The sequence below is a fragment of the Bombina bombina genome, chromosome 2 (genome assembly GCF_027579735.1).
Source record: "Bombina bombina isolate aBomBom1 chromosome 2, aBomBom1.pri, whole genome shotgun sequence".
Classification (NCBI taxonomy): Eukaryota; Metazoa; Chordata; class Amphibia; order Anura; family Bombinatoridae; genus Bombina; species Bombina bombina.
In genome coordinates this window covers 263,298,519-263,586,876 of record NC_069500.1, presented here as the reverse complement: position 1 = coordinate 263,586,876, position 288,358 = coordinate 263,298,519, and positions in this window count along the sequence as shown.

The following is a 288,358-nucleotide window of genomic DNA, read 5'->3' as shown; positions in this document are numbered from 1 at the left end:
GATGATATAACTTTTGATAAACCAACTAACTTTATATGCTTTTACAATTCGCTGATCCTTATTAGCAAAATGTTTGGAAATGTTCAGGATTTAATTTTTAAAGAAGAAGAAAGGGGATAAAAAATATCATATTATCATAACCACCTGGATTCCAGACTTGACATCTTGTGTGGTCTAATTACTAGAATATAAAGATTCTGGCACAATAAACAGTGGTGTATCATGTAGATGACTCATCTTGTTAATCTAAAGATTGCTATATGAAAAGAAGTATTGTTATCGTATGGGGACGGTATCTAGCCTTTAAACACTAAAAATTGAACCGTTCACCTACATCTATACTCTAATACTTCTGCATAATCATAGAAACAAATAATGCACTAAAATTTAAATCTTTTTCCAGAAATTAATGACATCCCCCTCAATGTTTAAGCCCTTTGGTCTTCTTGTTTGTAACTGGAAAATCCAGAAAGCTTCTCTATACAGGAGGTGACTAGTTCTATCACCTCCTCTTGATCTGGGTTTTACTAGTTCTATTATTTGCCAACTAAAGGAGGTTACATCTTGATTATGGCAATAGATGAAATGTCTAGACAGATCTGAGCATTCAATGTTATTCTTGATATCATTTAGATGCTCTCTTACTCTAGTCCTTGCCTCCCTAGTGGTACATCCTGTATATTGTAGCCTGCAGCTTGTACATTCAATAAGATAAACAGCATATGTGCTGCGACATGTACTACAACTTTCATGAGTGTACACCTTATTAGTAACACGTGATTGGAAAGTCTGACCAATACATACATGTGAACAGGCAATGCAGTTTGTAAAATTACATTTATAGTGGCCTTTCATTGTGAGCCAACTATTCGTGTATGTTCCCGTTTTTTTCCACTGACTAGGTGATATTAAATTGCCAATAGTACATCCTCTCCTAGATACATAGTTACAACCTCCTTCTATATAGTCCTTCTATAGGGTTAGGGTTAAAATAGTTAATATAGGTGGCGGCGGTGTAGGGGGATTAGATTAGGGGTTAATATATTTAATATAGGTGGCGGCGGTGTAGGGGGATTAGATTAGGGGGTAATATATTTATTATAGGTGGCGGCGGTGTAGGGGGGTTAGATTAAGGGGTAAAATATTTATTATAGGTGGCGGCGGTGTAGGGGGATTAAGATTACAGGCAAAAGAGCTGATTACTTTGTGACAATGCCCCTCAAAAAGCACTTTTAAGGGCTGGTAAAAGAGCTGGTTACTTTGGGGCAATGCCCTGCAAAAGGCCCTTTTAAGGGCTGGTAATAGAGCTGGTTACTTTGGGGCAATGCCACGCAGAAAGCCCTTTTCAGGGCTATTTGTAGGGTTAGACTTAGGTTTAGTGGTAGGGAAATTTTAGTATTTTAGGGGTTAATAAATTTAATACAGGTGGTGGCGGTATAGGGGGATTAGATTAGGGGTTAATAAATTTAATATAGGTGGCGGCGGTATAGGGGGATTAGATTAGGGGTTAATAAATTTATTATAGGTGGTGGCGGTATAGGGGGATTAGATTAGGGGTTAATAATTTTAATATAGGTGGCGGCGGTGTAAAAGGGATTAGATTAGGGGTTAATAATTTTAATATAGGTGGCGGCGGTGTAGGGGGATCATATTAGGGGGTAACATAGTTAATATAGGTGGCAGCAGGGTAGGGGGCTCACATTAGGGGGTTAAACATTTAATGTAGCTAGCGGCGGTGTAGGGGGGTCAGATTATGGGGTAATATAGATAATGTGGCGGCGGTTTAGGGGTTAATATATTTATTATTAGGAGTGAGAGGGGGGATTGAGGATAGAGGGGTATACGTTTCGGGCTATGTTTGGGAGGCGTGTTAGACAGTACGGGTGATTTTATAACTTAGTCAGTTTTTTTAATGCTGTGGCAGTTTCTAAAGTGCTGTAAGTCACTGGCGACTCCAGAAATTTGTACTTACGCAGATTTCTGGACATCGCTGGTTTGTCAGACTTACGGCACTTTAGCATCTGACAGCGCCATATATGAGATAGCTCGAGTTGCGAGCTGAAACTACGGGCGGCGCAGGTTTCCACGCTTGCGCCGAAACCTGCGCCGTATATCGGATCGTGGCCTAAGTATAAAATTATTATCATGAAACAGATGCCAGTTCTGATTTAATAACCAAAAGGAACATCATTGCTTTGTGACTGTTTAATAAGAAACCTACTGAATGAACAAACGGACATTAAATTGAGTATTTTTTCTTATAAATTGGTTAACAACAATCTTTGTTGACCAGTTCATTTTTAAGACGACAATTAAAAAAGCAGATATTTGGATAATAAGGTAAAATAGCATATTCTTTACCAAGATAAAATTCAGCATGCATAAATATAGTACCTTTTATAGACTGAATTGTCTCAATATAAAATTAAGTTTCAGAAAATTAAAATAGGTGTTTTATAAATTTCTGCCCATCGATTAACATTATTTTTTTAGTTCTGTTTTAAAGAAATGAAGGAGGGAATCTGGAATTATTTTTTGTTATTTATTTTCTCAGAGAATTGCATTTGGTTTTTACCATTGCTAAAATGAATTAGAGATTTGCTGTCATAATTAATAGAAACATTTGCAATATACATGTATTAGCAAAAATGCTTCTAGTAAAAGATATCACTGTTTTAGAGTTAACATTTTTCTCTGCACGTGCATGTGAAGCATAGCTAGATATTCTCAGTGCACCCACATTTTACATACTGCAGCTGCTCAGCGCATCAGTGGGGCTGGTATCATGTCAGCAATTAACAAATTGAGTCATTACCAGATAGTACAAGCTCCTTAGGCTCTCTGAGCAAGTGCTTTGTTTAAAATGCTGGTGCACGGTGCATACTTAAATACCCGTTTGAAACAGCTATAGCTTTTATTAGAAGCATTTTTGCTAATGCATGTATATTACAAAAATGCTTCTGTTCGAAACTGAAATGCACCCATGTGGTTTTCAATTTTGGCTGGAATATCCCTTTAACTGTTTTTATAGATTTTAATTGTGAATTTCTGTAGAAAATCATTGGATACAATTTTTTTCTTAAGGAATGGAATTGACCCCAAGGTGAGAAACAATGTTAAGATCAAGAAGATAAAAAGTAGAAATTCATAAACCATTTTCATCATAGATAAGGGCTTTGGAAGTTTTGAAAACATATTTTTAATTATTACAACGTGTCAATCCAAAATGAACCTCTCCTCTTACAATTCCACAGATAACTATTTTTTTTCCAAATGTTCCTCCATCATAAATATACAATTTATTTTCTTCATTTACAAGTTGTAAAACCCCTTCTTATTGTCTTTAAGGCATCTTGTGGTTTATTAATGTTTGAGGATCAAATAGAATAACAAAATAGTGTCTCTCACACACACACATATATATAAAATAAAATATCTCCATGAGTCAATTAGTAAAATTTCTTCCCTACTATATCTGGCCCAATAAACTATGTTATGTTATTGTATATCCAATGTATCTAGAAGCAACAACAGGCACAAAGTGGTCGACTGACAGAACAGGGCCGCTGAATGCTTCATGCACAGGATGTATAAATTATACCAGTGAAAGAACTGTCAGCAAGAAGCTGTACACAAACCTGACTTTAACATGCACAATGCCAAGCATCTGCTAGAGTGATGTAAAGCACACCAGCACTGGACGCTGGAGTAATGGAAACAGGTTCTCTGGAGTGGTGAATCATGCTTCACTATATGGCAGTCTGATGAAAGAATCTGTTTGGGGTGGATGCCAGGAGAATGCTACCTACCTTAATGCATAGTGTAGGGGAGGTATAATGGTTTGGGGCTGTTTTTTAGCCCTTTAGTTCCAGTGAAAGTCATTTTAATGTTACATGATACACCAACAAAGACATTTTAGGCAATTGGGTACTCCCAACGTTGTGGCAACAGTTTGGGGAAGGCACTTTTCTGTTTCATTATGACTGTGCCCCTGTGCACAACATGATGTCCACTAAGACACTGTTTGAAGACTTTGGTGTGGAGGAAATCAAGTGGCCTGGATAGAACCATTACCTTAACCCCATTAAGCACCTGTGGGATGAATTGTAATGCAGATTGTGAGCCAAGCCCTTTTGTCCTCACAACCGCTGTTTTGGCTGAATGAGCACAAACTCCCACAGACACACTCTGAAACCTTGTGGAAATCCGTCTGTTATAGCCAACTCCATATTAATATGAAACCTAAACAAATGAGAGCTGCTTAGCATAACTCAATCAAAAATATTTGAAAAAGGGGATCAAAATGTGGTAACTCACAATATCAGATGGTACTGCTAAGAAAGTGCAATACAGGTAGGCTGGCAATCTCAGTCTCTGTCTAACTGAAATCATGAAACAAACAGATTGAATACAGCACCCACTACTCACAGGAGTACGGAGAAGGCTTACCAAGCCTAAATGAATCCAAATAGAAAAGTAGTCTCCAGCTATGGTGAATAAATTACCTTTATTTTACATACAGGGACCAGTAAAGCAACGTTTCGGGCTAACACTAAGCCCTTTCTCAATGTGGTAACTCACAATTTCAGATGGTACTGCTAAGTCAGTGCAATACAGGTAGACTGGCAATCTCAGTCTCTGTCTAACTGAAACCATGGACAACCTCCACTGCCTCCTTGGATCATGCAACCAGGAGTCCAAGCAGCTTGTTGTCAATATATTTTATTGAAACAGACTAAAAATATGCAATGCATTTCTCAGCCTTCACTGACTGTTTCCACAGACATAACACGCTGATAATTCATTATTGTCACAGCTATCTAAACACCTATATAATATAAATTAATTAATTTATGTTATAAGATATTGACCCTCTTTGTTACTGGAAAGGATTGGAGCATTATGTCTGTCAATGGGTGTTTTTAATATTATCGTAATATTATCATATTATTGTGACTTCATTTGTTAAGGAAAAAAGTCGTTTTACAATATACACGAATGAGTGTATGAAGAAGGTTATTTTACAGTTCCACAATACAGCTTCAAAGGCATTTTCAGGAAAGGTTCTTCCTCAAAATAATTGCAAAAATATAAGGGCTCTGAAAAGATTTTTTTTTTTTTTTCGCTTACACTTTTTGTAACAATATAAATTCATATATTGAGAGCATTCCATCTGTACAACTGATTATATATATATATATATATATATATATATATATATATATATATTATATAAAAATTTGTATTGAGGTTTTTATAAATGACAAACATAAAGAGACAAAAACAATAAAAAAAAATGTTTACATTCTTGCACAATAAGAATATGAAAACAGAGTGTTCTCAAACTAAAACAGTGTGGTTCATAGAGACATGAGCCATGTTTGTAAAGCAATATATGTTAGTAGTATACAAGGCCTTAGAACAAACAATCTTAATTGTATACGTACATACCACATACTCCAACTTTCATTGGATTGATAAAGAAAACATATTTACAGTATAAATAAAAATTAGAACATTGACCCGCCAAAAGAGAACATAGAGGAACACATCCTTAAAAACTATATACTTGTCTGAAATGCAAAAAGATCAAATGAGTAAGCTTAAATGAAACCTCATTTTTTTTCTTTTCAGTATGAGTTACGTAGTAACTACTAGACTGGTCTCTCTTGTACCAACTGCACCATTAATGTTGTGTCATATGGTAGTTACTTAGAGGCCACTTTTGGGCCATTTGGAGAGTTAAAATATTTAGTGACAGCGGACAAAAGCCGCTTGAGCTTATGTAGTATAAATTAGAGTATTCAAATAGGAATAGAAGCTGGATTTCTAGGGATAGGACTACAGGCAATATGAATCTCTCGACCTGTGGCACCTACCCAATCTAGTGAAGTATACAACCTGTGTTCAGTAAGGCCATCTAAAGATGATAAAAAAAATAAAAAATAATAATAATAAATTAGGGCTGGCCACGCCCTACATAAGGATATATTAATTATTGGCATCTTTTAATCAGTCATTTAAATGAAATAAACGGCATATCAGGTATGTAGGTTCTAGTAAGGTTTGGTTGAGTCAAATGTGCCTAAATTCAGGAGAAGTGAATCTTATGTAGTAATTTGTTGTAGTCCTCTTTCTTAGGTTCGGACACCTGTGAGACTTAAGGGGTCAAACTATAGGAATCTATAATATCATATCTTATGAAAGAATGAAATATTTTGAGGGTAGAGTCAGTTTCAAGGTGGGACAAGATCTATGCTAACCTCTGGCCCTTCTGGAAATAAGTATAGGAGTTCTGTGAACAGCAAATTGTTGGTCACTGATAGGTAAATGTTAGGTTCAATACCAGTAAGCCCCAATAATAAGAGAAATATATACTTTTAGACTTAAAAGGACTTAATGAACACAAACGTTATACAGCGAACTGGTTTCAGAGACCTTAGCACTTATACACATTGTAAAGTATTGAGTACAGACTGCTAGGGAATATCTGGGGGCACATAAATAGCAAATGCAACCACATTTATAAAATTGCATATATATGGATAGTGATTGGATTCAGTAATCCTGGTAGATCAAATAACTACATGTGGGAGATCAAGCATCTTTATCACTGGGAAGTTGGCTCTTACCCTATTGAAATATACAATTGGTTGAGTTTTTATCTTTCTAGTGCAAAGTATTAAACTTGACTATAGCAGGAAATTTTTAGTCTATTGCAAAGCTGTGCAAATATATATGAGACATTACCTAAACAAAATGATCTATGCAGCCAGATATTATGGGTGTAGTGTGGTTACCTAATATATTTTAACATGTGAAACAGAACTGAAGCTGGACAACACATAGCTATAGAATAAATTATTATATCTCAGTTCTCAGGCTGTCGACCTTCATTTAGGGTACTGATAATTCCCAAATATAGGTATACGTCAAATGAAATCAAAGTCCAAAGTCCCAAAATATACATGGAAGATTGAGGCTACATAGGGAACCCAACTAACAGTCAGCCCATCACCAAACTAAAGTTTAAACTAAATCACCCTACTCCCATTTTCATGGTATGCTTACAAATAAAATTAACAAAGGGAGACGGCTTGTAGATTGAGCTCCATAGCTTTGCAGATGCGTAGCTGTGGCAAGAAGAGCTAGGATCCAGGGCCAATAGTTTAGTGGGGGTGCTGTTGTAGTAAGAAGTCCAAGGAGCATGGCATTCGGTCGGGGACCCATGCCGGGGCCCTTCGGCAGCACCCCCAACAGACAACATGTCAGGGTCATAAACAGGTAACGTATCCACATATATTGCAACCGGAGGAGCACCAACAGCGTTCTTCAAAGTTTCCACAAGGTCCTCATGCTGGATGTCAATGCGGTTACACAGATCTCTCAGTAGATAGATAGCTGACTTCATATTGAAGATCTTGAATATAAGGTGCCGTAATTATTTTGTAATCACAGCATAGTAAAAGCTGTTTTACCTGGGCATCCAGGGGGGAGCATTGAAAACGATATGTAGGCCATAAAATCTTCACTGGTCTGGAGGAGAATTCTCTGCATTATTAGCCCAATAGTTATATCCATCGAAGCAGCATTTTCTGCTTAATATCATAAAGGAAATATCATTATTCATGAATAATCAGCTCATTATCTTGGATAGAGTGAAGAGCTCCAGATTTAGCATCCTAGCATGGCCGCTTCCTAGACACGCCCCCCAACAACTGATATATATGTTTTATTATTATTTAAACCCTGCCTCCCTACTGTGTATTAGGTGCACTAACAAACAATTATATCAGCTGTCAAATGATAAAAAGGAGCTTTATTAACGTTGAGTATTTTTCTCACACTAATTTGGGACAGTAGAATATGGCTCTAACACAAACAGGGATTAAATCAGTACCAGACTAAAAATATACCTCATATCCTTTTGAGGTTGTAATACTTTAAGAATAATTTATTTCTTAAGACACAGTGGCCTTGATTTAAAGTTGGGCGGTAGCCGTCAAAACCAGCGTTAGAGGCTCCTAACGCTGGTTTTAGGCTACCGCTGGTATTTAGAGTCAGTCAGGAAAGGGTCTAACGCTCACTTTCCAGCCGCGACTTTTCCATACCGCAGATCCCCTTACGTCAATTGCGTATCCTATCTTTTCAATGGGATCTTTCTAACACCGGTATTTAGAGTCTTGTCTGAAGTGAGCGTTAGAAATCTAACGACCAAACTCCAGCCGCAGAAAAAAGTCAGTAGTTAAGAGCTTTCTGGGCTAACGCCGGTTTATAAAGCTCTTAACTACTGTGCTCTAAAGTACACTAACACCCATAAACTACCTATGTACCCCTAAACCGAGGTCCCCCCACATCGCCGCCACTCGATTACATTTTTTTTTACCCCTAATCTGCCGACCGCCACCTACGTTATACTTATGTACCCCTAATCTGCTGCCCCTAACACCGCCGACCCCTATATTATATTTATTAACCCCTAACCTGCCGCCCACAACGTCGCCGCCAGCTACCTACAATAATTAACCCCTAATCTGCCGACCGCAAAGCGCCGCCACCTACGTTATCCTTATGTACCCCTAATCTGCTGCCCCTAACACCGCCGACCCCTATATTATATTTATTAACCCCTAATCTGCCCCCTCAACGTTGCCTCCACCTGCCTACACTTATTAACCCCTAATCTGCCGAGCGGACCGCACCGCTACTATAATAAAGTTATTAACCCCTAATCCTCCTCACTCCCGCCTCAATAACCCTATAATAAATAGTATTAACCCCTAATCTGCCCTCCCTAACATCGCCGACACCTAACTTCAATTATTAACCCCTAATCTGCCGACCGAATCTCGCCGCTACTGTAATAAATGGATTAACCCCTAAAGCTAAGTCTAACCCTAACACTAACACCCCCCTAAGTTAAATATAATTTAAATCTAACGAAATAAATTAACTCTTATTAAATAAATTATTCCTATTTAAAGCTAAATACTTGTACCTGTAAAATAAACCCTAATATAGCTACAATATAAATTATAATTATATTATAGCTATTTTAGGATTTATATTTATTTTACAGGTAACTTTGTATTTATTTTAACCAGGTACAATAGCTATTAAATAGTTAAGAACTATTTAATAGCTAAAATAGTTAAAATAATTACAAAATGACCTGTAAAATAAATCCTAACCTAAGTTACAATTAAACCTAACACTACACGATCAATAAATTAATTAAATAAAATACCTACAATTATCTACAATTAAACCTAACACTACACTATAAATAAATTAATTAAATACAATATCTACAAATAAATACAATGAAATAAACTAACTAAAGTACAAAAAATAAAAAAGAACTGTTACAAAAAATAAAAAAATATTTACAAACATTAGAAAAATATTACAACAATTTTAAACTAATTACACCTACTCTAAGCCCCCTAATAAAATAACAAAGCCCCCCAAAATAAAAAAATGCCCTACCCTATTCTAAATTTAAAAAGTTCATAGCTCTTTTACCTTACCAGCCCTGAACAGGGCCCTTTGCGGGGCATGCCCCAAAGAATTCAGCTCTTTTGCCTGTAAAAAAAACACATACAATACCCCCCCCCAACATTACAACCCACCACCCACATACCCCTAATCTAACCCAAACCCCCCTTAAATAAACCTAACACTAAGCCCCTGAAGATCTTCCTACCTTATCTTCACCATACCAGGTTCACCGATCCGTCCTCGGAAGTCTTGATCCAAGCCTCGGAAGTGTTGATCCAAGCCCAAGCGGGGGGCTGAAGAGTGACGTCCATCCTCGGGCTGAAGTCTAGATCCAAGCGGCGGCTGAAGAACTCCATCATCGGACTGAAGTCGGAAGTCCATCATCGGGATGAAGTCTTCTATCAAGCCGCATCTTCAATCTTCTTTCTTCTGGAGCGGAGCGGAGCCATCTTCTTTCCAACCAACGCGGATCCAACCTCTTCAACCGACGCCTACTCGCTGAATGACGGTTCTTTTAAATGACGTCATCCAAGATGGCGTCCCTCGAATTCCGATTGGCTGATAGGATTCTATCTATTCTATTCTATCTGATCGGAACAGCCAATAGAATGCGAGCTCAATCTGATTGGCTGATTGGATCAGCCAATCAGATTGAACTTGATTCTGATTGGCTGATTCCATCAGCCAATCAGAATATTCCTACCTTAATTCAGATTGGCTGATAGAATGTATGTGTTTTTTTTACAGGCAAAAGAGCTGAATTCTTTGGGGCATGCCCGCAAAGGGCCCTGTTCAGGTCTGGTAAGGTAAAAGAGCTTTGAACTTTTTAAATTTAGAATAGGGTAGGGCGTTTTTTTATTTTGGGGGGCTTTGTTATTTTATTAGGGGGCTAAGAGTAGGTGTAATTAGTTTAAAATTGTTGTAATATTTTTCTAATGTTTGCAAATATTTTTTTATTTTTTGTAACTTAGTTCTTTTTTATTTTTTGTACTTTAGTTAGTTTATTTAATTGTAGTTATTTGTAGGTATTGTATTTAAATAATTTATTGATAGTGTAGTGTTAGGTTTAATTGTAACTTAGGTTAGGATTTATTTTACAGGTAATTTTGTAATTATTTTAACTAGGTAACTATTAAATAGTTATTAACTATTTAATAGCTATTGTACCTGGTTAATATAATTACAAAGTTGCCTGTAAAATAAATATTAATCCTAAAATAGCTACAATATAATTATAATTTATATTGTAGCTATATTAGGGTTTATTTTACAGGTAAGTATTTAGCTTTAAATAGGAATAAGTTATTTAATAATAGTTAATTTATTTCGTTAGATAAAAATTATATTTAACTCAGGGGGGTGTTAGGCTTAGGGTTAGAATTAGCTTTCGGGGTTAATACATTTATTAGAATAGTGGTGAGCTCCAGTCGGCAGATTAGGGGTTAATGTTTGAAGTTAGGTGTCGGCGATGTTAGGGAGGGCAGATTAGGGGTTAATACTATTTATTATAGGGTTATTGAGGCGGGAGTGAGGCGGATTAGGGGTTAATAACTTTATTATAATAGCGGCGCGGTCCGGTCGGCAAATTAGGGGTTAATAAGTGTAGGCAGGTGGAGGCGACGTTGTGGGGGGCAGATTAGGGGTTAATTAATATAATATAGGGGTTGGCGGTGTTAGGGGCAGCAGATTAGGGGTACATAGGGATAATGTAAGTAGCTGCGGTTTACAGAGTGGCAGATTAGGGGTTACAAAAATATGCAGGTGTCAGCGATAGCGGGGGCGGCAGATTAGAGGTTAATAAGTGTAAGGTTAGGGGTGTGTAGACTCGGGGTACATGTTAGGGTGTTAGGTGCAGGCGTAGGAAGTGTTTCCCCATAGAAAACAATGGGGCTGCGTTAGGAGCTGAACGCGGCTTTTTTGCTGTGTTTTTTTTCAGCTCAAACAGCCCCATTGTTTTCTATGGGGGAATCGTGCACGAGCACGTTTTTGAAGCTGGCCGCGTCCGTAAGCACCGCTGGTATCGAGAGTTGCAGTGGCGTTAAATTATGCTCTACGCTCCCTTTTTGGAGCCTAACGCACTTAAAACCCAGCCATTCTGTGAACTCTAAATACCAGCGGTATTTAAAAGGTGCGGCCAGAAAAAAAGCATGCGTAGCTAACGCACCCCTTTGGCCGCAAAACTCTAAATCTAGGCGAGTGAGTCCACAGATCATCAATTACTGTTGGGAATATCACTCCTGGCCAGCAGGAGGAGGCAAAGAGCACCACAGCAATGCTTCCCTTCCCACAACCCCCAATCATTCTCTTTGCCTTAGGTGCAAGGAGGAGGTGAAATGTTTAGGGAGCGCAGACTTTCTCAGTTCGTCCCAGACCCATGGGCAGTGGACATAGTTTCCAAGGGGTACAAGATAGAGTTCAAAACTTTTCCTCCCAGGGGCAGGTTCCACCTCTCAAGATTATCTGTAGGCCAGATAAAGAGAGGCATTCTTGAAATGTGTACAGGACCTTTCCCTTTTGGGAGTGATAGTGCCTGTTCCAAGTCAGGAACAGGGTCTTGGGTTTTACTCAAACCTGTTTGTGGTTCCCAAAAAAGAGGGAACTTTCAGACCCATTCTAGATCAAAAGTTACTAAACAAATTCCTCAGAGTGCCGTCCTTCAAGATGGAGACTATCCATTCCATTCTGCCTCTGATTCAGGAGGATCAATTCATGACGACCATAGACCTGAAGGATGCATACCTACACGTTCCCATTCACAGGGATCATCACAAATATCTGAGGTTTGCCTATCTAGACAAACATTTTAAATTTGTAGCACTTCCATTTGGCCTTGCCACAGCTCCCAGAATTTTCTCAAAAGTCCTGGGAGCTCTATTGGCAGTAATTCAGTCTCTGGGAATTGCAGTGGCACCCTATCTGGACGACATTCTGGTTCAGGCGCCATCTTTGCAACTAGCAGAATCCCATACAAAGATCTTGTTGGTTTTTCTTCCTTCCCAAGGTTGGAAGATCAATCTGAATAAAAGTTATCTTGTCCCGTCTACAAGAGTGACCTTCTTAGGAACCATCATAGACTCTCTATCTATGATTTTGTTTTTTGACTGAGGTTAGAAGAGCCAAGATTCTTCCCACTTGCCTGTCCCTACAGTCGGTGACACAACTATCAGTGGTCCAATTCATGGAGTTAATTAAGTTGATGGTGGCTTCCATAGACATAGTCCCATTTGCTCCGTTCCATTTGAGACCTCTGCAGCTATGCATGCTAGCTCAGTGGAATGGGGATTATACAGAGCTATCCCAGAGAATAGTTCTGGATCAATCAACAAGGGACTCCCTACCGTGGTGGCTGTCGCAAGAACATCTGTCCTAGGGGACATGTTTTCAGAGACCCTCTTGGGTAGTTGTGACCACGGATGCCAGCCTATTGGGTTGGGGAGCAGTCTGGGACATGTTGAAAGCGCAGGGACTTTGGTCTCAGGAGGAATTTGCTCTCCCCATAAACATTCTGGAGTTGACAGCGATCTTCAATGCCTTGATGGCTTGGCCTCAGCTGGCCCTAGCCTGGTTTATCAGGTTCCAGACTGACAACATAACCTCAGTGGTCTACATCAACCACCAAGGGGGAACTTGGAGTTCCTAAGCCATGAAGGAGGTGTCACAGATCATCCAGTGGGCGGAGGCTCACAATTGCTGTCTATCTGCCATCCACATCCCAGAAGTGGACAATTGGGAACAGATTTTCTGAGCAGACAGACTTTCCATCTTGGGGAGTGGGAACTCCATCCAAAAGTGTTCTCCAGGTTAACAACCAAATGGGGGTTACTAGAATTGGATCTGATGGCGTCTTGTCAGAACGCCAAGCTCCCAAAGTACGGTTTGAGGTCGAGAGATTTTCAAGCCTTTCTTATAGATGCTCTGGCAGTTCCCTGAAACTTCAGGTTGGCATATCTCTTTCCTCCGTTTGCTCTCCTTCCGCGAGTCATCGCTCGGCTCAAGCATCAGTGATTCTAATAGATCCTGCGTGGCCTCGCAAGATCTGGTATGCAGATCTAGTAGAGATGTTGTCTCTACCTCTGTGGAAACTTCAGCTGAGGAAGGATCTTCTGCTTCAGGGGCCCTTCCTTCATCCAAATCTTGTTTCTCTGAAGCTGACTGCTTGGAGATTGAACGCTTGATTTTAGCTAAGCGTGGATTTTCTGAATTGGTCATTGAGACCATGAGTCAGGCTCATAAGCCTGTCACTAGAAAGATTTACCATAAGATATGGCGTAAATAACTTTATTGGTGTGAACCTAAAGAATTTTCTTGGAGTAAGGTTAGGATTCCAAGGATCTTATCTTTTCTCCAGGATGGCCTGTCAGTACCCTCAAAGGTCAGATTTCTTCTTTATCCGTTCTGCTGCACAAACGTCTGGCAGACGTGCCGGATGTACAATCCTTTGTCAGGCCCTGATCAGAATCAGGCCTGTATTTAAATCAGTTGCTCCACCTTGGAGCCTTAACCTTGTTCTTAAAGTTTTACAACAGGCTCCGTTTGAGCCTATGCATTCCATAGATATTAAGTTATTATCTTGGAAGGTTTGGTTTATTACTGCTATTTCTTCTGCTTTGAGGGATTCTGAACTCTCAGCTTTGCAGTGTGATTCTCCTTATCTCATTTTTTTTTTTTTTTTTTTTAAATATATTTTTTTATTGAGGTTGTGAGAAGGATTACAGCAAGTATTCATCCAGAGACAATAAACATGTAACATAAAAACATGCATGGTGTACCCAAAAACATAACAAAGAAGTAGAGATACAACATATCTGGGTATAGAGTCTGTGCGTCCCTGGAAGAACATCAAAACAATAAATATGTAATATAAGGCTGTGTCTGGTGTTTGTATTACAAGTATTGTAGTTAGAGAAGTTTATAACAAATATCTAGTAAACGAGAGTTATTTTGCAAGACATATATAACCAGTATACCAATAAAGAATAATGAAACCTCATTTTTATATTATAGAAATAAGTGTAGTCTCCACTTGCCATTCATATAGTTATGTAATCTAAAAAATGAAAAAAAATTGGGGCAAGTGAGAGTTAGTTTGTGTTTGATCACTTTTGGATCAAGTTAGCGGGAAGGGGGAGAGGAAATTCAGCGGGCAAGAGCCACTCTAATTGGAGTGGGGGAGGGGATGGGGGGTGGAGCCTTATAAGATGCTAAAATAGTAAGGTGCAGGGAGTAAATAGGGGTCATGTAATATAGTCACAGGAGTAGCCTTCAAAGGAATAGCTTATTTATTCAATTAGTAGGGAAGGGAACAGCATTTCAATGTGTAATACAGGCTGTCCTGCTCAAGACTCTTAAATTCCCAAAAATATCATTAGATTGAGATAGTATGCATACTGGGGGAGGAAGCGTATTAAGACAGGTCTTATGGTAAAATATTGGGGGAGATCCAACGTACATTTTAACATTAAACATATGGAGCAGGACAAGTAATATGCTAGTGTCTAGATAATAAGAAGGTAAGTAGTTATGTTAAAATAATTTGTCTAAATTTGAAGGCAGATGGCGAGGCAAATAGGCAGAAGATAATTGTTAAAGTGTACTTTTAAGAGAAAATTCAATATTCAATAACCTCCATTCTATACAAAACATAAGTATTGCAAGATATAGTAGCTTAAAAATTAGCTATGCCAATAGTACAAACCAGCACTGGTAAATGTTGCAGCAATAGTGTGTAAGGGTTAGTCAGACCTAGCCCCTGAGGAAATGACATATATTTGACATAAAAACAGTTTAAGTAGTCTAATGCATGTATGATAATTGTATATCTGTAGCATTTTCCTCTAGCATCTCTAATAACAAATAGGCCTCAGTGTAACCATAAAAAAAAATTGAATCATAAGTCAAGAGTTTTGTCCCACTAAATATGGGGCAACTATAAGAATCTACATAAGTATATGGTGACGTTTACCGCCAGGTCTAAGTCAGACAACATTTGAATGTCAAAAACTGATCATGAACCCTCGGCAAAGCGTCAGACTCATTAGATAGGAGCATGTAAAGAGAGAATAATAACACTATAGGGGGCTCTCATGGGAGTAACAGGAAGAGAAAGCCAGTGATAAGATATTATAGATAAATTTGATACTTTTGCCTCGGCTAAGGCTTCTTTTGGGAGAAAGGTTCTGCAAGCAGTGGTGCCTTCAGTTTACGTTACCTGTCTTGCCCTCCCTTATCGTCCTTTAGCTTGGGTATTGATTCCCAACAGTAATTGATGATCCGTGGACTCACCGTGTCTTAAGAAAGAAAACAAAATTTATGCTTACCTGATACATTTATTTATTTCTTGACATGGTGAGTCCACGGCCCTCCCTGTTTTCAGACAGTTTTTTATATAAACCTCAGGCACCTCTGCACCTTGTGTTACTTCCTTTCCTTTTCCTTCAGTCGAATGACTGGGGCTTGTGGGAAGGGAAGTGATACTTAACAGCATTGCTGTGGTGCTTTTTGCCTCCTTCTGCTGGCCAGGAGTAATATTCCCACAGTAATTGAGGATCTGTGGACTCACCGTATCAAGAAAGAAAGAAATTTATCAGGTAAGCATACATTTTATTTTCTCTCCTCCCCCTGTGTTCTCTCTTGTGCTCTCATGCATCTTTTTTCATATACAGTATGTATATATTCACAAACACACATATATTGAGGCTGCCAGTTTTGCAAGCAGTGAAGAAATTTATATATCTTGGTTTACTTGTTGACATTTTAAATGTTCTCATATTATCAAAGCAGAGATTCTTCTCCGTGTTTCATTAAACAAATTGAACGTGCTACGTCCAAATAAAGTACCCACTTACTAATTTAAATTATTCTGTAAATTTGGACTTCGGGCTGTTACTCTCTTTAATGTGTGTTACAGTGTGCATGTGCATAACTGTGTGTGTATGTAAGTGTTTTGCAAGTCACGGTGAACATTTTCTTTGAAATGCCATGAAGAAAAGAAAAAAATGCACGTTATTCCCTGAGCAAAAAAATATTATGGCCAAGAGAGGACTAAATCCTTTGTGTGTTGGCAGCAGAGTTTTGAGTGCCTAGGGCAGCACAAAACCTAAATACGCCACTGCTTCTAGTCTATCATGCCTGCATTTTCAGATGGTTTTGCTTGCCAGTTCTAACGGCTTTTGTACATTTTGCTACAGAACCAGACACCTGAATCAAAACTTAAAGGGACATTAAACACTTTGAGATGATAATATAAAATGATGAATTGTGTATATATATAAAAACTCTCTCTCTCTCTCTCTCTCTCTCTCTCCTCTCTCTCCTCTCTCTCCTCTCTCTCTCCTCTCTCTCTCCTCTCTCTCTCTCTCCTCTTTCAATGTTTAAGCTACCCAAATGTTCTTTATTTGGTGATATCTTAATACAAATGTATTTTTCTTTACTTTCATAGACACCATAGTACAGGGAGTGGAGAATTATTAGGCAAGTTGTATTTTTGAGGATTAATTTTATTATTGAACAACAACCATGTTCTCAATGAACCCAAAAAACTCATTAATATCAAAGCTGAATAGTTTTGGAAGTAGTTTTTAGTTTGTTTTTAGTTATAGCTATTTTAGGGGGATATCTGTGTTTGCAGGTGACTATTACTGTGCATAATTATTAGGCAACTTAACAAAAAACAAATATATACCCATTTCAATTATTTATTTTTACCAGTGAAACCAATATAACATCTCAACATTCACAAATATACATTTCTGACATTCAAAAACAAAACAAAAACAAATCAGTGACCAATATAGCCACCTTTCTTTGGAAGGACACTCAAAAGCCTACCATCCATGGATTCTGTCAGTGTTTTGATCTGTTCACCATCAACATTGCGTGCAGCAGCAACCATAGCCTCCCAGACACTGTTCAGAGAGGTGTACTGTTTTCCCTCCTTGTAAATCTCACATTTGATGATGGACCACAGGTTCTCAATGGGGTTCAGATCAGGTGAACAAGGAGGCCATGTCATTAGATTTTCTTCTTTTATACCCTTTCTTGCCAGCCACGCTGTGGAGTACTTGGACGAGTGTGATGGAGCATTGTCCTGCATGAAAATCATGTTTTTCTTGAAGGATGCAGACTTCTTCCTGTACCACTGCTTGAAGAAGGTGTCTTCCAGAAACTGGCAGTAGGACTGGGAGTTGAGCTTGACTCCATCCTCAACCCGAAAAGGCCCCACAAGCTCATCTTTGATGATACCAGCCCAAACCAGTACTCCACCTCCACCTTGCTGGCGTCTGAGTCGGACTGGAGCTCTCTGCCCTTTACCAATCCAGCCACGGGCCCATCCATCTGGCCCATCAAGACTCACTCTCATTTCATCAGTCCATAAAACCTTAGAAAAATCAGTCTTGAGATATTTCTTGGCCCAGTCTTGACGTTTCAGCTTGTGTGTCTTGTTCAGTGGTGGTCGTCTTTCAGCCTTTCTTACCTTGGCCATGTCTCTGAGTATTGCACACCTTGTGCTTTTGGGCACTCCAGGGATGTTGCAGCTCTGAAATATGGCCAAACTGGTGGCAAGTGGCATCTTGGCAGCTGCACGCTTGACTTTTCTCAGTTCATGGGCAGTTATTTTGCGCCTTGGTTTTTCCACACGCTTCTTGCGACCCTGTTGACTATTTTGAATGAAACGCTTGATTGTTCGATGATCACGCTTCAGAAGCTTTGCAATTTTAAGAGTGCTGCATCCCTCTGCAAGATATCTCACTATTTTTGGCTTTTCTGAGCCTGTCAAGTCCTTCTTTTGACCCATTTTGCCAAAGGAAAGGAAGTTGCCTAATAATTATGCACACCTGATATAGGGTGTTGATGTCATTAGACCACACCCCTTCTCATTACAGAGATGCACATCACCTAATATTCTTAATTGGTAGTAGACTTTTGAGCCTATACAGCTTGGAGTAAGACAACATGCATAAAGAGGATGATGTGGTCAAAATACTCATTTGCCTAATAATTCTGCACTCCCTGTATATGCTATCTAGAACATATCATGGTTTCATATGTTGTCTTTGGGTTGAGAGAGAAATTACTCTCTCCCCCTCTCTCTACCTCTACCCCCACGAGTTTCAACTGCAGGGAGATTTTTTTTTTCCTTTAATAATGTCCATAAATAATTATGCAACTTCAATATTGAATATATTTCTACATATAACCCTGATTTGTCTTTTGTTCATATTTTTAGATTAAGTATTTAAATTTTTTGGAGTGCAAAAATATTTTCACTATTGAGGGCTAATGCTGTTCAAGTTAACTCAATAGGGCTCTTATTCATGAGCTCATATTACAAGTTAAAAGTAAAATGATTGTGGTTGAGCGAAAGCCTCAGGTGCGCTAGCATCTGGTGGTCGGATATTGCAGCTCTGTAAACTCCCTAACCTCATAGAATTATATGGGACATGCTGCAAAACTCTGACATATATATTGTATGTTTGCGGATCAGTATGTGTACACATACAAATTCGCAAACATACACCAATCCATATATATATATATAAAAAAGATGAACCTAATGCAAGGAGAAATCTTTCCGCAATGTTGATGCAAGTAAAATTAGACTTTATTGTGAGTGGTATCATACATACAGGGTACGTCCCTGACGAAGTGCCTACGGGCAGGAAACGCGTCGGACGTTTGTTGTTTCAAGCTCCCTCCTGAGCTTGTTTGTACCCTGTATGTATGATACAACTCACAATAAAGTCTAATTTTACTTGCATCAACATTGCGGAAAGATTTCTCCTTGCATCAGGTTCATCTTTTTTGTTCATTTGATCGTCCATTTGGAAGCCAGGGGAGTGTCTCCTTACCTGACAGCAAGGTGTCTCGAGTGCAGCCTGTGAAGCGGTGCGATATAATAAGGTAACTTTACTTTATATCAGTGCTATATTATCAGGCATACAACGCCATTAGCAAACACAGTGTTCACCGCAAGGATTCTCATGAGACTTATGCTATTATATGTTCAATGCATATTTATATTAACAAGCAATTTGGGAGAGTGGAAATGCCGAATTGACTATATTAATACAGGTTTACCATAGCAGTGAATATTTTCTACCTTTTTTGTGCATGAACTGCAATTTTGTTTGTGTGTATATATATATATATATATATATATATATATATACAGTAGGTATTGTATTGAAAAGAATCACCCCCTTGAAAATAATTACATTTTGTTGCTTTGCAGCCTGAAAGAAAGACAGACACAGTTTTTGTTTATCAAGTTGTAATTACTCAGTGCAACTTATAACATCCAAGTGAAAGATAAAACACCAACATGTCAGGCAAAATTAAAGACAATTCAAAAACAGAATCACTGAGTTGGAAAAAGGATCACCCCTTGTGTCAGTATTTAGTTGAACCACCTTTTGCTTTAATTTCAGCCTTAAGTCTGTTGGGATATGTCTCTACTAACTTTGCACATCTAGACTGTGCAATATTTGCCTACTTTTCTTTGCAAAGCTGCTCCAGTTCAGTTACATTTGATGGTGACCGTTTGTGGACTGCAGTCTTCAAGTCATGCCACAGATATTCAATGGTGTTTAAGTCTGGCCATGCAAGGACATTCACCTTTTTCTCCTTCAATCACTGCGTGGTAATTTTTGCTGTGTGCTTTGGGTCATTGTCATGTTGGAAGGTAAACTTTCTTCCTGTTGACAACTTACTGTCAGAGATAAGCAGATTTTCCACAAGAATTTGACGGTATTTTGCCCCATCCATTATTCCTTCTATCCTGACAAGTGCTCCAGTGCCTGCTGCAGAGAAACACCCCATAACAGGATATTACCACCTCCATGCTTTACTGTAGGTATGATGTTTTTTGGATAGTCTCATCTGACCATAACACCTTTTTCCATGTGGCCTCAGAATCTCCTAGGTGTGTTATGGCAAAGCTCAGTCATGACTGCAAGTGGCCTGTCTTGAGGAGTAGCTTTTTTCTTGCAACCCTCCCATACAAGCCACATTTGTGGAGAATTTGTGATATTGTTATCACATGCACACAATGACCACGCTTTGTCATAAAGTCCTGCAACTTCTTCAGGTAGCCTCTTTGACCAGTTTCCTCCTGGCTCTTTTATCTAGTTTGGAGCAACGTCCTGATCCAGAGAGGGTCTGTGTTGTACCAAATACCTTCCACTTCTTAATAATAGACTTCACTGTGCTTCTAGACATTGATAAAGCCTTTTATATTTTCTTGTATCCATCTCCTGACTTGTACCTGTCCACAACTTTATCCCATAGTTGATTGTTTGCTTCAGTTGCACTACCAGGGACTGAGATGCTACAGAAAAGCTCTTTTCATGATGAGCTAATCAATATGCCCACAGTGGTTCACAGTTGAAGATCAAATGGCTTTGTGTGTGCTGTTGAGAAGGTGATTAGCTTCAACTGATTGAGTTTACAAGTAATGTTAGGAGGGGTAATCATTTTTCCAACTCAGTGATTCTGTTTTTGAATTGTCTTTATTTTTGCCTGACATGCTGGTGTTATATCTTTAACTTGGATGTTATAAGTTGCACTGAGTTATTACAACTAGATAAACAAAAATTGTGTCTGTCTTTATTTCAGGCTGCAAAGCAAAAAAATGTGATTATTTTCAAGAGGGGTGATTCTTTTCAATACCCACTGTGTGTGTATATATATATATACAGTATATATACAGTATATATATATATATATATATATATATATATATATATATATATATATATATATATATATATATACACACACACACACAAGTTTGAGCCCTTCCCACTCCAACACCTTATCATATACCATATCAACACATTTTAATCATTTATTCTTTTATTCTATCCCTAACAACTTCACGTCTCAAGTCGCACAAATTTTTTTAGCTTGTGCACAACAAGCCAATCTGCACTAAAGAGATGTCAGCCACGGTAATCATTCTCTGCTAATTCTCTTTTACCTTTCACTTTTTATACCAGATTGTGCACTGTTCTTCACGTCTCAAGTCACACTAATTTTTTTAGCTTGTGCACAACAAGCCAATCTGCACTAAAGAGATGTCAGCCACGGTAATCATTCTCTGCTAATTCTCTTTTACCTTTCACTTTTAATACCAGATTGTGCACTGTTCTTCACGTCTCAAGTCGCACTAATTTTTTTAGCTTATGCACAACAAGCCAATCTGCACTAAAGAGATGTCAGCCACGGTAATCATTCTCTGCTAATTCTCTTTTACCTTTCACTTTTAATACCAGATTGTGCACTGTTCTTCACGTCTCAAGTCGCACTAATTTTTTTAGCTTGTGCACAACAAGCCAATCTGCACTAAAGAGATGTCAGCCACGGTAATCATTCTCTGCTAATTCTCTTTTACCTTTCACTTTTAATACCAGATTGTGCACTGTTCTAAGCGCAAGTCAGCAACATTTATAGTGTACCCTGCACTATCAGTAGTGCTCCACTTGAAATCTAGGTCTTTATATTTTACTTTATTCTAACTTTTCTGGAAGTCATTTTTTTTATTTTTATTTTTATTTCTCACGCATTATTTTTTTCCCTTTGTTGCTCAATGTGTTCTAATAGTCATTTCATTGAAATCTTAAAGCATAATCTCTACAGGAAGAAAATGTCCTTGATGAACACTCTATGCAGTTCGGATTTATATTTTTTTCTTTGCATTTTCTGTTATATCTATATTTAGTGGTCAATGGAAACAGTTAAATTAACGGTGACAATGGGGAGAAATATAACTAGTTTTCCTAGAACTGCAATCAGAATCTATTATTTTCTAGTTTCACAACAGTAATTAGTTTGTAATAAGTTGCATGAAATCCAAACAAAATATTTTATACATACTCATCTACTAATGATTCTGCATTCTACAAACATGATCCTGTGTAACATAAATTATTAGTTTGAGTGATTTTCTCCACCTATCATTGATCTGCAATCTGTTCTCAAACTGACCTTTCTTTTACTTAGCCTTTAACTGTTATTGAATGAATTGAAGCTTATTTCCAATATAGACTGAATTTCATGTTCACTCGATAAATTCTAGACTAATATTTGGTTTACAGAATTTTGATGGTATATACGGAATGTTTTCTAACAACAGTTTAAAATTTTGCAGCTGTTAAAGGTATAGAAATGAAAGATCTCTAAACTTGTTAAAATATTTTTCAGGAATTCCATAGTTACCAGAAAGTGCATGCCTGTGACTTATAAAATTATTGCATAATGGATACTAATCAGAACTTCCACTGCTTTATAGGTGGACAATCACGTCTCACACGCAAAATCATTGGATGATAAAATGTACTTTTTCAGAATGTTTAAAGTGTTACTCAATCACAGTTTACCAAGGACATTAACAGAATTAATTTTCTCTTTTGTATTGCTATATATTCCACTTGCTGAGTCTAAAAGTAATAAGAAGACCCCAAAGTTTTGTTAAATGTTAAATTTTGCTGTGTTCGCCTGTACTTATTATGTAAATGGAATATGCCATAAGATTTAACACCTTGAAGGAATCTTAACATTGCTAAACACAACATACCTTTGATTGTTTTCATTTCATTTGTAATTAATATGCAGTCTCCAATAAAGAAAAATATTTAAAAAAAAAAAGAAGACCCCAATTTATTGTGTTTTGAGAGTAGTGCTAGCTAGATATGATAGTAATACTTCTCAGGAATATTCTGATAGTCAGGAATTCAAACAACAAGGCACATACTGCAAAAGTAGTTTGCAATGTGCCTTTGTTGTGAATCTTAGTCCATCTAATACAAACATCAATTCAATGATGTAGTCAAGTAGAGATAAATAAATTAGAACAGGTTTTTAAGCAGAAGGAGGAGAAAAAACAGATCAGAGTAAGGAACAGTATAAACTGAGACCAGTCAAGATAAAAACCAAATACAGCAATAAGCGTCATTAATGTTTCAAGCTATGTTCTCAATCCTATTGAGGGTTTTCAACTGCAAACTGGGGTTTGTATCAACTACACATTTTAAAATCTGCCAGACATTGATAGATGTACATACATTGATTCCAATGTTTTTCATGAAGAACTAAATGAGCCTCTCTTAGTAATACATTACAGCATTCTGTAGCTGATAACATGAGACCTATGTTAGATTTTAAAGATAGGTGTTTACTACAGACACTTGAGTATACAAAGTGTCACAGTAATATCTTGAATTCACACACAGGTTTTAAATTAGTGTCTATTTTTATTTATTTCAAACACATGATCCCATAGTGCATTCAAAAAAGGATTGATGATGCTGATTTAATTGTATTGTGTAGACAAACTTCTAAGGTTGAGTAAACTCTTAAAGAGAGGGAGGCTATAGAAGGCCTCAATCTTAATTCAGTGACCAAGGCAACTGACAAATGTGGATGTTACTTAAAGTGAATGTCAATTTTGATGCTAAAGTGCCCGTTTTTTAAAAATACGATTAAAAACAGGGGCACTTTAATTCATCAAAATTTAGATTTCACTCCTGTTGTGAAAAAAAAAACGTACCTTTTAAACTTGACAGCCGCTCCAGCTTCCTCCACCCGTCGCAAAGCCTCTTCCTGGATCTAAAATGAGGAATCCGGCTTCCTCCAATCACGGCGTTGAATCAGACACTGATTCCCCTGGGGGGGAAGCCGTGATTAGAGGATGACCTATCCATCATTTCTGACATCAGAAATGGCTTGCAACTACCGGAGGAAGCTGGAGCTGCTGTCAAGATTAAAAGGTAAGGTTTTTTTCACAAGACGAGTGAAATGTAAATTTTGATGAATTAAAGTGCCCCTGATTTTAATCGAATTTTTAAAAACGGGGCACTTTAGCATCAAAATTGACATTCACTTTAATATTTCTCACAGATTTGGTCTCCAGGCTTCAATGTATTTTTTATCTTGTCAGACCATTTTCAGTTTTGTTTGTCAAGAATATTTAAAGGGACAGTCATGATTCAGACAGGGCATGCAATTTTTTTTTTTTTTTTTTAATCTTTTTTATTAACCAACAGAGGGTGACATTATACAGTAATACAAATTCAGTTCATGACAATATTTAAGGAGATGAAAAACAAAAAACACTTGTCCTCATCTTGAAGTTCAAATAATTTCAGCAGAAGAAAACAAAAGCAAGCTATGTAAAATAATATTTAACCCACAGTTTCTCCCACCTGTAAAAAAACAAGTGTTATCTTCTTTCAAGTCTAAAACTAAAAACAAAATCTTATTCCCTTAAATCGCCCTGTGTTGGGATTTTCTATTTTAAATCGAAGAAAAAAAAAAAAAATTAAAAATAAAATAAAATAATCAACCAAAATCTTAAAAAAGAAGAAAAAAAAAAGAAGAGAGAAAGAAAAAAAAAAAAAGAAAAAAAAGAAAAAAAAAGGATATAATCCCCTTCCCTGCTGCTCCCTCTACCAAATACCTAACAGGATCATTTCTGAATTTTGGAAAGGAAAGATCATATAATCTCTATCATTTTCGGGTAGTGATTTAATATATATTGCCCATTTATTAAAGAATTTCCTAATGTCCTCTTCGTTGTTAATGTCTGTGTCTTTTTGTTCTAATAAGCATTGTTTCTTGAGGCAGTTTTGAATTTCCTGCACACTTGGTACCGAGCGCATTTTCCATTTTTTGCATATCAAATATCTAGTGGCTAATTTAGAGATAGATATCAATTTATCATTAGGATGATGTTTAATTAAAATGTCAATACATAGTATGATCTGAAATAAAGTAAAAGATATAGGTGGAATCTTCAATACCTTATTCAGCCAATATTCAAGTTTGCGCCAGGTATTTCTCACTTTTGGGCAAGACCAGAACATATGCACTATATTAGCTGCTGGAAGAGAACATTTCGGGCATTTGTTAAAACCCAGGTTGTGCACCTTAAAGCCCATCTCCAGAGTGAAGTATGCCCTGTGGAGCAGTTTAATATGTGCTTTGCGCCATGTGGCAGACAAAGTTATTTTAGCCACTTTTCCTATAGAGTGTCGACCCTATTCTGTGGTAGAAATAGAGTCCATGTTTCAGCAATCCTTGACAGGTTACAGTTGCCCCTACTGCCAACCAATAATTGATAGGCCACAGAGATAGACATGTAGTCAGCCTTCATAAGTGTAAGCCAGTTTTCCACCTTGCCTAATTTCCAACCCAAGCCCTCTTCTCTGACTATTTCAGCCAGGAAATGCCTTACCTGTAAGTAGGCAAAGAAATCTTTGTTGGGCAGAGTAAATTCTCTTTTCAGTGCTTCAAATGTTTTAATAATTTTCCTATCAGCATCTATCAGCAAGATCATTCTATTTAGCCCTTTCGTATGCCATCTATTGAAAACCTCAGAATGTAATCCAGGTTGGAATTTTGGATTCCCTATCAGGGGAAGGTAGTACGAGGCCTTAAAGTTAATTGAAAGAATTTTTGCAATTTTCCACCATGCCCTGATAGGATTATAGATAACTTTTAATTTTTTGATTTCTAGGGGCAGCTCCTTAGGGGGTGAATGTATAAGGGATAAAGGATGGTATGGATCACATATATTAGCTTCCAACTGGTTATTTAGAATGTAATCTTTTGACAGAATCCAACCAGCCACTATCCGCGCTAAAAAAACTAAGATTGTATGCTCTGATGTCTGGGCGTGCTAAGCCCCCATAGTCACGTGGGAGGGTAAGTTTATTAAGAGATATTCGTGCTCTTTTCCCTTGCCAGAGAAATTGTCTGATTAGGCCATTAATCATGCGTATATCTTTTTCAAAAAGGATTACTGGGATATTCTGCAGTATATATAGCAATTTCGGGAGGAGGATCATTTTGACCAATGCTATCCTTCCTGAGATTGAAAGTGGCAGACTTTGCCAAGTTTTAAGTTTTTCCTTAAATTGGTTAATAATTGGGGGAATGTTAAGCTCATATACCAAATCTGAGTTCGCAGGAATAATTATTCCTAGGTATTTAAATGATTCTATTACTCTTTTAAATGGATTCTCCAGACATGAATCCTTACTCCTGCGGATCCAGAGGATTTCTGATTTAGATGCATTTATTTTATACCCTGAGAAGGTACCAAATTGGTCAATTATCTGCATCAGTTTTGGGATATTAACCTTGGTATTTGATAGATACAACAAGACATCATCTGCATATAAGCCTATTTTCATCTCATGATTTAGGATCTTTATTCCCTCTAGACTTTGCCTTATCGTAATAGCCAAGGGTTCAATGGCAATGTTAAACAAAAGCGGGGAGAGAGGGCAGCCCTGGCGCGTTCCTCTTTCAAGAGTTATTGATGGAGATATCATTCCGTTAGTTATCAAGCTTGTAGCTGAGCTTTTGTAAAGACTCTCTACGAATTGGGGGAATTTACCCTTAATTCCAAATTTCAACAAAGATGTGTTAAGATGTTTAAATGTAACAGAGTCAAATGCTTTTTCTGCGTCAATGGACAGAATAGCGGTATCTGATGCCCCAGGGTCTTCCTCTCTCCCCGCCAAGATCTTTTCGTAATATTCCAAAGTAACCAATACCTCCCTAATTTTGGCCGAGGAGTTTCGTCCATTCATAAAGCCGGCTTGATCCGGATGAATCACTTTGGGCAGAATTAACTGTAGTCTAGATGCTAAGATAGACATTAAGATCTTGTAATCTGAGTTAAGTAGGGCTATTGGTCTATATGATTCTTTAAGCCTAGGATCTTTTCCTGCTTTAAGGATTAAGGTTGTGTGGGAGAAGGAAAATGGGGCTGAGACTGGTTTGCCTTTAATATAGTATTCGTTATATAAATTTGTTAAATATGGAGCACTTTCTTCCACTAGTATTTTGTAGAATTCGCCAGGTAGTCCATCCGGACCAGCCGCCTTATTAATCGGTAATTTAGAGATTGCCACCTTTACTTCTTGGACCGATATAGGAGCATTAAGGCCGATGATGCATTCATCAGTTAGTGAAGGGCTAACAATCTTATTCCAAAACTCTGCAGATTTATCTTGGTCATAACCCTTATCAGAATATACATTTTTATAATATTTCACTAATATAGTTGCAATCTTATCAGGATCTAAAATTCGCTTTCCCTTATCTAAGAGTTCTTCAATATAGGGATGTTTTTTTTCATTATTAACCAATCTAGACAACATCTTTCCAGATTTGTTCCCAAATCTGTAGAATTTAGCCTGAGTTTTTAGTTCTATCTGCACTTGTTGAGTTAAGATAAATGTGTCCCTAGTTTCTTTGGCTCGCACATACTTAGCCCAGTTTAAGGCATTTTTATGCAGTAAGAATTTATTATATGAGTTAGATAGTGCCTTATTTATTTATTTTTCTCTTGTCTTTAATTTTTTAGTTAGAGCGATATTATAGGTTAATATTTCTCCTCTGAGAACCGCCTTAGTGGTATCCCAGAGCAGTTCTGGGCATTCAATATATTCATGGTTGAACTGTATAAATTCCTCAAATTTTGACCTAAGATGAGTTTTAAATTTCATATCCGTTACTAAGTAATGTGGAAAAAAAAATAGCAAAGATTTAATTTGCGGCCGTTTCAACTGAATGTGCAAAGAGATGGGGGCATGATCTGATATTGACATGGGAAGGATTCTTGCTTGCACGGTTGTAGGCCCTATACGCTCATCTATAAGGAATAAGTCTATTCGTGAGAGGGTTTTATGTGCTTTTGAAAGACAGGTAAATTCCTGTACATCCGGGTTTTGAATACGCCATATATCCCGTAGTGCTAAATTTTGTTTTATTTTCTTGATCATTTTAAATTCTAAATTATCCTTTTTCTGTTTTTTCTGTTTCATGGTTTCTCGAAGCCTGTCTAGTGGACATTGCGGCGCCATATTAAAATCCGCACCAATAATGAGGTGTCCCTGACTATACAGTAATAATTTAGATTGTATTTTATTCCAAAATTCTATGTCAAAAGTATTAGGGTGAGTTTTATTTTTAACAAAACGAATCTTCCCTCCGGATCGGGCTCACAGTGCACAACCTCGATTTGGGTTTTTTTCCCTATTAAGATAGCTACTCCCCTTTTTTTACCAATACTTGGTGAGAAGAACACTTCTTTAACCCATGAGGTTTTGAGTTTAGAGGATTCCTCTGAGTTAAGATGTGTTTCTTGGATTAACCCTATGTCCGTCTGGGACTTCATTAATTGTGTCAGTATAGCTTTTCGCTTAATAGGGGTAGAAATCCCTCCCACGTTCCATGATACAATCCTAAGTTTTTCTATTTTCTTGTAGTTTTAAACCTACTCTGAGGTGAAAACAGCAAGGAAGGAGAAGAAGAGAGAGAGGAGAAAAAAAAAAAAAAGGGACCACAGTGAGACCCCCACAAGGGGGGGGGAGCTCAGGCAATTTCCCTAAGTGCCCCATCTATCTCTAAGTAAAGGAATTGTACCCATGATTAGGCCTACTCTGCCAGAGCTAACCCCTTTGGTACTGGTAAGTCCAAAGTTGTAAAGAATTTCTCCGCTGCGACAGCCTCCGCAAAAAAATATGTAACATCCTTCACTGTTACTTTAAGTTTAGCAGGAAAAATTATGGTGGCATCCAGGCCATGTTTATAAATTTAGTGCACATTGGTGCCAGATCTTTCCTTTTTAAGGCTGTCTCAGCCGAGAAATCCTGAAAAATTAAAATTTTAGCACCATCAATAATAAGTAGCTGAGTTTTACAGAATTGTTGTAAATATTTAAGTTTTTTCTTGATAGTTAAGTAGTTTGGCAATTATAGGTCTAGGTCTGATAGAATTATTATTAGATGTACAGGGTGGACCAAGCCTGTGTGCCCTCTCTACCAGGACTTGACGGTATGTCGACGGAAATTTAAGAGCTTTGGTGAGAGTGTCCGAGATAAAGAGGACCAAGTCCCCATGCTGGCTCTCTTCTGGGAGCCCTATTATTCTAATGTTGTTCCTTCTACTACGGTTTTCTAGGTCTTCCAGCCTAGATAAGGTTTTTTGAATACTTGTACTCATGTTTTCGAATTTAGAGCCATACGAGATAGTGAGGTCCTCCAAATCAGACACTCTCTGCTCAGCCCCCTGTAACCTTACTGAAAATTGTCTAATTTCTTGTGTTAAAGCCGTTATATCTTGTTTAATTTCTGCTTTTAAAGCATCAAACTTGGGGGAGAGGGCCTCTGAGATACTGACAACCAGAGTCTGAATGTTCAGTGCTTCAGGTGTACCTATGTTTATCATGGTATATTGGGCATCGACAACTGGATCTTGCGTGCCCTTGGGCTTTCTGTCCCTATGTCTTACTGCCATAGTTGGGGAAGGTGTTTTGGCCGAGATGCCAAGAAACTTATCCATGTACCAGGTGTGGTTAAGTGGTGAAAAAAGGGTGAGTCAGGAATAAGAGTAATAATTTGAGAAATCTAGTATATAGCCGTGTGGGAAGAGCAAGAAAATTTAATTTTAATTTAAGGCCTTGAAGTGTTTGCTTTACACTTGGGCTTTATGAAGAAGAGTGTTTATTTTAGTGTACAGCTAAACTCAAGTAAGTGAAAATTACCAGGGTAATGTGCTTTAATAAGTGAGCATTAATCTAATTTAAATTCAAATTCAAGAAAAGGGGTGACCCAAAACTTTGGCAGAAAGTTTTTCAGGAGATTATGCACCTAAGTAGAATATCAATTTTTGTTTGCCAGCATGTGAAGATTTTCCTATACCAGTCACTAAGCTCATTAAGAGAAGTAGGACACCCAGTTACCTAAGTTAGCAAAGGGGGTATCAAGCCTGGTCCAAAGAAATTTTGATATGGGCTGCTATCTCAGGCAGTATTTAAAGAGCAGTGAGATGAGGCAGCTCACCCCCTTAATTCAATTGATCCTGCAAATAAGATAACTTACAAGGAGGTGTTTAAAAGTTTTAGGGTGATCTTAGAAAAAATATATATCAACTAATCTACACAGGTAACAAACTTTTTCCTATAAGCCTAATCTTATCATTTAGCCACTATGGAAATATAGAAAAAATACCAAACTGAATATAATTTCCTGTGGTTTAACCTAGATAGTTCAAAACTTATTTCAGTTTTATCTAAACAACCAGTGTTCTTTCAGAGAGTATTTATATGCTTCAGTAAGCTGTAGAAAATGTACTTTTAACCTTTTAGTATCTGCAATATAAGTAGCCTAGAAACCTATAACATAATCAGTCCTCTTAGAAATCTAGTACATAGCCATGTGGGGAGAGCGGGAAAACCCAATCCAAGGCCTCCAAGTGTTTGCCCCACGCTTGGACTCTATGAAAAAAAAGTGTTCATTTTAATGTACAGCTAAACTCAGGTAAGTGAAAATTACCAGAGTGATGTGCTTTAATAAGTGAACATTAATCTGATTGAAATTCAGATTCAAAAAAGGGTGACCCAGAGCTTTGGCAGAAGGTTTTTCAGGACGTTATGCACCTAGGTAGAATACCACTTTTTTATTTGCCTGTGTGTGAAGATTTTCCTATACCAATCGCCAAGCTCGTTAAAAAGAAATGAGATACCCAGATACCTGAACTAGCAAAAAGAGTATCAGGCCTGGGCCAGAAGAATTTTAGTATAAGCTGCTATCTCAGGCAATATTTAGAGAGCAGTGAAATGAGGCAATTCACCCCCTTAAATCAATCAATCCTGCAAATAAGACAACTTACAAGGGGGTGTTTAAAAAATTTTAGGGCGATCTTAGAAAAAATATATATCAGCTAATCTACACAGGTAACTCTTTTTTATAAGCCTAGTCTTATCATCACTTGGCCACTATAGAAAAAATAGAGAAAATACCAAACTAAATATAATTTCCTGTGGTTTAGCCTAGATGATTCAAAACTTATTTCAGTTATATCTAGACAAGCAGTGTTCTTTCAGAGAATATTTATATGATTCAGTAAACTATATATAAAACAGATTTGCTTTTAACCTTTTAGTATATGCAATTTAAATAGCCTAGAAACCTATAATATAACCAATCCTCATTCAGAAGAATAAAGCATAGTTAAGAGCAGCAATCATTGGTTATAACTTTCAGATAGAGAAAAGAAAAAAAATCAACCAATAGTCCAAAACAAGTGAAAATTTCATGTGATATAGTTAGTATTATTTTCAGTGTAGCTTCAATATGTTTTTAGACCATTAGTACACGTAGGTTAATGTATCATTGTATGCTTGTAATCCCATGGCCTTCTATCACTGTTTTTATCGAGTGTAGTAAAAGGAAATCTCTCAGTTGATGTTGTGGCCTCCCTTTTATAGCTGGTCTTTAAGTCACTGTAAGCGGTCTGGGATTTTTATGCCAGGTTAACTTTGCTGGTAGTCCCTGCAATAGTTTACAATGTGTCCCACGATCTTCTTTAACTCTCGTACTCAAGTGCCTTCCTTAGTAGGATGTTTCAGATTTTTAAGCCCTGATGGCCCCCTCCATTTTCCTTCAATTCTCCCCTCTTAAGAAGTTCTCGTGTAACGATGCCGTTGTTAATGTCAAAGTTAGTAAACTATGAATGAGACTCACCCCTTTGATCATTGGTTCTGCTGCTCACCTCTGTGTTGTATCCTTCGGCGCAGAGGAGATCGTTACCTCTATTTTCCAGCACCTCTGTGAAGTGCGGCTTCCGCAGTCGGCTCTCCTCGCGCAGCGTCGGTGGGAGGAGAGAGACCGGCGTCTCACTGGGCGCCGCCGCGAGCCAGAAAGGAACAGCCTCCCCACCAACAGTCCGCTCCAGGGCGAGAGTCACCCCCTCCCACGCAGCACCGGTGGGGGAGGGAGAGAAGAAGCAGAGAGGCCGGCCAGCAACCCAGCAGGTGAGACCACCGGTCAGCAGCAGGTCTACTCAAAAAGAGGCACAGGGGGTCCAAATTCATCAATCAGAATCCGCTGGAGGATAGAGGGGGGAAGGGAGCTTTTTTACATTGTACAAAGAAAGGTTCCATAGGGCAGGTAAATGGAGACCCAAGTCCCAATGCGGAGCTGGAGGGTAGAACAAAAAAGTCCAAGTTAAGTTGAAGAGACAGGCAGGTATTGCCTATATAAAAAGTCCAGATAGATGGGGACAAATGCCAGTGGAATGACAAGCCACTGTGAGAGGTTATGGAGCAATTCTTTTTAGCTGGCCTAAGAATAGTAGCTCACTAGCCAGGAGCAAGGCGCGGGGATCCACCGCCAAATTCTGTGGGCCTGGAGCTGCAATCTGAGCCACACCTGCGTAGCACACCTGTGCAGCCACACCTGTGTAGCTCCACCTCCACCGGCTAGAGCATTGAATTTTTTCAGGGCATGCAATTTTAAACAACTTTCCAATTTACTTTTATCACCAAATTTGCTCTATTCTGTTGGGATTCTGTGCTGAAAGCTAAACATAGGTAGGCTTAAATACTAATTTCTAACTCCTTAAAGGCTCCTTATCTCATTGCATTTTGACAGTTTTTTTACAGCTAGACTGCGCTAGCTCATGTGTGGCATATAGAAAATATTGTGCTCAATTCCATGGAGTTACCTAGGAGTCAGCACTGATTGGCTAAATTGCATGTCTGTCAAAAGAACTGAAATAGGGGGGCAGTCTGCAGAGGCTTAGATACACGGTAATGACAGAGGCAAAAAGTGTATTAATGTAACAGTGTTGGTTATGCATAACTGGGGAATGTGTAATAAAGGGATTATCTATCTTTTTAAATAATAACAATTCTGGAGTAGAATGTCCCTTTAATTTGGGTGGCTATGTTTCTATTAGAACACCCAATACGCCCGCCTAAGCTCGCCTACCTTCGCCGCCGCGGACCTGAAAAAATACGCCTAAGTTATCAAATAAAGCTGTCAAAAAGCCGCGGGGCGATGAGCAGCGGACTGTGACAGTTATCACTCATCCGATCTCGCTGCCCTTCGGCTTTTTCCCAGCTTTATTGCTAGCCTGTCACTAAGCACTCACACTAAACTACACTGTTCTATCCCTATACCGGCGCCCCCGGAGCCCCCCGCAACTCAATAAAGTTACTAACCCCTAAACCGCCGCTCCTAGACCCCGCCGCAACTCTTATAAATGTATTAACCCCTAAACCGCCGCTCCTAGACCCTGCCGCAACTCTTATAAAGGTATTAACCCCTAAACCGCCGCTCCCGGACACCGCTGCCACCTACAGTATACCTAGTAACCCCTATCCTGCCCCCCCTATACCGTCGCCCTCTATAATAAAATTATTAACCCCTATCCTGCTGATCCCGCACCTCTCCGCAACTAAATAAATAGTTTAACCCCTAAACCGCCGCTCCATGAACCCGCCGCAACCTATATTAAAACTATTAACCCCTATCCTGCCCCCCCTACACCGTCGCCACCTATAATAAATTTATTAACCCCTAATCTGCCCCCCTACACCGTCGCCACCTATAATAAATTTATTAACCCCTATCCTGCCCCCCACTACGCCGCCGCCACTGTAATAAAATTATTAACCCCTAAACCTAAGTCTAAACCTAACCCTAACGCCCCCCTAACTTAAATATTAATTAAATAAATCTAAATAAATTAACTCTTATTAAGTAAATGAATCCTATTTAAAACTAAATACTTACCTTTAAAATAAACCCTAATATAGCTACAATATAAATAATAATTATATTGTAGCTATTTTAGGATTTATTTTAATTTTACAGGCAACTTTCAATTTATTTTAACTAGGTACAATAGCTATTAAATAGTTATTAACTATTTAATAGCTTACCTAGCTAAAATAAAGAGAAATGTACCTGTGAAATAAATCCTAACCTAAGTTACAATTACACCTAACACTACACTATACTTTAATAAATTATTCCTATTTAAAAATAAATACTTACCTGTAAAATAAACCCTAAGATAGCTACAATATAATGAATAATTATATTATAGCTATCTTAGGATTTATATTTATTTTACAGGTAACTTTGTATTTATTTTAGCTAGTTAGAATAGTTATTAAATAGTTATTAACTATTTAATAACTACATAGCTAAAAGAAATACAAAATCACCTGTAAAATAAATCCTAACCTAAGTTACAATTAAATCTAATACTACACTATCATTAAATTAATTAAATAAACTACCTACAAATAACTACAATTAAATACAATTACATAAACTAACTAAAGTACAAAAAATAAAAAAAGCTAAGTTACAAAAAATAAAAAAATAAGTTACAAACATGTTACAAATATTACAACAATTTTAAGCTACTTACACCTAATCTAAGCCCCCTAATAAAATAACAAACCCCCCCAAAATAAAAAAAATGCCCTACCCTATTCTAAATTAAATAAATTTCAAAGCTCTTTTACCTTACCAGCCCTTAAAAGGGCCATTTGTGGGGGCATGCCCCAAAGAAAACAGCTCTTTTGCCTGTAAAAGAAAAATACAACCCCCCCCCCCCAACATTAAAACCCACCACCCACATACCCCTAATCTAACCCAAACCCCCCTTACAAAAACCTAACACTAATCCCCTGAAGATCATCCTACCTTGAGTCGTCTTCACTCAGCCGAGCCACCGATGGAACTGAAGAGGACATCCGGAGCGGAAGAAGTTAATCCTCCAAGCGGCGCTGAAGAAATCTTCCATCCGATGAAGTCATCATCCAGGCGGCGCTGAAGAAAAGTCTTCGTTCCGGCCGATGTCATCTTCAAAGAGGCGCTGAAGAGGTCTTCTATCCGGGCGAAGTCATCTTCCAAGCCGGGTCTTGAATCTTCCTTCCGCCGACGCGGAACCACCTTCTTCACTGACGGACTACGACGAATGACGGCTCCTTTAAGGGACGTCATCCAAGATGGCGTCCCCTCAATTCCGATTGGCTGATAGGATTCTATCAGCCAATCGTTATTAAGGTAGGAAAATCTGATTGGCTGATGGAATCAGCCAATCAGATTCAAGTTCAATCCGATTGGCTGATCCAATCAGCCAATCAGATTGAGCTCGCATTCTATTGGCTGATCGGAACAGCCAATAGAATGCGAGCTCAATCTGATTGGCTGATTCCATCAGCCAATCAGATTTTTCCTACCTTAATTCCGATTGGCTGATAGAATCCTATCAGCCAATCGGAATTGAGGGGACGCCATCTTGGATGATGTCCCTTAAAGGAGCCGTCATTCGTCGTAGTCCGTCGGTGAAGAAGGTGGTTCCGCGTCGGCGGAAGGAAGATTCAAGACCCGGCTTGGAAGATGACTTCATCGGATGGAAGATTTCTTCAGCGCCGCTTGGAGGATTAACTTCTTCCGCTCCGGATGTCCTCTTCAGTTCCATCGGTGGCTCGGCTGAGTGAAGGGGACTCAAGGTAGGATGATCTTCAGGGGATTAGTGTTAAGTTTTTGTAAGGGGGGTTTGGGTTAGATTAGGGGTATGTGGGTGGTGGGTTTTAATGTTGGGGGGGGGGTTGTATTTTTCTTTTACAGGCAAAAGAGCTGTTTTCTTTGGGGCATGCCCCCACAAATGGCCCTTTTAAGGGCTGGTAAGGTAAAAGAGCTTTGAAATTTATTTAATTTAGAATAGGGTAGGGCATTTTTTTATTTTGGGGGGGTTTGTTATTTTATTAGGGGGCTTAGATTAGGTGTAAGTAGCTTAAAATTGTTGTAATATTTGTAACATGTTTGTAACTTATTTTTTTATTTTTTGTAACTTAGCTTTTTTTATTTTTTGTACTTTAGTTAGTTTATGTAATTGTATTTAATTGTAGTTATTTGTAGGTAGTTTATTTAATTAATTTAATGATAGTGTAGTATTAGGTTTAATTGTAACTTAAGTTAGGATTTATTTTACAGGTAATTTTGTATTTCTTTTAGCTATGTAGTTATTAAATAGTTAATAACTATTTAATAACTATTCTAACTAGCTAAAATAAATACAAAGTTACCTGTGAAATAAATATAAATCCTAAAATAGCTATAATATAATTATTAATTATATTGTAGCTATCTTAGGGTTTATTTTACAGGTAGGTATTTATTTTTAAATAGGATTAATTTATTAAAGTATAGTCTAGTGTTAGGTGTAATTGTAACTTAGGTTAGGATTTATTTCACAGGTACATTTATCTTTATTTTAGCTAGGTAAGCTATTAAATAGTTAATAACTATTTAATAGTTATTGTACATGGTTAAAATAAATTGAAAGGTACCTGTAAAATAAATATAAATCCTAAGATAGCTAGAATATAATTATTATTTATATTGTAGCTATATTAGGGTTTATTTTAAAGGTAAGTATTTAGTTTTAAATAGGATTCATTTACTTAATAAGAGTTAATTTATTTAGATTTATTTAATTAATATTTAAGTTAGGGGGGCATTAGGGTTAGGGTTAGACTTAAATTTAGGGGTTAATAATTTTATGACAGTGGCGGCGGCGTAGTGGGGGGCAGGATAGGGGTTAATAAATTTATTATAGGTGGCGACGGTGTAGGGGGGGCAGATTAGGGGTTAATAAATTTATTATAGGTGGCGACGGTGTAGGGGGGGCAGGATAGGGGTTAATACATTTAATATAGGTTGCGGCGGGTTCAGGGAGCGGCGGTTTAGGGGTTAATACATTTATTATAGTTGCGGTGGGCTCCGGGAGCGGCGGTTTAGGGGTTAATATGTATAGAGTAGCTTGAGGTGGGCTCCGGGAGCGGCGGTTTAGGGGGTAATAACTTTATTTAGTTGCGGCGGTGTAGGGGGGTCAGATTAGTGGTGTTTAGACTCGGGGTACATGTTAGGGTGTTAGGTGTAGACAGCTCCCATAGGAATGAATGGGATGTCTGTCAGCAGCGAACTTGTACTTTCGCTATGGTCAGACTCCCATTGATTCCTATGGGATCCGCCCCCTCCAGGGGTGGCGGATTGAAAACCAGGTACGCTGGGCCGTAAAAGTGCCGAGCGTACCTGCTAGTTTTTTTATAGCTAGCAAAAGTAGTGAGAATGTGCCGCACTTGCGTGCGGAACATCTGGAGTGACGTAAGAATCGATCTGTGTCGGACTGAGTCCGGCGGATCGATGCTTACGTCACAAAATTCTACTTTGCCGGTCTCGAGCCTTTGATAACTAAGGCGAATCAGCCTCGCCACAAATACGCTGCGGAATTCCAGCGTATTTGAGGTTGACGGCTTGATAACTAGGCCCCCTTATCTCAGGTAAACTTAATACTGTACTATTGTTTTTCCATAGCTTATTTCTGGCAATATAGTGTTTCCCTATTTGGTGATCAAAGGGCAATTTCTGCAAATTAAAAGGCATTGTACAGATGTAAGTGATTTTGACATACAAAGTGTGGCCCTTTACTAGAAACAATTGCTGTGGGGTTATTTCAAAAATGCAATTGACAGGGTGAAGGGGTAAGTAGATTATGAGGACAAGACATACACTTTTGAAGGGTTCAAAAAAGAATCATTACAATACAAAAGGGGTTACTTGTAACTTGTTATTTATTTTAAAGGGACAGGCAACACCAGAATTTATGTTGTTTAAAAATATAGATAATCCCTGTATTACCCATTCCCAAGTTTTGCATAACCAACACAGTTATAATAATACACGTTTTACTCTGTAATTACCTTGTATCTAAGCCTCTGCAAACTGCCCCCTTATTTCAGTTATTTTGACAGACTTGCATTTTAGCCAATCAGTGCTGACTCCTAGGTAACTTCACGTGCATGAACTTAATGTTACCTACAGTCCTGGCCAAAAGTTTTGAGAATGACACAAATATTAATTTACACAAGGGTCTCTGTTTAACAAAGTCTGGCGGACCTGATCCGACAGTGCGGATCAGGTCCGCCAGACCTCGCTGAATACGGAGAGCAATACGAGTTTGTTTGTCATTCCTTACACATAGTTAAACATATTTAGTTAAACATATTTAGTTTCAGTTACACACAAACACATTCAATACATTCATACACATACCAGTTACACTACATACACACACATACACTCCATATCCCATTCCCTTTAACCCCTTGAGTGCTAATGACAGCTCTTAGCCGTCGCAGAGTTTCCCACTCCGGTGCTAATGACGGCTCAGAGCTGTTGCTAGCACTTTCCTACCTTGAGGGAGATCTGGGGGCTCCCACCCGCTCCTACCCCAGTGTTCGGGCCTGCATAGTGACAGGCATCGCCGGGGCTTCTCATTATGCATGGTGACGTCACGCGCAATGACGTGATGACGTCACCGCACAACTTTATTTATACATAACATAATCAATGTTAAGTATAGGAGTCGGGGGCATGCTGCTTAGAAGCCTGTATCTCATGCATTTAAGCAGCTACAGACCCCCTAACCTTTCCAACAGTGTTTTTTAAATAAAAAAAAAAAATTAAAAAAGCATAGCACCCAGGGGGGAAAGTGCTTAGCACTCAAAGGCTTAAACCTATACCCATCCCATAGTTATATTTTGTTCATTTTAGACTAACTTATTGTTTACACCCTAATTTAGTCCTTTTTTATACGTTTGTCTGTTTATTACTACCCCTTACCCTATTTTCTAGAACCCATTCACATTTTGAGCACTTTTTACTTTCATTTCATTATTTTGACCCCCTTTCATTTGTGCACTTTCACCTTCTGAAAGGGTATGGCGGAAAGGAGGAGTAGGGAAGAGATTAGTGACAAGATTATGGAGGAGATTAGGCAGCAGATTAGAGATGAGATGAGGCAGGAGATTAGGGAGGAGAGTGGGAGAGGAAGGGGGATAGGAATTAGAGAGGAAGGAGGGGCCCAGCCACATTGTTGAAGACGTACAAGTGGCTGGGCCCAGTGGGACAAGGCTAAAATGCAGAGAGGGCGCAATACAGTCCGGAGAACAGAGGCTCACATCACAGAGGAAGCCCAGGCAGAGGGAGGAGAGGGAGGCTCTTATAATGGCCTATATGGAGAGGGCTAGGAGGCTGCAGGCACCGAAGGTCGAACCTTCAGCAAGGAAAAATTTGTGGCTGGAGATCAGGGATGCTGTCAATGCAGTGGGGGAGTTCAGGAGGGACTTAAATTCTATACAGCATCGCTACCGGGACTGCAATAGAGAGCTCTAGAAAAAAATGTTGAGGAAGAGACAAGCGAATATGGGGACCGGTGGCGGCCCAGAGCAGACATTTGTCTATAGCCGCTGGGAGGAAATGCTGCATCCCAACATCTCCAAGGTGGCCCTAGTTGGGATCGAAGGAGGGATCCATACCGGGATCCTGCACTTCTCATCTTCTGGTAAGGACATTTACTAATCTCTTTTCATCCACCTCATAACTCATTTACACTCAAAATAAATTATTGATGGCTAACGTAATTACGCTTTTTCAAACATTATTCTGAACACGCATTCAGAATTACCTTGAGAAAGGTAGATTTGACATTAGTATCTAGTTTCCAGATTATGTGTGACATAATTTAAAACGCACACAAAAATACATTAATATTGACCATCTAGATAAGCGAAAGACGGGTTTTCAAATACGTAAATCATATTGATTTATTTTGGATAAAATTGAATTACTTAGGCAGCCTCATTAATACACTTTCAAATAAAACATTTACATCTTTATTTGGAACTGTGCTAATATCTCTTATTTCTTTAATTTTAACATATACAGAGTCTGAGGCTGATGAGGAGGAAACACAGCAGGAACATGCTCCTCCTTCACCCAGGCATGAGAGTAGTGCAGAAGGTGACACGCCACCTTGGAGAGAATAGGAGGATATAACCTGCAGAAGATACCCCGTGTAGAAGATACCCCATACAGAAGCCCTCTGTGCAGCAGCCCCCAGTGCAGCAGCGCCCTATACAGCAGCTCCCCCTGACGAGAACATCCCCCCCACAATGCCCGAGGTGAAGCTGATGAGGGTCTTACTACAGGAAATGCCAGACTCCCAGAGGGCACAAAATTTCATACACACAGTTTATGACCAGTGCAGTGAACACCCTGATAGAAGGACAAACAAATATTGTTAATGTTCTAAATAACATATTTCAGGTCCTCAGGGAGGTGGCAAGCAGACCATATCCACAAGAGCCTGGACAATCAGCTCCTGGACTATCACCTCCTGGACCATCAACTCCTGTGCCTCCTCCATCTCCTACTCTGCCTGGTCAACCCCCAATCACTCACAGTACTCCTCCTCCCCCTCTTCCCCAAACATCTCCAATGAGGACACTGTTGTGGGAAGGAGGAAGAAGTAATTATGTTTATATATCATTTTTTTTAATTACAATTTAATGTGTAAAGGATAATTATGTGATGATGTGGTCTTCTTACACTTATGGAGCACACTCGGTATATAATAGGCTTCTATGGGACCGGGTCCATGGAGGCAGATTGTTTGCAGAGTGTGTTTTACAAGTGTGTTGAGACAACATCATCACATGCTGTCCTTGTTGATTTGTTTTTGTGATGTAATGTCCAAACATGTTCTCCTTATACAAACCAACGACCATTACAATAATACATGATGGCACTGTGTTGATGCAAACAACATAGCTTAAACAAGAACATATGCTAAGATATACTAATCCTTATGGCTTATTGGTATATCTACGTGAGCTTGTTAAATAAAGCAAATATTGTATTTTTAAAAAAAGCCTGTATGCCATATTTCTTTCGATGTGTTGACAACATTGAATACCTAAAATTAAGTGTATTTTTGGAAAGTTAGCTTAAAGTGTTTGACTTATTTTGGAAATCTATTTCATTTAAAGGTGCATGAAAGCAGAAAATTCACTTTCATGATTTTGACAGAGAATAACATTTTAAACAACATTCATGTTTACTTATATTATTTAATTTGCTCTATTATCTTGGTATCCTTTGCTGAAAGGTTTATCTAGGAAAGCTCAGGTGCAGCAAAGAACTTGGCATCTATCTTCTGATTGGTGGCTGCATATATATACCGATTGTCATTCCCTCACCCATGTGTTCATTTAGAAACCAGTGGTGTAGGTCTTAATTCTATGTATCTAGAAAACTTCTCTAAGTGCCAGTCTGGATTCTTTGCTTATACCTCTCTTGCTGAAGACTTTCTCAATAATAGTCCATCTCATGGACTCTGTTTTTTTTGGTGATTCTCTTTAAAATGTTGTACTAATGGTGTGGTCAAGGAACCATTTTTGATGCTAGTGATGTGTTCCCTGATTCTTTCACGTACCTCACGGGTAGTGAGACCTATATATTGTAGGTCACAAAGGGTGCACGTAAGAAGGTATACTATATGTGTATCTCTGCAATTTGAACACATGTTGTGTCTAAACACCTCTCCTGTGGCTGAGCATCTAAAGCCATCCCCTTCTTGTAAAAACTCACACGCCTGGCAAGTTATATTGCTGCAGTGGTAGGTACCTCTGAATCTTAACCATGAACTTTGTGAGGTGTTTGGGTTAGGTAGTCTAGTAGGTGCTATGTGGTTTCCTAGTGGCATGCCTTTCTTGAATGAAAATCTGAAACCTTGGCGTACTGTTCCTACTAATTTCTCATCAGCATGTAAAAGTGGTAAATGTTTCCTTATGATGTTGCAAATCTCATGATATTGGTTACTATAAGTAGTTACAAATGTGACTCTCTCCTCTGAACCAGTCTGTATGATCTTCTCTGTTCACTTTGTCTACGGAGGATTCGGCTCTATCTATAATTTTGTTAGCGTACCCTCTGCTTTTTAGTTTATTGGACAGAATTTCTGAATGTTTATTGTAAGACTTGCCTGTACTACAATTGTGTTTAAGCCTGGTGAATTGCCCCTTCACAACAGATCCAAAGACTCTTTTGGGGTGATTACTGTGTGCATGTAACAGAGTGTTCCCTGTTATGGGCTTAATGTACACCTCTGTTTGTATTTTGCCATCACTTCCCCCTGACATTTTCACGTCCAGATAATTAATTTCTCTATTGTCAAATTCTGATGTAAATTTAATCCCTACTTTAAAAGGTCAACAAATTCCTTAGTACTGTTGCTATCTCCCTTCCATATACAAATCAGATCATCTATGAATCTGCGATAATAAACAATATTGTCTTTGAGGGGATCTTCACATCCATAGATGTGGGACAGCTCCCACCACCCCATAAAGAGATTGGCATACGAGGGGGAACATTTTGCCCCCATAGCTGCCCCACATCTCTGGAGGTAGAAGATCCCCTCAAATGAAAAATAATTGTGGGTCAAAAGAAATTTTGTGACTTTCAATATATATGTACTGAACAATTCATTTACATCTTCTCTTCTGTTTATAAAAAAATCAATAGCCCTTAGTCCCATTGTATGTGGGATTGATGAGTACAGAGCTTGTACATCAATCGTCAAACAACCATAGTTTGACTTCCAAGGAATTAAGTTAATCTCTCTTAACAACTGCTTTGTGTCACGTAAGTAACTAGTTAACCTCTTGACAAGTGGCTGTAGAATTTCATCCAGCCACTGCAACAAGTCATATTTTCTATACCTTTATGGATTTTTGGTAATAAATTGAAAACTAGTATGACTGGATTATCAACCTGTAAATAATCCTTAGTCTGTTGATCAATTAAATTAAATAACTCTCTCTTATATCTTGCAGTGGGATCTAACTCCAATTTGATATACTGTGTGGTATCACTCAATTGGCGATTTGCTTCCTGGACAAAATGAGATTTATCCAGAACGACAATTGAGCCCCCTTTGTCCGCTGCTCTTATTACTATATTGTGATTGCTTTTAAGTTTGCTAATTGCCCCTTTAAGTTTTTGAGTAACATTAGATTTAGTGTTTTCTGATTTGTACTCCAAGATTGTCAGATCTTGTTCTATTCTCTGTTGGAACTTTTCTAGAATAGCCCCCCTGCTTTGAATGGGATAAAATACAGATGTTTTTTTTTAATTTCGATGTAACTGTGCGATCCAAATCATTCCCTGTATGTCCCCCTTCTGCTGCTAAGTCGTATAGTGCTGCTAGATCAAAAGTTTTGCTAAATGATAAATCATTTGTTGCATTGATAGAAGTATCAGGTACCTTAGGTTCTACAATTTTATTTGTGGTATCTTGTACATCCTCTGAGAAATGTTTTTTAAGAGTAAAATTTCTGATGAGTTTATTGACATCAAGTAATGTCTGGAATAAATTGAAATTCTCATCTGGGACAAAATTTAAGCCCAATTCCAATACTCTTTTTTCTGCATTTGTCAGGGGATGTTTGGAAAGATTTACTATTGTGTTTAATTGTACAGGTGGCCCTCGTTTTACAACGGTTCAATTTACAACGTTTCAGAATAACAACCTTCTTTTTTTCCAGTCATGTGACTGTTATTGAAAAGCATTGAGAAGCAGTGCATTTATTAAAATAGCCAGTAGGTGGAGCTGTCCGCTTGTGTTGCAGCAAAGCCAAGCAAGCTGAAATTAATCAGTTTAACCAGACCTGAGCTATTGACCAGATTTCAAAGGAACAAGATCTTCCTGTCTATAACTCAGTCCAGACTGGAATGCATAGAAAGAACTGTTTGCAAAAAAAATGCAAGTGAAGTCTGTGTTGTGTTATTATTTTATTAGGTTTATAATGCTGTTTAGCAAATGTTTTTGTTCATTTAACTTAGTTTAATTATATATTCTGTGTTGTGTGATTATTTTATTAGGTTTATAATGCTGTCTAGCATTTAAAGTCTTCATTTCAAAGCTTTAAAAATAATGTATTAGGTGTTACTTATGACAATTTTGAGAGGGGCCTGGAACCTATCTCCCTCACTTCCCAATGACTTACATTATAAACTGGGTTTCAATTTACAACGGTTTCGATTTACAACCATTCCTTCTGGAACCTAATCCCAGCGTAAACTGAGGGCTACCTGTATTTAGTTTGATTCCTGCCTCTCCTGATGGGGTATCTGTTTTGTCTTATAGGATCTTTGCCTCTTACCTTCCACCCTTCTGGTCTTATGGGGGGGTTGTAAAAAACCTGAGCTATGTCTGTACGGTCAGATTCTTTCAAGATACCAATGTCCCATTTAAGCTTGTTTTCTTAAAAAAAAGAAAAAAGAAAAAAAAGAAAACAAGCTTAAATGGGACATATGGACACTAGACAAATATTACAAACTGGGTATGGTGCCCAGGGGATTAAGAATTAGCAAACTCCACTTTTAACACAGAGGATGCGGAGTTCATCACAATCTGGAATATAACACTTACAGACTGTTCCTTAAAACAAATGTTATTGTTTTTTTTTAAATATTTATTTTTCACATTTTCATTCAATATATACAGAAAAGAAGATAAATAGCAAAATAGACATAAATTGTGGAGACGCAGCTCCAGTTTGTTCTATCCTTGTCTTGGAGACACAGCTCCAAATTTGAAAATAAACCATTTCTGAACATAGTTTGATCAGTATAATATCTTGTTCTAAATTATACATTAAACTTTCTTTTCTATTATAGTTCCTATTAGTATTTTGTCATACATCTTACAGACTTCTCAACAAAGAAATATTATTATATTGTAGCTTTCAAATTGTTTTCCACCTTCCATCTACAATCAACTTATCATTAGTTAGACCTTATCTTAAGAGTGCGATAGAGGGAGTTGGGTCACATTCTTATTGAGTTGGCTTCTCCCCTTCTCCCTAATTAATTCATAGCCATTCCTCTCTGAGCCTACTCTCCATTATGTATGTGGTATTTTCAAACCTACTAATAAGTTCACTTTGTGTATCTCTATCCTGTATCTTAAAGGGACACTAAACCCATTTTTTCTTTCATGATTCAGATAGAGCATGAGATTTTAAGCACCTTTCTAATTTACTCCTATTATCATTTTTTCTTTGTTCTCATGCTATCTTGATTTGAAAAAGCAGTACTGTAAGCTTTAGAGCCAGACCATTTTTGTTCAGCACATGGGTAGCACTTGCTGATTTGTGGCTAAATGTAGCAAACCAATCAGCAGCTCTACCAAGGTGCTGAACTAAAAAATGGGCCGGTTCCTAACCTTTTTTTACTGCTTTTTCAAATCAAGATAACATGAGAACAAAGAAAAATTGATAATAGGAGTAAATTAGAAAGTTGCTTAAAATTGCATGCTCTATCTGAATCATGAAAGAAAAAATGTGGGGTTAGTATCCCTTTAATCCAGAATTTCCATATTTCAAAGAACTTTTCTACATTTACCTCCAAGTTATACCAAATATCATGTTGTTCAATCAGGAATTGTTTATGCACTAAATTTTTTAAGGCATTCAATGATGGTGCCCGTTCATTCTTCCATCCTTTTAGGATGAGATTCCTACTTATTATAATTAACATTGAAAAAAAGAGTTTACAGGGTATAACTTCGTTTTTTTTAAAATTCAGGAATATAACATGATCTGCTTGTAATACCAACTGTTCATTGCATATTTTGCTAGCCCAATATGTTACCATTTTCCAAAATCTCTGTAATTGTGGGCATGTCCATAGGCAGTGGATTAAATTAGCTTTAGTTCTACTACATTTTTCGCATTTATATCCACCTTGGGCCTTCCCCCATTTGGACATTATTTCAGGTGTAATGTATGTCATCCATAAAATTTTAATATGTTGTTCACGTAATTTTGCTGCTAACGTGGTCTTTTCTATCCTTCCTATACTTTTTAAGATAATCTGTGAGTTCAGGTCGGGAAAATATATGTCTTTCCATTTTGATGTAATTTTCCCCACATGTTTCTCATATTCTGTATGTTTTATGGTATTATATAATAGAGATATTGAGAATTTGTTATTTTTATATGCATTTTAAACTGGTGTCAGGGATAAGTGATCCCATATTTTCCCATGCAATCTTATCAATTTCGAGCAGTAGTCTCTAATTTGTAGATATGCGTAATAGTGCTCCTTCTTCCATTGAAATTTATCCTGCATTTCCCTAAACTCTATAACCTTTGCGTTATCTCCTTCTCTATTAATAATTTGTGTCACATTAATTAAGCCATGTTCTTCCCATTCTATCCCAGTGTTTGTTAGGAATCCTAGTTGGAAGTCTTGGTTTCCTCTAATTGAGAGAAATTGTGATACTGCAAATCTTATATTCAGCTTATTGCATATTTTATGCCATGCTATTATTGGATCTTTAAATAAATTAACTCTCTTAATATATGTGGGGAGTTTATTAATTTCTAGATGGACTATATTATTTAAGTACAAGGGTTTAACTATTTGAGATTCTATGTCCAGTATAGTGAAATGCCCTATATCTAAAAGCCAATCTATAGCAATTTTCCCTACTGCCACTAGGTTATATAGAGTAATATCAGGTAGGGCCATTCCCATTCGACTTTTTGGGAGTGTTAATTTCCCATGGTTTAGCCTTACTTTCTTTTTCCCCCATAAATATATTTTAATGGATGTACTTATTTTCTTCCTTTCTGTACTTTTCAAGAGCAGAGGAATATTTTGAAAAATATATAATAAACGTGGTAGTGCTACCATTTTTAATAGATTTATCTTCCCATATAAGGATAGGGGGAGGGTTTCCCAATGTTTAAGAGTTTCAGAAAATTTTTTAACAGCTTCTTTTATATTTAATGAATATATTTCCTCCGGATCTACTGAAAATTTTAGGCCCAGATAAGTTAGAGTATGTTTTACTTCTTTAAAAGTTTGAATATCTGAGTCTTTTTTTTTTGTGCACCCATAGTACTTCTGATTTATTTTTGTTAATTTTATAACCAGAAAATGCTCCGAATTCTTCCACTATTTGGCATATTAGTTTAAAATTTCTGTGGGATTGTTTGGTAAAAATTAGCAGATCATCTGCATAAACCGCTAATTTAATTTCCTTCCCTCGTATACTTATTCCTGGAATCTTAGATCTAAGTATATTGAGGAGTGGTTCCAGGGCTAGATTGAAGATTAAGGGGGACAAGGGACATCCTTGACGAGTCCCTCTTAAGACTGGGAAGAACTTCGTTTTATCTTTGTTTATAATTATAGTAGCTTGGGATTTTTTATATAATAATTCGATCATGTTATAAGAGTTTCCAGAGAATCCAAATTTATCTAGTGTTGTGAATATATGGTCCCATACTAGAGAATCAAAGGCTTTGTGCGCATCCAGCGCTATTATAGAAAGGTCTTCTTCACTTATTTTCTTATTATATTTTTTATTGTACCAAACATCTGCCAATGTTATATACAATTTCCTTAGATTAGTGTTGGATGAGCGTCCTTTCATAAAACCTGTTTGGTCCTGATGAACCACCTCCCCAAGTATTGCTTGTATTCTTTTAGCTATAATACTTGTAATTAACTTATAATCAGTATTTAATAATGATATTGGTCTATAAGACTCTATTAATTGTGGGTCTTTTCCTGGTTTTGGTGTAATAATTATTGAGGATTCATTAAAATCTGTAGAAGGCATAAGTTGCCCAGTCCAGAATCCATTGAGTAGTAATGTTATTGTGGGTGTAATTTCTTCAACCAGTATTTTATAAAATTCGGGGGGTAGTCCATCAGGACCAGCAGCCTTATTATTAGCTAAATTTTTAATAGTTTGTGCTACTTCCTCCTCAGAAATCGTTTCATTAAGTTTGTTTAGCTGGGTTGTATTAATTTTTGGGACCGTTACTGTTCTCCAAAACTGCTCTTTTATGTTTTTGTCTATAGGCAATGATGAATATAACCCTGAGAAGTATTCATAAAATGTTTCTTGGATCTCTTTAAGATCGGTTATGACCCTACTCCCCACTTTAAGCCCAGATATAAACTTACTTTTCTTTTGATTATTATTTATTTGGGCCAGAAATCTTCCGGATTTATTACCAAATCTGTAAAATTAACCTTTGATCTTTTATCCAAGAATTTTGTATATGCATTAGTTAAAGCCTTTGTTACTTGTTGTTTCTTATAATTTAATTTCTTTTTCATCTTAATTACGAAAGAAGTAATCTCTCCCCTAAGTACTGCTTTCGCAGTGTTCCAGTATATATTGGTTTTATTCCAATAATTATTATTAAATCTGTCATACTCCTTCCACTTTTCTTTCAGAAAACTTATGAATTTAGGATTGTTTAATAAGTATTTTGGGAAAAAAAATAAACCTGGGTGCTTTATAGGGGGTGTGTTAAAGGTGATGCTAATAGGGGCGTGGTCTGATAGTGTAATTTGCTCTATCTTAGCCTCTTGTATCGGGTTAATCAAACTTTCTGATATTAGAAAAATATCTATTCTTGAAAGGGAGTGTTTAGTTTTAGAAAGACATGTGAATTCCCTACCATCTGGGTTCTTTATCCTCCAGATATCCTGTACATTTAAGTCTTTTTTCAAGTTTTTAAGTATTATGCTTTCCCTTTTCCTATTAGCCCCCATGTTCCTTTGATCTCTCAAATTCTTTATTTTACTTTCCCCAGTTTCTTTCTGTCTGTCTAGGAGTAAGTTTGGGGTAAGATTAAAATCCCCTCAGATTATTAATCTTTTATCTGAATAGATCATCAATTGATCTCTTATCTTCCTCCAGAATTCTGGATCCTCACTGTTAGGGCCGTATATATTACATAGTATATATTCCTTTCCTTGGATCATAGCTGACAAAATGATATACCCCTCCTCCTTATCTAGTATTATATTACTAATAGTATAATCTAATGTCTTGCTAAATAAAATAGCTACTCCTTTTTTCCTTGAGCTACATGGAGTAAAGATTACTTCCTTTATCCAGCCCCCCTTTAATTTAGCTGCTTCCTCGCTTTTTAGATGTGTTTCTTGGAGGAACGTTATCTGGGCACCTAGTTTCTTTGCATGTTTTAGTACAGATTTCCTTTTAATAGGTGACGTAATTCCACCTATATTCCATGATATAATTTTGAGAGACATTTTATTCTATTTGAGTGTAAATTTAAAAATAAACCTTCTTTTAATCTTGGGCATCTAGCCCGGTAATAAAACAAGCATTCCTGCTTCAGAGAATAAGAACCCAGAAAGCGAGCCCACTGCCTGCCTGTACCCGCTTGTAGGACCCTTTGTCTATTGTCTATCTTCATTTTATGCTTTCCCATTGACATGGTTCTTTTCTAAAAAAATTTTAACTTCTGCCTCCTCTGTAAACAATTTGTTGCCCTCTTTCAGTTGTATATTTATCTTTGCTGGATATAGTAACCTGGCTTTCCAGCCCAATTGTATAAGCTTTGTGCAATAAGGTGCCATAATGCGTCTTTTGTTGGAGGTTTCAATCGAATAATCATTAAATAACAATAATTTTTTCCCTTTATACATTAATTCATTATTTAGTTTCCTATATGCATTAAACATTTTGGCCTAGATTTGGAGTTCGGCGGTAGCCGTCAAAACCAGCGTTAGAGGCTCCTAACGCTGGTTTTGGCCGCCCGCTGGTATTTGGAGTCAGTGATTAAAGGGTCTAACGCTCACTTTTCAGCCGCGACTTTTCCATACCGCAGATCCCCCTACGCCATTTGCGTAGCCTATCTTTTCAATGGGATCTTTCTAACGCTGGTATTTAGAGTCGTTTCTGAAGTGAGCGTTAGAGCTCTAACGACAAAATTCCAGCCGCCTGAAAATAGCAGGAGTTAAGAGCTTTCTGGCTAACGCCGGTTCATAAAGCTCTTAACTACTGTACCCTAAAGTACACTAACACCCATAAACTACCTATGTACCCCTAAACCGAGCTCCCCCCACAACGTCGCCGCCAGCTACTTAAAATAATTAACCCCTAATCTTCCGACCGCAAATCGCCGCCACCTACGTTATCCCTATGTACCCCTAATCTGCTACCCCTAACACCGCCGACCCCTATATTATATTTATTAACCCCTAATCTGCCCCCCTCAACGTCGCCGCCAGCTACTTAAAATAATTAACCCCTAATCTTCCGACCGCAAATCGCCGCCACCTACGTTATCCCTATGTACCCCTAATCTGCTACCCCTAACACCGCCGACCCCTATATTATATTTATTAACCCCTAATCTGCCCCCCTCAACGTCGCCGCCAGCTACTTACAATAATTAACCCCTAATCTTCCGACCGCAAATCGCCGCCACCTACGTTATCCCTATGTACCCCTAATCTGCTGCCCCTAACATCGCCGACCCCTATATTATATTTATTAACCCCTAATCTGCCCCCCTCAACGTCGCCGACACCTGCCTACACTTATTAACCCCTAATCTGCCGAGCGGACCTGAGCGCTACTATAATAAAGTTATTAACCCCTAATCCGCCTCACTAACCCTATCATAAATAGTATTAACCCCTAATCTGCCCTCCCTAACATCGCCGACACCTACCTTCAATTATTAACCCCTAATCTGCCGACCGGAGCTCACCGCTATTCTAATAAATGTATTAACCCCTAAAGCTAAGTCTAACCCTAACACTAACACCCCCCTAAGTTAAATATAATTTTTATCTAACGAAATAAATTAACTCTTATTAAATAACTTATTCCTATTTAAAGCTAAATACTTACCTGTAAAATAAATCCTAATATAGCTACAATATAAATTATAATTATATTATAGCTATTTTAGGATTAATATTTATTTTACAGGCAACTTTGTAATTATTTTAACCAGGTACAATAGCTATTAAATAGTTAAGAACTATTTAATAGTTACCTAGTTAAAATAATAACAAATTTACCTGTAAAATAAATCCTAACCTAAGTTATAATTAAACCTAACACTACCCTATCAATAAAATAATTAAATAAACTACCTACAATTACCTACAATTAACCTAACACTACACTATCAATAAATTAATTAAACACAATTCCTACAAATAAATACAATTAAATAAACTAGCTAAAGTACAAAAAATAAAAAAGAACTAAGTTACAGAAAATAAAAAAATATTTACAAACATAAGAAAAATATTACAACAATTTTAAACTAATTACACCTACTCTAATCCCCCTAATAAAATAACAAAGCCCCCCAAAATAAAAAATTCCCTACCCTATTCTAAATTAAAAAAGTTACAAGCTCTTTTACCTTACCAGCCCTGAACAGGGCCCTTTGCGGGGCATGCCCCAAGAATTTCAGCTCTTTTGCCTGTAAAAAAAAACATACAATACCCCCCCCCCAACATTACAACCCACCACCCACATACCCCTAATCTAACCCAAACCCCCCTTAAATAAACCTAACACTAATCCCCTGAAGATCTTCCTACCTTGTCTTCACCATCCAGGTATCACCGATCCGTCCTGGCTCCAAGATCTTCATCCAACCCAAGCGGGGGTTGGCGATCCATAATCCGGTGCTCCAAAGTCTTCCTCCTATCCGGCAAGAAGAGGACATCCGGACCGGCAAACATCTTCTCCAAGCGGCATCTTCGATCTTCTTCCATCCGGTGCGGAGCGGGTCCATCTTGAAGCAGGCGACGCGGATCCATCCTCTTCTTCCGATGTCTCCCGACTAATGACGGTTCCTTTAAGGGACGTCATCCAAGATGGCGTCCCTCGAATTCCGATTGGCTGATAGGATTCTATCAGCCAATCGGAATTAAGGTAGGAATTTTCTGATTGGCTGATGGAATCAGCCAATCAGAATCAAGTTCAATCCGATTGGCTGATCCAATCAGCCAATCAGATTGAGCTCGCATTCTATTGGCTGATCGGAACAGCCAATAGAATGCGAGCTCAATCTGATTGGCTGATTGGATCAGCCAATCGGATTGAACTTGATTCTGATTGGCTGATTCCATCAGCCAATCAGAAAATTCCTACCTTAATTCCGATTGGCTGATAGAATCCTATCAGCCAATCGGAATTCGAGGGACGCCATCTTGGATGACGTCCCTTAAAGGAACCGTCATTAGTCGGGAGACATCGGAAGAAGAGGATGGATCCGCGTCGCCTGCTTCAAGATGGACCCGCTCCGCACCGGATGGAAGAAGATCGAAGATGCCGCTTGGAGAAGATGTTTGCCGGTCCGGATGTCCTCTTCTTGCCGGATAGGAGGAAGACTTTGGAGCACCGGATTATGGATCGCCAACCCCCGCTTGGGTTGGATGAAGATCTTGGAGCCAGGACAGATCGGTGATACCTGGATGGTGAAGACAAGGTAGGAAGATCTTCAGGGGATTAGTGTTAGGTTTATTTAAGGGGGGTTTGGGTTAGATTAGGGGTATGTGGGTGGTGGGTTGTAATGTTGGGGGGGAGTATTGTATGTTTTTTTTTACAGGCAAAAGAGCTGAAATTCTTGGGGCATGCCCCGCAAAGGGCCCTGTTCAGGGCTGGTAAGGTAAAAGAGCTTGTAACTTTTTTAATTTAGAATAGGGTAGGGAATTTTTTATTTTGGGGGGCTTTGTTATTTTATTAGGGGGCTTAGAGTAGGTGTAATTAGTTTAAAATTGTTGTAATATTTTTCTTATGTTTGTAAATATTTTTTTATTTTCTGTAACTTAGTTCTTTTTTATTTTTTGTACTTTAGCTAGTTTATTTAATTGTATTTATTTGTAGGAATTGTGTTATTTATTGATAGTGTAGTGTTAGGTTAATTGTAGGTAATTGTAGGTAGTTTATTTAATTATTTTATTGATAGGGTAGTGTTAGGTTTAATTATAACTTAGGTTAGGATTTATTTTACAGGTAAATTTGTTATTATTTTAACTAGGTAACTATTAAATAGTTCTTAACTATTTAATAGCTATTGTACCTGGTTAAAATAATTACAAAGTTGCCTGTAAAATAAATATTAATCCTAAAATAGCTATAATATAATTATAATTTATATTGTAGCTATATTAGGATTTATTTTACAGGTAAGTATTTAGCTTTAAATAGGAATAAGTTATTTAATAAGAGTTAATTTATTTCGTTAGATAAAAATTATATTTAACTTAGGGGGGTGTTAGTGTTAGACTTAGCTTTAGGGGTTAATACATTTATTAGAATAGCGGTGAGCTCCGGTCGGCAGATTAGGGGTTAATAATTGAAGGTAGGTGTCGGCGATGTTAGGGAGGGCAGATTAGGGGTTAATACTATTTATGATAGGGTTAGTGAGGCGGATTAGGGGTTAATAACTTTATTATAGTAGCGCTCAGGTCCGCTCGGCAGATTAGGGGTTAATAAGTGTAGGTAGGTGTCGGCGACGTTGTGGGGGGCAGATTAGGGGTTAATAAATATAACATAGGGGTCGGCGATGTTAGGGCAGCAGATTAGGGGTACATAGGGATAACGTAGGTGGCGGCGTTTTACGGAGCGGCAGATTAGGGGTTAAAAGTGTAATGCAGGGGTCAGCGATAGCGGGGGCGGCAGATTAGGGGTTAATAAGTGTAAGGGTAGGGGTGTTTAGACTCGGGGTACATGTTAGGGTGTTAGGTGCAGACGTAGGAAGTGTTTCCCCATAGGAAACAATGGGGCTGCGTTAGGAGCTGAACGCTGCTTTTTTGCAGGTGTTAGGTTTTTTTTCAGCTCAAACAGCCCCATTGTTTCCTATGGGAGAATCGTGCACGAGCACGTTTTTGAGGCCGGCCGCGTCCGTAAGCAACTCTGGTATCGAGAGTTGCATTTGCGGTAAAAATGCTCTACGCTCCTTTTTTGGAGCCTAACGCAGCATTTGTTTTAACTCTCGATACCAGAGTTAAATTTATGGTGCGGCCAGAAAAAAGCCTGCGGAGCGTTAACAGCCCTTTTACCGCCGAACTCCAAATCTAGGCCTTAGATTTTATCCTGAAAGTTTAACATCTTCATGATAACTGCTCTGTTAATATTCTCTCCTAGTGCTGTTTTTTTAACTGGGCCTATCCTGTGAATTCTTTCTACTATGTTTGTAGATTCAGTTCTGTCAATTTTTAGAATGTGCAATAATTCGCCCTCTGCGAACTCCTTGAGCTCTCTATCTGTTATACTTTCTGGTAGGCCGATTATTCTAATATTATTCCGCCTTGTGCGGTTCTCAAGGTCTTCCAGTTTTGCTTTAATTGCTTCAAGTTGTGTTGACATGTTTTGTGTTATTTGGTCCTTTTGTAGCTCTCTGTCTTCAATGTCTGATACCCTCTGTTCTACATGGCTAATCCTTGTCGCAAAATGTTTAACTTCATTAGAGAGTTAATTTATACTGTGTTGTATAGAATCAAATTTTGGAGAGAAGAGTGCATTTAATTGCTTAACTAAGTCTCCATTACTCGTGTTTTGTGTAGTGTTTTCTTCTAAACCTTCCAAAACCTCTAGGTTAGATTTGTTACTTTTTTAACTTGATTTTTGTTTCTAGCTGACATTGTGGGTGATTTTAACTTATTTTTGGATATATATTTATCCATTAATCTGTGTATAGAATCTTGTGCATATATCTATGTGTGTATATTTAATTTGTGAAATACCAAGTGTTTTTAAATATTACTAAAAAGTACTAAGGAGTGTTTTAGTGAGAAAAAAAAAACAAAAAATAAACAGTGACTACCTATTACCCTTTTCTCCTCTCGTATTAGTGTTTTATCTCTTCTTTCTTTTGTTTTGAGTATTACTTCAGAAAGCTACTTAAATTAATACCACCTTGCTAGACTCTTATGTATATTTTTTATTATATTCTAGGCACTATTACTCAAGCAACTAGCTACCTTGCTACTATTGACTATTAATTCCAGCTCAGTTTTCTATATATAGTTATAGCTAGTGCTTCTCTAATCTATAAAAAGAAAGGCACAGACAAAAACAGGGAAAGCCCTGTTATCAGCATGTAGAATATTCAATAGTTTCCTTATTCAGATGTATACTTTTCCTTAGCTAATCAATTTATTCTTAGCTTTATTATTCTAGCAGCTAAGTATCTTGCTATTATTAGCTGTTAGTTCCAGACAATTTTTCTATATATAACTATGCTTAACAAGCTATATACAAGAAACATATTAATCTAAGCAGGGGGATTAAAAAAAATATATCCCTCCACCACTGGTCAATTTTCCCCCTTTATCCAGTCTAGATTTAACAAACCATGCATACTAATGTATATAGGGTTACAACCAAAATTGAAAACAATATATATGATAGAGCAATTATTCGCAGTTATTATTCAGCAGTGTTTTATCAGCTTGTTCTTCGCACTGAATCACACTTATCTTTACAGTTATTTTAGCAAAGTGCAGACTAATGTCCCGTCATATTATATTCAAAGAGTCTGATATTTCATTTTTTTAGAGATAGGGAATTCTTATCCAGGTTTATTCATCAGGCTTTATTTTCAGGTTGCCTTTTTTCCTCATAAGTGATTATATAGTTCATCAAGTGGGGGTCCCTTCTTAGTTAGATGTTATCTGCCTTTTATTCTTTAACTGCTAGTCCGTCTTCTTATTTTACACCTCCAACTTCATTCCCTTCATCTCTAGCCTGACTTAATAGATAAGATATTTCAGGGTATTAGTCCAATGTTATTAGAGCATATACAGTAGAGTCTGGGCCCTACTTATAGCAGGTGCTTCCTGTTTGACCTCAAGAAAGATACACCCATTTATCCTCCTGTTTAAAAGCTCCCCTTTCTTTTTTTCTCTTTCCCTTTTCCTTTTACAGGTTACAGACAGTGTGTTCCTTTAAGATTTAACCACAGTTCTTGGGGGCCATTAGCTTGTTTCGTGTCTCTCCTAGTGCACAAAATATATACAGTCAGATGCTTTTAAACCAGTGCATTCCGCTAGAATAAATGTGTGTGAGGGTTCTGAGCCCTACCTATAGCAGGTTATCCTTATTTCATTCTTGGGATAGTACACCCAGCTAACCCTCTATTCATTTATTTCCCAGGCACATTTTATATTATGCGTGTCTCTTCTGCCCCCAACAATAATGTAATAAAGAATTCAGGCTCACGCCCCTTAGGTACTTAGCTTATCTTCTTTGTAATATTTCCAGTTTCTTCGTTTGTAACCCCGACGTTCCCAGCAGTGTTCCTGCACTGCTGTATTCCTTCTGTTCCTTTAACTTGACGGGGGGGTTCTCACAGCTCCGGTATCAATCCAGCCAGTAACGTGCTGTTTTACGCGGGCTGTGTGCGGCCGTGATACTCTGCGTTCACCAGTAGGCAGGCTAGTATCCTGTAGCCCTTTCCAGCAGGTATTTCCCTGGCGGTGTGTGGTTCGCCTGTGGCCGGGTTTCCCCCGGCAGTATCTAGCTGCTTGCTATAGAGTCTTGGCAGGAAACTTCAATCCGCCAAGAGGCTCCTTCCCTTAGCTTGGTGTCGCAGCTAGCTCTTAGCACGGGCGTCTCTCTCAGCGTCCGCTCACGTGACCGCTCCCACCGGAAGAGACAAAACTAATGTTATTGTTAATAAATTCTAAAACTAAATCACTAGAAGAGGTTTCTAAACAGATAGATGCTATACAAGAGGTTTTGAGTATTCGTAGTCAAGAAGAACAGTTTGTAAAATTTGATCAGATTTTAAAAAATTCAATAGTAAAACTAAAAAGTTGATAATGGAGGTGAAACATGGAAAGTATTTAAGGGACCAATCTGATTATGATACAAACAAAGTGTATATTTGGCAGAGAAAACAAAGATCCAACTATAGAAAGGGTACAGGTAGAGGAAGTGGACGTTTAAATGGCAGCAGCAACACTAATAGAGGGGGACACAATGGAGATAATACATATACACATAAAAGGGTAACATTTACAGAGAGTGAGACTGAATCACAAGAAGAATACTCAGGAGATGGGTTCACCTCAGGAGAGGAGGAAAGGGCTGACAACAGTGCTACATCATTTGCACAAGAAACACAAACAGTGAGGCCCAAAGACAACAGTTTCACTCACAAATATGGCCCTTCTTTAGAGAAAATAGGTGAAACTTTTAGGTATCAAGCTACTCCCTCTACCAGTAATACTGTAGTTGGTATCTTTAAAAGAATCTGACCGTACAGACATAGCTCAGGTTTTTTACAAACCCCCGTAAGACCAGAAGGGGGGGGGGGAGGCAAAGATCCTATAAGACAAAACAGATACCCCATCAGGAGAGGCAGGATTCAAACGAAATACAATTAAACACAATAGTAAATCTTTCCAAACATCCCCTGACAAATGCAGAAAAAAGAGTATTGGAATTGGGTTTAAATTTTGTCAAAAAACTCATCAGAATTTAACTCTTAAAAAACATTTCTCAGAGGATGTACAAGATACCACAAATAAAATCGTAGAACTTAAGGTACCTGATACTTCTAGAAAGAAAAAAGGACAATCTTTATTGAAGCTCATTCATTTGAAACCAAAAACGGGGAAACACCATAGAAAGCTGTAGCTTGTAGCAGGCAAAGCACTTGGCTTACGCGTTTCGGCTTAGTGAGCCGTAATCATAGCCTGATGTGCAATGCCTGTTACTGCTATTTAAAGGCAAAGAATCATTATGTTAATGAACATAAATTAAAACGTAATTTAGACAATTAGATGTCTGCTACAAGTTATTTAACTCTGTGTAAGCCTTAGAATAGTCTATACAAAAGTATTGAATGAGGGGTTCAATGTTAGGTACATAGTTTTAAACAAATATATATACATAGTATTTAATATTTTTACAACATATTAAACATTGTTATGAACTTAATGCACAAAACCATATAAATACTACTTTTTATTTTAAAACATTATTGATTTTGTTTACCATCCCGTTTATATTTATTTTTATTATTAATCAATAGAAGGGGTCTCTATACTTTCTAGTTGAAGCATTTTAGAACTTCTGGCTAATATTAAAGTATGAGCATGCTTTATATAAAAGTTACAAGATAGTTGGACCAGAGTGTAAGCAGTTAGCGGATCTATTTCTAGCTATATGACTGTGTATATGTAACTGTGTTTAAGAACTCTCTCCAATAAATAAATTGTGCTGTTTTATATGATGAGTGTGGACCTAATCTTAACATGAGCTGTTCATAATATATATTAAGGTTCACACCATTTGTAAAATGATAATTCATGTTTGTTCAAATTTTGCTTACAACTTAGTATAAAAGGACTGGGTATAACATATTCTAGTCTACTTAAAACTTACAATGGGATATTCAACTAGACATATGTTATTTGTTATATAGTTCTTGGAGTTATTAAAGGGCTGTAGAACTAAGATGATCTGGCAGAATTGATAGAAACCAGATATTTATTCCCAAAAATTGATCATATCATATTTAGAGTTTTATCCCTTTGGTAACCTAGTTTCTAACTGGAAAATCCAATAAATCTCACGTTTAGCTAGGAGTTGATCTAAATCACCACTTTCTCAATTATGCACCACTGAAAGGTGGTCAAATTGCCACCATGCTTGGTTGAAAAGTGTTGTACCAAGGGAGTTGTTGATTTACCCACATTAATTGTGGAAAGGTGTTCCCTGATCCTGCTTCTCATATCTCTTGAGGTCAACCCTACATATTGTAGGTGACATTGATACATGAGATGAGATAGATTACATAGCAGGATTTGCAATTTACACAGGACTGTATCTTGTGTTCTTTACCATTCAGATATGATGTAAAAGTCTGTGTGACTTGTACATATTCACACGGCTTACAGCGACTGCTGCCACATTTGTACATGCCCAAATGTGTCAACCATGAATTGTTGGCTGTACTGGTCTTACGTAATTGTGTGGGTGCCAAAATATTACCTAGAGTGGTACTCTTTTTATATGAACACCTTATTCCTTTTTCTGCCACTGTCATCAGTTTGTCATCAGCCTTTAAAATTGAAAAATGTTTCTTCACAATATTGCAAATAGATCTATATTGTGCACTATACTGTGTAACGAAATACACCCCTCCAAAAGGTTCTTTGTTAGGTGTTTGTTTTTTTATTTAAGAGTGTCTCTCGTGGGATGGAACTTACCACTTTCCTAGCCTTACTTATTTCTCTTTTAGGATAATTCCGCTCTGATACTTCTATCCATGCAACACATGATTTATCATTTAGTGAAGCTTGTGATCTAGCAGCACTAGAGGACTTAGCAGCAGAAGGGGGACATACAGGGAACGATTTGGATCGCACAGTTACACCAAAATTAAAAAAAAACATCTGTATTTTATCCCATTCAAAGCAGGGGGGCTATTCTAGAAAAGTTCCAACAGAGAATAGAACAAGATCTGACAATCTTGGTGTACAAATCAGAAAACACTAAATCTAATCTTACTCGAGAACTTAAAGGGGTAATTAGCAAACAAAAGCAATCACAATATAGTGATAAGAGCAGCGGACAAGGGCGGCTCAATTGTCATTCTGGATAAATCTCATTTTGTCCAGGAAGCAAATCGCCAATTGAGTGATACCACACAGTATATCAAATCTGAGTTAGATCCCACTGCAAGATATAAGAGAGAGTTATTTAATTGATGAGGGTTTTGAAGAAGGGTTTTTTGATCAACAGACTAAGGATTATTTACAGGTTGATAATCCAGTCATACCAGTTTACAATTTATTACTAAAAATCCATAAAGGTATAGAAAATATAGCTGGTAGGCCCATAGTCAGTGGCATTGGGTCAGTGACCAAACACTTGTTGCAGTGGCTGGATGAAATTCTACAGTCACTGGTCAAGAGGTTAACTAGTTACGTGACACAAAGCAGTTGTTAAGAGAGATTGACTTAATTCCTTGGAAGTCAAACTATGGTTGGTTGACGATTGACGTACAAGCTCTGTACTCATCAATCCCACGTAGAATGGGACTAAGGGCTCTTGAATTCTTTATAAACAGAAGAGAAGATGTAAAAGAATCGTTCAGTACATATATATTGAGAGTCACAAAATTTCTTTTGACCCACAATTATTTTTAATTTGAGGGGATCTTCTACCTCCAGAGATGTGGGACAGCTATAAGGGCAGAATTTGCCCCTTGTATGCCAACCTCTTTATGGGGTGGTGGGAGCTGTCCCACATCTATGGATGTGAAAATCCCCTCAAAGACAATATTGTTTATTATAGCAGATTCATAGATGATCTGATTTGTATATGAAAGGGAGATGGCAACAGTGCTAATGAATATGTTGACCTTTTAAATACAAACAAAGTAGGGATTAAATTTACATCAGAATTTGACAATAGAGAAATGAATTACCTGGACGTGAAAATGTCAGGGGGAAGTTTTGGCAAAATACAAACAGAGGTGTACATTAAGCCCATAACAGGGAACACTCTGTTACATGCACACAGTAATCACCCCAAAAGAGTCTTTGGATCTGTTGTGAAGAGGCAATTCACCAGGCTTAAACGCAATTGTAGTACAGACAAGTCTTACGATAAACATTCAGAAATTCTGTCCAATGAACTAAAAAGTCGAGGGTACTCCAACAAAATTATTGATAGAGACAAATCCTCAGTAGATAAAGTGAACAGCGAAGATCTCTTAAATGATAATATCATGCAGACTGGTTCAGAGGAGAGAGTCACATTTGTAGCTACTTATAGTAACCAATATCATGAGATTTGTAACATCATAAGGAAACATTTACCACTTTTACATGCTGATGAGAAATTAGTAGGAACAGTACGCTAAGGTTTCAGATTTTCATTCAAGAAAGGCATGCCACTAGGAAATCACATAGCACCTACTAGACTACCTAACCCAAACACCTCACGAAGTTCATGGTTAAGATTCAGAGGTACCTACCGCTGCAGCAATATAACTTGCCTGGCGTGTGAGTTTTCACAAGAAGGGGATGGCTTTAGATGCCACAGGACATTAAGCCCATAACAGGGAACACTCTGTTACATGCACACAGTAATCACCCCAAAAGAGTCTTTGGATCTGTTGTGAAGAGGCAATTCACCAGGCTTAAACGCAATTGTAGTACAGACAAGTCTTACGATAAACATTCAGAAATTCTGTCCAATGAACTAAAAAGTCGAGGGTACTCCAACAAAATTATTGATAGAGACAAATCCTCAGTAGATAAAGTGAACAGCGAAGATCTCTTAAATGATAATATCATGCAGACTGGTTCAGAGGAGAGAGTCACATTTGTAGCTACTTATAGTAACCAATATCATGAGATTTGTAACATCATAAGGAAACATTTACCACTTTTACATGCTGATGAGAAATTAGTAGGAACAGTACGCTAAGGTTTCAGATTTTCATTCAAGAAAGGCATGCCACTAGGAAATCACATAGCACCTACTAGACTACCTAACCCAAACACCTCACGAAGTTCATGGTTAAGATTCAGAGGTACCTACTGCTGCAGCAATATAACTTGCCGGGCGTGTGAGTTTTCACAAGAAGGGGATGGCTTTAGATGCCACAGGAGAGGTGTTTAGACACAAAATGTGTTCAAATTGCAGAGATACACATATAGTAAACCTTCTTATGTGCACCCTTTGTGACCTACAATATATATGTCTCACTACCCGCAAGGTACGTGAAAGAATCAGGGAACACGTCACTAGCATCAAAAATGGTTCCTTTACCACACCATTAGTACAACATTTTAAAGAGAATCACCAAAAAAACCCTGAGTCCATGAGATGGACTATTATTGAGAAAGTCTGCAGCAAGAGAGGTGTAAGCAAAGAATCCAGACTGGAACTTAGAGAAGTTTCCTGGATACATAGTTTTAAGACCAGAACACTTCAAGGGCTAAATTCACAATATGATGTAATCAATTATTGGTGCTAAAAGTTGTGCTTAAAATTGTGGAACACTTACCTCTAAGAGCAAATTTGATTAAGTATTTATAGCTACATTAGACACTTCTATTTAGTCTGTGTTAGACTGTATTTTTGTGTTGTCCTAAATAATATCTAGGAGTTTTAGATCTTAAGGCACGAATTAACAGTACAAGTATTGTTCTTAAAAATAGCAACCCACAGCTCGAATAGGTTATTTTGTCTATGTACTTATGTCCATTTTGCAGATTTTGTTCTGTTGAGTTTCACTATAATGAAGTTATAATCTATGAGTAAACATAGACAATATATAACACCAATAAATATAAACGAATACGTACATGGACATTATTTAACAAATTAACAAGGATGATGGTGACAAACATAGAGTTACATTATACAAAATGAGAACAGATGATATTTACAAGCACTAGCAAAGTGTAAACAATCATGAATAACTACAGCCAGTAGTAAATAAGATTTTGTATGAATATGATATATATTATATTTTTAATATAAATAAGATCAAGGGTTACAAAAAGGTTGGGAAAGAAATACATTTCTGCAATATGCAAGCTATAATAAATAGTATCTGGTACTATAGTCTGAGATAAATTCTCATATATAAAGGAAAGCAAGCCTAGTACGCACAATATGCACAAGTCCAGACTAATATATAATCAAAAGCCGATATAATGCATTAAAAGGCTTAAAACAATACTCCATAATTGTCCTGATAGAATAGAAAGGTGTTAATTGACATGTAGCACACTCGATTACTAGGTGAAGAGACAAGGGAATAGAGACATTTCAAAACCAATCAATAAGTAGAGTTTAAATTTTAATTAACCTTTCAATGAATAGTCGGTCTTTTAAATGTTGTGTTTGCATCCAGTTTCATTAAGCTATGACTATGGCTAATGCCGAAATGCGTTAGCACAATGGGCATTGCACATGCTACTTACTGAAAGTGTTGGTTACACATCGTAACTTTTTAAACCAAGCTGTATTTTCTCAAATAAAAGTTATGTTTTATTTTTAAAAAACGGACTATCTGGTGCTCCTGATTTTGTGCTACATTTGATACATAAGTTACGACATGGCAGCTCCCTTTGTTTTATAGACACTAAGGCCTCTATTTATCAAGCTGTCAACTGCAAATACGCTGGAATTCTGCAGCGTATTTGTGGCGAGCCTGATTCACCTTAGTTATCAAACCCTACAGACCGGCAAAAGTAAAATTTAGTGACGTAACATACGATCCGCCGGACTCAGCCCGACACAGATCGATACTTACGTCACTACAGATGTTCCGAACGCAAGTTCGGCACTATCTGACTACTTTTGCTAGTTATCAAATAACTAGCAATTACGCTCGGCACTTTTCCGGCCCAGCGTACCTAGTTTTTAATGCCATAGGAATCAATGGGAGTAGGAAAGCAGCGAAAGCTTATGTTCGCTGCTGCCCGATATCCCATTGATTCCTATGGGAATGTCTACACCTAACACCCTAACATGTACCCCAAGTCTAAACACCCCTAATCTGCCCCCCTACACTGCCACCTACATTATACTTATTAACCCATAAACCGCCGCTCCTGGAGCCCACCGCCACTCTAATAAACGTATTAACCCCTAAACCGCCGCTCACGGACCCCACCACAACTAAATAAATTGTTTAACCCCTAAACCGCTACTCCCGGACCCCGCCGCAAATAAATACAATTATTAACCCCTAAACTGCCGCTCCCGGAGCCCACCGCCACCTACATTATATTTATTAACCCCTAATATGCTGCCCCCTACATCGCCACCACCTACCTACATTTATTAACCCCTAATCTGCCCCCCCACACCACCACCACCTACCTATATTTATTAACCCCTAATCTGCCGCCCCCAACATCGCCGCCACTATATTAAATTTATTAACCCCTAAACCTAAGTATAACCCTAACCCTAACACCCCCTAACTTAAATATATTTTAAATGAATATAAATAAATATTACTATCATTAAATAAATTATTCCTATTTAAAACTAAATACTTACCTATAAAATAAACCCTAAGATAGCTACAATATAACTAATAGTTACATTGTAGCTAGCTTAGGGTTTATTTTTATTTTACAGGCAACTTTGTATTTATTTTAACTAGGTAGAATAGTTATTAAATAGTTATTAACTTTTTAATAACCTCCTAGTTAAAATAAATACAAATATACCTGTAAAATAAAACCTAACCTAAGTTACAATTACACCTAGCACTACACTATAATTAAATCAATTTACTAAACTAACTACAATTAAATACAATTAAGAAAATTATCTAAAGTACAAAAAAACCCCACTAAATTACAGAAAATAAAAAAATAATTACAAGTTTTTTAAACTAATTACACCTAATCTAATCCCCCTAATAAAATAAAAAAGCCCCCCCAAAATAAAAAAAAATCCCTACCCTATACTAAATTACAAATAGCATTGCCCCAAAGTAATCAGCTCTTTTACCTGTAAAAAAAATACAATACCCCCCCAACATTAAAACTCACAACCCACACACCCAACCCTACTCTAAAACCCACCCAATCCCCCCTTAATAAAACCTAACACTAACCCCTTGAAGATCACCCTACCTTGAAACGTCTTCACCCAACCGGGCAGAAGTGGTCCTCCAGACGGTCCGAAGTCTTCATCCTATCCAGGCAGAAGAGGTCCTCCAGACGGGCAGAAGTCTTCATACAGGCGGCATCTTCTATCTTCAGCCATCCGGAGCGGAGCGGGTCCATCTTCAAGACATCCGACGTGGAGCATGCTCTTCAAACGAAGTCCAACTGAAGAATGAAGGTTCCTTTAAGTGACGTCATCCAAGATGGCGTCCCTTCAATTCCGATTGGCTGATAGAATTCTATCAGCCAATCGGAATTAAGGTAGGAAAATCCTATTGGCTGATGCAATCAGCCAATAGGATTGAAGTTCAATCCTATTGGCTGATCAAATCAGCCAATAGGATTGAGCTTACATTCTATTGGCTGTTCCGATCAAACCGTCTGGAGGACCACTTCTGCCCAGTTGGGTGAAGACATCTCAAGGTAGGGTGATCTTCAAGGGGTTAGTGTTAGGTTTTATTAAGGGGGGATTGGGTGGGTTTTAGAGTTGGGTTGGATGTGTGGGTGGTGGGTTTTAATGTTGGGGGTATTGTATTTTTTTTTACAGGTAAAAGAGCTGATTACTTTGGGGCAATGCCCCGCAAAAAACCCTTTTAAGGGCTATTTGTAATTTAGTATAGGGTAGGGATTTTTTTTATTTTGGGGGGCATTTTTATTTTATTAGGGGGATTAGATTAGGTGTAATTAGTTTAAAAAACTTGTAATTATTTTTTTATTTTCTGTAATTTAGTGGGGGGTTTTTTGTACTTTAGATAATTTTTCTTAATTTTATTTAATTGTAGTTAGTTTTGTAAATTTATTGAATTATAGTGTAGTGTTAGGTGTAATTGTAACTTAGGTTAGGTTTTATTTTACAGGTATATTTGTATTTATTTTAACTAGGAAGTTATTAAATAGTTAATAACTATTTAATAACTATTCTACCTAGTTAAAATAAATACAAAGTTGCCTGTAAATTAAAAAATAAACCCTAAGCTAGCTACAATGTAACTATTAGTTATGTTGTAGCTATCTTAGGGTTTATTTTATAGGTAAGTATTTAGTTTTAAATAGGAATAATTTATTTAATGATAGGAGTATTTATTTAGATTTATTGTAATTATATTTCAGTTAGGGGGGTTAGGGGTAGACTTAGGTTTAGGGGTTAATAAATTTAATATAGTGGCGGCGACGTTGGGGGCGGCAGATTAGGGGTTAATAAATATAATGTAGGTGGCAGTGGGCTCCGGGAGCGGCGGTTTAGGGGTTAATAATTGTATTTAGTTGTGGCGGGGTCCGGGAGTGGCGGTTTAGGGGTTAATATATTTATTAGAGTTGCGGCATGGTCCGGGAGTGGCAGTTTAGGGGTTAATATATTTATTAGAGTTGCGGCGGGGTCTGGGAGCGGCGGTTTAGGGATAAATATATTTATTAGAGTTGCGGAGGGGTCCGGGAATGGCGGTTTAGGGGTTAATATATTTATTAGAGTTGCGGCGAGGTCCGGGAGCAGCGGTTTATGGGTTAATAATTGTATTTAGTTGCGGCGGGGTCCGGGAGTGGCGGTTTAGTGGGTAAACAGTATAGTATAGTGTGGGTGCTTAGTGACAGGGTAGCAAGAAAGCTGTAAAAAAGCCGAATAGCAGCGAGATTGATGACTGTTAGTTAACAACAGTCCGCTGCTCATCGCTCCGTACTTGGTCTTTTTGACAGCTTTTTTGATAATTTTGGAGAGTGTATTCAGGTCCACAGCAGCGATGTCAGATCTTAGGCGAGCGTGTTGGTGCTGTCGAATGCAAGTAAGTTGACGGCTTGATAACTAGAGGCCTAAGGGGCCAATTGAACAAGTTCCGTATCGGACCCAATGCCTCTGTTTCTGCACAAGCCTTCAGGCTCGCTGGAAACAGGAGTTAAGAAGCAGCGGTCTCAAGACCACTGCTCTTTAACTCATACGCCACCTCTGAGGCAGTGAACAGCAATCAGCCCGATGATCGAATACGATCAGGTTGATTGACACCCCCTGCTAGCGGCTGATTGGCTGCGAATCTGCATGGGGCAGCATTGCACAAGCAGTTCACCAGAACTGCTTGTGCAATGATAAATGCCAACAGCGTTTGCTGTCGGCATTTATCGATGTACGGCGGACATGATTGCTACAGCGGATCATGTCTGTCCACACAATGGTAAATCTACCCCTTAAGCTTTACATTTATTTTCTCAATATTTAACCAGATAATGAAAATTTAAAAAAATACATTTACATGTTATTCACAGAGTTATCTTTTCTTTGAATGCATCATTCTATCTAGCATTTATTTACAGCTAGATTTAGAGTTGGGCGGTAGCCGTCAAAACCAGCGTTAGAGGCTCCTAACGCTGGTTTTTACCGCCCTCTGGTATTTGGAGTCAGTCAGGAAAGGGTCTAATGCTCACTTTACAGCCGCGACTTTTCCATACCGCAGATCCCCATACGCCATTCGCGTATCCTATCTTTTCAATGGGATCTTTCTAATGCCGGTATTTAGAGTCGTGGCTGAAGTGAGCGTTAGAAATCTAACGACAAAACTCCAGCCGCAGAAAAAAGTCATTAGTTAAGAGCTTTCTGGGCTAACGCCGGTTTATAAAGCTCTTAACTACTGTGCTCTAAAGTACACTAACACCCATAAACTACCTATGTACCCCTAAACCGAGGCCCCCCCACACCGCCGCCACTCTATTAAATTTTTTTAACCCCTAATCTGCCGCTCCGCACACCGCGGCCAGCTACATTATCCCTATGTACCCCTAATCTGCTGCCCCTAACATCGCTGACACCTACATAATATTTATTAACCCCTAATCTGCCCCCCACAACGTCGCCGCTACCTTACCTACACTTATTAACCCCTAATCTGCCGTCCGAACCGCACCGCTACTATAATAAATGTATTAACCCCTAATCCGCCTCACTCCCGCCTCAATAACCCTATAATAAATAGTATTAACCCCTAATCTGCCCTCCCTAACATCAACGACACCTAACTTCAAACATTAACCCCTAATCTGCTGACCGGAGCTCACCGCTATTCTAATATATTTTTTAACCCCTAAAGCTAAGTCTAACCCTAACACTAACACCCCCCTAAGTTAAATATAATTTTTATCTAACTAAATAAATTAACTATTATTAAATAAGTTAATTCTATTTAAAACTAAATACTTACCTATAAAATAAACCCTAATATAGCTACAATATAAATTATAATTATATTGTAGCTATTTTAGGATTAATATTTATTTTACAGGAAACTTTGTAATTATTTTAACCAGGTACAATAGCTATTAAATAGTTCATAACTATTTAATAATTACCTAGTTAAAATAATTACAAAATTACCTGTAAAATAAATCCTAACCTAAGTTACAATTAAACCTAACACTACACTAGCAATAAATAAATTAAATAAAATACCTACAATTATCTTCAATTAAACCTAACACTACACTATCAATAAATTAATTAAATAAAATACCTACAATTATCTACAATTAAACCTAACACTACACTATCAATAAATTAATTAAATACAATACCTACAAATAAATACAATTAAATAAACTAACTAAAGTACAAAAAATAAAAAAAGAACTAAGTTACAAAAAATAAAAAAATATTTACAAACATTAGAAAAATATTACAACAATTTTAAACTAATTACACCTACTCTAAGTCCCCTAATAAAATAACAAAGCCCCTCAAAATAAAAAAATGCCCTACCCTATTCTAAATTTAAAAAGTTCAAAGCTCTTTTACCTTACCAGCCCTGAAAAGGGCCCTTTGCGGGGCATGCCCCAAAGAATTCAGCTCTTTTGCCTGTAAAAAAAAAAACATACAATACCCCCCCAACATTACAACCCACCACCCACATACCCCTAATCTAACCCAAACCCCCCTTAAATAAACCTAACACTAAGCCCCTGAAGATCTCCCTACCTTGTCTTCACCTCACCGGGTTCAGCGATCCGTCCAGAAGAGGGTCCGAAGTCTTGATCCAAGCGGCGGCTGAAGAACTCCATCATCGGGCTGAAGTCGGAAGTCCATTATCGGGATGAAGTCTTCTATCAAGCCGCATCTTCAATCTTCTTTCTTCCGGAGCGGAGCGGAGCCATCTTCTTCCCAGCCGACGCGGATCCAACCTCTTCAAGCGACGCCTACTCGCCGAATGACTGTTCCTTTAAATGACATCATCCAAGATGGCGTCCCTCGAATTCTGATTGGCTGATAGGATTCTATCAGCCAATCGGAATTAAGGTAGGAATATTCTGATTGGCTAATGGAATCAGCCAATCAGAATCAAGTTCAATCCGATTGGCTGATCCAATCAACCAATCAGACTGAGCTTGCATTCTATTGGCTGTTCCGATCAGCCAATAGAATGCAAGCTCAATCTGATTGGCTGACTGGATCAGCCAATCGGATTGAACTTGATTCTGATTGGCTGATTCCATCAGCCAATCAGAATATTCCTACTTTAATTCCGATTGGCTGATAGAATCCTATCAGCCAATAGGAATTCGAGGGACGCCATCTTGGATGACGTCATTTAAAGGAACCGTCATTCAGCAAGTAGGCGTCGCTTGAAGAGGTTGGATCCGCGTCGGCTGGGAAGAAGATGGCTCCCCTCCGCTCCGGAAGATAGAAGATTGAAGATGCGGCTTGATAGAAGACTTCATCCCGATGATGGACTTCTGACTTCAGCCCGATGATGGAGTTCTTCAGCCGCCGCTTGGATCAAGACTTCGGACCCTCTTCTGGACCGATCGCTGAACCCGGTGAGGTGAAGACAAGGTAGGGAGATCTTCAGGGGCTTAGTGTTAGGTTTATTTAAGGGGGGTTTGGGTTAGATTAGGGGTATGTGGGTGGTGGGTTGTAATGTTGGGGGGGGGGTATTGTATGTTTTTTTTTTACAGGTAAAAGAGCTGAATTCTTTGGGGCATGCCCCGCAAAGGGCCCTTTTCAGGGCTGGTAAGGTAAAAGAGCTTTGAACTTTTTTAATTTAGAATAGGGTAGGGCATTTTTTTATTTTGGGGGGGCTTTGTTATTTTATTAGGGGGCTTAGAGTAGGTGTAATTAGTTTAAAATTGTTGTAATATTTTTCTAATGTTTGTAAATATTTTTTTATTTTTTGTAACTTAGTTCTTTTTTATTTTTTGTACTTTAGTTAGTTTATTTAATTGTATTTATTTGAAGGTATTGTATTTAATTAATTTATTGATAGTGTAGTGTTAGGTTTAATTGTAGATAATTGTAGGTATTTTATTTAATTTATTTATTGCTAGTGTAGTGTTAGGTTTAATTGTAACTTAGGTTAGGATTTATTTTACAGGTAATTTTGTAATTATTTTAACTAGGTAACTATTAAATAGTTATGAACTATTTAATAGCTATTGTACCTGGTTAAAATAAATACAAAGTTGCCTGTAAAATAAATATTAATCTTAAAATATCTACAATATAATTATAATTTATATTGTAGCTATATTAGGGTTTATTTTACAGATAAGTATTTAGCTTTAAATAGGAATAAGTTATTTAATAATAGTTAATTTATTTCGTTAGATTTAAATTATATTTAATTTAGGGGGGTGTTAGGGTTAGGGTTAGACTTAGCTTTAGGGGTTAAAAAATGTATTAGAATAGCGGTGAGCTCCGGTCGGCAGATTAGGGGTTAATGTTTGAAGTTAGGTGTCGGCGATGTTAGGGAGGGCAGATTAGGGGTTAATACTATTTATTATAGGGTTATTGAGGCGGGAGTGAGGCGGATTAGGGGTCAATACATTTATTATAGTAGCGGTGCGGTTCGGTCGGCAGATTAGGGGTTAATTATTGTAGGTAGGTGGAGGCGACGTTGTGGGGGGGCAGATTAGGGGTTAATAAATATAATATAGGGGTCGGCGGTGTTAGGGGCAGCAGATTAGGGGTACATAGGGATAATGTAGGTAGCGGCGGTTTACGGAGCGGCAGATTAGGGGTTAAAAAAAATATGCAGGTGTCAGCGATAGCGGGGGCGGCAGATTAGGGGTTAATACTATTTATTATAGGGTTATTGAGGCGGGAGTGAGGCGGATTAGGGGTCAATACATTTATTATAGTAGCGGTGCGGTTCGGTCGGCAGATTAGGGGTTAATTATTGTAGGTAGGTGGAGGCGACATTGTGGGGGGGCAGATTAGGGGTTAATAAATATAATATAGGGGTCAGCGGTGTTAGGGGCAGCAGATTAGGGGTACATAGGGATAATGTAGGTAGCGGCGGTTTACGGAGCGGCAGATTAGGGGTTAAAAAAAATATGCAGGTGTCAGCGATAGCGGGGGCGGCAGATTAGGGGTTAATAAGTGTAAGGTTAGGGGTGTTTAGACTCGGGGTACATGTTAGGGTATTAGGTGCAGACTTAGGAAGTGTTTCCCCATAGAAAACAATGGGGCTGCGTTAGGAGCTGAACGCTGCTTTTTTGCAGGTGTTAGGTTTTTTTTCAGCTCAAGTGGCCCCATTGTTTTCTATGGGGGAATCGTGCACAAGCACGTTTTTTAAGCTGGCCGCGTCAGTAAGCACCGCTGGAATTTAGAGTTGCATTGGCGTTAAATTATGCTCTACGCTCCCTTTTTGGAGCCTAACGCACTGAAAACGCAGCCATTCTGTGAACTCTAAATACCAGCGGTATTTAAAAGGTGCGGGGGAAAAAAAGCACGCGTAGCTAACGCACCCCTTTGGCCGCAGAACTCTAAATCTAGCCGTCAGTGTTTAATGTCCCTTTAATGTGTGGGTTTGTACTTTGTATTTTTTTTTTTACTAAATTGAAAAAAAATAGTAGTGCAATTGTTTTACAAAATAATGTGAAGATTATTTTTAATACGGTGCTCAGCTTCATTTATATTCCTTATCGTGTAATGTTAGATTTAAAATGTGTTATTTCCATAATGTTTGCCACAGTAAACTAGATGTGGAGCATTGAACTGAAATAATTAATCTATAATGAAATGAAAACTGAGCACACAAGCCAGATGAAGGTTTTTAAATCTTGGCCTATGAGCTTAAGTTTGCTGTTTTCTAATCCTTTATGATGCCAGATGTAATATTTTGGGTTTTTCTTGCGATGCAGAAATGCATTTGATTTTATCCCAGAAGCCTTCTAAAATGGTGTCACTTTCCAGTGTAATAATATTGAGTACTAGAAAGATGCATTTGTCATTTTATGTGGTTATCAGCAAAACACTAGATAATAACAAGTAAACACGTTGATAATATTATAGATAACATGTTACCTTAAAATAATTACAGATATAGTGTGTAAATTGTTTTATACTATATAAAACCAATTAAAGGGACATTAAAGTCAAGTTTTTATTTATTCTTCAGAAATTATTCACATCATTACAAAAGATCTACATGCAAAAACATTTGCAAGGTTTTGAAAACCTGGACTACACCGATTGAAAGTTTCTTTCTTTGTCTATCTTACTCACTTTGCTGTGGCCAGTTAGGGAGAAATATAAATGAGCTCCTACAAATATCAACCAACAGGGATGGACTCTCATCGTGCAGCACCATTGCTTAACAGCCGGACAAAAAAAATTTACTTTCTGCTTTACAAAATAGGCAGATTGTAACAGATTTCCCCTTGTTACTTATATTAAGAGAGGATGGTATATAGCAGCAAGGCCCATATAAGAGCCTGGCCCACTGAATGCCCTATGGCCAGTGCAGGCCTGTCAACCAATCATTTTGCAGCAGGTAATAATGTCTGAGTTCTGCATTCCACACAATGCAAGCCAGCCTCTCTGGAGTAGTAGAAACACTACAATATTCAGAGTTAAATTACAGGAAAAACAAGACAAATAAATAATTATAGTGCATTGCAAACTTTTTTTATTACGCATTTAATGCTAAATTCAATTTTGAGTTTGTCCCTTTAATGACACTAACTAGTTGACTTTAGACAGAGGCAGAAAGGCAGGCTAAAGTTATGTAAGATATTGTGAGCTAGATAACAAGTAGAGCACAAACGATAGCTTAAGGTGCGTAAACGTTTGCCCAACCTTGCTCAAAGTATAATGCCCAATCAGCAAGTGCTACCCAGGTGCTTAACCAAAAATGGTCCGTCTCCTAAGCTTACATTCCTGCTTTTTAAATAAAGATACCAAGAGAATGCAGAAAAAATGATAATAGGAGTAAATTAGAAAGTTACTTAACATTGCATGCTTTATCTGAATCATGAAAGAAAAAAATTGGGTTTCATATCCCTTTAAAGAAGTATGGACATTACAAGGGGCCGGACTGAGAAGTGATTAATGGTGTATGTATGTGTGTGTGTGTGGGGTGGGGGTGACAGAGCAAAAGCCAGATTTTTCATAACTTTGCAAATTTATTAAAAAGAAAAAATATATGAAATATTACTTTGACATAAGTATTCAGACCCTTTGCTATGACACTTGAAATTTAGATCAGGTGCATCCCTTTTTTCTGGATCATCTTTGAGTTGTTTCTACACTCTGATTGGAGTCCACCTGTGGCAAATTCATTTGATTGGACATTATTTGGAAAGGTACACACCTGTCTATATGAGGTCTAACAGCTGAAAATGCATATCAGAGCAAAAACCAAGCCGTTAAGTCAAAGGAACAGGCTGCAGAGCTCAGAGACAGGATTGTGCTGAGGAATAGATCTGGGGAAGGCTGCAAAAACGTTTCAGCTAAATTGAAAGTTTCCAAGAACAAAAATTCTTAAATGGAAGATATTTGAAACAACCAGGATTATTGCTAGAGCTGGCCACCCAGCCAAACTGAGCAGGTGCCTTGGTAATAAAGGTGTACCAAGAACCCGGCAGGTATTTCCATATTTATATAAAGGTGACTATCATCTCATTACCTTGAAATGGCCAATATCAATTGCACTGACATGCAAACTGAATATACAAATTGTGTACTGCAGTAATCATTTTAGATACCAGTATTATCTGTTCAGTTCATTTTATTTTATTCTATTGTGTCCTTTTGAGAAATATATTTTCATAAGTAAAAATACTTTTTAACAAATCCTTTAGTTTTGCTCATTTTAATCAAACTGCTATTAATTTAGTGCTCACCCTAGTAGCATTGCATACATACATTTCATTTAGATCTTCATGAAAAAATCCTATACTAGCTCTTGAGCCAATATGAGTTTTACTGCGCATCCCCAAAGAAGTCTATTATGTAAGGGATGCACCTTAGCTATCTGACATGCTGAAGTTAGTATGCCCTTACCACTGGTTTTCAAACCTGTCCTCGGGCCTCCCTAACAGGCCACATTTTGAGGACTTCTGAACTGGAGCAGAAGTAAAATAATCAGCTGAATAGTAAACCTGGTTATTTTACCTGCTCTCATCCAATCTTGAAAACTTGGCCTGTTGGGGAGGCCTGGGGACAGGTTTGAAAACCAGTGCCCTAAACAGTAGCTTGAGCTATTGAAAATAACTTTGGACTTTTCATAAGAACGCACAAATAGAAGCACTATTGATTTCTCTCCAGTGAGAGGAAGAGAAACCGAGAGAGGAGGAGTAAGTGAAATAGAGGTTTTGAGAGATTTTTGTTCAAAATGGGTTTTACCTGCCAAATAACACACCACAAATAATGTCTTTATGAAAGCTGCACCATATAAAGTTTATCTTCATCAAGAAAGGTGTTTATATAGCCATAGACAATATTTTGGAGGAAGTTATCCCCTCTTTCCATTGAGGAACCTTGTGATTTCCATAAATATTTGTTTCAATTTAAACTAATTATGAGTAATAATTTAAATCTGAAAAAAAGGGTAAAAAATATGTGGAAGTCCAAGGTATACCATGAAAAATATGTCATAATGGGTTTTTCATAAGTGCAAGTATTTAAAATTATATAAATGCAATAATCTATTTTGTGAAAGATGGTGAGAAAAGTTTTTTGATGCAATGAAAAGTGGCTAATAGATTGTCGCAGTGCGAAGAAATGAGAAACTATAAGAAACCATATGAAAACCAGATTTTCTAATGAATTTCAATGGTTCTTCTAACAGATTGGAATGGGGATTTTATAGAGCACTGTACATAATGCACCTTCTGCACCATACTCGTCTATTTTATAAAGGTTTCAAAATGTAAAGAGGCAACTCCACACTGCATTTACATTACTTCATACTGCATTATTTTGCTACTATTAGTAAATCTGTACACTTAGACAAAGGCATAAGGAAATAGAGATATAAACAAATATTTAACTGCAGCAAACTGGTTCTTTATAGAAATACGCAAAACTATGTTTCATGAAATTGCTGTGCCAGATATCTGCTTATTATCACTGTCGGATATTGCCATTGAGTCGATCATGAAATACTTCTAATGTGCTTGGTTTTAATTGAATCCCTGGTTGGCAGTTGAATGGGATGTACTCATGCTGTCACACCAATGATTTGCTCTATCTGGAAACATCAGTAAGTTTAAAGGCTGAATTCTAAGAGCATGTAAATGCTACTCTTCTTAATTAAGAAAAAAAATATTCAATGTTTGCATCCAATTTGTTTTATTTTTTTCTGGGAGAAAAGCTACAGAAAAAACGTTCTAATATTTTTACAGTTTCAGAAAATATACTGAATATCACTTGCAGAAAAACACAAGTAACCCGGCTCTTTTTAAAAGTTGTTTAAAATATTTAAATTTCTTTGCAAAAAAAAAAAATCATGACTTTGAAATATTGTTCAACCAGTTATTTTAAGTAGCTGTCTGGAATTTAACAGGAAAAGCATTTCTACTCAATGTACAATGAAATACTGCATATTAAAATTTAGTGGTTTCATTTCTCATTCGAACCCAGTATTACTGCTTTAAAATATTCTTTACTGCAGATTTGCAAGTTAAATTCTAATTATCCTAGCCTTGGTGTAGGTATAATCTAGATTTTATTAAAGACAAGGAAAAAAATATTTTGCATTGATTTCTTTACTGCTCAAAACTGTAGCACTTACAACGTAGCTGTAAAACTGAAGAAAAATGTGGAAAAAGTTCCAGAAAAGAAAATCAGCAAATTAAAAAGAAAGCCTTGAAGGTTGAAAAATCTGTTCTTCGGAGGCTCATTGTGTCTGAGGTTATTAAAAGCAAGAAAATATTAACATAGTAGGAAAAAAAAAACTTTGAAAACAAAAGAGAAAATAGAAAAAGAATGGGTGGGAATAATTGATAATGAAGGGTGTGAAAATATTCTTCTCTGTGTCTCAAAATCTTGATTATTCATGTATCAAGGCTAGGATAAAAAGCAATTTTATTTCAAGACCATAGACTCATATCTGCAAGGTTAAAGTTGGATGGTTGACCGGTTTAAAATAGAATTGGTGAAAGGTAGAAGCAGAAGACCATTCTGCTGCTTTCACAATATCTTCTAATGGACAAGACATAAATATGCTTTGGAATAGACATGTGGGTTTCGTTCCAAATCGAAATTCGGACGAATTCTCCAAATTCAGAGATTTGAATTGATTTGAATTTCCGAATTACCATAGCAATGAAACTAAACTAATCCGAATGCATTTGTAATGAATAAATCCGAATTAGTTCGGATTTATTCGTTACATTCGAATGGCCATGGACTAATCACAATTCAGTATAAAAATTTAATTTAGTGAGATTTAGTGAGATAGAACAGTGAAATAATTCCATTTGTGTAACTTGGAACCATCTGAATCTACATAACACATACCAAACTTCCGAATTTATGAATCAAATCCAAAATTAATACATCCGAATACATCTGAATTTATCCAAATGAATCCGAAACGAATACATTAGAATGTATCTGAATTCGAAATGTAAAAAAAATCCAAATTGGCCCGAAACGAACCTAAACAAATTTTTCCGCTGTGCACATGTCTACTCTGGAAGTGACTGCTCTACTTATAAAGTAAGGGGAAACTATAGGAGCAACTCCCCCCTCGTACATGATCCATTACACCCATCTGCTTATAGAGGTTGAGCAAACAGGTCTGAAGGGCAAGACATATGAGATTAATAATTGTTTGGAAGAAGGACAAACAGAATCAGTACAAGACACATATCTTTTAATACATAAATCTACCACTGTGCACATGTCTACTCTGGAAGTGACTGCTCTACTTATAAAGTAAGGGGAAACTATAGGAGCAACTCCCCCCTCGTACATGATCCATTACACCCATCTGCTTATAGAGGTTAAGCAAACAGGTCTGAAGGGCAAAACGTATGAGATTAATAATTGTTTGGAAGAAGGACAAACAGAATCAGTACAAGACACATATCTTTTAATACATAAATCTACTGAAAGTTTATGTTGAGAGGAGAAATAGGGGTAAAAAATATGACATTGTCCTAGTTTTACATGAAATTCGATCTATAACTCCCTCTGGGGTAAACATGTTTGAGTCAAAATCTATATTAACATCTGTGATTCTTTTACAAGAGAGAATACTCAGAAGGATCGCCAATTTGAATGATAGAATTTTCAGAGAAAGGTTTGAATTATCTAGCCAATTAAAAATAAAAGATACATCTATAGAAATGTCTCAGAAATGGAAGAAACAAGGAGTGGTAGGCTTGTTTAACTTAATAGCTTTCATGATGCATCTAACTAGGAGATGTAGCCATACAGGTCTATTAAAGGGACATGGAACTCAAATTCATTATTTCATGATTCATGATAGAGCATAAAATGTAACCCTTTTAGTGCTAATGACGGCTCTGAGCCGTCACAGAGTTTCCCACTCTGGTGCTAATGACGGCTCAGAGCCGTCACTAGCACTCTCCCACCTTGAGGGAGATCTGGGGGCTCCCACCCGCTCCTACCCTGGCAATCATGCCTGTAGAGTGACAGGCATCGCCAGGGCTTCCCGGTTTGCGTGGTGACGTCACGCGTAATAACGTAATGACGTCATTGCGCAACTTTATTTATACTTAACAATGTTAAGTATAGGAGCAGGGGGCATGCTACTTAGAAACCTGTATCTCAGGCATATAAGCAGCTACAGACCCCCAACACCCACCATTAGAAAGGTAATCACCTAACCTTTCCAACAGAGTAAGTCTTGGGGGTCTCAAAAAAATAAAAAAAAGTTAAAAAATGTTTGTTCAAAAAATAAAAAAAAAACTTTAAAAGTCTTAGCACCCAGGTGGGAAAGTGCTTTGCACTCAAAGGGTTAAAAAAAAATTCCAACTGATTTATATTATCAAATTTGCTTCATTATCTTGGTTTCCTTTGTTGATGGAGCAGCAATGCACTACTTAAAATTAGCTGAACATATTGAGTGAGCTTATGAGAAGAAGCAAATATGTGCAGCCACCAATCAGCAGCTAGTTCCCAGTAGTGTATTGCTGCTCCTGAGCCTAGCTAGGTATTCTTTTTAACAAAAGCTACCAAAGAATGAGGCAAATAATCGAAGTAAACAGAGAAAGTTGTTTAAAATTCTATGTTCTGTCGGAATCATGAAAGAAAACTTTTGGGTTTCATGTCCATATAATGGCAAGATGTGATATGGTTGATCTGACAATAAAGTGATAGGTAAGGTTAGAGTCATAAAGGAAAGTTAAAAAGTATAACACTTGTGTAACAGTTTGCTAAAATGTAATGCCTGGCAATACTGTTGTAATGCTTAGACACTATCTTATATGTATTGCACTTTACTGTCCTTGATGTATAAAATTTGTTTTGTACAATATATTCCTCTCTTTGATTTTGTGTCCATATCCATTTTCTACACTGTTGCTGTACTCCCATTGTAGTAAACAAAATCACTGCTGGAACACACACTTCTTTATTCCTTTCTGAATTCTGTAGATATTTCTCCAATCCTGGACCCTTGATATCACAACCATTTCTCACCCTCACAACCTATATTCAGTTCACAAGCACAGCAAGGCCAATTTCAATAACCTAACTCATATTTGTTGCTTATATCTTGTGCCATGGAATACCCACTCCCAAGGTGATAAAATTCTTTTTTTCCATTACTTCTTTTTCTCTTAATATCTGCAGCTATTCTCAATAACTGTACACAGACTCAGTCAAACTGTTACTGCTCTGGAAGTTTTGTGTTACTATTTGAATTATTTTTAACTTGTTTTTAATTGTTGGAACAAATAGAGCATACAAAGCAAATGATTGTCTTATGTGTTATTTTTTTTAATACATTGTGTTTTGCGCTCTCTTATGTCAGACTTTTTTTCTTACACTCTTTGTCTACATATTGGGCTTTCTTCTTTCACTATTGCATAATACAAATATCCTGGTCCATGAAATATCAGTCATTTAGGGCTCCATGTACTAAGCTATCAGCGAGGTGTTTGTGAACATTTCCGTCTAAACTTCTGCATGCGGATAGAAGTTCATATGTACCAAGCCCTGAAATCAGTAAAAAATTTGTCGCTCTACATAAATCTTGCAATAAACAATAATTACTAAACAATCTATTTCTCCGCCCGCTACTTTTTCTGCATATATCTCGTGAATTAAACCTTGCCAGCATTTAGGTGGGGAGCACAATATTAAACAATAGGGTCTAAAAGATATACGCCTACAAGTCATATAAAAGAAGGTCAATAGACTTGAATCTTTACTCACTGTCGATCATGCTAGCCATGGAGACACTTCTTCAACTATATATTCTTCGTCTGATGCAAATCAGGGTGAGAAGGCAGAATCGAGAATCTGATGTCATAGAAAATGTTGTTAGAAGAAGGAGAATGTGGGTACAGCGTGTATTCCTTCCTCGGGTTCCTTTAGATGGCCTTCCCGATAGAGAGGTTGTTCAAAGGTTCTGTCTGGATCGTCAGTCAATTTTAACTTCATATGCTGAAATTGCACATTTTCTAGAGCCAGTGACGGCAAATCTTTTGATGTTGTTGTACCTCTTCTTTATCTGGACAGCGTATTTTTTTCCGGGTCCCTGGGCACTGGCAGCATCACTTACGAATCCAGATACTCTTTTTCCGATGACTGGAAGTTTGCTTCGCACGACAACCGAATAAGAAATCATAAGAGGCCTATTTATCAAGCCGTCAACCGCAAATATGCTGGAATTCCGCAGCGTAATTGTGGCGAGCTTGATTCGCCTCATTTATCAAACCCTACAGACCGGCAAAAGTTGAAATCTGTGACGTAACATACGATCCGCTGGTCTAAGTCCGACACAGATCGATGCTTACGTCATTACAGATGTTCTGAATGCAAATTCGGCACTATCTGACTACTTTCGCCATTTATCAAATATCTACCAGGTACGCTCGCCACTATTCCGGCCCTGCGTACCTGGTTTTCAATCCATCGCACTGGAGCCGGCGGATGCCATAGGAATCAATGGGAGTCTGAAAGCAGCAAAAGCTTTTGTTCGCTGCTGCCCGATATCCCATTGATTCTTATGGGAGAATAAAAGTTTCGTTTACACCTAACACCCTAACAAAAGCCCCAAGTCTAAACACCCCTAATCTGCTGCCCGACATCGCCGTCACCTACATAAAAGTATTAACCCCTATCCCGCCGCTCACGGAGCCCACCGCAACTAAATAAAGTTATTAACCCCTAAACCGCTGGCCTCCCACATCAGTACCACTTACTAAACCTATTAACCCCTAAACCACCAGCCCCCCACATCGCCATAAACTAAATTAACCTATTAACCCCTAAACCTAACAACCCGCTAACTTTATATTAAATATTAACTCATCCCTATCTTATAATAAATTTAAACTTACCTTTAGATTTAAATTAAATTATATTAAACTAATAATTAATCTACCCTAACTATTAGACTAAAATTACATTAAACTATATTAAACTAATAATTAATCTACCCTAACTGTTATACTAAAATTACATTCAACTATATTAAACTAATAATTAATATATCCTAACTGTTATACTAAAATTACATTAAACTAAAAAATGAAATTAACTATATTAAATACTTGGTGCGCGGCTTTTTGACAGCTTTTATTATAAATATGGAGAGCGTATACAGGTCCGCGGCCGCGATATTAGGCAATGTCAGGCGAGCGTATTGGTGCCGTTGAATGCGAGTAAGTTGACGGCTTGATAAGTAGGCCTCTAAGAGTCCAGTACCATATCAACAAGAACCAGGTTTTGCTGGTGTGAGAAGTGTGGATTTTTGGATTTGGTTGTGTGCGAATCTTATACTGAAGTTGCCATACTTAATTTAAGAATAATAAATATATAAGCTAGAAATGCTTCAGGTATAATACATTTTCTGTCTGCATAACGACAAATGTAATGTTTCTGACACCTTGCAGTCATGTGGGACAAACATGACTGACAAGTTCTAAGAACATAATAGTTTTTTAGTACATATGGCTAAAGGGCATCGTCTCGCTAACTGCGAGTTCTAGCGAGTAGATCAGACACGCTGTCGGTGAGCAAATTGACGCTTTAGTACGTGGAGCCCTTAAAATGTACAGTATACAGTAATCATTTACTTTATCCTCCAAATCCCTGTTATTTACCTTCCACAATACCCTTTCATTTTACCACTACTCTTTTGGCAGATTTTGAGTTATGGCTTTGTTTATGCCACCTTTCTCTATTTTTCTCTCTTCTGATAACCAACAAATGACCCACTCTTCCCTGCTCTCTATTTGTCTCTGGAAGCTCCTACAAACAGGTCTACTTCTTATCTTTGGATTTTAATAAAATATTCTGTTTCACTGCTTCCCTTATTTGATCACAACAACTTGTTCTTACTATTTTTTTAACAGTGTAGTAATCTCATTTCTAAATAAACATTTAGTTTACTATTGCTATATGCCCTTTAATACCAGATTATACACTGTTTGTGCTACTGTCCTGTCTGCCTGAAGATCATTCCTTATTCCTACTTGTCTAGATAGCTATTAGCCTATATCCCTCCTGCAATGTCTTCAAAACTTGCAAAAAAGATACCTTTACTTTTTCTTGTATGTTGTATTATCACTAATAAATGCAAACGCATTTAGATATTTTCTAATAAAGTCCATATTTTATTGCAATGTTTGGAAATTTCTTAATTTTTTTCTTCTTCTACATAGATAGGGGTTTGAAAAAACCTTTTATAGAAAACATTAAACAAGGACATCAAGCAAATTGCAGGATTAGCTTCAAAATGAGTCCTGGTCAGCACTATGGGCCCGAAGATCAAAAGTTTGCCACCAAAAATGTGAAAAAGCAGGTTTAGCCTCAGTCTTGGTGCAATTAAAAGAAAAGGGACGGTCTTTGCGAGTGGCAAGATGTTTCCCATATAAAAAAAAATAATGAGAGCTATGTGAAAGTTTACGATGGAGGAAGAGACCAGCATATGCTTAAAGGGACAGTCTAATCAAAATGAAACTTTCATGATTCAGATAGGGCATGCAATTTTAAACAACTTTCCAATATACTTTTGTCGTCAAATTTGCTTTGCTCTCTTGATATTCTTTGTCGAAAGCTAAATCTAGCTAGGCTCATATGCTAATTTCTAAACCATTGAACCACCTACTTTCTCAATGCATTTTGACAGTTAGACACTGCTAGTTCATGTGTGCCATATAGATAACATTGTGCTTACCCCCGTGGAGTTATTTAAGAGTGCACAGATTGACTAACTTGCATGTCTGCCAAAAGAACTGAGATCAGGGGGCAGTCTGCAGAGGCTTAGATGCAAGGTAATCACAGAGGTAACAGTGTATTAATATAACAGTGTTGGGTATGCAAAACTGAGGAATGGTTAATAAAGGGATTAACTATCTTTATAAACAATAAAAAATCTGGAGTAGATTGTCCCTTTAAACTTTAATATTAAGCATATTACAAATCAAACTACTCTGTTTTCAGTGCACTGTACCTTATATTCTATTTATTTTGGTATACGTAGGTTTTTCTAGTGTTTTTAGCATTTTTAACTGGCAATAAAAACAGTGAGATCTGTAGGGAAAAAATGTTTAGATAATTACGCTGGCATTTGAGAGACAATTTCATACATGCCCATGGAACGCCCATTTTACGAAACAACAGTTAAGCTTTGTATTTTGTATTGCTACGTTTACATTTCTATGTGTTTTTTTTTGCACATCTAGTATACTTAAATTATGATTTACACTGTGCATATTTAATATGATTTATTCCTGTGATTTATATACAAATTACATTTTTTATAAAATATGTTTTGGTGAACAATTTTTTTACAATTTTTGATGCAACTTAACAATACAATTACATAATGCTAACGAGCTGCTAACGAGCAGATTTGTCTCACCGCTCACTTACTTGCAGCGCTGGTATTACAAGCTTTCAGAAACCCGTCGTTAAAAGACAAGAAGTAAGCGTTGTGCAATATTTTGCTCATTACCGCACTCCAATACCAGCGCTGCTTAAGTCAGCGGTGAGCTGGTCGTACGTGCTCGTGCACGATTTCCCCATAGGAATCAACGGGGAGAGCCGGCTGAGGAAAAGTCTAACACCTGCAAAAAAGCAGCATAATACTCCTTAACGCAGCCCCATTGATTCCTATGGGGAAACAAAAGTTATCTCTACACCTAACACCCTAACATGAACTCCAAGTCTAAACACCCCTAATCTTACACTTATTAACCCTAATCTGCCGCCCCCGACATCGCCAACACCTACATTATAATTATAAACCCCTTATCTTCCGCTCTGGACACCGCCGCCACCTACATTATATGTATTAACCCCTAATCTGCTGCCCCATCATCGACGACACCTACATACTATTTATTAACCCCTAATCTGCCACCCCCAATGTCGCCGCAACCTACCTACATTTATTAACCCCTAATCTGCCGCCCCCAACGTCACCGCCACTATACTAAAGTTATTAACCCCTAAACCTAAGTCTAACCCTAACCCTAACACCCCGTAACTTAAATATAATTTAAATAAATCTAAATAAAATTACTATCATTAACTAAATTATTCCTATTTAAAACTAAATACTTACCTATAAAATAAACCCTAAACTAGCTACAATATAACTAATAGTTACATTGTATCTAGCTTAGGGTTTATTTTTATTTTACAGGCAAGTTTGTAATTATTTTAACTAGGTAGAATAGTTATTAAATAGTTATTAACTATTTAATAACTACCTAGCTAAAATAAATACAAATTTACCTGTAAAATAAAACCTAACCTAAATTACACTAACATCTAACACTACACTATAATTAAATAAATTAACTAAATTAAATACAATTACCTAAATTAAATTATATTAGCTAAAGTACAAAAACAAACAAACACTAAATTACAGAAAATAATAAACAAATTACAGATATTTAAACTAATTACACCTAATCTAATAGCCCTATCAAAATAAAAAAGCCCCCCCAAAATAAAAAAAAAACCTAGCCTAAACTAAACTATCAATAGCCCTTAAAAGGGCCTTTTGCGGGGCATTGCCCCAAAGTAATCAGCTCTTTTACCTGTAAAAAAAAAAATACAAACAACCCCCCCAACAGTAAAACCCACCGCCCACACAACCAACCCCCCAAATAAAATACTAGCTAAAAAAACCTAAGCTCCCCATTGCCCTGAAAAGGGCATTTGGATGGGCATTGCCCTTAGAAGGGCAGTTAGCTCTTTTGCAGGCCCAAAGTCCCTAACCTAAAAATAAAACCCACCCAATACACCCTTAAAAAAACCTAACACTAACCCCCTGAAGATCAGCTTACCGGGAGACGTCTTCATCCAAGCCGGGCCGAAGTCCTCAACGAAGCCGGGAGAAGTCTTCATCCAAGCCAGGCAAAGTGGTCCTCCAGACGGGCAGAAGTCTTCATCCAGACGGCATCTTCATCCATCCGGCGCAGAGCGGGTCCATCTTCAAGACATCCGACGCGGAGCATCCTCTTCATCCGACGACTAAAGCTGAATGAAGGTACCTTTAAGTGACGTCATCCAAGATGGCGTCCCTTAGATTCTGATTGGCTGATAAAATTCTATCAGCCAATCGGAATTAAGGTAGAAAAAATCCTATTGGCTGATGCAATCCAATCCAATCAGCCAATAGGATTGAGCTCGCATTCTATTGGCTGTTCCAATTGGCTGTTTTAAGGCTGTTTTAAGGGTGTATTGGGGGGGGTTATTTTTAGGTTAGGGACTTTGTGCCTGCAAAAGAGCTAACTGCCCATCCAAATGCCCTTTTCAGGGCAATGGGGAGCTTAGGTTTTTTTAGATAGTATTTTATTTGGGAGGTTGGTTGTGTGGGTGGTGGGTTTTACTGTTGGGGGGGTTGTTTGTAATTTTTTTTACAGGTAAAAGAGCTGATTACTTTGGGGCAATGCCCCGCAAAAGGCCCTTTTAAGGGCTATCGGTAGTTTAGTTTAGGCTAGGGGGGCTTTTTTTATTTTAATAGGGCTATTAGATTAGGTGTAATTAGTTTAAATATCAGTAATTTAGTGTGTTTTTTGTTTGTACTTTAGATAATTTAATTTAAATTTAGGTAATTGTATTTAATTTAGTTAATTTATTTAATTATAGTGTAGTGTTAGGTGTTAGTGTAACTTAGGTTAGGTTTTATTTTACAGGTAAATTTGTATTTATTTTAGCTAGGTAGTTATTAAATAGTTAAAAACTATTTAATAACTATTCTACCTAGTTAAAATAAATACAAGCTTGCCTGTAAAATAAAAATAAACCCTAAGCTAGATACAATGTAACTATTAGTTATATTGTAGCTAGCTTAGGGTTTATTTTATAGGTAAGTATTTAGTTTTAAATAGGAATAATTTAGTTAATGATAGTAATATTTATTTAGATTTATTGTAATTATATTTAAGTTAGGGGGTGTTAGGGTTAGGGTTAGACTTAGGTTTAGGGGTTAATAACTTTAATATAGTGGCAGCGACATTGGGGGCGGCAGATTAGGGGTTAATAAATGTTGGTAGGTTGCGGCAACATTGGGGGAGGCAGATTAGGGGTTAATAAATAGTATGTAGGTGTCGGCAATGTTGGGGGCAGGAGATTAGGGGTTCGTAAATATAATGTAGGTGGCGGCGGTGTCCGGAGCGGCAGATTAGGGGTTAAAATGTTATTATAGTGTTTGCGATGCGGGAGGGCCTTGGTTTAGGGGTTAATAGGTAGTTTATGGGTATTAGTGTACTTTTTAGCACTTTAGTTATGAGTTTTATGCTACGGCGTTGTACCATAGAACTCATAACTACTGACTTTTAAATGCGTTAGGACTCATGACAGGGTAGGGTGTACCATTTACTTTTTGGCCTCCCAGGACAGACTCGCAATACTGGCGCTATGGAAGTCCCATAGAAAAAAGACTTTACAAAGTTTACGTAAGTCGTTTTGCGGTAAGGCCAAAGAAGTGTGCGGTGACCCTAAGCCTTCAAGACTTGTAATACCAGCGGGCGTAAAAAAGCAGTGTTAGGACCTCTTAACGCTGCTTTTTTACCCTAATGCACAACTCATAATCTAGCCGTATGTGTTTTTGCACATCCAGTGTACTTAAATTACAATTTACACTGTGCAACTTTAATACGATTATTCCTGTGTGATTTACATACAAATTTTCATTTTTTATAAAATATGTTTTTTAGTGAACAATTTTAATACGATTTTTGATGCACCTTAAAATTATTACTTTTTTCTTGTTTGTTTTGTTTGATTTTTAAATTACGATTTTGATTCTGCACTTTTGTAATTAATGCATCTCCTCCCCATACGAAAATGCAGTATACACCCGTTAGCAAGACACACTGTTTTCATGGTAAAAAGTCCATTTAGATCATTCCAGGGAAATAAAAGTAATGGTGAGCATTCTTTAATAATCTGACCAGCCCAGAGACCTTTAGATCATCGAGCCCTATGTGTCTTAGTAGTTGTACTGCAAATCCACAGAGCTCTTGTGACAACTAATGTTTTTCTTGGTACCATCTCTTTAGTACCAGTATTCGAGACAGACATCCCCGTATTTCCTACAAAACAATGACCACATCCATGGGCATCCTCTCTGCTGATGAAAAATGTTTTGTTTTCATGCTTATAGGGCATGTCCTTTTCCACCAATAGGATTGTGGTAGTGGTCTTTATCAATCAATTAAGAATCTATCCTATTGACTAATTGTGAATAGACATTAACTTCTATTAAAATTAAAATAAAAGTCTTACATCTAGCCATCTTCAATCACAAAAACTTAACATGCTTGTTATGGTATAACCCTGATATTGAGGGTTAATACCAGATGAAAGATGCCGTTAATACGGGAATAGCAACATACAAACCCAGTTAATACACCGAACGGGGAAAATACACGAAATCTTTCTCTCCTAAAACAGGCAAAAGAATAATCCAAAGTAGCAATTCCCCCCAAACATGAGACCAAGCTCCATCTTGAAGATAAAACAGGAATCAGCCAGAGCTGTGGGTTTATTGTTCTTAAATACACATTTTTACACATTAATACCACCCACAGGGTTTTGTAAAACAACCAATAAACACATACAATACTCTCAGACACTCCCACACAATATCATCCCCTCTGCCTGTGATACAATTACCTTACACAATGGTTGATGCAGTTACCTTACACAATGGTTGATGTAATTATCACAGACAGAGAAATACAGTTCAATTGCCATGGAGCCAAAGTCTTTCGTTATACAAATGGGCTACATGGCATAGCTATCTGGGGTAGTACTGAATGACCCGGCTTTGGTGTCTTTGCAGGGGAAAAGTAAGCATTTCAACATGGGGCCATAGTCTAAAGGCAGCAGGTGGGCAACCAGGCTCCTCCAATGCACAGTGGCGAGATTGGTCTCGTCCCAATGCTTAAAGGGCAAATAAAGTCAAAATTTGTTTTGTGATTCAGACAAAGCATGCAATTTAAAAAAAAAAATCCCAATATGCTTCCATTATCAAAATGTGCACAATCTTTTTATATGCTCACTTTATGAGATTCCAGCTAATACTGAACATGTACAAAGTGCACAGTATATACATATATGGATTTTGTGATTCTCTAAAGGCTGTCACATAATACATGGGGAGAGAAAATTGGCTCAACTTTGAAATTTACCAGAACATATTCTACTGCTTATTTTAAATTGAAAGCAGGTGCTTTAGCCTTGTCTTTTTATTGTTTATTCATCAATTATTAAATTATATTGTATTTAGCCGTCCTTTAAAGGGGCATAATACTTACATGCTAAATCAGTTGAAGTGATGAAGCATAACTGTTAAAGGCTTAGAAGAGAATATCACATGAACATTGTTATATAAAAAGGAAGATATTTTACTTCAAAATGTCTTCATCTCACAATAGTATGTGCTCAGTGAACAGTTATCCTTCAGCTACTGTCCAGCTGCCGAAGTCATGCTTTGCTTTAATGTGATCTCATGACATTTCACTGAAGAAATGTTGAGTTAAAATATCTTTCCTTTTACATGAGATGTTCAAGTTATATTTTATAGTCAGCTTATTACAGTTATGATGGATCACTTTCAAGAGTTTCAACATTTGGGTATCATGTCCTTTTAAATAGTTCACCTAGTTTTTTTTTGTTTGTTTTTTTGTTTTTTAGTTTAATGTTTCTTGAAAGTCCTTTTTCTCCAAGATACAAAATAGTCTCCCTTAACAAAAAAGGATTTAGCTTTAGATATTCATATTCCATTTTTTTTCTTTGACTCCTCATGCCAAAATCATATTCTGTCCTTCTATATTAAAATACTTTATTTTTCCTTTCACTTAGCATTTTCTTCAACATTCTGCTTACTGCATCTTTTTCCTCTCACACGTTTCTAAACAATCATACTATCTCTCTTGTACTCCAGTTATTTTCTGTTTTCTATTCTAGTTATAGACTAATTGCACCCAATCCGGAACATTAGTATCAGTTGTGCACACCCCCCTCACTCCTAATTGGTTCATATTCATGTATTTACCTGGTAATCAAAAACCCTCTGCAAATCTCATATTATAAGAATAAAGGGAATATTCCTATTTTCTCTCAACATTCTTTAAATGTCTAAGCTTCCCAAGCTTACATACATTAGAAAGAACCCTTTTCTATTCTAAATGTATTGGGGGTTCCAGAAATGTAATTTTAAATTTTGTGTGGATAACTGATCTTGCAGACCTCCATACATGGGTGATGAAGCTTGAAACAAAGTAATAGTTGCATATGTTTCAGGAGCATGGCTGGCTATTTTTGGGGTGTGGCTAGGTTTGAAAGGAGGTTTGCTGGGTAAGAAATTTTCACCTTTCACCTCATCACACCCAGCCTAGCAATGGTAAAAAAAACTGGGGTACTTTTGCCTCTCCATATACCTGTCAGGGTTTTTTCCCTGCTTTGTTTGCCATGTGCTGCTGGCAGCCATTTTGCTTACCTTTTCTTGCTGAATCTGGTGCAGAGTGCGTGATGCTGCTCATTTCCTGCACACCCTTTTATGGCCAGACTGTTGTACATCATCCGTGTGAGACAGGTTGCAGTCTCAGAATTGTGATGTCATCACTTATTATTTTAAGGGCCTCTGTTTAGTATGCTTTGCCCTTGCATTGTCTCAGACCTGTTTGTGAGTTCCTGTGTATTACCTGGCTGTCTGACGTCCCTCCTGGTTCCTAACTCGGCTCGCTGACTACTCGCTTTGGCTCCTGACTCAGCTTGTCTGACTACCAGCTCTGGCTTTGACTCCTGGCTTGTTATTTGACTTGTGGACTTTTTATTATTTTTTGTTATTAATAAAGGTGTGATTATTTTTGCACTTCTTGTCTCAGTCTGATTCCTGACACCCTGACATTACGCAAGGGCCATGAATCCTGATGGTGCTAATAATCCACCTTTACCTACCATCATTTCCAGGATGAATGAACAGGATCACTGCTTGGATCAATTTGCACTAGCCCTACAAACCCTGCTGACTCGCACTGCACATTTCGACAACAGCTGTTCTACAAGTTTTGGCTGCTCCTGTTTCCGCTGCTGCACCTACTCCAGTTACACCTCCTGATTATATTTTGGCTACCATACGTGCTAATTTGACTTCTCCCTTGGTGGAGGAGATCCTGGCTGCACAAACCAATGCACCTCCTGAGAAACCTAGTGGTAAGTGCTTTGTTCCTGAGAATCTTCAAACTAAACTTTTGCACACTTACCACTATCCTAAAGCCGCAGGTCACCCAGGCAAGAACCAAATGATTTGGTCTGTCACTCGACAATTGTGGTGGCCAGGTCTTCGTTCTGATGTTGCTGCGTATGTTGCCTCCTGCTCTTTAACCTATTGCTAATGGTGAGCGTCCTTGGACACAACTTTCCATGGACTTCATTGTCGATCTCCCTGTTTCCAATGGCAATACTGTTATCCTAATGGTGGTTGACTGTTTTTCTAAAATGTCACATTGATGAAGCTGCCTACCGCTCAGGAGCTTGCTTCAATTTTTGCCCAGGAGGTCTTCCATTTACATGGGTTACCCAAGGAGATAGTCTCGGACCGGGGTAGCCAGTTTGTCTCCAGATTTTGGCATTCCTTTTGTGCTCAAATGGGGATACAGCTTTCCTTCTCATCGGCTTATCACCCTCAATGCAATGGGGCTGCAGAACAGTCTAATGAAGCTCTGGAACAGTTCCTCCGTTCCTATGTTCCTATCACCACAATAATTGTTCTTAAATGTTACCTTGGGCATAGTTTTAAGAAAATATTCAGTTGCTTTTAGGCCTGAATTATGTTGGATACTCGTATATAGAGACATCAGCAGTTACAAGCCATGTGGAAGAATTTGTATAAATATTTGACAAGTGTAGCAATACATCTCTGGTGTCTTGTATGTATGAACTCAATTGTGGAAGGTACTCTCTAAGTCTAAAGTCAACATACTGACTGGCCTTTTCTGTCAAGCTGTTGATTCCTGAAATTATTGGACGACCGGGTGGGTGAATAATGTTTTTATGTACTTTAGGAATTAAAGGGTAGGGGTTGTAGAATTAGAGTTATTGAGACACAAATATTCCTTAGATGTTATTATATTTCGTTTTTTTGGCTAACTCGATTAGTTTTGTGTATTATTGGTGAAATTCTTGTATAGGATTGTAACTTAGTTTTTTATACTGTCAGTTGAGATTTTGCTTCTTTAAGATATAGTTTAGTTGGCCAAATTACGGCATTGCCACCTTTATCGGAGTTTCTGATCATGACATCCTGCCAATTCTTCATTTCTGTCAAGGCTTTATGTTCTTGTTTAGTTAGATTTTTTGGAGTTCGAGTCTCTTCTATTTTTGTTATTTTGGTACAAACTACCTGGTTTAATACCTCTAACTGAGGACAATTCTGAGTTTTAGGCATGAATTTCGATTTGTTCTTAATTCTGTCTCTCCAAAGAGGTTCCTTAGCAGGCTCATTTTCTTTTAACAATTCCTCCAAAATTTCAAAACAATTACTTTCTTCCTCTGACCAGGTATCTTTGTCATTAGGATCAGAGGTATTATTATACATCCTTTTTAGTACTAATTTTCGTAAGATCTTTAATTGTTTCCAATTTATCCATTATCGGTGTGGGCAGATTGACATGCCCTTAGAAAGCACATTATTATGATGTATAGTAAGTTTTTTTATGAGATAGATTGATTATTCTCATTGTTTCAGCATTATTTGTGAAAAGGGACTCCGATATGGTGTGTGGCCCTGCTTGTTTTGTTTGTTCTGGGTTCGCTTCTCATTTGTCTTTTTGGTTTTCCCCCTGCCTCTTCTGGTGTGTTTGTTTCTGAAGAGGCACCCTCTCCTAAAACTTTCTGTTTAGTATGAGTTAATAATGTGTTTGGTGCAGGCATAGATGTTTGGGGTTGTATATCAATATCTGCATTATCTGATTTTTCACCTTCCATGTCCGATACTTCACTTTGTATGACATTGACTCTTGATAGTCTGTTATAATTGGTATTAGTTTTTCTTTTCCACTTTATAGACTTTTTTGTTATCATAGTCTGATTTGTCCCTGCTGAGTTTGCCTTGTTTTCTTTGTTTAATTTCCTGTTCATATTTTTCTGATTTCTGCTGATATTTTGTTATACATGCTTTCAAAATCTTTGAATGTTTCAAATTCTTTTAGTTGTATGTTTTGGTTTTGAATTTCTGTTTCTAATAGATCATATTCAGATTTATCATGTTTAATCAGTAATTTCATTAATTTTACTGAACACTCTGTTAGTGCTTCCTCCCGTTCTGTATTTAGACTTGGGTCACGGAATTCAAAAGCAGGAAACAACTGTATCTGTAGGCCTCTAGGTATAAGTTTGTGTTCCAGGTATATTTAAAAAAAATGATGGTTCCACCAGAGTTTATCCTGTTTGTGCATAGTTTTTGTGAAGTGCTTGATTCATTCTATCTTGAGTATTATTTGATGAGGTTTGTGGATTTTTAAACACCTCATTTAGGTCAGCTTCTCTTTTTTGCTGCCTTGATAGTCTGTCCGCTTCCCATTTGGATGACATTTTTGTACTGAGATCACAATTGCTTAGGTAGTTTTATAATGACTATACCTATGTATCTAAAAGTGTGCTCTATTGGTAGAGAAACCTGGAATTCAGGCACAATTATATTTGAAAACAAAATGTGTGACCAATGGCATTACTAATTGCAAATGTTCAAACTCTTAGTAACTCAGATATCTAGATCACTTACTGGTATGTGGTAAAATAGATATTGAGTGAGATGGTGCTGTGTATTATCTTAACTTTAGAGAATACTAGTAGGTTAAATAAACCCATATAAAGAATACACATATAGCACCCAAGAGTTATATTTGGATATACAGTAATATAATTAACAAGTTATAGGCTCATATTATTAATACCCCTTCTCAGTTAGAAATAGAGTGGAGATAACTTTGTTTAAAATTTAACTTTTATTGATTGTTACAACTTTAAGATAAAGGGAAGAAATTTGAACTTAAAAACACACACAAATAACTGAATTTATTGGGATCACTAAGTCCACCTATATTGAAATGGAGTGTGATATTGATGACTGGGGGTGGTCTCACAATATGAGTCAAATTAGAGGTTTGAGAAGTTAGTCAAATTTGGTTGTCACTGTGTACAATGCTGATGTGTAAATGATAGTCTGCAAAGAATTGCAGTGCTATTTTGTATTTCAGCAGATATAGTGTTTGTGATTTGACATTGTATTATCAGTCACTAGATAGTATCTTTCTTGTTTATAAAATGTATCAGTTACCAGTCTTATTTGGTAGATTCAATTCATATACAAGGAAATGGACATATATAGGCAAGCAACGAATATGTTTGTAATTGTCGCTGTTGTAACAATATTGAGCCAGTGGTCAGTCACGATGTTGCTCAGTGTATTCAGTTATCTATTTGATCAGATTAATATCCTATATATGTACCCCCATTATATGTAACGGTTTATTGTTCACCCTGAAGGTGTTAACTATATGCAAAAAGGGTTACACTTAGCGATTAAGTATTGTGGATATTAAACCAAATAATTAGTAGCCGTGGCTTCAATTAGCTGTAAATGTTTTTTTGCAAATAAGGCATAGTTTGACAGATCGTTGTGCTCTGTTACCAAAATAACATTACCGGGTTTTGGATAGCCTAGCCAAAAATGTTTTTTATTTGATAAGCTTAAAGCTTAAAGTATAGATATAAGACTGTTGTGTGCGAGTTTGCACTATTATTTAGATAGTAATCCCCTAATCAGGCTGTTTAAACAAATCCTTATTAAATGATTGAATGCTACATAAGCTGCACTCTATGCGAATGAAGTAATCCACTGTATAAGTGACTATATGTTCTTTTAACTATTAAAACCTTGTATATTATGTAACTGCGGTACTTAACTTAAATCTTACCCAAAGATTTACACCACATTCCTAGTATGCATAATTTATAAGGTTGTGATACCAACAAAACAGTTAAAGCGGCAAGTTAAAATACAGGAGTTCCCATTGACTCCTCACCAACTCCCTAACATGTTTCGCCGTCTAGCATGGCTTTTTCAAAGGGTATCGCAAGCGTAACGCTCTTGGCCTCTATGTATGACGATTAATTTCATATCTCCACCCACTTTTTGAAACGTCATCTTGGGAGCGGACTGTGTGGAATTATGGGTATTGTAGGCATATAACGGTTGCTGGTAATAAGAGAATACAGGATAATATAATTGAGATCATGCTCTTCAGTTTTATAATAATATATTGCTACTTTTAAATAGCGTGATAATATTTTTTGATAGAACACACGTTTGCTTAAAGTAGCTTGTTAATCTGAAGATTTTTTCTGTTCTATTTGCTGTTGTATTGTTTGCCTTATGTCTTAAAGGGAAATGCTAAAACATAATATACTTAATAATCGTGTATTCTGAAAATCATGAAGATGACTGTCATCATATGCTAGTAGCTGCTTAAGTATAATAAATGTGCGATAAATATAAAAAGAATAAAGATGACTATATCATCTAATGCAAGTGACTGGTTGGTTGTGACAAATTGTGCAATGACTGTGAAAAATGATGAAGTTGTGACAAACATAGTGACAAAAAATGTGACGTATAGTGAAACATATTATCTTATAAAAAATTACAAAAAGTATATGACATATAGTGAAAAATGTATTCTCCCATGAAGAGTGTAAAATATGACATATGGTGAGAAATCTATTATTCTATAAAAAATAACAAAAAATATAACAAAAAATATGTATATGACATATAGTGAAAAAATATATTTTCCTTGAGGAGTGTAAAGTGATAACACAATTGTGTCTTAAGCGATGAAATGTGATCGTGATAGTGTGATAATGGTGAGAGGTTATTAAATCGCTGAGAATGGGAAATAGTGAAATTGATATGTCCTTATAAATAAAAGAGTATTATAATGAAAATTACATACCCATGTACATGATATATATATATATATATATATATATATATATATATATCAGTAATTGCAATTGAAAATTATAAATTAAATTATATTTTAAAACTACAGTTAATGAACCTTTGAAGTAGGTTTTTATGAATACATTATAAGCATGATCTTGATAAGTCTTTTCACATTTTATAGAAATGAAGTTATTCTGTTCATTAAGTCTATGTGGTTGGACAGAATTAAATAGAAAGATCCACTTGGTTTCAGTGCAAAGCAGAGATTTCTCTAAATTGCCTCCTCTGATTTCTAGGGATATTTTTTGTATCCCGAAGCATTTCACTTCTTACTGTTTTGATTGGTGACTTTGTAAAAAATGCCTGGTAATTTTTTGGCCATCTTTAAGATCTTTTTTTTTTGCGTTTTTAATATTTCTTAAATCTTCCTGGAGTCTGATCCTGATTTTTCTTGTTGTCATTCCAATATAGAATTTCGCACACTTGCATTTGAGGGCATAGATTACTCCCTCAGTGTGGCAATCAATATATGCATTCATTTTGTGACATTTGTCAAATCTGTCTGTGATGGTGTTGATTTTGAGCATGAAGCTGCATGTATTACATGTACCACATTTAAACGAGCCTGGTTTTAAAGCACTCCTGGATTTTTGTTCTTTAAAGTGGCTGGGACTTATCATGTCCTTTAGATTTTTTGCTCTCTCCTGTAGCCCACTTGGACATTATCACCCAGAATTTTGGATAGTATCGGGTCAGATTTAAGGATGTGCCCATTGTCATTTAAAATTCCAAAAATTTCCCTTGAATTGGGATTTTAAGTAGTTATAAATCTTACTTGATTTTCTGATTTTTGGGTTTCTTTTTCAAGTAATGCTGCTCTTGATGTGGTTCTTGCTCTGAACTCTGTACCCTCTTGCTCTTAGTCTCTCTTTTAACTCCTTAGCTCTCTGATTGTAATTTTGTTTTGTGGAGCAATTTCTTCTCATGCGTAGATATTCCCCAATGGGTAACGCTTTGATCGTGTTGGGAGCATTAGATGATTATATAGCAGCTATTAGCATATGATGACAATCATGTTCATGATTTCCAGAATACACGATTATTAAATATATTATGTCTTAGCATTGCCCATTAAGACAAAAGGCAAACAATACAACAGCAATTAGAAGAGAAAAAAATCTTCAGATTAACAAGTTACTTTAAGCAAATATGTGTTCTATTTAAAAGTACCAATATATTATTATAAAACTGAAGAGCATGATCTCAATTATATTATCCTGTATTCTCTGATTACCAGCAACCGCTATATGCCTACAATACCCATAATTCCACACAGTCTGCTCCCTAGATGACGTTTCAAAAAGTGGGTGGAGATATGAAACAAATCGTCATAAATAGAGGCCAAGAGCATTACACTCGTGATACCCTTTGATAAAGCCTTGCTAGACAGCGAAACCTGTTAGGGACTTGGTGAGGAGTCAATGGGAACTCCTGTATTTTAACTTGCCGCTTTAACTGTTTTGTTGGTATCACAACCTAATAAATTATGCATACTAGGAATGTGGTGTAAATCTGGGGGTGCGATTTGAGTCAAGTACCGCAGTTACATAATATACGAGGTTTTAATAGTTAAAAGAACATATAGTTACTTATACAGTGGATTACTTCATCCACATAGAGTGCAGCTTATGTAGCATTTAATCATTTAATAACGATTTGTTTAAACAGCCTGATTGGAGGATTACTATCTAAATAATAGTGCAAACTCGCACACAAAAGTCTTATATCTATACTTTAAGCTCATCAAATAAAAACCTTTTTTGGATAGGCTATCCAAAACCCGGTAATGTGAATTTTGGTAACAGAGCACAACGGTCTGTCAAACTATGCCTTATTTGCAAAAAACATTTACAGCTCATTGAAGCCACGGCTACTAATTATTTGGTTTAATATCCACAATACTTAATCGCTAAGTGTAACCCTTTTTGCATATAGTTAACACCTTCAGGGTGAACAATAAACCATTACAATAATGGGAGGTACATATATAGGATATTAATTTGATCAAATAGATAACTGAATACACTGAGCAACAGTGTGACTGATCACTGGCTCAATATTGTTACAATAGCAACAATTACAAACATATTTGTTACTTGCCTATATGTGTCCATTTCCTTGTATATGAATTGAATCTACCAAATAAGACTGGTAACTGATACATTTTATAAACAAGAAAAATACTATCTAGTGACTGATAATACAATGTCAAATCACAAACACTATATCTGCTGAAATACAAAATAGCACTGCAATTCTTTGCAGACTATCATTTACACATCAGCAGTGCATACAGTGACAACCAAATCTATTTGACTCTATTCTCAAACCTCTAATTTGACTCATATTGTGAGACCACCATCAGTGATCAATATCACACTCCATTTCAATATAGGTGGACATAGTGATCCCACCTATTCAGTTAATTGTGTGTGTTTTTAAGTTCAAATTTCTTCCCTTTATCTTAAAGTTGTAACAATCAATAAAAGTTAAATTTTAAACAAAGTTATCTCCACTCTATTTCTAACTGAGAAGTGGTATTAATAATATGAGCCTATACCTTGTTAATTAGAATTCTGTATATCCAAATATAACTCTTGAGTGCTATATGTGTATTCTTTATAGGGGTTTCTTTAACCTACTAATATTCTCTATTTGTTCTTGCTTAAAGGGACAGTAAAGTAAAAAAAACAAACTTTCATGATTTAAATAAGGCATGTCATTTTAAACAACTTTCCAATTTACTTTTATTGCCAATTTTGCTTTGTTCTCTTGGTATTCTTAGTTGAAAGCTAAATCTAGGATGTTCATATGCTAATTTCTTAGGCCTTGAAGACTGCCTCTAATCTGAAAGCATTTTGACAGTTTTTCACCACTAGAGGGCGTTAGTTCATGTGTTTAATATAGATAACATTGAGCTCAAGCACGCAAAGCTCCTAGGAGTCAGCACTGATTGGCTAAAAATGCAAGTCTGTTAAAAGAACTGAAATAAGGGGGCAGTTTGCAGAGGCATAGATACAAGGTAATCACAGAGGTAAAAAGTGTATTATTATAACTGTGATGGTTATGCAACATTGGGGAATAGGTAATAAAGGTATTATCTACCTTTTTTAACAAAAAAATTCTGGTGTTTACTGTCCCTTTAAGGTTTGAGTCCGTTTGGCATTTAAGGTCAGTCCTTAGGGGTAAGATAGTCCTTTGGGTCACAAAGTTAAAGTCTTTGTGTTTATATATTGTGGTTTAGTTAAATACTATATCACTAGAGCAGAGTTATTGTCAATGGGTATTGCTTAAATTGTTGAATTGCTTGCATTGCTTATCTGCTGTAATTATTAAGTAATTAAGTAAGTAATTGAGTATTAATTGAATATAGGGTTTGTTCAAATTAAAACGCTGCTTATTGTTTGCTGTGTGAGCTATTGTTTTTTGTTGTTGCTGTTTGAATGTTGAGGAATGTAAAACGAGAGTTTTTTTGGCAAAATGCTCATGAGAAGAGGCGCAGCATATGAAAATCACAGACGTTAATTTCGTGACTTTGTGTAATTTTTTTTCCAGACTATGACTGATAAACTAGATTCCTTAACTTAACTCTCATGGAGAGGATTACATTCCTGACTTTGTGTACATAGAGGTTTTTGTAATGTGATATGACAGGATTTTGTATGTGAAAATGTTTATATTTATTTCATGTTCCTTGCAGTAACGGAGCTTCTGTTAATTTATGTGTAAGAAGTGTTTGTCTGTTTGATATGTTCACTGTGTCTGTAATGTTATTTGTCTGAGGTTTACTCCCTGCTAGACTTCTGAGGATTTTGTTAAGTTTCTGAGTTGCTGGATTATGCCCAAATCTGAGCAAATTCGGATAAATCCATTAGTACATAGAGAATTAAGCTTGTTGTGTTTCCTCTGTCACTAATATGTTTGAAATTTATGTTTTCCTTAAAATGATAGAGCATTAATAAATGTGTTTCCTGTGTCACTAAAGGTTTAATGTATGTTAACGCTGCTTAAGAATAATTGTTGGAAGTGAATTCAGTAAAATATTTAAGGTAAGCAAGTTGAAATGATTTTTGTCAAAACGTTGCAAAAGCTGGCTGAGGTGCTTGGTTTTTTGTTATCTGTGTTCTCGCCTGGTAATTAATTGGCTAAAGCTGTTAACTGTTTGTGTATCTGTGTTTCTTAGCTAAGAAATATGAGGCTATGCTTTGCTGTTGCTTAAAGTGTTATTGCTGTAACTTGATTTTAAAGAAATGTAATAATAAAATGTGTACAGGGCTTAATTCTGATAGGATTGATGGTTATTTTGTTATTTAAATTGTGTGTGAGAATTAGTGTGTCTCCTAGTGAATTTAGAAATTAATATATAAGAGAAAGAGCTCTCATTTAAATATATGCTGGTTCTCATACAATGTAAGAGGTAGATTTCTAATATTAAATAAGACAAGTTTCCTAGACATGGCTGCTTATATATGTAATATATACATGGTAAATGGTGAGCCCCTAATCTATTATTGTAGTTTATGATTATCTTCAAAAATGTCCTTTTTATTATTATAAGATTCTTATATTTAGTCAGAGAGCTGCAAGGCAAAATGGTGGATATTAAGTTGTAGCCCATAAATAAATAATAGGTATTTATTATAATCATAGTGATATCAAAGTAAAGTATAGAATATCACAGGTTTACTAAGTATAATAATAATGATAATCATTAGGTTGTAATAGCTACATGGCTAGTTACTGCCGCCAGTGGGCTGAGTCCTAAATTATTTGTGCCAACATGATTATTTACCAGTGGGTTTGCCCTGTGCATGCAGACAGAAGCCATATAGGACAGTGGCTGTGCCATTTTTATCTGACCTTTCGCAGAATCTGAATTATTTGCAGTGTTTTGTTAGAATGTCGCATTTTTCAGTGCTGCGTTTCAGTGAATGTAAGTATATATGCTTGTTTTCAGGTTGATTGTGTTTGTTAAAAGTTAATGCCGGCTGTATTTTTTAGAGAATATGTGTGGAAGGGAGCTGTATGTGTTGAATAGATATTGGGTGCATATGATTTTGCCTGATTTGAAGGATTGTCTTTTAGTTTGCTGTCACATTGTGTTTGCGTTACACACAGGGTGTTTCACGCGAACAAAGGGGGGGAGTATTTGATAAGTATCTTTATTTATGTGATTTAAGTGAGTGTTTTTAAGTAAGAATATGGACCTAAAATGATTAGACAAGTTTTTAACAAAATATTTGTATTTGCAGTATGAGATCACGGAGCTGTTTACATAAACATACTAAATTATTTTTTTTTTTTTAGTTTTCCATACTTAGGTAAATCTGTACAGATGAAAATTCCGTAGTGCACTCTCCAAAAGATTGGGATTTAATGCAAGTAAAACTTTTAAATAAAGAAATGCCTGGCACCTAGGGGGAAAAAAAGAAGAAAAAAATACATTTGTCAAGTTTGTTTAACCACTATACTGCAGTAAAAGTTGCTGAACTATCTTTTGGATCCATTCTTTGCATTGCAAGCCGGTACCAGCCCCAGAACTGGACTCTGGGTAATCTATGACTTTTTCCTATGATGTGTGTCTCCGGAACATAAAGACTGTCCTTCTCTTGACTGTATCCAAAAAAATCCAAAGAGAGTAGCAGCAAACAATTGTGTTTATTAGGCACAACACAACATTAACAGCAACGTTTCGGTATTGCTACCTTATTCATGCTAAACATCATACTGAAATGATTCTATTTAAACCTAAACACCACTAGGTGGCGCTGCACATGCAACTTCCTATTAACCCTTTACATCAAAATAATTACACATTTTACATCAAAACAATTAAAAACAATTCTATACTGTATAAGTTATAATTTAGTTACAGTCATAATACCAAATATACATTTATAGAATCATATTACAATCTCAGGTACAGACTAATCAATAGAAAATTAATTTATAGAAAAACAGACATATCAAGGTCTTTATTTAACCCATTCGGTTCCATAGTGCCTAATTTCCAAATCCAAAAACTTTCTCTCTGTTTAAGGAGAAGTTCTCTATTCCCTAACCTTCTTGGCATTTCTATTTTCTCAATAATTTGAAAACGCAATTGCCCAATTGAATGGCCCATTTCTACAAAATGCTGTGCTACTGGCGCTTTAAAATTCTTAATTCGAATGGAGCTTTTATGTTCAATTATCCTATCTTTGATAGTTCTAGTCGTCTCTCCGACATAGCCCCGCCCACATGGGCATTTAATTAAGTACACCACATAGGTGGTTAAGCAAGTGTGAAAGCCATTAATTTTAAACTTCTTTCCAGTAATTGGATGAACAAATGTGGGCCCTTTAATTATGTTGTTACAACAAGAGCATCCCAAGCAGGGATAACACCCCTCATTCTTACTTTTAATAAATCTTTGTGTTGGCCTAATGTTTGTCCCTATGTCTGCTCTAACTAGTTGTTGTTTCAAATTAAAACTCTGTTTATACGCAGGCATGGGTAAATTCTTAAATTCCTTAATTTGGGGGTTACATTCAGAGAGTATTGACCAATGCTTTCTCAGGATGCGTTGGATTTGGTTAGACTGGGAATTAAATTCAGATACAAATATGAGGCGATCCTCTTTATTATTTTGTTTCTGTTTTACTCTAAGTAAACTTTCTCTAGAAACAGAAAGCGCATGATTAATTTCAGCTTCTAATATATCTGATGGGTATCCTCTTTTAGAAAATCTGTCTGCCATTTCTATCATTCTTATTTTTAATAAGTTGTCATCAGTAATAATTCTGCGGGCTCGTAAAAATTGACTACGGGGAAGTGCCTTAAGGAGTGATCCAGGATGGGCACTATCAAAGTGCAATAAACTATTTCTGTCTGTCTCCTTTCTAAATAGATCAACCTTCAGCTCTCTTCCTTCTTTAATAATCCTAGTGTCAAGAAAAGTAATATTACTTTCACTCCAAGTCAACTTGAACTTTATATGACCAGATGCTCCATTTATATCTTCCACAAATTTCAATAGGGATCCAACGTCGCCCCACCATATCCCAAAGATATCATCGATATAGCGCCACCAACAGGCGCCATACCGATGAAACCCAGGATTGGAAAAAACAAATTTCTCCTCGAATACATTCATGAAAATGTTAGCATAATTTGGGGCGACGTTGGACCCCATTGCAGTACCCTGTATCTGAAGGAAAAACTCATCTCCAAATAAAAAATAATTACAATAAAGAATCAATTCCAATAGCTGAAGAAGAAAGTGAACTTGAGCTTTAGAGTAATTTTTATCCATATCTAATACCATCCTGACAGCGCCCATGCCGCTCTCATGAGTAATTGATGTATACAAACTTTCTACATCTAAACTATATAGAATGAATTTATCAGATGCAAAATCCAAGGTGTCTATCTTTCTTAGAAAATCACTTGTATCTTTCAAAAAAGAATTAGATATTTCAACAAATGGTCTGAGAATACGATCTAGAAAGATAGACACATTGGTTAAGATAGACTGAGTGCTAGCCACTATGGGGCGGCCTGGGGGTCTCTGTAAATTTTTATGCACTTTTGGAAGTGTGTAAAGCACAGGAGTGCAAGGATGCTCTATATATAAAAATTTAAACAGATCTCTACCAATAAGGCCATAGTTCAATGCTCTCTGACATATCTTTTTCAACTCATTCTGAATCAAAAATACAGGATTATTTGGCAATTTCTTGTACACATCAGACACACTTAATTGTTGTTTAATCTCTTCCACATAGTAATTTTTATCTAGGGCAATAATTGCCCCGCCTTTATCAGCACGCTTCAAAATAATGTCACCCCTAGCTTTTAAAGTTTTTAGAGCAGCTATATTGTTTGCATTAAAGTTACTCTTTTGTTTTTGAGTGTAACCAATTCTATTAGATACAGGAGTACTCCTCTCATAATGTTTCCTTTTGTTAACATTAACTTGCAATTTAGCTATATCTCGTTCTACAAGGTTAATGTATGTCTCAATACTATGATTATTTTGTGGTGGTAAAAAAGTGCTTTTATTTTTTAAACCAAGCTTAGATAGATTGAATACAGCCTGCTCAGATTCTGATTTAACACTCTGTTGTAAATTACACATAAAACCTTTTAGCCTTATATTACGGTAGAACTTAAATAAATCTTTACTAAGTTGGAAAAAGTCACAGTCCCTGCTGGGACAAAAGGAAAGTCCTTTATTGAGAGTGCATAGTTCGTTTTTAGAAAGTTCCACATTGGAAATATTAATCACTGTATCTTCTGCCTCTTTATCATTAGCAAACAAATTAGCAGCTACCTTTATGACCTTACCCGGTCCGGCATTTACTTGCCCCTTCTCGGTCTCAACTGCTTTTTCTTTTCTTTCTCTTTTTTCTGATCGGCGGTGTTTCCGGCCGCCACGCCGGTGTCGGACTCGGAGTCCCCCGGTGACGTATCAGAGGATCCGGTACTGCTTCCACTCTTCACAGGGTAACGATTCCTTCGCCTTTGGAAACCGGAAGTCCGTCCTCGGCTTGCTCCTTCCGGGTCATACTTCCAGCGGTAAACCCTATTTTGGAGGTAATCGTTTTCATCTCTTGAAAACTTTGATCTTTTTCGTTCTTCTATCACCTTTTTCAGGTCTTCAATTTTGGAATTCACCTCTTTTAATAGTTTCGTTGCTTCATTCAGGGACAGTCCACTCTTGATCTCAGCCTCCATAGATGCCAGTTTCTCATCTTGCTCTGCAATCTCAGCATTCAAGCAGTCAACGGTAAGTACCATTAAATCCATAGAGCACTTGTTTAAGATGTGTTCAAATCTCTCACAGTAGGTCGTATTCTCTTTCATTAGAGTTGGACGTGTGCTCATTCTGAGCCCCCTAGGAATTCTCTTAACCCTGTGATACTCCGCCAGGGTGGTAGCATGCAAATCATAAGCTACTCTTTTTTTCTGTAATCTTTCAAAATCCTTTGCAATAGATTCAGAAGGTGCTGTTTTTAAGAAATCTCTTGACCCTTTAGTAAGAGTTGTAATACGAGCCGCTTCTAAGTCTGTATATGAGAAAGTCTTTAACTCTTGTTGTGCAGTTTCCATGTTTCTAAACCACAGGTAAATTCCTTTTTAGGGCCTAGGTGCACGAGTCTGAGTGGATACAGTATCCAAAATTCAAAGTCAATTGACTCAGCACACAACGGTCCCTGTGCCAGCTACCCAAGAGACCCACTCAAGTCTCTAAAGCATACATCCAAAAAAATCCAAAGAGAGTAGCAGCAAACAATTGTGTTTATTAGGCACAACACAACATTAACAGCAACGTTTCGGTATTGCTACCTTATTCATGCTAAACATCATACTGAAATGATTCTATTTAAACCTAAACACCACTAGGTGGCGCTGCACATGCAACTTCCTATTAACCCTTTACATCAAAAGGGTTTACATGATAGAAATGGCAGACAGATTTTCTAAAAGAGGATACCCATCAGATATATTAGAAGCTGAAATTAATCATGCGCTTTCTGTTTCTAGAGAAAGTTTACTTAGAGTAAAACAGAAACAAAATAATAAAGAGGATCGCCTCATATTTGTATCTGAATTTAATTCCCAGTCTAACCAAATCCAACGCATCCTGAGAAAGCATTGGTCAATACTCTCTGAATGTAACCCCCAAATTAAGGAATTTAAGAATTTACCCATGCCTGCGTATAAACAGAGTTTTAATTTGAAACAACAACTAGTTAGAGCAGACATAGGGACAAACATTAGGCCAACACAAAGATTTATTAAAAGTAAGAATGAGGGGTGTTATCCCTGCTTGGGATGCTCTTGTTGTAACAACATAATTAAAGGGCCCACATTTGTTCATCCAATTACTGGAAAGAAGTTTAAAATTAATGGCTTTCACACTTGCTTAACCACCTATGTGGTGTACTTAATTAAATGCCCATGTGGGCGGGGCTATGTCGGAGAGACGACTAGAACTATCAAAGATAGGATAATTGAACATAAAAGCTCCATTCGAATTAAGAATTTTAAAGCGCCAGTAGCACAGCATTTTGTAGAAATGGGCCATTCAATTGGGCAATTGCGTTTTCAAATTATTGAGAAAATAGAAATGCCAAGAAGGTTAGGGAATTGAGAACTTCTCCTTAAACAGAGAGAAAGTTTTTGGATTTGGAAATTAGGCACTATGGAACCGAATGGGTTAAATAAAGACCTTGATATGTCTGTTTTTCTATAAATTAATTTTCTATTGATTAGTCTGTACCTGAGATTGTAATATGATTCTATAAATGTATATTTGGTATTATGACTGTAACTAAATTATAACTTATACAGTATAGAATTGTTTTTAATTGTTTTGATGTAAAATGTGTAATTATTTTGATGTAAAGGGTTAATAGGAAGTTGCATGTGCAGCGCCACCTAGTGGTGTTTAGGTTTAAATAGAATCATTTCAGTATGATGTTTAGCATGAATAAGGTAGCAATACCGAAACGTTGCTGTTAATGTTGTGTTGTGCCTAATAAACACAATTGTTTGCTGCTACTCTCTTTGGATTTTTTTGGATGTATGCTTTAGAGACTTGAGTGGGTCTCTTGGGTAGCTGGCACAGGGACCGTTGTGTGCTGAGTCAATTGACTTTGAATTTTGGATACTGTATCCACTCAGACTCGTGCACCTAGGCCCTAAAAAGGAATTTACCTGTGGTTTAGAAACATGGAAACTGCACAACAAGAGTTAAAGACTTTCTCATATACAGACTTAGAAGCGGCTCGTATTACAACTCTTACTAAAGGGTCAAGAGATTTCTTAAAAACAGCACCTTCTGAATCTATTGCAAAGGATTTTGAAAGATTACAGAAAAAAAGAGTAGCTTATGATTTGCATGCTACCACCCTGGCGGAGTATCACAGGGTTAAGAGAATTCCTAGGGGGCTCAGAATGAGCACACGTCCAACTCTAATGAAAGAGAATACGACCTACTGTGAGAGATTTGAACACATCTTAAACAAGTGCTCTATGGATTTAATGGTACTTACCGTTGACTGCTTGAATGCTGAGATTGCAGAGCAAGATGAGAAACTGGCATCTATGGAGGCTGAGATCAAGAGTGGACTGTCCCTGAATGAAGCAACGAAACTATTAAAAGAGGTGAATTCCAAAATTGAAGACCTGAAAAAGGTGATAGAAGAACGAAAAAGATCAAAGTTTTCAAGAGATGAAAACGATTACCTCCAAAATAGGGTTTACCGCTGGAAGTATGACCCGGAAGGAGCAAGCCGAGGACGGACTTCCGGTTTCCAAAGGCGAAGGAATCGTTACCCTGTGAAGAGTGGAAGCAGTACCGGATCCTCTGATACGTCACCGGGGGACTCCGAGTCCGACACCGGCGTGGCGGCCGGAAACACCGCCGATCAGAAAAAAGAGAAAGAAAAGAAAAAGCAGTTGAGACCGAGAAGGGGCAAGTAAATGCCGGACCGGGTAAGGTCATAAAGGTAGCTGCTAATTTGTTTGCTAATGATAAAGAGGCAGAAGATACAGTGATTAATATTTCCAATGTGGAACTTTCTAAAAACGAACTATGCACTCTCAATAAAGGACTTTCCTTTTGTCCCAGCAGGGACTGTGACTTTTTCCAACTTAGTAAAGATTTATTTAAGTTCTACCGTAATATAAGGCTAAAAGGTTTTATGTGTAATTTACAACAGAGTGTTAAATCAGAATCTGAGCAGGCTGTATTCAATCTATCTAAGCTTGGTTTAAAAAATAAAAGCACTTTTTTACCACCACAAAATAATCATAGTATTGAGACATACATTAACCTTGTAGAACGAGATATAGCTAAATTGCAAGTTAATGTTAACAAAAGGAAACATTATGAGAGGAGTACTCCTGTATCTAATAGAATTGGTTACACTCAAAAACAAAAGAGTAACTTTAATGCAAACAATATAGCTGCTCTAAAAACTTTAAAAGCTAGGGGTGACATTATTTTGAAGCGTGCTGATAAAGGCGGGGCAATTATTGCCCTAGATAAAAATTACTATGTGGAAGAGATTAAACAACAATTAAGTGTGTCTGATGTGTACAAGAAATTGCCAAATAATCCTGTATTTTTGATTCAGAATGAGTTGAAAAAGATATGTCAGAGAGCATTGAACTATGGCCTTATTGGTAGAGATCTGTTTAAAATTTTTATATATAGAGCATCCTTGCACTCCTGTGCTTTACACACTTCCAAAAGTGCATACAAATTTACAGAGACCCCCAGGCCGCCCCATAGTGGCTAGCACTCAGTCTATCTTAACCAATGTGTCTATCTTTCTAGATCGTATTCTCAGACCATTTGTTGAAATATCTAATTCTTTTTTGAAAGATACAAGTGATTTTCTAAGAAAGATAGACACCTTGGATTTTGCATCTGATAAATTCATTCTATATAGTTTAGATGTAGAAAGTTTGTATACATCAATTACTCATGAGAGCGGCATGGGCGCTGTCAGGATGGTATTAGATATGGATAAAAATTACTCTAAAGCTCAAGTTCACTTTCTTCTTCAGCTATTGGAATTGATTCTTTATTGTAATTATTTTTTATTTGGAGATGAGTTTTTCCTTCAGATACAGGGTACTGCAATGGGGTCCAACGTCGCCCCAAATTATGCTAACATTTTCATGAATGTATTCGAGGAGAAATTTGTTTTTTCCAATCCTGGGTTTCATCGGTATGGCGCCTGTTGGTGGCGCTATATCGATGATATCTTTGGGATATGGTGGGGCGACGTTGGATCCCTATTGAAATTTGTGGAAGATATAAATGGAGCATCTGGTCATATAAAGTTCAAGTTGACTTGGAGTGAAAGTAATATTACTTTTCTTGACACTAGGATTATTAAAGAAGGAAGAGAGCTGAAGGTTGATCTATTTAGAAAGGAGACAGACAGAAATAGTTTATTGCACTTTGATAGTGCCCATCCTGGATCACTCCTTAAGGCACTTCCCCGTAGTCAATTTTTACGAGCCCGCAGAATTATTACTGATGACAACTTATTAAAAATAAGAATGATAGAAATGGCAGACAGATTTTCTAAAAGAGGATACCCATCAGATATATTAGAAGCTGAAATTAATCATGCGCTTTCTGTTTCTAGAGAAAGTTTACTTAGAGTAAAACAGAAACAAAATAATAAAGAGGATCGCCTCATATTTGTATCTGAATTTAATTCCCAGTCTAACCAAATCCAACGCATCCTGAGAAAGCATTGGTCAATACTCTCTGAATGTAACCCCCAAATTAAGGAATTTAAGAATTTACCCATGCCTGCGTATAAACAGAGTTTTAATTTGAAACAACAACTAGTTAGAGCAGACATAGGGACAAACATTAGGCCAACACAAAGATTTATTAAAAGTAAGAATGAGGGGTGTTATCCCTGCTTGGGATGCTCTTGTTGTAACAACATAATTAAAGGGCCCACATTTGTTCATCCAATTACTGGAAAGAAGTTTAAAATTAATGGCTTTCACACTTGCTTAACCACCTATGTGGTGTACTTAATTAAATGCCCATGTGGGCGGGGCTATGTCGGAGAGACGACTAGAACTATCAAAGATAGGATAATTGAACATAAAAGCTCCATTCGAATTAAGAATTTTAAAGCGCCAGTAGCACAGCATTTTGTAGAAATGGGCCATTCAATTGGGCAATTGCGTTTTCAAATTATTGAGAAAATAGAAATGCCAAGAAGGTTAGGGAATAGAGAACTTCTCCTTAAACAGAGAGAAAGTTTTTGGATTTGGAAATTAGGCACTATGGAACCGAATGGGTTAAATAAAGACCTTGATATGTCTGTTTTTCTATAAATTAATTTTCTATTAATTAGTCTGTACCTGAGATTGTAATATGATTCTATAAATGTATATTTGGTATTATGACTGTAACTAAATTATAACTTATACAGTATAGAATTGTTTTTAATTGTTTTGATGTAAAATGTGTAATTATTTTGATGTAAAGGGTTAATAGGAAGTTGCATGTGCAGCGCCACCTAGTGGTGTTTAGGTTTAAATAGAATCATTTCAGTATGATGTTTAGCATGAATAAGGTAGCAATACCGAAACGTTGCTGTTAATGTTGTGTTGTGCCTAATAAACACAATTGTTTGCTGCTACTCTCTTTGGATTTTTTTGGATGTATGCTTTAGAGACTTGAGTGGGTCTCTTGGGTAGCTGGCACAGGGACCGTTGTGTGCTGAGTCAATTGACTTTGACTTCTCTTGACTGTGCCTTGACTGTAGTTGTGTACCTGTTATAGTGCTACAGAGTCATCCACAGCTTAATTAGGAGAGTATTGTTTTAACTTATTTTCTTCCTATTGTGTTATTTTTATTGATCATATTTAGTTATAAGAAGCCATATATCTTTGTCTACTAAGACGTATGCCTTATTTGTATTAGAAAACATTGTAGTTCCTATTGTTGCATGGCCATTTGATTATGAGGGATATTTCATGTATCACTGTGTGTTTTGAAAATTATATGCACATAAAAAAGTAACCTTCCAGATGTGTGTTTAAATTTTGCAGTATTTGTACCCTTTTGTATGGCCCAGTGATTATAGAGAGTATGTTTGCACCTTGATAGTTGAAAGAAAATGCTGCATATTTCAGAATATGCCAGATCCTTCACCATTGTCAAACACAGAAGGTTTCCCCATGGTTCTATGTTGTCCCTTAATATTTGAACAAAGAGGGTATCTATCTGTTTATCTATCTATCTATCTATCTATCTATCTATCTATATATATATATATATATATATATATATATATATATATATATATATATATATATATATATGTGTGTGTGTGTGTGTGTGTGTGTGTGTGTGTGTGTGTTACAATGGAGAAAGGTAGGAGAATAGGAAGTTTTTGTAGGAATTGCCCATTGTAATCATTCCTTAGTCTCAGCTAAACAACAATTATTATTGTTATTATTATTATATTATTAAGAGAAATATGAGTTTTGGGGGATGGTATAATTATGATATACTGGTGGTATATTATCCACTTTTGATGGCTCTTGGATTTGTGTTATTAAGCATATGTATTTTTCCCTTATTTAACTGGTATGGTATCTGCTGTTTGGATTTTGTAATTCCAGGTGTTCAATAGTGAAGGGAGTTATGCCATAAAGCTGTGTTTACCTTTATAGAGATTTTTTAGTTTTAACAATATTATGACTGTATTCTTTCCTAATACAGGAGCGTGAGAGAATTTAGGTTGCATAAAATAATAAGTAAATTAATAGTGTTTATATTAGATGAGACAGCTGATTTTACTTTCATCATATTTGGAGAATTATAAACATTATTATGTAGTAGCTTTGCTAAAATAAAATAATACTAGGTTAATTTTTAGTAGTTCGAAGGGGAGGGTGTGAAGAAATAAATGTTTTTGTTGACTGTTTTATTTTTCATTGTTGTTGCAAGTCTATGGCAATGCCAAGCAACTTTTGCTGAGGTATAGCATTTTTTTCTGGCCTAGTGGTCATATTTAAGGCATCATTTACAATTGTATAGAGTAGCTGTGAGTTATTCTCTGCAGAAATGCAATACATGTATTTAGTATTTATTTTATACCCTCAATGTTTCCCTGAGTTTAAATGGCATAGGATAAGTTAAGGAATTAAAGGAAATTGTGATGGTTATAAAAGAGAAAAATTCTGTGCTGCATAATTGTGATTGTATCAGAGTGCATGCTCATCTTGCACCGATGGCTGTTTCATCAGGCTTAAATAGATTAAGCCTGATGAAACAGCCACTGTGTCAGGGTTTTTTCCCTGTTTTGTTTGCCATGTGCTCCTGCCAGCCATTTTACTCACCTCTCTTGCTGTCTGGTGCATACTGTGTGATGCTGCTCATTTCCTGCACTTCCTTTTATGGCTAGACTGGTGTACATCATCCATGTGAGACAGGATGCAGTCTCAGAATTGTGATGTCATCACTTATTATTTAAAGGGCCTCTGTTCAGTATACTTTGCCCTTGCGTTGTCTCAGACCTGTTTGTGAGAGCTCCTTTGTATTACCTGGCTGTCTGATGTCCTTCCTGGTTCCTGATCCCTGGCTTGTTCCTGACTCTGCTGTTCTCCTTGTTCCTGATTCCGGCTCGTCTGACTATTCGATTTGGCTCCTGACTCGGCTCATCTGACTACCAGCTCTGGTTTTGATTCCTGGCTTTTTATTTGACTTGTGGACTTTTTATTGTTTTTTGCTATTATTAAAGGTGTGATTATTTTTGTACTTCTCGTCTCAGTCTGATTCCTGGCACCCTGACATTACGCAAGGGCCATGAATCCTGATGGTGCTAATAATCCACCTTTACCTGCCATAATTTCCAGGATAGATGAACAGGATCACCACTTGGATCAATTTGCACTAGCCCTGCAAACCCTGCTGACTAGCACTGCACATTTGGACCAAAGTGTCCCGCAAGTTATGGCTGCTCCTGTTTCTGCTGCTGCGCCTAGTCCTACCAGGAGCATGTCCGGTTCTGCACCTCTACCTCAGCGTTATGGAGGCAATCTTAATCAGTGCAGAGGGTTTTTTAACCAGGTGGGCATTTACTTTGAGATGTTACCTCAGGCGTTTCCCTCTGACAGAGCTAAGGTGATATTTCTCATCTCGTTATCCTCTGACACAGCTCTTGCCTGGGCTAATCCCTTGTGGGAGACTAATAAACCTGTGATTTCAAATTACCCTGAATTTGTGGCCTCCATTCGAAGGGTATTTGATGTTCCAGCTCGCTCCTCTTCTGCGGCTAAACGACTCATGTCCATTCAGCAAGGTACAAGATCTTTTGCTCAGTATGCCATTGAGTTCCGTACGCTTGCAGCAGAGGTAGGTTGGAACAATGAAGCCCTTGTTTGCCGCCTTCTTTCATGGGCTCTCTGATGGATGCGATTAAAGATGAAGTTGCTGACAGAGATTTACCAGAAGATCTCGAGGCATTGGTGTCTTTTTTGATTCTAATTGACATCAGACTAAGTGAGAGGCCCTCTTTCAAGGAGCGCTTGCGGAAGCCTCCTGTTCCGTTGTCTCCTACGTGTTCGTTCCCACCCATGCCTCCCTCTCCTCCCATGCCTCCTGGTCCCGAGTCACCAGGTACTGCTGAGCCAATGCAGTTGGGATTCACGTGTCTCTCCGTGGCAGAGAGGGCCTTTAGGAGGAGGGAGGGGCTCTGCCTCTATTGTGGGTTACAGGGCCACCTTTTGAAGTCTTGTCCTACACGGCCGGGAAACGCTCACACCTAAGGTCCTGTTGGGGGCAGACCTTGGGTGGTTTATCCTTGTCCCCTGAACCGCTAAAGGAGAAACCTTTGGTCACGGTTGTCCTTTCCTGGGTGGACTCCTCCATAGTCACCCAGGCTCTTGTTGACTCCGGTGCTACGGGCTATTTCATTGACAGTGCTTTTGTATCAAAGCACTCCATTCCTGTTTTGCCTCGGCCCATTCCACTTGCTATTGAGGCCATTGATGGCAGGCCCCTTCAGCCCACACTCTTTACTCATGAAACTGCTCCATTATCCATGACTGTTGGGACCTCCATTTTTAAACCCTCCAGTTCCAGGTGATAAACTCTCCACATTTTCCGGTTGTTCTGGGTTATCCCTGGCTCCAAAAGCACAATCCCAGTCTCGACTGGCGCAGGTCCAAAATGTTGTTGTGGTCTCTGCAATGTATTTCCACTTGTCTTCGGAAACCAGTTAAAGTCTTTTGCACTTCTTCAGTATCTCAATTGCCAGAGGAGTACCGAGAGTTCCTAGATGTTTTTGACAAGGTGTGTGCCGGTACGTTGCCTCCTCACCAGTCTTACGATTGTGCCATAGACCTGCAACCCAGAGCCATTCCTCCTCAGGGCCGCGTTTACCCTCTGTCTGTTGCAGAGAATTGTGCTATGGAGGAGTATGTTGCCGATGCTCTGTCGCGGGGGATCATCCGCAAATCCTACTCTCCTGCAGGGGCTGGCTTCTTCTTTGCGAAGAAAAATGGTGGCAAGTTAAGACCATGCATCGATTATTGAGGTCTTAATCATCTTACCATTAAGAATGCTTACCCTATTCTGCTCATTTCGAAACTCTTTGACCGCCTCAAGGGAGCTACGGTCTTTACTAAACTTGATTTGAGAGGAGCGTACAATCTCGTCAGGATCAAGGAGGGCCACAAATGGAAAACAGCATTTAACACCAGGAGCGGACATTATGAGTATCTTGTAATGCCCTTTGGCCTATGTAATGCTCCGGCTGATTTCCAGGAATTTATTAATGATGTCCTACGAGATACTTTGGAATAGTGTGTTGTGGTGTACTTAGATGACATCCTCATACACTCACCCACACTTGAGGCTCATCGTTCTGATGTTACATGGGTTCTTCAGAGACTACGGGAGAACGGTCTGTTTTTTAAACTCGAGAAATGTGAGTTCCATCAGACTCAGGTAACCTTCCTAGGTTATGTTATCTCCATTGCAGGGTTCTCCATGGATCCTGACAAGTTATCTGCAGTTCTGCAGTGGCCTCGCCCAGTTGGTCTTCGGTCTATTCAACATTTTTTGGGGTTCGCCAATTACTATAGAAAGTTTATTAAAAACTTTTCTTCCTTGGTCAAACCTATCACAGACATGACCCGTAAAGAGAATGATCTACTCCATTGGTCACCTACTGCCATTAAGGTCTTTGATAGTGTTAAGACTGCCTTTGCTGCCGCTCCAGTTCTGGCTCATCCTAACCCTGTCCTGCCTTTTGTTCTTGAGATCGATGCGTCTGAGACTGGTGTAGGTGCCCTCTTGTCTCAATGTCCTATGCCTGACGGCTCCTTGCATCCGTGTGGTTTCTTCTCTAAGAAATTGTCTCCAGCAGAGTGCAATTATGAAATTGTCGACAGGGAATCACTGGCCATAATTTTGGCACTCAAGGAATGGAGGCATCTTCTCGAGGGTACTAGCGTGCCAGTGCTCATTCTTACTGACCACAAGAATTTAACTTATCTATCTGAAGCAAAACGTTCGTTGCCCCGACAGGCCAGATGGGCGCTATTTTTGTCTCAGTTTAATTATGTGGTCTCCTACCTGCCTGATAGTAAGAATGTTAGGGCTGATGCCCTCTCTCGACAATTTTCCCCTCTGTCCAAGGAGGAGTCTGTACCTTCTCCAGTTATACCTCCTGACCATATTTTGGCTACCCTACGTACTAATTTGACTTCTCCCTTGGGGGAGGAGATCCTGGTTGCACAAACCAATGCACCTCCTGAGAAACCTAGTGGTGTTTTGTTCCTGAGAACCAAATTATTTGGTCAGTCACTCAACAATTCTGGTGGCCAGGTCTTCGTTCTTATGTTGCTGCGTATGTTGCCTCCTGCTCAGTTTGTGCACAGAATAAGACCCCTCAACATCTTCCTGTGGGTCTTCTTCAACCTATTGCTAATGGTGAGCGTCCTTGGACACATCTTTCCATGGACTTTATTGTCGAGCTCCCTGTTTCCAATGGCAATACTGTTATCCTTATGGTGTTTGACCGTTTTTCTAAAATGTCACATTGCATTCCCTTGAAGAAGTTGCCTACCACTCAGGAGCTTGCTTCAATTTTTGCCCGGGAGGTCTTCCGTTTACATGGGTTACCCAAGGAAATAGTGTCAGACCGGGGTAGCCAGTTTGTCTCTAGATTTTCGCATTCCTTTTGTGCTCAAATGGGGATCCAGCTTTCTTTCTCCTCAGCATATCACCCTCAAGCCAATGGGGCTGTGGAACGGTCTAATCAAGCTATGGAACAGTTCCTCCATTGCTATGTCTCAGATCACCACAATAATTGGTCTAAACTGTTACCTTGGGCAGAGTTTGCTCGTAATAGTGCTATTAATGCTTCCTCCAAGTTATCCCCGTTCATGGCGAATTATGGGTTTCAACCATCCTTGTTGCCCGATTCATTCATGTCTCAGGGTATTCCGGCTTTGGAGGAGCATCTCCGGCAACTCCGTTCCACGTGGGTGCAGATTCAGGATTGCCTTCATCGTTCTATGCAGCGCCAAGAGTTCCATGCTGATCGTAGCATCTGCCAGCGCCTTCCTACCAGGTTGGTGAGAGAGTTTGGCTGTCCTCCCGCAACTTAAATCTTCGTGTGACTTTCAATAAACTGGCTCCCCGTTATGTTGGTCCTTTTCAAATACTCCGACGGGTCAATCCTGTGGCCTACGCTCTTGACCTTCCTCCTGCAATGCGCATCTCCAATGTTTTTCATGTCTCCCTCTTGAAACCATTGGTTTGTAATCGGTTTACCACTGTGTTGCCTCGTCCCTGTCCTATCTTTGTTGACAACCATGAGGAATATGAGGTCAGCAGCATTATTGACTCTCGTATGTCCAGGGGCCGCGTACAGTATTTGGTTCACTGGCAGGGCTACGGTCTGGAGGAGCATTCATGGGTTCCCTCCTCTGATGTTCATGCTCCCGCCCTCCTCCGTGCCTTCCATGCCCGTTTCCCCCATAAGCCTTTTGTCCTCCCGCGGGGGAGGGGTCATTGAGGGGAGGGTACTGTCAGGGTTTTTCCCTGTTTTGTTTGCCATGTGCTGCTGGCAGCCATTTTACTCACCTCTCTTGCTGTCTGGTGCATACTGTGTGATGCTGCTCATTTCCTGCACTTCCTTTTATGGCTAGACTGGTGTACATCCTCCGTGTGAGACAGGATGCAGTCTCAGAATTGTGATGTCATCACTTATTATTTAAAGGGCCTCTGTTCAGTATGCTTTGCCCTTGCGTTGTCTCAGACCTGTTTGTGAGAGCTCCTGTGTATTACCTGGCTGTCTGACGTCCTTCCTGGTTCCTGATCCCTGGCTTGTTCCTGACTCTGCTGTTCTCCTTGTTCCTGATTCCGGCTCGTCTGACTACTCGCTTTGGCTCCTGACTTGGCTCGTCTGACTACCAGCTCTGGTTTTGATGCCTGGCTTGTTATTTGACTTGTGGACTTTTTATTATTTTTTGCTATTAATAAAGGTGTGATTATTTTTGCACTTCTCGTCTCAGTCTGATTCCTGGCACCCTGACACACCGGTTGGCTGAAAAACACGTTGCTAGTTTTTTAATCATTTTAATAAAGTAAGTTGATTACTTACCACCTGCTGCCATACTCTGTTATCCTATATATAACGTGACACTTTGACCACTTGGAGGTTCCTGCTACACCGGAGGTCAATCTGCTGGGTGACTGTTTGATTCCAGCTTGCTTTTAATGCACCAAGGGAGGTGCTTTGACAAATGTGAGTGCAACCTTTTTTACATCTTTTCCTATGTATTCAAACAATACTAGGCCATATTGGCATTGTCTTGTGTTTACATCACCCACAGATTGCTGAATACACACCGGAGGTCAGTCTGCTGGGTGACTGTTTAATCCCAGCTCGCTCCTTCTGCACCAACAGGGGTGCTGTATCAATGTGAGTGTAATCTACCACATATCATTCGTCATTTACTCAAACAATATTGGGCTATGCAGCACTTCTGTGTTTTTATGTTGTCTACAGATTATTGATCCTGGATCGTGGCCTTGATTCTCTCACAGATAGTTGCCTTGACCTGAGATCACCTACTGCATCTGGTTGCACTTTTTCTCACCCCACTTATTTTTTTATGGGACTTTAACATTATATATATCATTTATATTGAACCTGTGGAATTGCTACACTTTATTGTATCTAGATAAGTATCTTTAATTGTCAATATATTTTATGTATGCAGGTATTTTAGCATATATTGTTGGCACTATTAACTTTCTGTGGCTGACCAAGGGACCCCCCTATATATATTCTACTATACTTCCATCTTGTCACTTTTGTATCTTGTCAGCATTTCTAAGCTAACACTGAACTATTGTTGTTCTCAATATTTTTGATTTGTTATTCTCAACTTTAGTCTACTGACATTTGTTCTTATTTGTTAGTATCAACATGGTCTCACTATATTTCTTGTTATCGTATATCAAGACCAAGGGTCTACAGTATTCTTGCCTTTTGCATAAACAATTGTTTGTCTCAAGTGTTGTTGTTTACCACTGAGGATATTGCAATAAGGGGGCGTGTATGAAGCCCCTCTGTGTCAATTGACAATGTTTGTGATGTAATCTATATAACCGCATTGTGGGCGGGCAATAAACAGAACAATTGTTATACTTCATTTGTGTGGGCTGACAGTTTGTTCCAAAGATCTCGTATGAGGTGTATAATTCTGCTCCAGCTGAGGTTAGAATACTTGTGGGTGATATGTTGTATCCAGCCTTGGTAACGTCCCCTAACAACATGTGAACCTCCTAAGAAGAGCTCAGGAGGCCATTATTGGGCCTCGAATATTTAAGAACTGATAATATTACAAGGTATCATGATATGTCGGATTAGGTTAACTATGTACTGAACTAGGGAAGTAGTGAATATTGGAGTACTATCATATACCGTTAAAATTAATAGATTTATTCACTAGTGTAAGGTTAGATTTAAAAGTTAGCTATTTAACCAATATAGTGAAAACTTCCTTCATGACCCAGCTATGTATATACATTTCTTTTTTAAATAATATGTCAGGAACCTAAAATATCTCAAGTTGTATGTTTCAGCAGAAATCTTTACCACTTAGTGGATCAGATTGAACCCCCCGTTGACTAAAGGTTATTGGGGCTATGCTACTTTGGATGCTTATAGCTCAGCAAAGTGCAACAATTAGATAGAGAGGTTAACATTCATATTAAATGCCATATAACATTTAAATACTGGCTCTAAGAAAGATACTTCCATACATGACTGACACATTAAATTGGTCATACTATTTGAGACCAGAGTATTTAACTACTCTGGTCTTAAATACAGTATAATATGTGCAATACTATAAGAAAGATCTACAGGTTTGGTCTCTGCATCGGAGTAGTGCTAGAGCAGTTAGATAATTGTAACAAAGTTTTATCCCCTAACTGGCAAACCAAAGTAATAAAGTGAACAAGAAAGGTTTAAGGCAGATTCTTCCCAGGTAAGGCATTAAACACGAAGTTATCATACAGAAAAAAAAATGCAGCCCGTCAACTGCACGTACTTCTTAGTGACCTTATGCCATGTAGAGTAGAACTCACAAATCACAATAAAAATGTAACAAAATAACTTTCCTATCTCAATGAAACTTAAATAAAAAAAGATAATACAAACGGTCCTGTAATTTAAGTGAGACAGAATAGTACAATGCCAGTCAAAATCTTCAAATTCGTAACCTTCATAAAGTCCTGCACCTATACATATTCACTGTGTTGTTATTAATCATTTCATCCCACTCCAACTTTAATGTTCCCAACAATTTTTAATGTCTTGCCACTTTGATGATAGAGAAGATTTATGATCATGTGACCAAAGCTCCAGTGATTTTGTTGCCAAGGAGCTGTAAAAAAATAATAAGTCCTCAATTTGTTGTGCACAACCTGTAGAATCTCTATCTGCCCTTTTATCTTTACATAAGGGGTACACAGTTAAAAATAGCGGCTCTAGCACCTGTAATAATGCGTCTCCAATTTGTTTGTATGGTCTCTGGTTAAGATCACCGTGGATGTCAGATCCATAACTCTCTGGCTCTGCTAAATGGCAATGGGGCTCACGACTGCCACTGTCTTTACAATCCTCCTAAAATATAACAAGGACTTCTATTATGCTCCTCATGCTCCAGGCCCCAGTATCACCAATACCATTGATAATAACCATCACCAGAGACTCTCATACCTCCACTGCTCCAGAGCAAGCCAGCTCTGGGTCATTCTAAAATTCAAAACAGATCGACACTAACCTCCTGCTCCATTGAAGTGGTACTAGGCTGAATAACTTGATAAAAGGCAGGAACACTGGGGGAATGAAATGCCATACTTAGCTATTTTTCAAAAGTGGCTTGGCAGGTATCTAGTAGGCCGAATAGTTCAGTCAGAACAAATGTTGTAAAATAGATGATGGGCTCATGCAGCAAGCACTAGGCAGGTAGGTAATACGTTAATAATACTTTTAGACACTGCTGTTTGCCTTGTATACAGCATGACTATCTGTTGCACCTGAAGTCTCTCCGGGGGGGGGGGGGGGAGGGCAGGTGAAGGACATGTGTTTTTTAACTCCACTGCTAATTGTCCACCGTGCTGGTACTTTAAAGCTGGAAATAGAATATCTAAAGAAGCTCCTTTCATGTTGCAAAAGAGCACTGGATTAAACATTTGTAGAAATATTGCATAATTGGAAGCCTTATCCACTGATATACAATGGTTTTACCAGCTTGTCCACGCAGCTTCAAAATAAGTCAGTAATCTTGGCCACCACCCGGAAATATTCCCCTAATCTCTTTTTGTTTTTAGTCACTTCAACTCAGTTTGTTCTCAACATGTTACAAAGTTTGTATTGCCTTACTAATACTTACTATTATATCATGCAATGTAAACTGATGTGTACATGGACATAGCTCTGCAAATAAAGACACATACATACATTAACTGGGTTAGGAAGATGCACCCAAATACCAGTACATGAATACATAACGCTTAAAGCCTACAAGATCATATCTCACATATGTTGATGAAAATCTGACACTATTAATGGTTTCATTCTTATAAAATACTATCCACAGTGAGTGTCTCCATGACTATTCCTATTGTGAATTTGTTCTTCACACCTTAGGAATCAGCTAATTTTTTTACTTTTTGTGTTTTTTTTCTTGTATCTCTTTGCAGGCAATCTCTTCATGTGAATTGCTGAAAATTCTTTGTCTAGCCTTCAGCGTATTCTTTCCTTTTCCTTCAGATCTGCAAGCTGCTTAAATATATCCCTTTTATTACACACTGTGGTAGACTTTTATTTTTACCAGAAGCAGAAGGGTGTCGGAATCCTTCTCTACATCAATAACTACTGAAAACTGTGTACAGAACAATTTTCCTGCTTCGAGATGATAACTTTTCGAAACTCTATAACACAAAAAAGCATTCCAAACTCCATTATATATGTTCAATGCCACTGTATGACTTTGTGTAAGTAAAGGAATTAATTAGGTCACCTAACTAAAAAAAAAAACACCAGTCGCTGGCTGAAAATTTTATTTTTGCCACAAATAATACAGCTTTAAAAATCAGCTGCGCTCTTTAATAATAAATACAGCCAGGCTCTTTACTTACTGCGAGCGCTCTCTTTTTACGTCACGCTGGGACTGTCAAGCAACCTTATCTGTGTACTGCTCCTGCGTATGAATAAGTAGTCTCACAATCAAGACGGCTCAAGTCTAGGGCTAGCGGAGTAGTTAAGACGGGAACACATGGGAAAACCACAGCTCAGGTACAACGATGACAATGAACTATTCTCAGCCAATCATAGACAGACTCATTCTACAAAGTCATTTTATTGGCTGGATGCCATGTCAGGTTGATTGGGGGCAAGTCCTGTTGACTGCTCTCCATCCATCGCTACTAGCTGAAGACTACTGCAAATAGTTGGGACAGTGACAGCAGCAGGACCTGCAGGCTCTGTACTGCCTTACACAGCAACCAGAGACTTTTATTGCAGCAACAGCATTGACCTGCACAATCTGGTGGTGACAACAAATTATGGGGACAGAAATCTGCAGAGACTAGCACAGAGTATAGCTAATATTAATGTGGCAGATAAAGAATCAGAGAGCAGCATCAAAGCCTGGTACAGAGTAAATAAAAGAACCTGAGGGGGAGTAACAGAGACTTGGAAAAAAGCAACACCAGACCATTTACCCAGCAGAGCCTTGAGACAAAAAGTAGAAGAGTTTGGGACAGGCAGTAACCAAAGCTGGGGCAGTGAGTTCAGCTACAGCTGCGTAGCGCATGCTAAAGTACAGATACCACCGTCATAACCGATTTCAAAAGTCTGCATAAAAAAAAAAATTCTCATACATCTACAGTGGCGAGGCTCTTCACTCAGAATCTAGATTCATCTTATTATGCAGACTTTTGAAATCTTCCTGGCGGTCACCTCAAAATTCACTTGCGGTCCACTGGTAGACCGCCATCTACGTCTTGCCCACCCCTGCTTTATACGGTAATAATATTAATGCTTCTTGGTGGAACAGCAGTTGGGTATACCCTCTTCTACATTAAACAGCTAAGTTTAGAAGTACACTATCATATGTGAAGAGATCTGCATTTCTTTTTAAGAAAATATGAAGGAAACCAGAACATTTTTCTAAATAAAATGTTTATTTCCAAAAGTACAATGCAAGATGCTTTCAGCTGATACCTAAGAATGTTAAGAAAGTTTAGGATATTAAAAAACAAAACATTAAAACTGCTGTATATTCTAATTGCATTTAGCAGAAAATAATTGTGTGATATAAGAACCTTGAGGGGAGTTAACTAGAGAAGTAAAAAGCCCAAATGTTTTCCATTTAAGCTGTACAGACTATGAAAACAGCATTTAAATTCTTCTGATGGTCTTTAGTGCCATCCATATTGACATGGGTAAATGCTGCTGTTTCATATGATAGAATGTTTAATGTTCCTTTAAGCTTGTATTGTACTCTCACTCAATGGGGCCTATTTATGATGCTGGGAGCAGAAATTATCTGATATAGTGGATCATGTCCGCTGTACATCGATAAATGCTGACAGCATACGTTCTCTGCATTTATCATTGCACCAGCAGTTCTTGTGAACTGCGGGTGCAATACCGCCCCCTGCAGATTTGCGGCCACTAGCAGGGGTGTCAATCAACCCAATCGTATTCGATCTGGTTGATTTCTATTGATTTCTGTCTGCCGCCTCGCCGGAAACACGGGGCATCAAGCTCCATACAGAGCTTGATAAATATGCCCCAATGACTCTATGGACCCAATTTTCTAAAGCTCTCTGTCTAGATTCTGTAAGATGCCTTATCAGTATCAGGGATTGTTTTGAAGGCAATTTATTCCTTGTGAACTGTGTACCTTATTACGGGGAGTTAACTAATATGCTTTATGTTAATAAGACACACTAACTTTACAAAATAATGCTCAATTAAATAAGCTGATTATTTCTCCCTATGCTGGTGAGTTTTTTATGAACTGGCCCCATATCTCTTTTAGGAGGTGGACCCCAGACCAGAGCCTAACAGTGAGCCCAAAAATACTTGGAAAAAAAAATAGCCATGGGCATTCTAAACAACATACAAACATATATTAACATGAAATAGTAATGAAAGGGTTAACTAAACACATGGATTAAACTTTTTTAGTAGATTCCCCATAAATGCACCATTAAGCACAGTGAAAAATGCACCCATCTATGCAAGGATTACATTGGGTGACTGTAACCAGTTAACAAAATAAGCATTAAAGGGACAGTAAACCTTAAAAATAATGTTATACATAGTGCAGAATTATATAACATTATTTAAGTGCTATAGCTATAAATGCCTTTTTTACCTTTTAATATGTTAAAAATATGGCGCTTTTACAGACCCACTCTCTGCTGAGTGGGTCTGTTATATTTAGTCAGCGCATCGGGCCAGCTGTATAGTCACAGCCCGGCCCGACCGCGCCATAAGACTAAGTGCAGCTCGCTCCTGCAACAGGAGCGAGCTGCACTTAGTGCTATGGCGCGGTCGGGCCGGGCTGTGACTATACAGTTGGCCCGATGCGCTGACTAAATATAACAGACCCGCTCAGCAAAGAGCAGAGAGCGGGTCTGTAAAAGCGCCATATTTTTAACATATTAAAAGGTAAAAAAGGCATTTATAGCTATAGCACTTAAATAATGTTATATAATTCTGCACTATGTGCAGAATTATATAACATTATTTTTAAGGTTGACTGTCCCTTTAAAAGAAAAATGATTGCAAGAACAAAATACAGTGAGTGTAGTATTGCTCAAGGGAGACAGATTAAAGCATTTGATACTAGAAACTACGACTAACACATTGCCCAAGGGGGACATACTCTGCTAGATTTAGAGTTGGGTGGTAGCCGTCAAAACCAGCGTTAGAGGCTCCTAATGCTGGTTTTTACCGCCCTCTGGTATTTGGAGTCAGTCAGGAAAGGGTCTAACGCTCACTTTACAGCCGCGACTTTTCCATACCGCAAATCCCCCTACGCCATTTGCGTATCCTATCTTTTCAATGGGATCTTTCTAACGCCGGTATTTAGAGTCGTGGCTGAAGTGAGCGTTAGAAATCTAACGACAAAACTCCAGCCGCAGAAAAAAGTCAGTAGTTAAGAGCTTTCTGGGCTAACACCGGTTTATAAAGCTCTTAACTACTGTGCTCTAAAGTACACTAACACCCATAAACTACCTATGTACCCCTAAACCGAGGTCCCCCCATATCGCCGCCACTCTATTAAATTTTTTAACCCCTAATCTGCCGCTCCGTACACCGCCGCCAGCTAAGTTATCCCTATGTACCCCTAATCTGCTGCCCCTAATACCGCCGACACCTATATTATATTTATTAACCCCTAATCTGCCCCCCCCAATGTCGCCGCCACCTACCTACACTTATTAACCCCTAATCTGCTGAGCGGACCGCACCGCTACTATAATAAAGTTATTAACCCCTAATCCGCCTCACTCCCGCCTCAATAACTCATAATAAATAGTATTAACCCCTTATCTGCCCTCCCTAACATCGCTGACACCTAACTTCAAGCATTAACCCCTAATCTGCCGACAGCAGCTCACCGCTACTATAATAAATTTTTTAACCCCTAAAGCTAATTCTAACCCTAACACTAACACCCCCCTAAGTTAAATATAATTTTTATCTAACGAAATAAATGAACTCTTATTAAATAAATTATTCCTATTTAAAGCTAAATACTTACCTGTAAAATAAATCCTAATATAGCTACAATATAAATTAAAATTATATTGTAGCTATTTTAGGATTAATATTTATTTTACAGGCAACTTTGTAATTATTTTAACCAGGTACAATAGCTAAAATAGTTAAAATAATTACAAAATTACCTGTAAAATAAATCCTAACCTAAGTTACAATTAAACCTAACACTACACTATCAATAAATTAATTAAATACAATACCTACAAATAAATACATTTAAATAAACTAACTAAAGTACAAAAAATAAAAAAATATTTACAAACATTAGAAAAATATTACAATAATTTTAAACTAATTACACCTACTCTAAGCCCCCTAATAAAATAACAAAGACCCCCAAAATAAAAAAATGCCCTACCCTATTCTAAATTAAAAAAGTTCAAAGCTCTTTTACCTTACCAGCCCTGAAAAGGGCCATTTGTGGGGCATGCCCCAAATAATTCAGCTCTTTTGCCTGTAAAAAAAAACATACAATACCCCCCCAACATTACAACCCACCACCCACATACCCCTAATCTAACCCAAACCCCCCTTAAATATACCTAACACTAAGCCCATGAAGATCTTCCTACCTTATCTTCACCATGCCAGGTTCACCGATCGCTCCAGGCTCCGAAATCTTCATCCAAGCCCAAGAGGGGGCTGGAGATCCATAATCCGGCTGAAATCTTCTATCAAGCGGCGGCTGAAGAGGTCCAGAAGAGGCTCCAAAGTCTTCATCCTATCCGGGAAGAAGAGGAGATCCGGACCGGCAACCATCTTGATCCAAGCGGCATCTTCTATCTTCATCCGATGAGGAACGGCTCCATCTTGAAGACCTCCAGCGCGGATCAATCTTCTTCTTCCGACGTCCAACTGAAGAATGAAGGTTCCTTTAAGGGACGTCATCCAAGATGGCGTCCCTCGAATTCCGATTGGCTGATAGGATTCTATCAGCCAATCGGAATTAAGGTAGGAAAATTCTGATTGGCTGATGGAATCAGCCAATCAGAATCAAGTTCAATCCGATTGGCTGATCCAATCAGATTGAGCTCGCATTCTATTGGCTGATCGGAACAGCCAATAGAATGTGAGCTCAATCTGATTGGCTGATCGGATCAGCCAATCGGAATGAACTTGATTCTGATTGGCTGATTCCATCAGCCAATCAGAATTTTCCTACCTTAATTCCGATTGGCTGATAGAATCCTATCAGCCAATCGGAATTCGACGGACGCCATCTTGGATGATGTCATTTAAAGGAACCGTCATTCGACGAGTAGGCGTTGGTAGAAGAGGTTGGATCCCCGTCGGCTGGAAGATGATGGCTCTGGAAGAAAGAAGATTGAAGATGCCGTTGATAGAAGACTTCAGCCGGATCATGGACCTCTTCAGCTCCCGCTTGGATGAAGACTTCATCCGGATCATGGACATCTTCAGCCCCCCGCTTGGGCTTGGATCAAGACATCGGAGCCAGGACGGATCGGTGTGATACCCGGCTAGGTGAAGATAAGGTAGGAAGATCTTCAGGGGCTTAGTGTTAGGTTTATTTAAGGGGGGTTTGGGTTAGATTAGGGGTATGTGGGTGGTGGGTTGTAATGTTGGGGGGCGGTATTGTATGTGTTTTTTTTACAGGCAAAAGAGCTGAATTCTTTGGGGCATGCCCCGCAAAGGGCCCTTTTCAGGGCTGGTAAGGTAAAAGAGCTTTGAACTTTTTAAATTTAGAATAGGGTAGGGCATTTTTTTATTTTGGGGGTCTTTGTTATTTTATTAGGGGGCTTAGAGTAGGTGTAATTAGTTTAAAATTGTTGTAATATTTTTCTAATGTTTGTAAATATTTTTTTATTTTTTGTAACTTAGCTTTTTTTATTTTTTGTACTTTAGTTAGTTTATTTCATTGTATTTATTTGTAGGTATTTTATTTAATTTATTTATTGATAGTGTAGTGTTAGGTTTAATTGTAGATAATTGTAGGTATTGTATTTAATTTATTTATTGATAGTGTAGTGTTAGGTTTAATTGTAACTTAGGTTAGGATTTATTTTACAGGTAATTTTGTAATTATTTTAACTAGGTAGCTATTAAATAGTTATTAACTATTTAATAGCTATTGTACCTGGTTAAAATAAATACAAAGTTGCCTGTAAAATAAATATTAATCCTAAAATAGCTATAATATAATTATAATTTATATTGTAGCTATATTAGGGTTTATTTTACAGATAAGTATTTAGCTTTAAATAGGAATAATTTATTTAATAAGAGTTAATTTAGTTCGTTAGATAAAAATTATATTTAACTTAGGGGGGTGTTAGTGTTAGGGTTAGACTTAGCTTTAGGGGTTAATACATTTATTATAGTAGCTGTGAGCTCCGATCGGCAGATTAGGGGTTAATTATTGTAGGTAGCTGGCGGCGACGTTGTGGGGGGCAGATTAGGGGTTAATAAATATAATATAGGGGTCAGCGGTGTTAGGGGCAGCAGATTAGGGGTACATAACTATAATGTATGTTGCTAGAACAGTTTGTAGCTCAGCTCCACTGTCAGGTGCAAGCCAAAAAGGGTGCTGTAATCCCTTTAGTCACAATAAATCCACAGAAGAAGGCAGCACCTTGCAGTATAAAAATATCTTTATTTCCACATGCTGGAATAAAACAGTGACGTTTCGGGTGGGACACCCTTAATCATACAAAGCTAAAACACACTGTTCAAACCTTATAAAGGCCTACCTATGCACAGGTGTTCAATTAACATTTCTCAACACTTCCACCTAGTGGTTACTCATTTAATTACATCTATATTAGAACTTAATGTTCTCATTTCACCTTGGTGCAAGATAGAATTAAAATCAATACAAAAAATATATACATATGCAAAACAATGACATATACAGATACAAATGTACTTTCAACCAAATAAATTATTGCTAAACAAATTATTGAAAATTATTGAAAAACAATTTGTTGAAAAACAGTTGCAGCAAATTTGGTGAAAAACAGTTGCAGCAAATCAGATGAAAAACAATTGCAGCAAATTTGACATTTCATGACTCAAAATGATTACAAAGATAGTTGCAAAAATGATTATAAAAATGATTATAAAAATAGAGTATAATCCAATTCTTTATTTAAACCCAAAGGTTGCATTGCATTGAGTTTGTAAATCCAAAATGCCTCCTTCTTTTTTAGCATTAACTCTCTATTACCGCCCCGTCTGGGACGTGGCATTGCATCAATGATTTGAAAACGGACCTGACTAATGTTGTGACCACATTGGATAAAATGTCCTGACACTGGTGCCTCTAGATTTCCACATCTGATATTGCTTTTGTGTTGTACTATCCTATCACGGACACGACGTGTCGTCTCGCCAATGTAAATTTTTCCACATGGACATTTTAGCAATAATTTATTTGGTTGAAAGTACATTTGTATCTGTATATGTCATTGTTTTGCATATGTATATATTTTTTGTATTGATTTTAATTCTATCTTGCACCAAGGTGAAATGAGAACATTAAGTTCTAATATAGATGTAATTAAATGAGTAACCACTAGGTGGAAGTGTTGAGAAATGTTAATTGAACACCTGTGCATAGGTAGGCCTTTATAAGGTTTGAACAGTGTGTTTTAGCTTTGTATGATTAAGGGTGTCCCACCCGAAACGTCACTGTTTTATTCCAGCATGTGGAAATAAAGATATTTTTATACTGCAAGGTGCTGCCTTCTTCTGTGGATTTATTGTGACTAAAGGGATTACAGCACCCTTTTTGGCTTGCACCTGACAGTGGAGCTGAGCTACAAACTGTTCTAGTACTACTATTGCTGATTGCTGTTAGTAGCTGCGTGCACCCTGTCGAAATATGTCTACCAAAGATACCACAGAAACAACTGGATTATCGATGTTTGGCTATACAGATACCGATGCAGCCAGGGTTATGACTCTGGTTAAAGGCTCAAGTGACTTTTTAAAAACCTCAGCGACTGAGATTAATGGCAAATTACTGGAGAAACAGACCAAGAAATGTACAGCTCTAGATTTGCATGCAGTAACACTGGCTGAATACTGCAAGGTAAAGAGGATACCCAGAGGACTTCGGATGAATGCCCGACCAACTCTAATGACCAGCAATGAAGAATATTGTAAGCTATTTGTCAGCATATTAAATAAATGCTCCTACGATCTCATGATACTGACCGTGGAGTTCTTGCACAAAGAAATTTCCAAACAAAAATTGGAGGTGTCAAGACTGAGGGAGGAGCTGAGTGAATCACTGACATTAGAAGCATACAATACTCTGGTAAAGAATGTGGAGCAAGGAGAAGCAGAGTATCGTAAAATATTGGAGGATCGGAAAAGAACGAAATTTCAGAGGGATATCGAGGATTACGAATCCGGATTGGTTTATCGATGGTCACATGACCGGGAGCCAAGTTACCGCCCACAAGCCGGGGAATTCCGTCAGCGGTGGCGTCCGAGACACAGGCAGCAAGGTGCAGCTGCGTTGGGAAGCGACACAGATTCTTCAGTCGGTTTTTTAACCGAAGAGTCGGAAGGAGAGGCCACAGGGGTGGCCGCAAACACAAGGGCCGCAAGAGGTATGGCGACTGGATCGCAACCATTCCGGAGGGGTCAGAGGAGATTGAGACGAGGTCGGAGGTATTAGAAGGAGGTAACAGGAGACCAACTGACTGTTTGATATCTGACGGTGATAATTCCAACCATGAACTGCCTAAAAGTGATTTAATCATTAACATCTCTGATTATGTTCTGTCTAGTGAGCAAACATTAGCCCTTAATAAAGGTTTATCGTTTAGTCCCACACAAAATCTAGATCTATTTAGATTAGAGCAAGATCTGTTTAGATTTTTTCGATCTATCAAACTGAAAAGTTTTTTTGCAAATAAAAATTCTCCAATTACTGATAAGGATGGTAACACTGGGTTAACATTGAGTAGCTTTGGCCTCAGAAACAAAAGCAAATTTATTCCAGTGACTGTTAACCATAGTGTCAATACGTATATGGAGCTAGTCAAAAAAGATCTAGAAAAAGTATACAAAAAGATTGCTGGAGAACATTGCAGTAATAATATATCTAAAAAAGAAAGAGAGGCTATCAACTTGTTAAAAAGTAACAAAGCAGTAACGATAAAAATGGCAGACAAGGGTGGTGCGATTACTGTCATGAATACTAGTATGTATATTACAGAGATTAAAAATCAGTTGTCTAAACAAGATGTATACAAAGAATTACCATATGATCCTACCATAATTGTCCAAAAGGAGATTGTGTCTATGGTGAATAGAGCTTTAAAAATGGGTATAATATCTAAAGATGTTGCTGATTTCTTGATCATAGTTCACCCCTGCATCCCAGTTTTTTACACTTTGCCAAAGGTGCACAAGCGGCTTGAGAATCCACCAGGTAGGCCAATTGTGGCCGGCATATGTTCAGTTTTCTCTAACATAGCTATCTTTTTGGATAGAATATTTCAGCCGCTTGTGCACCTTGGCAATTCATATATCAAGGACACTGGGGATTTCTTGGACAAAGTACATAATTTAGATCTATATGGCAACAAATACATACTATTCACATTAGATGTGAGCAGTTTATATACTGCAATAAAACATGAGAGCGGTATTTCAGCAGTCATGAAGGTACTCCACACAGTTAATAAGTATTCTCCATCACAGAAGATGTTTTTTGAAAATCTATTGAGAGTTGTTCTTTACCAGAATTATTTCTTGTTTCAGGATACATTTTTTCTCCAGCTTCAGGGAACAGCCATGGGTTCCAATGTCGCCCCCACATACGCGAATATATTCATGAATATGTACGAGGAAACATTTGTTTATGAGAATAGATTATTTCTACAATATGCAGTGGCCTGGTGGCGGTACATAGATGATGTATTCGGTGTGTGGTGTGGCGACATTGGAACCCTGGAGGAATTTGTCGCTGAGCTCAATTGTAGCACTGATTCTATAAAATTTTGTCTCAATGCAAGTGAAATACAGGTTGACTTCTTAGACACCACAGTATATCTAAAAGATGGTAAGGTCTGTACAGACTTATATGTAAAACCTACTGATAAGAATGGCTTGTTACACTATCAAAGTTTCCATCCTAGAAGCACAGTTAGGTCATTACCTAGGAGTCAGTTCCTAAGGGTACAACGCATTGTATCAGAAGAAGATAGATTGCAAAAGAGATTACATAATATGGCAAAGAAATTTGAGAATAGGGGTTATCCTACAGCGTTGGTTCAGAATGAATTAGTTAAAGTACAATCTAAAAAAGATCAAACACCAAAAAAGGAAGATAAACGTATGGTAATGGTTATGGATCACAATAACCACGGTAGTGAAATTATGAGTGTACTAAAAAAACACTGGCGTATCCTACAGGGTTGCCATCCAGGTGTTGCTGAATTTGCAGTACCCCCCATGCCAGCCTATAGAAGAAGGAGAAATCTCAGAGATGAGCTTATACATACAGATATTGGAAGTGCAAATAAAAAACAGCAAAGCTATATATCTGATAAAAACTATGGGTGTTATCCATGTCTGGGATGTGGCAACTGCAATTCAATGATCAAAGGCCCTCAATTTGTACACCCTCTCACTGGTAAGAAATTCTTGATAAGAGGTTTTTACACATGTGATACTGCTTTTGCTATCTATCTCATAAAATGTCCATGTGGAAAAATTTACATTGGCGAGACGACACGTCGTGTCCGTGATAGGATAGTACAACACAAAAGCAATATCAGATGTGGAAATCTAGAGGCACCAGTGTCAGGACATTTTATCCAATGTGGTCACAACATTAGTCAGGTCCGTTTTCAAATCATTGATGCAATGCCACGTCCCAGACGGGGCGGTAATAAATAGTTAATGCTAAAAAAGAAGGAGGCATTTTGGATTTACAAACTCAATGCAATGCAACCTTTGGGTTTAAATAAAGAATTGGATTATACTCTATTTTTATAATCATTTTTATAATCATTTTTGCAACTATCTTTGTAATCATTTTGAGTCATGAAATGTCAAATTTGCTGCAATTGTTTTTCATCTGATTTGCTGCAACTGTTTTTCACCAAATTTGCTGCAACTGTTTTTCAACAAATTGTTTTTCAATAATTTTCAATAATTTGTTTAGCAATAATTTATTTGGTTGAAAGTACATTTGTATCTGTATATGTCATTGTTTTGCATATGTATATATTTTTTGTATTGATTTTAATTCTATCTTGCACCAAGGTGAAATGAGAACATTAAGTTCTAATATAGATGTAATTAAATGAGTAACCACTAGGTGGAAGTGTTGAGAAATGTTAATTGAACACCTGTGCATAGGTAGGCCTTTATAAGGTTTGAACAGTGTGTTTTAGCTTTGTATGATTAAGGGTGTCCCACCCGAAACGTCACTGTTTTATTCCAGCATGTGGAAATAAAGATATTTTTATACTGCAAGGTGCTGCCTTCTTTTGTGGATTTATAATGTATGTTGCGGCGGTGTCCGGAGCGGCAGATTAGGGGTTAATAATAATATGCAGGGGTCAGCAATAGCGGGGTCGGCAGATTAGGGGTTAATAAGTGTAAGGTTAGGGGTGTTTAGACTCGGGGTACATGTTAGAGTGTTAGGTGCAGACTTAGGAAGTGTTTCCCCATAGGAAACAATGGGGCTGCGTTAGGAGCTGAACGCTGCTTTTTTGCAGGTGTTAGGTTTTTTTTCAGCTCAAACTTCCCCATTGTTTCCTATGGGGAAATCGTGCACAAGCACGTTTTTGAAGCTGGCCGTGTCCGTAAGCAACGCTGGTATTTAGAGTTGAAGTGGCGGTAAATTATGCTCTACGCTCCCTTTTTGGAGCATAACGCAGCCCTTCAGAGAACTCTAAATACCAGCAGTATTTAAAAGGTGCGGGGGGAAAAAAAACACGCGTAGCTAACGCACCCCATTGATAATTCTATGGGGAAAATGATGTCTCATATGTCGAATCTCATATCTCAACAACCTAATCCTAATACCATTTTTAAAAGAAAAAAACCTTGCTCTGTTTCTGTTTTAGCTAGTAAAAAATTAATTTCCAAGACTCTTGCTGACACTTCAATTCCTGGCGGTAAAGGAAGGAAAACATCCGCAAAACCTCCCCCTAATCCCAAGGGGTTACAAATGGGATCAAAAAATACTGAAACTTTATCTTTGAAAAAAACCTAAGCAAGTGGTCTTATCTTCTAATTCTGATTCTTCTACTGAAGAATAATCTAATTCTGATTTCGAGGATGTATCTGATCATTTGTCTTCGGACTCAGATCCACCTAAACCTGCCCCATTGTTTTCTATGGGGGAATCGTGCACGAGCACGTTTTTTAAGCTGGCCGCGTCCGTAAGCACCGCTGGTATCGAGAGTTGCAGTGGCGTTAAATTATGCTCTACGCTCCCTTTTTGGAGCCTAAAGCACTGAAAACCCAGCCATTCTGTGAACTCTAAATACCAGCGGTATTTAAAAGGTGCGGGGGAAAAAAAGCACGCGTAGCTAACGCACCCCTTTGGCCGCAGAACTCTAAATCTAGCCGACTGTAAACTAAAATGGCAGCATCATCTTTCAAGCTCTTACTATGCTCTCACTATGGATCTGATCATCAAAAACCCACCAGCATGGAGAAAAATCATGTGAATCTTTGGATGACAAAGATGTCGTCAACACTGTTCAAATGTTTTTTAAAAAAAATTGCTATAAAGCTATTCATTATACATAAACAAAATTGATAATGTTCTTTTTAAACTAAACTGCTTGTATGTGTGGTCTTACACATAATTAACACTGTAACTCAAAATGTGTACCATGTACATGCAAGAGCAGTTAAACATATTTTTACATGAAAAGGGTTCAGTAAAGGATGACACAAAGTCTGATATAACACAATAAGCACATACTGGAAAGTCAGAGGATACAAATTCACACATGAAGAAAATATTGCACTATTTGATTTGAGGAATGGATATTTAAAAATATCATGACATCTTGTTTGCAACATAAAAAAACAAACGGCTAGATTACGAGTTTTGCGGTATGAGTGAAAAAGCAGTGTTAAGGCTCTTTTTCACTACCGCTGGTATAACGAGTCTTGCAGGTTTAGGGGCACCGCACACTTTTTTGGCCATAACGCAACGTAACTACCACAGCTTTCAAAAAGTCCTTTTTCAATGGTACTTCCTTTGCGCGGGTATTATGAGTCTGCCTGGGAGGCCAAAAAGTGAGCGGTACACCCTAAAACTTCAAGATCCATACCGTAAACTGAAAGTCAGTAGTTATGAGTGTTACACTACAAAGCTGTAACATAAAACTCATAACTAAAGTGCTAAAAAGTACACTAACACCCATAAACTACCTATTAACCCCTAAATCGAGGCCCTCCCGCATCGCAAACACTAAAATACAATTATTTACCCCTAATCTGCCGCTCCGGACATCGCCGCCACTATAATAAACATATTTATCCCTAAACCGCCGTTCTCCTGCATCGCAAACACTAGTTAAATATTATTAACCCCTAATCTGCCGCCCCTAACATCGCCGCCACCTACCTACATTTATTAACCCCTAATCTGCCGCCCCCAATGTCGCCGCCACTATACTAAATTTATTAACCCCTAAACCTAACCCTTAGTAACCCTAACCCTAACACCCACTAACTTTAATGTAATTAAAATAAATTTAAATAAAACTTACTATTAATAATTAAATAATTCCTATTTAAAACTAAATACTTACCTGTAAAATAAACCCTAAGCTAGCTACAATATAACTAATAGTTACATTGTATCTATCTTAGGTTTTATTTTTATTACACAGGCAAGTTTGTATTTATTTTAACTAGGTAGACTAGTTAGTAAATAGTTATTAACTATTTACTAACTACCTAGCTAAAATAAATACAAATTAACCTGTCTTACACTAACACCTAACCTTACACTACAATTAAATAAATTACATAAATTAAATACAATTAACTAAATTACAAAAAAACAAAACACTAAATTACACAAAAGAAAAAATAAATGATCATATATTTAAACTAATTAAATATAGACTTCTACCCAGTTGGATGAAGACTTCTGCCCGGTTGGATGAAGACTTCTGCCGCTTTGTTGAGGACTTCTGCCTGCTTCGTTGAGGATGGATGTCGGGTCTTCAAAAACTGTAAGTGGATCTTCGGGGGTTAGTGTTAGGCTTTTTTAAGGGTTTATTGGGTGGGTTTTATTTTTAGATTAGGGTTTTGGGCGAAAAAAGAGCTAAATGCCCTTTTAAGGGCAATGCCCATCCAAATGTCCTTTTCAAGGCAATGGGGAGCTTAGGTTTTTTAATTAGGATTTTATTTGGGGGTTTGGTTGTGTGGGTGGTGGGTTTTACTGTTGGTGGGTTGTTTTTATTTTTTTTACAGGTAAAAGAGCTGATTTCTTTGGGGCAATGCCCCGCAAAAGGCCATTTTAATGGCTATTGGTAGTTTAGTTTAGGCTAGGGTTTTTTTATTTTGGGGGGGCTTTTTTATTTTGATAGGGCTATTAGATTAGGTGTAATTAGTTTAAATATCTTGTCATTTGTTTTTTATTTTGTGTACTTTAGTGTTTTTTTTTTGTAATTTAGCTATTTGTATTTAATTTAGTACATTGTATTTAATTTAGGTAATTTATTTAATTGTAGTGTAAGGTTAGGTGTTAGTGTAAGACAGGTTAGGTTTTATTTTACAGGTAAATTTGTATTTATTTTAGCTAGGTAGTTAGTAAATAGTTAATAACTATTTACTAACTAGTCTACCTCGTTAAAATAAATACAAACTTGCCTGTGAAATAAAAATAAAACCTAAGCTAGATACAATGTAACTATTAGTTATATTGTAGCTAGCTTAGGGTTTATTTTAGAGGTATTTAGTTTTAAATATTAATTATTTAGTTATTAATAGAAGGTTTAATTTAGATTTATTTTAATTACATTAAAGTTAGTGGGTGTTAGGGTTAGACTTAGGTTTAGGGGTTAATAAATTTAGTATAGTGGTGGTGACGGGGGTGGCCGATTAGGGGTTAATAAGTATAAGTATATTGCTCTACGCTCACTTCTTGCCTGCTAACGCCGGGTTTTTGTAAACCTGTAATTCCAGCGCTGTAGGTAAGTGAGCGGTGACAATAACTTGCAGCTCTTACCGCAAAACTCGTAATCTAGCTGAAAGTTATTGCATAAAAAACAACAAAAAACAAACAAAAAAAAAACACATGGGCCAAAGTCAGGGACAGTGTGTGCAGTGTCAGCAAGCACAAAATAACTATTAACAGATATTATTATTGTAAAGGTATAGTAGAAAGCATGGGCATGATCCTTAACCATTCCAAAAACACTGGAAGGGGCCATTTAAAAAAAATAAGATTCTTTCACCTAGATTACGAGTTTTGCGTTAGAGGCTATGCTGTGCTAACGAGCAGTTTTTGCTCACCGCTCACTTACATGCAGCGCTGGGATTATGAGTTTTCAGAAACCCGTCGTTAAAAGACAAGAAGTGAGCGTTGAGCAAAATGTTGCTCTTTACCGCACTCCAATACCAGCGCTGCTTAAGTCAGCGGTGAGCTGGTCGTACGTGCTCGTGCACGATTTCCCCATAGGAATCAACGGGGAGAGCCGGCTGAAAAAAAGCAAAAAAGCAGCGTAAAACTCAGTAACGCATCCCCATTGATTCCTATGGGTAAATACATTTTATGTCTACACCTAACACCCTAACATGAACCCCGAGTCTAAACACCTCTAATCTTACACTTATTAACCCCTAATCTGCCGCTCCGGACACCACCGCCACCTACATTATACTTATGAACCACTAATCTACTGCCCCCAACATCGCCGACACCTACATTATATTTATTAACCCCTAATCTGCCGCCCCAAATGTCGTTGCAACCTACCTACACTTATTAACCCCTAATCTGCCGCCCCCAACGTCGCCGCCACTATAATAAACATATTAACCCCTAAACCGCTGCACTCCCGCCTGGCAAACATTAGTTAAATATTATGAACCCATAATCTGCTGTCCCTAACATCGCCACCACCTACCTACATTTATTAACCCCTAATCTGCCACCCCCAATGTCACTGCAACTATATTAAAGTTATTAACCCCTAAACCTAAATCTAACCCTAAACACCCACTAACTTAAATATAATTTAAATAAATCTAAATAAATATTCCTATCATTAACTAAATAATTCCTATTTAAAACTAAATACTTACCTATAAAATAAACCCTAAAATAGCTACAATATAACTAATAGTTACATTGTAGCTAGCTAGGGGTTTATTTTTATTTTACAGGCAAGTTTGTATTTATTTTAACTAGGTAGAATAGTTATTAAATAGTTATTAACTATTTAATAAATACCTTGCTAAAATAAATACAAATTTACCTGTAAAATAAAACCTAACCTAAGTTACACTAACACCTAACACTACACTATAATTAAATAAATTAACTAAATTAAATACAATTACCTAAATTAAATTAAATTAGCTAAAGTACAAAAAACCCACTAAATTACAGAAAATAATAAACAAATTACAGAAATTTAAACTAATTACAACTAATCTAATAGCCCTATTAAAATAAAAAAGCCCCCCAAAATAAAAAAAAACCCTAGCCTAAACTAAACTACCAATAGCCCTTAAAAGGGCCTTTTGCGGGGCATTGCCCAAAAGTAATCAGCTCTTTTACCTGTAAAAAAAATACATACAACCCCTCCAACAGTAAAACCCACCACCCACACAACCAACCCCCCAAATAAAATACTATCTAAAAAAACCTAAGCTCCCCATTGCCCTGAAAAGGGCCTTTGGATTGGCATTTCCCTTAAAAGGGCAGTTAGCTCTTTTGCCGCCCAAACCCTAAAAAAATAAAACCCACCCAATACACCCATAAAAAAACCTAACACTAACCGACTTACCAGGAGACGTTTTCATCCAAGCCGGGTAAAGTGGTCCTCCAGACGGGCAGAAATCTTCATCCAAGCTGGGCGAAGTGGTCCTTCAGACGGGCAGAAGTCTTCATCCAAGCCAGGGCAGAAGTGGTCCTCCAGACGGGCAGAAGTCTTCATCCAAGCCGGGGCAGAAGTGGTCCTCCAGACGGGCAGAAGTCTTCATCCAGACGGCATCTTCTATCTTCATCCATCCGGCGCGGAGCGGGTCCATCTTCAAGATATCTGACGCAGAGCATCCTCTTCTGGTGACGACTAAAACAGAATGAAGGTACCTTTAAGTGACGTTATCCAAGATGGCTTCCATTAGATTCCGATCAGCCAATCGGAATTAAGGTAGAAAAAATCCTATTGGCTGATGCAATCAGCCAATAGGATTGAAGTTCAATCCTATTGGCTGATCCAATCAGCCAATAGGATTGAGCTCGCATTCTTTTGGCTTAATCTTGTGAGCTGCTGACATCTTGTGAACTGCTGGTGCAGCGCCGCCCCCTGCAGATTCGTGGACGCCAGCCGGGGGTGTCAGTCAACCCGATCATATTGGATCAGGTTCATTTTTGGCGATGTCTGTCTTTAGACCGCTGCTTCATAACTTGTGTTTCTGGCAAGCCTGAAGGCTTGCCAGAAACACAGGGCATCAAGCTCTGTTCGGAGCTTGATAAATAGACCCCTTAGAGTGTTAAATACTAACTTACCATACTATTACTTAAACATACTTTTTTTCTAGAATGAAATATCTACAAGGTGGCATTATGAAGTAGCCATGTATTGGAGTTGTGATAATTTAGCTAGATTGTTATCTTCAGAAACTTGAATTATTATTAAGTTACCCAGAACACAAATTACTTGCATATTTTAAAATTAAATACATTTTAAATAAAGTAGTAAAAGCCAGTTGTAGCTTCATATTGTCTTTATTCCTAGCTGGAGCCAGTAAAATCAGCTTGGTGTTGAACACGTTGAAAAGGTCCTGGGGAGAACACTAAAAATGTGTTTTACAAGTTCAATAGAAGTATCTATACCATTAAGGAACACCAGTTACAGGATGCAGTATCTCGCTTCATCTGGTGAGTAAGTGCATACACGATGGGCTAGATTACAAGTGGCTGGTTATTGCTACCGCAAGCTTGTGCGCTGGTATTACAAAGTTTAGCGCTAATATTGCTTGCACGCAAGCTTTTTTAAGCGCTCCACTTGTAATCTGGCTCTATACACATAAAAGTTCATGAATCAATCATTGAATGTTCCACAACATTTCAAACAAAAATAAAGTTGCTGTATTTGAAGATGGCTGCCAGAACTTAGGTCTAGCAGGTGCATCTGTATATAAAAATGCTTCTAATGAAGTTATTACTGTTTCAGTGGTGTACACACATGCTAATTGTGACTAGAGAATACGGATTAAAGCATCGTGCCAGATTAGTATTGTATTGCATCAGTAAAGACTTCATTTGTGTCATACAAGCCACCTCTGACTATCTGGGTACATATTGTGTTGGGGCACTCACAGCATATGGAAGTATATTGCAAAAATGGTTATATTTAGTATTTAAATGTAGCCATGCACATTTCAATTCTGACCTTTCGATTCCTTTAACAAAAAAACAAAGCATAACCCTGCAGGAACTAAAACGTGCTATTGACGCTTTTAATTTGATACGCAGGTCTTATGCAATGCTTACCTTTGTATTTGTCATCAATGGCAGATTCAACTATTCTCAATGGCTAACCAAGCAAAAGATAGCCCCATCAGGAAGATAGTCCACAACAGTCATCATATGTAATTTCAGTAGATTCAGATGAATTTATACTACAAGACTGAAAAAAATGTATGTAATGATTACACTCCCATTTTTTCTTATTTAAATGTATGGTTGATTATGACAGGACATCACCTCTATTGGTTCAGTTTTTCCCATCCCACACTAACCCTGATATAGCCAATGATCTTGACCAGACTACCCATGGAAAGGGTTCGGAAAATGTAATGTCTAGGACTAGTCAGCCTGCTGATGCTACACATGCAAACCTTCCTGTTAGTGGCAACTGTTGCTATAAAGAGATATTATACCCAATAGTTTTTCTTTTATGAGTCAAGTAGAGCATGCAATTTTAAACAAGTTTCCAATTTACTGCTGTTATCTAATTTTCTTTGTTCTCTTGATGTCCTTTGTTAAAAATAATACCTAGGTAGGTTTGGGAGCAGGAAAGTACTACTCAGAGCTAGCTGCTGATTACAAACTGCACTTTTGTTAGGGGGATTAGATTAGGTGTAATTAGTTTAAAAATCTTGTAATTTGTTTATTATTTTCTGTAATTTAGTGTTTGTTTTTGTATATTAGATCATTTTATTTAATTGTATTTAATTGTATTTAATTTAGGGAATTAATTTAATTATAGTGTAGTGTTAGGTGTAATTGTAATTTAGGTTTTGTTTTATTTTACAGGTACTTTTGTATTTATTTTAGCTAGGTAGTTAGTAAATAGTTAATAACTATTTAGTAACTATTCTACCTAGTTAAAATAAATACAAACTTGCCTGTAAAATAAAAATAAAGCCTAAGCTACACACAATGTAACTACAATGTAATATCATACATCAGGCTTTCCCCGGGTAATCCTAGGATTATCTAAAAGCTTCTGGATAAAGCCCATGTACACAATTTTTTTTGCCTGGGGGATTGTAAGAGGTTGCCCCGTCGATCCACTGGCATACAACCCCAGTGAACATTGGGTAATGAGGTTTAAAAGGGGGGCTTTGCCTCCTTGAACCCCCCACATGATGAGGCAAAAAAGATAGTGAAGATAGGGAATTACAGTGCATCGTATATATATGTTTGATTAAGTGATTTGCAAGAACTATTGTCTTCATAGGACGAAAATATTTCTGTTATTAGCTTTATCCAGAAGCGTTTGGGTAATCCTAGGATTACCCTAGGATTACTCAGGTAAAGCCCCATTTATCATCTTACATCAGTTTTACCCAGGTATTTGTAGAATTACACGTAACATATAAATATATCAGGGCTCAAAATTTCAAGTCCTAAGCTAGTAGCCAGGGCAAAATGTCACTCGCCACTTCTGATCCCACTAACACCCACTATTTCACCTCTATTTGCATATGTTTATTTTTTTTCTCTCCACTCTCTCTTAGCTGTTTCTTCTCCATTTTCACTTTTCACTTTTCCTCTCAAATCCCTCTCTCTGTCCCTGTTTACCCTCTCAGAAGTAACAGTGTAAGCACTAATGGGGTCCCTACATCACTAGAGGAATAACCATTCATGGATATATAATATCCTTTGAGATAATATTTTAGCATATAGCCCTAAATGTGTGTCAGTGCTGCAGTAGGAGTGTATATATAGCTGACAAAAGCAAACCGGCAAAAAAATCAAACGGAGACAACTGCCTGAAGAAAATTTCTAGCAAAGGCAGCTTCAGACGAAGCAAAAATCTAAAAATGTAAAATTTAGAAAAAGTAAACAAAGGACACCAAATAGCTCCCTAATTTAGATCAACTGAAGCTATAGAGGCCTACTTAATAAAGGTCTGTCAGACCTGATCCGACAGTGCGGATCAGGTCCGACAGACCTCGCTGAATGCGGAGAGCAATACGCTCTCCATATTCAGCATTGCACCAGCCGCCAGCATGGGGTGTCAATCAACCCGATCGTACTCCATCACGTTGAATTGTGGCGATCTCTGTCCACCTGCTCAGAGCAGGCGGACAGGTTATGGAGCAGCGGTCTTCAGACCGCTGCTTCATAACTGCTGTTTCTGGCGAGCCTGCAGGCTCGCCAGAAACACGGTCCCTCAGCTCCTTTCGGAGCTTGATAAATGGGCCTCTTATTCTTGAAAGATCAAGAAATGCAACAGACCTAGTAGAATACGCAGAAATCCGCTGCAGAGGAGGCAGACCTCCCTCCAAAATAGCTTTGAAAATCATAAGTTTTACCCAAAAGGCTAAAGAAACAGCAGAAGTCTTGCGACCCTTCACAGGATCAGAAAGAAGTCCTAGTAGCAGCAATGTAATATTAAAGTTTCTAAACAGTAGATAAATGACCAGACTAAGCATAGGTTCAGAAAGGAGGATCCTGCAATTCCCTTAACACCAGAAAAGGATTCTAGTGAAGAGAAATAGGCTTCTTACCAGATTAATATGAACCACAGCCTGAACAAAACAATGAACACCAGGAAGATTAGTAATCTTTCTGTGGAACAAAGCAGAAAAAGTAGAAAAACTGCCCCTGGCAGATAAACCCTTAGACCAACCTACAAAAAATACTGCAGTATCCTAGGAATTCTGAAAGAATGCCAGGGAGAAAAAAACATGATTAAAACACTTTGAAATAAAAAGCCTTCCTTTTATTAGTTACAGGTTTACAAGATTGAGTCAGGATTTCAATCATAGAATCAGAGAAACCTCTTTGTCTAAGGCTCAAGCAATCAATTTCCATGCCATCAAGTTCAGGGACTTGAGATCCAGATGAAAAAATCAGACCTTAAGAAAAGAGGTCTGACCGCAGATGAAGAGGCCAATGAGGCCTACAAAAAACACAAAGATAATTTTTTCCCCTTTCAAAAGGGACCATGATTAAAAAATCTTGAAGAATACCGCAAAGATCTAAAACAAAAACTGGTAACCTAGCCTCTAAAGGACACCAGACCACTTACGCACAATGAGAAAAAAACAGACAAATAAAGGGTAATCTAAACCAATTGCAGATAATCTCTATCCACTGATTGCGCCTAGACAGAAAAAAGGGTCGCACATGCAATGAGCTACTGATGGAAAAGAAGCAGGATTCCAGGACAGACACACCTTCTGACATTTAATTTTCGCAATTCCACCAGCAATTAACACATTAGGATAGAATCTTATTGTCTCCTAGAAAAGACACCCTCTAAGCTGGATATGGGCACAGTTAAAAGACCATAAGTAAAAAAGCCTGCACAAAAAAATAACAACCTGATAAGGAAAATTAAGATCCCCTAAACACTTATTACTGTTAGCAAATGCTGATAGAACCTTATATAAAAAAGGAGCTGCATCCAAATCAAACAGAAAGACGTCAAAAAACAGTGAACGTCTAAAAATGCCAACCAGAGCTAACAAAAGTAATCCTAGTGGATAAGGATGTGCAGGTACAGGTCCTAACATGGATTTCTTTCCATTTGAAACTAATTTCCCTTATAATACGGTCTAGAATTAGAATTAAAATAAACATCATCTTCAGTCTTCATCTATCTTTTCATTTTGAATGCACTGAACTTTGACTGTGAGGAACCCGTTTTTTTATAGGGGTTCCCCTGCATTCCTATTGGCCGATTTTACATTTCATATTTAAATAAACCAATAGAATCTAAGCACATATTCTTTCTTCCACCACCTCTAGTCGAGGCAAAGTAAAGACTGAGGTATGTGTGAGGTGGGAGGTGTTTTATAGAGCTCTTGGGGTTTGGGACTCTTTGCCTTCTCCTAGTGGTAGAGAAGGGTAAGTCCCATGAGTAAGTCCTACCATCTGTATGAAAGAAAGGACATCTTTGTTCTATGTGAAGAACATAGGAGTTTCAACTCATTAAAACACATTAAAAATTAATAAAAATGATATTGCACATTTCAAGGTATTTGACAGGACCCCAAAAGTGTATGTGTATATATCGTTTGAGTATGTGTGGAGATATATAATGTGTGTCTGTGCATATATATTATTTTTTTATTTAATTTCTCCTTTATCTGAATTTCTATATATTCACTTTCATTATTCTGATTGCTACAGAACATTTATGTGTATATATGTATGTATGTGCATATATGTGTATACATGTGTACATATGTGTTTATGTATATATATATATATATATATATATATATATATATGTATGTATATATATATATATGTGTGTGTGTGCACATGCATATTTACACAACTTGTAATGTCAGTGAAAATTAGGACGGTTGTAATATCCATTGAAAGTGTAGGGTGTGCTTGAACAAAGTCAGGCGCGCTAACCCTTCTCTGGTTAACCCCCGTTACCATGGAATTAAAATATCAAAGTTGCGCGCTAGTGGTACCGTGGTCAAGCGATATTGGTCCGTCATTAGCTGGCCACTTGTAATCTGGCCCTAAATATTTAATCACATTAAACTATATATTTACAGAATATATACTTTTTATTCTTTATTTCTTTTAAACACATACTTTTATGAAGGCCTAATTTATTTATAGGTCATAAAGGCCTATTATAATAACTATAAATTTTAAAATTTAAATATGTGTGTGCTGAATAAACACATTTTTGTGCATAAAGTTAAAAAAGTGTTATATTTGTATTCTGCTAAATTTAGCTTTTAAAAAAAAAAAGAGTTGTGTGTGTGCAGGATAAACACACTTGTGTGTGAAGTTAAAAAACAACAGTTATTTAATAACTTCTACAAAATGATTTTTAAATTTAAAATTATTTTCTGAACAAACATGCATATGTGATTGTTTTAATTAAAGTTATGTCTAAAAATATACATAGTAATTTATATTAACAAAAAAAAATTATTTTATTTTTCTGGAAACCTGTTTATTCTTTCATCATCTGTTAGTGAACACATCACATATAGGGATATGAACATACGCATATTATTGTTATACGCATCTGATATATTATTTTGCAAGAACAGTGAAACTTTTATATAATTTGTACGTGTAAATGTTTTCAAAATTTAAATACACAAAATATATTAAGTAATTTTGTATTTACTTTTTAAAATGGATGCAATTATATTACAGCTGCATTCAACAAACATGTGCCTTATTTGTGGAAGCCAATAATACCTTTTGTTTGCAACTTACAAGGATAAGTATAGTTTATGGTTAAGCATAAGTTCATATATGGCATTAGTTATCTTTTAAATAGAAATAGGATAACAAATGTGGGTTGCTTTGGCTTCACACATCTGTAGTGCTCTATTTTGAAATTGCTGTTATGGGAATAATAAATTGAACACTATACATGTGTCATAATCATGACAAGGCTGGCATACAAAAGATTGATGGAAAGATGCTTACAATCCATTTAACATGTTTTACACAGTTGTGGCTGTTAGTTAATGGGGCCCATAAAGCTACCATCAAGATTGTATGAAGGCTATAGGTAAAGTGAATAATCTAATATTAGGCTATGTAGCTATGTAGTTTAGAAGTGCATATGATGTTGTCTTGAAACTGGCTGCCCCTTGGAATCCCCCCATGCTCATCAAGAAGTTCATTCTCCACCTCCACAACCCTGTCCAGCAGTATTTCCCCCAAAAGACTATTGTGCTGTGCCAAATTGTGAAGACAGCAGCAGGCCACGATGATCTTACTTTTGGGACGCGTAGAGTAAGGTTTCACAGGAGTGATCCATGAACCAGCAAAGGTGCACTCAATCATGATTCAGAATCTTTGTGGGATTCATTATAGCCTCTTCCTCTGGACTAAGATTATTGATGATGGGTATGTGCAGCCATGGATCAAGAGATAAGAAAACACAGATAAACAGGATTGGAAAGACTAGAATTGACAATACTGTTTGGATGACAAACTGGATTGAAATTGATAACTCAATTTTCCCACAACGCCACCCAGAATGACAAATAACAGCTGTTAATAACAGAAAACAGAGATGAGTTAATGGAGTCTTTGTGCTTGTTTTGCAGTTGGATAGAGTGGTGTTAAACAATTTGAATAACATTTGTCTTTGCGCATGATAATGAGTACACTGGGCATTAAAAGGTTGGGTTGGGGTATTGCTATTCTATAATAAGACCCAGACTCTGCCTCCTTAATAAATACAAATTATCCCAAAATTAATTTGTAAATAACAAATACTTCAAAAAACATAAAGGATGGCACAGTTACTGCTGGAATGGGTAAAGGATGGTTTAATTAAACAACAAAAGTGTATAAAATGTTCACCACAAATAAAAATTCAACACGAACTTAGTACCATTACTACTTCAAATGCTGTTCAGGAATACACTGGCCCAGATTACGAGCTTTGTGTTAGAGGCTATGCGGTGCTAACGAGCAGTTTTCCCTCACCGCTCACTTCCGTGAAGCGCTGGTATTACGGGTTTTCAGAAACCCGTCGTTAAAAGACAAGAAATGAGCGTTGAGCAAAATTTTGCTCATTACCGAACTCCAATACCAGCGCTGCTTAAGTCAGCGGTGAGCTGGTTGTACGTGCTTGTGCACGATTTCCCCAAAGGAATCAACGGGGAGAGCCGGCTGAGAAAAAGTCAGCTGCACCTGCAAAAAAGCAGCGTAAAACTCCTTAACGCAGCCCCATTGATTCCTATGGGAAATAAAAGTTATGTCTACACCTAACACCCTAACATGAACCCTGAGTCTAAACACCTCTAATCTTACACTTATTAACCCTAATCTGCCACCCCCGACATCGCCGACAACTACATTATATGTATTAACCCCTAATCTGCTGCCCCCAACATCGCCAACACCTACATACTATTTATTAACCCCTAATCTGCCGCCCCCAATGTCGCTACAACCTACCTACATTTATTAACCCCTAATCTGCTGCCCTAACGTCGCCGCCACTATATTAAAGTTATTAACCCCTAAACCTAAGTCTAACCCTAACCCTAACACCCCCTAACTTAAATATAATTACAATAAATCTAAATAAATATTACTATCATTAACTAAATTATTCCTATTTAAAACTAAATACTTACCTGTAAAATAAACCCTAAGATAGCTACAATATAACTAATAGTTACAGTGTAGCTATCTTAGGGTTTATTTTTATTTTACAGGCAAGTTTGTATTTATTTTAACTAGGTAGAATTGTTATTAAATTGTTATTAACTATTTAATAACTACCTAACTAAAATAAATGCAAAAGTACCTGTAAAATAAAACCTAACCTAAGTTACACTAAAACTACACTATAATTAAATAAATTAACTAAATTAAATACAATTACCTAAATTAAATTAAATTAGCTAAAGTACAAAAAAACAAACAAACACTAAATTACAGAAAATAAACAAATTACAGATATTTAAACTAATTACACCTAATCTAATAGCCCTATTAAAATAAAATAGGATTTTTTCTACCTTAATTCTATCAGCCAATCGGAATCTAAGGGATGCCATCTTGGATGACGTCACTTAAAGGTACCTTCATTCAACTTTAGTCGGATGAAGAGGATGCTCCGCGTCGGATGTCTTGAAGATGGACCCGCTCCGCACCGGATGGATGAAGATAGAAGATGCCGTCTGGATGAACACTTCTGCCCGTTTGGAGGACCACTTCGCCCGGCTTAGATGAAGACTTCTCCCGGCTTCGATGAGGACTTCGGCCCGGCTTGGATGAAGACTTCTCCCGGTAAGTCGATCTTCAGGGGGTTAGTGTTAGGTTTTTTTAAGGGTGTATTGGGTGGCTTTTATTTTTAGGTTAGGGACTTTGGGCTGCAATAGAGCTAACTGCCCTTTTAAGGGCAATGCCCAACCAAATTACCTTTTCAGGGCAATGGGGAGCTTAGTTTTTTTAGATAGTATTTTATTTGGGGGGTTGGTTGTGTGGGTGGTAGGTTTTACTGTTGGGGGGTTGTTTGTATTTTCTTTACAGGTAAAAGAGCTGATTACTTTGGGGCAATCGCTATTGGTAGTTTAGTTTAGGCTAGTGTTTTTTTTATTTTAGGGGGGCTTTTTTATTTTAATTGGGCTATTAGATTAGGTGTAATTAGTTTAAATATCTGTAATTTGTTTATTATTTTCTGTAATTTAGTGTTTGTTTGTTTTTTTGTACTTTAGCTAATTTAATTTAATTTAGGTAATTGTATTTAATTTAGTTAATTTATTTAATTATAGTGTAGTGTTAGGTGTTAGTGTAACTTAGGTTAGGTTTTATTTTACAGGTAAATTTGTCTTTATTTTAGCTAGGTAGTTATTAAATAGTTAATAACTATTTAATAACTATTCTACCTAGTTAAAATAAATACAATAATAATTGCCTGTAAAATAAAAATAAACCCTAAGCTAGCTACAATGTAACTATTAGTTATATTGTAGCTATCTTAGGGTTTATTTTATAGGTAATATTTAGTTTTAAATAGGAATAATTTAGTTAATGATAGTAATATTTATTTAGATGTATTGTAATTATATTTATGTTAGGGGGTGTTAGGGTTAGGGTTAGACTTAGGTTTAGGGGTTAATAACTTTAATATAGTGGCAGCGAGGTTGGGGGCGGCAGATTAGGGGTTAATAAATGTAGGTAGGTTGCGGCGACATTGGGGGCGGCAGATTAGGGGTTAATAATTTATAGTATGTAGGTGTTGGCGATGTTGGGGCAACAGATTAGGGGTTAATACATATAATGTAGGTGTCGGGGGTGTCCGGAGCGGCAGATTAGGGGTTAACATTTTTATTATAGTGTTTGCAATGTGGGAGGGCCTCGGTTTAGGGGTTAATAGGTAGTTTATGGGTGTTAGTGTGCTTTTTAGCACTTTAGTTATGAGTTTTATGCTACGGCGTTGTACCATAAAACTCATAACTACTGAGTTTTAAATGCGTTAGGACTCTTGACAGGGTAGGGTGTACTGCTCACTTTTTGGGCTCCCAGGATAGACTTGTAATATCAGCGCTATGGAAGTCCCATAGAAAAAAGACTTTACGAAGTTCTACAGCATATACAAGTATCCTGCTTGTTATTAGAAAGCTCTGCTTTCCTGCGTGTAATTTCACTGTTCCAGTCTAGAGCATATGCAAGTATCCTGCCTGTTATTATAAAGAACTGTATTCCTGCCTAATACAACAACTTATAGACTTTGTCTTATCTAATTGCATATCTCTGCATTGCTTTATCCTATAAATAAAACCATCTCCTTTATTTCCTAAAACCTTGTACCTGTTTAATTATGCCTAAAAGGAAAGACTCACGCAAACAAAACACAACATTAACCCCAAAACCTGACACCTCTGCACAACAGCTCCTTACTCCTGAACCTGCTCCCTTGCAGGGTATGACAGAATGTGAAAGCCTTAAATTGGAGCTTGCAGAGGTGATTCACTCTTTGACTGAAGTAACATAGTAACATAGTAGATAAGGTTGAAAAAAGACTGAAGTCCATCGAGTTCAACATATACAAATCTAAAATACTTACAAAAAGCTCCAGTTAAGCTTAAATAACCCCATTAAAATGTGACCCATTTAATACTAGCAATCATATCCATGAATTTTGTTTATATACAGAAATTTATCCAGACTATTTTTAAATGTATCTATGGTATTGGCATTCACTACCTCCTTTGGTAATGAGTTCCACAATTTTATTGCTCTTACAGTGAAAAAACGTTTCCGTTGCAGGAGATTAAATCTCCTTTCCTCCAACCTTAAATTATGACCTCTTGTCAGAAACACTTTTCTTGGAATAAACAGAGCTTCTGCCATCTCTGTATATGGGCCTTGAATATATTTATATAAAGTAATCATGTCACCTCTCAAGCGCCTTTTTTCTAAAGAAAACAGACCCAGTTTGGCTAGCCTCTCCTCATAGGTTAATTTCTCCAATCCCCTTATTAGCTTTGTGGCCCTTCTCTGAACTTTTTCTAGTTCTGCAATATCTTTTTTAGCAATTGGTCCCCAGAACTGCACTCCAAACTCAAGGTGAGGTCTTACCAGGGCTTTATATAATGACAGAATTATGCTTTCCTCCCTTGAATCAATGCCTCTTTTAATACATGCTAGTATCTTATTAGCCTTTGAAGCCGCTGCCCTGCATTGTGCACCCATCTTTAGCTTGTTATCTATTACTACTCCCAAATCCCTTTCCTCCTGTGTTTGGCTAAGTCTTGTCCCATTTAAAAAATACGTAGCCTGCTTATTTTTACTTCCAAAATGTAGAACCTTGCATTTTTCCGTATTAAATCTCATTTTCCATTCACTTGCCCATAGTTCTAATTTTAGCAAATCCCTTTGTAAAGAGAGTTCGTCCTGCTCTGACCTTATGACCTTACTTAACTTAGTATCATCTGCAAAAATAGAGATGTCGCTATTTAATCCTTGCTCCAAGTCATTTATAAAAATATTAAAAAGAACAGGGCCCAGTACTGATCCCTGGGGGACGCCACTGATTACCTTTGTCCAATCTGAGTATGATCCATTTACTACTACTCGTTGCTCCCTATCTTTTATCCAGTTATTTATCCATGAGCTAACATTTTCAGCTATTCCCAGTCCCTTAATTTTGTGCATTAATCTCTCATGTGGCACTGTATCAAATGCCTTTGCAAAATCTAAGTATATCACATCAACTGATTCCCCTTTATCTATATTTTTACTTACTTCCTCGTAGAATCTAATTAGATTAGTTTGACATGATCTATTTCTCCTAAAGCCATGCTGATTAGAACTCATAATCTTGTTTACACGAATATGCTCATCAATATAATCCCTTATAATCCCTTCAAATATCTTCCCCACTATTGATGTCAGACTAACTGGTCTATAGCTTCCTGGATCATCCCTGCTTCCCTTTTTGAAGAGTGGCACCACATCAGCTTTACGCCAATCCTGGGGTACCATGCCTGAGGATAATGAGTCTTGAAAAATTAAGAGTAAAGGTTTGTCTATAACAGTGCTAAATTCCCTTAACACCCTTGGGTGTATTCCATCTGGGCCTGGAGTTTTATTTACCTTAATATTTTCCAGTTTTTTCCTGATATCCTCTAAACAAAACCCAGTTAGTGGTATGGACTGGCATGTTCTATTCTGTTCCAAAGTATGATTCAATGGTTCCTCTCTTGTGTATACTGAAGAAAAAAACTGGTTTAGTACCTCAGCCTTCTCCCTGTCATTATTTATCATGCTACCCTCCACGCATTTTAATGTACCTATATTATCCTTCTTAGATTTTTTGCTATTTATGTACTTAAAGAACCTTTTAGGGTTAGACTTAGAATCCTTGGCAATTAATTTTTCATTTTCAATTTTGGCTAATTTGATTGCTTTTTTGCATGCTTTGTTACATTCCTTATAAATATTGTATGCTGAGTCTGTACTATTTTCTTTTAATAATTTAAATGCCCTACGTTTTTTCCTAATTTCTCTTAACACATTTTTATTTAGCCATAACGGCTTTGTTTTTTTATTTTTATTTTTATAACCATATGGTATGTGTTGATATGTATATTTATTTAACACATTTTTAAATATTATCCATTTATTCTCTGTATTTTTATTAGAAAATACATTGTCCCAATTTATATTATTTAATGATTTCCTTAAATCGTTGAATTTTGCTTTCTTGAAATTAAAAGTCTTAGTTAAGCCTTTAAAACACTGCATTTGAAAATAGATTTCAAATGTGACCATGTTATGATCACTGTTACCCAAATGTTCTTTAACTTCTATGTTTGATATTATATCTGTATTGTTTGATAGCACTAAATCCAATCTAGCTTTACTCCTAGTTGGCTCCTCTATTAATTGTGACAAGAAGTTATCCCTGAGAACATTTAAAAATCTATCCCCCTTAGCTGAATTACTAGTTTCATTGGCCCAGTTTATATCAGGGTAGTTCAAATCTCCCATAATTACAGCACTGTTATTAGCAGCCTTACCTATTTGGATAAGTAGTTGAGTTTCCTCCTGGTCACTAATGTTGGGAGGCTTGTAGCATGTTCCTAGTAATATTTTTTTAGGATTTTTCCCCCCACTCTTTATTTCAACCCACAGGGTCTCTACATTGTCACTTGTATCATAAATATCTTCCCTTTTTGTAGGGTTAAGGTTAGGTTTAATATACATGCAGATTCCTCCACCCCTTTTATTATTCCTGTCCCTCCTAAATAATGTATACCCCTCTAAGTTAACTGCCCAGTCATGTGAATCATCCCACCAAGTTTCAGTTATACTGATAACGTCATAGTCCTCTTCTGCAACTAAGAGCGTCAGCTCCCCCATTTTACCTGTCATGCTTCTTGCATTTGTTGTCATACATTTAATTTTCATGTGCTTTCTGCTACTTGGTGTGCTTTCCTCTATATTTTCTAATGTGACATTTCTTAAGTCATCCCTTCCTTGAGATATTAAGGGATTGTCATATTCACAGACTGATCTCTCTGTTCTATTTTGTTCTAACTGACCCTCCCCCCCTTTGCCTAGTTTAAAAGGTTCTCTAAACGTGCTACCATCCTTTCCCCCAACACACCTGCACCCATGTCATTCAGGTGCAATCCATCCTTACTGTACAAATTGTACCCTAGTGAAAAATCAGCCCAGTGTTCTAAAAAGTCAAACCCCTCATTTTTACACCATGTTTTTAGCCATGAATTAACAGACCTTAACTCCTTCTGCCTTACTGAATTAGCACACGGCATTGGTAATATCTCAGAAAATATTACTTTGGAGGTCCTTGCTTGTCAGAGAGAATTTTGTCTGTGGACTCTCATCTACTACAACTTAATCAACTTCTAAAATCTCTTCCAGATGCATTGAAGTCACTTATCCAAGATTTCACTGCGGGATTCCAGACTTTACAGGATAGCCTGAAAGACTTTTTCACTAAAATTTTTTTTGGCTTTGGCACTCCCACTCCTGTGCCCACTACCCCAAAGGCTGTATCCTTATCAATCAAAAGGAGGATTTCAACCCCTCTTACCGCTGATGAAATGGCCAGAAGGAGAAATAATGGCTTATGTTTCTATTGTGGAGCTACTGGGCATGTAATATCCTATTGTCCAGTGAGACCCCCTAAGAAGTCTGTTCCGCTGTCTCCACCTCTAAATCCTGAGTTATCAAATGGACAGGCTGCAGAGAGGAAGTCAAACTGTGATTCCACTTCGGATTCCTCTGGAGATGAGCTCTGCATGGGTTCTATTCTACATCCCCAATTTGATCAGCCAAGGACTGCACCTTCCAAAGACTCTGATTCCTGTGAAGTACTAACATGTCATACACAGAATCCTAGTACTATGAATCCAGAGATTTTCCTACCAGATCCAGCTACATTCTTATCTTCGTGCCTTCCAGAGGAGATGTCTAACTATTCTACCATTGAAGATGATACTGATTCTGACACTGGAGGGACAGTGCTTCAAACTGCTGTGCGGTCAAAAGGTCCTTTACCACCTCTACCTCAGACCCACCTCTCCAGAACCTACAAGCCTAGAACTGCACTGAAACCAAAGATCAGTCCTGATGGGGCCCTCTATACTAATTCCAGTCCCCAGAATCCTCTTCTGGAGAGCCCTTCAAAAAAGATAATACCCTCTGATTGTGCATATGCCTCTGATGGCACTTTGGTACGCATCAAAGATTTGGAGTTATATGAGAATGCCAAGTCCGCCCAGAGGTCGTCTTTGAGGAGGGGGTACTGTCAGGGTTCAGCCTGGAATTGAACCTGGGACCTGTCTCTATTTCTGCAGCTGAATTGAACCTGGGACCTGTCTCTATGTCTGCAGCTGTTATTTCCCAGCCTGTTGTGTTACCACTATGCCACCAGATGGCTTGATCACAGGAAAGGAATATTGTGATTTTCTGTTTGCTGCAACTTTGGCTCTCTGGCTCCACCTGCTTGCCAGCTGAAAGAAATCATTTAATCAGCAGCCTGCCTTTATCTGGGAGCTTTGTTTGCAATTTGGTGCTTTTCACAATAAGAGTGATACTCTGAAACACTCTCTGCTCCTGTTTCCTGTGAGAAATACAGTTATCTTCGATTTCCTGGTTCCTGACTTCTGTTTCAATTACTGACTTCTCTTCTGGATAATTCCTTGGTACTGTGTTTCATTTTTGGACTGAATTCCTGGCAATTGAACTTGCCTAAAACTTTATTTCCTAAGGACTAATTCAGGTACTTTTGCTTGTTTGTTTCCTGATACTACAAAGTTCCAATTGCAGTCTATGCAAATATCCTGTTTGTTTCTACAAAGTACCAGTTTGCAGTTTATGCAAGTTTCCTTAAAGTACCAGTTCTACAGCATATGCAAGTATCCTGCTTGTTATTACAAAGCTCTGCCTTCCTGAGTGTAATTACACATTCCAGTCTTCAGCATATGCAAGTATCCTGTCTGTTATAAAAGCTCTGTTTTCCTGCCTGATTCTACTCAGCTCCAGTTCTACAGCATATGCAAGTATCCTGCTTGTTATTAGAAAGCTCTGCTTTCCTGCGTGTAATTTCACTGTTCCAGTCTAGAGCATATGCAAGTATCCTGCCTGTTATTATAAAGAACTGTATTCCTGCCTAATACAACAACTTATAGACTTTGTCTTATCTAATTGCATATCTCTGCATTGCTTTATCCTATAAATAAAACCATCTCCTTTATTTCCTAAAACCTTGTACCTGTTTAATTATGCCTAAAAGGAAAGACTCACGCAGACAAAACACAACATTAACCCCAAAACCTGACACCTCTGCACAACAGCTCCTTACTCCTGAACCTGCTCCCTTGCAGAGTATGACAAAAATGTACTCATGACTTTAGTAGTAGAACAATTTCTTTTCTAGATATAGAGATCAATATTATTGAGAATGAAATAACCACAGCCACCTTTTTTTTAAATGTTGACGCCAATAATTATATAGATTATAAAAGTAACCATCATAGAAAGTGGAAACAAAACATTCCACAAGTGCAAATATTGAGGATTAGACATAACTGTTCTAACAGTAATGATTTTGATAAACAATCTAAAATTTTACAAGAAAGATTTGTACAAAAAGGGTACAACATAGAAACCATTCAAAAAACAATAAAAGAAGTTAGACAAATGTATAGGGGATTTTTTTTGAAAAATGAGAATGAAATCGTTAAAAATAAATAAGGTAGAAGATAGTGATATGAAAGTACCTTTTGTAACAAATTATTCATCTCAACATAGACAGATTGAGAAAATTATTGCTCGACACTGGCATTTGATAAAAAGCGATCCACTAATAGGTCAAAGAATAAGTAAGAAACCTGAATTTATTTTTAGAAAAGCGAGAAACTTTAAGAATATTCTTTACCCGAGTGAGTATAAAGCAGGGATAAAGGAAAGAGATAGGAGCTTATTGGGAGAAAAAATACTGGGGTTTTATCCCTGTCACACATGCAAGTCATGCACTTATAGTAAAAAAATGAAATTGGTCAAATCACAAAATAATAAAGAGGATTATATCATAAAAGAAACAATAAGATGTTCTGATACTAATGTAATTTACCTACTTCAATGTTCATGTAATTTTCAATATTTGGGGCAGATGAGTAGAATGCTCTGTGATAGAATCAGAGAGCATATTAGAAGTATTGAACGAGGTAAAACTGATACAAGACTATACAAACACTTCTATGAGAAACATCATAAGAACCCCAGGGATCTCATTTTCTTGGGGATAAAGAAATTAGTTAAAAACAATAGAGGTGGCAATATGGAATACAGGTTATTAAGACAAGAGACTGAACTTATTTATAAATTTGGGACTTTATATCCCAAAGGCCTGAACAGTGAATTCGATTTGAATCCTATTATTGAATGATAGACTTATTGTGGACTTCTGGAATCATATCTCATTAGGTTGGTTTTTAGACAGCCACATATAGGGTAAGGGTCCCAAATGAAGTATACTATATAACACTCAGATTTCTATTGATGACCTTTTAGGATTGGAGTAGAAATAAGTACTTGATAAGAGTTTAATTAAAACTCTGTTATGCCCAATTAACAATCACTATAAAAATGTGAAGGTTGATGTTATATTAATATAGTTTTGAATTGGGGTTCTAAGATGTCAAGAACTTAATAGATGACTAATTTTATGAGAGCTGATATAAGCAAAATAGTGCACGAATATGGTCAATTCACTTGAATTAGAACACATATATATTTTATATACACATATTGTATATAATTTTTTATACACATATTTTTTATACACTTATATTTATACAATTATTATTTATATTTAGAGTACACTGGGCATGTTTGCTCAATGATGCTTTTAAACTTTAATATTTTTTTTTCAATAATTTAGAAAACATTTATTATACAATACTAAATTACCCTATAGATATAGCTAAGCTACCCCATCAAAAGGCTTATCCCAATCCTTAAGAAGTTTAAATACAAACAGAAAAAAGGGGAGCGCCTGAAAAGGTCAGCTATGGAATTGTAAAGGTCTTACCTGAATTGGAGTCTGTAGCAGAGATATGTGCTCACCCTTACAGGTATCACAGCCCAAAGTGATCAGGTAAGAAAACCACCTGGTCTGTGAATAAATGCACAGGGGCTGTTTGCAAAAACCAAGGATCCAAGTATGCTGTACAAACAAGAGTAAATCCAAGAGAGTAGTGAAGGTATTGCAGAGATCAAAGTAAGCCAGAGGTGCAGGTAAACGATGAACAGAGCCGAGGTCACAAGCCTGGGTCAGTCTTGGAGATTTCAGGAACAAAGACACCTAAACAGGAAACATGAAACAAAGAACTGACACTGAGCACAGGAAAAGGTAGCGTTATATAACCAGATAATGAGCTGCTAATTGGTAGGAAGTCATATGTAAGCCTGACTGACAGGTTGTAAATGAGCACAGGTGATCCGGGCAAAGCAATATCCAGAGTCCAGCCCCAGTGCTGCAGGCAGGATAAGGAAAGGTAATGAAAGGCTTACATACTCACACAAATAGAGAGAAGCAGCTGTAGCTTAGAGGCAAGAGAACAAGCCTAGGATAAGAGAGGACCCAGGTTCAAGTCTCTCGCTTGCCACCAAAGGGGATGTCTGCATGGAGAGGTGGGAATCATGACAGTTCCCTCCCCTTAAAATTGCCCCCAGGCATAAACAAGCTGGGTAGATGCCACTTTGAGTTTGGGAGCAAAGTCAGCCTCATCATCGGACATGTCAAGGATGTCATCTGGCAGGATAGCGACTCTCGCATAGGAATTCAGACCTAAAATTTGGTCATCATCTACATTACTGGGAAACACTGTACCAATAGTGGCCTTGGCAGCCTGCTTCCTATTTTTTTTGGTATCGGCTGCTGTCGAAGTACTCGCAGCTTGCAATGCTTTCTCGAACAGCACAAGATCCTGCTTGCAAACAAGAGTACCATTCGAGGCATAAGTGCAGTCAGGTGGCAGCACTTTGTCAAGACAGAATGTAATGCTGGTGCTTGCCAGTACAGAAGTGGTGATGGTTTTAGGATTAGGCAAATCATCAGAAAGTTGAGAAGATGCTTCAGGAGCAAGAGGTAGAGGCATAACCGAGGTCTCAGGGACTTCAGAACTAGCAAGAGCAAGTTCTGTAGGTCTACAGGAAATAACAGTTTCAGAGGTTAGTAGACTCTTCTGAACAGAAGAACATGGACAGCCATGACAGCAACCTTGGCACCTCAGAGAATTGCATGTAGAACAAAGAGGGTGAACAAAAACAGTGCCCGTTTGTAGAGCTGGAGACCAAGGTGGGCGAATATGGAAATTGGAGATGAAGTGCCCTCTTTCCCCACAGTAAAAGCAAAGGCATTGACTCCTCCTTCTGGCTCTTTCTTGGGAAGCCTGCCTATTCCAGATTACCCCTTTCTCCATGGGCTCCTCAATGTCCTGGGAAGGAGTATACGATTCATCAGGAGCATCAAGGTTTGCGGATGAGTAATGGTAAAAAGCATCCCAGTCACGAGGAAGCCGTGATCTGTGGTAATGTGGAACAGTCCTAGGAATATTAGTTTGTCTTGTGGTTGTACACTGAGTGGTAATGGCTGTTACGAAAGCCCCCCAGTTGTCTAGGACAGGACTCTTAGCCAGGAGCATCTGGTGTGCCCATTTTTTTATCTGCCCAGAAAGTAGGTTGATGACTGAGCGGACCATGATGAAGTCAGTGGCATATGTAAGAGTCTTTAAGGCAAACCACAGCTCACAATCTACCTTAAAGGACAAGAAGGAGGAAAGGCTACCATCTAATCTCTCAGGTAAAAGTACAAAAGGTTCACAATACGCTGGTTCTGGGTGTACCGTACCTTTAAGAGCACATGCTGGAAATCCAGAACAGTCTGAGACAAGTTGGATACTTGCTGGGTCAGGGCAGTGAGCATCCTGTTCATCTCTGCGGGCCCCATAATGGTCAGTTCTTATGTAAAGGTCTTACCTGTATTGGAGTCTGTAGCATAGATATGTGCTCAGCCTTACAGGTATCACAGCCCAAAGTGATCAGGTAAGAAAACCACCTGGGCTGTGAATAAATGCATGGGGGCTGTGTGTAAAAACCAAGGATCCAAGTATGCTGAACAAATAAGGGTAAATCCAAGAGAGTAGTGAAGTTATTGCGGAGATCAAAGTAAGCCAGAGGTGCAGGAAAATTATGAACAGAGCCGAAGTCACAAGCCTGGGTCAGTCATGGAGATTTCAGGAACAAAGACACCTAAACAGGAAACATGAAACAAAGAACTGACACTGAGTACAGGAAAAGGCAGGGTTATATAGCCAGATAATGAGCTGCTAATTGGTAGGAAGTTCCAGGTAAGCCTGACTGACAGGTTGTAAATGATCCCAGGTGATCCAGGCAAAGCAATATCCAGAGTCCAGCCCCAGTGGGAACCATGACAGGAATACAGATATTAAAACAGAATAAATTACAATGCTGGAATAACAATGCAATACACTCTGTATAAAGTGATACACATAGGTTCAAAACATATAAATATTAAAAAGTCAGCTATGGAATGCTGATATTTAAACAGAATAAATTGCTATGCTGAAATAACAATGCAAATCACTCTGTATAAATTGATCCAAATATGTACAAAAGATATAAATATTAAAAATAATATAAGTATTAAAAACACATCTGTTAAAATACAATATCATATTTATTAAACAATGCAATACTGTAAAATTACCACCGGTGGTTCTTACAATATAATTAAAAACTACAAATCTAACAAGTACTCTAGACAAGGCAAAGCTAAATATTGATAAGTCTCTCAAACAAATGTATGTTGGAAAACTACCTAGTTTGGTCACCCAGAAAAAATATCAAGTTTCTCTCAACAGTGTATCTGATACTTTTGATATCAAGTTTCTAAATAAAATGCTTGCATATCCCTTTGGCAATAGTCTGATAACATATGATGGGTATGCAAATAAATGTTGTCAGCTTTAAAGAGAGAATTCAATCCAAAATTTAATCCAAAGATTAGTAAATGTTATTATCCGTATCCGTGAGTTTAACTCACCAGAATCCGAAGATGTTTACACTTCACCGCTCTTACCTCCTATGGCTCTTTACCAGACTCACAGCGTCTACCTCCGCCTGAACAAATGCTGCCCTTGTGAGCTCCACTCTCACCATTGGCCAACATACTACCACGTGACTAAAGCTCACGAGGGCAGCATTTGTTCAGACGGAGGTAGACGCTGTGAGTCTGGTAAAGAGCCATAGGAGGTAAGAGCGGTGAAGTGTAAACATATTTGGATTCTGGTGAGTTAAACTATCCAGATTTGGGGCTGTAAATATTGCTACGAAAGGACTCTAACTTGGAACATATGTTAACTATTGTAACCTCTACAGCTAATAGCGGAGCATATCACGGATAATAACACTTACTAATCTTTGGATTAAATTTTGGATTGAATTCTCTCTTTAAAGCTGACAACATTTATTTGCATACCCATCATATGTTATCAGACTATTGCCAAAGGGATATGCAAGCATTTTATTTAGAAACTTGATATCAAAAGTATCAGATACACTGTTAAGAGAAACTTGATACTTTTTCTGGGTGACCAAACTAGGTAGTTTTCCAACATACATTTGTTTGAGAGACTTATCGATATTTAGCTTTGCCTTGTCTAGAGTACTTGTTAGATTTGTAGTTTTTAATTATATTGTAAGAACCACCGGTGGTAATTTCACAGTAATGCATTGTTTAATAAATATGATATTGTATTTTAACAGATGTGTTTTTAATACTTATATTATTTTTAATATTTATATCTTTTGTACATATTTGGATCAATTTATACAGTGATTTGCATTGTTATTTCAGCATAGCAATTTATTCTGTTTAAATATCGGCATTCCATAGCTGACTTTTTAATATTTATATGTTTTGAACATATTTGTATCACTTTATACAGTGCATTGTATTGTTATTCCAGCATTGCAATTTATTCTGTTTTAATAAAACATTTATGATATTGTGAGATTTTTTATCTAAAATAAAGATTATTGCTGGAAAATTATTTCTATGAAAAGAAAGTGGCAGCAACTTAGTATCGTCGGGGGTTAGTGTTAGGTTTATTTAAGGTTTTTTTGGGTGGGTTTTATTTTTAGAGAAGGGTCTGGGCAGTAAAAAAGCTAAATGCCCTTTTATGGGCAATGCCCATACAAATGCCCTTTTCAGAGCAATAGGGAGCTTAGGTTATTTTAGATATGGGTGGTGGGTGGTGGGTTTTACTGTTGGGGGGCGTTTGTATCTTTTTTTACAGGTAAAAGAGCTGATTTCTTTGGGGCAATGCCCCACAAAAGGCCCTTTTAAGGGCCATTGGTAGTTTAGTGTAGGCTAGGGTTTTTTTATTTTGGGGTGGCTTTTTTATTTTGATAGGGCTATTAGATTAGGTGTAATTCTTTTTTATTTTTGATAATGTGTTTTTTTTCCCCGTAATTTAGTGTTTTTTTATTTTTTTGTAACTTAGCGTTTATTTTTTTTTGTAGTTTAGTAATTTGTAATAAGGTTAATTAGTATATTTAAATAATTTGAGTAGGGTTAGGTTTTTTTTAATATGTAATTTAGTTAATTTAAATGGTAGTTTAATTTAAGTGTACTATACTAGTTAGGGTACATTTATTAATAGTTTAAAAATAGTGTATTTTAATTTTACAGGTAAGTTTAAATTTATTTTAAGATAGGGATGTGGTCATTTTAATTTAAAGTTAGGGGCTTGTTAGGTTTAGGGGTTAATAACTTAATTTAGTTTATGGCGATGTGGGAGGCTGGTGGTTTAGGGGTTAATAGGTTTAGTTAGTGGTAGGGATGTGGGAGGCCAGAGGTTTAGGGGTTAATACGTTTATTTAGTGGCGGCGGGATCTGGGAGCAGCGGGATATGGGTTAATACTTTTATTTAGGTTGTGGTGGGGTCAGAGAGCAGCGGGATAGGTGTTAATACTTTTATTTAGGTTGTGGCGGGTCAGGGAGCGGTGGCATAGGGGTTAATAACATTATGTAGATGGCGGCGATGTCGGGGTGTCAGATTAGAGGTGTTTAGACTCGGGGCTTATGTTAGGGTGTTAGGTGTAAACGTAACTGGTTTTCTACCATAGAAATCAATGGGATATCTGGCAGCATCGAACATAAGCTTTTGCTGCTTTCAGATTCCCATTGGTTCCTATGGCATCCGCGGCCTCCAGGGTGGTGGATTGAAAACCAGGTTCACTGGGCCAGAAAAGCTGCGAGCATACCTGTTAACTATTTGATAACTTGGAAAAAGTGTCAAATAGTCCGAATGTGTATTCGGAGCATCTGTAATGACGTAAGCATCAATCTGTGTCGGACTGAGACCGGCGGATCGTATGCTACGTCACAGATTTCAAATTTTGCCGGTCTGTAGGCTTTGATAACTAGGTTGGTTCAAGCTCGCAACAATTACGCTGTGGAATTCCAGCGTATTTGCAGTTGATTGCTTGATAGATATCCCCCTAGTCTGTTGAATTTGATGTGTCCATGTTGTTGTCGAAAAAATAGTGTGAAACTTGTGTTCGGGGGCATTGTGATCACCAGAGTCAATAGTGTCCATGCATCATATGGGTGACTTTTCTGTTATCCACTTTGATCTGATGCAATCTTATTCCAATAAGGAAATGGTGTTATCTTTCCATTGTGATTGCTCTAAACATTAAAAACACTTAACGGAAGCCAAAAAACAGCTGATAAACAGGTTTGGAATGATTGTAATAGACCCCAATGTTTGTGAAGCATGTTGCTATACATAAAAAGACCTCTGGAAATTTTCTTCATTAAGCAGTAAGCTTCTATCCCACAGTACGGTAGTGCTCTTCCTATTCATTAAAAAATCTAAATATGTAGCTTTGACTTAACATTTTTCATACAGAAAAAAAAAATATTTTAAATATGCTTATTCATATACTTAGAAATTTCTTGAGTTTAATGCCAGTTTAAGTTCTTAAGAGTTTTTCTACAAAGCATAATAAAATAAATGTAAAATAAGTATACATTCTTTGTGCACCAACTTCCCACTGCTAAATACTTAATAAATCTATATTTTGGGCTTGATGATTAATGAGCCTGTTTCCATCCGCTATCCTGGAATAGGGGAAAACTAGCCTTTAATTGACTGGCTTCTGTAATGATGGGGAAAAAAATGATTAATTTAACTTTGTGTCTTTTCTAATGTATTGATAATTTAAGATTATTTTTAATGATTCTTTAAAAATGATATGTAGTAATTATATGTTACTTGTGAATTATTTTGCTTTTGCTATTTAAGTAGTTTTGATGAAGCTCTGCAAACGCTAGAAGACCAGAGGGTTATGTTCACAATGAACCAAACATTGCTCAATATTTTTGGAGTGATTAATGTTCTTAATATCCCCGCAGCACAGATGATTTATGTTGATGTTGAAGAACAATGCTACCTTTTTTTTTAGAATTTAGAAAAATTGACTTTTCTGTGCTTTCGGGTAAAGTAATTGAAAACTCAAGGGTGAAACTCAAGACAGTAATAAATAAGGAAAATATAGAAAATGAAAAGAACATTTTAAAAAAATTGAGAGATAGTAACCTAAATCCATCTGGTCATAAACTTTACACCTTTTGCACATCAAAATATTTCTATAGCTCTAATGAGTTTCAGAGCTGTGGTTTTAGATATTTATTCCATCTATCTCAATTTATTAAATGCAGCTTAACTGTTATTGTGTTTGGTAAAGTTTGTGGATAAAGTAATATCTTTATAATAACCTTCATCTAATAAAGAATGACTATCAATTTTAAAATACAAAATTAAACGTGTTATATTTAATGAAGATCACAGTATCAGATAAGCACCATTACTGTCAGAATAGTGGTATAAAAATGATTAGATCTATCATTTAACAAACTTCTGACTTCTGATTTTTTTTACTTATTTGAGTAGCCTTACTGAGACTTGGGGGTAGATTTAACAAGCAGTGGATGCTGCTTCTACTCTTATCGTTTCTGGATCACCAAAAACAGAAGTTAATAAGCAACGGTCAGAAGACCACTGCTTCTTAACTTCACCACCACATTTTAGGCGTCGGATTTAAATCCTCCCAATCTGATACGATAAGGATGATTGACACCTCCTGCTAGCGGACGATTGACCGCCGGTGAGCAGGGGGTGGCATTGCACAAGCATTTCACTAGAAATGGTTGTGCAATGTTAAATGCCGACAGCCTTTGCTGTTGGCATTTAGCGATGTCGAGTGAACATTATTCACTACAGCAAATCATGTCCGCCTGGCACTTATTAAATTGACCTCTTGGTGTTTACCAAGAGAATTAATCGAAAATATGTCTATGTATTATAATTATTATTATTCGCACGAACAGTATCAGTAATTTTAGTAACAGTCATCCAGATTTGAGCGCTATAGGGAAATTAATGACCGCAGCATTTTCGGCGGTATTTCACCCCCTGTAGCGCTGGTATTATGAGTTTAAAAAAAGCCGGCGTGTGCGTGCGATATGGCAGCATTGAGCTCCATACCGCACACAAACACCAGAGCTGCTTTGAGCTGTTACGTGCTCGTGCACGATTTCCCCATAGACAACAATGGGGAGAGCCGGCTAGAAAAAAGCATAAAACCTGCAATCACGTAGCGTAAAGCTCCGTAACGCTGCCCAATTAATGTCTTTGGGGAATTTTTTTTTTTATGTTTAAACCTAACAAACACAAACCCCAAGTCTAAACATCCCTAATCTGCCGCCCCCGACATCGCCAACACCTACATACACTTATTAACCCCTAATCTGCCACCCCCAATGTTGCCGCCACCTACCTACACTTATTAACCCCTAATACTAAAGTTATTAACCCCTAACCCTCACCCTAAGTCTAACACTAACGTAACCCTAACCCACTAACTTTAACATAATTAAAATAATTCAAAATATAAATTACAATTAATACCTAAGTAATTCCTATTTAAAACTAAATAAATACGTACCTGTAGCATAAAACCTAAGCTAGCTACAATATAACTAATAGTTATATTGTAGCTAGCTTATATTTTATTTTTATTTCACAGGTAAGTTTGCATTTATTTTAACTAGGTAGATTAGTTATTAAATAGTTATTAACTATTTACTAACTACCTAGTTAAAATAAATACAAAGTTACCTGTAAAATAAAACCTAACTTGTCTTACAGTAAAACCTAACATTACACTAAAATTAAATAAATTACATTAATCAAATACAATTAACTAAATTACAAAAAAATAAACACTAAATTACACAAAATAAAAAAGAAACGATCAAATATTTAAACTAATTACTCCTAATCTAATAGCCCTATCAAAATAAAAAAGCCCTCCAAAATAATAAAACCCCTAGCCAAAACTAAACTGCCAATAACCCTTAAAAGGGCCTTTTGCAGGGCATTGCCCCAAAGAAATCAGCTCTTTTACCTGGCAAATAAAAATACAAACATCCCCCCCCAACAGTAAAACCCACCACCCACACAACCAACCCCCCCAAATAAAATTCTATCTAAAAAACCTAAGCTACCCATTGCCCTGAAAAGGGCATTTGGATGAGCATTGCCCTTAAAAGGGCATTCAGTTCTTTTACATTGCCCAAACCCTAAGCGAAAAATAAAACCCACCCAATAAAATCTTAAAAAAAACTAACACTAAACCCCGAAGATCCACTTACAGTTTTGGAAGACAGGACATCCATCCAAGATGGCGTCCCTTGAATTCCGATTGGCTGATAGAATTCTATCAGCCAATAGGAATTAAAGGGTAAAAAAATCCTTTTGGCTGATGCAATCAGCCAATAGGATTGAGCTTCAATCCTATTGGCTGACCCAATCAGCCAATGGGATTGAGCTTGCATTCTATTGGCTGTTCCAACCAGCCAATAGAATGCGAGCTAAATCCTATTGGCTGATTTAATTTAATGTTGGGGGGGTGTTTGTATTTTTATTTCCCAGGTAAAAGAGCTGATTTCTTTGGGGCAATGCCCCGCAAAAGGCCCTTTTAAGGGTTATTGGCAATTTAGTTTAGGCTAGTGGTTTTATTATTTTGGGGGGCTTTTTTATTTTGATAGGGCTATTATATTAGGAGTAATTAATTTAAATATTTGATCGTTTCTTTTTTACTTTGTGTAATTTAGTGTTTATTTTTTTGTAATTTAGTTAATTGTATTTGATTAATGTAATTTATTTAATTTTAGTGTAATGTTAGGTTTTACTGTAAGACAGGTTAGTTTTTATTTCACAGGTAATTATGTATTTATTTTAACTAGGTAGTTATTAAATAGTTAATAACTATTTAATAACTAATCTACCTAGTTAAAATAAATACAAACATACCAGTGAAATAAAAATAAAACCTAAGCTAGCTACAATATAACTATTAGTTATATTGTAGGTAGCTTAGGTTTTTTTTTTTACAGGTAAATATTTATTTAGTTTTAAAACATAATTTATGTAAGAATTTACCTGATAAAATAATTTCTTTCATATTGGCAAGAGTACATGAGCTAGTGACGTATGGGATATACAATTCTACCAGGAGGGGCAAAGTTTCCCAAACCTCAAAATGCCTATAAATACACCCACCCCTCACCACACCCACAATTCAGTTTAACGAATAGCCAAGAAGTGGGGTGATAAAGAAAGGAGTGAAAAGCATCAACAAAGGAATTTGGAAATAATTGTGCTGTATACAAAAAAATCATAACCACCATAAAAAGGGTGGGCCTCATGGACTCTTGCCAATATGAAAGAAATGAATTTATCAGGTAAATTCTTACATAAATTATGTTTTCTTTCATGTAATTGGCAAGAGTCCATGAGCTAGTGATGTATGGGATATCAATACCCAAGATGTGGAACTCCACTCAAGAGTAACTAGAGAGGGAGGGATAGAAATAAACAACAGCCATTTTCCGCTGAAAAAATAATCCACAACCCAAAATATAAGTTATTCTCATAATGAAAAGAAAAACTTAAAACATCAGCAGAAGAATCAAACTGAAACAGCTACCTGAAGAACTTTTCTACCAAAAACTGCTTCTGAAGAAGCAAATACATAAAAACGGTAGAATTTAGTAAATGTATGCAAAACGGAACAAGTTGCTGCTTTGCAAATCTGATCAACTGAAGCTTCATTCTTAAAAGCCCACAAAGTGGAGACTGATCTAGTAGAATGAGCTGTAATTCTCTGAGGCGGGGCCTTACCCAACTCCAAATAAGCTTGAAGAATCAAATGCTTTAACCAAGAAGCCAAGGAAATAGCAGAGGCCTTCTGACCTTTCCTAGGACCAGAAAATATAACAAATAGACTACAGGGAGTGCAGAATTATTAGGCAAATTAGTATTTTGACCACATCATCCTCTTTATGCATGTTGTCTTACTCCAAGCTGTATAGGCTCGAAAGCCTACTACCAATTAAGCATATTAGGTGATGACATCAACACCCTATATCAGGTGTGCATAATTATTAGGCAACTTCCTTTCCTTTGGCAAAATGGGTCAAAAGAAGGACTTAACAGGCTCAGAAAAGTAAAAAATAGTGAGATATCTTGCAGAGGGATGCAGCACTCTTAAAATTGCAAAGCTTCTGAAGCGTGATCATCGAACAATCAAGCGTTTCATTCAAAATAGTCAACAGGGTCGCAAGAAGCGTGTGGAAAAACCAAGGTGCAAAATAACTGCCCATGAACTGAGAAAAGTCAAGCGTGCAGCTGCCAAGATGCCACTTGCCACCAGTTTGGCCATATTTCAGAGCTGCAACATCACTGGAGTGCCCAAAAGCACAAGGGGTGCAATACTCAGAGACATGGCCAAGGTAAGAAAGGCTGAAAGACGACCACCACTGAACAAGATACACAAGCTGAAACGTCAAGACTGGGCCAAGAAATATCTCAAGACTGATTTTTCTAAGGTTTTATGGACTGATGAAATGAGAGTGAGTCTTGATGGGCCAGATGGATGGGCCCGTGGCTGGATTGGTAAAGGGCAGAGAGCTCCAGTCCGACTCAGACACCAGCAAGGTGGAGGTGGAGTACTGGTTTGGGCTGGTATCATCAAAGATGAGCTTGTGGGGTCTTTTCGGGTTGAGGATGGAGTCAAGCTCAACTCCCAGTCCTACTGCCAGTTTCTGGAAGACACCTTCTTAAAGCAGTGGTACAGGAAGAAGTCTGCATCCTTCAAGAAAAACATGATTTTCATGCAGGACAATGCTCCATCACACGCGTCCAAGTACTCCACAGCGTGGCTGGCAAGAAAGGGTATAAAAGAAGAAAATCTAATGACATGGCCTCCTTGTTCACCTGATCTGAACCCCATTGAGAACCTGTGGTCCATCATCAAATGTGAGATTTACAAGGAGGGAAAACAGTACACCTCTCTGAACAGTGTCTGGGAGGCTGTGGTTGCTGCTGCACGCAATGTTGATGGTGAACAGATCAAAACACTGACAGAATCCATGGATGGCAGGCTTTTGAGTGTCCTTGCAAAGAAAGGTGACTATATTGGTCACTGATTTGTTTTTGTTTTGTTTTTGAATGTCAGAAATGTATATTTGTGAATGTTGAGATGTTATATTAGTTTCACTGGTAAAAATAAATAATTGAAATGGGTATATAATAGCTAAAACTAAAAACAAACTAAAAACTACTTCCAAAAATATTCAGCTTTGATATTAATTAGTTTTTTGGGTTCATTGAGAACATGGTTGTTGTTCAATAATAAAATTAATCCTCAAAAATACAACTTGCCTAATAATTCTGCACTCCCTGTAGAAGTCTTCCTGAAATCTTTAGTAGCTTCAACATAATATTTCAAAGCTCTCACCACATCCAAAGAATGTAAGGATCTTTCGAAAGAATTCTTAGGATTAGGACACAAGGAAGGGACAACAATTTCTCTACTAATGTTGTTAGAATTCACAAACTTTGATCAAAATTTAAATGAAGTCCGCAAAACCGCCTTTTCCTGATGAAAAATAAGAAAAGGAGATTCACAAGAAAGAGCAGATAGCTCAGAAACTCTTCTACCAGAAGAGATGGCCAAAAGGAACAACACTTTCCAAGAAAGCAGTTTAATGTCTAAAGAGTGCATAGGCTCAAATGGAGGAGCCTGTAACACCTTCAAAACCAAATTAAGACTCCAAGGAGGAGAAATTGATTTAATGACAGGCTTAATACTAACTAAAACCTGTACAAACAGTGAATATCAGGAAGTTTAGCAATCTTTCTGTGAAATAAAACAGAAAGAGCAGAGATTTGTCCCTTCAAGGTACTTGCAGACAAACCCCTATCCAAACCATCTTGAAGAAACTGTAAAATTCTAGGAATTCTAAAAGAATGCCAAGAGAATTTATGAGAAGAACATCATGAGATATAAGTCTTCCAAACTGGATAATTAATCTTTCTAGAGACAGATTTACGAGCTTGTAACATAGTATTAATCACTGAGTCAGAGAAACTTCTATGACTTAGCACTAAGCGTTCAATTTCCATACCTTCAAATTTAATGATTTGAGATCCTGATGGAAAAACAGACCTTGAGACAGTGGGTCCGGCCTTAACGGAAGTGGCCAAGGTTGGCAACTGGACATCCGAACAAGATCTGCATACCAAAACCTGTGGGGCCATGCTGGAGCCACCAGCAGCACAAACGATTGTTCCATGATGATTTTGGAGATCACTTTTGGAAGAAGAACTAGAGGGGGGGAAAATATAAGCAGGCTGATAACACCAAGGAAGTGTCAGCGCATCCACTGCTTCCGCCTGAAAATCCCTGGACCTGGACAGGTATCTGGGAAGTTTCTTGTTTAGATGAGAGGCCATCAGATCTATCTCTGGAAGACCCCACATCTGAACAATCTGAGAAAACACATCTGGAAGGAGGGACCACTCCCCCGGATGTAAAGTCTGACGGCTGAGATAATCCACCTCCCAATTGTCTACACCTGCGATATGAATCGCAGAAATTAGACAGGAGCTGAATTCCGCCCAAGCAAGTATCCGAGATACTTCTTTCATAGCTTGGGGACTGTGAGTCCCACCCTGATGATTGACATATGCCACTGTTGTGATATTGTCTGTCTGAAAACAAATGAACTGTTCTCTCTTCAACAGAGGCCAAAACTGAAGAGCTCTGAGAATTGCACAGAGTTCTAAAATATTGATTTGTAATCTCGCCTCTTGAGATTTCCAAACCCCTTGTGCTGTCAGAGATCCCCAGACAGCTCCCCAACCTGGAAGACTTTCATCTGTTGAGATCCCAGTCCAGGTTGGCCGAACAAAAGAGGCCCCTTGAACTAAACGCTGGTGATTGAACATTGGGATTTAAGGATATTAACAGTGATATCTTTGTATAATCCTGGCACCATTGATTCAGCATGCAAAGCTGGAGAGGTCTCATGTGAAAATGAGCAAAGGGAATCGCGTCCGATGCTGCAGTCATGAGACCTAAAACTTTCATGCACATAGCCACTGAAGGGAATGACTGAGACTGAAGGTGCCGACAGGCTGCAACCAATTTTAAACGTCTCTTGTCTGTTAGAGTCAGAGTCATGGACACTGAATATATCTGGAAGCCTAAAAAGGTAACCCTTGTCTGAGGAATCAAGAAACTTTTTGGTAAATTGATCCTCCAACCATGTTTTCGAAGAAACAACACTAGTTGATTCGTGTGAGATTCTGCAGAACGTAAAGACTGAGCTAGTACCAAGATATCGTCCAAATAAGGAAACACCGCAATACCCTGCTCTCTGATTTCAGAGAGTAGGGCACCGAGAACCTTTGAAAAGATTCTTGGAGCTGTTGCTAGGCCAAATGGAAGAGCAACAAATTGGTAATGCTTGTCTAGAAAATGTTCTGGATGAATCGGAATATGAAGGTATGCCTCCTGCAAGTCTATTGTGGACATATAATGTTCTTGCTGAACAAAAGGCAGAATAGTCCTTATAGTCACCATCTTGAAAGTTGGTACTCTTACATAACAATTCAAAATTTTCAGATCCAGAACTGGTCTGAATGAATTTTCCTTCTTTGAGACAATGATTAGATTTGAATAAAACCCCAGACCTTGTTCCTGAAAAGGAACTGGTATGATTACCCCTGAAACCTCCAGGTCTGAAACACATTTCAGGAAAGCCTGAGCTTTTACTGGATTTACTGGGATGCGTGAGAGAAAAAATCTTCTCACAGGAGGTCTTACTATGAATCCTATTCGGTACCTCTGAGAGACAATGCTCTGAATCCATTGATTTTGGACAGAATTTATCCAAACATCCTTGAAAAACCTTAATCTGCCCCCTACCAGCTGAGCTGGAATGAGGGCCACACCTTCATGCGGACGTAGGGGCTGACTTTGGTTTCTTAAAAGGCTTGGATTTATTCCAGTTTGAGGAAGGCTTCCAATTGGAAACAGATCCCTTGGGGGAAGGATTAGGTTTTTGTTCCTTATTTTGACGAAAGGAACGAAAACGATTAGAAGCCTTAGATTTAGCTTTAGGTTTTTTATCCTGAGGCAACAAACTCCCTTCCCCCCAGTAACAGTTGAAATAATAGAATCCAACTGAGAACCAAATAAATTATTACCTTGGAAAGATATAGTAATCTAGACTTATATGTCATATCAGCATTCCAAGATTTAAGCCACAAAGCTCTTCTAGCTAAAATAGCTAAAGACATGGATCTAACATCAATTTTGATAATATCAAAAATAGCATCACAAATAAAATGATTAGCATGTTGCAGTAAGCGAACAATGCTAGATAAGTCAGAATCCAATTCTTGTTGCGCTAAATTCTCCAACCAAAAAGTGTATGCAGCTGCAACATCAGCCAAAGAAATTGCAGGCCTAAGAAGATGACCTGCATATAAATAGGCTTTCCTTAGATAAGATTCAAGTTTCCTATCTAAAGGATCTTTAAAGGAAGTACTATCTTCCATAGGAATAGTGGTACGTTTAGCAAGAGTAGAAATAGCCCCATCAACTTTGGGGATCTTTTCCCAAAACTATATTGAAATTGCTGGTAAAGGATACAATTTTTTAAAACTTGAAGAAGGATTAAAAGGAGTACCCGGCTTATTCCATTCCTTAGAAATCATATCAGAAATAGCATCAGGAACAGGAAAAACCTCTGGAGTAACCACAGGAGGTTTAAAAACAGAATTTAAACATTTACTAGTTTTAATATCAAGAGGACTAGCTTCCTCAATATCCAAAGTAATTAACACTTCTTTTAACAAAGAACGAATATACTCCATTTTAAATAAATAAGTAGATTTGTCAGTGTCAATATCTGAGGAAGGATCTTCTGAATCAGATAGATCCTCATCAGAGGAGGATGTTGTCAGTCATTTGAAATTTCATCAACTTTATGAGAAGTTTTAAAAAACCTTTTACGTTTATTAGAAGGTGGAAAAGCAGACAAAGCCTTCTGAATAGAATCAGTAACAAATTCTTTAAAATTCATAGGTATATCATGTACATTAGAAGTTGAAGGAACTGCAACCGGCAATGCACTATTACTGATGGACACACTATCTGCATGTAAAAGTTTATCATGACAACTAATACAAATGATATTCGGAGATATAGGGGCCTAGTTATCAAGCCGTCAACCTCAAATACGCTGGAATTCCGCAGCGTATTTGTGGCGAGGCTGATTCGCCTTAGTTATCAAAGGCTAGAGACCGGCAAAAGTAGAATTTTGTGACGTAAGCTTCGATCCGCCGGACTCAGTCCGACACAGATCGATTCTTACGTCACTCCAGATGTTCCGCACACAAGTGCGGCACAATCTGACTACTTTTGCTACTTATCAAATAACTAGCAGGTACGCTCGACACTTTTCCGGCCCAGTGTACCTGGTTTTCAAACCGCCACCCTGAAGGCGGCGGATCCCATAGGAATCAATGGGAGTCTGACCATAGCGAAAGTACAAGTTCACTGCTGCCAGACATCCCATTGATTCCTATGGGAGCTGTCTACACCTAACACCCTAACATGTACCCCGAGTCTAAACACCCCTAATCTGTCCCCCCTACACCGCCGCAACTAAATAAAGTTATTACCCCCTAAACCGCCACTCCCGGAGCCCACCGCAAGCTACTCTATACATATTAACCCCTAAACCGCCGCTCCCTGACCCCGCCACAACCTATATTAAATTTATTAACCCCTAATCTGCCCCCCCTACACCGTCGCCACCTATAATATATTTATTAACCCCTATCCTGCCCCCCACTACACCGCCGCCACTGTAATAAATTTATTAACCCCTAAACCTAAGTCTAACACTAACCCTAACACCCCCCTAACTTAAATATTAATTAAATAAATCTAAATAATATATCTATTATGAACTAAATTAATCCTATTTAAAACTAAATACTTACCTATAAAATAAACCCTAATATAGCTACAATATAAATAATAATTATATTGTAGCTATCTTAGGGTTTATTTTTATTTTACAGGTAACTTTCAATTTATTTTTACTAGGTACAATAGCTATAAAATAGTTATTAACTATTTAATAGCTTACCTAGCTAAAATAAAGAGAAATTTACCTGTAAAATAAAAACTAACCTAAGTTACAATTACACCTAACACTACACTATACTTTAATAAATTATTCCTATTTAAAACTAAATACTTACCTGTAAAATAAACCCTAAGATAGCTACAATGTAATTAATAATTACATTGTAGCTATTTTAGGAATTATATTTATTTTACAGGTAACTTTGTATTTATTTTAGCTAGTTAGAATAGTTATTAAATAGTTATTAACTATTTAATAACTACCTAGCTAAAAGAAATACAAAATTACCTGTAAAATAAATCCTAACCTAAGTTACAATTAAACCTAACACTACACTATCATTAAATAAATTAAATAAATTAAATACAAATAACTACAATTAAATACAATTACATAAACTAACTAAAGTACAAAAAAAAGCTAAGTTACATAAAATAAAAAAAATAAGTTACAAACATTTTAAAAATATTACAACAATTTTAAGCTAATTACACCTAATCTAAGCCCCCTAATAAAATAACAAAGCCCCCCAAAATAAAAAAATGCCCTACCCTATTCTAAATTAAAAAAGTTCAAAGCTCTTTTACCTTACCAGCCCTTAAAAGGGCCTTTTGTGGGGGCATGCCCCAAAGAATTCAGCTCTTTTGCCTGTAAAAGAAAAATACAACCCCCCCAACATTAAAACCCACCACCCACATACCCCTAATCTAACCCAAACCCCCCTTAAAATAACCTAAAACTAATCCCCTGAAGATCATCCTACCTTTAGTCGTCTTCACTCAGCCGAGCAGCGATGGAACCGAAGAGGAGATCCGGAGCGGCAGAAGTCATCATCCAAGGGGCGCTGAAGAAATCTTCCATCCGATGAAGTGATCCTCCAGTCGGCGCTGAAGAAGTCTTCCATCCGGGCGATGTCATCTTCCAAGAGGCGCTGAAGAAGTCTTCTATCCGGGCGATGTCATCTTCCAAGCGGGGTCTTCAATCTTCATCCCGCCGACGCGGAACATCCTTCTTTCCCGACGGACTACAGACGAATGAAGGCTCCTTTAAGGGATGTCATCCAAGATGGCGTCCCTTCAATTCCGATTGGCTGATAGGATTCTATCAGCCAATCGGAATTAAGGTAGGAAAAATCTGATTGGCTGATTGAATCAGCCAATCAGATTCAAGTTCAATCCGATTGGCTGATCCAATCAGCCAATCAGATTGAGCTTGCATTCTATTGGCTGATCGTAACAGCCAATAGAATGCGAGCTCAATCTGATAGAATAGGGTAGGGCATTTTTTTATTTTGGGGGGCTTTGTAACTTAGCTTTTTTTGTTGGTACTTTAGTTAGTTTATGTAATTGTATTTATTTGTAGTTATTTGTAGTTAATTTATTTAATTCATTTAATGATAGTGTAGTGTTAGGTTTAATTGTAACTTAGGTTAGGATTTATTTTACAGGTAATTTTGTATTTCTTTTAGCTAGGTAGTTATTAAATAGTTAATAACTATTTAATAACTATTCTAACTAGCTAAAATAAATACAAAGTTACCAGTAAAATAAATATAATTCCTAAAATAGCTACAATGTAATTATTAATTACATTGTAGCTATCTTAGGGTTTATTTTACAGGTAAGTATTTAGTTTTAAATAGGAATAATTTATTAAAGTATAGTGTAGTGTTAGGTGTAATTGTAACTTAGGTTAGGATTTATTTTACAGGTAAATTTCTCTTTATTTTAACTAGGTAAGCTATTAAATAGTTAATAACTATTTAATAGCTATTGTACCTAGCTAAAATAAATTGAAAGTTACCTGTAAAATAAAAATAAACCCTAAGATAGCTACAATATAATTATTATTTATATTGTAGCTATATTAGGGTTTATTTTATAGGTAAGTATTTAGTTTTAAATAGGATTAATTTAGTTCATAATAGAAATATTATTTAGATTTATTTAATTAATATTTAAGTTAGGGGGGTGTTAGTGTTAGTGTTAGACTTAGGTTTAGGGGTTAATAATTTTATTACAGTGGTGGCGGTGTAGTGGGGGGCAGGATAGGGGTTAATAAATGTATTATAGGTGGCGACGGTGTAGGGGGGCAGGATAGGGGTTAATAAATGTAATATAGGTTGCGGCAGGGTCAGGGAGCGGCGGTTTAGGGGTTAAACTATTTATTTAGTTGCGGCGAGGTGCGGGATCAGCAGGATAGGGGTTAATAACTTTATTATTGAGGGCGACGGTATAGGGGGGGCAGGATAGGGGTTACTAGGTATAATGTAGGTGGCAGCAGTGTCCGGGAGCGACGGTTTAGGGGTTAATACATTTATAAGAGTTGCGGAGGGGTCTAGGAGCGGCGGTTTAGGGGTTAATACATTTATAAGAGTTGCGGCGGGGTCTAGGAGCGGCGGTTTAGGGGTTAGTAACTTTATTTAGTTGCGGGAGGCTCCGGGGGCGCCGGTATAGGGGGTAGAACAGTATAGTATAGAGTGGGTGCTTAGTGACAGGCTAGCAAGAAAGCTGTAAAAAAGCAGAAGAGCAGCGAGATTGGATGAGTGATAACTCTCACAGTCCGCTGCTCATCGCCCCGTACTTGGTGTGCGGCTTTTTGACAGCTTTTTTGATAACTTAGGCAAATTTTTGCAGGTCCGCGGCGGCGATGTAAGGCAAGCTTAGGCGGGCGTATTGGGCCGGTGAAGGCAGGAAAAGTAGACACGTTGATAACTACCCCCCATAATCTCCACAATTTTACAACAAATGCTCTTAGCTTTGGTAGAACCGATGTCAGGCAGCAAAGTTCCAACAGATACTTCTGAGACAGGATCAGATTGAGACATCTTGCAAAATGTAAAAGAAAAAACAACATATAAAGCAAAATGATCAATTTCCTAATATGACAGTTTCAGGAATGGGAAAAAAAGCAAATAGCATAGCCCTCTGACATAGAAAAAGGCAAGAGGCAAATAGCAATGGGGTAATAAATAATGAAAAAAATTTGGCGGCAAGTATGACGCACAACGTAACTGAAATTTTTTTGGCGCCAATCATATCCGGAAATGACACACTCGCGTCACTAACGACGCAACCCTGTGTTAAGAATTCGGCATCATCTACGACGCCAGAAGTGACGAACTTGCTTCAATAGACTTGCCTTTCGCGCCAAAAAATTCTCGCACCAAGAATGACGCAATAAAGTTTAGCATTTTGCGCTACCGCAAGAATATTCCAGCCCGCAATTTGAAACAAAAGTAGTCAATTGAAAAAAGACTAAACCCCAGGTAAGAAAAATATTTCTTAATATTTACTTTCCCCAAATATGAAACTGACAATCTGCAAAAGGAAATACATGAACCTGACTCATAGCAAATATAATTACAATACATATATTTAGAACTTTATATTAATGCATAAAGTGCCAAACCATAGCTGAGGTGTCTTAAGTAATAAAAACATACTTACCGAAAGACACCCATCCACATATAGCAGATAGCCAAACCAGTACTGAAACAGTTATCAGTAGAGGTAATGGTACATGAGAGTATATCGTCAATCTGAAAAGGGAGGTAGGAGATGAATCTCTACGACCGATAACAGAGAACCTATGAAATAGATCTCCCGTGAGGAAAACCATTGCATTCAATAGGTGATACTCCCTACACATCCCTCTGACATTCGCTGTACTCTGAGAGGAATCATGCTTCAAAATGCTGAGAAGCGCATGTCAACGTAGAAATCTTAGTACAAACTTACTTCACCACCTCCATAGGAGGCAAAGTTTGTAAAGCTGAATTGTGGGTGTGGTGAGGGGTGTATTTATAGGCATTTTGAGGTTTGGGAGACTTTGTCCCTCCTGCTAGGATTGTATATCCCATACGTCACTAGGTCATGGACTTTTGCCAATTACATGAAAAAAATAGGAATTATTTAGGTATTAATTATAATTTTTTTTGGAATTATTTTAATTATGTTAAAGTTAGTGGGTGTTAGGGTTAGGGTTACGCTAGGGTTAGACAGGGTTAGGTTTAGGGGTTAATAACTTTAGTATAGTGGCGGCGACATTGGGGCAGCAGATTAGGGGTTAATAAGTGTAGTTAGGGGGCGGCGATTTTGGGGGCAGCAATTAGGGGTTAATAACAGTAATGTAGATTGCGGCAATGTTAGGGACAGCAGATTAGGGGTTAATAAGTGTATGTAGGTGGCGACGACATTGGGGCAGCAGATTAGGGGTTAATAATATTTAACTAGTGTTTGCGATGCGGGAGTGCATTGGTTTAGGGGTTAATATGTTTATTATAGTGGCGCCGATGTCCGGAGCAGCAGATTAGGGGTTAATAATTTTATTTTAGTGTTTGCAATGCGGGAGGGCCTCGGTTTAGGGATTAATATGTAGTTTATGGGTGTTAGTGTACTTTGTAGCACTTTAGTTATGAGTTTTATGGTACAGCTTTGTAACGTAAAACTCATAACTACTGACTTTAGATGGCTGTACGGATCTTGTAGTTATAGACTGTACCGCTCACTTTTTGTCCTCCCAGGCAAAACTCGTAATGCCGGCGCTATGGAATTCTCATTTTAAAAAGTGCGGTACTTACGTTGCGTGATGGCCAAAAAGGTGTGCGGTACAGCTATACCTACAACACATGTAATACCAGCGGTAGTGAAAAAGAGCCATAACGATGCTTTTTCACTCATAATGCACAACTCGTAATCTAGCTGAGTAGTAGTAGAATAGTAATTATAGTATTATTTATAATAATCACCATCATGTCATAACAATAATAATAATAATTCTTTATTCATATTAAGATATTGAACATATTTGATTTTGGCTAATGCTAAACAGTAAAGTTATTTAAATATATAAAAATAACTTATCTAACTGTGCAGGATTTAAGTTGAATGACTACTGGGGAAAAAAGTAACTGGATAATATATTTATGCTGTATGTAGCCTGAGTTATAGGGATTTTGCACACAACCCAAAATAATAATATTAAAAGAATGGGAAAAATAAACTTAGGTGCAACTATAAAAGAAAATACTTTTACTTCTACTCTTCTACTCTTTGTGACTATAAAAAGATATCATAGCTAAAACTAAAACAAGTATATTTATCATGTTTATAATTGGATACAATATAACAATTAGCAAACTATTATGTAAAATGTACTATGACATGAGTGCTAACTTTATTGGACTAACTTCATAATTCCCTTCTGTTAGCAGCGCTCTTCTAATGAATCTTTCATAGGGCAATAAGCTATTTTGAAAACTGAACCATTAAATCCATGATAAATAAACAAAATAAATGTCCTGTTGTTTTTTTAATAGTTTTGATACCCATTCAGTTGCTTTGTATTAACATGTCCTAGCTGAATTCCAGACATGTTTACAGACTTGTTTGAATAATTTTTTGGCTTTACCCAATTCAACAGCTTAAATATCTTAAAAACACTTGGTTTCATATACTTTGTCTTTTTGCACATCTTTATCTTGGCCAAACCCATTAAATACTTAACAGGTGAGACCTACCTCGGTGAAGTGGACATTGACAGCAATTACCAAATATTTTTTACCTATAAAAATGCTACCTGAGCTCCCTCATTCATTCCTAGTTCTTTCCATCATAGGATTAGGTTCCCTCTCTGGGTCTTACCTGGTAAGTAGTAGGTGGAGGCCATCTGGCTATCTTTACCACCAGGCTGTTCACATGTTCCCTACCTCTGGGACTATCCTTGGTCGTAAGAGGCATGCCTTGTTACGCTCTTTGCTTGTCTGAAGGCAGTATTGATGCAGAGTTGATTCCGATGCGAGCCACCATTTTTGATAGAAAGTGACAATTGCCCGGTGTTAGGTAATTGCATAGTGTGCGGATGTTTCTATTGTCAATGTCAGGCCCTGCCCTCCGAGAGGCAGCTTGCCAACTGTTTTCCGGCCTATCTCCCTTTGCTTCTGTTTGGTTCAATTCAAGTAAGGGCAGTAAGGATGTATGAATTTAATGTTCCAGTTTCTTCCTAGAGGTGATATTCAGTCAGCTGCCTTTGTTGCATATAGGGTCCCTTGATCCTTCCTCTTTGTCCCGGGATGTGCAGGTATGATTGCACAAGGAAATAACGTAAGATTTTTTTTATTTCTTTCTATGTGCTTTATTTTTTACTTTATATTCCTTTTCTCCTTTTTCTTTTTTATCTTGCAGCCATGAAGCCAAAGCTGATGTTTCACCTAAAAGCTGTGTTTCGTGCAGTAAGCCTGCGTTTGAAGATAAAAATCTTCGCTGTAAGTGTACTGGTCAAGACTTTGGAAGACTGTTTCCACCTAATCTTAGGTCTAATGTGCAGGTTTCTGTACCTATGCAAGAGTCTGTTTATTTGGAGCATGATATGCATTGTTTATGGGATCATTCCAACTTAATTGCTTATGTTAACCAAACCTTGGGAGCTGAGAGTCAGCCTTCTACTTCTACCTCTGATTGGTATAATGTTAATTATGTAGTACCTGATGAATACCCTGTATCTGATTCCTTTTAACATTTATTTTTAAAAGAATTTGCTAAAAATGATTATTATTCCTGAGAAAATGTATGTCTTTGCCGCCCCCCCCCCCCTTTAAAGTAGCCCCAATTACAAGTCTTTCTAAAAGAATGTTTTTTCCTACAGAGGACTCTGGGGGTTATATTTTATGCTATGTTTCACTCTATATTAGCCATTATTTCAGTTACTAATGCTGCTGAATGCTGTCCCTTAACTTTTAAACAATAATCCTCTTAAATTAATGAATACAAAATATATTTTATTTAATTTATTCCCCAGTTTCTGACTTTGTATACAGAGGTTAGGCATGATCTGTTACAATTAAATGCCAGAAGTATGGTAACAGGCAACATATTAAGAAGGGCAAGTCATAAGATTTAATTGCCAAGCAGACAAGAGGTGAAAGTAATTTTCTTTCTTAAACTACTAGGCAGAGAAGGCTAGCATCAAGTTTTTTCAGACAGTGTGCTCAGAGTCGTGTTTTCAGAATGTATTCTATGAAGGAGTCCTTTCATGCCAAACATGGAAATCCCAGTCATCTTCACAAGGAAGGGGATGCTGTAAGTCCATCTTCACTCCTGCTATGCCACAATGATGGTTGGGTGCTCAGAATATTCCCGTGGGACATATCTGTCTCACTATAGGAGTGCCTAGGTACATGTAATACCAGACTCATGTTGGATGTAGTAACAAGCATTTAATTTCTGGAGTTTAACATTAAATCGCTTGTTTTCCATATTGTTCAGACTCAGATACCTCCAAAATTAGCTGTGTTTCAGTACATTGTTCAGATGATCAATGTGCAAATCATTCAGGAGATCTATCCCTAAAAGGATTTGGTGTTGTATCCCAAGATGTTTATAATAAGAAAGAAGGATGGCTCATGGAGGCCTGTTCTGGATCTAAGGGCTTTCAATCAATTTCTTAGACCTCACAGGTTCCAGATGGAGTTTTTGCCTACCGTAATTATTATTATTATCATTTATTTGTATAGCGCCGCAAGATTCTGTAGCACTGTGTACAGAGATAGGGGTATACAATGACAAGGATTTGTGATAAGATACAACAATATAACATTCTAAAAATATCTAGTACAAGAGGAAGATGCAGAGACATAAGGTTTAGGGTAGCTTGTCACATGGCTTGTATTTGTAGCAGTAAGTCAAGTCAGTTCAAGAATTATTTTGGTTAGGATGAAAAACAGAGGAGAAATGGTAAGCCTCTCTGAATAGATGTGATTTCAAGTGGTGTCGGAAGCTATACAAGGTTGGAGACAGTCTTATGGAGCGGGCTAGAGAGTTCCAGAGGACAGGAGCAGCACATGATAAGTCTTGGAGGTGGCATTGGGATGTAGAGATAATAGAAGGGGAGAGATGTAGGTCAGAGGTTGATCAAAGAGGATGGGTCAGGGAATATTTAGATAAGATATAGTTGGAAAAAAGGCTACTGAGTGCTTTGTAAGTTAGGGTTAGTACTTAGGCAGCTTGGGTAGATGAGTCTAGCTGAAGCATTTATAATAGATTGGAGGGATGAGAGGCAGTGTTTAAGAAGGCTATTTAGAAGTAGATTGCAATAGTCAATGCGTGACAAAATGAGGGAATTAATTAGTATTTTTGTAGCTTTTTGATTAAGGAAAGGATAAATTCTAAAAACGTTATGTAGGTGTGCATGGCAGGATTTGGTAAGTGCTTGTATATGTGGGGTGAATGTGAGTCGTGTGAACCCAAGACATTGGACCTTCGGTGAGGTTTAAGAATAGAATCCATTATTACTTGAATTCCATTAATCCCTCAAGAGTTTTTATGGTAATCATAGACCTTCAAGATGTATATGTGTATATCCCTGTGGCATAGATTGACAGAAAGTACTTAAGGTTTCCTAAAGGTTCCATCACTGCCAGTTCCTGACTCTTCTCTTTGGCATTTCAAACGCTCCAAAAACTTTTAAAAAGGTTGTGGTGCCTTTAATTGCAGAGATTTGCAAACTGGGTAATTTATTTTAAATCATTATTTGTATTACATTCTAATGGTGGTAAATTCAGATCCTGCAAACCTTTGGTTAGATAATAAATTGGGAAAAGATTCAGCCCAAGCCATCACAAGAGGTGATGTTCCTAGGTGCTTTCTTCAATGCAAAATAAATATGGTTTCTTTTTCTCAGTATAGTTTCAGTATTTCAGGCTCTAAGGTCTTTTAATCAGATCCTTCAAGGTCATTCAGTAAAGGTGTTTTAAAATAACATAACAACAGTCTCATACATCAACTATCAAGGAGGAAGATGGAGTATAATAGATTGGTAGCACCAATCTTTTGATAGGCTCAGAAACATCTTCCTTTTCTCAGTCCAGTTCATCTTCCAGGCCCTCAGAATGTAGCAGCAGATTTCTTAAGCAGAAAGAAAATCCTGTCAACAGAATAACAACTGAACAGGTATGTTTTTCTTCAGATTATCAGAAGATGGGGCCTCATGGATGTAGATTTCATGGCCATGAATCACAATGGTCAAGTAAGAAAGAACAGTGGAGGAATATATGTCCACTCAGATTTGGGATATTCAACTGGTTTATGTGTTCACCCAGATTAACATGATTCCAAGTCTGATATCTCCATACTGGCCAGAGATTGCAGATATTCTTAGCCAAGATTTAGTCCTTTATTAATGCTCTTACAACCTGCATCTGGCAGCATGGCTTAATATTTTACCTCCTGTGATTCATACTTTTCTGCAGGCATAGAAGTTATCTACTTCAAAGACCTATTATGGAGTTTTCAATTGATCAGATTCAAGTTTCTCATCTTTTTCAGTTTTTTTATGAGGGATATCAGCAAGGCTTAGCTACTTCCAGTCTAAGGGGCATATTTATCAAAGTGCGAGCAGACATTATACGATGTAGAGTATCATGTCCGCTGCACATCGATAAATGCCGACAACTTGCGCAATACCGCCCCCTGCAGGTGGTGTTAATCAACCCGATCGCAGTGAAGGCTCACCAGAAACAACGGGCATCAAGCTCCATTTGGAGCTTGATAATTTGGCCCCCATATGTGCATGTTTCTGCAATATCAGCAGTTTCTGGAATAAAATGGGCACAATATCCAAAAGTAATCCAGTTTTTCCAGGTCTTTTCTCATATTCGTCCAGTAGTTAAAGTTCATTGCCCTGCCTAATACTTTTCTTTGGTGTAGAATACTTTAATGGAAGCTCCTTTTGAACCTCTGAAATCAGTGTCCTTATGGTTTTTTACAGTATTTTTGGTGGCTATAACTTCAGCAAGAAATGTTTCAGAATTGCAAGCTTGTGAAAGAATCTTTTGATTTTTCATTGGGATAAAGTAGTTTTCTGAAAAGTTCCAGAGTTTTTTCCTAAAGGAGTCTCAGAATGTCATTCCTCTAAAGATATTGTTTTGTGTTCTTTTTGTTCAAATTTAATGTGTATGGTAAACCATATTTCACTCTTGATTTGGTCTTTACATTTCTGTCTGGGCTCAGGGCACATTCTACAAGGGCAATTTCCATCTTATCACATGGGCATTTCATAATAATGCTACAATCACTGGCATCTGTCAAGCTGCAGTCTGTAAATCTGCTCACACATTTGTATCCCATTATAAGTTGGATGTGTCATCTTCAGCCAAGTTTCGCAGAAAAATTCAAAATTCTCTGGTTTCTTAATAAACTTTTTTTGCATTATTTTTTTTGTGTATATTGTTTTTTTTTGTTTTGTTTCTTTTATGATTTCCCATACCCTAGATTGTCAGGTGTATATTCAGCTCACCTAGTAAGTATTGAATAGGTTTTGCCAAGATAAGTAGAAATTAAAACATCAAATACAGAAATTTGTATATCTTGACCTATAAAATAGAAAATACTAACCAGGGTTCCCACCCTATACTATCTCTGTTTTCTCCTATGATTTTCAGAACTAGGATTAAAAGAGGGAGCTCAGGTAGCATTTTTATGGGTAAAAATGTGTGTGGTTATTGCTGTCCATGCCCCCTCCAGAGAGGGGGCCTCACCTGGTAAGTATTGTGTAGGTAATTTACAGCCATATTTCTAACACATGAGGATCGCAGGTCAATATCTTTGAAGTCTTAAGGGCCGCATATAAATTTATGACAATTAAACACCCACGTAATAATTTTCAGAAAACTAAGGAGAACCACACAAGGGGGGCTACTTATCAAGCCGTCTACTTTTCTGGCTTCGCCGGCCCAATACGTCCGCCTAAGCTCGCCTACCTTCGCCGCCGCGGACCTTGAATACGTTCGCCTAAGTTATCAAATAAAGCTGTCAAAAAGCCGCAGGGCGATGAGCAGCGGACTGTGACAGTTATCACTCATCCGATCTCGCTGCCCTTCGGCTTTTTCCCAGCTTTATTGCTAGCCTGTCACTAAGCACTCACACTAAACTACACTGTTCTACCCCCTATACCGGCGCCCCCGGAGGCCCCCGCAACTAAATAAAGTTACTAACCCCTAAACCGCCGCTCCTAGACCCCGCCGCAAGTCTTATAAATGTATTAACCCCTAAACCGCCGCTCCTAGACCCCGCCGCAAGTCTTATAAATGTATTAACCCCTAAACCGCCGCTCCTAGACCCCGCCGCAAGTCTTATAAATGTATTAACCCCTAAACCGCCGCTCCTAGACCCCGCCGCAAGTCTTATAAATGTATTAACCCCTAAACCACCGCTCCCGGACACCGCTGCCACCTACATTATACCTAGTAACCCCTATCCTGCCCCCCTATACCGTCGCCCTCTATTATAAAATTATTAACCCCTATCCTGCTGATCCCGCACCTCTCCGCAACTAAATAAATAGTTTAACCCCTAAACCGCCGCTCCATGAACCCGCCGCAACCTATAATAAATTTATTAACCCCTATCCTGCCCCCCACTACGCCGCCGCCACTGTAATAAAATGATTAACCCCTAAACCTAAGTCTAACCCTAACCATAACGCCCCCCTAACTTAAATATTAATTAAATAAATCTAAATAAATTAACTCTTATTAACTAAATGAATCCTATTTAAAACTAAATACTTACCTTTAAAATAAACCCTAATATAGCTACAATATAAATAATAATTATATTCTAGCTATCTTAGGATTTATTTTTATTTTACAGGTACCTTTCAATTTATTTTAACCATGTACAATAACTATTAAATAGTTATTAACTATTTAATAGCTTACCTAGCTAAAATAAAGAGAAATGTACCTGTGAAATAAATCCTAACCTAAGTTACAATTACACCTAACACTACACTATACTTTAATAAATTATTCCTATTTAAAAATAAATACTTACCTGTAAAATAAACCCTAAGATAGCTACAATGTAATTAATAATTATATTATAGCTATCTTAGGATTTATATTTATTTTACAGGTAACTTTGTATTTATTTTAGCTAGTTAGAATAGTTATTAAATAGTTATTAACTATTTAATAACTACCTAGCTAAAAGAAATACAAAATTACCTGTAAAATAAATCCTAACTTAAGTTACAATTAAACCTAATACTACACTATCATTAAATTAACTAAATAAACTACCTACAAAGAACTACAATGAAATACAATTACATAAACTAACTAAAGTACAAAAAATAAAAAAAGCTAAGTTACAAAAAATAAAAAATTAAGTTACAAACATGTTAAAAATATTACAACAATTTTAAGCTACTTACACCTAATCTAAGCCCCCTAATAAAATAACAAACCCCCCCAAAATAAAAAAAATCCCTACCCTATTCTAAATTACATAAATTTCAAAGCTCTTTTACCTTACCAGCCCTTAAAAGGGCCATTTGTGGGGGCATGCCCCAAAAAGTTCAGCTCTTTTGCCTGTAAAATAAAAATACAACCCCCCCCAACATTAAAACCCACCACCCACATACCCCTAATCTAACCCAAACCCCCCTTACAAAAACCTAACACTAATCCCCTGAAGATCATCCTACCTTGAGTCGTCTTCACTCAGCCGAGCCACCGATGGAACTGAAGAGGACATCCGGAGCGGAAGAAGTTAATCCTCCAAGCGGCGCTGAAGAAATCTTCCATCCGATGAAGTCATCATCCAGGCGGCGCTGAAGAAGTCTTCGATCCGGCCGATGTCATCTTCAAAGAGGCGCTGAAGAGGTCTTCTATCCGGGCGAAGTCATCTTCCAAGCCGGGTCTTCAATCTTCCTTCCGCCGACGCGGAACCACCTTCTTCACCGACGGACTACGACGAATGACGGCTCCTTTAAGGGACGTCATCCAAGCTGGCGTCCCCTCAATTCCGATTGGCTGATAGGATTCTATCAGCCAATCGGAATTAAGGTAGGAAAATCTGATTGGCTGATGGAATCAGCCAATCAGATTGAGCTCGCATTATATTGGCTGTTCCGATCAGCCAATAGAATGCGAGCTCAATCTGATTGGCTGATTGGATCAGCCAATCGGATTGAACTTGAATCTGATTGGCTGATTCCATCAGCCAATCAGATTTTCCTACCTTAATTCCGATTGGCTGATAGAATCCTATCAGCCAATCGGAATTGAGGGGACGCCATCTTGGATGACGTCCCTTAAAGGAGCCGTCATTCGTCGTAGTCCGTCGGTGAAGAAGGTGGTTCCGCGTCGGCGGAAGGAAGATTGAAGACCCGGCTTGGAAGATGACTTCGCCCGGATAGAAGACCTCTTCAGCGCCTCTTTGAAGATGACATCGGCCGGATCGAAGACTTCTTCAGCGCCGCCTGGATGATGACTTCATCGGATGGAAGATTTCTTCAGCGCCGCTTGGAGGATTAACTTCTTCCGCTCCGGATGTCCTCTTCAGTTCCATCGGTGGCTCGGCTGAGTGAAGACGACTCAAGGTAGGATGATCTTCAGGGGATTAGTGTTAGGTTTTTGTAAGGGGGGTTTGGGTTAGATTAGGGGTATGTGGGTGGTGGGTTTTAATGTTGGGGGGGGGGTTGTATTTTTATTTTACAGGCAAAAGAGCTGAACTTTTTGGGGCATGCCCCCACAAATGGCCCTTTTAAGGGCTGGTAAGGTAAAAGAGCTTTGAAATTTATGTAATTTAGAATAGGGTAGGGATTTTTTTTATTTTGGGGGGGTTTGTTATTTTATTAGGGGGCTTAGATTAGGTGTAAGTAGCTTAAAATTGTTGTAATATTTTTAACATGTTTGTAACTTAATTTTTTATTTTTTGTAACTTAGCTTTTTTTATTTTTTGTACTTTAGTTAGTTTATGTAATTGTATTTCATTGTAGTTCTTTGTAGGTAGTTTATTTAGTTAATTTAATGATAGTGTAGTATTAGGTTTAATTGTAACTTAAGTTAGGATTTATTTTACAGGTAATTTTGTATTTCTTTTAGCTAGGTAGTTATTAAATAGTTAATAACTATTTAATAACTATTCTAACTAGCTAAAATAAATACAAAGTTACCTGTAAAATAAATATAAATCCTAAGATAGCTATAATATAATTATTAATTACATTGTAGCTATCTTAGGGTTTATTTTACAGGTAAGTATTTATTTTTAAATAGGAATAATTTATTAAAGTATAGTGTAGTGTTAGGTGTAATTGTAACTTAGGTTAGGATTTATTTCACAGGTACATTTCTCTTTATTTTAGCTAGGTAAGCTATTAAATAGTTAATAACTATTTAATAGCTATTGTACATGGTTAAAATAAATTGAAAGGTACCTGTAAAATAAAAATAAATCCTAAGATAGCTAGAATATAATTATTATTTATATTGTAGCTATATTAGGGTTTATTTTAAAGGTAAGTATTTAGTTTTAAATAGGATTCATTTAGTTAATAAGAGTTAATTTATTTAGATTTATTTAATTAATATTTTTTAGTTAGGGGGCGTTAGGGTTAGGGTTAGGTTTAGGGGTTAATCATTTTATTACAGTGGCGGCGGCGTAGTGGGGGGCAGGATAGGGGTTAATAAATTTATTATAGGTGGCGACGGTGTAGGGGGGGCAGATTAGGGGTTAATAAATGTATTATAGGTGGCGACGGTGTAGGGGGGGCAGGATAGGGGTTAATACATTTAATATAGGTTGCGGCGGGTTCAGGGAGCGGCGGGTTAGGGGTTAATACATTTATTATAGTTGCGGTGGGCTCCGGGAGCGGCGGTTTAGGGGTTAATATGTATAGAGTAGCTTGCGGTGGGCTCCGGGAGCGGCGGTTTAGGGGGTAATAACTTTATTTAGTTGCGGCGGTGTAGGGGGGGTCAGATTAGTGGTGTTTAGACTCGGGGTACATGTTAGGGTGTTAGGTGTAGACAGCTCCCATAGAAATCAATGGGATGTCTGTCAGCAGCGAACTTGTACTTTCGCTATGGTCAGACTCCCATTGATTCCTATGGGATCCGCCGCCTCCAGGCTGGCGCTTTGAAAACCAGGTACGCTGGGCCGTAAAAGTGCCGAGCGTACCTGCTAGTTTTTTGATAGCTAGCAAAAGTAGTGAGAATGTGCCGCACTTGTGTGCGGAACATCTGGAGTAACGTAAGAATCGATCTGTGTCGGACTGAGTCCGGCGGATCGAAGCTGACGTCACAAAATTCTACTTTTGCCGGTCTCGAGCCTTTGATAACTAAGGCGTATCAGCCTCGCCACAAATACGCTGCGGAATACGCAGCGTATTTGAGGTTGACGGCTTGATAACTACCCCCCAAGGAGTGTGGATATCTCCTGGAAGTATGCACCTGAAAGCACTCTTAGCCTAGACTCTGTGGCAGTAATTCCTGAACGGGTAAAATTAAAATATAACTTTTATTATGAATTGCTCTTAAAATAAGGGTAACACACAAATTAAAAACGACACTAGCACCTCCAAGACATCTATTAAGTGGTTCACTCTTTGGGAGGACTTATTAGATCAAAGGCCTAATGTATATAATTATATTCTCCTTAATAGAGTTATCTTTGTTCTGCTATACTGCTGCTATTGGGTCCAAATAATGTATGTGTGCAGTCATAATATGACTATCACCCTATATAAGGATATTTGGTTACCCTAATAACTCTGGATCATGTGGTGTTAGCCAGAATTGTGTCTGTTTGTATAAATATTTTCTGAGAGGACAATAACTGATTGATTTCTCTCAGTGAGGCCAAATATCCTCACTGTTTAATGGTACAACATGTGGATGTTTATTGAAAAAACAATATTCAGTGTTGCTTGTATCTAGGTGTATACTATTTAGACTCTGTACTCTAAATAATAGTTGTGAAGTTTTGTGTGCAACACTATAGTGTTATATTATATTGACCACATATGTAAAATAGTTTTCTGATGTCTAAGCTCAATACAATCCCCAACCGTTTACTCAGTGCAAATCCTTGTTGTTATATAATTACTATTTTGTTCAGTTATCATTCACTTTGTAACCGAGTCAGTTGCAATCAGAATTGACACGAGTACAGATACCAACCAATTCAAATAGAACTATACTATCCAGTATAGGAATTAGTTACAAGTTTACAGCACGAATTGAATGTAACTGAAATGTGATACAAAATAGAAACACAATAACAGTGCTGCTGCTTTACAACCAATACTAGATACCACAAAGGATATTGATGCAGCGCTAAGATAAAAGAAAATATTGTAACCCACATTAACTCTATAGTGATATTGTTTAGTGCTGTTGTGCTAATGCTGTATATACCAGTAGTCAAGCAGTGACCGTAACATTAGCTTGACAGAGAGCACTCCCAAATTACTTACAAAGTGAATGATAACTGAACAAAATAGTAATTATATAACAACAAGGATTTGCACTGAGTAAACGGTTGGGGATTGTATTGAGCTTAGACATCAGAAAACTATTTTACATATGTGGTCAATATAATATAACACTATAGTGTTGCACACAAAACTTCACAACTATTATTTAGAGTACAGAGTCTAAATAGTATACACCTAGATACAAGCAACACTGAATATTGTTTTTTCAATAAACATCCACATGTTGTACCATTAAACAGTGAGGATATTTGGCCTCACTGAGAGAAATCAATCAGTTATTGTCCTCTCAGAAAATATTTATACAAACAGACACAATTCTGGCTAACACCACATGATCCAGAGTTATTAGGGTAACCAAATATCCTTATATAGGGTGGTAGTCATATTATGACTGCACACATACATTATTTGGACCCAATAGCAGCAGTATAGCAGAACAAAGATAACTCTATTAAGGAGAATATAATTATATACATTAGGCCTTTGATCTAATAAGTCCTCCCAAAGAGTGAACCACTTAATAGATGTCTTGGAGGTGCTAGTGTCGTTTTTAATTTGTGTGTTACCCTTATTTTAAGAGCAATTCATAATAAAAGTTATATTTTAATTTTACCCGTTCAGGAATTACTGCCACAGAGTCTAGGCTAAGAGTGCTTTCAGGTGCATACTTCCAGGAGATATCCACACTCCTTGTGTGGTTCTCCTTAGTTTTCTGAAATTTATCTATTTATGCATTAGCACCATTCCCTATATAAGCAATATTTGTTTCACAAATACATATTATATAGTCTGTAATTATTGAATAACAGGGAAAAAGCCCTTGTGGTGCCATTGTTCGTGTGTAATAATACAACCCACGTAATAATATTCTTTCTAAAAAAATTCAGTGGCACAGAGGCTGTTTTAAATTTTGATCTCCCCAAAACACATTTTGCTTTTTTCCAAGGGGCACAAAAATATGGCACATATTGGCTACCACATTCTTAGTTCTGTTTTTTTTCTAAAGTCCACAAAGACTAAAGCACACCCTTGTGACCCCAGTTGGCTGTCTCTGATCTAGGTTATAGGCCATGGTAAGGCATTGTGAACCTCATTTGCATATATTACCCAGAAACCTTTGCAGCATTTGAAATAATGTATCTAGAGGTTTTCTGTGGGAAAAAAAGTCTTCTAACTTGTCCAGATTTGATAATGGGCTATACAATGAGTTATGTTCTCTACATTGTGTGCATAGTGGAGGATTTTAATCTCACTTTTTGCCTCCCCATAATTTTAGTTGTTGCTTTATGCTAGGAAGTCATCCTTACCCAGCAGCAATTTAGAACCTACTCCCAGCTGATAAGTGGCAAAATATAATAAAACTGCTGTTCTGAGATGGTTCTGAATTGCTATACTAACCCTGGCTAAGTTTAAAAGCTATGTATACAGCAATAAGCCTAAAAGCAGATTAAAGTAAAAAGGTGTGGCATTGTGAATCTAATTTCCATATTTCCATATCCTTTACTGCAGTAGAAACATCAGTAGAAACATCTATAGGTTTTCTATGGGAAAAACATGTCTTCTTACATGCACAGATTTATTAATAGGCTTAATTTCTTTCCTCTCAGCATGTAAAGGGCTTTAACATATGTATATATGTGTGTACGTATGTATTTATATGTGTATATATGTATTTACAGAAACATATACACAAACACATAAAACATATGTATACTTATATATATATATCTATATACATATATATATATAATAGCAGAACAGTATGCACTCCTCATATGTAATACAAGTAAACACAGTCAATATCCAGCACTCAGACCCTCAGGTGTGTGCACACTGTCACAGGATCACTGCAACAATCCCAAAAATATATAACTCACAAAAAATGCTTAATTTTTTTTTTTTTTGCTGTATTACATATGAGACTCACAAAAAATGCAGCGGCACCACTTCTCATCATCCAAGAATTCCTTTATTGCCACATAGTGGGAGCAGGTTATAAAAAGAACAACGTTTCAGGTAATCAACCCTTAGTCATGTTCACATAGGCCTAGATTTGGAGTTCGGCGGTAGCCGTCAAAACCAGCGTTAGAGGCTCCTAACGCTGGTTTTGGCCGCCCGCTGGTATTTGGAGTCAGTGATTAAAGGGTCTAACGCTCACTTTTCAGCCGCGACTTTTCCATACCGCAGATCCCCCTACGCCATTTGCGTATCCTATCTTTTCAATGGGATCTTCCTAACGCCGGTATTTAGAGTCGTTTCTGAAGTGAGCGTTAGAGCTCTAACGACAAAACTCCAGCCGCCTGAAAATAGCAGGAGTTAAGAGCTTTCTGGCTAACGCCGGTTCATAAAGCTCTTAACTACTGTACCCTAAAGTACACTAACACCCATAAACTACCTATGTACCCCTAAACCGAGCTCCCCCCACATCGCCGCCACTCGATTAAAATATTTTAACCCCTAATCTGCCGACCGCCACCTACGTTATACTTATGTACCCCTAATCTGCTGCCCCTAACACCGCCGACCCCTATATTATATTTATTAACCCCTAATCTGCCCCCCTCAACGTCGCCTCCACCTGCCTACACTTATTAACCCCTAATCTGCCGAGCGGACCGCACCGCTACTATAATAAAGTTATTAACCCCTAACCCGCCTCACTAACCCTATCATAAATAGTATTAACCCCTAATCTGCCCTCCCTAACGAAATAAATTAACTCTTATTAAATAAATGATTCCTATTTAAAGCTAAATACTTACCTGTAAAATAAATCCTAATATAGCTACAATATAAATTATAATTATATTATAGCTATTTTAGGATTAATATTTATTTTACAGGCAACTTTGTAATTATTTTAACCAGGTACAATAGCTATTAAATAGTTAAGAACTATTTAATAGTTACCTAGTTAAAATAATAACAAATTTACCTGTAAAATAAATCCTAACCTAAGATATAATTAAACCTAACACTACCCTATCAATAAATTAATTAAATAAACTACCTACAATTACCTACAATTAACCTAACACTACACTATCAATAAATTAATTAAACACAATTCCTACAAATAAATACAATTAAATAAACTAGCTAAAGTACAAAAAATAAAAAAGAACTAAGTTACAAAAAATAAAAAAATATTTACAAACATAAGAAAAATATTACAACAATTTTAAACTAATTACACCTACTCTAAGCCCCCTAATAAAATAACAAAGCCCCCCAAAATAAAAAATTCCCTACCCTATTCTAAATTAAAAAAGTTACAAGCTCTTTTACCTTACCAGCCCTGAACAGGGCCCTTTGCGGGGCATGCCCCAAGAATTTCAGCTCTTTTGCCTGTAAAAAAAAACATACAATACCCCCCCCCCCAACATTACAACCCACCACCCACATACCCCTAATCTAACCCAAACCCCCCTTAAAGAAACCTAACACTAAGCCCCTGAAGATCTTCCTACCTTGTCTTCACCATCCAGGTATCACCGATCCGTCCTGGCTCCAACATCTTCATCCAACCCAAGCGGGGGTTGGTGATCCATCATCCGGTGGCTGAAGAGGTCCAGAAGAGGCTCCAAAGTCTTCCTCCTATCCGGCAAGAAGAGGACATCCGGACCGGCAAACATCTTCTTCCATCCGGTGCGGAGCGGGTCCATCTTGAAGCAGGCGACGCGGATCCATCCTCTTCTTCCGTTGTCTCCCGACTAATGACGGTTCCTTTAAGGGACGTCATCCAAGATGGCGTCCCTCGAATTCCGATTGGCTGATAGGATTCTATCAGCCAATCGGAATTAAGGTAGGAATTTTCTGATTGGCTGATGGAATCAGCCAATCAGAATCAAGTTCAATCCGATTGGCTGATCCAATCAGCCAATCAGATTGAGCTTGCATTCTATTGGCTGTTCCGATCAAATGTCCTTTGTTCAAACATCAGATACCAATAAATCATATCAACATTTTGGTCAACAAATGCCCTTAATTATGTTAATATTTTTGGATGTATATTAATTAGTGAGAGTGTTTGGTGAGTGAGGCCAATGAACCATTGATATCAGCTTGCTTGCATTGTAAAACAAGTGGAATAATTTACTACATTCATTCAAATGTTAATATAGTGGACAAATGTTACTTTTAAATATGAAACATGTTCACAACTTTAGTATTATATTTACACTAGAATGTGTGTGGCTCCTCTGTTGGTCTTCAAAAGGCCTGCATAAATTACTGGTAGTTTTCCCCATTCAAATATAGTGGCCAATTTTCTAAAGGTCTCTGGGCTTGTGAGATTCTACAAGAATGCTCGCCAGACCTTCTATTTCACTGATGGAATTCTATAAAGCCTCTTTAAAAACAGGGGCCTAGATTTGGAGTTTTGCGGTAGAAGGGCTGTTAACGCTCCGCGGGCTTTTTTCTGGCCGCACCATAAATTTAACTCTGGTATCGAGAGTTCAAACAAATGCTGCGTTAGGCTCCAAAAAAGGAGCGTAGAGCATTTTTACCGCAAATGCAACTCTCGATACCAGAGTTGCTTACGGACGCGTCCAACCTCAAAAACGTGCTCGTGCACGATATCCCCATAGGAAACAATGGGGCTGTTTGAGCTGAAAAAAAAACCTAACACCTGCAAAAAAGCAGCGTTCAGCTCCTAACGCAGCCCCATTGTTTCCTATGGGGAAACACTTCCTACGTCTGCACCTAACACTCTAACATGTACCCCGAGTCTAAACACCCCTAACCTTACACTTATTAACCCCTAATCTGCCGCTCCCGCTATCGCTGACCCCTGCATATTTTTTTTAACCCCTAATCTGCCGCTCCGTAAACCGCCGCAACCTACGTTATCCCTATGTACCCCTATGGGTCGCCCCTAACACCGCCGACCCCTATATTATATTTATTAACCCCTAATCTGCCCCCCACAACGTCGCCGACACCTGCCTACACTTATTAACCCCTAATCTGCCGAGCGGACCTGAGCGCTACTATAATAAAGTTATTAACCCCTAATCTGCCTCACTAACCCTATAATAAATAGTATTAACCCCTAATCTGCCCTCCCTAACATCGCCGACACCTAACTTCAATTATTAACCCCTAATCTGCCGACTGGAGCTCACCGCTATTCTAATAAATGTATTAACCCCTAAAGCTAAGTCTAGCCCTAACACTAACACCCCCCTAAGTTAAATATAATTTAAATCTAACGAAATAAATTAACTCTTATTAAATAAATTATTCCTATTTAAAGCTAAATACTTACCTGTAAAATACATCCTAATATAGCTACAATATAAATTATAATTATATTATAGCTATTTTAGGATTTATATTTATTTTACAGGCAACTTGGTAATTATTTTAACCAGGTACAATAGCTATTTAATAGTTACCTAGTTAAAATAATAACAAATTTACCTGTAAAATAAATCCTAACCTAAGATATAATTAAACCTAACACTACCCTATCAATAAATTAATTAAATAAACTACCTACAATTACCTACAATTAACCTAACACTACACTATCAATAAATTAATTAAACACAATTCCTACAAATAAATACAATTAAATAAACTAGCTAAAGTACAAAAAATAAAAAAGAACTAAGTTACAAAAAATAAAAAAATATTTACAAACATAAGAAAAATATTACAACAATTTTAAACTAATTACACCTACTCTAAGCCCCCTAATAAAATAACAAAGCCCCCCAAAATAAAAAATTCCCTACCCTATTCTAAATTAAAAAAGTTACAAGCTCTTTTACCTTACCAGCCCTGAACAGGGCCCTTTGCGGGGCATGCCCCAAGAATTTCAGCTCTTTTGCCTGTAAAAAAAAACATACAATACCCCCCCCCAACATTACAACCCACCACCCACATACCCCTAATCTAACCCAAACCCCCCTTAAATAAACCTAACACTAAGCCCCTGAAGATCTTCCTACCTTGTCTTCACCATCCAGGTTCACCGATCCGTCCTGAAGAGCTCCTCCGATGTCCTGATCCAAGCCCAAGCGGGGGGCTGAAGAGGTCCATGATCCGGTCAAAGTCTTCATCCAAGCGAGGCAGAAGAGGATCTTCCATCCGATTGAAGTCTTCATCCAGGCATCATCTTCTATGGTCTTCTATCCGGAGCGAAGCGGCAGGATCCTGAAGACCTCCAGCGCGGAACATCCATCCGGCCCGACGACTGAACGATGAATGACTGTTCCTTTAAGGGACGTCATCCAAGATGGCGTCCCTCGAATTCCGATTGGCTGATAGGATTCTATCAGCCAATCGGAATTAAGGTAGGAATTTTCTGATTGGCTGATGGAATCAGCCAATCAGAATCAAGTTCAATCCGATTGGCTGATCCAATCAGCCAATCAGATTGAGCTCGCATTCTATTGGCTGTTCCGATCAGCCAATAGAATGCGAGCTCAATCTGATAGGCTGATTGGATCAGCCAATCGGATTGAACTTGATTCTGATTGGCTGATTCCATCAGCCAATCAGAATTTTCCTACCTTAATTCCGATTGGCTGATAGAATCCTATCAGCCAATCGGAATTCGAGGGACGCCATCTTGGATGACGTCCCTTAAAGGAACAGTCATTCGTCGTTCAGTCGTCGGGCCGGATGGATGTTCCGCGCTGGAGGTCTTCAGGATCCTGCCGCTTCTCTCCGGATGGATGCTGCTTGGATGAAGACTTCAATCGGATGGAAGATCCTCTTCTGCCCCGCTTGGATGAAGACTTTGACCGGATCATGGACCTCTTCAGCCCCCCGCTTGGGCTTGGATCAGGACATCGGAGGAGCTCTTCAGGACGGATCGGTGAACCTGGATGGTGAAGACAAGGTAGGAAGATCTTCAGGGGCTTAGTGTTAGGTTTATTTAAGGGGGGTTTGGGTTAGATTAGGGGTATGTGGGTGGTGGGTTGTAATGTTGGGGGGGGGTATTGTATGTTTTTTTTTACAGGCAAAAGAGCTGAAATTCTTGGGGCATGCCCCGCAAAGGGCCCTGTTCAGGGCTGGTAAGGTAAAAGAGCTTTTACCTTTTTTAATTTAGAATAGGGTAGGGAATTTTTTATTTTGGGGGGCTTTGTTATTTTATTAGGGGGCTTAGAGTAGTTGTAATTAGTTTAAAATTGTTGTAATATTTTTCTTATGTTTGTAAATATTTTTTTATTTTTTGTAACTTAGTTCTTTTTTATTTTTTGTACTTTAGCTAGTTTATTTAATTGTATTTATTTGTAGGAATTGTGTTTAATTAATTTATTGATAGTGTAGTGTTAGGTTAATTGTAGGTAATTGTAGGTAGTTTATTTAATTAATTTATTGATAGGGTAGTGTTAGGTTTAATTATATCTTAGGTTAGGATTTATTTTACAGGTAAATTTGTTATTATTTTAACTAGGTAACTATTAAATAGCTATTGTACCTGGTTAAAATAATTACCAAGTTGCCTGTAAAATAAATATAAATCCTAAAATAGCTATAATATAATTATAATTTATATTGTAGCTATATTAGGATGTATTTTACAGGTAAGTATTTAGCTTTAAATAGGAATAATTTATTTAATAAGAGTTAATTTATTTCGTTAGATTTAAATTATATTTAACTTAGGGGGGTGTTAGAGTTAGGGTTAGACTTAGCTTTAGGGGTTAATCCATTTATTATAGTAGCGGTGAGCTCCGGTCGTCAGATTAGGGGTTAATAATTGAAGTTAGGTGTTGACGATGTTAGGGAGGGCAGATTAGGGGTTAATACTATTTATTATAGGGTTAGTGAGGCGGATTAGGGGTTAATACATTTATTATAGTAGCGCTCAGGTCCGCTCGGCAGATTAGGGGTTAATAAGTGTAGGCAGGTGTCGGCGACGTTGAGGGGGGCAGATTAGGGGTTAATAAATATAATATAGGGGTCGGCGGTGTTAGGGGCAGCAGATTAGGGGTACATAAGTATAACGTAGGTGGCGGCGCTTTGCGGTCGGCAGATTAGGGGTTAATTATTGTAAGTAGCTGGCGGCGACGTTGTGGGGGGCAGGTTAGGGGTTAATAAATGTAATACAGGGCTCGGTGGGGTTAGGGGCAGCAGATTAGGGGTACATAAGTATAACGTAGGTGGCGGTCGGCAGATTAGGGGTTAAATTTTTTTAATCGAGTGGCGGCGATGTGGGGGGACCTCGGTTTAGGGGTACATAGGTAGTTTATGGGTGTTAGTGTACTTTAGGGTACAGTAGTTAAGAGCTTTATGAACCGGCGTTAGCCCAGAAAGCTCTTAACTACTGCTATTTTCCTGCGGCTGGAGTTTTGTCGTTAGAGCTCTAACGCTCACTTCAGAAACGACTCTAAATACCGGCGTTAGGAAGATCCCATTGAAAAGATAGGATACGCAATTGACGTAAGGGGATCTGCGGTATGGAAAAGTCGCGGCTGAAAAGTGAGCGTTAGACCCTTTAATCACTGACTCCAAATACCAGCGGGCGGCCAAAACCAGCGTTAGGAGCCTCTAACGCTGGTTTTCACGGCTAACGCCAAACTCCAAATCTAGGCCAGGGTGTCTCGCTAAGGGGCGTATACTGCAATTTAGTATAGGAATGAGATGCATACATTATAAAAGTGCACAATTAAATTTCTAATTAAAAATCATAAAAAACGAATAATTGAACCATTCACATAAAAATATGCAGGAAAAAATGTATTATTAAGATGCATCAAAAATTGTAACAAAATTAATCACCAAAAATCTAATTTTTTCAAAAATGTAAAATTTGGATGTAAATTATACAGGAATAAATTGTATTAAATATGCACAATGTAAATTGTAATTTAAGTACACTGGATGTGCCAAAAACGGCTGAACAGGGGAGCTTCAGGGGAGTATTTGAAATTGTCTCTCAAAGCCCAGTGTAATTCTATAAGATCTAACTTAGAAGGTGATGAGCTTTCCTCAAAACACTCAAAAGACTTAAAGGGACATAAAACAGGTTGAGATATGTGCATATCCTAAATTGGCTAATTAATTAAAAATAGTTTGAATAAAAAGTTGTAAAATAAATTGCTGGCAAGTATTTTAAAATCATTTTCAAAAATAAGCAAAATGAATTACATAGCTAAGCTGCGGGCTCTTACGAACTCACGTGCGTGAGCACAGTCTTATCTATATGAAACACATGAACTAACACCCTCTAGTGGTGAAAAACTGTTAAAATTGTGATTCAGATAGAGCATGCAATTTTAAGCAACTTTCTAATTTACTCCTATTATCAAATTTTCTTCATTCTCTTGGCATCTTTATTTGAAATGCAAGAATGTAAGTTTAGATGCCGGCCCATTTTTGGTGAATAACATGGGTTATTCTTGCTAATTGGTGGATAAATTCATCCACCAATAAAAAAAATTTGGAATATACTCCATTGTTTGAAATATTTGCTAAATAACCTTATCAGCATATCTGAGTATGGTGACATGGGAATCATTTTGATTTAACATCTGTAAAAGTGGTGACACGGCTTAATATGCCTCAAGCACTACTAATTTTGTATATGCTTTTGTATGTGTGTGTGTGTGTGAAAGGAAATATTTTAATTAAAACATGTAATTGAAAATAACGTATGTTTTTTATTAAGACTTTTATAATAAATAGTTTGAAAATGTAGCATTTTTATTGAATATTACTCCCTTAAAAAAATATTTCAGCAATATTTAAGCTAATTTTAAGATAGATGTTCTATAGTAAATATTAACTAAAAAATTAAATAGTTATGTCACCCTATGTTCCTGGAGTACATAAATATTAAATTTAAATTGGTTACTCAAGTGCAAAAGCTAAATTGAAAATTTGCTTTCCATAATTTTATGTAAAAAAATTTAAATTTAGATATTAGTTTCCAGATGTTCCAATCAGCCAATAGAATGCGAGCTCAATCCTATTGGCTGATTGGATCAGCCAATAGGATTTTTTCTACCTTAATTCTGATTGGCTGATAGAATTATATCAGTCAATCGGAATTGAATGGACGCCATCTTGGATGACGTCACTTAAAGGTACCGTCATTTAGTGTTATTCGTCGGATGGAAGAGGATGCTCCGCGTTGGATGGCTTGAATATGGACCCGCTCCGGATGGATGAAGATAGAAGATGCCGCCTGGATGAAGACTTCTGCCCGTCTGGAGGTCCTCTTCTGCCCGGATTGGATGAAGACTTCTCGCCGTCTGGAGGACCACTTCTGCCAGGTTGGGTGAAGACGTCTCAAGGTAGGGTGATCTTCAAGGGGTTAGTGTTAGGTTTTATTAAGGGGGGATTGGGTGGGTTTTAGAGTAGGGTTGATTGTATGGGTGGTGGGTTGTAATGTTGGGGGGAGGGTTGTATTGTTTTTTTACAGGTATAAGAGCTGATTACTTTGGGGCAATGCCCTGCAAAAGGTCCTTTTAAGGGCTATTTGTAATTTAGTATAGGGTAGGGATTTTTTTTTATTTTGGGGGCTTTTTTATTTTATTAGGGGGATTAGATTAGGTGTAATTAGTTTAAAATTCTTGTAATTATTTTATTATTTTCTGTAATTTAGTGGGTTTTTTTTTTACTTTAGTTTATTTAATTTAATTGTAATTAATTGTAGTTAGTTTAGGGAATTAATTTAATTATAGTGTAGTGTTAGGTGTAATTGTAACTTAGGTTAGGGTTTATTTTACAGGTAAATTTGTACTTATTTTAACTAGGAAGTTATTAAATATTTAATAACTATTTAATAACTATTGTACCTAGTTAAAATACAAAGTTGCCTGTAAAATAAAAATAAACCCAGAGATAGCTACAATGTAACTATTAGTTATATTGTAGCAAGCTTAGGGTTTATTTTATAGGTAAGTATTTAGTTTTAAATAGGAATTATTTAGTTAATTAAAGTTATTTTATTTAGATGTATTTAAATTATATTTAAGTTAGGGGAGGTTAGGGTTAGACTAAGATTTAGGGGTTAATATATTTATTATAGTGGCGGCGACATTGGGGGCGGCAGATTAGGGGTTAATAAGTGTAGTTAGGTGGCGGCGACATTGGGGGCGGCAGATTAGGGGTTAATAAATATAATGTAGGGTTCGGCGATGTTGGGGGCAGCATATTAGGGGTTAATAACTATAATGTAGGTGGCGGCGGTGTCCGGAGCGGCAGATTAGGGGTTAATAATATAATGCAGGTGGCGACGATGTTGGGGACGGCAGATTAGCGGTTAATAAGTGTAAGATTAGGGGTGTTTAGACTCGGGGTTCATGTTAGGGTGTTAGGTATAGACGTAAATGTTATTTCCCCATAGGAATCAATGGGGCTGCCTTAGGAGCTGAACGCTGCTTTTTTGCAGGTGTTAGGTTTTTTTCCAGCCGAACCTGCCCCATTGATCCCTATGGGGAAATCGTGCACGAGCATGTTTACCCAGCTCACTGCTCCCGTAAGCAACGCTGGTATTGAGGTGAGATTTGGAGCTAAATTTTGCTCAACGCTCAATTTTTTGAGGCAAACGCCGGGTTTGTAAAAACCTGTAATACCAGCGTTGTTTGTAGGTGAGCGGTGAGCCTAAACTAAGCGTTAGCACCGCAAGCCTTACTGACAAAAACTCGTAATCTAGCCGAAAGATTGCTGCCTTTGTATAAGACTTAAAACCTCTTAAAGCAAATGTATAATAATATAAGGATATGAGTAGTGATGTCACGAACTTAAAATTTTCTTAAAATTGACTTCAATAGGCAGGCGAACTTTAAAACCTACAAGGACTCTTTCTGGCCACAATAGTGATGTAAAAGTTGTTTCAAGGTGACTAACACCTGGACTGTGGCATGCTGGAGGGGGGATCCCTGGCAAAACTCCCATGTAAAATTACATAGTTTATGCAGAGTCTGCTTTTAACCCATAAAGGGCCTAAATCACCTAACATTCCCAAATTGTTTGCAATAACGTGCTTTAAAACATCAGTAATGATGTCGTATCTATCAGGTAGTGTAAGGGTTACGGCCGCATCACAGTGACAGAGCAAACTCCAAGTGTAACGCACCACAATCAACCGCAAACAGTCCACTTGCAGAACCACGAGATAGATAGATTTGATAGATATATACATAGATTACATAGCTCAATCGATGCAATATACATATGATCGATAGACTGTACATAGCTCAATAGATGCAATATACATTTGATAGATACAAATTACATCGATCAATAGATGCAATATACATTTGATAGATACGAATGTTATTGAATCAAAGATGCAATATACATTTTATAGATACGAATAACATCACCCAAAATATGTAATATACATTTTATAGATACGAATAACATCGATTAATAGATGCAATCTACATTTGATCGATACGTTTGATAGTTCGATCGATTTGATATATAAAAAAATCGATTTGAAATATATATAATTTCCCTGACAGAGTATAACAATAAGACATGTGGTCTGTGACCCGTGGTGTGTAAAGTAGTACTATTCTTAACATTTTACTACAACCTGTTACTCCCCCTATCGGATGAGGTCTATATGGCCTTCATTTTTGGAACCGGGAGATGGAAGAAGATGATTGTTCTGTCCTCCTACTTCAAATTTGTCAGAAACACAAGTGGCTGTCTCAAAACAGTCCGGACAGAAGATAGATCGATCGATAGGATAGATAGATATACATAGATTGATAGTTAGATAGAATCGATAGAAGAGAAATAGATAGATTTTTTAGATATATAATTACCCTGATAAAGTATAATAATTAAACATGCGGTCTTGGACCCAACTAGGTTGTGTTAAGTAGTACTATTCTTTGCACTTTCAGCCCTGTAACTCCCCCTATTGGTGGAGGTCTATATGGCGGTTATGATTACCCTGACACGCGGTCTGGGACCCATGGTAATTTTGTTGTGTTAAGTAAAACTTTTCTTATCACTTGAATCCCTCTTACCCCCCCTTTTATTGGAGCTCTGTATGGCCTGCATGATTAGCCTGACAAAGTATAATAAGAAAACATCTGGTCTGGGACCCATGTTAATTAGGTTGTGTTTAAGTAGTACTATTCTTAGAACTGTAATCCCTGTTACTCCCCCTATCAAGGGAGGTCTATATGGCCTGCATGATTACCCTGACAAAGTATAACAACAAGACACACGGTGTTGGACCCATGGTAACTAGCTTGTGTTAATTAGTACTTTTGTTAGCACTTTAATCCCTGTAACCCCCCCTATCGGGGGAGGTCTATATGGCCTGCCTGATTACCCTGAAAAAATATAATAATAAGACATGCGGTCTGGGACCCATGTTAACTAGGTAGCTAGTTGGGCCTGGCACACAGGCTGGCAGGCAGGAGGAAAGTGCAATTCAATGCAACAAGCCAAATGATGAATCACAATCGAACAATGTTTAATTTTAAAGATTAACAATACTGTTACAACAACTAGGATTGGTGGCACTAATTGGCTAGTTTGGGCCTGGCACACAGGCTGGCAGGCAGGAGGAAAATGCAATTCAATGGCACTAGGAGACTGAATATTTGCAGTCCAAAAAATTATGATTTTTAATTTTTTATATACTGTTACAAGAATTATGATTGGTGCCACTAATTGGCTAGTTGGGCCTGGAAAACACGCTGGCAGGCAGGAGGAAAGTGCAATTCAATGGCACAAGCAAACTGATGAATCACAAGAGAACAATTTTGAATTTTAAAGATTAACAATACTGTTACAACAACTAGGATTGGTGGCACTAAGTGGCTAGTTTGGGCCTGGCACACAGGCTGCCAGGCAGGAGGAAAATGCAATTCAATGGCACTAGGAGACTGAATATTTGCAGTCCAAAAAATTATGATTTTTAATTTTTTATATACTGTTACAAGAATTATGATTGGTGTCACTAATTGGCTAGTTGGGCCTGGAAAACACGCTGGCAGGCAGGAATAAAGTGCAATTCAATGGCACGAACAAACTGATGAATCACAAGCGATCAATTTGGAATTTTAAAGATTAACAATACTTTTACAACAACTAGGATTGGTGGCACTAATTGGCTAGTTTGTGCCTGGCACACAAGCTGGCAGGCAGGAGGAAACTGCAATTCAATGGCACTAGTAGACTGAATATTTGCAGTCCAAAAAATTATGATTTTTAATTTTTTTGATACTGTTACAAGAATTATGATTGGTGCCACTATTTGGCTAGTTGGGCCTGGCACACAGGCTGGCAGATATGAGTCGTGGCTGGTAGGTAGGGCAGCAGATTAACACAGTATGCTGTGTAAGTGACAAAAACACAGGCCTGATAGAAAATTAAGTTAGATTACACTAGCAAAATATTTTAAAATTTTAGATTTTAATATTAAAATAATGTTAAGAAGTGCAATGCACATATGAGTGGTCGCACTGGCTGGCTGCTACGTAGGGCAGCAATTAACAACAGTATGCTGTGTAAGTCAGATAGACAGTTAGACACAGGCCTGATAGAAAATAAAATTAGATTACACTAGCATAATGATTTAAATACTTTTTTTGGGAATTTAAAGAAAAAGGTTAAGCACATACATATGAGTCGTGGCTGATAGCCTTGGAAGGGCAGCTATTAAAAACAGTAGGCTCTGTAAGTCAGATACACACACGCCTATTAGATTACACTAGAAAAATGATTTAAATTATTTTTTTGGGGGGGGAATTAAAAAAAGGTTAAACACATATGAGTCGTGGCTCATAGACTAGGGAGGGCAGCAAGTAAACACAGTAGGCTCTGTATGTCAGCAAAACACACAGGCCTGATGATATTAGATTACACTATCAAAAAAATTTAAACTTTTTTTTTATATTTAAATTAAGGTGAAGAAGATATGAGTGGTGGCTGCCTGGCACAGACCAATTAACCAAAAGACTGAAAAAAAAATGAGGTATATTAATGCTGTGTGAGCCTGACAGACACAGGCCTGAAAGAAAATGTAATTAGATTACACTAGCAAAATTATTTAATTTTTTTTTTTTAAATTTAAAATAATGTTATAAACGGATATTAACACTGGTGGCTGGCACAGAGCAATGAACCAGAGTATATGCTGTGTGACACAGGCCTGATAGAAAATGAAAAAAAATTACACTAGCAAAATAATTAAAATATTTGGTTGGTTAAATTCAAACTAATGTTGTTAGAGAGATATCAGTGGTGGCAGTAATCACAGCATATGCTGTGAGCCTTAAACACACAGGCTGAAAGCCAGACAAATGCTAATAAAAATACGAAGAAAAAAAAAAAAACGGCTCGAATTATAGCCCTAAAAAGGGATTTTTGGGGTGCTGTCCTTGCAGCAGAGATGAGTGGAGTCCTTCTGGACTGTAGTGGACACTAAATACACTAGCCTAGCTATGTATTTCCCTGTAATGTCAGCAGCACAAACACAACACGTCCTCTCACTAAGAAAGCAAGGTCGTTATGAGTCTAAAATGGCGGCTTCCGAGTAGCTGGGAGGGTGAGGGAGTGTCTGATGTTGATTGGCTCTAATGTGTCAGACGGCTGTGACATACAGGGTCAAAGTTTCCTCAATGATGACACATAGGGGGCGGATCGAACATCGCCTGTGTTCGCCCGCAGCCGCGAACGCGAACAAGCTATGTTCGCCGTGAACCGTTCGCGTGCGAATAGTTCGTGACATCACTAGATATGAGTTGATTGTAGAATATAATGTTTAATATGCCTTTATAATATACTGTATTTTATCTGTTTTTTTTTCAGAATTTTCCAATGCTGGTTACCCATAAAGTTTTCTACTTAAAGGGACATTGAACCTAAATTTTTTCTTTCGTGATTCAGATAGAGCATGCAATTTACTCCTATTATCAAATTTTCTTCATTCTCTTGGTATCTTTATTTGAAATGCAAGAATGTAAGTTTAGATGCCGGCCCATTTTTGGTGAATAACATGGGTTATTCTTGCTAATTGGTGGATAAATTCATCCACCAATAAAAAAGTGCTGTCCAGAGTCCTGAACCAAAAAAGAAGCTTAGACGCCTTCTTTTTCAAATCAAGATAGCAAGTGAACGAAGAAAAATTGATAATAGGAGTAAATTAGAAAGTTGCTTAAAATCGAATGCTCTATCTGAATCGCAAAACAAAACATTTGGGTTCAGTGTCCCTTTAAGATCATATTACTTACTTACGTCTAGATTTAGAGTTTTGCGTTAGAAGGGGTGCGTTAGCTACGCGTGTTTCCCCCCCCCCCCGCACCTTTTAAGCAATGCTGGTATTTAGAGTTCTCTGAAGGGCTGCGTTAGGCTCCAAAAAGGGAGCGTACAGGCATATTTACCGCCACGGAAACTCTCAATACCAGCGTTGATTACGGACGCGGCCAGCTTCAAAAACGTGCTCGTGCATGATTCCCCCATAGGAAATAATGGGGCAGTTTGAGCTGGAAAAAAACCTAACACCTGCAAAAAAGCAGCGTTCAGCTCCTAACGCAGCCCCATTGTTTCCTATGGGGAAACACTTCCTAAGTCTGCACCTAACACCCTAACATGAACCCCGAGTCTAAACACCCCTAACCTTACACTTATTAACCCCTAATCTTCCGTCCCCCCTATCGCTGACCCCTGCATATTATTTTTAACCCCTAATCTGCCGCTCCGTACACCGCCGCAACCTACATTATCCCTATGTACCCCTAATCTGCTGCCCTTAACATCGCCGACCCCTATATTATATTTATTACCCCCTAATCTGCCCCCCCCAACGTCGCCGCTACCTACCTACACTTATTAACCCCTAATCTGCCGACCGGACCTCACCGCTACTATAATAAATGTATTAACCCCTAAAGCTAAGTCTAACCCTAACCCTAACACCCCCCTAAGTTAAATATAATTTTAATCTAACGAAATAAAATAAATCTTATTAAATAAATTAATACTATTTAAAGCTAAATACTTACCTGTAAAATAAACCCTAATATAGCTACAATATAACGAATAATTATATTGTAGCTATTTTAGCATTTATATTTATATTACAGGCAACTTTGTATTTATTTTAACCAGGTACAATAGCTATTAAATAGTTAATAACTATTTAATAGCTACCTAGTTAAAATAATTACAAAATTACCTGTAAAATAAATCCTAACCTAAGTTACCATTACACCTAACACTACACTATCAATAAATTAATTAAATAAACTACCTACAATTATCTACAATTAAATCAACTAAACTAAATTACAAAAACAAACAAACACTAAAATACAAAAAATACAAAAAGATTACAAGAATTTTAAACTAATTACACCTACTCTAAGCCCCCTAAAAAAATAACAAAGCCCCCCAAAATAAAAAAATGCCCTACCCTATTCTAAAATAAAAATTTAACAGCTCTTTTACCTTACCAGCCCTTAAAAGGGCCTTTTGCGGGGCATGCCCCAAAGAAAACAGCTCTTTTGCATTTAAATAAACATACAATACCCCCCCAACATTACAACCCACCACCCACATACCCCTAATCTAACCCAAACCCCCCTTAAATAACCTAACAATAAGCCCCTGAAGATCTCCCTACCTTATCTTCACCACGCCGGGTATCACCGATCCATCCAGAAGAGGGTCCGAAGTCTTCATCCTATCCGGAAAGAAGAGGGCATCCAGAACGTTAGACATCTTCATCCAGGCGGCATCTTCTATCTTTTTCCATCCGGCGCGGAGCCAATAAAATGTGAGCTTAATCTGATTGGCTGATTGGATCAGCCAATCCGATTGAACTTGAATCTTATTGGCTGATTCAATCAGCCAATCAGATTTTCCTACCTTAATTCCGATTGACTGATAGAATCCTATCAGCGAATCGGAATTCGAGGACACCATCTTGGATGACGTCACTTAAAGGAACCTTTATTCGTCGGGAGTTGCCGGAATAAGAGGATGGATCCGCGTCGGCTGCTTCAAGATGGTCCCGCTCCGCGCCGGATGGAAGAAGATAGAAGATGCCGCCTGGATTAAGATGTCTACCGGTCCAGATGCCCTCTTCTTGCCGGATAGGATGAAGACTTCGGACCCTCTTCTGGACCTCTTCTTGCCGGATAGGATGAAGAGTAAACTTCGGACCCTCTTCTGGACGGATCGGTGATACCCGGTGTGGTGAAGATAAGGTAGGAAGATCTTCAGGGGCTTAGTGTTAGGTTTTTTAAGGGGGGTTTGGGTTAGATTAGGGGTATGTGGGTGGTGGGTTGTAATGTTGGGGGGGTATTGTATGTTTATTTAAATGCAAAAGAGCTGTTTTCTTTGGGGCATGCCCCGCAAAAGGCCCTTTTAAGGTCTGGTAAGGTAAAAGAGCTGTTAAATTTTTATTTTAGAACAGGGTAGGGCATTTTTTTAGGGGGCTTAGAGTAGGTGTAATTAGTTTAAAATTCTTGTAATCTTTTTTTATTTTTTTGTAATTTAGTGTTTGTTTGTTTTTGTAATTTAGTTAATTTAATTGTAGGTAATTGTAGGTAGTTTAGTTAATTCATTTATTGATAGTGTAGTGTTAGGTTTAATTGTAACTTAGGTTAGGATTTTTTTTACAGGTAATTTTGTAGTTATTTTAACTAGGTAGCTATTAAATAGTTATTGGAAAATAAACAAGGGGCGCCAACATAGTGTGAATCGTTCAAACAACGAATATAAAAGTGATGTGCAAAAAACTACTCACAAGGAAAGTGGCACCTTAAGTGAATAAGGTGCGATAAAGCAGGCTGACATTCAAATTCCAGCAGTCAGTACGCTGGAGGTCTCCCCCAGAGGACCTGTGGAATCCAAATAGGTGTCTAGAAAGTGGCACCCACGTTTTTTAGGGCCAATGGCCGGACCAGGTGAGCTGCAAGCCGATAGGTGTTCTCCTGCTGCACTCACGCCGCCAAGACTTTTCTCCAAACCTGACAATGTCAGTGTATGAAAGGTTCCGTGGCAAATGTCCTATTTCAAAAACAAGTGGATCGTAGAAAGAAGCAGAAATACCGGGTCGTGGTATAAAACAAACAGTATTTATTTTGCAACGCGTTTCTCAGTCTATTCCAGACCGTTTCATCAGGCATAATCATAGTTAACAATAGAGATCTATTTAAACCCACAATGTCCCGGAATTGAAACAAAAGGTCAATTCTATTAATAATGTTGCAATTGCAAAAACATTTAACTTTTGATACATTGTATAAATTGACTTGAACATTTGTGACCGCACAGACAACACTAAGTAAAAAGTATATAAAAATCCTAATCGCAATTACCAAATATATCTGAAAAAATATATCATAGTAAACGGGACATATATTAACATGTGTGTATATGTGTATCTCATCTCCTGGTTGGATTCGAACCCATGACCTAATGTATGCTAGGCAATGGATAAATCCAGAAGGCTACCTTTATATCTTGTTCAAATTTTTGCAAAAAGGATTAGTAACTATTGATATAAAATATAAAAATTGATCTACATGTCTCACAATGTCTAGAAGATAATCTTATTTGGTCTTTTTGATAAATGACTCTAATTTTAAACTCTAACTAAAAGGAATTTTCTTATAGATATAAAAGTAAAAAAGAATATTCGTAACAAATGCTTACTATAAATAAGTAACATATAAAAATTATAAAAAATTATAAAAAAATATATATGTATATATATATTTAGGGCTCCACTGGACTCGAACTTGGGACCTTCTGTATTTTAGGCGGGCATGAAATTGGTAAGGCTATCTTGAAAGCCTATTTTTATGTTATATATTGGGGCAGAAATATGTTAGGAATTATGTTATTAATAATATGTATATATATATATATATTTAGGGCTCCACTGGACTCGAACTTGGGACCTTCTGTATGTTAGGCGCAGGGGCGTAACTATCGTTGGTGCAGAGGTCGCGATTGCGACCGGGCCCGGCAGGTCAAACCTTTAAGGGGGCCCCAGCTTCAATGCACCTAACTTTTGCTTTCAACAACCTTTTTTTTTTTTTTTTAACAACCTTTTTAAAAAAAAACAAAAAAAAAACTTGTGTTTGTTTTTTCAGAATAGTTTTTAGTTTTAAATCAGAGCGTTGCCGCGGGTTACCATGGCAACGCTCTGAAACATTTGCTGTTGAGCGGTCAGAGCGGGAAAGATAGAGGCAGGAGCTGTCTGCGCAGCGTGAATGAATGCAGGGACTGTCTGGACTCAGGAAGACTCGGTAAGTCAGTCTGTCAGATGTCAGTGCATTGTGATTGCATCCTGGAAGTTGGAACCCTAACCACAGCACCATCAGCTGTTCCTTCATTGCCCCAATTTTAAGGGTATACCACCTGAGAAATACCTCTCAGTTGCGCTGCGGAGTTATGGGGTCGCAATTACCAAGTAGATTATAGCTAGTTAAGTTTAGCAATGCATTGCTAACCTAGCTATAATCTACTTGGTCATTGCAGCTCCATAACTCCGCAGCACAGCTGATATTACGTGAGGTATTTCTCAGGTGGTATACCCTTAAAACTGGGGCAATGAACAAATGGCTGAGACTAGATTGGGATACCGGAACGGTCGGAACCGGCTGGGTGAGGTTGCCGCATCAGCTTGGGGACTATGAGGCTCAACAAAAGGAGGCTGCTCTGCTGCAGGTACCGTACAGCAGATGTGGTGTTTGGAGGTTCAGAAAATGTGCTGGTATGTTGGGAGCGTTAAGCATCTGGTCATGTGACAGCTGAACGGCTATCCTGCTGCCTGAGTCTGTGTGAGGCTGGGTGTGCTGGAGCAGGCTGTGGGTGTTGTATGAAAAGCCTGCATGAGGACTGGGGAGGAGGACAAAGGGTGGCTTGTTGTGGTAGAACAGAAGCTGTGCTGCTGGTGCTGGGCCCACTGGAATGTTGAAGGAGTCTGCTCTCCAACATAGAATTCCAAGCACTTTAACACTGGTTAACCCCCTGAGAGCTCATAGCAATTGCCATGCTATTCTAAACCTTATTGCCACATCATAAACTTATGAAATGTAAAATAACCCCTTATCTGCCAATGCTCTGTAAGCTTTTCTACTAAAAGTGGTTACAATAAGTTTCATGGATGGTGCTTTCATTTCAAGCACATTTCATTCTAGCTTAAATGCATAACTTGTTAATTATGTTAATGTATGTGTTAGGGGCATATTTAATCATTTTATGTTGGTAAAATACATACTGTACAATATTAACTACATTTAAACTCTTCCTTTTGTCATAAATTGCAGTGCTAGTTTTGTTTTTGGGTTCAAAATGTATAGGCATCTTGGCTAATGAGAATGCAGGACAAATAAAGGTAATGGTTTGTAAATAACTGTGCTCACTGCTTCACATATTGGTTTAATGGTTTAAATAGTCTACCTTACAGTATTACAGTCATGTGTGTGTGTATAATGTTATATAGCAGCGTTTCCTTATCCGTCAATAGAGCTGCAGAGGTTGTGTAGAGCAGCCAATGAGCAGCGAGTACTGAACAGCTGCACTTTAACCATGTTATTGTACTACAATGTACAGACATATAAATAAACTAGATATTGTACTACGTGTGACTAGCTGCTCCTAATCACTACTTTACCTATGTACTTTATATAAATAAACTAGAAATGTACTAAGTAGTACTTGGTGTAAATATAAACCATAAAGAGAGGTTCTGTGTGATATAAACATGTAGTTACAGTGTTTGGGGGCTGCATATCTGTGTCTGTGTGTATATATGTATGTATTGCAAGTTGTGGGGGGCCTTCATTGATTCTTGCACCGGGGGCCTGAGGCATGAAATTGGTAAGGCTATCTTGAAAGCTTATTTTTATGTTATATATTGGGGCAGAAACATGTTAGAAATTATGTTATTAATTATTTCCAATCATATACAACAACCAAATAGACTAAATAGTGTATCCAGATTGTATAAAAACAATTGTAGGTGTATGTGTTGATGAATAATAAAACACTCAAAAAGATGAAATGTGCAAAATTGTGTATCGTGTAAAATAATATAAATCAGGTATGTAAAATATAATATGAAACTATGTGGGTGCTTGGACTATTGGGTTTAAAACCGGAAAGACGGGTACATGCATATACACATCTATTTGGACATGTTCGTCATGGGTATATACACATAAATATATATAAGTATATTGAAATATAACATATTCTATATGTATCTAAATTGCATTGATGCAATATATTATTGGAGACTAACATTAAAAAGAGAAAAAGAAATAGGAGAGATAAAATGTAGTGGTATCGACGTATGGTAGTGTTTGTTAATGTATATCAGAAAATATGATATACTAGACCCTAAAAGTTGAATCTCATGTTAGATTCAAATGTAACCTGTATAAAAGCAATAGTTTATGTGAAGGCTGCCAAATCTACATTGGCATTTAAGCCTAATGGATACAAGGTTTTAAGTTTATGTATCCAATATGTTTCTAGTTGCCTGAGTTTAATCAGACGATCATAATCTGTGGAAGGTGGTACATGATCAATAGGGATAATTTTATAAATATCTGAACTCCCATCGTGTATCGTTTCGCAATGGTTGGGGACACTATGGCCTAGATTTGGAGTTTGGCGGTAGCCGTGAAAACCAGCGTTAGAGGCTCCTAACGCTGGTTTTAGGCTACCGCCGGTATTTGGAGTCACTCAAAAAAGGGTCTAACGCTCACTTTTCAGCCGCGACTTTTCCATACCGCAGATCCCCTTACGTAAATTGCGTATAATATCTTTTCAATGGGATTTTTCTAACTCCGGTATTTAGAGTCGTGGCTGAAGTGAGCGTTAGAAATCTAACGACAAAACTCCAGCCGCAGAAAAAAGTCAGTAGTTAAGAGCTTTCTGGGCTAACGCCGGTTCATAAAGCTCTTAACTACTGTACTCTAAAGTACACTAACACCCATAAACTACCTATGTACCCCTAAACCGAGGTCCCCCCACATCGCCGCCACTCGATTAAATTTTTTTAACCCCTAATCTGCCCCCCTCAACGTCGCCTCCACCTGCCTACACTTATTAACCCCTAATCTGCCGAGCGGACCTCACCGCTACTATAATAAAGTTATTAACCCCTAATCCGCCTCACTAACCCTATAATAAATAGTATTAACCCCTAATCTGCCCTCCCTAACATCGCCGACACCTAACTTCAATTATTAACCCCTAATCTGCCGACCGGAGCTCGCCGCTATTCTAATAAATGTATTAACCCCTAAAGCTAAGTCTAACCCTAACACTAACACCCCCCTAAGTTAAATATAATTTTAATCTAACGAAATAAATTAACTCTTATTAAATATATTATTCCTATTTAAAGATAAATGCTTACCTGTAAAATAAATCCTAATATAGCTACAATATAAATTATAATTACATTGTAGCTATTTTAGGATTAATATTTATTTTACAGGCAACTTTGTAATTATTTTAACCATGTACAATAGCTATTAAATAGTTAAGAACTATTTAATAGCTACCTAGTTAAAATAATTACAAAATTACCTGTAAAATAAATCCTAACCTAAGTTACAATTAAACCTAACATTATACTATCATTAAATTAATTAAATAAAATACCTATAATTACCTACAATTAAACCTAACACTACACTATCAATACCTTAATTAAATACAATATCTACAAATAACTACAATGAAATAAACTAACTAAAGTACAAAAAATAAAAAAGAACTAAGTTGCAAAAAATAAAAAAATATTTACAAACATAAGAAAAATATTACAACAATTTTAAACTAATTACGCCTACTCTAAGCCCCCTAATAAAATAACAAAGACCCCCAAAATAAAAAATGCCCTACCCTATTCAAAATTAATAAAGTTCAAAGCTCTTTTACCTTACCAGTCCTGAACAGGGCCCTTTGCGGGGCATGCCCCAAGAAGTTCAGCTCTTTTGCCTGTAAAAAAAAAACATACAATACCCCCCCAACATTACAACCCACCACCCACATACCCCTAATCTAACCCAAACCCCCCTTAAATAAACCTAACACTAAGCCCCTGAAGATCATCCTACCTTGTCTTCACCTCACCAGGTATCACCGATCCGTCCTGGCTCCAAAATCTTCATCCAACCCAAGCGGGGGCTGGCGATCCATCATCCGGTGGCTGAAGAGGTCCAGAAGAGGCTCCAAAGTCTTCATCCTATCCGGGAAGAAGAGGCGATCCGGACCGGCAACCATCTTGATCCAAGCAGCATCTTCTATCTTCATCCGATGACGACTGGCTCCATCCTGAAGACCTCCACCGCGGACCCATCTTCTTCCGGCGACGTCCAACTGAAGAATGACGGTTCCTTTAAGGAACGTCATCCAAGATGGCGTCCCTCGAATTCCGATTGGCTGATAGGATTCTATCAGCCAATCGGAATTAAGGTAGGAATATTCTGATTGGCTGATGGAATCAGCCAATCAGAATCAAGTTCACTCCGATTGGCTGATCCAATCAGCCAATCAGATTGAGCTCGCATTCTATTGGCTGTTCCGATCAGCCAATCGGATTGAACTTGATTCTGATTGGCTGATTCCATCAGCCAATCAGAATATTCCTACCTTAATTCCGATTGGCTGATAGAATCCTATCAGCCAATCGGAATTCGAGGGACGCCATCTTGGATGACGTCCCTTAAAGAATCCGTCATTCTTCAGTTGGACGTCGCCGGAAGAAGATGGGTCCGCGGTGGAGGTCTTCAGGATGGAGCCGGTCGTCATCGGATGAAGATAGAAGATGCTGCTTGGATCAAGATGGTTGCCGGTCCGGATCGCCTCTTCTTCCCGGATAGGATGAAGACTTTGGAGCCTCTTCTGGACCTCTTCAGCCACCGGATGATGGATCGCCAGCCCCCGCTTGGGTTGGATGAAGATTTTGGAGCCAGGACGGATCGGTGATACCTGGTGAGGTGAAGACAAGGTAGGATGATCTTCAGGGGCTTAGTGTTAGGTTTATTTAAGGGGGGTTTGGGTTAGATTAGGAGTATGTGGGTGGTGGGTTGTAATGTTGGGGGGGGTATTGTATGTTTTTTTTTTTACAGGCAAAAGAGCTGAACTTCTTGGGGCATGCCCCGCAAAGGGCCCTGTTCAGGGCTGGTAAGGTAAAAGAGCTTTGAACTTTATTAATTTAGAATAGGGTAGGGCATTTTTTATTTTGGGGGTCTTTGTTATTTTATTAGGGGGCTTAGAGTAGGTGTAATTAGTTTAAAATTGTTGTAATATTTTTCATATGTTTGTAGATATTTTTTTATTTTTTGTAACTTAGTTCTTTTTTCTTTTTTGTACTTTAGTTAGTTTATTTCATTGTAGTTATTTGTAGATATTGTATTTAATTAAGGTATTGATAGTGTAGTGTTAGGTTTAATTGTAGGTAATTGTAGGTATTTTATTTAATTAATTTAATGATAGTATAGTGTTAGGTTTAATTGTAACTTAGGTTAGGATTTATTTTACAGGTAATGTTGTAATTATTTTAACTAGGTAACTATTAAATAGTTCTTAACTATTTAATAGCTATTGTACCTGGTTAAAATAAATACAAAGTTACCTGTAAAATAAATATTAATCCTAAAATAGCTACAATGTAATAATAATTTATATTGTAGCTATATTAGGATTTATTTTACAGGTAAGTATTTAGCTTTAAATAGGAATAATTTATTTAATAAGAGTTAATTAATTTCGTTAGATTAAAATTATATTTAATTTAGGGGGGTGTTAGTGTTAGGGTTAGACTTAGCGTTAGGGGTTAATACATTTATTAGAATAGCGGTGAGCTCCGGTCGGCAGATTAGGGGTTAATAATTGAAGTTAGGTGTCGCCGATTTTAGGGAGGGCAGATTAGGGGTTAATACTATTTATTATAGGGTTAGTGAGGCGGATTAGGGGTTAATAACTTTATTATAGTAGCGCTCAGGTCCGGTCGGCAGATTAGGGGTTAATAAGTGTAGGCAGGTGGAGGCGACGTTGTGGGGAGCAGATTAGGGGTTAATAAATATAATATAGGGGTCGGCGGTGTTAGGGGCAGCAGATTAGGGGTACATAGGGATAATGTAAGTAGCGGAGGTTTACGGAGCGGCAGATTAGGGGTTAAAAAAAATATGCAGGGGTCAGCGATAGCGGGGGCGGCAGAATAGGGGTTAATAAGTGTAAGGTTAGGGGTGTTTAGACTCGGGGTACATGTTAGGGTGTTAGGTGCAGACGTAGGAAGTGTTTCCCCATAGCAAACAATGGGGCTGCGTTAAGAGCTGAACGCGGCTTTTTTGCAGGTGTTAGGTTTTTTTCAGCTCAAACAGCCCCATTGTTTCCTATGGGGGAATCGTGCACGAGCACGTTTTTCAGGCTGGCCGCGTCCGTAAGCAACTCTGGTATCGAGAGTTGAAGTTGCGTTAAAAATGCTCTACGCTCCTTTTTTGGAGCCTAACGCAGCCTTTATGTGGACTCTCAATACCAGAGTTATTTTTATGGTGTGGCCAGAAAGAAGCCGGCGTTAGCTTTTCGGGTCGTTACCGACAAAACTCCAAATCTAGCCGTATGGTTGGTTTTAGTTTTTTTACAATTTTTACAATTTCGATGATGTTCACCCCAACGGGTACGGAGATTTCTAATAGTGCGCCCTACATACTGGACGCCACAAATACAATTAAGGAGATACACTATATATTTAGATTCACAATTGAGACGATGTGTGATTTGATAAGTTAAACCAGTAATATTGGATTTAAAAGATTTTTGTGAAATTGTAAATTTGCACATGTTGAAACCTCTTTTGCCACATTTAAATGATCCATGGGAAGCTAAAAGGTTTAAAGTTTTGGTTTGTTTATTGGACCGATATTGGCAATGTTTCACTCTTTTGCTGGGGGCTAATTGATTCCTTAAAGTGGGAGCTCGTCTATATACAATTTTGGGTTTTTCACCAACAATATCTTTAAGGAAAGGATCCTTTTGGATAATGTTCCAATGTTTATGTAGTATGTTTCGAATTTTGTAGTGGTTGTATAAAAACTAAAACCAACCATAGTGTCCCCAACCATTGCGAAACGATACACGATGGGAGTTCAGATATTTATAAAATTATCCCTATTAATCATTTACCACCTTCCACAGATTATGATCGTCTGATTAAACTCAGGCAACTAGAAACATATTGGATACATAAACTTAAAACCTTGTATCCATTAGGCTTAAATTCCAGCCATATATTCTTTGGTTGTTTTCTCGTTACAACAGTTTAAAGAGACATAAAACCCAATTTTTTTTTTTTCAGAATTCAGAAAGAACATATGATTTTAAACAACTTTCCAATTTACTTCTATTATTTAGTTTGCTTCCTTCTTTTGTTATCCTTTGCTGAAAGGTTTATCTAGGTAAACTCTGGAGCAGCAAAGAACCTAGGTTCTATCTGCTGATTGGTGGCTGCATATAGATACCGATTGTCATTGGCTCACACATTTGTTCATTTAGAAACCAGTAGTGCACTGCTGCTCCTTCAACAAATTATACAAAGAAAATAAAGCAAATTTGATAATAAAAGTAAAATTCTATGTTCTACCTAAATCATGAAATAAGTTTTTGGGGTTTCATTTCCCTTTAATAATTATTAATAGATGTCATAAAGTGACTATTTGTGTATCTGAAGTAATACATGTTAGTGTTTTTTCTTTAAGATTGCCCATGGTAAAAAAAAGATTAGTATATGCAATATTTCATTATGTTAGAAATATTTAACAGCTCTTATTGCAGAAAAGAAAAAAACAAAAAATCTCCTAGCAAATAGCCTAAGTGAAGAAATCTATATTACTTTTGCTGACAAAGCAAATATTGTAAATGAGGGAAATGAGCTGGGAGAGGTATTGATAAACACTTAAAACTTAGAATGTTAGTTATTGTTTTACCTAGCTTGTCTCTCCATACATTTTTAACAGATTTTAAAATAATTTACTAACACTACCATATTTTATTCTTTATATACTTTTGTACACATACAAAAAAGCCGGTTCAGATATGAGCCAAAGCCAGAGAACCTGCTCTTCAAAAATCCAATAACATTTAGTATTCTCTATATCAAAGGAACATGAGAGATCAATAAAAACTGTTACAAGTTTAAGACCATGATCCATATTCATAGGCAGATCATTACACATCTTAGTGACTGCAAAGATTCTAGTAATGTCATGCTGTTCCATTTATTTTTATCCATGAATATATAACTCATTTAAAAAATGTATTTGCAAGGTCATTTATAAGATACTTGCAAATAAATATGACAAGATCTATTTAGATGACTACATAAATACATTTTCATAGTCATGACTTGTTTTTAACCTTAAACTTCAATATTAAACAGACATTAAAATCAATATTTCATCTACCTGTAAAATCTTTAATTAAAGGGACATGAAACCCAAAAATTGATTTCAGTACAACATACAATTTTAAACAACTTTCCAGTATTAGTTCTATTGTCAAATTTGCTTCATTCTCTTGGTATCATTTGCTGAAGGAGCAGCAATGCACTACTGGTTTCTAACTGAGCACATGGGTGAGCCAATGACAATCGTGTATATACATATATATATATATATATGCAGCCACCAATCAGCAGCTAGAACCTAGGTTCTTTGCTGCTCTTGACCTTACCTTTAAGCAAAGGATAACAAAATATGGAAGCAAATTAAATAATAGAAGTAAATTGGAAAGTTGTTTAAAATTGTATGCTCTGTTTAATCATGAATATCTAATTATGACTTTACTGTCCCTTTAAAGAAAAGAAAATAACATAAAAAAATAATTTCACTATTTATTTTGGGCCAGATTACAAGTGGAGCGTTAATTGTTCTAGAAGAAGGCTTTTTGCATGCGTCAAGTTGCGCTCGTATTATGAGTTGAAAGTAAACTGTTTTCGCTCACTCACTAAACCACGAGTGCAAAAAGCCGAACTTAGAATATTTTGCGCGTGTAATGTATTCCCCTATATAAATCAATGGAGATAAAAAGTAAAAAAAAAAACACCCAACCCACACGTAAAGCCAATTGTATATTCTCAAGTGCGGTAACCCAACATAAAAGTAAGAATATTTCACATTCCAATGTTCTAATCTTTACATCAAAGGATATGTTCTATTTATTCTTAAATAAATATTTCTATGTATATTCTGTATATCTGATGTTTCTTTGGTAAAATATATATTTTATACACACACTCACACACACACACACACACATATATATATATATATATATATATATATATATAGGAATATCTATTTAAAAATATTCTGCTATGAGTAGAACATAGGAATTTGAAATATTTAAAGTAAATACATAGTTAAAGCCATTATTAAAAATAAATATTGCATAAATATGTGTTTACATGTTTTCATTTTCTTAACTGCAAAGGGCTCCAATGCATTTCTATATATGTCTATATATGTATACATATCTATATATGTGTTTATATGTGTATATATGTCTGTAAATACATACAGTCATGCAAAAAAGAGCGTACACCCTCTTTGAATTATATGGTTTTACGTATCGGGACATAAAAACAAACATCTGGTCCTTAGCAGCCAGGTCATACAATTAGCTAAATACAACCTCAGATGAACAACAACACATGAAATATTACACCATATCAAGATTTATTTAACAAAAATAAATCCAAAATGGAGAAGCCGTGTGGGAAAAACTAAGTACACCTTATGATCCAATAGCTTGTAAAGCCACCTTTAGCAGCAATAACTTGAATGAAATAATTGTTTTTTGTATGAATTTATCAGTTTTTCACATCGTTGTGGAGGAATTTTGGCCCACTCTTCTTTACAAGGTTGCTTCAATTCATTGAGGTTTGCGGCATTCATTTATGCACAGCTCTCTTAAGGTCCCGCCACAGGATGTCAAATGGGTTGAGATCTGGACTTTGACTGGGCCATTACAACACATTGATTCTTTTCTTTTCCAGCCATTGTGTTGATGATTTGCTGGTGTGCTTTGGATCATTGTCCTGTTGCATGACCCACTTTTGGCCAAGCTTTATCTGTCGGACAGAATGCCTCACATTTGACTCTAGAATACTTTTATATACAGAGGAGTTCATGGTTGACTCAATTACTTCAAAGTGCCTATGTCATGTGGTTGCAAAACAAGCCCAAATCATCACCCCTCCACTACTGTGCTTGACAGTTGGTATGAGGTGTTTGTGCTGATATGCTGTGTTTGGTTTTCGCCAAATGTTGCGCTGTGCATTATGGCCAAACATCTCCACTTTGGTCTTGTCTGTCCAAAGGACATTGTTCCAGAAGTATTGTGGTTTGTTCAGATGCAACTTTGCAGACCTAAGCGGTGATGCCATATTCTTTTAAGAGAGAAGAGGCTTTCTCCTGGCAACCCTTCCATACAAACCATACTTGTTCAGTCTTTTTCTAATTGTACTGTCATGAACTCTAAAATTTAACATGCTAACTGAGGCCTGTGGAGTCTGAAATGTGAATCTTGGATTTTTTGCAATTTCTATGAGCATTGCACAGTTTGACCTTGGGGTGAATTTGCTGGGATGTCTACTACTTAGAAAATTGGCAACTGACTTGAATTTTTTCCCACTTGTGAATAATCTTTTTCCCTGTAGAATGATGGACTTTAAATTGTTTGGAAATGGCCTTATAACCCTTCCTAGATTGTTGGGCAGCAACAATTGCATCTCTAAGATCATTGCTGATGTCTTTCCTCCTTACCATTGTGTTAACACACTGCTAAAACTTTGGGTTTTTATAGAGGTGCTCACCCTTGTTGATGATCAATTAATCAAGGGCATTTGATTAGCAGCACCTGACTGCTACTTACCCTCTTAATTCCTATGGAATCAGTAAGGGTGTACTTAGTTTTTCATACAACGGGGCCTAGTTATCAAGTCGTCAACCTCAAATACGCTGGAATTCCGCAGCGTATTTGTGGCGAGGCTGATTCGCCTTAGTTATCAAAGGCTCGAGACCGGCAAAAGTAGAATTTTGTGACGTAAACTTCGATCCGCCGGACTCAGTCCGACACAGATCGATTCTTACGTCACTCCAGATGTTCCGCACACAAGTGCGGCACAATCTCACTACTTTTGCTAGTTATCAAAAAACTAGCAGGTACGCTCGGCACTTTTACGGCCCAGCGTACCTGGTTTTCAAACCGCCACCCCTGGAGGTGGCGGATCCCATAGGAATCAATGGGAGTCTGACCATAGCGAAAGTACAAGTTCGCTGCTGACAGACATCCCATTGATTCCTATGGGAGCTGTCTACACCTAACACCCTAACATGTACCCCGAGTCTAAACACCGCTAATCTGACCCCCCCTACACCGCCGCAACTAAATAAAGTTATTACCCCCTAAACCGCCGCTCCCGGAGCCCACCGCAAGCTACTCTATACATATTAACCCCTAAACCGCCGCTCCCGGAGCCCACCGCAACTATAATAAATGTATTAACCCCTAAACCGCCGCTCCCTGAACCCGCCGCAACCTATATTAAATGTATTAACCCCTATCCTGCCCCCCCTACACCGTCGCCACCTATAATAAATTTATTAACCCCTAATCTGCCCCCCCTACACCGTCGCCACCTATAATAAATTTATTAACCCCTATCCTGCCCCCCACTACGCCGCCGCCACTGTAATAAAATGATTAACCCCTAAACCTAAGTCTAACCCTAACCCTAACGCCCCCTAACTTAAATATTAATTAAATAAATCTAAATAAATTAACTCTTATTAACTAAATGAATCCTATTTAAAACTAAATACTTACCTTTAAAATAAACCCTAATATAGCTACAATATAAATAATAATTATATTCTAGCTATCTTAGGATTTATATTTATTTTACAGGTAACTTTCAATTTATTTTAACCATGTACAATAACTATTAAATAGTTATTAACTATTTAATAACTTACCTAGCTAAAATAAAGAGAAATGTACCTGTGAAATAAATCCTAACCTAAGTTACAATTACACCTAACACTACACTATACTTTAATAAATTATTCCTATTTAAAAATAAATACTTACCTGTAAAATAAACCCTAAGATAGCTACAATATAATTAATAATTATATTATAGCTATCTTAGGATTTATATTTATTTTACAGGTAACTTTGTATTTATTTTAGCTAGTTAGAATAGTTATTAAATAGTTATTAACTATTTAATAACTACCTAGCTAAAAGAAATACAAAATTACCTGTAAAATAAATCCTAACCTAAGTTACAATTAAACCTAATACTACACTATCATTAAATTAACTAAATAAACTACCTACAAATAACTACAATTAAATACAATTACATAAACTAACTAAAGTACAAAAAATAAAAAAAGCTAAGTTACAAAAAATAAAAAAGTAAGTTACAAACATGTTAAAAATATTACAACAATTTTAAGCTACTTACACCTAATCTAAGCCCCCTAATAAAATAACAAACCCCCCCAAAATAAAAAAAATCCCTACCCTATTCTAAATTAAATAAATTTCAAAGCTCTTTTACCTTACCAGCCCTTAAAAGGGCCATTTGTGGGGGCATGCCCCAAAAAGTTCAGCTCTTTTGCCTGTAAAAGAAAAATACAACCCCCCCAACATTAAAACCCACCACCCACATACCCCTAATCTAACCCAAACCCCCCTTACAAAAACCTAACACTAATCCCCTGAAGATCATCCTACCTTGAGTCGTCTTCACTCAGCCGAGCCACCGATGGAACTGAAGAGGACATCCGGAGCGGAAGAAGTTAATCCTCCAAGCGGCGCTGAAGAAATCTTCCATCCGATGAAGTCATCATCCAGGCGGCGCTGAAGAAGTCTTCGATCCGGCCGATGTCATCTTCAAAGAGGCGCTGAAGAGGTCTTCTATCCGGGCGAAGTCATCTTCCAAGCCGGGTCTTCAATCTTCCTTCCGCCGACGCGGAACCACCTTCTTCACCGACGGACTACGACGAATGACGGCTCCTTTAAGGGACGTCATCCAAGATGGCGTCCCCTCAATTCCGATTGGCTGATAGGATTCTATCAGCCAATCGGAATTAAGGTAGGAAAAATCTGATTGGCTGATGGAATCAGCCAATCAGATTGAGCTCGCATTCTATTGGCTGTTCCGATCAGCCAATAGAATGCGAGCTCAATCTGATTGGCTGATTGGATCAGCCAATCGGATTGAACTTGAATCTGATATACACATATAAATACAAAAATACATATGTACACATATACACAGGACAAGAATTATAAAGCATTGTTAATATTAGCACAATGTTTTCTCCTAAAGATAGCTCCTCTTCTAAAAAATGCCTTAGACATAAATTCTATCCTTCAAAAGACACTCCAAACTGCTTTTACAAAAAGAAAAAGATTTGTTTTTGTATATGAATTGGAGTTTTTCGAACCTAGTTGCCAAAACTAGGCATACACAAAAAAAAGACAACAGCGAGAGAAAAGAGAAAAAAAAAAAGGCACCCCACCTTGTGGAAGCTGAAACCAACCTATTGTGATATACCTTTAAGCTATATCCCACCCACTCAGGGTTCCTCCCTATTTAAGGCATCCTTTTCCATTCATTCACTGCCTGAATATTGAAGCTAATCCTTCAAATATACTCTCTTGCAAAAGCTACGTTTATTTCAGGTCCTCTCTAGAAAAAAACAAAGACTACTTAGGCTCATATAACTGCCACTTAGTCCGTGCAGTTATTTTGTCTCAAGCTCAACTTTGTATCCAGTATCTAACCGGAATCCTTGAACTGCCGGATCTTCTTTCAGATCGCGTCCCGGAAGTAAGCCGCATTCACACATGGAGGCTGTCGGCACAGACACGGAGCTTAGCACCGCTCTCACTCGGTACTCTGGGGGTAAAGTACTCAATGATAAACTCTGCTCTTAAATGAAATGTGCTAACTTTGTTCTCCACAATCTCATGATTATTGATAATGTCGCATAACAATTGTTACATCTCTCAGATCGATATCAGTATGTCTGTGGCTTGATTGGATTTGTATATATTTTAGTATGTGTGTGAAGACAAGACACTCCTTAAGCCTGCAAATCCTATTATACAAATCTGAGTTACAAACTCTACAAATATCCTGCTACTCATTACGGGGTATTAAGTCTGCAAACTGAATATTGATTACTAAAATACAATATCGTTTCTCCATCACTCTGAACACTTTTGTTAGTTAACTCAAGTGTTTATAACAATATATATCAACTGCCTCACATTGGCTATTCAGGTTACATAGAAGTTGTAATCTGCTTAGTACAAAAAAGAGCAACAAGCTCTATTTAAGGGCTAAATCTTAATAAAGGAAACACTGAGATTTGCAAGTCTGTATATATTCTCAGAAACTACCTTACACACCACATAATATTCAGGCCTAAAAAAGGTTATAATTAGGATAACATTGCTATATTAAGTATGGATCCTAATGAAATAAAAAAGGAGTTCAATAATGTTTACCTTAAATTAGATTATCTTGCAAGGGGACTTACTGAAGTACAGGCTGAAACCACTGCCTTAAAAGCATTAGTCAAAGACTGTGTAACACCAAAAAGTACAGAAGTACCTGAACCCCACATTAATTATCCTCAACCCTTCACTGGTAAACGTACTGAGTTCAGATATTTCAAGAATGCTTGTAATCTCCTCTTTTCTCTGAGACCCAGAACTTACCATTCTGAGCGGATTAAAGTATGCACTACTATCTCCTTCCTACAGGGTGAACCAAGAACCTGGGCCAACAGGTTTTTTGAAAACAATAACCCAACTCTGGATTCTTTACAGGATTTTTTTGCTGCAATGACTAGCCTTTACCAAGACTCAAATACACAAATAAACGCTGAAACCAGGTTACGTTTCCTAAAACAGGGCAAAAGGAACGTGGAAGATTATACCACTGAATTCCAAATGTGGGCTGAGGACTCACAATGGAATGAAATCAGCCTAAAGAACCAATTCCGCCTAGGTTTATCCGAAACACTCAAAGATGAACTCTCACGTTTAGAGATCCCAGATACCCTTGACGGCCTCATTAAACTTAGTACTTCGTTGGATAGAAGACTCAGAGAAAGGAGGGCAGAAAGGGCATCATATGACAATCCCTCAAGGAATCCTTACCATAACCCAACAAGTCAAGATAGAGCGCATGGGAGTTCTACTCCAATGGAGATTGGGGTTATTAGAGGGCCTCTTACTCCAGAGGAAAAGGCAAGAAGAAGAATGGAGAACCTCTGTTTATACTGCGCATAAAAAGAACACGCAGTCTCATCTTGTCCCTTATTACAAAAACAAAGGAATGGTAAGCCAATAAAAAATTAATTTATATATAGCATTGAAAACATTTCACAAATGACTTTGTCCATTTCTTTGCAGTGGGATCAGAAAAACGTCCAAACCCAGGCATTGATTATTATTTTTAAGTAATTTTGATTAATTTTATTTGACCAATAGTTTATTTTATACCAAAATTTCTTTATTTTGGGGCAGCCCCAGAAACAATGATATCTAATATATCTTCCTCTAATGCCTTGCATTTGAGGCATTGCTAGCCTGATTTGTCCCAATGAGCTTCAATGTTTGGTGTAATATAGGTCCTGTTTACCAGTTTGGTATGCGATTCTCTCCATGAAGAGGAGAGTAATGCAACGTTTACTAGTTTGAAGCTTTTCTGGACAACCTCCGGTGTAACTTGCCATAACTGTGCAATTTTATAATTATTTTATATAATAGCGAAATAGAATATTTACCTGCTCTGAAGAGATTCAGTGATAGGTCTAGAATACACCATGTGTTCTCCTCAATACTGTCAAATGCAAAGGTTTGCACATAATGTCAAACCTGTAAAAAAGAAAAAAAAAAACATTTGTTTACCAGTCCAAACTCTTGTTTTAAAACTGCAAATGGTTTACTTCTCCCTGGGGTTTGTTCCCTTAGTTGCCAGATATACCTTAACCCCTTTAAGGCCCAATCTCGAAAAATTCTTGAACTTAATGCTGGGCTGAAGTTAGGATTGCCCATAATGGTCAGATGTTTAGAGAATCTATAATTAATACCTAACTTTCTTAATGTTTTTTGCCATACAACGATAACGTTTCGGATGACGGGTAATTATCTGATTTGCAGGGGCCATTTATCAGCTTTACGATGAAGTAGCGCCTTAAGGGAGTATGGCTGGACAAGATTTTCTTCCAAGGCTTGCACTGCATAATAATCACTTCCAGTTAGCCAGTCTAAATAATAATAATTAAATAGAAAAATGTAGGAAATATCACCATTTTTATCAGATTTACTTTACCTGTTACCTAGGATAACTTGAATTTAGCCCAATTTTCCAGATCATAATTTATTTTAGCAAAAATTGGGGGATAGTTAAGCCTATACCAATCACAACTATCTTAAGTTAATACCTAGATATGTAAATGCTTATTTTGTTTCTTTAAAATGAGAACCTTGATATGAATTTTTTTGTTTCTTTAGCCAAAAAAAATCTGTTTTATCTGTGTTAACTTTATAGCCCGAAAAGGCACTGAACTCCTGCAACAACTGTATTAACAGAGGCATATTTCTTCCAGTATTCAACACTAATACTAATAAATCATCTGCATATAGCAATTTTGTAACCTTTCTTGTGCCTATTTTAATCCCTTCAATCTCTCTTCTTAGACAAATAGCTAGAGGTTCAAGGGCCAAATTAAATAAGTATGGAGACAAGGAGCAACCTTGGATTGATCCTCTATGTAACTGGAAACTAGGTGAAGGCATGTCATAAATATTAATGGCAGCATTAGGGTGTTTATAAATTAAATGGATAAAATTAAAGAAAGGCCCTCAACTCCAAGCCTGGCAAGCACACTGTATACAAGTAATCCCAAGTAATGGAGTCGAAGGCCTTCTCTGCGTCTATTGAGACTATTGCTGCATCTGGTCCCTTTGGAAGGTCCCTTTTCTGGGATTTTGCCTGGTAGCTATTTAATATCAATTTAATTTTTCTAACGTTACGTGAGGAATTTATGCCAGGCATGAAACCTACTTGGTCTTTATGAATAAGGGGTCAAATAATAGGTTTAAGCCTAGTTGCTATAATACTTGTAAGAATTTTGTAATCACTATTTAATAACGCAATTGGCCTGTACGAACTAATCTCTTCTCTATCTTTACCTTTTTTAGGTATCAAGGATATTAAAGATGCCGTAAAGTAGCTAGAAGATGGCGTACCCTCCAAGTAATAATTATTAAAAATGTTACCAGAGTTGGTGTAATGTTTTCTGATAGGCATTTGTAAAGTTCCACTGGAATCTGGTCTGATCTTAAATATTGTTCCTTCAAATTTTCGGCAATCGCCGTCTTACAGCACAATACCCTTATTTTTAAAAAATTCCTTTACCTCTTCCAGGTTACTCAACATCAAGCACTCATTTTCTATAAAAATCTTAATTGTTGCAGGATATATGACTGTAGCCTTTATGCCAATATTTATTAATTTGCTATAAAAAGGTGTTATTTCTCTCCTTTTTAATGATGTCTCATTGGAGAAGTCCTGGAACATTAAAATTGTATTATCTCCAATTGCAAATGGGATTTTTTTTGTTTATAGTACTGCAAGATCTTAAGCCTGTCCAGGAAATTGAGGAACTTTGCAATTACAGGTCTAATTTTAACTGTTCCATTAGGTAATGTTTTTTGTATACCAATACGGTGGACTCTTTCAACTGCAAGGGGTAGTAAAGACGGTTCAATCCCTAGACTTTGTGGCAATATTACAGAGATAAATTTAAATAGATCCTGGTACTCATTGGTTTCTGGGACCCCTATAAATCTCACATTATTGCATCGTGCTCGATCTTCAAACTCATTAAGTTTGGATTGCATGTCAGCTATCTGTTTGGTTTGGTCTTTAATAATCAACACTTGTTAAATGTTTGTATCCTCTAAGTTAGAGACACGCTGCTCTACCTCATTAAGTCTGTATGTGAATTGTTTAATTTCTAAAGTAAGATTCAGTATCTCAGTTATAATCTGGTCGAATTATGGGAGAATAACGTCTGTAATTTGTTTGACTATATTGTGTGTTTCTGGTGTAGGTGACTCTGTAGGCATCGCTAAAGGGGCAGGATTAGAAACATTGTCAGTACTATACTTGGTTTTCCTATCTCTAATTTTGGGCGGCATAATCGAGATTTAGGTTTCAAATTAGTGATAAATCTATCCATAAAGTGTGTGTATATGATGTGCATATGATTATAAATTCAATATGAATGGTGGGGCGCCACTAGCTGGCTGTATCAGTGAAAAAAGAAAACTACTCAGGACCCTGAGGGGCCTCTAGTGAATTGTGGAGATCTGTTTCCCTGTGGCCTAGGTCATAGGGACAGAGTAAAAGTGAGGGAAGGGGAAAAAAGGGGGAGAAGTAAAAAGGTGGGAAAGTGAAAAAATAGAAAAAAAAGTGAAAAAGTGGGAGTGCAAAATCCTTCAATAGCGTGAAGATTCCAAAATTACACCTTAATTGTTAGCCAATAGAAAAAGAGGCAGGTAAAAGAAAGAAGGGAGGTCCCTTAGCTATGCAGTTATTCCATACAATTTGAAAATTAAACCTGGGAGCCTAAACCAATTATTTATGTTACAATTTTAACATGTTTGTTATCAACTTAAATACTCTAAATATGCAGGCAGCCATCCTTAGACGGACACTTTAAATAATGGCTATAGAGGCTATAAACACTAGTCAGAAAGGAAGAGGAGGCTCCTTAACTTTGCATTTAATAGGGGTAATTTCTCCTATAGGGATTTCCCCTTATAAATTAAATACTGAGCCAGGTTACTACATTAGCCTGAAAGCCTGCCTGTACAAAAAAAAGAAAAAAAAATGTTTTCAGTTTATATAATCTCTAAACACCTTATGTAGATGTCAGCCTTAAAATAGCAACTTTATTTGACTTAAGAGCTCAAGTGTAATCAAAGGGAGGATAATCAAAGAAAATACTAGAATCCTTATCTAGGCAGGTACTACGCCCAGTTTATTATGTACACTGTTATCCTAACTTATCTTGACTACTAGGGTCACTTAAAGTCATATAGCCTAAGGGTCTGTAAATTCAGTATCATGGAGACTCCAATGTTGAAAAGAAACACCAAATAAAAAAGGAAAGGAGGTCCCTTAGCTACACAGTTGCTCTATATAAATAACAAGTATAGTCCTATGAGACTGACTGAATTAATTACTTAAATAACAGATTTTACCGCATTAAGGCCCCTATTTAAGAAAGTCTGGTAGACCTTATCCGACAGTGCGGATCAGGTCCACCAGACCTCGCTGAATACGGCGAGCAATACGTTCGCCTTATTCAGCATTGCACCAGCAGCTCACAAGAGCTGCTGGTGCAACGCCGCCCCCTGCAGACTCACGGCCAATGGGCCGACAGCAGGGGGGTGTCCGGCGATGTTTGTCCGCCTGCTCAGAGCAGGCGGACAGGTTATGGAGCAACAGTCTTTGTGACCGCTGCTTCATAACTGCTGTTTCTGGCGTGCCTGCAGGGGCATCAAGCTCCATTCGGAGCTTGATAGATAGGCCCCATAGTGTCAGCTTAAATGATCTAGATACAGAATGCAGGCAGCAAGGGGCCCTTAGCTATACAGGTACTATACCCAGTTTACTATACAGTATATACTGTTCTCTTACTTTATCTTAACTGCTGGGCTCACTTAAAGTCATATAGCCTAAAAGACTGCATGTACAATTGTTTTTTAACAGCAGTGACTTTAACTTCAATAATCTATACACCAAGAGCAGGTATCACCTTATCTTATGCAGTTATGACCTTTAATTTATTTATACTTTTAGTCTCCCAGTACAAATTGGCTAGCAAGTATATAGGTTAGGCCCAGCTAACTAGATAACAATGGTTTGTAACATATAACTTCAGCTTGTGTACTCTATTCACCTTATACCTACCTCTATATTTAGATGAATGCTTTTACTTGCTAGCTGAAATCACCAGGGAGAAGAGTCAGAGGCACAAGGAGAACCTTTAAGAATAGAAGTATTATATTTGGTTCAGCTCCTCTATCCTTCCCTAATTTCAATTTAGTTACTCGGCCAATTTATAGTTTAGGCAACAACATAGATTGAATCTATACAATGCACTTTAGGACATATAACTCCAAATTGTATACTCAAGACATATTGTGCAGACAACAGGGACAAATACAAAAGTTCACCCGTAATGTCTGTTGCAGGTAACACCTTAGAGACAACTATTTCAATTATCCACATAAAACATCTGGTTGTCCAATTGAAACCGCTATAGCAGGGCCAGCATACAGGCCCCTGGTTTTAGGAGGGATGACTTTGCAAAGGAAAGAGCCTGATTTCTTAATATATTATTATAGTCCGTCAAAACTATGCCGGGAAGGAATGTAAACTTTTAGTCTATGTTGCTCCAATTTTACACCCTCTGGCTTTTCCAAAACATATGACAACTTCTGTGTGTCTATTATATACTTCCACAGTTTTAATTATCAAGTGTTGGCTTAAAAAATAGAAAAGTGTGCTGCAAAACCACTTCAGGTTCCCATCTCACAGCTTATGTTGAAAAGAAATGATCAAAAAGTACCTTAGTTCTGGATAGGGTATACACCTCTCAGCGTGCATGATTCTTTAAGCATCAGAGCCCAGGGATGAGTACTGGGTTAATTTATACACCAATGCACATGTGTTCGGCGTCAGGATGCCCAGGACCCTCTTGCTTATTCAGGAGACTTACCAGTGGCAATCTTCCAGCTCTACCATATGTGACGGTGCCAAGGGTGGGCCCCTGTTGCCAGCAGAATTCGTCATCGGCCTGGGCCCAGTCAGTTACCAATGTGGCTGTGCGCAGGCTTCCTGTGGGTGGCTGTGGGTATGTCTGGTGGCTGGTTTTGGTATTTTGCACCATCAGGTGCACACACCTTCTTGCTCCGTCTGTGTACCCTCACAGCACTCCACAGTCTGGTGTCGAAGAAATAGATTGCGTCATTGCATGCCTTCAGCTTTCCTTAAACTCACCCCACAACCTTAGCAATTCAGCGCTCCATCAAACCCTGGCCTTACGGGCTTAACTGTCCTCCAGCTGACAATGTTTGGCTGTATTCAACTTTGTGCTTGGTAGACCTTGTGAACCGCCAAATACAGATCTAGGTGCTCTGGCTGTTACTTGGGACTTGGACATGCCACCTTAGCTTGTCTGTCGGCTCTACGGGTGGTCAGGTGATGCCCAGACAGACCCGGGTCGAAGGCACTCTAACTCCTTATGCAGAGACAGAAACAACAACTGCTTCCCCAGTAGTTGTGATGCGCTGCCAGTAAACTACTCCTGCTGGGAGCATGAGGATCCAGGAACCATCCTCAGCTAAACCGGCTCCAAAGATGTATCGGCATTGTGGTGACTCAAACAGGACAGTGCTCTATCCCATCAGAGCCACTACACAATCCACCCGATTGTGACTCCGCCCCTTCCGTTCTCTCTCTTTCCTTTTTTTTTATACTTTCTGTCAGTACTTAAGGTGTGGGTGACCTTTGGGGGGTGGGGGAGGATAGAGAGCTGTTTGAGGGGGTCAGGGAGGGATCAGGGGGTGGGATGTGTCAGGTGTGAGGCTGATCTCTACACTAAAGCTAAAATTAACCCTACAAGCTACCTAATTAACCCCTTTACTGCTGGGCATAATACAAGTGTGGTGCGCAGGGACATTTAGCAGCCTTCTAATTACCAAAAAGCAATGCCAAAGCCATATATGTTGGCTATTTCTGAACAAAAGGGATCCCAGAGAAGCATTTGCAACCATTTGAGCCATAATTGCACAAGCTGTTGTAAATAATTTCAGTGAGAACCTAAAGTTTCTGAAAAAGTTAACGTTTTTTTTTTTTATTTGATCATATTTGGCGGTGAAATGGTGGCATGAAACATACCAAAATGGGCCTAGATCAATACTTTGGGGGCCTAGATCAATACTTTGGATTGTCTACTAAAAAAAAAAATATATACATGTCAAGGGATATTCCGGGATTCCTGACAGATGTTACAATGTAACTATCCTGACAGTGTTACAATGTAACTATCGCTAATTTTGAAAAAAAAAAAAATGGTTTGGAAATAGCATATAATTGCCCTATAACTTGAAAAAAAAGAAGCAAAGAACATGTAAACATTGGGTATTTCTAAACTCAGGACAAAATATAGAAACTATTTAGCATGGTTGTTTTTTGGTGGTTGTAGATTTGTAACAGATTTTCAGGGTCAAAGTTAGGTTTATAGTAAATTATAAGATATGATGAAAATCTTTAGAAAATCAATTTAATGGCGAGAAAAACTGTATATAATATGTGTGGGTACAGTAAATGAGTAAGAGCAAAACTACAACTAAACACAAACACTGTAGAAATGTAAAAATAGCCCTGGTCCCTAACGGTAAGAAAATTTAAAAAATTGTCTGGTCACTAAAGGGTTAATTTTACTTCATCAAGCTGGCCTGTATGGTAGGGTGGCAAAAATAAAGTGATTACAAAAAGCCAGCCATATAAGTGCACATCTGGAGTTTGCTAAAAAGCATGAGATTGACTTATTTAAGATACTCGAGAAGTCTTGATAAAGGTGCAGAGTGGCGTCGAAACGCGTAGACATAAGACATAACAGTGTGGAAATACTGGCTCTAAGAACACGGAGTACTAAGAATATACATTCCCCCCAGGATCCGGTTTCCCGATTGGCCCTCCACTGTCACGAGGAACAAAACTACACGTGACCGGGTAGAAGCGAGTTGCCGGGAACTACAAACGGAGAGACGCCAACAGAAAGACACAGACACTCTCTCAATGGCTAAAAGCACGCCATTGCAACCCTTCCACAACCCATCGACCTGAAGCAGGGAGAGGAGGTAACGAGCTATCGGAGGTCTGGTAAGGGGAAATGTAAATTGATAAAGGGACACTTTCAATAACCGGCCGTATGTACAGAAATAACCGGTACTAACACCACAATTAGGAAACAGTTAACTATATGGAACTATAGCGGACATAATATCCTGTATGAGGATTCGGAATCACTTTTTGTTTTAACCAATTAAGCTGGGACTATATATAGTTGTGGCCACAACTTCAATATAAATTGATTAGTCTACACATAATGCTTTAACAGTGGAAATAAATCCACATCATTGTATTTTGAATGTTTTAAAGTTTTAACATTGTATGAACTGCAACATTGTATTTACATAGGAACTGACAGTAAAGTTTATTTAAGATTATTTTTATTTTAACATATATTTCTATATGAAGATTGACTGAAATTGATAGTGAATGCTATTTCAGGTACATTCAGGGAAATAAGCACACCTTATATATAAGAATTTTCAACATTTATACACGGTTACACATAGAAATAGTAAAAATAAAGAATTTATTTTTGAGCACATATATATTTTAATATTTTAAAAGAAAAATTTTTTTTAGTTTAAAATAAGAAATATTCACTTTGAAATATACATTTGGTATATACACGACTCATATATAAAAAAATCATTGGCACTAAATTTACTAATATATAAATATACACATTGATAATATACACAACACTAAAATAATTCACAAGAGTGATACAGGAGAATACAAATAGCATCTGGATGTTCACATATCCATACACACAGCTCTTTTAGCTCCCCCCATTTTAGCTCTCTATTTAAAAAATGCTTTTTCCACAAGTGCCATCTTACCAACATGAACCACCTGAAGAAAATCTTCAAAAAAGAATAGGAAAAAATGGACTTCCAGTCAGTGTGCAAAGCTGGTAATACAAAAAGAGTTAAATATGATATTACTGCAAAAGGTGGCTCAACAAAATATTGATATGTAATTCAATGAAGGGATAATTAATATTAATACCTAATGTGGGCTTGAGTATGTATCATTTGTAATTCACAAAGAATTGTATTTTCAAGGGGTCTGAATCCATTTGTAAGGCACTATATTTGAAAATAAAAGCTTTAAACTCTACATAACCCACAGATGAGAAATGTAAAATCTGGGCTTATGTAATCGGTAAGTAGCACAAAAGCTGCGAAAATTCATAATTAGAGGTTTTAACTTAGACTAATAAACTTGAGCATGATTTATGAAATTTATGAAATTTCATTAAGAAGACGAAGAGTGAGTAAGAGTACACATATACATAAATATGCACTTTGTGACAACTGGATATGTGTAGGAATTAATGAATAGGCAGTGTTTGCAGTTTCTTGAAAAAGGTCAGAAACACTATTGACTATGGTCAAAAATATGTGGACACCCTGCCCTAGTAATAATTGAGTTCAGCTGTTTCTCCCACACCCATCACTAATACACACAAAAAATTAAGCACATAGCCAAGAATCTAACTTGACATTAATTGGTAGTGCAATGGGTCATACGGAAGAGCTCAGTGACTCATCAATGTCATAGGATGCCATCTTTGCCAGTTTGTGAAATTTCTATCCTACTAGATCTGCCCCTACCAACTATAGGTGCTTTTTGTATAGTAGAAGCCTCTAGAAGCAACAACAGCCCATCCAGAAAGTGTTAGACAATGGGAACTCACAGAGCGTGGCTGTTGAGTGCTAAATGACGTATTATTTACAAATTGCATAACATCTGTTGCATCACTCACTACAGAGTTCCAAACTGCCTCTGGAAGCAACTTCAGCACAAGAACCGTGTGTTGGCAGCTTCATGAAATAGGTTTACATCCACATGCGCAATGGCAAGTGCCGACTGCAGTGGTGTAAAGCGTGTCAACACTAGGTTCTAGAGCAGTGGAAATATGTTCTCTGGAGTGATTAATCATGCTTCATTATCCAGCAGTCTGATAGATAAATCTGAGTTTGACAGATGCAAAGAGATCACTACTTACCTGCATAGCGCCTACTGTAAAGTTTGGAGGAGGATTACCTGGGACTGTTTTTCAGGGTTTATGATAGGCCTCTTAATTCTAGTGAAGTCTCCTCTTAATGCTACAGGATACAAATACATTTTGGACAATTGGGGGCTTCCAGCTTTGTGGCAACAGTTTGGAGAAGGTCCTTTCCTGACCCAGCAAGACTGTGCTCTTGTGCAAAAAGCAAGTCCATATAGACAGGGTTTGATGAGTTTGGTGTGGAGGAGCTCAAGTGGCCCGTACAGAGCCCTGACCTCAACCCCACTGAACAACATTGGAAGGAATTGAATCCATTTGCAAGCTAGATATTCTCTAATTCATCATCGCTGAATTTGCTCAAATTCCCACGGACATACTTCGACAAATCCATATTAATGTCCATGGTTTTGGAATGGAATAGCCAACAAGTGCATCTAATATGATGGCCACGTATACACATACTTTTGGCCATAAAGTGTATATCTTACTTTTTCATACTGAGTTTCCAATTACGTTTTCTGTATATAGCTCGATAATTAGCATATTCCCTCAACCAATATGATTGCACTGTAAAAATAAACAAAGTTTTGAACACCTTGCACGTTCAGAGAGCTGGTGGTGGTTTGTGTTGTGTAGATAATAGTTCAGTTTGCACCATTGCCAGTAAATACACATTGCTTCTAGCTCTGGGACTAATTATCTAAAGTTCTCTGGGCTGGCAAGATCCTGTAAAAAACCTCACCAGTACTATAAATCCCCTGGTAAAATTATCTCAAGGTGGTGTTTACCCTGATAACAGTGTGTGTCATACAGGGGAGTTTCTGGCATTTAAGTAAATGACGGTAATGCATAAATTGCATCAGGACTCAAAAAAATTAAAAAATTAGACAAAAACAAAAAATGAAATATTTAAATAAAAAAGACCACAAATATTGAATTTTACAGGGTATTTCATAGACGTAGTTGAAAGTTCTCCAGTCTCATGTGGTCTCTAAACATTTTCTCCCTGCATATCTCACTGTTTTATCTCACAAACTGAAAGGTAGCTTCTGGAAAGAGTCATTTATATCGTTATCGATCTAAAAGAGTCATTTATATCGCTATGTGCAAATGTCCTAGAATTTACGTGGGTGAAACCTCAAGAGAGCTACGCACCAGAGTACTGGAGCACATTGGTGATATTAAATGGGATAGAAATGTACCTGTGGCACAACACATGAACAACGAAGACCGTGGAAATAAATATGAAATTTTCTTTTTTGCGATTGAGCAAATAAAACTGAAAGGGAGACGTGGTGACATCACAAAGATGTTATTACAAAAAGAGTGCAGATGGATCCATGAATTACAATCCACCGCACCCAGAGGTTTAAATGAAGCCATATCATACAAATGTTTCCTCTATATATGGCAAACAGTAAGAGAGCTGATAAAGGTTGCTAGAGATATGCCCCATCTGTAGATGCACCAGACCCATATGATAGACTTGTTATATCACTTGATGATAAACAGAACATATAGTAATAGTTCTACCCATAGGTATTGGATAATTATGAATTTGTATATATGTCGCTCCTTCTTATAATAACAAAATTAGACTCATTGATATATGTGTGGACGATCCATAAGATTTATATTGAACCGTCCTAAAATGATAGCACTTTATGAGTGGAGTGAAACCTATTAGTAATCCTAAATAGGTGCAAACTGTGATGAGGCGACCTTTTTGTTGTGTTTGGATAATCAATACCTTGAGTGATCAATAAACTATATAAAGTATTGTTACTCTATAATTTCAATTAAAGTTTCTGTTTTAAGATATACTTGAGTGATGTATAACATCAGTTGATAACTATGTGACATCAAACCTGATTGAAGGATATTTTTGGTAAACTTACATCTATGGACAATTCCTTATAGTATCTGCCTTTCTCTTTCTGAACGCTCCCAGTTAATAGTAATTAAAATACCAGTGATCGTACTTAGTATTTTCATATTTGCTGTGTCCCACTGTTCAGCTGTACTAATTTTGCCAGATTCGAATAGAAGAACCTACACAGTAACGTCATACGCATTGTGAAAAGTGACCCAGATCGTGCCTATAAAACAATCACTCTCTGGTTTATGTATATACAACACTGTAAATATCCATTGCAAGTACCACCATTTTACTGCTTTTCAATTAATTTGACATATCCTTTGATTTGGCATATACCTAAGTAATAATTTAGGCTTCTCCGATTGTCCTTTGAATAAGTAACAGAATAGGCCAATGCGGTATCACACTTCTGCATAACACTGAGCAATAATATCAACGTTGCTATGACAACGATTGTGAATAAAGAGCGCTACCTAACGCTGGGCTGGCCCTATGCCCTGACGAAGTCACGTTCATGTGAAGGAAACGCGTCGGTGGGCGTGGCCTGGTATCGAGCGTGTTCCAGTATACACTAACACATAGCTAACATAGCGGTTTCCTTTTAATACCGCTACAGAGACTTTATAACAATTCCTTGTTGCGCTTCTAGACAAGCAGACATTTGGTATATAATTAAGTCTATGAGATCATACACATTGATTTATATACACTGTAACTATGGATGTTAATATAGTGCATCCACTAAATTACAAAGAGACAGAATTGGCTGTTTAAAGCTGGGTATCCAGATAGACTTTTTTTATACACATGTTTATACACATGAGTTAGGTATTTGAATGCTGTGAATGTTTGGTGATTGATTTATTTTGAACTTAGGGATATAAGATAGCAATCGGCTGACTTTGTTAAATCAAAGAAGTACGCAGGTAGGAGGACGCCCTCGAGCGCATAGCTTGTTTGATATTTATGTATGATAACATGTGTCAAGTGAAGAACTTTCCCTAATACTCGGCTTATTGCCTATATCCTTTTGTTTTATTAGTGATTATACACACACACCAGGTCCACTAGCCCTGATTTTTTCATTTTAATTACTGATGCTATATAGGTGAGGCTATAGAATATATAATTTTTAGTGGTGGAAGTGATCATACCCATCCCTAATAGCCTACTTTAGCATCCACGTACTTTTTATTTTTGTGTGATTATCATTAGGTTTATACTGACCTATAAGGTATACTACAAGCTTAGAAGTTTGGAGGTGAATATACCCATTCTTTATATACCCTTGGCAGTACTTTCCCTATGGTAACGTTGATTTAGCATATATGTCAATAAAGTGTAATTTTTAACCTCATTAATATTTGATTTATATAGTGTATAATTCTACACTTGGCTTCAATGTCACAAATCCCCTCTTTCCTCCATAACCCATACTACTAGCTTCTGGAAAGACAAGTAGAGTAAGATAAAAGGGAAGCTGAGTAGTGGAACAATTCCTGAGCTATAGAATTACTTTACAAGGTAAGTAATATTACATTTAAACAGTGTGCAGCGTGCACATACATTACATAACATTGTGTTTAATTCAAATGTATCTGTAGATATGTCTATTTTGTAGATATGTTTGCTAAAATATATTGACTTTTTTTTTCTTTCTTTACAGTGATGGCCCAGCAAGGATAATTGTAAACATTCATCAATGAAAGAATGAGACCATGCTGGGTTGTCACATGGGACTTGGACTCATCCTGGATATATTGTATGAGCTCTAGGAACTAAACCACTAGATGTTGGTAATGATTCAGCAAAGGGGGAAGGAGGGGGGACATTGTTAAAGCAAGTGAAAGAGACTGCATCCATTTTGATATGCAAAGGTAATCAAAGTAAGAACCATAGGTATGTGTAATATTTATAGACATAATTGTCCCTCATTTACATTTATAACAGCTTTCACTTGTATTAGCTGGCTCTGTAACAAGCACAACTGGTTTACCTTTACTTTGGTAAACTATTCATACGATAAATTAATTCTTTCTCATGCACAATTGTTAACCAATAACTTGTACTTTCATCATTGAATGTATAGGATTGGTAGCGATTGTGTCAAATACTTATTAACCTGACAGAAAAACATGTGCATATAAAAATTGAGTCAACTGTAAGATACTATCGGCTAGATTACGAGTTAAGGTAAAAAAGTAGCGTTAACAGGTCCTAACGCTGCTTTTTTATGCCTGCTGCTATTAAGAGTCTTGCAGGTATAGGGGCACCGCACACTTCTTTGGCCTTACCGCAAAACGACTTACGTAAACTTTGAAAAAGTCTTTTTTCTATGGGACTTCCATAGCGCCAGTATTATGAGTCTGTCCTGGGAGGCCAAAAAGTGAGCTGTACACCCTCTACCTCCAAGATCCGTAACGCATTCTAGTTAAGAGTTTTATACTAAAACGCTGTAGCATAAAACTCATAACTAAAGTGCTACAAAGTACACTAACACCCATAAACTACCTATTAACCCCTATACCGAGGCCCTCCCGCATCGCAAACACTGTAATAAAATGTTTAACCCCTAATCTGCCGCTCCGGACATCGCCGCCACTAGAATAAACATATTAACCCCTAAACCGCCACACTCCCGCCTCGCAAACACTATTTAAATATTATTAACCCCTAATCTGCCACCCCTAACATCGCCGCCACCTACATTATTCTTATTAACCCCTAATCTGACGCTCCGGACATCGCCGCCACCTACATTAACCCCTAATCTGCTGCCCCCAACATCACAGACACCTACATTATATTTATTAACCCCTAATCTGCCGCCCCCAACGTTGCCGCCACTATAATAAACATATTAACCCCTAAATCACTGCACTCCCGCCTCACAAGCACTATTTAAATATTATTAACCCCTAATCTGCCGTCCCTAACATCGCCGCCACCTACCTACATTTATTAACCCCTAATCTGCTACCCCAACGTCGCCGCCACTATACTAAATGTATTAAACCCTAAACCTAAGTCTAATCCTAACACCCCCTAACTTAAATAGAATTACAATAAATCTAAATAAATATTAATAGTATTACCTAAATAATTCCTTTTTAAAACTAAATGCTTACCTGTAAAATAAACCCTAAGCTAGCTACAATATAACTAATAGTTACATTGTAGCTATCTTAGGGTTTATTTTTATTTTACAGGCAAGTATGTATTTATTTTAACTAGGTAGTATAGTTATTAAATAGTTATTAACTATTTAATAACTACCTAGCTAAAATAAATACAAAAGTACCTATAAACTTAAGTTACACTAACACCTAACACTACACTACAAGTAAATAAATTAACTAAATTAAAAACAATTAAATAAATTAAATTAAATTAGCTAAATTACCAAAAAAACAAACACTAAATTACAGAAAATAAAAAACAAATTACAGATATTTAAACTAATTACACCTAATCTAATAGCCCTATAAAAATACCCCCCCCTCCCCAAAAAAAATAAAAAAACCCTAGCCTAAACTAAACTATCAATAGCCCTTAAAAGGGCCTTTTGCGGGGCATTGCACCAAAGTAATCAGCTCTTCTACCCGTAAAAAAAAATACAAACAACCCCCCCAACAGTAAAACCCACCACCCACACACCCAACCCCCAAATAAAATACTAACTAAAAAAACCTAAGCTCCCCATTGTCCTGAAAAGGACATTTGGATGGGCATTGCCCTTAAAAGGGCATTTAGCTCTATTGCAGCCCAAATCCCTAACCAAAAAAATAAACCCACCCAATACACCCTTAAAAAAACCTAACACTAACCCCCTGAAGATCAACTTATAGTTCTGAAGACTGGACATCCATCCTCAAGGAAGTGGCAGAAGTCTTCATCCAACCGGGCCGAAGTCCTCAACAAAGCCGGGAGAAGTCTTCATCCAAGCCAGGCGAAGTGGTCCTCCAGACAGGCAGATGTCTTCATCCAGACGGCATCTTCTATCTTCATCCATCCGATGCGGAGCGGGTCCATGCATGATGCAATCAGCCAATAAGATTGAAGTTCAATCATATTGGCTGATCCAATCAGCCAATAGGATTGAGCTTGCATTCTATTGGCTGTTCCAATCAGCCAATAGAATGTGAGCTCAATCCTATTGGCTGATTAGATCAGCCAATATGATTGAATAACATAATAACATAAAAACCACAAGTTTCTTCAAGAAAGTTGAGGCAAATAACTATATTGATCAAGATAGTTGTCATCACAAAAAAATTAGAACACATCCCCAAAGGACAGTTCCTTAGAATCAGAAGGAACGGCACTGATATAAAAGATTTTGAGAAACAAGCAAAGATCCTAGAAATGACATTTAAAGAAAGGGGATATGAGGATACATGCATAGAGAAAGATAAGAATTTTGCATATAAACAAAAAACCCTTTTAATCACTAAACCTAAAAAAGATAGGGAGGCAAATTCTGACCTTTTTGTTCCCTTCATAACTAATTACAATGTAAATCATAGACAAATAAAAACAATTTTAAATAAGCACTGGCACATCCTGAAAAATGAATTACCAACACATCCACAAGTAATCTTCAGAAAAGCGAAAAAAGTATGCTAGCTCAAAGTTAGTTTAAGTCAGAGGAAAATAAGACAAGTGAACAACATTTGAATGGGCAGAAATTAACAGGTTTCCATCCATGCATAAATTGCAAAGCTTGCAAACAAGGAAAAAAAGAAAAAAAGGTAGTCTCCACAGTAACAGGCAGATAATTTGAAATAAGAAACCTTATAAGATGCAGTGACAAAGGAATAATTTATTTAATTCAGTGTCCATGTAATCGGCAATATTTGGGACAAACTTCTAGAACCCTGCGAGATAGAATCCGAGAACACTTATTAAACATTGAACACAAATTTGAGGGACATAATCTATCTAAGCACTTTAAAGAAGCACATGAGGGAAAAACACAAGGGTTAAAATATTGGGGAATAAAGAAAGTACAACAGAATTGGAGAGGAGGAAATATTGAGAATAAACTGCTGAAAGCAGAAGCCGAATTGATATACCTCTTTAAGACACTTCCCCAGAGAGGACTAAATAAAGAATTTGATTTGAATTTGATTTTTTAAAGAAATGAGGAATATTGTTTTTTCAGTTTAACACTATAAGTAAATACACTATAGAATGAAATATTTCTTCATTTTATTTTTTATTTTTATTCCGAGTTTCTGTATTACCCATACTACAAATTATTGTTAGGATAACATCTTACAGTTGTGATATATCCCCAGGATTATAGAAAATTGTCTTCTATATATGGTTACAAAAAGGAGCACAGGTCGCAGAGGACTAGTTAGAATATCTAAATGCCATTTTCTTACAGATACAGACTACAAAATACATAACACTTACAATTTGGGATTACAAACCATATCTAACCTCTATATTTAACTTTCTTATCTGGATTTATATGTTAATATTTAAGTATAGGTTGAATTCTATATATGAAATGTAATCTATGTATGCAATATATATTTGGGAAACCCAATGGACTTTAAGACTCAGAAATAAACTAATTTGCTAAAGCACCTGGAGGGTATTTAAAGGCAAAAGAAACACTCAGAACCATCTAGATAAATACTGATTAACAGCTGAAATGCGTAGATGTAAGAGACTGAGATTTTTGGGAATACTATTTATTGTCTTTGAGAGCGCTCTCTGGATGAAATTTATTTTCAACGGATGCCAAAGATTAACAAGCGATCCCTAGCCTGAAGAAATGTCACCACTCCCCCAGAACGTAATCACATTCACAGCGCATCACCCACGAGTAGAGAAAATACCTGTGAGGGATACACGTACGCTAAAAAACCATGCACAGAAGAATAATCGCACACGCCTAAGAGGTGGTGAAAATACAGCCACGAGATTGCCGTTAGGAGTTTGTGCTGACCCATTGGGGTATCAACATTGCCAAAAAACAAAAAGTGGGGTAAGAGTGAGTCAATTTATAGTGGCTATAGGGCACTTGGAATTAAGGGATTAAATTGTCAATATACACTACTACATTTTACACGTGAATGGAACTATAGATACTTTGGTCCCTTTAAAAGCAAGTTTCTTTTGTTGTCTGATACATTTGAAAAGACTTTTAACTCCAGGTTCATTTTGCTGCTACTTACCTTTCTTCCTTATATAAACGGAGACCATTCACATTTTTTATAAGAACTTTTAAACAGTATTACTTATTTTATTGTGAAACCACCGGTGGTATAGTAACTATTTAACTTTTATATATGTGTTAATAAATCACTACATATTTTATTCTATAGTAACTCTCTCTGTGTTTTTTGCTATATTGATTTATAGAGGTTTTTTTGGGAGTAATTCCACTTAAGATAGTAATTAGTTGTGATCGGTGCACGATTTTAAATATCTTAGACTGAGATATTAGGTATTTAACACATATCTCTTTCTATAGATATATTTGTTGTTTTTTGCTACTTAAGGCAACTCGCAACTCTCAGGGACAGACCCTTATTTTCATTTTTTGTGTGGGCAGCCCTTGCTAGTGTTGCCAAGGTTTTTCATGCTCTGCCTGGCACAAGTTAGATAATAATGCCCTCTGTGAGCAGGTGCTCTTCTCTTCAGAACTGAAAAGCACTGCTGCATTACAGTTTGACTGTCATGTCCCTTTGCTCACTGTTTAAAGGGACAGTCTACACCACAATTTTTATTGTTTAAAAAGATAGATAATCCCTTTATTACCCATTCCCCAGTTTTGCATAACCAATACAGTTATATTAATATATATTTTACCTCTGTGATTACGTTGTATCTAAGCCTCTGCAGACTGTCCCCTTATGTCAGTGCTTTTGACAGACATGCAGTTTAGACAATCAGTGCAAACTCCTAAATAACTCCACGGCAGTGAGCACAATGTTATCTATATGACATACCACATGAACTAGTACTATCTAACTGTGAAAAACCTTTAACATGCTCTGAGCTAAGAGGCGGTTTTCAACGGTTTAGAAATCAGTTTGAGCCTGGCTAGGTTTAGTTTTTCAAAAATACCACCAAGGGAACAAAGCAAATTTGATGATAAAAGTAAATTGGAAGGTTGTTTAAAATTGCATGCCCTATCTGAATCTTAAACGTTTAATTTTGACTAGACTGTCACTTTAAGACCAAATGAGAGCACATAGGTAAGAATTGGAAGATTTGCTTGCTCTGTGACATAAACTAGCATCCAGAGAAAAGCTCACATTTCCATTATGATCTCAAAGCAACCAAAGAATAAAGCAGACAAGAGTATATAAAATAATGTATTCACCGTATTTGAAATGGATTACAAAATATTTACTTTTGATTATTCTTTAATTTTAGAGAATGTTTGTGTTTGTCTTGTTGTCAAGTTCATTCAAACATAATTTTACGGCTCTTTGGTTATCTGTGGGAACAGTGATGCCCCAAATTGTAATTCTTTGAATAAATTTACAATACAAAACCAGAGTGATTGCTGTTGAGAAAATTCAAATAAAACCTACTGAAAGATATATTTACTTTCGCTACTACTATTTTCTTTTCTGTCTACATATTTCTATTCTGGCAGTGAAAAAATAGTCAGGGGCCTATGTGTTAATCATGAGAGCAATCACAAATCAGTCTGTCGGAGAGAGCACAGGTTGGAAAGAAAAGCTATTTGTCATTTTCTCTACTTAAATTGAAAAGGTCTCAAAAGGTGTGTTATACTGGGATTCTTTCACCTGTGATAAGTGATGCAATACGCGTCTCCATATCTTCAGGGAACCAATTTGCTTTTCTTAGATTGTTTTTATTAATTGTTGATATGAAGCAACATTTCCAGAGCAGCTGTCAAAATGTGAAACGTTATTGCCATAAAAATGTAAAACTACGCTAAACTTAAAAATAAAGCATAAAATAGGAAAACTATTTATGAAAAAGCTTATAACAATATAGTTAAATAAAACATGGCTCCACAATGATCTGTTGAGTCCACTTTGTACTAATAGGATTCCTCTTTCTCAAATTGATTAATACGTTTTTTAAACTAAGGTCCAAAAATATTTGTAATTCTAAAAATCACATATATATATACTTTCTGTGTGTGTATGTATATATATATATATATATACACACACACACACCCATACACATACACTATATATTGATTGATTGGTTAATAAATTAATTAATAGATAGGTAACAGAACATAAATGTAATCTCTGTTTGTGTGTGTACATAAATATATATATATATATATATATATATATATATATACAGTATATATATATATATATATATATATATATATATATATATATACACACACACACACACACACATATGTGCAATGTGTGTGCATATTAAAAAATGAACCATTGATAAAATGATGACCAGGAAACAAATGATTAAAACAAAATGTTGATGTCAAAATCTAATAATAGTAGAAAATATAAAATAACAAAACATCACCAAATTTCTGGGCCTATTTGTGTGACTACCCCGAGTATCTCTGTTGTAAGAAATATCAAAATGAGGCTTAGATCTTTTAATCAGAATTATATTAACAATGGCACCATGAACAACAGAATAGCATATAGTTTGTACTGCACATGCACAAAATATGCTGTGCATATGACAAGTAATTTCAACAGCATTGCTACAACATTGATAGACCTTACATGTAATGCAGTATAAGTAGATATTTATTTAATAATAAATGTCCATGCTCAACCAACAAAAAAAGAGTTTCTGTGAGCAGAGCTTGGCTGTGTTTTTTTATAACATGCAGCTGACGGAAGCAGAATAATAATTGTTCCCAGAGCATGTACTATTGGGAGCTGAAGACATTTTGAGGTAAAATATTTTCCTTTTTTAGAGATGTTCAGGAGACATTTTATTTTCAGCTTTTTACAGTTATGCTACATCCCTTTCAAGTTATTTAGCATATGGGTATTATGTCCCTTTAGCTGTTTTAAATTAAAATCTCAAAGTGCTTACTGACCATTTATTCAATAAATAATTCAGACTGTGGGGACGATTTATCAAGTATTTAGACAGAAAGAGAAGTGCTCTACCAGGAACAAACAGCTCAGTAGCTTGTTCTATGGAGAGTTACCACCTAGGAGCAGCATCTTTTAGCCCAATTGTGCTTTTCACAGAGGAGAACTTTTCCTTAACCCCTTAACGACTGAGGACGTGCAGGGTATGTCCTCAGAAAAAAGGCAGTTAACGCCTGAGAACGTACCCTGCACGTCCTCAGTGTGGAAAGCAGCTGGAAGCGATCCTGCTCGCTTCCAGATGCTTTCCGGTTATTGCAGTGATGCCTCGATATGGAGGCATCCTGCAATAACCTTTTTAAGCCATCCGGTGCAGAGAGAGCCACTCTGTGGCCCTCTCTGCACCGGAGATCGGTGGCTTACTCCGTTGGTGGGTGGGAGCCGGACCGGGAGGCGGGTGGCGGCCATCGATGGCCCTGGTTATGTGAAGGGGGGGCGGGATCGTGGGCGGGGGTGGCTGGGGGCACGCATGGGCGCGCGCGTGCACAGGAGGGTGGGGGCGGGCGCGTGCACGGGGAGGGAGCGGGTGGGAACCGCTACACTACAGAAAATTTTGAAAAGAAAAAATGTTAAAAAAATGTCAAATATATATATAAAAAAAAAACGATCAGCAAGGTGGTGGGGGTTTGTCTGTGTGGGGGTGGGGGTGGGGGAAGCTACACTACAGAAAAAACAAAAAAACAAAAAAGCACTTTTTATTGCAAATGAGGCAGAGGGGAGGGTTAGAGAGCGGTTTTGGGGGGGATCAGGGAGGTTGGGGGCTAAGGGGGGGATCCTACAGAGTAGCATATGTAAATATGCTAAAAAAAATTTTTTATTTTTTTTTAAAAAACCCTTTTATTTTAGTACTGGCAGACTTTCTGCCAGTACTTAAGATGGCGGGGACAATTGTGGGGTGGGGGAGGGAAGGGAGCTGTTTGGGAGGGATCAGGGGGTGGGATGTGTCAGATGGGAGGCTGATCTCTACACTAAAGCTAAAATTAACCCTGCAAGCTCCCTACAAACTCCCTAATTAACCCCTTCACTGCTAGCCATAATACACGTGTGAGGCGCAGCAGGATTTAGCGGCCTTCTAATTACCAGAAAGCAACGCCAAAGTCATATATGTCTGCTATTTCTGAACAAAGGGGATCCCAGACAAGCATTTACAACCATTTGTGCCATAATTGCACAAGCTGTTTGTAAATGATTTCAGTGAGAAACCTAAAATTGTGAAAAATTTTACGTTTTTTTAAATTTCATCGCATTTGGCGGTGAAAGGGTGGCATGAAATATACCAAAATGTGCCTAGATCAATACTTGGGGTTGTCTACTACACTACACTAAAGCTAAAATTAACCCTACAAGCTCCCTAAAAGCTCCCTAATTAACCCCTTAACTGCTGGGCATAATACACTTGTGGTGCGCAGTGGCATTTAGCGGCCTTCTAATTACCAAAAAGCAACGCCAAAGCCATATATGTCTGCTATTTCTGAACAAAGGGGATCCCAGAGAAGAATTTACAACCATTTATGCCATAATTGCACAAGTTGTTTGTAAATAATTTCAGTGAGAAACCGAAAGTTTGTGAAAAAATTTGTGAAAAAGTGAACGATTTTTTGTATTTGATCGCATTTGGCGGTGAAATGGTGGTATGAAATATACCAAAATTGGCCTAGATCAATACTTTGGGATGTCTACTAAAAAAAAATATATACATGTCAAGGGATATTCAGGGATTCCTGAAAGATATTAGTGTTCTAATGTAACTAGCGCTAATTTTGGAAAAAAATGGTTTGGAAATAGCAAAGTGCTACTTGTATTTATGGCCCTATAACTTGCAAAAAAAGCAAAGAACATGTAAACATTGGGTATTTCTAAACTCAGGACAAAATTTAGAAACTATTTAGCATGGGTGTTTTTTGGTGGTTTTAGATATGTAACAGATTTTGGGGGTCAAAGTTAGAAAAAGTGTGTTTTTTTCCATTTTTCCTCATATTTTATCATTTTTTTATAGTAAATTATATGATATGATGAAAATAATGGTATCTTTAGAAAGTCCATTTAATGGCGAGAAAAACGGTATATAATATGTGTGGGTACAGTAAATGAGTAAGAGGAAAATTACAGCTAAACACAAACACCGCAAAAATGTAAAAATAGCCTTGGTCCCAAACGGACAGAAAATGGAAAAGTGCTGTGGTCATTAAGGGGTTAAGTATATCAGTCTGATCCTGGCTAATAAGGTCAGTGCAGCCCCAAAATAGCAGGCAATCATAATCGTCTGTGGTTGCTGTGTTCCTCATTCAGAGAGGGATTGCCTGGTATTTTTGGGGCTGGACTGACCTTATTAGACAGGATTAGACCGATATACTTCATGAAAGTTCTTCTCTGTGAAAAGCACAATTGGCTAATGGAGGTTTCTACTAGGTTGTAGCTTGCCATAAAACAAGTTACTTAGCTGTTGTTTGTTCCTGAAAGCGCTTCTCTTACTGTATGTATTTGTCTAAAACATCATTTGCAATGTGGTATTGGGAAAGAGTGGAGCGGCTAGATAGCAGCTTAAACTAAGTGTGTGTGAGCAAAGTATACAAAGGTTAAAAATGATTTGTATTATTCATAATTCGAAAATAATAACAACAATACTAATAATAGTAATAATTTACAGTATGTATTTCAATAGCATAGTTAATATTTGAGCAATCCAACTGTTAAAATGACATATCCATTGACAAGTGCAGCAAACTAAGCATATGTCCCATGATACCATAACTCAGATGTAGAATACATATAGTGAATGAAACAATGAAAAAATCAGACATATGGGAGATATGGTATATGACTTTGTTCCCCTGGCTCTCTGAATGACACCATATTTCCTGGCAATAAAAGACATCTCAGATGTATGAAGTATCATTACAGTATTTCTCATCTGTCATTGCTATTTCATTTGTACTCTTATTGTAGATATATTTCAAGAGAACCTTACAAGTAAAGCTTAATGTAAAGGCACCATGCCTTTTATAAAATAGGTCATCTTAGAGACCAAAATACTTTTTCAAGCATTAACTGTTTGAAATACTTACAATTTAAACCTGACAATGTTGAGGCATTTTTTTATTCTCTTTTATTTATTTCTTAATATTTATTTTCTTATTTTTTTATTTTTTGTAAACAAAATGCTGCAGTGATATAATAATTGAATACTGAGAACAGTATCTCCCTTAGATGAGAATGATGAGCAATATTATAAACTGCATCGGATTTATTTGACAGTTTCAAGTATAAATAGTAGAAATGCATATTCTACAATAAAGAAATCATTACAATGTAGTTTACAAACTGGCAATCTGACAAAAGTCAATATATTTTTACTTAAAGAAGATCACATCAATGTCAAACAAAACCAATAGATTGTTTTCCTCCAGTAATTAAAACGCTGGATCGAAGGGGAGCAATACATTTTACCAAGCAAGATTTTTGCAAACTCTTTGAAACTGTACTTATTAGAAGGAAAATAATAATTGCAATGCATGAGATTGATTTTTAATGTAGCAAAGTAGATAACGCAGATTGGCAACAGAAAAATAATTAAATGAACTCTGTTTAGAAAGCAGAAGGCTGAAAACAAAACTACTTTAGGGATTTGTCTTTAACCTTAGTAAAGTTTAATGTATTTATCTAGAATATTCCAAATATGGTTCTGAAAGTGTTTATCAATTATCATGCTGTGTGCAAGATCCCATTGAACACACTAAAATGCAAAAATGCAAAACCAATTTACACCCCTATGATCATGCAATTTGCACTCATACGTAAACATCAGTTTCAATGTTTTTTCTGTAAAGGAATTCACAAAAAACACAGTCGGCTAGATTTAGAGTTTTGCGGCCATAGGGGTGCGTTAGCTATGCGTGTTTCCCCCCCCCCCCGCACCTTTTAAATAATGCTGGTATTTAGAGTTCTCTGAAGGGCTGCGTTAGGCTCCAAAAAGGGAGCGTACAGGCATATTTACCGCCACTTCAACTCTCAATACCAGCGTTGCTTACGGTAGCGGCTAGTTTGAAAAACGTGCTCGTGCACGATATCCCCATAGGAAACAATGGGGCAGTTTGGGCTGAAAAAAAACCTAACACCTGCAAAAAAGCAGCGTTCAGCTCCTAACGCAGCCCCATTGTTTCCTATGGGGAAACACTTTCTAAGTCTGCACCTAACACTCTAACATGTACCCCGAGTCTAAACACCCCTAACCTTACACTTATTAACCCCTAATCTGCCGACCCCGCTATCACTGACCCCTGCATATTATTATTAACCCCTAACCCTAATCTGCCGCTCCGGACACCGCCGCAACCTACATTATCCCTATGTACCCCTAATCTGCTGCCCACAACATCGCCGACACCTATATTATATTTATTAACCCTTAATCTGCCCCCCCCAACGTCGCCGCTACCTTACCTACCTTGCCCTCCCTAACATCTGCGACACCTAACTTCAAGTATTAACCCCTAATCAGCCGACCAGACCTCGCCGCTACTCTAATAAATGTATTAACCCCTAAAGCTAAGTCTAACCCTAACACCCCCTAAGTTAAATATAATTTTATTCCAACAAAATAAATTATTTCTTATTAAAAATATTAATCCTATTTAAAGCTAAATACTTACCTGTAAAATAAACCCTAATGCATTCTATTGGCTGTTCCGATCAGCCAATAGAATGCGAGCTCAATCTGATTGGCTGATTGGATCAGCCAATCGGATTGAACTTGAATCTGATTGGCTGATTCAATCAGCCAATCAGATTTTTCCTACCTTAATTCCGATTGGCTGATAGAATCCTATCAGCCAATCGGAATTCGAGGGACGCCATCTTGGATGACGTCATTTAAAGGAACCTTCATTCGCTGTTAGGACGTTGCTAGAAGAGGATGGATCCACACCGGCTGCTTCAAGATGGACCCGCTCCGCTCCGGATGGAAGAAGATAGAAGATGCCGTCTGGATGAAGACTTCCGACCCTCTGGAGGACCTCTTCCGGCCGGATAGGATGAAGACTTTGGACCCTCTGGAGGACCTCTTCTGGCCAGATAGGATGAAGACTTCGGACCCTCTTCTGGACAGATCGGATGGTACCCGGCTGGGTGAAGACAAGGTAGGAAGATCTTCAGGGGCTTAGTGTTAGGTTTTTTAAGGGGGGTCTGGGTGGGTTAGATTAGGGGTATGTGGGTGGTGGGTTGTAATGTTGGGGGGGTATTGTATGTTTTTTTACAGGCAAAAGAGCTGATTTCTTTGGGGCATGCCCCGCAAAAAGCCCTTTTAAGGGCTGGTAAGGTAATAGAGCTGTTAACTTTTTATTTTAGAATAGGGCAGGGCATTTTTTTATTTTGTGGGGCTTTGTTATTTTTTTAGGGGGCTTAGAGTAGGTGTAATTAGTTTAAAATTCTTGTAATCTTTTTTTTATTTTTTGTAATTTAGTGTTTGGTTTTTTTTTGTAATTTAGTTTAGTTGATTTAATTGTAGGTAATTGTAGGTAGTTTAGTTAATTAATTTATTGATAGTGTAGTGTTAGGTTTAATTGTAACTTAGGTTAGGATTTATTTTACAGGTAATTTTGTAATTATTTTAACTAGATAGCTATTAAATAGTAAATAATTATTTAATAGCTATTGTACTTGGTTAAAATAAATACAAAGTTGCCTATAAAATAAATATAAATCCTAAAATAGCTACAATGTAATTATTATTTATATTGTAGCTATATTAGGGTTTATTTTACAGGTAAGTATTTAGCTTTAAATAGGATTAATATTTTTAATAAGAAATAATTTATTTCGTTAGAATAAAATTATATTTAACTTAGGGGGGTGTTAGGGTTAGGGTTAGACTTAGCTTTAGGGGTTAATACATTTATTAGAGAAGTGGTGAGGTCTGGTCGGCAGATTAGTGGTTAATACTTGAAGTTAGGTGTCGCAGATGTTAGGGAGGGCAGATTAGGGGTTAATAAAATTTATTATAGGGTTTGCGAGGCAGGAGTGAGGCGGTTTAGGGGTTAATACATTGATTAGAGTAGCGGCGAGGTCCGGTCGGCAGATTAGGGGTTAATAAGTGTAGGTAGGTAACGGCGACGTTGGGGGGGGGGCAGATTAGGGGTTAATAAATATTATGTAGGTGTCAGCGGTGTTAGGGGCAGCAGATTAGGGGTTTATAGGGATAATGTAGGTGGTGGCGGTGTCCGGTCGGCAGATTAGGGGTTACATTTTTTATTAGAGTGGCGGCAATGTGGGGGGACCTCGGTTTAGGGGTACATAGGTAGTTTATGGGTGTTAGTGTACTTTAGAGCACAGTAGTTAAGAGCTTTATAAACCGGCGTTAGCCCATAAAGCTCTTAACTCCTGACTTTTTTCTGTGGCTGGAGTCTTGTCGGTAGAGGGTCTACCGCTCACTTCAGCCAAGACTCTAAATACCAGCGTTAGGAAGATCCCATTGAAAAGATAGGATACGCAATTGGCGTAAGGGGATCTGCAGTATGGAAAAGTCGTGGATGTTAAGTGATCGTTAGACCCTTTCCTGACTGACTCTAAATACCAGCGGGCGGTAAAAAGCAGCGTTAGGACCCCTTAACGCTGGTTTTGACGGCTAACGCAGAACTCTAAATCTAGGCGAGTGTTTCTGTAATCACTTCTGTTATTGACATTTGTATGTATGCCTTTTAAGAAGAAGTGGAGCAATAATTTGTAATCCCACGTGAGTCCTAACCGTGCTCAAGGTAAAACAATAGAGTTTCCAGGCTAGCGCTGGCATGACAGGTTGAAAATAAAAGACTACAAATGTGAAAGACTCTGGTGTGCCAACTTCTGGAATTGGGATATCATGACCGCGTTAACTCTATCTCCCCATAGACTTCTAAGAGGCACGCTAAGAAAGCCTTCTCTTTTTATCACTCATTAAAACTGCACTTCACCAACTGCTCTAAAGCCAAGCAGTAAAATTAGACATGTGCATTCATTTTTGGACGAATGCGCATTTGTCAGAAAAATGGGAATCCAAATGAATGCACCAACTAAAATGAAAAAAAATGAAAAATACTGACAAAATTTGTTTAATTTTTTAAAGGATCAAATACTTAACTTAACATGCTGGAGAGTGCGCTAACCAGATCCTCTTCTTGCCAGAGCCCCGTCCGTGCTAAGAGGAAGCTTATCTTGCTCGGCTCCTATGACCTGCACTAAAGTTAGTGCAGGTCATGGGAACCGAGAGCGTTAAGCCAGATGCTAGCACAGCCAGGGCTCTGGCAAGGAAAGGATTGGGTTAACGCTAAAGCGTTGAGTAGTATTTTTTTTTTTTTTCCAAAGAGCTTTATTGATCAAATCAAAATACAGGAGACTGACAAAACGCAAAAGTTACAGACATCTGTTATACAAAAGAAATGACAATGTTCAAAGTTCTCTTTAAAACTCAGAGCTACCAGTTCAGTGTTTAATGGGTAGTGATCATAAGATAACAAGTCATCTCCTGCTTTCCTTGGCCTAGATTTGGAGTTTGGCGTTAGCCGTGAAAACCAGCGTTAGAGGCTCCTAACGCTGGTTTTAGGCTAACTCTGGTATTTGGAGTCAGTCAAAAAAGGGTCTAACGCTCACTTTTCAGCCGCGACTTTTCCATACCGCAGATCCCCTTACGTAAATTGCGTATCCTATCTTTTCAATGGGATTTTTCTAACTCCGGTATTTAGAGTCGTGGCTGAAGTGAGCGTTAGAACTCTAACGACAAAACTCCAGCCGCAGGAAAAAAGTCAGTAGTTAAGAGCTTTCTGGGCTAACGCCGGTTCATAAAGCTCTTAACTAACTATCTATGTACCCCTAAACCGTGGTCCCCCCACATTGCCACCACTCGATTAAATTTTTTTAACCCCTAATCTGCCGACCGCCAACTACGTTATCCTTATGTACCCCTAATCTGCTGCCCCTAACACCGCCGACCCCTATATTATATTTAGTAACCCCTAACCTGCCCCCCACAACGTCGCTGCCAGCTACCTACACTTATTAACCCCTAATCTGCCGACCGCAAAGAGCCGCCACCTACGTTATCCTTATGTACCCCTAATCTGCTGCCCCTAACACCGCCGACCCCTATATTATATTTATTAACCTCTAATCTGCCCCCCACAACGTCGCCTCCACCTGCCTACACTTATTAACCCCTAATCTGCTGAGCGGACCTGAGCGATACTATAATAAAGTTATTAACCCCTAATCCGCCTCACTAACTAAATAAATAGTATTAACCCCAAATCTGCCCTCCCTAACATCGCCGACACCTAACTTCAATTATTAACCCCTAATCTGCCGACCGGAGCTCACCGCTATTCTAATAAATGTATTAACCCCTAAAGCTAGGTCTAACCCTAACACTAACACCCCCCTAAGTTAAATATAATATACATCTAACAAAATTAATTAACTCTTATTAAATAAATTATTCCTATTTAAAGCTAAATACTTACCTGTAAAATAAATCCTAATATAGCTACAATATAAATTATAATTACATTGTAGCTATTTTAGGATTAATATTTATTTTACAGGCAACTTTGTAATTATTTTAACCAGGTACAATAGCTATTAAATAGTTAAGAACTATTTAATAGTTACCTAGTTAAAATAATTACAAAATTACCTGTCAAATAAATCCTAACCTAAGTTACAATTAAACCTAACACTATACTATCATTAAATTAATTAAATAAAATACCTACAATTACCTACAATTAAACCTAACACTACACTATCAATACATTAATTAAATACAATACCTACAAATAACTACAATGAAATAAACTAACTAAAGTACAAAAAATAAAAAAGAACTAAGTTACAAAAAATAAAAAAATATCTACAAACATAAGAAAAATATTACAACAATTTTAAACTAATTACACCTACTCTAAGCCCCCTAATAAAACAACAAAGCCCCCCAAAATAAAAAATGCCCTACCCTATTCTAAATTACTAAAGTTAAAAGCTCTTTTACCTTACCAGCCCTGAACAGGGCCCTTTGCGGGGCATGCCCTAAGAAGTTCAGCTCTTTTGCCTGTAAAAAAAACATACAATACCCCCCCCAACATTACAACCCACCACCCACATACCCCTAATCTAACCCAAACCCCCCTTAAATAAACCTAACACTAAGCCCCTGAAGATCTTCCTACCTTGTCTTCACCATACCAGGTTCACCGATCGGTCCTGAAGAGCTCCTCCGATGTCCTGATCCAAGCCCAAGTGGGGGGCTGAAGATGTCCATGATCCGGTAGAAGTCTTCATCCAAGCGGGGCAGAAGAGGTCTTCCATCCGATTGAAGTCTTCATCCAAGCGAGGCAGAAGAGGTCTTCCATCCGATTGAAGTCTTCATCCAGGCGGCATCTTCTATCGACATCCATCTGGAACGGAGCGGCAGCATCCTGAAGACCTCCGACGCGGAACATCCATCCTGGCCGACGACTGAACGACGAATGACGGTTCCTTTAAATGACGTCATCCAAGATGGCGTCCCTCGAATTCCGATTGGCTGATAGGATTCTATCAGCCAATCGGAATTAAGGTAGGAATATTCTGATTGGCTGATGGAATCAGCCAATCAGAATCAAGTTCAATCCGATTGGCTGATCCAATCAGCCAATCAGATTGAGCTCGCATTCTATTGGTTGTTCCGATCAGCCAATAGAATGCGAGCTCAATCTGATTGGCTGATTGGATCAGCCAATCGGATTGAACTTGATTCTGATTGGCTGACTCCATCAGCCAATCAGAATTTTCCTACCTTAATTCCGATTGGCTGATAGAATCCTATCAGCCAATTGTAATTCGAGGGACGCCATCTTGGATGACGTCATTTAAAGGAACCGTCATTTGTCGTTCAGTCGTCGGCCAGGATGGATGTTCCGCGTCGGAGGTCATCAGGATGCTGCCGCTCCGCTCCAGATGGATGACGATAGAAGATGCCGCTTGGATGAAGACTTCAATCGGATGGAAGACCTCTTCTACCTCGCTTGGATGAAGACTTCTACCGGATGGAGGACCTCTTCTTGCTCCGCTTGAATGAAGAATTTGGCTCGGCTGGGTGAAGACGACTCAAGGTAGGGAGATCTTCAGGGGCTTAGTGTTAGGTTTATTTAAGGGGGGTTTGGGTTAGATTAGGGGTATGTGGGTGGTGGGTTGTAATGTTGGGGGGGGTATTGTATGTTTTTTTTTACAGGCAAAAGAGCTGAACTTCTTGGGGCATGCCCCGCAAAGGGCCCTGTTCAGGGCTAGTAAGGTAAAAGAGCTTTGAACTTTAGTAATTTAGAAGGGTAGGGCATTTTTTTATTTTGGGGGGCTTTGTTATTTTATTAGGGGGCTTAGAGTAGGTGTAATTAGTTTAAAATTGTTGTAATATATTTCTAATGTTTGTAAATATTTTTTTATTTTTTGTAACTTAGTTCTTTTTTATTTTTTGTACTTTAGTTAGTTTATTTCATTGTATTTATTTGTAGGAATTGTATTTAATTTATTTATTGATAGTGTAGTGTTAGGTTTAATTGTAACTTAGGTTAGGATTTATTTTACAGGTAAATTTGTAATTATTTTAACTATTTTAGCTATTAAATAGTTCTTAACTATTTAATAGCTATTGTACCTGCTTAAAATAAATACAAAGTTAACTGTAAAATAAATATAAATCCTAAAATAGCTATAATATAATTATAATTTATATTGTAGCTATATTAGGATTTATTTTACAGGTAAGTATTTAGCTTTAAATAGGAATAATTTATTTAATAAGAGTTAATTAATTTCGTTAGATTACAATTATATTTACGATAAAGGAGAAAGGCAGCACCTGTGGTTGTATTGTTGCGTTGCTAACTCCAAACACCCCTTTTATGTATAGCACCTGCTACAATTTCCAAAACCTCACAGTGGCCCCCAAAAGTTCCGTTATATATTCATACGACCTGTATTCCGTTGTGGCGCTGATTCTGGGGACCCACCAAAACCTTCTGGGCTCCAGATCCCCTCTCTCCGTATTCTGTGTATCAACAGTGATGGCCTGGAGGTCGAGCCGCGGCGTGGGTCCCTACAGCGTCTGAGCGTGTGTGCAGGATCGATCCGGAACTATGTGACGTCACAAATGGGAGCGGAAGAATCCGCAGGTGCGATGAGTCCTCAACCAGGGAGGACCGTTGTTACAGCGTCCTACTGTGTCTTTGCAGGGGTGATTCAATGCTGCTCAAAAGGTGCAAGTACCCGTGCCTTTGAACATATCCATCAAGATACAGCGTCAAAGAAAGAGAATAGAGGCACCGGGTAGTTGCACAAACAAATGTCCTTTATTAAGGAAATAAAACTGGAAACACTTAGGATAAAGCTTAAATCCTTGGGGCAATGGTGTAGTGGTAGTTCCCCACGTACCCTAGTGCTGACATGTTTCGGCAAATGCCGTAATCGTAGCTATAGGGTGCAAGCTTGTTTGTTTATTTAAATACACAAATCACATATCATAGGTTAAAAACTTGTGTGCTACGTGGGTGACACCCACCTCCACCTGTAGTTAATCTATCTGCCCTAATCTAGGATGTGTTACCGTGCTATCCACTCTATGTACAGGTTAGTCATTCTCAATTATAAACTAAACTGATATAATAAATATAATAGATAAATAATGTCATGAAACGAGACCTTCCTTAACATATGTATATAAATACATAAAGAAATACAAAAACTAAAACTGAAAAAACCTTTGTAATAATGAATTGTAAATAATAATAAACTAAGTGTACAATCTTAAATCCAAAAAATAATAATAATAACAAAGGCAGGGATCTGCTAAAACAGACCCAATACTGGAGGCACCAGAGAGTATTCTCGGCAGCTAATACTCATAAGCATTTTTACATTAAACCATGTTTTACTATAGTGTACATATACTAGACTATTTTAAGTCAGTTTTCTATGTCTTTTGTATAGTTGCCAAAGATAAAATTTAAAGATAGAATTTATTGATAGAATTTATCGAAGGTGAGATTGTACACTTAGTTTATTATTTACAATTCATTATTACAAAGGTTTTTTCAGTTTTAGTTTTTGTATTTCTTTATGTATTTATATACATATGTTAAGGAAGGTCTCGTTTCATGACATTATTTATCTATTATATTTATTATATCAGTTTAGTTTATAATTGAGAATGACTAACCTGTACATAGAGTGGATAGCACGGTAACACATCCTAGATTAGGGCAGATAGATTAACTACAGGTGGAGGTGGGTGTCACCCACGTAGCACACAAGTTTTTAACCTATGATATGTGATTTGTGTATTTAAATAAACAAACAAGCTTGCACCCTATAGCTACGATTACGGCATTTGCCGAAACATGTCAGCACTAGGGTACGTGGGGAACTACCACTACACCATTGCCCCAAGGATTTAAGCTTTATCCTAAGTGTTTCCAGTTTTATTTCCTTAATAAAGGACATTTGTTTGTGCAACTACCCGGTGCCTCTATTCTCTTTCTTTGACGCTGTACAATTATATTTAACTTAGGGGGGTGTTAGTGTTAGGGTTAGACTTAGCTTTAGGGGTTAATACATTTATTAGAATAGCGGTGAGCTCCAGTCGGCAGATTAGGGGTTAATGTTTGAAGTTAGGTGTCGGCGATGTTAGGGAGGGCAGATTAGGGGTTAATACTATTTATTATAGGGTTAGTGAGGCGGATTAGGGGTTAACAACTTTATAATAATAGCGGTGCGGTCCGCTAATCTGCTAACATTTAATAGCTATTGTACCTAGTTAAAATAAAATGAAAGATGCCTGTAAAATAAAAATAAATCCTAAGATAGCTAAAATGTAACTATTATTTATATTGTAGCTATATTAGGGTTTATTTTAAAGGTAAGTATTTAGTTTTAAATAGGATTAATTTAGTTAATAAGAGAAATATTATTTAGATTTATTTAATTAATATTTAAGTTAGGGGGGTGTTAGGGTTAGGGTTAGACTTAAGTTTAGGGGTTAATAATTTTATTACAGTGGCGGCGGTGTGGGGGGGGGCAGGATAGGGGTTAATAAATTTATTATAGGTGGCAACGGTGTAGGGGGGCAGATTAGGGGTTAATAAGTTTAATATCGGTTGCGGCGGGGTCCGGGAGCGGTGGTTTAGGGGTTAAACTATTTATTTAGTTGAGGCGAGGTCCAGGATCCGCAGGATAGGGGTTAATAACTTTATTATAGAGGGTGGCGGTATAGGGGGGCAGGATAGGGGTTAATAGGTATAATTTAGGTGGCGGCGGGGTCCGGGAGCGGCGGTTTAGGGGTTAATACATATATTATAGTTGTGGCGGGGACCAGGAGCGGCGGTTTAGGGGTTAACATATTTAGTATAGCTTGTGGTGGGGTCCGGGAGCGGCGGTTTAGGGGGTAATAACTTTATTTAGTTGCGGTGGTGTAGGGGGGACAGATTAGGGGTTAATAGGTATAATGTAGCTTGCGGTGGGCTCCGGGAGCGGCGGTTTAGGGGGTAATAACTTTATTTAGTTGCAGCGGTGTAGGGGGGACAGATTAGGGGTGTTTAGACTCGGGGTCCATGTTAGGGTGTTAGGTGTAGACAGCTCCCATAGGAATCAATGGGATGTCTGGCACCAGCGAACATGAACTTTCGCTATGGTCAGACTCCCATTGATTCCTATGGGATCCGCCGCCCTGGACGGCGGTTTGAAAACCAGGTACGCTGGGCCGGAAAAGTGCCGAGCATACCTGCTAGTTTTTTTGTAACTAGCAAAAGTAGTCAGATAGTGCTGAACTTGTGTGCGGAACATCTGGAGTGACGTAAGAATCGATCTGTGTCAGACTGAGTCCGGCGGATCGAAGCTTTCGTCACTAAATTCTACTTTTGCCGGTATCTAGGGCTTGATAACTTAGGCGAATCAGCCTCACCGCAAATACGCTGCGGAATTCCAGCGTATTTGAGGAAGACATGTTGATAACTAGAGGTCATTGTGACCAGACATAAGTCAGGGGGAGGGGTAGGGGTACCAGACCTAATTTCCTATTACTATGCAGCCAGAATTGCTCAAACTATTCAATGGCATAGAACAGCAAATACTCCACAATGGGTCCAACTAGAAACGGATATCATGGAGATAGGCAGATTAGATAGACTACTATGGGCAGATAAACAAAATAGACCCCACTCTATAAGACAGTACGTAGCAATACATCATACCATCCTTTTATGGGATAAACTGACCAAGACTTTTAAACTAATCAATAGCCGATCTAGGGAAACACCCCTAATACCCATCAATTTAATGACAAACTCACAACTACAGGGAAAGTGGGAAAACAAGGGCCTCTATCGCATCGCAGACACTTTGGTTCATAACAAGATAAAAACTTTCAAACAATATGAAGAGTTGGAGGACGCAGATAGTAATCTTTGGTTTCATTATTTACAACTCAAATCTAGGGTACAGGAGATAATAGGGAACACAACGAGGCCAAACAACACAATTTATGAGTCATTATGCTTAACAAAAGAATATAAGAAGGGCATAATTACCTTATTATATCCAATCTTTAATATCAAAGAGGGGGAAAAAAATAGTACCATGATAAAATGGGAAAAAGATCTGGGTAGATCCTGGTCAATAGAGACCTGGACTGAAAACATCCAGAGAGGCATTACATTTTCCCCCAACGCAGCGCTAAATGAAAACTTCTTAAAAGTACTACATAGGTGGTATATTTACCCTACTAGATTGGCCAAGGCAGAGGACAGGGAACATCACCATTGCTACAGAGGATGCAATGAATTAGGTACTTACTTACATATGTGGTGGCACTGTGACAGGGTTAAGCGGGTGTGGGATCATGTCTCGGCCCTTATAAGTGAAATATTAGAAGCAGATATAACCTTTTCCCCAGAGCAGGCTTTAATACATTTCCCCTTAGAAGGACCTCTAAAGAGGCACTCCAAATTAGTTAATATGATCTGTACTGTCACGCGCTTGTGTATAGCTAAATTTTGGAAAACTGATATCCCCTCCTTTGATTATATCGAAAAGAGAATAGAATATCATTACACTATGTCAAGCGCTACGGCAGAATTATTAAACACTAAACATCGTTTTATTGATCTTTGGGAACCATACATTATGTATATTGAAGGGGTAAGGCGAATGTGACAGAATTCCAAAGAGAAGGAAAGGATTGGAGGAAATATAATGTGAGATGTGGTATCCAATGTACGTGGTGGAATGCTGTGTTGCATATCTGATTTATTGAGAAACACTATTCGGAGTAAAATCCCAATAATTGTATTTTGCTTATGACACTTTTACAGACTGAACTAGTTTTGTTAATAATTTGATTTGTATCAAGATGTTTTTTTTTTGTTTTTTTTTAAATCAAAGGTTTTTATTGAGGTTTTTTCATATAACATTGGTATGCAAAATATGTTCTAACATGCATATGACATTTACATGAGTATAGATACAATGAAATAATTTTTAACAAATTGAGATATATTTCCACTAAAACATATTTAGCTAAAGAACCTCAGTTTTTTAATTTTAAATACCTCCTATCTAATTCTATAGGCCGCTCTTGAACCCATCTCTGAAAGTTTATGACGCTGGAGGTAAATATTATGATATATAGCCACTTATGGGCATGAATTATAAATCTGAATAAATGTGAGGATGCGGATTAAAACCGCAGAAAAAGATTCACCACGTTGGGTGAATGACTAATATTACCCCCCAGGAACTCACGTAGTTTAAATATAGACAGTGCAGATCAGTTATCTACTTTTCTCCAAAATGACTCTATGTATACTTATATACTTCTTGTTGCCACACATACGCTACACCTAAGTACTAGCGGAGCCTTTCTGTACTTATTGCTTCATTTACTCTGTACCCACACATTAAAGTAACAGCTCTATAGTAGTGAATGATTACTCTAGATATCCAACTTTCAATAGTGTGAATCATTTTTACAGTAACTGGAGCTCAGATGGGATAGGTACCATGATTTATATTCAGTATCTGTATATTACACAATGATAAAAGATAAGGCAACCTGCATGTTATCTCTAGCGATCTCCCAACTCCCCCGCCGTCTGAGGGAGACAGAAGGTGCAGCGGATCAACACGTGTATGGTACCCCCACATATTTGCATATATACGCATATACTCCCAAGGACCAATTTGTTTCATTAGGTAACTGTCTGTTCACAAAAAAATGAAGGTTAGACTAAGCAGCCAAGAAATAATAAAGCTTCAGCGTTAGTATGACAACCTAAAGCGTGAATAACACCCGTAACAGTATAAGCAATAATGTGGGATGGAATAATCTATTAACTTTTAACTTTTTTAGGGGGAAAACCAAACGCTATCTTATACTAAGTGCGGTAATAATAGCTATGTAATCTCACCCGTTTCCTTGTTCTCTAGTACTCAGTATAAATTATAGGGATTAAACGTCTAAACTTAAAACCTCCTATTCACACTAGCTTGAGAATACCTGACAAGAGGAATGTCCTCTAAGAAAATGCTCGAATGGAAATAGCAAAGCTCCATCTGATGTAAGATTAAACTCAACTCACCTCAACTGCACCATAGAGTTTGTAGAGTATACTGTATATGAGCTGACCACTTATACTCAACAGCTGCCTTCTCGAGAAGCACCCTAATAGAGGGCCTGTGATATTATAGTATATAGAGGGTGGCAGTGTTGCGCATGGCATCCAAGTGCTGAGTGAGGTAGATAGCAGTAACTCAGCAATTTATAAAGGTAGACTAACCAAAGTGCTATACTTTTCCCACTGACACCTGTATTAACTCTTATTTATACTGAGCGTATATGATATGTATTTTATATACCTGCAATAACAGTGTGTATAAACAAACAATATATGATAACATGAAACATAACATTCAGCACGCGACTGTAAATAACAACCATAGCCTAGACTTGTTTAGGTCATATCTGGTAGTCACAGTTTATTATGGATTGATCTAGTATATGAGATATCGTTGAGATACCCCTGTGCTAGGTGGCTCTTATACATGCCACGTAAGCAGTCAGAGTAAGTATAGGCAGAAGCAACCCCCTGGTTCAAAGGGACTCTTCAACTGTCCAGCTAGCTCTGAATAAATCAGTATCTCAGGTCTCTTCTGTAGCCCTGTTTGTGTCACCACTAGAGTTACGATTCTGCGGACATCCGGATTCCAAACAGTGAGGACATGTGTACCACTAAACAATAAAGATCTCCTATCTGCATCGGTCACTGTCGATGATTTCTGCGCCCACGTAGATTTCTTTAGCTTTCCTGACTCAGTCCGGGAGTGTGTTGCGTGTGCAGCACTATAAGCACCCACATCCTGCCCCACACTTCTCCTCGATATTTTACTGAGCTCACTATCTCTTCGTTTCATCTGGCCGAGAAACAGAGCGCCAGATGAGCCGTCACTCAGTTCGGCTTTGGTGAGCGGCAGGGTGGGTGCGCTGTCTTTATATCGCAGAATAGCTATGCAGCTCTCGTGGTGCGAGTCTAGGCGAGTGGCCATGTCTTGTAGAAGGGTCATGATTAGCTTCCAGACACCCGCCTGGCGTGCCGTATTGTGAAAATCCTCCATGTGGTGGCGACAGCTTAGTTTAGATTAAGAGCAGTTGTGGCGTCTGATAAATGGTTGTTTAGATGCTCGGTCGTCTGCCGCTATAGGGGTCCACTATATCTTTGACTGAAGTGTGGAGCGCTGAACACCCGGCAGGCTCTCCTCCAGCCACCAGTAGTCATCCGCGTGGGTATCACCCAGGCCTCAGAAATCTGTTCCCTCATATGAAGAGTATAGGGGATGCCTGACCCCAAAAAGCACATCAAATTAGTTGCTCCCCTCTTCTCTGTTTATGTGTGTAGAGGAAATCCATGAATAAACAAAGCAATTTGGCTTTTGCAGTGTTTTATAATCAGTCCATAGCTGGAGCACAAGGCAGATGCGACTGCTCTCCTCAACTGTTGGCTCTGCCCCCCGTATCAAGATGTTTTATTATGAAAACTCAATAAAAATTATTGGAAAAAAAAAAAGGTGTGCTGCTGTGTAACACCGGCTTGTGCCTCTCTCAGAACCCGGAACCATGTAGAGAATCCGTCTCTTATCCTGACTGGAATGCTGCTCTCTGACAGCCTGGGGTGTGTCACTCCACAGGCCAATCCTCTGCGGTGCTTGGGGGTGTGCAGGTCCTAGGGCACTCCTGATAGGTCCTGCTTCCGTTGGACTCCAATGAACCTCTGGGGCTACAGTGGAACAAATCTCACCGGCTGTGCTACACTAACAACAGTCACTTCAATAGAGCACAAGAATAAAGGAGCACCAGCCGGGAGTGAGAAAATCAAAGTTCTTTTATTTACTTGTGTACAAGCAACGTAAAACCCTCAGAGGTCCTTTTGACCGCCTTGTTCACGCTCAAAGTGGTTAATGTTGATACGTGTCACCTACGCTAAATACAGGCCCTTTTTAGGCTAATATTAATTATAACAAGAGTAATTTATCAAAATGTGTCTGTTACTTTAAAGATACCTTTAGTACTAGCAGGGTAACTGTATACCTCACATCTCTAATACAACAATTAGTATCTGTAGCTATAATTTATTTAAACGTATTTCACTTACCATTAGCTAGGTAATAATTTACCCCGTAGCCAGGGCTATATTTTAGCTCTGAAATTTCAGTGGTTTTCTAACAGCTTCTTGGTTTAATTTTATCAACCATGTCCCTTAGTAATATGCGCAGTTTACAGGTTGTATTTAATTATGATTAACCTTTGTTATCCAATGTTGGATTCAGTTTATTATTTCATATTTTGTAATAAACAATATTGCTGCGTATGACGTCATTTATATCTGCTCAATGAGTATCAATTGAGCAATTGATTAATTATCCAATAGGAGTAAGCTCTTTGTTTTAAATACGGGTTCATTTTGGGGGGAGCGGAGTCAACCGCCTAAGTGATCGGATATACACTGCATGAGCTCCAGAGCATAACATCGATTTTAGGGGTAAATTGATAGTTTACAATACTGACCAGGAGCCCTACTAAAGACCCCAATAAGATATATCCCTCATAGATGCTATTGATTAAAAATAATAGCCTTAGCAGAGCATATACTCTGGATTCCAGCTTTTAAAGACGTCCACGATTGCAGACCACGGGGTGGGAAAATGGCAGCTGTAGACGACTGGAAACAAAGGGTTCTATCTATCCTAGAGACTTCAATTCAGCGTATTGAGTTACAACTGCTGAACGCTATAGCAGAGATATTGCCAAGCCGAACAACTACGTTGTCTATACAGGTGGAAGGAATAACAAGCACTTGGGTTAATTTGATAGATACGACCACGGATATCCGGAACCCTACAATTAAGGACCCAACCCACTTCACGGAGGAGTGCCTGCAGAAACGGGAACAAAGATCACTGGGAATCAGTCTTCAGAACCCTGGTCTGCTTTATGCTCGGCCATTGGTCTGTCACAGAGCTATTATGCCGGTAGCAATGCTTGATTTGCCGAGAGACCTACAGCAGGATACTTTGTACACCCCAGAAAGGGATTCATACATGCTTGGAGACACTTGCGATAGCAAGATAACCGTATACCCAGCTATAGGATGTGGTGTGGTCCTGTCGGCATTAATCCTGGAGCAGCCCTCACCTGGCCTGTGGCGGGAGAAAGAGATAAAGGTTAGAAATCCTTGTGCTTCAGATCAGATAAACTCAGAGCGAGCCTTAATGCTACTGGAGAGTTTTAGAACTGGCATTGGATGAAGTTTAAAATGACCTGATATGCCCTTAAACATTACTCTGAAGATTGGGGACATACTTCCTTCTTGGTAACTTTGATCTGGTTGTTACATTCTATTTATATGATTGTTACTTTAAATATTAAGAACTCAGAGAATACATCCTGTAAATCCGAAATAGGTTAAAACCCTGCCTGAACTTTACCCCTCTTTCCGGTCCAATTATTTGAATAACCCTGTTGAGTACTTGATACTACCCTTTCATAAAATGTTTAGTGCTGGATAGTATGATGGACTTCCTCCGGAACCCAATCTTGACTCAAGTCTTTAGTCCCAAAGATATCCTACCAGTTGATCCTGCTCTAACCTACTAGCTATATATGTTGGTTTATATGAAATAGCTTTATATGTATATATTCTTGTATATCTTTTGTTAATATATAATATGTCAATAAAGGCTGATACCTACATACAAATGTTGTTGTTTATCATGTATTTTTAAGTTTTACATGGCTGGGATATAGGACCCACTATTCCATATTGCCCTTTGTTTTGGGTTCACTGCCTTAGGTTTATATATGTTTCAATTACATGAGCGTTACTTATTTCTTGGAGACTACCTTCTGATTGCTATTTGTCACCCTATGTTTATATAGACATGCCCCATCACCAATTAATGATACTTAAAGGTACCCACTACTTTTCCTTATTCATAAGGTTACCTAGTTTATGAGGATAATAGCTCAACTTTGTGTCCCATAGCCTTAGTTGCTGCCATTTATGATATGAATAGGATTGCATTAGCTCATATATCTTATTTGTTGGAACACGACACATCTGTTTACAGGGCGCTGAATGTAGTATATTTATATGTTTATGGTGTGTCTGATGGGGCTATTGTATTTATGCTATGATTCCTAAAAGTACATATGATCTTGCTGTGCCGTCAGCGGCCGAGATGGCACAGCCTAGATCTTAACTCTAATTTTAGCGAGAAACCCCTATAATGTAGTAATTTCTACTTACCCTAGAATGCATTTTTATATATTGACCATAATCATAGCTCCTATGGTCCCTCTATGAGACCTTTGCGACTACAGATGAGACTTGTCTTTGAGCAGACGTTTACAGTCTGAAACATTTCTATAAGTTAGCAAATTACGTACCTCAGCAATATTTCCTACAGAGTACCATGTTTTGACATAGTTAATTCTATTTTTATATCATTTATACATTTGGTTATATGATATGTTTGGAAACTACAATATACTGAATGTTTATATTTCTTCAACACCTTAAGAAAAATATATTAAAAGGGATGGGAAAGGTATCTCCCCTCACCCTTTCCCACTCTGTGAGTCAGAGTGGGTCATACACAATACCCCTTCTCCGTCTTCGTCCAATGGTGACAGAAATCCATGAGGGGAGATGCAGCTCACATCCCTTTCCCATATTGGTTTAGTGGCGACAAAATCCTAGTGGGGTGATACATCTAACTGAGTACCTTATGGGGCTACAACTTCATGCATAGCTCTTATTTCTCCTTACAATTAGAGCACAAAGGGTTTCCCAGTTAAATCGTCTCATAAACAGGTGTGGATATTAAACCACTCGTGACCTCATAAAGAGCAAAGCAGAGCCAGTACAGTCCACAAGGATCATACATAGATAGAAGCCAAAATAAGAACAAACACCACACACTAAAATCCCTTTTCCATAGCTATCTGGTATCCACATTAGCAGAGTAGGGAGCTAAAGACTCACCCTTCTACCAAGATTAGCCCTCTGTCGTTAGCTTGCCGGTTGCAGTTTCTCCTTGGGGATATATATCTCTGCAGCTGTGAGCAGTAGCGGTAAATGCCAGCCAGCTCACTTAGATGGCTGTCTCCTGTCCAGTACTTGCTTCCGGGTATAGCGTGTGACATCATCAGGGGGGTGTGTGTTGGTAGGTGCGTGGCTAATGGCCAATCAGCTTCTCCTTGCAGTGAGTTGAAGCCGTATCAGGTATCCACGGACTTAGGCATCGTCGGTTAACGAGTGTGGGGACACAACAGGACTCCTGCAAGTAAAAGGGACTCCTTGTAGTCCCAAATGAAAATGTATACAAAACAGGAAGCAGGAATCCTGAAACGTTAAAAGTCCAGAATCTTTATTCACATTGGGATAAAATCCATATCACCAAAAACACAGGAACAATAAAAAAGCAGGATGGCTTGACTAGTTTCGGCTTGTTGCCGTAATCATAAACCTGCTAATGCTAGAAAAAGGATGACTTAAAAAGGGTGTACTGCACAGATATTGGTTAATTAAGTGGAGGGATAGACCCTCCTATTTAACCCCTTATTTGTCATGACTTTGAGCATTATATATAAGAAGGCTGAATTATAAAACATTATTAGGTATTAGAGTAAACAAGTTTCAAACAACGTTCACAGGAGGATGGCATTGTATAATATCTTGCATATATTCTACATAAAATGTAATTAAGAAGATGGCCTATACAGCTAAATGAGCAAGGCTTAACAAAGGGCCAATTTTATAATGTATGAAAGTAGTGGGATAAATAAAATTGAGATAACATCCGCCAAAGATATATACACATATATATATATATATATATATATATATGCATATATAAAATGTGTACAGGGTAACAGTGCTACTAGAATGAACATGAAGCAGTATCTAATGCATATATAAGTAATTACCCAAACTATGGTACAACACCTAAATGGACCAATATAGAGACATATACACATATATATGCATACACTCATGTATACACACATATATATATATATATATATATATATATATATATATATATATATATATATATATATATATATATATAGAAAATGAGGAGATGAAAGCACTCACTGGACTATGGACAGCAGTATCAAATAAAATATCCTTTATTGTGACGTTTCGGGACCAACAGCGTCCCTTCTTCTGACAAACAAAAGGTGAAAAAAGCAAACATTTAAAGGCCCCTCAACCACTCCCCATAGTGTCCTACCAATCAAAATGTGCCATGTGCAAAGGAAAATGAGCCGTGTGCAAAACCGGCATTGATCCTAGTGTTTAAGACTCAAATACACCTTAACTTAGCGAAAAGTGTGCATAGACTCATGCCTGTGTATATATAATATTATCTCTGTGTGTGTGTGGTGTTAGTTTGTCATAAACCGTATCCGATCATATACATGCTCAATATTGTCCGTGGTTCACTAATACTGATAGAAAGGAAAACAACATCTGATAGGCGGAGATCACACACCCCTGTTATGTGATAGGCTCAGCCGATACGTCTCACAAGCCCACGCCTTTCAAAACACCGCAAGCCAACTGCGAGAGTACAACATGTAAACACCTGAGCTGATTGGCTGCATGTGACCTAGTAGACTCACTATCACGAGCGATGCCGGAACCACTGCTCTGATGGTTGTCATAGTTCCCACAGTAAACAGGTCCCCCTGCTACGTAGCAGGCCATATTCAATGACCCTACACACCTCTAAATGTCAGCGCTCCAAGTCCTTATACCACACTAATCACATGACATCAAAAAGGCACAATTCACAGTTCGAACAACACGCCGCGATCACCAATGCCTAATGTGGCGGTTGCTATGGTAACCCGAATACAGAACTCAAACCCCGAATTTGGCCGCGTAAAGTGCCAACAAAACGTTACACACACAACATCACGATGGCATAGCTGACATCCACAACCGCCATAATCCTCACTAGCCTCCGCGGTCATTACGGTAGCCAATGTCAACCCCAATGTTGGCTGTCTACAGTGCCAATTCAGTACATGATGTGGCACCATGAGCCACTCTCAAAGCGGATGGCTAAGTTAATCTCGGGAAAAAGAGGGGCAAAAAGAACTGTATACGTTGTATGCTTATAACATACATGTGTTCAGATCCAGCCAGCCTATCAAATAGTGTATAATATCTTTCCCAACCTGAACAACCATCTATTATTTTAATCCACAACAAGGCAAAAAAAGAAACAACAACCCATACCAATATCAAAAATTCTAATTTTCAAAGGAACCAAACAGAAACAACATGTGGCATAATCCAGTCAGTCATCTGCCAAATAATGTTGCACAATTACCCCATTATAAAACCTCATACCTCAAGAACAATAATATAAAATGGAAAAATAAATAAGGAAAATAAAATGACAAAAATAATAATTCCACTCCATCATGTGGTATAAGAGGACCTATTACCCACCTAAATATCCAAAATATCTACCCAAATAGAATACCCTCTATAGGGTCGACAAGGTTTAACCTACCCCCCATCAGGGGGCTTCATCTCAAAAAGTGCAAAAGACCATGTCTCACATAGTGAAAATAAAATAAAAATAAAACTGTGTACTAACATTTTGAGTCCAACCATATTGGCCAGAGTATACACATATTAATCATTAAACTAACCCAAACGCGACATGTAGAATAAAATGCCAGTCATTTCCCGGCATCCAAAGTCATAGACACAAACCGCCATACATTGACAACAAAAAATCACTATCAAATAATTGAGCATGTATAGAAAGCATACCAGTCACAGACATTACCAAAATATGGACATGTGACAAGTGCAATAAAGTAAGATTAAAAACAAATAAAAACATAGCACACCTCATATATTTCTATATTCAAAATTAAATATCTAACGAATGGAAATCATGGTACACCATACTTGGTACAATTAGGTGAAGTAATTTCAACTCCAAAAAGGAAAAGTAACTCAAGAGTGGGAAGTAGACTCTCATTAGCCCTCATGGGCATAGACTCAATGGGTCAGTGGACTCTCACATCTCGTATCAATTATAGAAAGTTCTGCCACCCCGTCTGTATATTTAGACCTCTCGGGGCCAGTGTGCACAATTCATGAATCCAGCGTGCTTCTTTTCTCAGCAGTATCTTGGCTCGGTTCCCTCCTCTTCGTAGGACTGGCACGTGATCGATAATTCTGAAGCGTAAGTCGCTCACAGTATGTCCTGCTTCCAGGAAATGGCGGGCCACCGGATGTTCTGCCTTTCCCGTGTTGATTGCCGATCTGATACTTGAGCGGTGATTCGCCATCCTTACTCTGGCGTCATCAGTTGTCTTGCCGGTATAGAATTTCCCACATGGGCAATTAAGTAAATATACGATGAATTGGGTTGTGCATGTCAGGAAGTATTTGATCTGATATCTCTTACGACAATCAGGATGTTGAAATGTCGTGCCAGTGTGCATGCTGTTACAGGTTACACAACTAATGCATTTATAGCATCCAATTTTTCTCTTCAGCCAGGTTTGTTTCTCATTTTTTAAAGGGATATCAGTCTTTACTAGTAGATCTCTAAGACTCCTACCCCTGCGATATGCCAATCGTGGTGCTGCCCATTCAGTGAATGGTAATGTGGGGTCACTCTGGAGAATCTTCCATTCTTCCTTTATTGCTTTGGCAATCTGGTGTTGGTCTGGGTTATACGTGGTCACAAACGTGAGTTGGCGATTTGGTGTAATACTTTTGGTGCTTTGTTCTTGTTGGGCTAGGAGAGCCGATTCACGTTGTTGCTCCAAATTCTTTTTGTTATATCCGCGTTGAAGGAATCTTTGTGTCATTTCTGACAACTGAGTCTGCATCAGATCTGTATTTGTGTTGTTCCTTATTTTCACTATGTGAGACATGGTCTTTTGCACTTTTTGAGATGAAGCCCCCTGATGGGGGGTAGGTTAAACCTTGTCGACCCTATAGAGGGTATTCTATTTGGGTAGATATTTTGGATATTTAGGTGGGTAATAGGTCCTCTTATACCACATGATGGAGTGGAATTATTATTTTTGTCATTTTATTTTCCTTATTTATTTTTCCATTTTATATTATTGTTCTTGAGGTATGAGGTTTTATAATGGGGTAATTGTGCAACATTATTTGGCAGATGACTGACTGGATTATGCCACATGTTGTTTCTGTTTGGTTCCTTTGAAAATTAGAATTTTTGATATTGGTATGGGTTGTTGTTTCTTTTTTTGCCTTGTTGTGGATTAAAATAATAGATGGTTGTTCAGGTTGGGAAAGATATTATACACTATTTGATAGGCTGGCTGGATCTGAACACATGTATGTTATAAGCATACAACGTATACAGTTCTTTTTGCCCCTCTTTTTCCCGAGATTAATTTAGCCATCCGCTTTGAGAGTGGCTCATGGTGCCACATCATGTACTGAATTGGCACTGTAGACAGCCAACATTGGGGTTGACATTGGCTACCGTAATGACCGCGGAGGCTAGTGAGGATTATGGCGGTTGTGGATGTCAGCTATGCCATCGTGATGTTGTGTGTGTAACGTTTTGTTGGCACTTTACGCGGCCAAATTCGGGGTTTGAGTTCTGTATTCGGGTTACCATAGCAACCGCCACATTAGGCATTGGTGATCGCGGCGTGTTGTTCGAACTGTGAATTGTGCCTTTTTGATGTCATGTGATTAGTGTGGTATAAGGACTTGGAGCGCTGACATTTAGAGGTGTGTAGGGTCATTGAATATGGCCTGCTACGTAGCAGGGGGACCTGTTTACTGTGGGAACTATGACAACCATCAGAGCAGTGGTTCCGGCATCGCTCGTGATAGTGAGTCTACTAGGTCACATGCAGCCAATCAGCTCAGGTGTTTACATGTTGTACTCTCGCAGTTGGCTTGCGGTGTTTTGAAAGGCGTGGGCTTGTGAGACGTATCGGCTGAGCCTATCACATAACAGGGGTGTGTGATCTCCGCCTATCAGATGTTGTTTTCCTTTCTATCAGTATTAGTGAACCACGGACAATATTGAGCATGTATATGATCGGATACGGTTTATGACAAACTAACACCACACACACACAGAGATAATATTATATATACACAGGCATGAGTCTATGCACACTTTTCACTAAGTTAAGGTGTATTTGAGTCTTAAACACTAGGATCAATGACGGTTTTGCACACGGCTCATTTTCCTTTGCACATGGCACATTTTGATTGGTAGGACACTATGGGGAGTGGTTTAGGGGCCTTTAAATGTTTGCTTTTTTCACCTGTTGTTTGTCAGAAGAAGGGACGCTGTTGGTCCCGAAACGTCACAATAAAGGATATTTTATTTGATACTGCTGTCCATAGTCCAGTGAGTGCTTTCATCTCCTCATTTTCTAAATACCTGGCTATAGCACCCTGGCAAGTTGCGGTCTGTTGGTGAGAGTGCATATACCACTAACAAACTTCTACCTATGCTCCTACGGTACAGTGCACCCACAGTTTTGCTGATTCAGCTCAAATCATTTCCCTTCTTTTCATTATTTGTGCCTCATTTTTTACTATGACTGAACTCAATACTGATAACATGGAAACACCTGATGTAACTCAGAGTGAGAATATGGAAGAGAGACATGAGGACATCTTTACGTTCACGGACGAAGATGCAGAGGCCATCAGATTTGGCTCTATTGAAGAACAACAGGTAGAAGAGTCATGTCAGTCTCTGTACAACACACTGGCTAAATTGAAACAACGTGAGATAGATCTCAACCTCCATGGTATATATCTTTCTGACTACCACAAAAAGAGACTATTGCCACAAGGATTTAGAGTGAAAAACATCCCCACTATTGGGAGATCAAACGCTGAATTTTGTACCAACTGGTGCAAAATCCTTAACAAGTGCTCATTTGATCTCATGCTTCTTGTGATTAGAGAAGCGGGACGATTACTCCAAGAAGTGAGAACTGAAATCCGAGTATTTGAAGCAGAACAACTCAACACACTCAGAGCAGACAAGAGCGTTGATTGGATAGACAAATTGACACAACAAGTCAAATTATATAAACAAGAACTCATTGCTTTCAAAAATAGAAAACTCCAAACAGTTCACCAAGACTACACATATAAGAGTGTATATCGTTGGATGTTATCACTAGATGAGAGACAGAACTATAGATCAAGACGTGAAAGAAGATTCACGAAGAGAAACATCAACACGGTTGATACCAGCTCGGGTGATAGCTCAGACCCAGAGGTAGCAACAACTAGCGGAGACTCTTCATATCGAGGTATCACCACAAGATCCAGAGGGGCTAATAGAGGACAACAGTGGGACAATATGAGGGGAGCGAATAATAGAGGCACCTCATATACTCCATCCAACACTACTTCAGTTCGTTTTTTAGGACGAGGCACAGGCCACACACGAGGAGGGGGGGGCATGTCACGCCGCCCTCCAATACAGAGGAGATGAGCAATAACGTATTTAATATCAGTTCGAGACCGCTTTCACAGCCAGAAAACTCCCTATTGAATAAGGGTTTATCCTATGTTCCGACAATGAAGCTTAATTCATTTGACACTTATATTGACATTCAAAAATTTGGGAGGAATTTGAGACTAAAAGAGTACTATCAGACAGATAATAGTGAAATAACACCCTTCCGAACACCTGGAACATTTGACCCAAAGTCGCAAAACCCATCCATTACTGCATACACAAACTATTTGAATCATGTCTCCAAAGAAATCCCCAACAGGCGGAGAGTGGACAATCTATCTAAAGAAGAGAGACAGGCACTAAAAACACTAGCAGAAGACACGACCATCATAATACGCCCGGCAGATAAGGGTGGGGCGGTGGTCGTGATGGATGTGCAACAATATAGATCAGAACTTCTGGGCCAACTAACAGATAGAAAGACCTACAGGACCCTTCAAATGGATCCCACTCATCAACTGAAAAGACACATTGATGAAAAATTGGACAGGTGGTGTGTAATGGGATTTATAACCACACAGGAACAGAAATTTCTTAAAAGAGATTATCCGATAACACCTATTATTTATACGTTACCAAAAATCCATAAGGATCCCACACACCCCCCAGGAAGGCCTATCGTGTCAGCAAGGGGATCACTCCTTCAACCACTTGCTTAGTTTCTGGACTTTCATCTGCAGCCAATGGTTAAGAGGATGCAATCATACACACAAGACTCAAATGCCTTCATTCAATCTATTACCCAAATAGATGATTTACAACCAACTGATCTACTTGTGACGATGGATGTCTGTAGTCTGTACACGGTAATCCCCCACAAATTGGGGATTGCAGCCGTGGTTAACCATCTACGAAAGAGTCCCTATGTGGGACCCCCAGAGGAGGTTCTGGTGGATCTTCTAAAGATATGCTTGGAGAATAACTTTTTCCGGTTCGAGAACACTTTTTACTTACAAATCGAAGGGACCGCGATGGGGTCAAACATGGCACCATCGTTGGCCAACCTGTTTATGGCGGACTATGAGTCCATACAAATGAAGGTGTACCAAATGGATGCCATTCTATACTATTGTCGTTACATAGACGACGTCTTTCTGATATGGCGGGATGGCGAACAGGCCTTGAACGACTGGATCCTTACCTTAAACGGGATGGATAGTACCATTAAATTCCAACATTCGGCCAACAGTGTCACAGTTGATTTTCTGGATGTCAGAGTGTTTAAAACATCTAATAAGCTGGGTACCACGTTGTTCCGGAAGAAAACAGACCGTAACACACTACTACATGCCAGAAGTTGCCACCAGCCTGCACTCATACGGAACATTCCTAAAGCACAATACCAAAGGGTGATAAGGAACAACACAAATACAGATCTGATGCAGACTCAGTTGTCAGAAATGACACAAAGATTCCTTCAACGCGGATATAACAAAAAGAATTTGGAGCAACAACGTGAATCGGCTCTCCTAGCCCAACAAGAACAAAGCACCAAAAGTATTACACCAAATCGCCAACTCACGTTTGTGACCACGTATAACCCAGACCAACACCAGATTGCCAAAGCAATAAAGGAAGAATGGAAGATTCTCCAGAGTGACCCCACATTACCATTCACTGAATGGGCAGCACCACGATTGGCATATCGCAGGGGTAGGAGTCTTAGAGATCTACTAGTAAAGACTGATATCCCTTTAAAAAATGAGAAACAAACCTGGCTGAAGAGAAAAATTGGATGCTATAAATGCATTAGTTGTGTAACCTGTAACAGCATGCACACTGGCACGACATTTCAACATCCTGATTGTCGTAAGAGATATCAGATCAAATACTTCCTGACATGCACAACCCAATTCATCGTATATTTACTTAATTGCCCATGTGGGAAATTCTATACCGGCAAGACAACTGATGACGCCAGAGTAAGGATGGCGAATCACCGCTCAAGTATCAGATCGGCAATCAACACGGGAAAGGCAGAACATCCGGTGGCCCGTCATTTCCTGGAAGCAGGACATACTGTGAGCGACTTACGCTTCAGAATTATCGATCACGTGCCAGTCCTACGAAGAGGAGGGAACCGAGCCAAGATACTGCTGAGAAAAGAAGCACGCTGGTGTCAGCCGCTCAGGAATCAATCCGGGATGTAACCCAACTGCTAGCGTGAATTGAAAGCACACGCTAGCACACTGAGAAATATCCAGGACGTGACCCACTCAGGAAGCAGATTAGAAGATAACAAAAATGAATATTGTTCCAGAATGCAGGAAAGCCACAAAGGATAAAACGTCCCTTTAAGTAGTACAAAGAACAAAAAGGAAATGCTCTTACTTGAAGCTTCTGAAAAAGGTCCTCTTTAGCAGGCTAGTAAAACAAAGGAAAAGTTCTCTTTTGCAGCTTGTAAAAGTATAATGTCCCTTTAAGCAGGTTTATAACAAACAGAAAGGCAAAGTTCTCTTTTGCAGCTTGTAAAAGTAAATGTCCCTTTTAAGCAGGTGTATAACAAACAGAAAGGCAAAATTCTCTTTTGCAGCTTGTAAAAGTAAATGTCCCTTTTAAGCAGGTGTATAACAAACAGAAAGGCAAAGTTCTCTTTTGCAGCTTGTAAAAGTAAATGTCCCTTTTAAGCAGGTGTATAACAAACAGAAAGGCAAAGTTCTCTTTTGCAGCTTGTAAAAGTAAATGTCCCTTTTAAGCAGGTGTTGTTTAACAAAGAATAGGTTTAAAGGTAAAGGCCAAAGCAAGGTCAGGCAGGCAGAAGTCGGCGTCCAAATATCAGCAAAAGGTATAGGCAAAAGACAGGGTCAGGCAAGCAGAAGTCGGCATCAAAGTATCAGCAAAAGGGTAATAGCTACAGGCAAGGTCAGGCAGGCAGAAGTCAATGTCCAAATATCAGCAAGTAGGGATTAGGCAAGAGGCTTGGTCAGGCAGGCAGAAGTCGGTACACAGAAGAACAAAACTGATATGGTACTCACAATCCAGGGAAACAACAAACGGGCCCAGATTCAGATCTCCCGCCGAGATTTAAAGGGCAGAGCGTAACCGTCATCAGAGGGGTGTGAGAGAAAGCGTCATGTTGCTAAGCAACATGACGTCAGAGACACAGAGGAGTTCCGGGAGCCGCGGCGACACGGCGATGAACGGAAGCGCTCATGACAGCACCCCCTCCTCAAGGACCCCTCCGGGGGACAGGACCAGGTCTATCAGGATGAGTCTTGTGGAAGGACTTGACCAATATAGGAGCATTTACTTGATGAGCAGGTTCCCAAGAACGTTCCGTGACTGGATAACCCTTCCAATGAATGAGATAATACAATTTCTTGCCCCGCAATTTGGAATCTAGAATATGGCTGATCTCAAACTCAGGATGTCCATGCACCAATAACGGTGGAGGTTTAGAAAAAGGCTTAGAATACCTGTTAAACATCACAGGTTTTAAAAGAGAAACATGAAATACCGGATGGACTTTGAGAGACTTGGGTAAAGCTACCCGATAAGCAGTGGAACATACCTGACCCAGTATTCGGAAAGGACCCACATATCGTGGTCCCAATTTGTTAGAAGGTTGTTTCAGGCGAAGAAATCGAGAGGAAATCCAAACTTTATCACCAGGGCGATATTTGGGAGCCTTTTTCCGTCGAAGATCCGAAAAGAACTTGTAACGTCTAGAAGTTACAGAAAGAATACGATGTATCTTCTGCCAATGTCGAGTTAATCTTCGGGCTGTAAGATCAGAAGCAGGATTCACTGTGGAGGAAGTATGCAAAGGGAATGTCCTAGGCTGATATCCATAAGCTGCATGAAAAGGAGAAGTCTGAAGGGAGGAATTGTACCGGGCATTATGGGCCAATTCAGCCAAAGGAAGGTAAGAAGTCCAGTTTGAATGATAATGATCCACATAATGTCTAAGATATGTTTCAAGACACTGGTTTACTCTTTCAGTCTGACCATTCGATTGTGGGTGGTGAGAAGTAGAGAGAGATATAGTAGTACCAAAATGTTTACAAAGTGACCTCCAAAATCGAGAAACGAATTGTACCCCTCTATCTGAAACAATATCTAGAGGAAATCCATGGATTCTTACAATATGTAGAATAAAAAGTTCAGAGAGTCTTTTGGCAGATGGTAATCCTGGCAAGGGTACAAAATGAGCCGTCTTAGTGAACCTGTCGACCACCACCCAGATAGTATTGTTCCCAGTGGACAAGGGAAGATCGGTAATAAAGTCCATGGATACATGAGTCCAAGGCTGGTGAGGTATAGGCAATGGTTGGAGTAATCCTGAAGGAAGTTGGCGTGGGGTTTTGTTCATGGCACATTGTGTGCATACTGAGACGTAATCCTTCACATCTTGAGAGAGTGTAGGCCACCAGACATGTTGTTTGAGGTTTCGAGTGGTAATACTGATGCCAGGATGTCCAGAAAGGGGACTATCATGAGCCCAAAATAAAATCTTGGAACAAAGGCGTTCAGGAACAAAGAGTAAACCATTGGGAGGTTTACAGGACAAAGGAAGATGCTCTTGAGCGGACTGTAATTCTTGTAACCAAGAAGTTGTTAACTGGGCAATGACTTCATGAGGTTGGAGAATGGTACCAGACTCAGGAACTGGGGTATCTTGAAATTGTCTGGAAAGTGCGTCTGCTTTAATATTTTTTGATCCAGGTATGTAAGACAAATTATAGTGAAACCGAGAGAAGAATAAGGACCAGCGTGCTTGCCTGGAATTTAGTCGTTTGGCTGTTTGGAGATACAGAAGGTTCTTATGATCAGTAAGTATAGTAAATGGCAAAGAAGTACCTTCCAGCCAATGTCTCCATTCATCCAATGCCATCTTGATGGCAAGCAACTCTTTATTCCCTACGTCATAGTTAAATTCGGAAGGAGTGAATTTTTTAGAGAAAAAAGCAACAGGATGAATCCTTCCAGTCTCTGGTATTCGTTGAGACAGAACCGCTCCAGCAGCAACAGAGGAAGCATCCACCTCCAGAATAAATTGAAACTCAGGATTTGGATGACGAAGGATAGGAGCTGAGGAAAAAGCTTCTTTGAGAGATTCAAAAGCTTCTATAGCCTCAGACGGCCATACTTTACAGTTTTGTCCTTTTCTTGTGAGAGAAGTAAGAGGAGAAGTAATAGTAGCAAAATTCTTGATGAACTTTCTGTAATAATTGGCGAAGCCTAGGAAACGTTGTAAAGCCTTCAAAGAATCAGGTCTAGGCCAATCCAAAATGGCAGAAAGTTTAGTAGGGTCCATTTCGAATCCAGATGCCGATATTACATAACCCAGAAAGGGTATGGATTTTTGATGGAAAGAACATTTCTCCAGTTTAGCAAACAGATGGAATTCTCTTAGACGTTGAAGTACTTTCTTGACGTGGTGCACATGATCTTGGTGGTTCTGAGAAAAAATTAAGATGTCGTCCAGATATATGATAACAAAAATATTCAAAAAATCACGAAAGATCTCATTTACAAAATGCTGGAAAACCGCCGGAGCATTGCATAGCCCGAAGGGCATGACCAAATATTCATAATGCCCAAATCGAGTGTTAAAGGCAGTCTTCCACTCATCTCCTTTGCGTATACGGATCAAGTTGTATGCACCACGTAGGTCGAGTTTGGTGAAAATGGTGGCTCCCTGAAGATAAGTAAAAAGTTCAGGAATAAGGGGCAGAGGATAACTGTTCTTGATGGTAATCTGATTCAATCCACGATAATCAATACAGGGTCTTAATCCGCCATCCTTTTTTCCCACAAAAAAGAAACCAGCCCCTACAGGGGAAGAGGAGGGTCGAATAAATCCTCTAGCCAGATTGTCTTTTATATATTCTTCCAGAGCCATGTTTTCTGGTTTAGAAAGTGGATATGTCTTGCCTCGAGGATAGGCAGCCCCAGGAAGGAGGTCAATGGGACAATCAAAAGGGCGATGAGGAGGAAGACGTTCTGCTTCTTTTTTGGAGAAGACATCCACAAAGTCATGGTAATGCATAGGTAAGGATTCCGGAGTTTCAACTGTGAGAGCAATAGTGAGTGGTAACTTAGTAATCTTTTGAAGACATTTAGTCTGGCATGTAGATCCCCAGGAAGTGAGTTCACCGAAAGTCCAAGAAAAAATGGGATTGTGAATCTGGAGCCAGGGTAATCCCAAGATAATGGGAAATTGAGGAGTGGGAATGACATCGAAACAAATTGTCTCAGAATGAAGTATTCCTACGGTGAGGATTAAGGGTTGAGTAGAAAACTGAATGTATCCAGAACCCAAAGGATCTCCACTGACCGTAGAGACTGAAATGGAATACTCCTTCTTTAGTAAGGGTATAGAATGAGTAGAAACAAATGTAGAGTCAATGAACACACCTCCAGCACCAGAATCAATTAGAGCTTGGGTATAGATCTTCTTATGTCCAATTAGAAGAGTTACTGGAACAAAGAGTTTCTTGTATAGGGAATGACCACTATTTTGGCTTAACTCAGTTCCCTGGACTAGAGTTAAGCCCTGGCTTTTACTGGCCTAGTAGGACAATCCCTTAATAAATGTCCTTTAAGGCCACAGTACAGACATAAGCCAAGAGTCCGTCTTCTTAAGCGTTCAGTCTCAGTTAATTTTATACTTCCTACTTCCATGGGTTCAGCCTGATCAGTAGTAGGAGAGGCTGGAGTGACTGGATTAGAAAAACGAGGAGCTAAACGAAAAGGAGTTCGAGTGGAAGTCCTCTGTGTTCTATCCTTTTCTTGTTGGCGTTCACGAAACCTGGCGTCGAGACTGATACAGAGATTTATTAAGGCTTCTAAGGACTCTGGAAGTTCACGATACACCAATTCATCCTTGAGACGCTCAGAAAGTCCTTTACGGAAAGCGGCTCTGAGTGCTCCCTGATTCCAAGTGGTTTCAGAGGCAAGGGTGCGGAACTCAATTGCATATTGAGAGACTGGTTGATTTCCTTGACGTAAATCCAGGAGAGTTGCTTCAGCAGCGGATGACCTTCCAGGTTTATCGAATACGTTTGAGAATGTAGATAGAAATGTATCAACATCCAACAGTATAGGATCATTCTTTTCTAGCAAAGGTGACACCCAAGCCAAGGCTTTTCCTTTCATTAAGGAAATAAGAAACGTGATTCTAGAAGAGGCAGTAGCAAAGAGAGTAGGGCTATTTCGGAAATGAAGACGGCATTGATTCAAAAAGCCTCTACATTCTTCAGGATTCCCATCATATTTATCCGGAAGAGGAATCCTGGGACTTAGTTGTACCTGAGACTGATTGTTAGGAATCGGAGGAGGTAATGCCTCAATCGGATTTGGATTGGGATTAGGATTGGGAGGTGCGGTAGCAACCAAATTTTGTAATAGAGCAGTAATTTGATCAAGTTTAGTGTCCAGAGACTGCAAGTGAGTGGCATGAGAACCCAAGAGCTGTCCCTGGTGAGCCACGGCCATAGATAATTCAGTGGGGTCCATTTTTATGGCCCGTTTGTAATGTCAGCCGCTCAGGAATCAATCCGGGATGTAACCCAACTGCTAGCGTGAATTGAAAGCACACGCTAGCACACTGAGAAATATCCAGGACGTGACCCACTCAGGAAGCAGATTAGAAGATAACAAAAATGAATATTGTTCCAGAATGCAGGAAAGCCACAAAGGATAAAACGTCCCTTTAAGTAGTACAAAGAACAAAAAGGAAATGCTCTTACTTGAAGCTTCTGAAAAAGGTCCTCTTTAGCAGGCTAGTAAAACAAAGGAAAAGTTCTCTTTTGCAGCTTGTAAAAGTATAATGTCCCTTTAAGCAGGTTTATAACAAACAGAAAGGCAAAGTTCTCTTTTGCAGCTTGTAAAAGTAAATGTCCCTTTTAAGCAGGTGTATAACAAACAGAAAGGCAAAATTCTCTTTTGCAGCTTGTAAAAGTAAATGTCCCTTTTAAGCAGGTGTATAACAAACAGAAAGGCAAAGTTCTCTTTTGCAGCTTGTAAAAGTAAATGTCCCTTTTAAGCAGGTGTATAACAAACAGAAAGGCAAAGTTCTCTTTTGCAGCTTGTAAAAGTAAATGTCCCTTTTAAGCAGGTGTTGTTTAACAAAGAATAGGTTTAAAGGTAAAGGCCAAAGCAAGGTCAGGCAGGCAGAAGTCGGCGTCCAAATATCAGCAAAAGGTATAGGCAAAAGACAGGGTCAGGCAAGCAGAAGTCGGCATCAAAGTATCAGCAAAAGGGTAATAGCTACAGGCAAGGTCAGGCAGGCAGAAGTCAATGTCCAAATATCAGCAAGTAGGGATTAGGCAAGAGGCTTGGTCAGGCAGGCAGAAGTCGGTACACAGAAGAACAAAACTGATATGGTACTCACAATCCAGGGAAACAACAAACGGGCCCAGATTCAGATCTCCCGCCGAGATTTAAAGGGCAGAGCGTAACCGTCATCAGAGGGGTGTGAGAGAAAGCGTCATGTTGCTAAGCAACATGACGTCAGAGACACAGAGGAGTTCCGGGAGCCGCGGCGACACGGCGATGAACGGAAGCGCTCATGACAGCTGGATTCATGAATTGTGCACACTGGCCCCGAGAGGTCTAAATATACAGACGGGGTGGCAGAACTTTCTATAATTGATACGAGATGTGAGAGTCCACTGACCCATTGAGTCTATGCCCATGAGGGCTAATGAGAGTCTACTTCCCACTCTTGAGTTACTTTTCCTTTTTGGAGTTGAAATTACTTCACCTAATTGTACCGAGTATGGTGTACCATGATTTCCATTCGTTAGATATTTAATTTTGAATATAGAAATATATGAGGTGTGCTATGTTTTTATTTGTTTTTAATCTTACTTTATTGCACTTGTCACATGTCCATATTTTGGTAATGTCTGTGACTGGTATGCTTTCTATACATGCTCAATTATTTGATAGAGATGTTTTGTTGTCAATGTATGGCGGTTTGTGTCTATGACTTTGGATGCCGGGAAATGACTGGCATTTTATTCTACATGTCGCGTTTGGGTTAGTTTAATGATTAATATGTGTATACTCTGGCCAATATGGTTGGACTCAAAATGTTAGTGCACAGTTTTATTTTTATTTTAATTTTATTTTCACTATGTGAGACATGGTCTTTTGCACTTTTTGAGATGAAGCCTCCTGATGGGGGGTAGGTTAAACCTTGTCGACCCTATAGAGGGTATTCTATTTGGGTAGATATTTTGGATATTTAGGTGGGTAATAGGTCCTCTTATACCACATGATGGAGTGGAATTATTATTTTTGTCATTTTATTTTCCTTATTTATTTTTCCATTTTATATTATTGTTCTTGAGGTATGAGGTTTTATAATGGGGTAATTGTGCAACATTATTTGGCAGATGACTGACTGGATTATGCCACATGTTGTTTCTGTTAGGTTCCTTTGAAAATTAGAATTTTTGATATTGGTATGGGTTGTTGTTTCTTTTTTTTGCCTTGTTGTGGATTAAAATAATAGATGGTTGTTCAGGTTGGGAAAGATATTATACACTATTTGATAGGCTGGCTGGATCTGAACACATGTATGTTATAAGCATACAACGTATACAGTTCTTTTTGCCCCTCTTTTTCCCGAGATTAACTTAGCCATCCGCTTTGAGAGTGGCTCATGGTGCCACATCATGTACTGAATTGGCACTGTAGACAGCCAACATTGGGGTTGACATTGGCTACCGTAATGACCGCGGAGGCTAGTGAGGATTATGGCGGTTGTGGATGTCAGCTATGCCATCGTGATGTTGTGTGTGTAACGTTTTGTTGGCACTTTACGCGGCCAAATTCGGGGTTTGAGTTCTGTATTCGGGTTACCATAGCAACCGCCACATTAGGCATTGGTGATCGTGGCGTGTTGTTCGAACTGTGAATTGTGCCTTTTTGATGTCATGTGATTAGTGTGGTATAAGGACTTGGAGCGCTGACATTTAGAGGTGTGTAGGGTCATTGAATATGGCCTGCTACGTAGCAGGGGGACCTGTTTACTGTGGGAACTATGACAACCATCAGAGCAGTGGTTCCGGCATCGCTCGTGATAGTGAGTCTACTAGGTCACATGCAGCCAATCAGCTCAGGTGTTTACATGTTGTACTCTCGCAGTTGGCTTGCGGTGTTTTGAAAGGCGTGGGCTTGTGAGACGTATCGGCTGAGCCTATCACATAACAGGGGTGTGTGATCTCCGCCTATCAGATGTTGTTTTCCTTTCTATCAGTATTAGTGAACCACGGACAATATTGAGCATGTATATGATCGGATACGGTTTATGACAAACTTACACCACACACACACAGAGATAATATTATATATACACAGGCATGAGTCTATGCACACTTTTCACTAAGTTAAGGTGTATTTGAGTCTTAAACACTAGGATCAATGCCGGTTTTGCACACGGCTCATTTTCCTTTGCACATGGCACATTTTGATTGGTAGGACACTATGGGGAGTGGTTTAGGGGCCTTTAAATGTTTGCTTTTTTCACCTGTTGTTTGTCAGAAGAAGGGACGCTGTTGGTCCCGAAACGTCACAATAAAGGATATTTTATTTGATACTGCTGTCCATAGTCCAGTGAGTGCTTTCATCTCCTCATTTTCTAAATACCTGGCTATAGCACCCTGGCAAGTTGCGGTATGTTGGGTGAGAGTGCATATACCACTAACAAACTTATATATATATATATATATATATATATATATATATATATATGTATACATATATACACATCATCAGAGACTGATTTGTAATATACTATTTATAAATACATTCAATGCCAATGGTTAATGAGATTGAATTCAGAATTGAAACCATCAGGAACCTGGGTTTGTAATTTAAAAATCCAAAAGTCTTCTTGTCTGGCCAGGAGCTCATCCTTATTACCCCCCTGGGTGGTTGTCTGATGGTTTCAATTGCCCTCCACTTAAAGCCTCTTACATCCCCCTTGTTTACCTCAATGAAGTGTCTTGATAAAGCAGAGCAGAATTTTTTGTTTTTTATATTACCTAGGTGTTCCCGTGTTCTGGTTCGTACGTCTCTGGTGGTCATGCCCACATATTGACAACGATATTGACAGGATGTTACCTAGGGTTAAATTTCTTGAATATACGCATTTAAAACCCTTCTCAACTGTCATTTTTAATGCTTTGTCTCCACCTAATTGTAGCTGGTTCACCATAGACGTAGTGTCCTTATATTCCAGCACCCCACATCATTTGGGCATTTCAGCTATTAAATACTTTCTGGAATTAGACTACGATATGGAGAGCCAATTAATTGAATATATACTGAGGGTCACTATGTTTCTTCTCCAACACAATTATTTTCTGTTTGAGGGAGTTTACTATCTGCAGAAGCAGGGCACCGCCATAGGGGCTAAATTTGCCCCCTCATATGCAAATATCTTTATGGGTTGGCTTGAGAGGTGCTTCATTTATGCAGATAGTAACTCGTTTGTAGGAAGCATCCACTTATATAAACGTTTCATAGATGACCTGCTTATAGTGTGGACATCAGATGAAACAGATGCAGAAAAATGTGTTACATTTTTGAACAGCAGAGGCAATGGTGTATGTTTCACATTTGAGTGGAATATACATAAGATCAACTTTCTAGACATTACCCTAGAGGGGGACACTTTGCCTGGAAGAGTGAATACCAAATTGTATAGAAAGCCCATCTCAGGTAATACACTATTGCACAGCAAAAGTTCACATCCCAGACATGTTTTCAAAGGCATTGATGCAGATTTTAAAGAGAAAAGTGCACAAATGGTAAATAGATTGATTGAAAGAGGATACCAGCCAAAGATGGTGGGGAATGTGGCTAAGGAAGTGGCTAGGATGGACAGACGTGATACCTTTAGTCATAAACCAAAAAATACCAGAGATGACTGTTCCTTATTCATCATACAGTATTCTTCAGAGTTCTATGAGATTTGTGAAATATTAAGAAAGTATTTCCCATTACTATATGGAGACAAAGCATTAAAAATGACAGTTGAGAAGGGTTTTAAATGCGTATATTCAAGAAATGTAACCCTAGGTAACATCCTGTCCCCCACTCAACTCCCACAAAAACAACAGCCTACTACCTGGCTAAGTGTTCATGGGACATACAAATGTGGCGGGGGGTAGGTGTAAAGCCTGTGATTCTATAGTGGAGGGAAAACAGTTTTATTCATTTGTTACCAATAAAACTTTTGAAACCAAAGGTTGTGTAAAATGCTTAACATCCTATGTCGTGTACCTAATTGAATGTGTCTTTCATCGTTGTCAACCCCACTTCCTTACACCTTTGAGCTTACCTTGTAAACAGAGGAAATTAAATCCTGTAGAATTTTATTTTGGTTTTCATGTATGTCTAAATGTTTACTATCCAATGTTAAGAATAATACCACTTGAGATGTAATATGTACTTTTGCTTAACATTACCAAAGCCCGCGACTGAAGAAGCCTCTATTGGATATATTACCGAATCCCATTGATAATGTGACATACCTATAGTACTTGTTTAAAGTTTGTATTGCCTGATCTTATGTTCATATCCATGTTTTATGATTATTTGACTACTTATGTAAAAACAAAACTTTTCAAGAAAAATTATCTTGAAAAAAAAAGAAAATACTGGTTCATTTAAAATTTTTGCTAACAGCTTTGATTGCGGCAACAGCCAAAACGCGTCAGCTGCGCTCTCCTTGCTGACCTCCTTTGTTTCAGCCTGTGTTTCCAGGTTTTTTACTTTGTTTATACACAAGTAAATAAAAGAACTTTGAGTCCAACGGAAGCAGGACCTATCAGGAGTGCCCTAGGACCCGCACACCCCCAAGCGCCGCAGAGGATTGGCCCGTGGAGTGACACACCCCAGGATGTCAGAGGGCAGCGTTCCAGTCAGGGTAAGAGACAGATTCTCTACATGGTTCCGGGTTCTGAGAGAGGCACAAGCCGGTCTTACACAGCAGCACACCTTTTACCACATCCAGGAAGGAGGAGTGTTACATACAAGTAGCACCACAGGTACTCATAGTTTTGGGGAACCCCAACAATTGTAGTCCGAGGGAGTCCTGTCTTCAATGCACGGAACCTAAGGTGCAAATGTTTTTCCTGTGACACCAGAGGGTAAGCACTGTGATATTTGACTGGAAGACGTTAAACTCTATTGAAAGAGACTGTTCTATATCCTGCATAACCCTTAGTTTGCTCTATGAACCTGCATCTGTATGTATGCAATATTCAGTTTATCTAACCTCTAGCTTTGACTATACCCTATGCTACACTATAGTGAGAGAGCCCCTTTTGCTGTGAACTTTCTTTGTATACAGGTGAGCGGTCATGCCTTCACTCACTTTTGGTACAAGCAAGTGGTTTTAGTTTTTGTTTTGAGGCTGTTGAGCCACAGGCCCAGTGGATATCATGGAAGCACAGGCAGTTGCAGCACCTAGACACACAGAACTTTTTTTCTTTAAGAAATGCACAGGAAAGGGACATTTTAAACCAAGATGTTGACACAGTTTTTACATTGGATCATCCAAATATTCCCTTTCAGCTCTGTTTGACAAAATGGAATACCTCATACTAAAGGAAAATAAATTAAAATGGGACATCAAGACACTTGAGAGCTATTTAAAACTAAAGATCATACCCAGGGGACTAAGGCTATACAAGTACCCAAAATTTACCACAGAGGATAAGAACTTTATAAATTTATGGAATAATACTTTATCTGAGTGTTCATTTAAACTGATGAATTTGCTTATAGATTACAAAATGAATAATGTACAGGAAATATCTAGTAAAATAATCTTGGTACAAAATGAATTGAACAGTAGGTGTGATAACTCTGATTACCTAGAATTTGATTTATTGTTAAAAGAAGCTGTTTCAGAAGCTAAAAATGTCTTGCTAGAACATAAACATAACAATTATGTATGAGGTCAATTGGACTACACAAATAATATTGTTTACGATTTGAACAAGAAAGAGAGATTTCAAAAAAGGAAGGAATTTAACCAGAGTTTGGGATCAGAGGGAAGAGGCAGGGGCAATAGAGGGAGGCGCAGGGGTAGGGGGTGGGGAAGACATAATAGAAGAATACGCTTTACTGACAGTGAAACAGATTCACTAGGTGACAGTTCAGGTGAAGAAAAATCACTGTATAACCCACCCTGTACTATACCACAGGCAAGTCAGAGTATACCCTATATTCAACAACCCCAGCAGTCAGTGAGACCAAAGTAATTGGTACCTACCCCCTCTTCCATACTTAAAAAACCATCCAATGTTTCTAGATATGCCCCACAAGAACCCTTAATACAACATCTTACAGAAATTCCAAACATAGCAGAACAAACACAAATCAATCAGGTTTTTTCTCTTCCCCACTCCCCCCCCGAAGCCAGATGGGGGGGGCGGGGGCAAGATACAACAGGCATGTACAAAGGGGGCTACCCATTGAGAACCAATCAGAGGCAGACATGGTATCAGTAAACTGTGTAATCAATGTATCCTCCTATGCTCTTAGTGATATGGAACGCAAGGTACTTAGTCTTGGTTTGGGATTTGTACCCACCATTACTTTTAACTAATTCAACACCTTACTCGATGTGAATAGGTTCTTAAGGAAAATTACTTTAAAAAAACACTTTGCATCGAAATCAGCCACTGATGACCCTGTTATGACACAGATTACTACAATAGCTAGTGACCATGACGTACCTAACATAGGAAATTTATATTTCCAAAATCTATGTGGTCTGTCAGTTCTAGAGTCACTAAATAATGTCCCCTGCAATGCAAATACTCCCAGTAATATAATATCTAGTATTTATATAGCGCCTTTCTCCCAGTGGGACTCAAAGCGCTTTTTCAGCGCTCGCTCTTGGAATTAACCAAATCGGCAGCTGAATAGTAATAGTTATTATTATTACCCAATTTAATGGTACTCATTTTATCGACCTCTTAAGGACGAAGGGCTGAGTAGGCCCTGCTGGGATTTGAACCTGTGACCTTGGATCTTTTAAACAGGATTTTTTTTGTAGGCAGGTCATTTACCAACTGAGCTACCTCACCGGATTAATACCTATTGCACTTCCAAATTTAAAAATCCAAAATAAAACCTAACCTAAGTTACAATTACACCTAACACTACACTATAATTAAATTATTTCCATAAATTAAATACAATTAAATTAAATTATGTCAAGTACAAAAAAAACAAACACTAAATTACAGAAAATAATAAACAAATTACAAGATTTTTTTATACTAATTACATCTAATCTAATCCCCCTAACAAAATAAAAAAGCCCCCCCAAAATAAAAAAAGCCCTACCCTACTCTAAATTACAAATTGCCCCAAAGTAATCATCTCTTTTACCTGTAAAAAAAATTAAAAAAATCCCCCCCAACATTAAAACCCACCACCCACACAACTAACCCTACTCTAAAACCCACCCAATACCTCCTTAAAAAAAACACTAATACTAACCCCTTGAAGATCACCTTACCGGGAGAAGTCTTCATCCAACTGGGCTGAAGTCCTCAATGAATCCGGGAGAAGTCTTTATCCAAGCCGGGCAAAAGTGGTCCTCCAGACGGGCAGAAGTCTTCATCCAGATGGCATCTTCTATCTTCATCCATCCAGCGTGGAGCGGGTCCATCTTCAAGACATCCGACGCAGAGCATCCTCTTCATCCAACGGCTCTTCTGGAATGAAAGTTCCTTTAAATGATGTCATCCAAGATGGCGTCCCTTCGATTCCGATTGGCTGATAGAATTCTATCAGCCAATCGGAATTAAGGTAGAAAAAATCCTATTGGCTGGTGCAATCGGCCAATAGGATTGAAGTTCAATCCTATTGGCTGATGCAATCAGCCAATAGGATTGAGCTGGCATTCTATTGGCTGATCCAATAAGCCAATAGAATGCAAGCTCAATCCTATTGGCTGATTGCATCAGCCAATAATATTTTTTCTACCTTAATTCAGATTGGCTGATAGAATTCTATCAGCCAATCAGAATTGAAGGGACACCATCTTGGATTACGTCATTTAATGGAACCTTCATTCCAGAAGAGCCATCGGATGAAGAGGATGCTCCGAGTCGGATGTCTTGAAGATGGACCCGCTCCGCGCCGGATGGATGAAGATAGAAGATGCCGTCTGAATGAAGACTTCTGCCCGTCTGGAGGACCACTTCACCCGGCTTGGATGAAGACTTCTCCCGGCTTCGTTGAGGACTTTGGCCTGGTTGGATGAAGACTTCTCCCGGTAAGGTGATCTTCAAGGGGTTAGTGTTAGGTTTTTTTAAGGGGGTATTGGGTGGGTTATAGAGTAGGGTTGGTTGTGTGGGTGGTGGGTTTTAATGTTGGGTGGGGATTTGTAATTTTTAAGGGCGATTTGTAATTTTAAGGGCTATTTGTAATTTAGTGTAGGGTAGGGCTTTTTTTATCTTGGGGGGCTTTTTTATTTTGTTAGGGGGATTAGATTAGGTGTAATTAGTTTAAAAATCTCGTAATTTGTTTATTATTTTCTGTAATTTAGTTTTTTTTGTACTTTAGCTAATTTTTTTTAATTGTATTTAATTTAGGTAAGTCTAATTATAGTGTAGTGTTAGGTGTTATTGTAACTTAGGTTAGGTTTTATTTTACAGGTACTTTTGTATTTATTTTAGATAGGTAGTTATTAAATAGTTTATAACTATTTAATAACTATTCTACCTAGTTAAAATAAATACAAACTTGCCTGTAAAATAAAAATA